The sequence below is a fragment of the Geotrypetes seraphini genome, chromosome 12, assembly GCF_902459505.1.
Source record: "Geotrypetes seraphini chromosome 12, aGeoSer1.1, whole genome shotgun sequence".
Taxonomy (NCBI): Eukaryota; Metazoa; Chordata; class Amphibia; order Gymnophiona; family Dermophiidae; genus Geotrypetes; species Geotrypetes seraphini.
The window spans coordinates 115,069,126-115,357,483 of NC_047095.1; the positions used below are offsets into that span (position 1 = coordinate 115,069,126).

Sequence of the window (288,358 nt, forward strand, 5' to 3'; positions counted from 1 at the left end):
GAATAAAAATCTAAATCTACAATATACAATACTTTGCTTTGTGTGAAAAGCTCAGACCCACAGCCAAACTGCCTTGTGAAATGACTCCCTTTTACTAAATCGCAATAGCTTTTTTTAGCGCAGGGAGCCTATGAGCATCAAAAGCAGTGCAGGGCATTCAGCGCAGCTCTTTCACATATACCTTACTGGTGAGTCGGATGACAACGGCGACCTTGGGAGACCCTTGAGACAGCACTAGATGTGCGAAACATGTCGGGTCAGACTCCCAGGTTTGGCTGTGTTTAAGCTAAGTATAAAAGCTCTTTAATATTTTTATATACCAGTATACTATTTAACTTTATAAATTGAGCAAATATACAAAATAATGAAGTATTAATGTAGCATTTAAGATGGACGGCCAATGATGAGGCACCATGTAAATCTCCCGCTTTCTTGAGATGGTTTAGCGGTGGAGTTGTGGGGCTGAGGTGTCCTTCTGAAGCTAAATGTAGGGGTTAACACCTTTATTCTTGATATTCCAACCCAGTTTTTTTGGATATATTTAGATGTTGTGAAAAAACACAGCGCTGGTTGCCATTGAGACCATCACAATGCTGAGGGTAGAGTATGCCCTGAGGCATCACAGGCAATCCGAATCTGATTTTTTGCCTTCGGGTCAGATTTGGCATTAGGGGCATCACATGACATTTGATTCCCTGATTGATTTGAGGCATTCCACTTGATGTGCACTTGTTTGTCACTATGAATTGGTCACTGACTAGCACACGGGAGCACCCAAATGATGTGTGGTCGGCTTGAGTAGCATTTGCTGGCTCTACTTTTTTTAAGCATCAGAGTGGCTCTTTTGAGCTTCTCTTTAGAGCTTTCAAATCCACGCTGAGGGTGCTCCTTCACTTACATATTATTAAACATTATTCATTTATTTCAAGTTTGTTGGACATCGTGGAGGCCGGGGGATTTGGATTGCCTGTGATACCCTAGGGCATGCCCTACCCTTAGCATTGTGTCTTTCAAGTATCTATATTAGTCCTTTTTTCGGGTATTTTTTGTATACTGAGACCATCACTGCCATTCACTGTCTCTTATCACCGACTTTCATGGAATGCTCTTCCTAAATCAGTAACAAGCTTAAGTAATAACTTGTCTGAAACTCTTAGTGGTGATGGATCTTCCAGGAAGCGTGCCGAACCAACTTAAATCATATTGCAAATCCTGGTAGTAAAACGCTGACTCAAATTACTCGACCCCCCCAACTCGAGTTTCGCAGATAGATGCTTCCTCAGGAGGAGACACTATAGGAATATAAATATATGATGCAAAATAATTTGCAAAATAATAACTATCCCGCAAAACCCTCATCAAAATTTCTCATGACTATAAACTCATCAAACCTATATAAACAATTTTTGCGGGACTAACCCGTTCACAGGACTCCCCCAACTCGAACTAACAGACAGCCAGGACGACCAATGGCTCACAGGTGCAAGACGCCGGTATGAGCACTTTCACTATGCTGATGTAATTACTGGGCGGGGCTAATACGCGGAGCACAAAACTAAAGACCCACATTCACAGTTGAAACCATTCTATTTTGCCTTTTAATCCACCTGGAGACAGAGTATGCCAAGAGAACATAAATCTATGTTCCCAAATTAATAAAAACTGGGATACATTACGGGTAATGTTATGAGCTTTCAAAAGAACAGTATATTTAACCTCTTCAGCTTTATGGCCAGCTTCAGTCCAATGATCGACTAAGAGGGACATGCGTATCTTAATTATCCGTTTTGTGTGCCCAATGTAGAATTTACCTCATGGGCCCATGATACAGTATACTACGGCACTAGAAGAGCTCATAACATTACAGGTTTGTGCCATGTTTGCAACTCCTATCGCCACTAACACGTGTGTGGTCATCACATGCAGGCCACACCTCCAGCGTGTATCCTGAACTTGGTTTTAGATATCATCATGCATGACCCCCTTGACCCATTGGGTTCTGTTTTGCTTTCTTTCCTGACCTGGGAAATGGTTTTTTCTCACAGCTTTAACTTCAGCCAGAGTTAGTGCACGTATTATCCTTATCTTCTTTTTTTCCCTAACAGAGTACAATTACAAACTTATCCCAAATGCCTTCCTAAAGTTGTCACAGATATGCATGGCATAAAATATTACAAAAAGCAAAATTCTGTACACTTTAGCACTTGTTTGTCACTATTAATTGGACACTATTAATTGGGGCTCTGATGTGGGAATGCACGTCTATAGAACACTCATCATGGCTGGAGTGGCTATGTTACCCTCAATATTCAGAAGTTCACTGTGTAAGTCACATGGACAGATAGATCCACCTAAAATGTAGGTCTATGTTTGGTTACTAGGACTTAGCTGGTGAGCCAATGAATAGGGCTTTAGCTCAGTAGATCTCAGCCAGATAATAAAACCCAGGAAATTTGATACCGGTCACCTGGTCGCCAACCACGGGAGATAGCTGGCTGTCTCCCTCAGTCTGAATAAACTAAAAAAAAAACAACTCCGTGGAGTTACGATGTTCCTAAATGGACTTTATTTGAAAGAGTCAGAGTTCCAAAGTTACACCAAAATCATCCACATAAAATATTTTCATCCATATAAAAATAAATTCATCCACATAAAAATAGGTTATCCACATAAAAGCCTTAAAGGACCTAGGCCGCTAGGGATACAGGACCCAACACGGTCTGCGTTTCGACAAAAAGTCTTCTTCAGGGGCCCAATTGTGTGGTGAACCGGAAGTGAGACACTGCTTGCGTTTGCAATAGGTCCTTTAAAGCTTTTATGTGGATAACCTATTTTTATGTGGATGAATTTATTTTTATGTGGATGAAAATATTTTATGTGGATGATTTTGGTGTAACTTTGGAACTTTGACTCTTTCAAATAAAGTCCATTTAGGAACATCGTCACTCCACAGAGTTTTTTTTTTAAATTTTCTCTGGATTTTCTTCTCTGTGGATATCTTGGGGTCAATTTCTTTTGTTTTTTTTCCCCTCAGTCTGAATATCAGCCCCAATATACATATATGTAATCTGCTCCTTATCCCAGTAGATGTTCAGCAGCCTCTTCACATATCAATGTTTTTCCCTGACTCTCTCACATATTTGTTGTCCTCTGAATGTTACCAGAAGTCTCTGCACATTTTTCTCTCATTTTCTTTCTATTTAGCTCATGTCTTCCCAGTAGTAGTTCAATATTCATGTTTTTCTTAGTTTGCTCCAGAAATTAGGAGGGAGAAAATAGTTTTTATGATTACACTGGTCAACAAGCATTTTGCTACTGGAGTTCTGTCACCTGTACCTTAACAAGGGCCATATGCTGACTCTAAATCTGAAAACGGTTTTCATCTATCACATCCTGTTTTTAAGATATGCATCAGTTTGAATTTATATCATTTTCGTCAATAATGCTACTGTGAAGAGTCCGTATTTTACTGTTTTGTAACACAATATTGCATTGTGCTGCTTTTTCTACCTGTGAACTTATATATTTTGTTTGTTTTTGTCTAAGATATTATCATTATTATGAACAAATGAGGTTGTGTTAACTATCCTGATAATTTCTTTTTTTTTAAAATAATTTATTGAGTTTCCAAATATTTACAGTGCAATACACAAGTACACAAACATATAACAAATCAAGAAAAGCACATTCATCTTACAGATACATGAGCAACCATTTTATCCCTCCCATTAACCCAATGACTAATCAATAAAAACACAAATACATAGATTTTTTTCTATAACCTTTCCCAATTTAAAAATAGTAATGTACCTTATTTTTCGCTCCATAGGACGCACTTTTTCTCCACCCAAAAGTGGGTGGAAATGTTGATGTGTCTTATGTAAATTTTTAACATCCCCCCGGTTGGGCCTTTTAAAAACACCCCCAGTACCTTTTTTAACCCTTGTCCCTTTTTAAAACACCCCCCGCCCAGTCCCATTCCTCTTCAAATCTCCCCCATTGCCTGGTGGTCCAGTGGTACATCGGCTGGCAGGCACCATTCGGAGGGCAGCGCTGGCCCAGGCATGCTGGCGGAAAGCTCACGCCTACCGGCCGATGCTGAAAACAACATTCAGAGGGTGGCGTTGATACCGCTGGACCACCAGGATATGGGAGAGGTTAAGGAGCTGTGGAACAGGATGGGAAGAGGCGGCGCGGGCCCAGGCAGGCGGGCGGAGGGCTCGCACCTGCCGGCCGATGCACCGCTGGACCACCAGGCAATGGGGGAGATTTGAAGAGGGACAGGACTGGGCGGGGTGTGTTTTAAAATGAGACAAGGGTTAAAAAAAGGTACTGGGGTGTTTTTAAAAGGCCCGAACGGGGGTGGTGTGTGTTAATAATTTATATCTTCGCTACGGGACAGGACAGGGGTATTTTAAAAAGAGACGGTGGTTAAAAAAGGTTATTTTTAATTTTTGTTACATTGTTTTGCATTCTGAAGGTTGCTCCCTGCTCTAGGAGGGGGTGGGGGGTTCATGCTGTGGTATTCTTGATTATTGTTCCAGTTTTGTTTGTGACTTGTTTCTGTTTTGGTCTATGCTGTTTGTAATTTATTTTAGAAACCAATAAAAAATGTACCATAAAAAAGAGAGGAGGACAGAGCAGTGCAGTGGGACAGGTACAGAGACTGGCAAGGAGTGTAGGGTTGGATGCAGAGCCTGGCAGGGAGAATTTGGTTCAGAATGGTTTTTTTTCTTGTTTTCCTCCTCTAAATTTAGGGTGCGTCTTATGGTCAGGTGTGTCTTATGGAACGGAAAAATACGGTAATCCCACCCTCTCCCTACCCACCCTGGATGTGTGTGGAAATAAACAAAAAATTGAAGACAAAAGACAACTATAATGAAGTAATAAAAGACATCAACGGGCCCCAAACTAGTTTAAATAAATTGCTATGATAATTTCTGTTATGTCTGCAGACAATTTACTGCACAAGATCAGCGAAAGAATCTGTCCAGCAGATTTCAAAGTGCATAGAAGCATTATTTTGGCTGTAAAGATGGCGACCAAGACAACGTGTGGCACCTCATGTGTGCTGCACTGTCTGCTATTCCGGATTAACACAGTGGCTGAATGGGAAATGGAAGAAGATGCCTTTCGCTGTACCCATGGTGTGGCGTGAACCAACAAATCATCACTCAGACGATGGGGAGGAAGGGGAGCTGTGTCTAGCAATTGCTCTTCTGAGAAGGCACCAGGCACAGATGCTCCCCTCTTTTCATGGCTACTCCTCGCAAATAGCATGAATATGATTTGCATGCTACTTGTCTGAGCATAGTCCAGTAAAAGTAAAGTATTTTTTTAAAATTCTTTATTGATTTTTTCAAATATCAACAGTGCAATACATAAGTACATAAACATATAACAAATCAAGAAAAGCACATTCATCTTACAGATATACATGAGCAACCATTTTATCTCACCCCCCACCCAATGACTAATCAATAAAAACACAAGTATTTTTTTTATGTTTATTAAGAGCTTCTATACCGCTACTAATGACTGGGAAGTCAATTCAGAGTGGTTTATATGAACTTCTGTAAAGGTGTTACACTACATAAGCTGTAGACATGTTACCATACAGAGTTACCGAGAGCTAGATTCACTAAAGTCAGGAATCGTGGCTAAACCAGTTTTGACTGTTTTAGTGACGATCGCATTTGCCGACTCGATGCGTGTTTAACCCCTCGACTGTCCATTTTCCGATCTGATCATGCAAATTAGCTATTTAATATTAAAACCCCATGCAAACCGCCTGAGTGATTGATGCATTAACATCATTTGGCAATGCACAAAAAGATCAATCAAAAAAGGCAATTAAAAAAAAGCAATTGTCAAGATCAGTCGCTTATCTGTCTTATCTGCATAATATCTGTGTTAGACATGCACAATATCTGTCCCATTTTAAAAAAAGAAAAGAAAAAAGCACCCCCCACACACTGATGATGGCCATCCCTTTCGTCTCCCTGATGAACTGGCATCGGAGAATGACCCTTCCCCCGTGCCAGCAAAAATTGACAAGAGGGATGCCCAATCGCTCCTGCCATAGGAAGCCCCTCCCCACACCTGACGCCAACCCCCTGAATCATCTCCTACCCTCCCCCTTCCCTCCAAAAAAAGGCAGTAGTGATGCCCACTCCCTTCTGCTACTGGATGCTCCCCTGAATGTCCCCCCAGAACCCCCCCAGTACCTTTGTGTGAAGAGAGCAGGAGGGAGGCTCGATCTCTCCAGTTCTATGGCCTGCTGATCCAAAATGGTGGATATTCCCCTCATTACTGAATACACAGGAAGGGGCCCAAGGCCTGATTGTCTCAGATGTATAAGACTCCTCCCAAGGGGTGGGGCCTTAGGCATATGAGCCAATCAGGGCCTTGCATTCCTCCCTCTGTATCCCAGAATACAGAAGGAGGAGCCAAGGGTATCTGAGCCAATCAGGGCCTTAGGCCCCTCCCCATGCATCATATGATGCACCGAGGAAGAGAAGGCCCGCCATTTTGGATTGGCGGGTCTTGGATCTGCCTCCCTCCTGCTCTCTTCAGACAAAGGTACTGGAGGGAGAGGGAGGTTTATGGGAGCTTTAGAGGAGTATCCAGTGGCAGGAGAGAATGGGCATTGCTCCTGGTTTTTTTGGGGAAGGTTGGAGGAGAGGGGATGGTTTGGGGGTGGTGCCTGGTAAGGAGGGGCTCCATTGGCAGGAGGGAGTGGCATTCCTCCTGCCAATTTTTTTCTGACAGGGGAGGGGTCAGCTTGACCGGAGTGAGTGGGCATCCCTCTTGCCAACTTTCGCTAGCGCGGGAAAGAGTTGGTCCCTGGTGCCATTTTGTCGGGTGATGTCAAGGAGGGCCGCCATCATGGTGTGTGTGCTTTTTGCTTTTTTTTTAAATGGGGTAGATTTTGTGCATGTGTAAGACACACATAGCAAATTAAAAAAAAAAATAAAGTTTCCTGCCCTGAACAGCTGAGTGGCAGGAGTCTGCTTCTGGGCTTCCCCTGCCTCTCAGCTCTTCAAGCATCCCCTGCCAACAGTGTGCATGTGTGAGAGTTGCTTTCACAGTAATCAATCGGATGGGAGAAACAGGGATTACAACAAACCTCCATGCAAATCATTTGTAAGTAAATTTTTTTTAGCATCAATAGCTCTTTTAGAATCAGCCAAAAATCAGATCAGAGCGGTCTTACCGATTCTGTTTAGTGCATCTAAGCCCAAGAGCTTCTGTGAGATTCTACAATACATGGGCTCTATACAGTTACAAGGAGCTTTTAAAATACATGGGCTCTATACTGAAATACACGGAGCTCTGTGGTGGTGTTACAATTGAAGAAGCTTTGTGCATCTGGGCCTAAGAAGGGTTACCAGATGTCTGGGAAAACCAGGACATGTCTTTTTTTGAGGACTGTCCAGGGGTCCAGACAGATTTCCAAACCCGGCAGTTTGTCCAGGTTTTGGAAGGGCCTGAGCTCAGGGCCATACCTGGAGAGCCACCAAGCATGTGTGGATATGACACAATGACAACACAAGCATGCATGTGACATCATAGTGATGCATCCATGCATGCTCAGAGGCCCTACAGACACGGTCCAGACTCGGGGAAGAAGAGATGAGATTTGTGTGGGGGCATGGCTGGGCTGGAATGGGGTTGGAAGTGAAATAGGGCGGTCTAGAGGCGGAATGGGGCAGGGCCATGTGTCCTATTTTTTGCCTGAACAAATTTGGTAGCCATAGCCTCACATTCATAGCCTCTAATCTGATCTCTGCCACTCTCATTGTGTAACTGAGACTCCTCCTTACATTCAGAGGCTCAAATCCCATCATTCTCACTGTCACTATGGGCTAGATTCACTAAGCAAACCGATCGTGTACCGATCAGTTTGTGGCCCTTTTACTATCAAATTTCCATCCGGCCTGATTCACTTACCGCTCCTGCGATCCGCTTTGTATCCATGCATGCAAATTGGACAGCGACCCAATTTTCTACACAAAATTTTGGATCCAACTGGACCAAAAGTTGGGAGCAGGAGGGGTGCTCGATACCTCCTGCTCTTAGGCTCACCAACCCCTCGGCCGGGCCGGGCCAAACCCGACACCCCCCCTCGCCCCGACATCCAAGTTGGGAGCAGGAGGGGTCAATCAATGGACAATCAGGGACTTCCTTAGACTCCTCCCTAAGGAAGTCCCTGATTGGCTGAGGTGCCCCAGCCCCTCCAAAGGGAGGAGCCTGAGGCGCCTCAGCCAATCAGGGCCTCAGGACTATCCCTGTGCATCAGATGATGTGCCAGGGCGGGGCCTTAGGCCATTATTGGGCAGCAGCCGGCCGAAGGGTAGGAGCAGGAGGACATTCCTCCTGCTCCTGAAGATTTTGGCGGTGCTTAGGAGCAGGAGGAGGGTCTGGGCACCCTTCCTGCTCCCGAAGATGTTGGGGAGCCTTGCCCAAGGAGCAGGAGAGACCGGGAACCCCTCCTGCTCCCAACTATTTTACAGGTACCACGTGGGTGTGCCGGGCCCAACTGCCTGGGCCGACCAGGGTGGGCCGGTGGGTGGTTGGCCTAGGAGCAGGAGGGACTGAGCACCCCTTCTGCTCACAACGTTTTGATGCCGGGGGTGTGGGTTGTGCCGGAAGGGGAGCAAGGGCGAGGGAGGGCTGATGGCAGGAGGGAGTTGGTATCCCTCCTGCTTTTTTCTCGGGGGGGGGGCGGGCAGGAGAGATCTGGGGCTTGGGGGAGTGTCGGGCAGATCTCTCTTGCCTGCTCCCGGATTCTCCTGGTCTCTGCCGTTGTTCTCCGCAGTGCAGGCCCGTTGTAAAACCACAGGCTTGCACTGCAGGGAACAGCAACAGAGAGCAGGAGAGTCCAGGAGCAGGCAAGAGAGATCTGAGCTGGGCCCTGACAGTGGTGACAGGGGGCTGCTTCTCCTGTCACTACTGTCAGGGTGTGCGCATGAGCGGAGATCGCTCTGGCCATGGGTAGGGGGCATGTAGGGGGCATGCTAACGATCATCCCCATTTGCTGAATCAGTCGGCCCGCATTCAATAGGAAACGGATCGTGCACGGATTGGAGGTTTAGTGATTCCTGCCCTATGACCCTTCCTCATATTCTGAGACTCGAATCCCATCTCTGTCACTCTCACTGTGTCACCAAACGCTCCTCACATTCACAGACTCTATTTCAACGTCCATCATTCTTAGTTTCACTGAGACCCCTCTTCATATTCACAGGCTCTGATTCCACATTTTCAGCTATTAATGAAACTTCATTCTTTTCTTTGAAATTGCTGAAATGATTTAATTGTTCTTATTAATATTTTTTACCCTTATATTGCTTCAACAGTACATTTTCTCTTATGTGGTTAATGCAAGGTATGTCTAGCAGCACTATGTAAGTCTGGAAAATCAGATCCCAGTTTTTATATGAGCCTGAACTCCAAAGCTCTCCAAAGCAGTCTAAGAAATCAGCTCCCAGATTAAATATCAGACCCCTGAGCCCAGCTCTCACTCCCAGTCTGGCACTGGTCGGATTTTCAGAGCTCCGGCATGTTTACCTTTTAAATTGAGAAAAGGACTGAAATATGGATGGAGTTTCTCAGAGAAGGTATTGGTGAAGGTGAAGAGATGGGATTTATTATCTGCATTGTAAAATGAGACCTTTCCTGCCTCATAGTCCAGGAAAATCCCCACTGCCCGGGGTCTCACACTCAGGGGGAGCAGGGTGTTGGGGGAGGTGAGGGCCTTATATTCATCTCCATTCCTCAGCCACATTACCCAGTATCCTTCCTCTGGTGTCAGTGTGATCTTCCCCTTCCTGTTCACAGAATCTTTACAAACCCCCAAATCCCAGTCAGTCTTGTCTCCCACCTCCACCTCCCAGTAATGTCTCCCCGAAGTGAAGCTCTCAAATCCCAGGACACAGGGACAAGGATCAAATCTCTGGGGATTGTCAGGCAGCTTCTGTTTTGTGTTTCCATCTTTGACACTTTTCCGATCCTCAGACAGGATGAGCCAGGGTTGAGCAGTTTCAGGATCCAGAGTCACATTCACTGCAGGGAGGAGACACATTAATAAACATGAGCAGAGACTTCCCATTGGCTCCTCATATACCAACCTCTACTCTCATTGGCAGGTTCCACAGTCACTTAGCTAGTGAGAGACACTCTGCCATTGGCTATTCCTGACAAAAACTTGCAGATAAACAGTGTTTTTGGTTACCAAAGCAGTAATTTTGCCCTATGAGCCTCCTAAATGAAACAAAGATTCTAATTGGCTGACTCACTCAGCAGCTGCATATAGCAAGTCTCCTCATTGGTCCCTCGTGTTCCCATAACAGTATTTCATCTCCCTCAGCTCTCACTAATTCCCTATAGGGCTGCAGTTTTGCTCACAGTGTTTCCAGAGTCAATAATTAATTAATTAGTATAGAATCCACTGTGGAATTTTATTGGTTGGGTTCGTTCTACAGTTTTCCCTTTTGAACAATTTTCCCCTTTGCAGAAGTGTTTTCAGTGGTTCATAATATTCCTGAAGCCCCTCAATGAGAAAAGATGAATCACATTTTGCACAATAAATTATTGCACACCCAGGATATATCTTTCTGGACATTAAAACAACACTATAACTACAGGCACCACCAGTAAAATTTCTTTTTTCATTTGTTTTCAAATGGGGAGCTGTATTAGGGACCCTTTTACTAAAGCTTAGTGCATGCAACAAAACGGACTTCTTAACAATTAGTGCATGCTAATTCCATTAATCTGCACTATTTATTAAAAGGATCCCTTAGCCCAGTGTAGTTCTTTTTTTTAAATTCTTTATTGATTTTCCAAATATTAACAGTGCAATACACAAGTAAATAAACATATAATAAATCAAGAAAAGCACATTCAATTTCAGGAGATTTGGGAGCCATTAACAAAATATTGTAATGACTGAATATTTTTTTTCCCTTTAAAAATGCACATCCAGGATGGGGGGAGGGGGGAAGGTTTTTTTATTTCAATATTAAATAAGGTATATAGGAATGGGGTTTATGGTAGGTTTTCTTGAATTTAAAGAATGTTACTGATTAGGGGGGAGGGGGATAAATTCTGATATGGATTTTAACAGAATATTAAGTGTTATATTTGAGTTTAAAATGTTATAATTGCTGTTACGCTTATTGTAAATTTTTTAAAAATGAATAGAGAATTTGAAAAAAAGAAAAAAAAAAGAAAAGCACATTAATCTTACAGACATACATGAGCAACCATTTTATCCCACCCACCCAATGACTAATCAATAAAAACACAAATACATAGGTTCTTTCAATAACCTTTCCCTATTTAAAATAGTATTGTAATCCTACCCTGGATGTATATATTCAAAGGGCTAAAATTAAGATAGAAATAGCCCCTACCCCTACCCCACCCTAATCTAATCTAATCTAATCCTTAGGTTTGTATACCGCATCATCTCCACGTTCGTAGAGCTCGACGCGGTTTACAGTAGGAGAAATAGGAAGGAACTACAACAGAGGGTTAGAGGTAGAAGTGGGAAGAAAATTTACAGGACTTGGGATGGCAAGATATAAGAGTTTCCTTGATTCCTAAGTTGGAGGGAGACTTACATTTTTTGAGAAAAGCCAGGTTTTCAGATGTTTGCGGAAAACTTAGAGAGAGCTCAAGTTCCGAAGAGGGGAGGTAAGGTTGTTCCAGAGCTCAGTGATTTTGAAGTGGAGGGAGGTCCCTAGCTTTCCTGTGTGGGAAATGCCTTTTAGCGAGGGGAAGGATAGTTTTAATTTGTGGGAGGATCTGGTGGTATTAGGGTTTGAGGAATTCCAAGAAAGAGGGATAAAGGGAGGGAGGATACCATATAGGATTTTGAAAGTTAAACAGGCGCATTTATAGTGGACCCTGGCGATTATCGGAAGCCAGTGGAGCTTGGCCAGGAGCGGGGAGACATGGTCAAATTTACTTTTAGCGAATATGAGCTTGGCCGCGGCATTCTGAATCCGTTGGAGTCTGTGGAGGTTTTTCTTAGTTAGGCTTAAGTAGATAAAGTTGCAATAGTCCAATCTGGAGAGGATGATGGATTGGACAAGGAGGGTAAAATGTTTTTGATGGAAGCAGGATCTAACTTTCCTCAGCATGTGAAGACTGAAAAAGCATTTTTTTACCAAGGATTGGAGGTGGTCATTGAAGGACAATGTGGAATCAATGATGATGCCCAAGACCTTGCTCGAGAACTCAAGCTGCAGAGAGGAGCCAGAGGGTAGTGGGATGGAGGTGGGTAGGTGATCTAGTTTTGGACCGAGCCAAAGAAGTCTTGTTTTGGACTCATTCAATTTCATTTGCACAGTGTGGGCCCAGGATTATAGGTTCATTATACAAGAGGATCTGTTCTTAGACAGGTCGGTGAGGTTCGAATCGGTCTCGAGGAGGACGAGGATGTCGTCTGCATAAGTGTAAATTGTTTCAAGGGGGGATAGGTGGAGGAGTTTTAGGGAGGACATATAGATGTTGAAAAGGATAGGGGATAGTGGAGAGCCTTGCGGGACTCCACAATTCGGTTTCCAGGGGGAGGATGAGGTGCCATTCATGTTAACAATGTAAGTACGAGAGCGGAGGAATTTAGAGAACCAACCTAGGACTGTGGAGTCGATACCTATCTCAAAGAGTTGGTAAAGAAGAATATCATGGTGAAAAACGTCAAAAGCAGCGGAAAGGTCAAATTGTAGGAGGACGGCGAACTTGTTTCGAGAGTGAAGTTGTTGAACCCTTGAAATCAGGGAAGACAGTAGGGATTCGGTGCTGAAGTTAGGACGAAAGCCATATTGATAGGGTAAAAGAATAGAGAATCTCTCTAAGTATGATGAGAGTTGGGAAGAAATGATGGACTCTAGCATCTTGGTTAGGAGAGGGATATTTGCAATTGGGCGATAGCTGGATGGTATGGAAGGGTCAAGGTCAGATTTTTTCAGTAGTGGGGTCAAGGTGATATGACCCATTTCTGGGGAGAAATGGCCCGGCTGAAGGGCGGAGTTTATGAGAATGGTGATAGAAGAAATAGCCTGAGCGGGAATGTTCTCGTATAGGTAGGAGGGGAATGGGTCCAAGGAGCAATTACAAGATTTCACCCTTCCCTGGATGTGTGCGGAAATAAAAATTAAAGACAAAAGCCTATTATAATGAAGTAATAAAAGACGTCAACGGGCCCCAAACCAGTTTAAATAAATTGTTATGCCCCAACATGTCAGCATTCATTTTCTCATGTTTCTAAGGAGATTTCCTCTGAGGCCTTGATTTGGAAATATTCATTCATTTTTAATTGAAATTCTTCAAGAAAGTTGGAGTCTGCAAGCAATGTATTATTAAATCTCCACACAGGTCTACTAGAATCTTGCTCAGCAAACTAAAATTTAATCCAAACTCCACCATGGTCTGACAAAATAATACTACCACTGGCTGCTTCTAATGTAGTAGTGGCGGGGGACTTTAACGCTGTTATGGACCCATTGTTGGACAAAGACCCCAGTAAAATACTAAAGACATTAGGGTTAGATAACTTGGTACAATCCTGTGGATTGAAAGATATATGGCGGGTCCTTCATTTTGATGCTCGGGAATTTTCTTTTTCCTCCCATGTTCATAAATCATTCTCACGAATAGACTATGTTTTTGTTTCAGATCAATTAGTACAGCAGGTAACAAAAGCCACCATAGATCCAATTATTTTGTCCAGTGTAGTTCTTAATAAAATCATTACCCACACTAATTCAGCCAGCAAGTCAGCAAGTCAGCCGCCAGCTAAATTATGCCCTGACATTCAGTGCTGGGCCATGTCCATCCACCAGCACTGAATAGGGGCATAGCTCTAGGCAGCCAGGCTGCTCAGAAGTTTGAGGACCCTGTCCATATTCAGCCAAACCCACATAAAAGTTATTTTTTCTTTCAAAATGACCACCGTGACCTCTCGGAGCAACTTACTGGACCACCAGGTATGTAGTTTGTCCTGGAGGACCTAATTACATCTTGGGAAAGGCAGGAGGAATCTCTCAGGTCAGCAAGGGGGAAAGGAGTGGGAGGAGAAAAGAGGCATTCGGGGGGGGGGTGAGTGGGAGAGGGCATGGGAAACCTTTTTTTATTTTTTGGGAATAAAAGAAAAACCTGATATTCTGCTAGGGCCTGCATAAGATGAGCAGGTTGTTAGAACAGTTTTGGAGTTATCCTATATTCACTTGCTCATCTTATGCAGGCACTGACTGAGTATCTACTCCTGGTGGAATTCTGCACAACAATAATCCAAATTCTATACACAAAGGGCCTGATTCTCTATATTGTGCCTTAACTCACCTATATTGTAGACATGCAGGCGCGGGGTTGTCCATCAACCACTAGGCGTGCATTGTAGAATCGTGTGTAGGCGTGTGAAATGTAGGCCAGTATTTTGCAGGCCTACATTTCAGACACCTACCTCTCGCGTCCAGAGGTGCACAGTGATGCTTATGTAAGACAGCCTAACTTTAGCGCGCACTATAGAGAATCAGGCCCCAAATTTGCAAATTCTGCAAGTTTGTGTGACAGCATTTAAACAATATTTTTGCTCATTATTATCCAGAATTTCAGTACAATTCAGTATTTTCATTAAATTATACAAGAGAAACAGCTTTTAAGTTTTTCTCACTCCTTTTACGAAGGTGCGCTACCGGTTTTAGCGCACGCAGAAGATGAGCATGCGCTAGCCGAAAATCTGCCGCCTGCTTAAAAGGAGGCGGTAGCGGCTAGCGCGCGTTAAGACCCTAACGGACATTAGTAAAAGGAGCCCTTAGGCCCTGATTCTCTAAAAGTGCGTCCCGATTTTAGGCAGCTGTAGACGTCCTACAGCTGTCTAATCAGCCAATCGGGATGCATGTTTTTAAAAAAAAAAATGCTCCCCAGGCAGGCCTGAAGGCGCCTCCGGGAGCCTAGGGAGACCCGCAAGATGCCTAAGCTCGTCTAAGGGCCTTAGGCGGGCCTTAGGCTGAACCTAGGCGGCCCTACGCGTCTCCCTAGTAGATGAGAAGCTTAAAAATGTAGGCCAGCAAAATGCTGGTCTACATTGTAAATAGACGCGGCCGCTATACTTATCGCGGCAAGGGATCTCTCTGCCGCTATAAGTATAGCAGGCCGCGGCCTGTCCGATCGCTGGGAGGAGGGTGCCCAATCCCTCCTGCCCGAAGACTGTCGCACACCCGATAGTAAGTAGTCAGAATGGCTACCGGGTGCTGCGCACAAATACAGTTCCTGGACGTGCCTTCCCGAATTGAAAGGCCCTGCTGGTGATAATAATGTCAAATAAACACAAAATGCTCAGGATGCTTCAGCTTTTAAAGATAGCACACTTTATTTACCACAGTCACTGTGCTCAAGTCCATATTCAAAAGGAAAAGAAAAACAAAAGAAAGCTCGGTAGTTCAGCTTAGTTTACAGCTAAACCTGAGCAGCCCTTTCCTCAGGGTAAATCTTTCTTAGATAGTCCTTATTATGCAATTCAAAAGTCAGATTGTTTTCACAAGCAAGCTGTGTTAGCCTGAGAGTAACACAGGCTTTTCCCCTTTTAAGCCAGCAAAGCTGACGGGGGTGGGGAGTTGCTGAATCCACTTATTTAGCTTGCCAGAAAATGGCCCCTCTATCCCAACCTAGGATCTTTGTGGATTCAGACCCCACAACTCCCACTGCACAGCAATCAGCAGCTAACTGGGCCTTATCACAAAAAAGGCAAACCAAAATATTCCAAACACAGTTCACAGTCCTTCAAAGAACAAAAAGGTTTCTTCAGGGTGAGACTTGATAAGAAATCTCACACACACACACAGTCCCAGCCAGCACAAGTCCCAGGTGCCTCAAAACACAAATCAGGTTTGTCAGAGAGGAACAAACATAGCAAAAACAACTTAGCTCTCTTTCCTGCAGTCTTCTCAACTGTCACAGGCAATGTCCATTGCTTCTTCAGGTAAGCTTGCCAAAGGGAAATTACTCAGGTCCTCCATTTCTACCTCGTTCCCTTGCTGAGACATGGGAGCAGCACCAGGACATGAGTCTTCTTCCCAGGTTGGATCCAGACTGAATCTTCCCAGCTTGGACTGCTGGTTATGACCAGGTTTGAGAAAGCCACGCCCTGCTCTAAAAGGAGAATGGGTTGGCTTTTGCTGAGCCTTGTGATGTTGCCCAATTAGCTTCAGGAGCTGTGTGCTAGCTTGATTAGGAGCCTGCCTACCAGAGTGCTTCTTAGCAGGGCCTATTCTAGGTGCAGGGAAGTTTTTAAACTCATTCTGCTTCCCCTCCCCCCAGGGCTCCTGCTCTTGGGCAATCTCCTCAGGGCTAGAATCCTGTTCCCCACTGCTAGCACTGCTGCTGCATTGATCAGCCCTTTTAAAGATCAGGGGTTTTTGTGCTTTCACAGGCACAAACCTGACCTCAGTAGCAGGTTTGTGACATACCCCCACCTTTGGTTGATGACTGTCCTCAGGCATTAAAGGGGGTTCAGGAATCTCCTGTATTCTAGACAAACTATCCACATTTGAACTCAGCCGCCCCGGTCGATGCACAACCTTAAAACGAAAGGTTTGAAGGGCCAAATACCATCGGGTGAGGCGAGCATTATTATTCCTCATCGTATTAAGCCACTTCAATGCTGAGTGGTCCGTAACCAACGTGAATTCACGTTCTTGTAAGTAATGCTCTAGAGCTTGCATCGCCCACCGAGCGGCCAAGCATTCTAGCTCAACTGTGGCATAGTTTCTCTCGTTGGGGTGTAGCTTCCGACTTAAATATAATATCGGATGTTCCATCCCTTGCACCTCTTGACTAAGTACTGCCCCTAACCCTGTCCCAGAGGCGTCCGTCTGCAGGATTAGTGGTTTCGCAAAGTCAATGGCTTTAAGCACCGGGTCCGTGCACAAGGCCTTTTTGAGGTCCTCTACGGCTTCCCTACCCGTAGCCTCCCACCAGAGGGTATCTGGGCGATTCTTTTTTAACATATCGGTGAGGGCTGACGCCCTAGTGGCAAATGCGGGTATAAATCGTCGGTAGTACCCGACCAGTCCTAGAAACCCTCGGAGCTGCTTTTTAGTGTTTGGCAAAGGGTAGTCTTTTATGCATCGCACTTTGTCAACCAGGGGCTTAACCTGACCTCTCCCTACGACATACCCCAAGTACTTAACTTCCCTCTGTCCCAAATAGCATTTCTTTGGGTTTATCGTGAATCCCGCCTTCCTCAATGATTCCAAAACAGCCTTTACCTGCTCCAAGTGCTGTGGCCAACTTTGAGAATATATTACAATATCATCCAAGTAGGCCTCAGCGTATTGGTGATGCCCCCTTAGTACTTCTGTGATTCCTCTTTGGCAACTAGCCGCGGCACCATGAAGTCCGAACGGCATACGTTTGAATTGATATAAACCCTGGGGGGTACTGAAGGCTGTCTTAGGTTTGGCATCCGGTGACAGGGGGATCTGCCAATAGCCCTTGGTTAGATCTAGAGTAGAAAGATATTGGGCTTGCCCTAATCGGTCTAATAATTCATCTACCCGCGGCATAGGGAAGGCATCAAACTGGGAGATTTCGTTAAGTTGTCTAAAGTCTATGCAAAACCTAGGGGTACCATCAGCCTTGGGCACTATCACGATAGGGCTACACCAAGGGCTTTGGGATGGTTCGATCACCCCCAAGGCTAACATGTCGCTCACCAGTTTTTGCACTAAGTCCTTCTTCCCTTCGGATAATCTATAAGGTTTCACCCTTACTATCTTACCCGGGGTAGTGATTATTTCATGTTTGACTAGCTCAGTACGCCCCGGTGTGGAGGAAAACACATCCTGGAACTTCTGTACTAGAGCTTTCAACTGGTCCGCTTGCCTATCTGTCAGATCAGTCCCTATATTGACTCCCTCGGATTGGTCTAGGTCCGCTATTTGGGGTCCTAAGTCATCGTCCTGATTTTGTTCGGCCATCAGGGCCAAAGTTTCTCTGTCCCGCCAGGGCTTCAAGAGGTTGATATGGTATGTCTGGATTCTATTTTTTTCATCCCGGACCCGGTAATCCACTTGATTTAGTTTCTCCACAATAGTGGCCGGTCCCTTCCACTCGGCCAGAAACTTATGTGGATCCGAGGGTACCAAAATCAACACTCTATCGCCCACCTTTAAATGACGGGTTTTGGACTTCCTGTCATAATAACACTTCTGCTTTTGTTGCCCCCATTCTAAGTTGTCCTTACCTATCTGGGCCACCCGTGCTAGCCGTTTCCTCAATTGGTCCAAGTAGGAAATAACATTGGCTTCCGCCCCTTCCGGTGACCCCCACTGATCTTTCACAATATCCAGTATACCGCGAGGAGTTCTACCATACAACATCTCAAAGGGACTTACCCCGAGAGTGTCTTGGACTTTTTCCCGGGCTGCGAATAGCACTAAGGGGACGAAAAGATCCCAATCTTTCCTTTCCTGTCCTAAGGTCTTCTTTAGCATTTGCTTGAGCGTTTGGTTAAAACGTTCAACCATTCCGTTGGCCTGGGGATGGTAGGCCGACGTCTTTATATGTCGGATACCAAACCCTTGCCAAAAACTTTCCCTCTCCTTTGAGAGGAAATTACTACCCTGATCTGTCAATACCTCTCTTGGAAACCCCACTGTACAAAACAGTCCTATTAATTCCCTCATAATGGCAGATGAAGATGTCTTCCGCAACGGGAAAGCCCACGGATATCTGGTGGCCACATCCATGACCACCAGGATAAAACCATGTCCCCGTGGAGTTTTCTCCAGCGGACCCACTATGTCCATTGCCAACCTGGCTAACGGTTCCTCCACCTTAGGAATTGGAATGAGCGGGGCCCGGGCAGGTTTACTTAAGGACAGTTTTTGGCAGACGGGACAGGACTTGCAAAAATTTGCCACATCCTGAGACACCCCTGGCCAAAAGAATCTCCTCAATATCTGTCTCTTAGTTGCCTCCTCCCCTTTGTGCCCGGACAGAGGATGGTCATGGGCAGTTTGCAATATCATCTTCTTAAATCCCTGTGGGACCACTAACTGTTCCCTTCTAGTATGAGGGGTCTCCCCCGGGCTCCATCTATATAGTAACCCATGCCTTTTCTCAAACTTAATTAGGCCCTGAGAAGGTATGGACGCTTGTTGCCATGCGTCCTGAAGGGAGGCATCGGCTTTTTGCTCTGCCGGAAAAGTAGGGAAGGCCTCCACTACCTCCTTTGGTAACCAGGGTATCTCTTTTGTATGGGACACTTGCTTAAGAGCCTGAGTTCTCTGTCGCTTTTGCTGCCGCTTCTGAGCTGGGGTCTGTTGGTTTTGCCTCCCGGGGTATCTTTGCACCACCTCCCCGCTAAAGGGAAAAACCCTGCCCAACTCTGCCTCCTCTCCTGACGTCACGGGACCTTGAGACCGAGTTCCTACTAAGCCTTTTTTTGTGCCTAAGTATTCCTCCAGGCCCTCCCAGTCCCGGCCTAATATCAGGGCATATGGAGCTCTCGGAACTACTGCAAAAGTGACATTATAAACCTTATTCTCATACAGTATCGTAGTTGGTCGCAGTGGGTATCTTACGTTGTCCCCATGAATGCATCTAATGGCGATTGTGTCAACATCTTTCCCTAATGTTTCCCTGGGGAATAGTTGTCTCCAATAAGCTTTGGCCATCATGGATTGGTCGGCCCCTGTATCAACCAGGGCCACCACCTTTTCCCCGGCTATAGAGACTGACGCCTGAAATTCCCTGGGGCAAGACGTAGCTAAGCCTCGTGGGACCTCCGAATCTCTTTCTCTCTTGCAAAACCGCCAGGTGTGTCCCCTTTTTCCACACTGAAAACAACGGCGACCCTCACTATGTGTGGGATAACCCTGGGTTTTATCCCTCTGGGTTTGGGGGTGAGTAGCCTTCCCTTCCCTTAACTGCTCCTTAATTCCCTCAGGGTTCTGAGCAGGGGTGGCTTTCTCAACCCAGTCGAGATCCAGATAGTCTCCCGTTACCTTTTCCAAGGAATGACCACCTGAGGGTGCTACCCTTTCAACCTCCTCCCAGGCTCCATCAGACGTTCCACTAGAGGTTATCCTGCCTAAGTCCAACGTAGATAAAAAATCAGCTCCTACCGCTGTCCCGGGCTCAGGTTTCTGGATTGGCCTTCTGGCTGGGCTTGGAGGCGATTGTTGCAGCAGTTGTTTAACTAGCTTTGTCTGCTCGCCCATAGCTGTGACCATTTCATCATGTTGCCACTGCGAGTGTTCCTGAGACCTATACCAAAGGTCTTGATTGGCTTTGAGGACGGCCTGCAGGTCTTCGCTCTGCTTCTGCCTCTCCGCAGCGATGAATGCCATCAACTGTTGTTGATCCATCTTGGCTGAATCTGGAAGGCAAACAAACACAAGAGAAACCCAAGTGTGGCACTTCAAACAACCTGACACCCCTTCCGATGAAGGAAATGTCAGCCACTTAAGCTAGGGTTACTTTTATCCTCATCAGCCCCTTAGGTTGGGTACTCTTACCCGCAGTACTGATGAGTCTACGCCTTTGGTTGTTAGGCCTCCTTGGCCTCCAGTCGTTCTCCGCACGGCTTGGGCTCTGCACTGCAACACACCACCTCCGGTCCCCGCTGTCCGCTTTCCGGAACTGTGTCCTCCGCAGTCCTCAGCTCTCAGCAGGTCTGGTCCGGTCAGGTCCCTCTGGATCCGGTCCTTGGTTCCTCCACTGCACTGCTCCTGGCTGTTCGTCCTGCTGCACCTCCTTGCAACCACCGACAAAAAGAGTCCAAAGAACAGTAACTGGAACCAACAAGCTCAAAAAAAAACACAATCCAAAATGGGTTTTCTTTTTTTTTTTTTTTTTTTCCCAAAAAAAAAATTCCAAACAAAAACGTTTTTTTTTTTTTTTTTCAATTCTCACATGTCACCAGCAGGAGGCACTATATCCCACTCCTGATACCACTTGTCGCACACCCGATAGTAAGTAGTCAGAATGGCTACCGGGTGCTGCGCACAAATACAGTTCCTGGACGTGCCTTCCCGAATTGAAAGGCCCTGCTGGTGATAATAATGTCAAATAAACACAAAATGCTCAGGATGCTTCAGCTTTTAAAGATAGCACACTTTATTTACCACAGTCACTGTGCTCAAGTCCATATTCAAAAGGAAAAGAAAAACAAAAGAAAGCTCGGTAGTTCAGCTTAGTTTACAGCTAAACCTGAGCAGCCCTTTCCTCAGGGTAAATCTTTCTTAGATAGTCCTTATTATGCAATTCAAAAGTCAGATTGTTTTCACAAGCAAGCTGTGTTAGCCTGAGAGTAACACAGGCTTTTCCCCTTTTAAGCCAGCAAAGCTGACGGGGGTGGGGAGTTGCTGAATCCACTTATTTAGCTTGCCAGAAAATGGCCCCTCTATCCCAACCTAGGATCTTTGTGGATTCAGACCCCACAACTCCCACTGCACAGCAATCAGCAGCTAACTGGGCCTTATCACAAAAAAGGCAAACCAAAATATTCCAAACACAGTTCACAGTCCTTCAAAGAACAAAAAGGTTTCTTCAGGGTGAGACTTGATAAGAAATCTCACACACACACACAGTCCCAGCCAGCACAAGTCCCAGGTGCCTCAAAACACAAATCAGGTTTGTCAGAGAGGAACAAACATAGCAAAAACAACTTAGCTCTCTTTCCTGCAGTCTTCTCAACTGTCACAGGCAATGTCCATTGCTTCTTCAGGTAAGCTTGCCAAAGGGAAATTACTCAGGTCCTCCATTTCTACCTCGTTCCCTTGCTGAGACATGGGAGCAGCACCAGGACATGAGTCTTCTTCCCAGGTTGGATCCAGACTGAATCTTCCCAGCTTGGACTGCTGGTTATGACCAGGTTTGAGAAAGCCACGCCCTGCTCTAAAAGGAGAATGGGTTGGCTTTTGCTGAGCCTTGTGATGTTGCCCAATTAGCTTCAGGAGCTGTGTGCTAGCTTGATTAGGAGCCTGCCTACCAGAGTGCTTCTTAGCAGGGCCTATTCTAGGTGCAGGGAAGTTTTTAAACTCATTCTGCTTCCCCTCCCCCCAGGGCTCCTGCTCTTGGGCAATCTCCTCAGGGCTAGAATCCTGTTCCCCACTGCTAGCACTGCTGCTGCATTGATCAGCCCTTTTAAAGATCAGGGGTTTTTGTGCTTTCACAGGCACAAACCTGACCTCAGTAGCAGGTTTGTGACATACCCCCACCTTTGGTTGATGACTGTCCTCAGGCATTAAAGGGGGTTCAGGAATCTCCTGTATTCTAGACAAACTATCCACATTTGAACTCAGCCGCCCCGGTCGATGCACAACCTTAAAACGAAAGGTTTGAAGGGCCAAATACCATCGGGTGAGGCGAGCATTATTATTCCTCATCGTATTAAGCCACTTCAATGCTGAGTGGTCCGTAACCAACGTGAATTCACGTTCTTGTAAGTAATGCTCTAGAGCTTGCATCGCCCACCGAGCGGCCAAGCATTCTAGCTCAACTGTGGCATAGTTTCTCTCGTTGGGGTGTAGCTTCCGACTTAAATATAATATCGGATGTTCCATCCCTTGCACCTCTTGACTAAGTACTGCCCCTAACCCTGTCCCAGAGGCGTCCGTCTGCAGGATTAGTGGTTTCGCAAAGTCAATGGCTTTAAGCACCGGGTCCGTGCACAAGGCCTTTTTGAGGTCCTCTACGGCTTCCCTACCCGTAGCCTCCCACCAGAGGGTATCTGGGCGATTCTTTTTTAACATATCGGTGAGGGCTGACGCCCTAGTGGCAAATGCGGGTATAAATCGTCGGTAGTACCCGACCAGTCCTAGAAACCCTCGGAGCTGCTTTTTAGTGTTTGGCAAAGGGTAGTCTTTTATGCATCGCACTTTGTCAACCAGGGGCTTAACCTGACCTCTCCCTACGACATACCCCAAGTACTTAACTTCCCTCTGTCCCAAATAGCATTTCTTTGGGTTTATCGTGAATCCCGCCTTCCTCAATGATTCCAAAACAGCCTTTACCTGCTCCAAGTGCTGTGGCCAACTTTGAGAATATATTACAATATCATCCAAGTAGGCCTCAGCGTATTGGTGATGCCCCCTTAGTACTTCTGTGATTCCTCTTTGGCAACTAGCCGCGGCACCATGAAGTCCGAACGGCATACGTTTGAATTGATATAAACCCTGGGGGGTACTGAAGGCTGTCTTAGGTTTGGCATCCGGTGACAGGGGGATCTGCCAATAGCCCTTGGTTAGATCTAGAGTAGAAAGATATTGGGCTTGCCCTAATCGGTCTAATAATTCATCTACCCGCGGCATAGGGAAGGCATCAAACTGGGAGATTTCGTTAAGTTGTCTAAAGTCTATGCAAAACCTAGGGGTACCATCAGCCTTGGGCACTATCACGATAGGGCTACACCAAGGGCTTTGGGATGGTTCGATCACCCCCAAGGCTAACATGTCGCTCACCAGTTTTTGCACTAAGTCCTTCTTCCCTTCGGATAATCTATAAGGTTTCACCCTTACTATCTTACCCGGGGTAGTGATTATTTCATGTTTGACTAGCTCAGTACGCCCCGGTGTGGAGGAAAACACATCCTGGAACTTCTGTACTAGAGCTTTCAACTGGTCCGCTTGCCTATCTGTCAGATCAGTCCCTATATTGACTCCCTCGGATTGGTCTAGGTCCGCTATTTGGGGTCCTAAGTCATCGTCCTGATTTTGTTCGGCCATCAGGGCCAAAGTTTCTCTGTCCCGCCAGGGCTTCAAGAGGTTGATATGGTATGTCTGGATTCTATTTTTTTCATCCCGGACCCGGTAATCCACTTGATTTAGTTTCTCCACAATAGTGGCCGGTCCCTTCCACTCGGCCAGAAACTTATGTGGATCCGAGGGTACCAAAATCAACACTCTATCGCCCACCTTTAAATGACGGGTTTTGGACTTCCTGTCATAATAACACTTCTGCTTTTGTTGCCCCCATTCTAAGTTGTCCTTACCTATCTGGGCCACCCGTGCTAGCCGTTTCCTCAATTGGTCCAAGTAGGAAATAACATTGGCTTCCGCCCCTTCCGGTGACCCCCACTGATCTTTCACAATATCCAGTATACCGCGAGGAGTTCTACCATACAACATCTCAAAGGGACTTACCCCGAGAGTGTCTTGGACTTTTTCCCGGGCTGCGAATAGCACTAAGGGGACGAAAAGATCCCAATCTTTCCTTTCCTGTCCTAAGGTCTTCTTTAGCATTTGCTTGAGCGTTTGGTTAAAACGTTCAACCATTCCGTTGGCCTGGGGATGGTAGGCCGACGTCTTTATATGTCGGATACCAAACCCTTGCCAAAAACTTTCCCTCTCCTTTGAAAGGAAATTACTACCCTGATCTGTCAATACCTCTCTTGGAAACCCCACTGTACAAAACAGTCCTATTAATTCCCTCATAATGGCAGATGAAGATGTCTTCCGCAACGGGAAAGCCCACGGATATCTGGTGGCCACATCCATGACCACCAGGATAAAACCATGTCCCCGTGGAGTTTTCTCCAGCGGACCCACTATGTCCATTGCCAACCTGGCTAACGGTTCCTCCACCTTAGGAATTGGAATGAGCGGGGCCCGGGCAGGTTTACTTAAGGACAGTTTTTGGCAGACGGGACAGGACTTGCAAAAATTTGCCACATCCTGAGACACCCCTGGCCAAAAGAATCTCCTCAATATCTGTCTCTTAGTTGCCTCCTCCCCTTTGTGCCCGGACAGAGGATGGTCATGGGCAGTTTGCAATATCATCTTCTTAAATCCCTGTGGGACCACTAACTGTTCCCTTCTAGTATGAGGGGTCTCCCCCGGGCTCCATCTATATAGTAACCCATGCCTTTTCTCAAACTTAATTAGGCCCTGAGAAGGTATGGACGCTTGTTGCCATGCGTCCTGAAGGGAGGCATCGGCTTTTTGCTCTGCCGGAAAAGTAGGGAAGGCCTCCACTACCTCCTTTGGTAACCAGGGTATCTCTTTTGTATGGGACACTTGCTTAAGAGCCTGAGTTCTCTGTCGCTTTTGCTGCCGCTTCTGAGCTGGGGTCTGTTGGTTTTGCCTCCCGGGGTATCTTTGCACCACCTCCCCGCTAAAGGGAAAAACCCTGCCCAACTCTGCCTCCTCTCCTGACGTCACGGGACCTTGAGACCGAGTTCCTACTAAGCCTTTTTTTGTGCCTAAGTATTCCTCCAGGCCCTCCCAGTCCCGGCCTAATATCAGGGCATATGGAGCTCTCGGAACTACTGCAAAAGTGACATTATAAACCTTATTCTCATACAGTATCGTAGTTGGTCGCAGTGGGTATCTTACGTTGTCCCCATGAATGCATCTAATGGCGATTGTGTCAACATCTTTCCCTAATGTTTCCCTGGGGAATAGTTGTCTCCAATAAGCTTTGGCCATCATGGATTGGTCGGCCCCTGTATCAACCAGGGCCACCACCTTTTCCCCGGCTATAGAGACTGACGCCTGAAATTCCCTGGGGCAAGACGTAGCTAAGCCTCGTGGGACCTCCGAATCTCTTTCTCTCTTGCAAAACCGCCAGGTGTGTCCCCTTTTTCCACACTGAAAACAACGGCGACCCTCACTATGTGTGGGATAACCCTGGGTTTTATCCCTCTGGGTTTGGGGGTGAGTAGCCTTCCCTTCCCTTAACTGCTCCTTAATTCCCTCAGGGTTCTGAGCAGGGGTGGCTTTCTCAACCCAGTCGAGATCCAGATAGTCTCCCGTTACCTTTTCCAAGGAATGACCACCTGAGGGTGCTACCCTTTCAACCTCCTCCCAGGCTCCATCAGACGTTCCACTAGAGGTTATCCTGCCTAAGTCCAACGTAGATAAAAAATCAGCTCCTACCGCTGTCCCGGGCTCAGGTTTCTGGATTGGCCTTCTGGCTGGGCTTGGAGGCGATTGTTGCAGCAGTTGTTTAACTAGCTTTGTCTGCTCGCCCATAGCTGTGACCATTTCATCATGTTGCCACTGCGAGTGTTCCTGAGACCTATACCAAAGGTCTTGATTGGCTTTGAGGACGGCCTGCAGGTCTTCGCTCTGCTTCTGCCTCTCCGCAGCGATGAATGCCATCAACTGTTGTTGATCCATCTTGGCTGAATCTGGAAGGCAAACAAACACAAGAGAAACCCAAGTGTGGCACTTCAAACAACCTGACACCCCTTCCGATGAAGGAAATGTCAGCCACTTAAGCTAGGGTTACTTTTATCCTCATCAGCCCCTTAGGTTGGGTACTCTTACCCGCAGTACTGATGAGTCTACGCCTTTGGTTGTTAGGCCTCCTTGGCCTCCAGTCGTTCTCCGCACGGCTTGGGCTCTGCACTGCAACACACCACCTCCGGTCCCCGCTGTCCGCTTTCCGGAACTGTGTCCTCCGCAGTCCTCAGCTCTCAGCAGGTCTGGTCCGGTCAGGTCCCTCTGGATCCGGTCCTTGGTTCCTCCACTGCACTGCTCCTGGCTGTTCGTCCTGCTGCACCTCCTTGCAACCACCGACAAAAAGAGTCCAAAGAACAGTAACTGGAACCAACAAGCTCAAAAAAAAACACAATCCAAAATGGGTTTTCTTTTTTTTTTTTTTTTTTCCCAAAAAAAAAATTCCAAACAAAAACGTTTTTTTTTTTTTTTTTCAATTCTCACATGTCACCAGCAGGAGGCACTATATCCCACTCCTGATACCACTTGTCGCACACCCGATAGTAAGTAGTCAGAATGGCTACCGGGTGCTGCGCACAAATACAGTTCCTGGACGTGCCTTCCCGAATTGAAAGGCCCTGCTGGTGATAATAATGTCAAATAAACACAAAATGCTCAGGATGCTTCAGCTTTTAAAGATAGCACACTTTATTTACCACAGTCACTGTGCTCAAGTCCATATTCAAAAGGAAAAGAAAAACAAAAGAAAGCTCGGTAGTTCAGCTTAGTTTACAGCTAAACCTGAGCAGCCCTTTTCTCAGGGTAAATCTTTCTTAGATAGTCCTTATTATGCAATTCAAAAGTCAGATTGTTTTCACAAGCAAGCTGTGTTAGCCTGAGAGTAACACAGGCTTTTCCCCTTTTAAGCCAGCAAAGCTGACGGGGGTGGGGAGTTGCTGAATCCACTTATTTAGCTTGCCAGAAAATGGCCCCTCTATCCCAACCTAGGATCTTTGTGGATTCAGACCCCACAACTCCCACTGCACAGCAATCAGCAGCTAACTGGGCCTTATCACAAAAAAGGCAAACCAAAATATTCCAAACACAGTTCACAGTCCTTCAAAGAACAAAAAGGTTTCTTCAGGGTGAGACTTGATAAGAAATCTCACACACACACACAGTCCCAGCCAGCACAAGTCCCAGGTGCCTCAAAACACAAATCAGGTTTGTCAGAGAGGAACAAACATAGCAAAAACAACTTAGCTCTCTTTCCTGCAGTCTTCTCAACTGTCACAGGCAATGTCCATTGCTTCTTCAGGTAAGCTTGCCAAAGGGAAATTACTCAGGTCCTCCATTTCTACCTCGTTCCCTTGCTGAGACATGGGAGCAGCACCAGGACATGAGTCTTCTTCCCAGGTTGGATCCAGACTGAATCTTCCCAGCTTGGACTGCTGGTTATGACCAGGTTTGAGAAAGCCACGCCCTGCTCTAAAAGGAGAATGGGTTGGCTTTTGCTGAGCCTTGTGATGTTGCCCAATTAGCTTCAGGAGCTGTGTGCTAGCTTGATTAGGAGCCTGCCTACCAGAGTGCTTCTTAGCAGGGCCTATTCTAGGTGCAGGGAAGTTTTTAAACTCATTCTGCTTCCCCTCCCCCCAGGGCTCCTGCTCTTGGGCAATCTCCTCAGGGCTAGAATCCTGTTCCCCACTGCTAGCACTGCTGCTGCATTGATCAGCCCTTTTAAAGATCAGGGGTTTTTGTGCTTTCACAGGCACAAACCTGACCTCAGTAGCAGGTTTGTGACAAGACGCACCCTCCCGACACTACCGACCGCCCCACCCCCGACACTACCGACCGCCCCACCCCCGACACTACCGACCGCCCCCCCCCGACATTACCGATCTCCCCCTCCCCCTCCCCCCCAGACAATATCGGTCGCTGTCAGGAGGGTGCCCAATCCCTCCTGCCCGAAGACGCACCCCCCCCGGCGCTAACAACCCGCACTCCACCAAACCTGTTCTTACAGATGGGTCTTGCACGTCGAGCAAGCAGGCACGCCTCGTCGAAATGAGGCGGGCCCGCCCCTTCCCGGCCCATCCCACCGAAGCCTAAAGCCTGATTGGCCCAGGCTCTAGAAGCCTGGATCAATCAGGCCTTAAGCATAGCGGGTCCGCCCATCCCCACTTAATCTAAGGCCTGATTGGCCAATCAGACCTTAGACTTAGTAGGGATGGGCGGACCCGCTATTCCTAAGGCCTGATTGGTCCAGGCTTCTAGAGCCTGGGCCAATCAGGCCTTAGGCTTCGGCGGGATGGGCCGGGAAGGGGCGGGCCCGCCTCATTTCGACGAGGCGTGCCTGCTTGCTCGACGTGCAAGAACCATCTGTAAGAACAGGTTTGGTAGAGTGGGGGTTGTTAGTGCCGGGGGGGGTGCGTGTTTGGGCAGGAGGGATTGGGCACCCTCCTGCCAGCGACCGATATTGTCGGGGGAAGGGGGAGATCGGTAATGTCGGGGGGGGGGGCGGTCGATAGTGTCGGGGGGGGGGCGGTCGGTAGTGTCGTGGAGGGGGGTGCCTCTTCGGGCAGGAGGGTTTGGGCACCCTCCTGCCAGTGATCGGTCAGGGGGCCACGGCCCGCTATACTTATAGCGGCAGAGAGATCCCTTGCCGCGATAAGTGTAGCGGGCCATGTCTAATCTAACCCGCGTCTGTAACATGGACGCCGGTTACAGAATCGGGGTTTAGTTTAGGCCGATTCTGAATAGGACGCCTCTCCCGGGCGTCCTATACAGAATCAGGGCCTCGGTGTCTTGCGGGCCTCGCCTTCAATATAGGCGGCCTGCCTGGGGAGCATTTTTTTTTTTAAAAACGTGCATCCCGATTGGCTGATTAGACAGCTGTAGGACGCCTACAGCTGCCTAAAATCGGGACGCACTTTTAGAGAATCAGGCCCTTAGTGTCTTTCTTTTAGGAGCTCACCTTAGTGAAGTTTGGTTGGCCTATTTTCTTTTTTTTAAAAAAAAAAAATCTTTATTGAGTTTTCAAAGCTAACAAAAATACAATACAAAATCCATACAAATAATAGTGATCATATATGCACTTATAATCAAACAGTATCCACACAACAGTAAACCCCCCCACCCAACCAACATTTTCAAAAGGGAATAAAACCATACAAAAGAAATACCCCCCTCCTGCCCTCCCTCCCCCTGGATGTGTGTGTATTATACCTTAGCAACTGACTCTATTTATTTTAGATCTCCACTAAAGCTAGCCAGCATAAATAACAATAGGAGAATCTTAAATAGGTTTATCTTAATACTTTATAACTCACAGACCTCAGTGATACCATCTGTATGCCACTAAACTTTTAGATCATTCAGAATATCGGTATCCCTAATCGTCATTGGTCTCTTATAGTCATTTTATTCTAGTTTTAAATATTTGTATTAAAGTAATATACTCATCTATACTACGCGGGTGGGGGTAAGCACTCCGACGTAGTCCTACGTTCGCCCCTAAGGGCTGTGTCAAGGAAATCCCCCTCAATTCATGCATGAGCATGAGCTGTTTGAATTGAAGGGTATTTCCTTGACACAGCCCTTAGGGGCGAACGTAGGACTACGTCGGAGTGCTTACCCCCACCCGCGTAGTATAGATGAGTATATTACTTTAATACAAATACAGTGGTGCCTCACATAACGAATGCCTCACACAACGAACGCTGCACACAACGAACTTCATGTCTTGATTCACACAACGAACTTCGTTTCACACAACGAACTTCACACAACGAACTTCGTTTCACACAACGAACTACGTTTCACACAACGAAGTCGCCCGAGCTGCCGATGTATTGCATCCTTCCGCGCAGGCACTGCAGGCAGTCGTTAGTCACTGCGCTTAACTGCCCTCTCTCACTGTATACAGTCGTCCTTTTAAGATAAACTCAATATTTTTTATATATCATGGCTTCTAAAAAAAGCAAGAAGGTGATTTCTGTTGAAATGAAACGGGAAATAATTAGAAGGAGTGAATGTGGGGTCAAACAGTGTGACCTCGTCAAAGAGTTTGGCCTAAGCAAGACCACCATTTTCACCATTTTGACAAATTTATCTTTTTTTATGTCATCTTAGCATATTTTATGCTGCAGAACGAATTATTTTTTTTAACATGTATTGTTATGGGAAAACGCGTTTCACATAACGAACTTTTCGCATAACAAACTTGCTCCTGGAACCAATTAAGTTCGTTGTGTGAGGCACCACTGTATTTAAAACTAGAATAAAATGACTATAAGAGACCAATGACGATTAGGGATACCGATATTCTGTATGATTTAAAAGTTTAGTGGCATACAGATGGTATCACTGAGGTCTGTGAGTTATAAAGTATTAAGATAAACCTATTTAAGATTCTCCTATTGTTATTTATGCTGGCTGTGTATTATACCAACAGAAATAAAGAAAAAAGTCAACTATGGCATATCCACAAATGGGCCCCAAATCAACTTGAATCTCTTAAGGCTCCTTTTACTAAGGTACGCTAGTGGTTTTAGCGTGCACTGCAGTGCCGTGCACGCTAGACACTAACACCTCCATAGAGCTTGTGTTTTCATCTATCGCGCGGTTTTGCACGCGCTAAAAACGCTAGCGCACCTTATTAAAAGGGGCTCCTAGTATGCCCCAGCATATCAAATTTGCCCACCAAAAAGTAAAGCTAATACAATCCCAGTTCTTCCAGTTACGAGTAACCATTTGCATGGCTATCCCGGTCATAATAAGGAACAGCTGACATTTATATCTGTCCAATGAGGGCTTAAGATGTAATATCTTCCCACATATGACAACCTCATATGTCAATGGTCTATTTTCATCGTACTTCACTTTGCCTTTATGCTGTTGAAAAACATTCAGAATAAACAACATTTTTCTATCCATTCACTTCGTTCCCAGAGTCACATTTCTGCTTTTCTTTGTTTTTGTTTTTTTTAACTGTCTTCCCCAGAAGAACTGTCCATTTTACATTTTGTTCCTATCTGTCATTTCCAGCATTTGTCCCCTCCCCCATCTCTATTCTCTCCATTCCCCTGTATCTAATATCACTGTCAGAATCATCCTTTTATAAGCAAAGTCCCTGTGTCTAGCAGTCCTTCTATTTCCCTGATTCAATGCTCTCTCCCCATCAAGCATTCTCTATGTCTGTTCCTCTTTAGAAACATAGAAACATGATGGCAGTTAAAGGCCAAATGGCCCATCTAGTTTGCCCATCCGTAGTAACCATTATCTCTTTCTCTCCCAGAGAGATCCCACGTGCCTATCCCAGGCCATCTTGAATTCAGACACAGTCTCTGTTTCTACCACTTTTTCCGGGAGACTGTTCCACACAACTACCACCCTTTCTGTGATGCAGTGGGAGAGATGCCCATTCTGTTGCATCACAACACCCCTTTCCTGAGGCAGCCGTGGCGAACATCCCCCCCGGAACGGCAGCAACACACCCCTTGCAGCGGGAGAGATGCCCACACTCTCCCACTACCCTAAAATCTCTACCATGACTGAAGCCGACCCCATTCCTCTGCAGCAAGACAGATGCCCACATTCTCCCATTGCACTAAAATCCCCACCACTACGCAAACCGACCTGACTCCCTCAAAATAGATGACCCAGATGGATGCAGACTCCCTCCTCCTAGCTGCCTGCGCCGTCTAAAATGGGCCTTCCCCTCCCCAGTGCATCGTGGGTGCACCGGGGAGTGGCCTGAGGCTCTGATTGGCCAGATTGTATAAGGCCCCTCCTATGGGAGGGTCATTAAATAATTTGGGCCAATCAGAGCCTCAGGGCCCCTCCCTGGTTGCACCCAAGATGCACTGGGGAGGGGAAGGCCCATTTTAGACGGAGGGGCCTTAGGTGTCCGGGCCAATCAGAGCCTTAGGACCCTTCCCGGTGCATCCAGGGAGGGACCTGATGCTCTGATTGGCCCAAGTTGTTTATGCACTGGGAACGGGAAGGCCCATTTTAGACGACGCAGGCATCTGGCAGAAGGGAGTTCGCGTCCCTACGAATTATCTATTTAAGGTAAGTAGGAGGGGGGCGATGGAGACAGGGGAGGGGGGTCAATGGCCAGCGGGGGAGAGTAGGCATCTCTCTCACTGCAGGGGGAGGGGGTCGGGTCACGTCACATCACTTTGCAGTGGGGATTTTAGGGCAGTGGGAGAGTGTGGGCATCTCTCCTGCTGTAGGGGGAGGGGGACAGGTCAGGTTGCGTCACGGTGGGGATTTTAGGGCAGTGGGAGAGAGTGAGAATCTCTCCCGCTGTAGGGGGTGGGGTTGTTTGTCGACTCTTAGCTATTGTGTTTTGGGGTGTTTTTTTTCTTTCACAGCGTTTTTACTGCGCATGTGTCCATTGCTATCACCAGCAATGGGCACATACAAATTTAGTGAATCTTTGCTGCTGCCCACCGACCTCATTTGCATGCATGATTTTTTGAGAATGTCGTGCTTTTTTAGATTCACTATCAAAATGGCTGCGTTAGCAGACTGTCACTTTTTAACGCAGGTTTTTGAGAATCTTGGCCTTAGTAAGTTACATTTCAGTGCAATCACCATTTGTATAATCATTACAGCGCAGTTACTTACCTGTAACAGGTGTTATCCAGGGACAGTAGGCAGATATTCTCATAGATGGGTGGCGTCATGCACAGAGCCTAGTATTGACGGTCCTTAAGTGTACTGTCACTTTAACTTCATAGAAGTCTCCAGATGGCCCAACGTCGGCTTGTGGGATCATCAATTCTGTATACAAGCTAAGAAGCCAACTAGGGGATGAGGGAGAGTTCTGAGAATATCTGCTTGCTGTCCCTGAATAACACCTGTTACAGGTAAATAACTGCTTTATCCCAGGATAAGCAGGCAGTATATTCTCACAGATGGCACTCTCTACCATGGGATGGAGGAAAGTTGGCATCGAAATAGAAAATAAATGTTGTAGAACTGCTTGGCCAAACTGACAATCCTGTCTGGAATGAGTCTCCATACAGTAATGGGATGTGAAGGTAAATATTGAGGAGTAGGAGGCTAATGTAGAAATGATCTCAATGGGAGTGGAATGAAGAAAAGTAGCCTTATCTAAGCGGTGAGAATAAAGCTGAGGTCCCAAGCAACTGGAGGAAGGTTCATGAGAGGTTGAATTTTATAAAACCTTCAATGAATAGAAGTCAAGTGGGTGTAGACAAAGGCTGGTTGTTGAAAGGCACGTGAAAGAATGGAGAGTAGGATGAACCCATTTTGAGATGGTTGCAGATATGTGAAGATGGCAAAGAAGTACTGATGTGCAGAGGGTATGCAGTAGGATATAGTTGCTAAGAGTGATTGCACTGAAATGTAACTTACTAAGGCCAGGATTCTCAAAAACCTGCGTTAAAAAGTGACAGTCTGCTAACGCAGCCATTTTGATAGTGAATCTAAAAAAGCACGACATTCTCAAAAAATCATGCATGCAAATGAGGTCGGTGGGCAGCAGCAAAGATTCACTAAATTTGTATGTGCCCATTGCTGGTGATAGCAATGGACACATGCGCAGTAAAAACGCTGTGAAAGAAAAAAAACACCCCAAAACACAATAGCTAAGAGTCGACAAACAACCCCACCCCCTACAGCGGGAGAGATTCTCACTCTCTCCCACTGCCCTAAAATCCCCACCGTGACGCAACCTGACCTGTCCCCCTCCCCCTACAGCAGGAGAGATGCCCACACTCTCCCACTGCCCTAAAATCCCCACTGCAAAGTGATGTGACGTGACCCGACCCCCTCCCCCTGCAGTGAGAGAGATGCCTACTCTCCCCCGCTGGCCATTGACCCCCCCTCCCCTGTCTAAAGGGGAAACGTGCACTTGATTTAGGAACAGTCTAGAATGGAGAGTTGCCTGGAGACAGTTATCCTTTTGAGGGCAGACTCAACTAAACGTGAGTGATGCTGTAGCTGAGGTTAGTCAAACTCTGAAAAGGGAATCCTGGTATCTTAGTGCCACAACAATTCAGCTCTCGGCTGGAAGAGTTACCCCATCTGACAGATGAGCCTGATAAATAATAAATTCTCTGGTGGAGACCTACTTCTAGGTCATATAGGGGAAGAATCTGATGTTATACCATAAGATTCTGGGGAAGAAAGAGTTCTGGATCAGAGTAAGCTGGATCTGAGAGATTCAAATCAAAATCAGGCCTTCTGGAAGATGAGGCACGTCTGGAACAGTGGTCTTTAGATTTAGACTGACATCGATGAGAAGACCAATGACTGCGTTGCCTGGAGGAATTTCTATCTATGCCTAGGTGCCGATCCAATATCGAGTGAGAAAAAGTGGTCTGAGTCTGAAAAGGGATTATCTAATCCAAGGAGTGGGAGGAAACACAGTCAAGACGTTGTTTGATCAGTGTAGGAGAAATGCAAGTAACACCAGACAATTAAGAGAGTATAGTGGGTCAGACCAGTGGTCCAGCAGGCCCAGCAGATCACTCACGCAGCGTCCCCCAGGTCAAAGACTAGTGCTCTAAATGTGTTCAGCCCCACCTGCGTATATGTTCCAGTTTAGCAGGAACTTGTCCAACTTTGTCTTGAATCCCTGGAGGGTGTTTTCCCCTATAACAGACTCCGGAAGAACATTCCAGTTTGCTACCACTCTCTGGGTGAAGAAGAACTTCCTTACGTTTGTATGAAATCTATCCCCTTTCAACTTTAGAGAGTGCCCTCTCGTTCTCCCTACCTTGGAGAGAGTGAACAATCTGTCTTTATCTGCTAAGTCTTTTCCCTTCAGTATTTTAAATGTTTCAATCATGTCCCCTCTCAGTCTCCTCTTTTCAAGGGAGAAGAGGCCCAGTTTCTCCAATTTCTCACTGTATGGCAACTCCTCCAGCCCCTTAACCATTTTAGTAGCTCTTCTCTGGACCCTTTCGAGTAGTACCGTGTCCTTCTTCATGTATGGCGACCAGTGCTGGATGCAGTACTCCAGGTGAGGGCGTACCATGGCCCAGTACAGTGGCATGATAACCTTCTTCGATCTGTTCGTGATCCCCTTTTTTATCATTCCTAGCATTCTGTTCACCCTTTTCATCTCTGCCGCACATTGTGCGGACGGCTTCATTAACTTGTCGATCAAAACTCCCAAGTCTCTTTCCTGGGAGGTCTCTCCAAGTACCATCCCGGACATCCTGTATTTGTACATGAAATTTTTGTTACCGATATGCATCACTTTACACTTATGCAAGTTAAACCTCATTTGCCATGTCGATGCCCATTTCTCGAGCTTGATTATGTCACGTTGCAGATCTTCGCAGTCCCCCTGTGTCTTCACTACTCTGAATAACTTTGTATCGTCCGCAAATTTAATCACTTCACTCGTCAAACCAATGTCCAGATCATTTATAAAGATGTTGAAGACACGGGTCCAGCAACCAAGCCCCGCGACACCCCACTGGTGACGCTCTTCCAGTCTGAGTATTGTCCTTTTACTCCCACTCTCTGTTTTCTATGCTCCAGCCAGTTTTTAATCCATGTGAGTATTTCACCCTCGATTTCACCCTCACAATTTTCCGAAGTACTTGTTCATGTGGAACCTTGTCAAAAGCCTTATGAAAATCCAGATATACAATATCGACCATGTTGCCCTTGCCTATCTGCCTGTTTACTCCCTCGAAGAAGTGCAGCAAATTCATCAAACAAGATCTGCCTTTGCTGAAATCAAGCTGGCTGATCCTCATCAGACCGTGTCCGTCAAGGTGATCAATGATGCGGTCCTTTATCAGTGCCTCCACCATCTTTCCCGGTACCAAGGTCAGACTCACCTGTCTGTAGTTCCCCTGATCTCCCCTCAAACCTTTCTTGAAGATCGGCGTAACATTTCCCACCTTCCAGTCTTGATCGACAGATTGGCTATTAGTTGAAGTGGTTCAGCTATAGTCCCTTTCAGTTCCTTGAATGTTGGGATATGCCCACAGCACTATTGGTAGAGGTTCTGAAGGCGAGAAGCTCTGAAGTAAGACATTGTTGGTGACTGAACAGTTGTGAGGCTGAAGGAATCTTCCCAATTTGTCTGCTAGAGCATGTTGATGATCCAGAATACTTACTGTTTTGAGAGAGATGTGTGAGATCAGCCAGAATGATCTGTGGAGTACATTGTGGTAGAGTACAAGAGTGATTACCTTATTGCTTGTTTATAGAATACATGGATATCTAATTATCTGATCTGAAGAAAATGATTTTGAAGTAGGAGATGATCTGGAAAGGTGAAAGAGTCCAACAGATACAGCTGGAGGGGTCTTTTCTTGCAGACTCTGTGAATGTTGAGTGTGAAGGTTGCCAAGGTTAGCTTCTCATGTATATATGGATTTGTTTGTTGATAGGAGATTTCACTGCAGAGGAATTTGGAATAGGAGGCCTCCGGACAGGTTATTGGGCTTTTGTTTTTTTTTAACCACTCTTGAACACAATGCTGAAGTGGAGAGATGATCTTGAGACGTATAGGAGGAGGTCTGCAGCATGAATAGTTCAAGGCAAGAGTTAATTGGTCAACTCTGGTATGTAACTGTACAACAGGGTTATATGAACTAAGGAAGTTATGTGAACTAAGTAGAGATGCAGGTGTCCAGCTGGGATGCCTTGCAAAGATGGCACTTAGTTGCAAATTTGAAGTAGCTGGTGTAGACTTTGCTATTGCTGACACTGGAGTGGATGATATGGCTGTCCATGATGGAAGGAAAAAATAGTAAGCCAGCCTACAGAGTAGAATTATGGATATAAGAGAAAAAGAACGAGTTTGAAAGTAGATGAATATTACTGAGATGAATTGTATATGTAGGTAAAACTGTTGGCAATACAAATAGATTCCATAAACCTCGGAAAAGTGGGTAATATGAGGCGAGTTGAGACACACTGACCAGTTGTCCAGAGAAGAGGTTAATAAAAGGGACTGGAAGAAGGAATATGTTGTGTAGCAATGTGCAAAAAAGATGGGAAGCATGAAATTTCAGTGCCAATTAATGAAGACGAAATGCTCAGAGTAGACTAGTAGGAGATTGAACTGGAAGAGAGCCCATGTAGAAGAATGTATTTTTATGCTGCATGGGTTGCACGGTGAAACTGAGATTAATAGCCATAGAACAACGTCAAGGCATGGCATAGATGCTAAAATTGTTCCTGAGAGACTAAGTGGATTCATGATGGTGAGTCGGTGCAGATCTGGAAGATAAGCTCCTAGATCCAGATTATTTATGCTAGGTAATTTTCTACACAGTTTCTTCAACCTTATTGCCAAAAGTGCATCTCCCAAGCAGGGTGAATTTGCAAAGCGATTCTGTACTATAGGGTCCAAGTCTGAAAGGGTTAGTCATACTTAACATTGCATTAATACAGAAAGAGCTGAAGCTCTTGAAGACACATCAAAGGCAGACATAACCATGAATTTTCTGGTTTGCAAAAGATTACAAGTTGTTTCTTGAAAGTCCGGAAGCTGGTCTGGAGGAATAAACTGTTCAAACTGAGAAAGATGTTGCACCAGTTGCTTTAAGTAAAAAGACATGTAAAAATTGTAGTTAAGAATGTGACCATTCAACACTGAGTTCTGGAAAAGACAAAGACCAAAGCTATCTAAAGTACAGTCTTCTGTGCTTGGAGACATGCTGGCATAAGATTTAAAGCTGGAGGATCTCTCAAACTCAGAATGCACTACATAAGAACATAAGCAGTGCCTCTGCTGTGTCAGACCAGAGGTCCATCGTGCCCAACAGTCCACTCGCGCGGCGGCCCATCAGGTCCAGGACCTGTATAGTAATCCTCTATCTATACCCTTCTATCCCCTTTTCCTTCAGGAAATCATCCAATCCCTTCTTGAACCCCAATACCGTACTCTGTCCTATCACATCCTCTGGAAGCGCATTCCAGGTGTCCACCACCCTTTGGGTGAAGAAGAACTTCCTAGCATTGGTTCTGAATCTGTCCCTTCTTAATTTTTCCAAATGCTCTCTCGTTCTTATAGTTTTCGAAAGTTTGATGAATCTGTCCCTCTCCACTTTCTCTATGCCTTTCACGATCTTGTAAGTCTCTATCATGTCCCCTCTAAGCCTCCGCTTTTCCAGGGGACTTATGTTGGAGCAGAGGTCTGTCAAATTCAGAACAGGAGTGCATTCTGTAAAGTGAATCCAATTGTTGTGGAGCCACTGGATTCATTAGCGGTGACTTCCAGTTTCAAAATATTGCTTCTCTTAGAAGAGTATGGAATAGGAGTTTAAATAAGTCTCTTGGAATCTCTTCAAAGTCAAGGGCATCAAGAAAGTCAGCTCTTGGTTCAGTATCTGATTCTAGACAGATTGATAGAGCTTGTCTTAATTCTTTAATAAAACCTGGGAATGATAGGCTCTCGGGTGGAAAACGTCATCTCATTGGTGGAGGAGAAGAATTTGAAGAAAGGCTATAAGAGTCAGGAGGAGACAAAGCTTGTTCAGAAAGGCAAGACACAGAGACCTGATGGGTGATGAAAGAGTGTGATGCTTTGATGATTGTTGTATTTTATTATGCTTGTTTGTGTTTTAAAACAGTGTATGTAATGTTCTTGTACATCGCTTAGTTTTAAGCGATTCAAACATTTTTAAAATAAATAAATAAATATAAAGATAGGACTGGCAGTCAATGAAAGTTTGTGTAAAATGAGACACTCACAGAAGTGCATTTTCAATAGGACGTCTAAATCTGACTATGGATGTAATGAGAAAAATGTCCATTTTTGAATCCGCAAGTCGTCTTATCTGGACATCTATTGTATTTTTTCAATAATGGTCTAATTTTTTTTTTTTTTTTCCATCATCAAATAAAAGTTTAAATTAACAATGTCCAAAACAAGCCATTTGTGCTTAGAAGAGCCAGCATTTTTAATGGACTGACCACACAAACATACCAGCAGAGCAGTGGGTCACTGCTGTGAACTTCACTTTAAGGGTGCTAGGTAAACATCTCATCATAACCCCATACCTAATATGATGAGCCCTGCAAAACTCCCCCAAAATCTACTGTTTCCACCTGTCTATCACCTCAAGAGCCCTTACGCTTGCAGGGTTCACCTATGTGGTAGTACAGTGGGGGTTTGGTTGGCTCACACTTTCTACCATAGGTGTTCTAGTTAGGGTGGCATAGAGCCTGGGTTCCCTTCTCTGCAGTCCACTGTACAGCCCACCAGGCTACTCCAGAGATCTGCTTGTAGCTCTACTAAGACTGATCATAGTATCTACAGTTGTCATAGAAAAGTATATGTATTGTTTCATGCAGATATTTGGGGAGTGGGAGAGGGTCAGTGACCACTGGGGAGTGTGTGGGGGCCATATTTTCATCCTTCCAGTGGTTATCTGGTAAGTTTGGTTACCTTTTGGCCCTTATTCATTTTAAAAACAGGTTTAGCCCAAAGGCCTTGATTCTACAAAGTGTGTCCCGATTTTAGGCAGCTGTAGGCGTCCTACAGCTGTCTAATCAGCCAATCGGGATGCATGTTTTTTAAAAAAATGCTCCCCAGGCAGGCCGCCTATATTGAAGGCGCCTCCGGGAGCCTAGGGAGGCCCGCAAGATGCCTAAGCTCACCTAAGGGCCTTAGGCGAACCTAGGCGGCCCTATGCATCTTCCTAGTAGAGGAAGAGACGCTTACAATGTAGGCCAACAAAATGCTGGTCTACATTGTAAGTAGTCGCGGCCACTATACTTATTGCGGCAAGGGATCTCTCTGCCGCTCTAAGTATAGCGGGCCACAGCCACCTGTCCGATTGCCGGCAGGAGGGTGCCCAAACCCTCCTGCCGGAAGATGCCCCCACCGACACTACCGACCGCCCCCCCTGACATTACCGATCGCTGGCAGGAGTGTGCCCAAACCTTCCTAGAGCCCCTAGAGCCCTAGAGCCCCCCCCCCCTAGAGCCTGGGCCAATCAGGCCTTAGATTAGGTGGGGATGGGCGGACCTGCTATGCCTAAGGGCTGATTGGTCCAGGCTTCTAGAGCCTGGGCCAATCAGGCCTTAGGCTTCGGCGGGATGGGCCGGTAAGGGGCGGGCCCACCTCATTTCGACGAGGCGGGCCTGCCGGCTGGATGGGCAAGACCAGTCTGGCCAACAAGAAAAGGTTAGTTTGGTGGGGGGGAGGTTTGTGGGCTGTTAGCACGGGGGAGGGGGTGCGTCTTCCGGCAAGAGGGACCGGTAGTGTTGGGGGGGCGGCAGGAGGGTTTGGGCATCCTCCTGCCAGTGATTGGTAGTGTCGGCCCGCTATACTTATAGCGGCAGAGAGATCTCTTTCCGCGATAAGTGTAGCGGGCCGTGTCTAATCTAACCCGATTCTCTAACCAGCGTCTGTAACATGGATGCCGGTTACAGAATCGGAGTTTAGTGTAGGCCCGATTCTGAATAGGACACCTCTCCCAGGCGTCCTATACAGAATCAGGGCCAAAATGTCCAAATTGTGCCCTGGACATTTTGTAAAATGTTTGATTGCTGTAAAATGTTCAAGTGCTAAATCTGCCTTAAGCTTGCCCAAAACATACCAGAAAAACATCTAGAAAGTCAGTTTCAAAATGCCCACTTGAATGTTTTGACTTTATGCCGTCTTTTGAACGTCTATCTTTTTGAAAATGAGACCCATAACCACTTCTGTGAGCATTACAACAAAAATGGGCAGGCATGTTTTTGAGTGTTTGCAGTCTCTTAAGCTGATGTTTAGCAGTTCCCACATGGCTTGCAATAATGTAAATGAGACACTTTAGCTTCACAGTGCCTTTTACAGTGCAGAGCTTGTAGTTCAGTGATCTGTGTCCCCATTTGTTGGCTGAAAGGCATAACCCATACATTCTGGACTGGTCTGGTTGGGACGAAAAGGAATACATCTTATGAACTGCAGAAGTAATCCCTCTTTGGCACAATGTAAATAATATGACAAGCATTAGCAGTAAATTTGAGAAACTGAAATCACCTGCCACATATTCTTAGGGTCATTCCTGTCAAGATATGCACAAAACTAACCCATTTGTAAACATTTCTGTCCCTATCCTCTCATTAGCAGAGGGATTTCTCCATGAATCTGTAGTGTATGATAAAAAACACACACACCTTCTTCTCTATCACAGTAAATAACTTTTATCTCCCTAAATCCATCTGTAGAAAGATGTACTGTGAGACCACATTGAGAACAGCTACAAAGAAGAGGAAATTTGCATTGTGAGATTGTCAGACTGTGTTACCTGCATATCTTCCGTATCTTGTCCACTCTGAAATCAAGCACAGAAACACAACCATCAGAGCTCAGAAAATCTTTGAAGCAGCAATGTGACATACTTAAGAATAAAATCTTACCTAATTTGATACGAAGAGCCTCTATATAAAAAATAGAAAAGTATAAAAATATATTAGAGCTGTTGGTTTGTAAAAATGTCCTTTATTTTATTAAACATAACAAGTCAAAATTCACAAGATTTCTCTGAGAAGTTTTGGAAAGCTCCCAAACAAAATGATTGGATTTTAACCCCCTTCGTAATGGTTAAGGGCCTCTTTTACGAAGTCATTTAGCATGGGCCGCTGCGGTAACGACCCTGAAGCCCACAGAGATTTAAAGGGTTTCAGGGCTGTTGCTGCGTGGCTTTGTAAAAGAGGCCCTAAATTTTGTTAAGCTATATTTAGCCAGATGAATAGTCCAGTTAGAAATGATCTGTGTCACTGACCAGCTAAACACTTGGATAAACCTGGTCATATATGTTCATCAACTTAATATCTGGTAAAGTTATTTGGCAGATTTATCCAGATAATTTCTGCTGAATATTTAATTTAAATATATTTTATTGGCTAAACTAAACTAAACTTTAAGTTTGTATACTGCATCATCTCCACAATCGTAGAGCTCGGCACAGTTTACAGGAAATGGTGTAGAGAAGGAACTCCAATGAGGGTTACAGGACAGTATAGAGAAAGTTAGAGGGACTTAGTATAACAAAGAGGAGGACATATTACATTTTTGAGAATAGCCAAGTTTTCAGATGTTTTCGGAAAAGTTGAAGGGCACCCAGATTCCGAAGTGGGGTAGAAAGGTTATTCCAGAGCTCTGTGATTCTGAAGGAGAGGGATGTTCCTAGTTTTCCTGGATGGGATATGCCATTTAATGAGGGGAAGGATAGTTTGAATTTTGGGGTGGATCTAGTGATGTTGGGATTCGAGGAATTCCAAGATAGTGGGATAAGGGGAGGATGCATGCCGTGTAGGATCTTGAAAGTTAGGCAAGTACATTTAAAGTGGACCCTAGAGACTACTGGAAGCCAGTGAAGTTTGGACAGGAGTGGGGAGACATGGTCAAATTTACTTTTCGCGAAGATTAGTTTAGCCGCAGTATTCTGAATCTGCTGAAGTCTTTGAAGGCTTTTCTTTGTTAGGCTTAAGTAGATGGAGTTACGATAGTCCAATCTGGAAAGGATGGTGGATTGAACGAGGACAGCAAAGTGTTGTTGATGGAAGCAGGATCTCGCTTTCCTCGGCATGTGAAGGCTGAAAAAGCATTTTTTTACCAAGGAGTTGAGGTGGTCGTTGAAGGATAGTGTAGAGTCAATGATGATGCCCCAGAACTTTGCTAGAGAACTCAAGCTGCAGTGTGGTGCCAAAGGACAGTGAGATGAGGGTGGGTAGCTGATCTAATTTTGGGCTGAGCCAAAGTAGTTTTGTTTTGGACTCGTTCAGTTTCATTTGTACGGTGAGGGCCCAGGATTGGAGGTTTGTTATACCTGAGGATATGTTCTCAGAGAGGTTGGTGAAGTTCGAGTCGGTCTCGAGGAGGACAAGGATGTTATCAGCATAAGTGTAAAGTGTTTCCAGGGGGGGAAAGGTGGAGGGGTTTCAGAGAGGACATATAGATGTTGAAGACAATGGGGGATAAAGGTGAGCCCTGTGGGACTCCATAAATCGGTTTCCAAGGATAGGATGAGGTGCCATTCATATTAACAGTGTAAGAGCGGGAGCGTAAGAATTTTGAGAACCAGTCTAAGACTGTAGAGTTAATGCCAATCTCAGAAAGTTGGAAAATAAGAATATCATGATGGACAACGTCAAATGCTGCAGAAAGGTCGAATTGTAGAAGAACAGCAAACTTATTACGAGAATGAAGTTGTTGAACCTTTGAGATTAATGAGGCCAATAGGGATTCGGTGCTGAAGTTGGTAAGGAAGCCATGTTGGTAAGGAAGGAGAATGGAGAATCTCTCTAAGTAGGATGAGAGTTGGGAAGATATAATGGACTCTAGCATCTTGGTAAGGAGGGGAATATTTGCTATTGGGCGGTAGTTGGAAGGTGAGGAGGGGTCTAGGTCAGCTTTTTCAGTAGTGGGGACAGGGCAATATGTGTCACCAAAAAAATCTTCTATACAGGAATGAGAAAGAAAATCAAATCCAATTCCTATAACTTTCCCACCGATACCGAGAGGAGGGTGACAGGAGATTGGCATTATTGAAAAGAGAACAGGAATGGATCTTCCGTTTACATACTGAGGATCCTGAAGGACTGAATCAAAGATTGAGTGGCAACTATTTTTTTAGTTTCAAACAACTTTATGGAATGTTTTGTTTCACAGTGGTTCTCTCATTCAGGCCATGAGAGTGAGGCTTGGTTTTGATTATCATCTGTGAAAGTTTGTGACATCATGACGTCAGACCCAATATAAGAATAGAAGTTGCACCTGGGGTGGTCTCTGTCTGAGCAAGCGTGTGAATCAGAACGCTGCTGTATGCTACAACATCATTGTCAGGTCTTTTTGCACTCAAACTGGATCTCTGCTAATTTATTTGTTGATTTTTTTCACAGATGCTGTCCGGAGCCCTGACGCAGCTTGTCTAGAGAAACGGCAGCTAGCCTAACTTCCATCGGCTAGGTCTGGCAGAGACATAAAGCACCTTATAATACTATTGAGTATTCTACCTACAGCTAAATAGCTTTGACTTTTTTGACCTCATTTTGACACTACTTTCAAATATTTACTGTGTCTGCTGTGGGTAGGAGGGGGTTAAGAGCCGGTGAAGATCTTTTCCCTTTCTAGTGCTGCAACTTATATTGTTACGCACGGGGTTCTGAGGCTCTCCCCTTATTCATTATTGTAATAACTGATGTGCATGAAACTTTCAGTGAAATCGTGGCATAAGTAAATCAATTTTGAATGCAAGTGGGAAAGTTATAGGAATTGGACAGGGCAATATTCAACATCTTTATAAGGGACTTGGCAGAAGGGCTTCGAGGTAAAATAACATTATTCGCCGATGACACCAAACTAAGTAATGTAGTTGGCAAATGCACAACAGACGAAGATTCAATGCCTGACAACATGATGCACGACCTACTCCTACTGGAGCGCTGGTCTAGGACATGGCAACTCAACTTCAATGCCAAAAAATGCAAAGTTATGCACCTGGGCAGCCAAAATCCATGCAAGTCTTATACCCTTAATGGCGAGATCCTAGCAAAAACGGTAGCAGAACGAGACTTGGGGGTAATCGTCAGTGAGGACATGAAGTCTGCCAATCAAGTGGAGCAGGCTTCGTCCAAGGCAAGACAAATCATGGGTTGAATACGAAGGGGTTTCGTCAGCCGTAAGGCGGAAGTCATTATGCCATTGTATAGATCCATGGTGAGGCCCCACCTGGAATACTGTGTGCAATTCTGGAGGCCGCATTATCGCAAGGATGTGCTGAGACTGGAGTCGGTGCAGAGAATGGCCACCCGGATGGTCTCGGGACTCAAGGATCTTCCATATGAAGAACGGCTTGACAAATTACAGCTATACTCGCTCGAGGAGCGCAGAGAGAGGGGGGACATGCAACCTATCCCTAAAAACTGGAGAGATCCCGGAGGACTGGAAAATAGCTAATGTCACGCCCATCTTCAAGAAGGGTTCGAGGGGCGACCCGGGAAACTATAGGCCGGTAAGCCTCACATCGGTCCCGGGAAAGATGATGGAGGCACTGTTTAAGGACAGCATCTGTGACCATATCGAAAAAAATGGACAGCTAAGGTCGAGCCAGCATGGGTTCTGCAAGGGTAGGTCGTGCCTCACAAACTTGTTGTACTTCTTTGAGGGGGTAAACAACCAGGTGGACAAAGGAGAACCCATAGACATAATTTACCTAGACTTCCAGAAAGCCTTCGATAAGGTACCACATGAGCGGTTGCTCAGGAAGCTATGGAACCATGGGGTGCACGGGGAGGTCCACCGATGGATCAAAAACTGGCTGGCAGACAGGAAGCAGAGGGTTGGTGTAAAGGGCCATTACTCGGACTGGCAAGGGGTCACGAGCGGGGTTCCTCAAGGATCGGTGCTGGGACCGCTCCTGTTTAACATATTCATTGACGACCTGGAGGCGGGAACAAAATGCGAGGTCATCAAATTTGCAGATGACACCAAACTATTCAGCAAGGTTGAAACCACGGTTGACTGCGAGAATCTCCAAAGGGATCTTACGACATTGGAAGAATGGGCGAAAAAGTGGCAAATGAGCTTCAATGTAGGGAAATGCAAGGTCATGCATATAGGGAGAAGGAACCCGATGTTCACTTACAAAATGGGGGGATCAATGCTAGGGGTCAGTAATCTGGAAAGAGACTTGGGAGTGATGGTAGACACGACATTGAAGGCGTCGGCACAATGCGCCACAGCCTCGAGGAAAGCAAACCAAATGTTAGGTATCATTAAGAAGGGTATCTCGACCAGAACGAAGGAAGTCATCCTGCCACTGTACCGGGCTATGGTGCGCCCGCATCTGGAATACTGTGTACAGTACTGGTCACCGTACCTCAAAAAGGACATGGCAATGCTTGAGGGAGTCCAGAGAAGAGCAACTAAACTGATTAAGGGTATGGAAAACCTTACATACACTGACAGACTGAAGAAGCTGGGGCTGTTCTCCCTGGAAAAGCGGAGACTCAGAGGAGATATGATAGAGACCTTCAAGATCCTGAGGGGCATCGAAAAGGTTGACAAAGACAGATTTTTCAATTTGAAAGAAACCACAAGAACAAGGGGTCACTCGATGAAATTGAAGGGGGACAGGTTTAAAACAAACGCAAGGAAGTACTTTTTCACACAGAGGGTGGTGGACACATGGAACACCCTTCCGGAGGCCGTGATAAGAAATAGCACAGTACAGGGTTTCAAGGATGACCTGGATAGGTTCCTGGAAGACAAAGGGATTGAGGGGTACAGATAAGAGCAGTGGAAGGTTTAGAGATAACTGTAGAGGTAGGCAATAAAATTAGTCAGGGACCGCTGACCAGGCAATATGCCTGATGGGCCGCCGCGTGAGCGGACCGCTGGGCTGGATGGACCTCTGGTCTGCCCCGGCGGAGGCGACTACTTATGTACTTATGTACTTATAAGACGTTCAAGTATCTTACGGGCCGCATCGAGACGGAGGAAGATATCTTCTTTTTCAAGGGTCCCACGACAACAAGAGGGCATCCGTGGAAAATCAGGGGCGGGAAACCACGAGGTGACACCAGGAAATTCTTTTTCACTGAAAGGGTGGTTGATCGCTGAAATAGTCTTCCACTACAGGTGATTGAGGCCAGCAGCGTGCCTGATTTTAAGGCCAAATGGGATCGGCACATGGGATCTATTCACAGGGCAAAGGTAGGGGAGGGACATTAGGGTGGGCAGACTAGATGGGCTGTGGCCCTTATCTGCCGTCTATTTCTATGTTTCTATGTTTCTATGTCCCATTTCTGCAGAAAACAGGCCTGAAAGTAAGGAAGAGTTTATAAGTTTGGTAAGATGAAATGGCCTGTGTGGGAATTTTCTCATATAGGTAGGAGGGGAATGGGTCCAAGGTGTAGTTGCAGGCTTTCAGTTTGAAGCAGAGTTTAGAGACCTGGGATTCGGATACATGCTCAAAGGCAGTCCAGGATCTATCAGCTGGGATAGGGTTGCAGACAGTTAGGGTAGGGTTGGAGTCGGAGGGCACCAGGGAGTTGTAAGAGACTGCTGATGGGAAGTAGCATCTTAAGGTAGTGACCTTTTCGTTGAAGAATTTTGCTAGATCGTTAGCTGATGGAGAGGAGGGGAGCATGATGGAGTCGGTTTTAGAAGTTAAGGAGCACCAGATGTTAAACAATGCACTACTCTGGTTGTTGGATCTGGAGATTTTATAGAAGTTTTTTCTTGCTTTTTTTAGTACGCTATTGTAGAACTTAATATTGACCCTCCAGGATTTAGATTTTTTCCATTTGTGCTCCAGTGCTCGACATTTCTGCTTCAGTTCTCTGTGATATGGAAGGTACCAAGGGGCCTTACGGGAGTAGGAGACAGTTTTAGTGGATAGTGGGGCGAGGGAGTGGTAAGTACATTAATAAGTACAGTAGAATAAGAAAAAAATATAACCTCCTAAATACCATCCCTGGCCTCTCTCCCCCTTAAAGGCCTGTTCCCCCCTTGAAGGCCTGCACCCCCCCCAAGGCCTGTCCCTCCCACTGAAGGACTGCCCCCCCCCTAGCCTGTGTGTCCCCCCCCCCTGTAGGCCTATGCCACCATCCATTTTATTTTTTATTGATTTTTTCCTCAGGTATTCCTTTTCATATTTTTTTAATTTATTTATTTTTTATCAAGAACAATACAGCGTGAATCGCATCCTGATACATTTTGAGAAATATGTTAACACAACAGCAAAACATTAGTAATGATTGAGCGCAAGGCATCAGGTAGGATTATGTAACAATATATGATAAACAAGCTATAAGCTATTGAGAGAGATTAACAATAGTGATGATGCTGTTAGTACATTGAATGATATGATGAAGAATACAAAAGAGTATGAGACAAAATATACAAAATACAAAGTACACAAAGTTGCTCTATGTGACATGGCCATTACTGGTTGTTTATTATATACTTGAAAATAAATAAAACTTTTTGAACTTAAAAAAAACAACACACGACAGCATCTAAACAACTATATATTCCACACAACCCATTACATAGACCTATCCTTCCTGTTGTTAGATTTTATGGATTTCTTCTGTGCTTGTACTGTATCTTAAGGCAGTATTTCCCAAGTCAGACCTAGAGTCCCATCTGGCCTGTCAGGTTTTCAATGAATATACATGAGACTGATTTGGATACACTGCCTCCATTGTATGCAAATCTCATGCATGCATATTCAGTGTAGATATCCTGAAAACTCTGTTTTCTCACAGAGTTAGTATTGGGCCTTTCAGTTAGTGAATTATGACACCCATTTTGCAGATCCCCTCAGCTTTGATATATAAATCCTAAAACTGAAACTAACTGGCAGGTCTCAGCTAACTCTCAGTCTTGGTTCTCACAGCTGTCAATCTCTTCTTTCCCCTTCTATTGCTCTAGATGTTCTCTCCTTTTTCCTCTTGTGAGTCTCTTGAGGCATTACCAGGGTTTAAGGATGGTGGTGTTAGTGGTGTTGTGGTGGGTAGTTATATAAATTTACCTTTCTCGCGTCTTTCCTTTCTTGAGTGGGAAATAACCAACACAACCAGCAAACTACATGGGAATATCATAGACAGAATGATAGAGAGAGAAGACACCCAACAAGAGACCTGATGGAAAAATGTATCTGAAAAAGAAATGAAAGCAGGTGATGAGAATATTGGCTTATTTTAAAATATCATAATCAGTATTTGGAAATTCATAATTTGATAACAGAATATAGCAGAGATCACCTGGGAGAGAGGGTAACAACCTCCTCTAGATCTAAGAAGTGCTGTTATTTTCGTGAAATAATATACAGTAGATCTCAATTATATAAACACTTTATATTATGAAGTCTTCTCTCTGATGTAACTGACCTTCTATAGAAATCGCTGCTTCTCTTTTTTGGTTCAAGATGGTGTTTCTGATACTACAGGAAATCCTGCTATACTCATTTCTTCTTATCAGTAAGGACGTTTTGATGTTGAACAGATCATTCTGTCTTTGTGTTTCTGTTTCAGATAACGACGTCAAATTTTGTCCACCTTCTTGTCTCCAAATCACTTCAGGCTCTGGAAACCATCCTGCAGATTCATACAAGACTCTTATCCCTTTATCCCAATAGTTATTTACGGAGATGGAAGGAGCACTGCCCAGACCTAAAGGATAATATCATCCATTAGAATATTAGAGATTCGTTTTATGACAGTGACATATTAAATATGATAGAGATCTTGGCCTCTGCAAGGTCTTCTAATTGAGTATGTCCAAGTAGGTAAACCTGTGGCTGTACTGAAACTTCTACTAAATGAGGAAGACTCCAAATCCATAATCAAATCATATTTAAAATAACTGAAGCAAAATGAATTAAGCAAATGGGTCACTTATAACAAATTTAGACTGGATTAGGAAAAGGGGGACTTGGCATTGGATTGTCATGTGTTAATGTTTGTGTATTTTTATGTATGTAATCTTGGAAACCGCTGCGATTTTTGGCGGTATAGAAACTTTTCAAATAAATACATATACTGCCGTTTTGTGGCTTTGACATTTCAAAGCGGTGGGCACTGGAGCATTAAGTGACTTGCTCAGGGTCACAAGGAGCAGCCACTGGGCTTTGATCGCTCGACCTTTGGGTGCAGAGGCAGCAGCTCAACCAGTGAGCCACAGCCCTTCTAGTACAATGTCTGTGTATTAAGATGCCATTATTAGGAAAGGGATAGTAAGTAGGTATTGCTCCAGTCATGAACCATCAAGTAAAATTCACAGTAGTCTTCTATTTTTGACAGGGATATAAGCAGCTGTGTGCTGCCTCAGTGTGGAGTGTTCATGCACTCAAACACACTGGAAAACAATTCAGATTCAGCCTTGTCACTATATGCAGTGGCGTACCTAGGGTATGTGGCACCCGGGGCCCATCATTTTTTGACCCCCCCCCCCCATCTATATGAAAAATATGATTTTTAGTACCAATCTACATATCGCACCACAAGAGTGTACCTAGGAAAAGGCTGCATCTTAAACATTGCAGTGAGCACTAGAACACCAACACATACATTGTAAAACTAAACAAGCCAGATCCCGCACAGTCAATTGGTCCTGTAGTCAATGCCAACTGAAAACTATGTCTTTTTCAGAACACACAGAACAGAGATACACCCTCGCCCAAAATGGAATAATCACAAACTAAAAATAGAAATATGTAGACAAAAGTTAAACTGATCCGCCAAGAAACCAGACCCTGGATACAATGCAACACCACAAAAAACAGTAACACATGTCCTCTAATACAGTGCAAAATATAAAGACAGTAGATGTAAATTTGAAAAAACTGATACATAACAATCACCACTTTATAAATTAACAAATAAAAATAAAACAAATAATGAGAAATAAAAAAATACCATTTTATTGGACTAATCCCCGTAAGCTCGGTCCCCATCCCCGCAAACCACCTGATTCCATCCACACAAGCCTTGAATTGTTTATATTAAAGTATAAAAAGAAACAATATTCTGTACAATTGTCAATTTATAAATCAGCGTCTTCTCCCCACTCTCTTCCCCATTTCCCTTCAGCATCCTCAGCCCACTCTCTCTCCACTTTCCTTCAGCGCACGCACATAAAAACAAGCAAGTAATTTTATATCATTTTCATTCTATTCATTCATAGAAATTAAAGTCTAGATAATGCCAGTCACATAACAAAACATGATTTTACAAAAATAATTCCCTGCAGTCAAGCCTGCAAGGATTACTAGATGTCTTTCAGCAGTTCCCCTCCCTCCCTCCCCCTTACCTTTGTGGCCAAGTCAAAATGATCTACCAACAATAAAATTTTAAAAACACAAAGCACGCTGTACGCAGAGAAAATGTTAATTATCATTTATATTCCGCGGGTTTTCAAAGAGGTCAAGGCAGATGACTTTATGCAATGTCACCTCAGTAACAACTATACAAAAATAGACAAATATTCCCCCTCCCTTTTTACTAAACTGCGATAGCGGTTTTTAGCGTAGGGAGCTGCGCTGAATGCCCCACGCTGCTCTTGACGCTCATAGGCTCCCTGCGCTAAAAAAACTCTATTGCGGTTTAGTAAAAGGGGGCCATAGTGCAAAATATAGACAGCAGATATAAATTTTCAAAACGGACACATTTTGATCACTAAGTTGAAAATAAAATCATTTTTCCTACTTTTTTGTCTGGTGATTTCATGAGTCTCTGGTCCTTCTTCTGGTCCTTCTTCTTTCTCTCTCCCCCTGGCTCCCCTCTTTATTTCTGCCTTTCTTTCTCTCTCCTCCTGGCCCCCCTCTTTATTTCTGCCTTTCTTTCTCTCCCCTTGGTCCCCCTCTTTCTTTCTGCCTTTCTTTCTCTCTCCCCCTGGCCCTCCTCTTTCTTTCTGCCTTTCTTTCTCTCCCCCTTGACCCCCTCTTTATTTCTGCCTTTCTTTCTCTCCCCTTGGTCCCCCTCTTTCTTTCTGCCTTTCTTTCTCTCTCCCCCTGCCCCCCCTCTTTATTTTTTCCTTTCTTTCTCTCTCCCCCTAGCCCGCACAAAGCCATCGTGCCGATTTCTCCACTTCCACGATTCTTTCCCTACCCTCACCCCCAAGCCAGTAGCCGATTTCTCCCTGCTCCTTCCCCGATGTCATGATGTCCTGAACTTCATCGGGCAGCAGCAGCATTCACAATTCACTGCTGTTGCCCGCTTCAGGCCTTCCTCTCTGTCGGGTCCTGTCTTCATGAAAACTGGAAGTAGGCAGGACCAGGCAGAGAACAAGGCCTGAAGCCGGCAACAGCAGCGAATTTAAACGCTGCTGCTGCCCGAAGAAGGTAATGGAGCACCGAGGCAGTCCGCTTCTCCCCCCTCCCAGCCGAACCCCCGCTGACCCTCCTATCTCTCCCCCCCCCCCCGTGAACCTTTCCGACCTTCCCAGCGAGAGCAGCAAACCTCCTTCGCGGCTTTCTCCTCCCTCTGCCGCGTTACTGATGACGTCATCAGTGATGCGGCAGAGGGAGGATAAAGCCGACGCTACTGGAGGGAGGTTTGCTGCTTTCGCTGGGAGGGTCGGAAAGGTTCACTTGGGGGAGGAGAGATAGGATGGTCAGCGGGGTTTCGGCTGGGAGGGGGGAGAAGCGGTCTGCCTTGGTGCTCCAAGGCCTGGCGCCATTACCTTTTTCGATAATGGCGCCGATGCTGCTTTCGCTGGGAGGGTAGGAGCGCGATAGGGACTGGGCCAGCTGTGCACCCCCCCCCTAAGGCGGCACCCGGGATGGACCTCCCCCTCGCCCCCCTTGGTACGCTACTGCCCTGGGGAAACAGCCTGCAACAAGATCGCGCGATGCCAGAGATCTTTGCCTGCTTCGGCTGTTTCCTCCGCCGCGGTCCCGCCCCTCCTCTGACATCAGAGGAGGGGCAGGACCGTGGCGGAGGAAACAGTCGAAGCAGGCAAAGATCTCTGGCATCGCGATCTTGCTGCAGGCTGTTTCCAGACGCGACACCCGGCGCAGGGGGGGAAACTGGACCGGACCGGGAGCACCCCCTCAGGGCTTGGTACCCGGGGCGGACCGCCCCCCCCGCCCCCCCCCTTGGTACGCCACTGACTATATGTCATTATATGTTCTTCAGCTTTTTCTCAGAAAACATTCAGAAGGAAAGGGACTTCTGCTCCTCTCAGAATGCCCTGAGGTAGGCAGCACAGATGTTTACAAAGGCTAATCACTGGGAATCCCATATACACAGGGACTTGGTTCATCCACATGGTTTAGTGCAGGGGTGCCCAACACGTCGATCGCGATCGACCAGTAGCTCAGGAAGGCAACGCGAGTCGATCGCGAAGCCCAACCCGGGCTCCGTGATAGACTCGTGTTGCCGCCTGATCAACCGGGCCGATCAGCCTTCTTCTCCAGTGTTCTCTCTAGGGCCTTTTAGCTGGGCGGTCCGCCCAGCTGTCATCTGTTGCTGCCGCCGCTGCTGAACATTAAAAAAACACAAAAAAAACTGGCTTGGAGATTTCAGCCCGTAGCGAACTTATGCTCCAGGGCTCTAACGTGTGCATGCCGGCTTCCCTTCTCTTCCCTCCGAAACCGGAAGTTATGTCCGGGGGGGGAGGGTGGAGAAGGGAAGCCGGCACGCACATTTTGAGAGCCCTGAAGCAAGCGTTCGCTACGGGCTAAGGCGGGAGACATGTTAGTGAAGCATTTCCTCTTCTTGCTGCCGGGTCCTGCCTACTTTCTGTTTCCGCGAAGGCAGGACCCGGCAGCATTTCCCCCAACAGCTCCTCGCGATGCTGGTCGGCCGAAGCAGGGAGAGGTTGGGGCGTCGTCGTTTTTTGGGCGTGTTATTGGCGTCGGCTTTCGGGCCTGTTATTGGTGGCGGTTTGGGTCCTGGTCCCCGATGGCAGTTTGGGTCCTGGTCCCCGATCATAGTGGCATTGTCTTGGGGGAGGGCAGGGAGAAAGAAAGAAAAAGGGCAGGCAGGGAGACAGAAGGAAAGAAGAGAAACAGAAAAAAAGGAAAGGGAGGCAGAGAGAAAGAAAGGGCAGGGAGAGAGGAAGGAAAAGTTGGGGGAGGGAATGAGATGTGGAGGAGAGGAAGCATACAGGCTAAAAGGGAAGAAAGATTGGATGCACAGTCAGAAGAAGAAAGTGCAACCAGAGACTCATGAAATCACCAGACAAGGTAGGAAAAATGATTTTATTTTAAATTTAGTGATCAAAATGTGTCTGAATTTATATCTGCTGTCTATATTTTACACTAAGGTCCCCTTTTACTAAACCGCAATAGAGTTTTTTAGCGCAGGGAGCCTATGAGCGTCGAGAGCAGTGCTGGGCATTCAGCGCAGCTCCCTGCGCTCTAAAAACTGCTATTGTGGTTTAGTAAAAAGGGAGGGGGGTATATTTGTCTATTTTTGTATGGTTGTTACTGAGGTGATAGTGCATAGAGTCATCTGCTTTGACCTCTTTGAAAAACCCTGGAATATGAATGATAATTAACATTTTCTATGCATACAGTGTGCGTTGTGTTTTTTAAAAATTTTATTGTTGGTAGATCATTTTGACTTGGTCATTTTAAAAGTAGCTCGCAAGCCCAAAAAGTGTGGGCACCCCTGGTTTAGTGTTTAGTTAAGGACATAAGAACATAAGCAGTGCCTCTGCTGGGTCAGACCAGAGGTCCATTGTGCCCAGCAGTCCGCTCACGCGGCGGCCCATCAGGTCCAGGACCTGTATAGTAATCCTCTATCTATACCCTTCTATCCCTTTTTCCTTCAGGAAAATATCTAATCCCTTCTTGAACCCCAAACCATACTCTGTCCTATCACACCCTCCAGAAGCGCATTCCAGGTGTCCACCACCCTTTGGGTGAAGAAGAACTTCCTAGCATTGGTTCTGAATCTGTCCCCTCTTAATTTTTCCAAATGCCCTCTCGTTCTTGTAGTTTTTGAAAGTTTGAAGAATCTGTCCCTGTCCACTTTCTCCATGCCCTTCATGATCTTGTAAGTCTCTATCATGTCCCCTCTAAGTCTCCGCTTTTCCAGGGAAAAGAGCCCCAGTTTCTCTAATCTTTCAGCATATGAAAGGTTTTCCATACCTTTTATCAATCGCGTCGCTCTTTTCTGAACCCTCTCGAGTAGGTACGGTGACCAATATTGGACGCAGTACTCCAGATGCATCATCGCCCGATACAACAGCAGAATAACTTCTTTTGTTCTGGTTGTACTACCTTTTTTGATAATACCTAGCATTTTGTTCGCCTTCTTAGAGGCCGCTACGCACTGTGCCGACGGGGCATAATTGTATGGGGGTGTTCACATGGGCAAGTCATAGGCAGGCTTCCACCTTCATGCGTAACTTACAGAATACTGTAATGGACATATGTAACAGCCACATTTACTTACTAACATTTATGTCAGCCATACGTTTGTGCCCAGTGTGTGGCTGTAACAACAACAACAACAAAAAAAAAAAGACAAGCAGGATGCTAGGAATTATTAGGAATGGTAAATAAGTCCGAGAATATTATAATGCCTCTGTATTGCTCCATGCTGCGCCTCCTGTGAGTATTGCACACAATTCTGGTCGCTGTATCTCAAAAAATATATAATGCATGCTTCTGTGGAGGGGCCTAAGGTTCCGATTGGCCCAGATTGTTTAAGGCCCCTCATATGGGTGTGGCCTTATGCATCTGGGCCAATCAGAGCCATAGGCCCCTACCCAAATGCATCTGGATGCCTTTGAGGAGGGGCCTTAGGCTCTGATTGGCCCAGACTCATAAGGCCCCACCCATAGGAGAGTCCTTAAACAACCTGGGCCAATCAGAGCCTCAGTCTCTTTCCCGGTGCATCCCAGGATGCAATGGGGAGGGGAAAGCCCCCATTTTGAAGAGGCAGGCCAGCTGGCCAGAGGGAGTAGGAATCCCCCCGGCCAGCCATCTGAAAATAAGGTAACAGGGGTCATTGAATGAATGGAGAGGGGGTTGCATGGCAGCTGGAGAGCATGAGCAATTCTTCCACTGCAGAGGGGAGTTGAGAGGGGTGTCGGTTGGTGGTAGAGATTGGGCATCTCTCCCACTGCCGAGATGAGTTGGGGGGATGTTAGTTAGTGGCAACAGAGAAAGCATCTCTCGCACTGCTGGTGGTATGTGTCCACTGGCAACGGAAGAGACAGCATCTCTCTCGCTTCCAAAAGGGGTTATACAGCCAAAACACACGCCACAAGATGCACTTTTAACAGTGCTGTCACTGTACCAGCACCCCTGTTAGCCTAGCATTGCTAGCAATCAGCATTTTGGTTGCCCTAACCAATGTCAGCAAAGGCCTATGGGACATTATATCAATCTGACTCTGGAATCTTGATGCAGTTAGACTCTAAGGCCCTGATTCTACAAAGTGCGTCCCGATTTTAGGCAGCTGTAGGCATCCTACAGCTGTCTAATCAGCCAATCAGGATGCACGTTTTTTAAAAAAATGCTCCCCAGGCAGGCCGCCTATATTGAAGGCGCCTCCGGGAGCCTAGGGAGGCTCGCAAGACGCCTAAGCTCGCCTAAGGGCCTTAGGCGAACCTAGGCGACCCTACGCATCTCCCTACTAGAGGAAGAGATGCTTACAATGTAGGCCAACAAAATGCTGGTCTACATTGTAAGTAGACGCGGCCACTATACTTATCGCGGCAAGGGATCTCTCTGCTGCTATAAGTATAGTGGCCGCGGCCGCCTGTCCAATTGCCGGCAGGAGGGTACCCAAACCCTCCTGCCAGAAGACACCCCCCCCCCCCCCCGACACTACCGATCACCGGCAGGAGGGTGCCCAATCCCTCCTGCCGGAAGACGCCCCCCTCTGCACACCCCCCCGCGCTAACAGCCCCCAAACCTCCCCCCCCCAAACTAACCTTTAATTGTTGCCCGGACGGGTCTTCTCCGTCCAGTCGGCAGGCCTGCCTCGTCGAAATGAGGCAGGCCCACCCCTTCCCGGCCCATCCCACAAAGCCTAAGGCCCGATTGGCCCAGGCTCTAGAAGGCTGGACCAATCAGGCCTTAGGCATAGCGGATCTGCCCATCCCCACTAAGCCTAAGGCCCGATTGACTTTGGAATCTTGATGCAGTTAGACTCTAGTGTAGGCCCGATTCTGTATAGGACGCCTCTCCTGGGCCATCCTATACAGAATCCGGGCCTAACTGCTCCAGCCAGACTGGATTGTTTATCAAGAAGATAGGCTACTTGAACGGGACAAAGAAGCCAGAGACTAATCCCATCTACCATGCCTGCAAGTGTCACACCTTCCTTATCAATTAAACTAACCATCGTTTCAAACAGTTTACAAATTATAAACAGAAAGAAGCTGGGAAATACAATAGTTTCTGTATTCAGAATAAGATTCCAAGCTATAAAAGCCTCCTCTCTGCAACACCTCTATCTCTGGAACCCGAAGCTTAGACCATCAACCCCCCCCCCCCTTTCTCTCTCTCTTGCTCTACCTGGTAAATCACACTTCTGTCTCATCAACACCCCTTTTTCCTGTCTCTCTTGGATTCTTTCTTTGTCTGTTCTCTCTCATTCACAAGAACACAGAATCAGTCTCTGCATTTGTAAAACTTATTCCTTAATGGTAATGCTCAATTGTAACTTTTATGAATCTTGCTTTCTCCTTTTCTGAAATACATATATTCTTTATGCAATCACTTCTGGCTGTGCTGGTCATTTGATTCTACTCCCTAATGAAACTTCTGTGAAGGCATTGAACCCAGGACCTGGCGTTTGTAAGGGCGCCTCACATATCCCCTCCAGCCTTACATTTTGGGGGCTCCTCCAGCCTTACATTTTGGGGGATCAATCCTTACAACCCCCAGACCAGTCGTTGATTTTTTCGCTAAAACCCGACGCCGCTCTTAGAGAATAGCTCGGTGGTTTTTTAGAATCCACCGGAGTGCTAATTTCACTGTTGAAGAGCCCACTTGTATGGCAGTGGCGGAGACTGCTAGAAAGCTTGCTAAAGACCGAGATAAGCCGTTTTGATCATCTGCCGCTAAAATGCAAGCAGATGAAAACGTCGAAGACCAGTTTAGTGACCGCATTTAAAGTTTTGAGAATCTGGGCCTTAGTTAATGTTAGAATGAACACAGAAAAGACAAAGTCAGAAGAGAATGAAAACTTTCACTTACTGGCTACTTTCAGCTCCAATGTTGCTTCTTCATCGTGAGTATCAGATCGAAAGAAACATGTGTAACTTCCTGCATCATCAAGCCGGATATTGTATATCCTCAGTGAGACACTTCCACATGAAATATCATTTCTGATCAATTCTGTCCTGCCTCTGTATACTGGAATCTGTTCGTCCTGATCCATCCCATTCTCATAAAGGTGCACGACTAAATCAAACCTGTTTCGGAACCACCTCACCTGCATGCGTTCAGCACTGAGGACAGGGTTGAGGCGGCAGGGTAACACGACATCTTCACCCACAACAGCAACCATTGGCTGACCAGGGCCAATGACTTTAAAGCGTTCTGCAAATTATATGATAAACAAATAGGACGACATTAATTATCAATGGACAATATGGAACTGATTGCTCACATATGTAAAGAAATGTATAATAGTCTCCACTAGCTATATAAAACTATAAAACTGGATAATTTTCAACATCACAGACAAAAGACTAAAGACCTGGTTATTTCATCAAGCTTTTTCTGTTAAGTTAGATTTTTCTGTTTTTATTTCATGTTTAAGATGATTTTATATTATATGTGATGTACATTGTTCTGAGATTTTGAAAAAGCGAGCAGAATGTTGGGCATTATCAAAAAAGGTATCACTACCAGAACGAAGGAAGTTATCCTGCCACTGTATCGAGCAATGGTACACCTACATCTGGAATACTGCGTCCAATACTGGTCACCATATCTCAAGAAGGACATGGCAATACTCGAGAAGGTCCAGAGGAGAGCAACGAGGATGATAAAGGGCATGGAGAACCTTTCATATGCCGAATGGTTGGACAAGCTGGGGCTCTTTACCCTGGAAAAGCGGAGACTGAGAGGGGACATGATAGAGACTTATAAAATCATGAAAGGCATAGAGAAGGTGGAGCGGGACAGATTCTTTAGACTAGCGGGGACAACAAAAACAAGAGGTCATTCAGAAAAACTGAGAGGAGACAGATTCACAACGAATGCAAGGAAGTTCTTCTTCACTCAACGGGTGGTAGACACCTGGAACGCGCTTCCCGGAGAGGTGATAAGACAGAGTACAATTCTGTGGTTCAAAAAGGGACTGGATGACTTCCTGGAAGCGAAGGGAATAACAGGGTACAGATAGAGGTTTACCTTACAGGACATTAAGCGAACATGGTATGGACGTTTTAGGTTAGGTAGGGAACACTTACAGGTCATGGACCTGGGGAGCCGCCACGGGAGCGGACTGCCAGGCACGATGGACCCCTGGTCTGACCCGGCAGAGGCAATTCTTATGTTCTTATGTATGTGAAATAAATGGCCAAATTGATCAGTATCTGGATAAGGGACTCTTTCTCACCAGCTGTCACTTGGCTTTGGAGAAAGGAAAGACTCATTAGAGCCCTTCATAATCAAAACCATAATCACAGCATTTATAACTCACTTAACCTCAACAAATTGATTCAAAGTGACTTACAGTATAAAAATAATATTACAGAATTATATAATACAAACCTTCAGAACTAAACATAATTAATCTAAATATTTGAAATAAGTCTTTATATTTTTGTGAAATAGACCATAAGTTGGCTGTCTTTTAACAAAGGAAGGAACAATATTCTAAAATGTTAAAGAAAATAATTTATCATAACACGTTTTATATTGAACTCTTCTTCGTGAAGAAAAAATGTAGCATTGAAAGATTGTTCATACAACAAGTTGTCATAGTCAATTATATAGACCTTAGGATTGATACAGAGATAAGTATTGCTCTGGATTGTGGAAGATGAGCTCCCTTCAGGCAAACTTCACCACTAGTTTAAGTTCTGGTTCTCCAACCTCTTTGAAAATGGCATTGGGACAGAATTTGTCCCCGAGGTTAACCACAGGTATTCATCCCAGTGTGACCCTCAAACTTTGCATTGAAGAATGCTGGAGTAGAAGGCTTGACGGTCTGTAGTTCTCATTCATACTCCGATTCTTCCCTCTCTCCTTAAGAATGACATGGGGATGAATACCTATGATTAACGGTGGGGATGGGGACAGGGACAAATTCTGGCTCTGTGTCATTCTCTATGCCAGCTATGCCACTTGGCCAGCTTTCAATATCCCTTCTATAGATCTGCTCTTTAAAATTGTCTCTTGCCTAAATTGCACTACTTGTTCCTTAGTTCCAATTCCTTCACATTGGCTCAAAATATCTCCTACTGGGCCATTTAGCCATCTAATAGTCTCAGAAAGTATCTCATTAGGGTAGGTACCTTCCACCTTTAAGGTGGCACTAATATGACCTATTTTGAATTGCTTTCTCAAGTTATTGTCCAGTCTCAAGAACATAAGAATTAGCCTTACTGGGTTAGACCAATGGTCCATCAAGCCCATTAGCCCATTCTCACAATGGCCAATCCAGGTCACTAGTACCTGGCCAAAACCCATGGAGTAGTAACATTCCATGATACCGATCCAGGGCAAGCAGAGGCTTCCCCCTTGTCTTAATAACAGACTATGGACTATGAAATTTGTCCAAACCTTTTTTAAAACCAGCTACGCTTTCCGCTTTTACCACAACTAACTTCTTAACTATTCTCTGAGTGGAAAAAATATTTCCTCCTATTGGTTTTAAAAGTATTTTCCTGGAATTTAATTGAGTGTCCCCTAGTCTTTGTAACTTTACTTAATTTCTTCTGTTTTGAACTGCAACCTAATGGTGAAATGACAAAGAAAAATCTAGCAACCCCCTAAACTCTAGACCACTGAATGAATAGGTATCTGCACTCCATTGTACAGAAGTAATCCACATATATTTTGCAATATGTGGAATATAAATGTTTTAATTAATTAATGAAAATACATTATATTTCAGACCACAAAATACACCTTTTGAAAACTGTCCGTATATGAAATGCCTAGAAAATGCTAGAACACCACTTACCTGCATATACAATCTGGAAGTAATGAGAAATTAACAGAAGGGTAAAGCTTTGAAGAGAGGAGAAAGCTCTTCTCCAGGGGGCATCTGGAAAATGCATCTCCAGGAGCTCTCAAAATGGCACAATCATGTTACCTAGAACAGAATGAAATCAAGTTACACTGACAAGAAAAGATTTTGAGGTTCAGGGCCAAAGAAAATTCCAGAAGGATAAGACTGAGATGCATTGGCAGAACTGCATAGTGTAAATTTTGTACAAGCAGTTTCTGCTCTAATCATACCTGCTTTTCTTTTTTAAAAGTATACTTTCAGATTCGGTGATGGAATTTTATTTTATTTTTTTTAAAACTTTATATAATTCCTAACATAATGCATGCATATTTAATACTGTATCAGTCTATCAGTAAATCTCATGTCAGCCCAGTCCTGCACCACCATCAAATCGTTTCTATATTTCAAGGAAGACATCCATCATGCAGGGCTGTACTTAAAGAAATCATGCCCACAAAATGGGACACTCTTGTATTGCTCATAGACTCCACAGGATGGCTCTAGGGATGCTGAGCACCCACTGAATTGAGCAATCTCCTTCACTGTGTCCAGGGAGGGGTAATTTTTATTGCATTTGGTATCCCCAATCATTTTGAAATGTTTGTGTCAGTGGTGTAGCTAGGGTGAGCCTGGGAGGACACAGGCCCACCCATTTTGGTTCAGGCCTACCCAATGGTGGCACCACACTCTTCTCATCAGCATCTGCTCTCCTGTCAACCCTGTGTCTCCCCAGTCGGCCTTAGCACGTGTCCCCAGCGTCTGCTGTGATCCATTTTTGCTGCAGGTGCTTCCTCTGGACAGCAGGCTTCCCTCTACCGCATCCCTCCTTCGCTAATGTCACTTTCTATTTCCTGTCTGGCAGGTCGTGGCAGAGGGAAGCTTGCAGGTCTGGCCCTGGGGACATATGCCAAGGTATACCAGGGAGGGAAGGAGTTCAGAGATAGAAGAGTTTGACTGTTGGAGAATCACAGCCTAACGGTCGATTGATCTGAATGCCTTGGGCTGTTGATCATTGACGGAGGCCTTATTTTACCTACGTTTGGCAAAGGATTGCGGCTATTCTTTTCTCTTTTGGGACCAGGGTTGTGACTGGAGATCCCACCAGCGCCCCTCACTCCTATGCTCTGTCTTCCTTCGTGCCAGCCTGATTCCAGCGGCAGAGGATTGGGGGAGTCATCGACCCAGCCTCACTCGGTGGAATCAAAGACATCCCCAGCTTCTCCCCAGTGAGAGAGCTGATGCCGCCCTCTCCCTAGAGAACAACTGACAGATCACCGCCTACCTTGCCTTTCAGTCTTCCCCCTCTTGTCACTGCGAGGAGATTGACGTTTGGGTCTGCCAAAAGGAGAGTGATGCTTCGTGTCAGAGGATGTGGCCTACGAGGGCATTCGGAGTGCTGGCAAGGATTGGCTGGCACCTGCAGTTGATGCACTGAGGACAACTGTGGCCGAAGCCCAGCTGATGCGGCATGCAGCCGGTGGAACAACCCTGTCAAGGACCCTGCTGGGTCCCTGTTGCCTGCCTCTGTGGACTTCTTCTCCAGTCTTGGGTTGCTTGCCTTCGGCTGCTTTGAGACCTGCCTGTCATGTAGCTGTCTTGGGAAAGCAGTGAAGACACTTCAAGTTGGACTTCTGTTCAGACTGTTTTGATTTTGTTTTTAAATTTTTTTTTTCCAGTTTATGAAATATTTGTATTTTCATTCCCTGTTTTTGCCCTTTGTTTTTATTTTATCATTTAAATTTCCCCAGAATTCTATTGTTTAACGGTTCCTCCCTTCTACTTCTATTTCCTCTCTCTACTCCTTCCAACCTTTCTAAGTCCTCCCAACCCTCATCTAACCCCTTCCTCTGTAACGTCACCTAGAGCTTGTGATGGAAGAAATAAGAATAAATAAGGACAGATGCCAGGACAGGGAGCGATGGGTGTAAAAACTCTTTTTTAGATATCTTCAGGAGGGGGGAGCGGAAGGGCCCATCCATGTCGACCAAGTTAAGTAGTTGTGTTTGTAAGAAATCTTGAGGGAGATCATAACACTAAGCTATTGCCAAAATGCTTCCAAAATAAATGTAGTGAAACTTTGCTAATTCTATGGGTCACTAAGAACAAAAATGATGCTTTAAAAATCTTGATTTGCTCTAGTTTTCAAGATATGCTACTGGGTCGGAATATACAACTCCGGACTTGTGAATGGCGGAGGATAAGAGAGTTATAAAGGAGGAGGAGGAGCCTAATGGTTAGTGCAGCAGACTGTGACCTTGAGCAAATCACTTAACCCTCTATTTCCCCAGGTACAAAAACTTAGATTTTGAGCCCACTAGGGACAGAAATAAGCTGTGTACAATGCTGTCTAAGTCTAGTAGCTCTATAGAAATGACTAATAGTAGTAGTAGAAGTAACTAGGCCTGTCCAAAATACCGGATCTGGCTATGCTACTGGTAGGTGTCTAGGCCCTCTATGAAACTGCTGAGAAATGGATCAGGGTAATGAGGCTGAGGAGATAAACAAGACATTTGAGGCTTTTGTCTTACCTCTTGTGTTCAGTCTTCACAGCAAAATTCCTTCTGAAATCCCAGGAAGGTTACGTCCCCTGAGAGGAGCGGTGCGGTCTCCATTCTGCTCCTTCATGCCAGCTTTCAAATGTAATAAACAGGAACATATTTCTCCATCTAAATGTTTAAATGTTCAAACATTGCAGAGCCAAATATACCAGGCACCGTTTCTTTGTAAGTTCTACAGCATAAACTAAACTTGTTCTTAAACCTGCTTCTTTTGTTTGTCTTTCTGCATAGAAAGTGAAAGGAGGTATTCAGGACTTGTGAAATTTGAATCTTGTCCTGGCTTTATTCCAGGTGCAATTCATGTACGTTAAACTTCTGCCACACCTGAGAGAGAGTGAGAGCACAGAAGTGAAGCTAAATTATTTATTTATTAAAAATATATACGAGAGGATGCTGAAAAGTTTTCAACTCAACCAACTTCCTAAATTCTTTTGCTACATAGCTGAAAAGAGTGTTATTTTATTTTGCAAACTGCCAGTTTGCAGAATTGTAATGCTATGTTTTGACATTGTCCCCCTCTCACTCCCTCCACCCCACTTCCATCCAGCAGTCTGTCCTCTTCTCTCACTCCCCCCCAACTTCCATCTGGCGTCTGCCGCCTTTCTCTCTCTCTCAATCCCATTCAGAATCTGCTCCCTTTTCTTACCCCCACTCCCACTTCCATCCAGGATTTGTCCCCCCTATTTCTCCTCACAATAAACTTAAACCGCCACTCAATTTCTTTCAGGCCATCTCTCTTCCTTCTTCTCACCTTTGTGCACCCTTTTCCAAACCAAAGGTTTCTCTGTCAGAGGGGCTCTCATGCAGCAGCCGTTCTCACTATTTGTATGCGGCTGTCCCGAAGCTTCTCCTCTGATGCAACTTCCTGTTTCTGCCAGATCACAACTGAGGAGAAGCTTCTCTGATGCAACTTCCTGTTTCTGCCACATCACAACTGAGGAGAAGCTTCGGGGCTACCGCATGAGGGGCCCTCTGAGAGAGAAACCTTTGGTTTAGAAAAGCGCCCCATAGGTGAGGGAAAGGGAGGGCGATTGCCCGACAAAGGAAAGAGATGCCTGGACCGCAGGGCCCCCTGGAGCTGTGAGCTCAGGCAGCTGCCCTGTTTGCCATCCTCTAATGTCGCTCCTGAGCCTACTCACCATATCTTTCTCCGTCTGACTATTTTCTGTTTCTAAACCTTAAAAAGAGTTTGAAAGGGCAACAATTTGAGTGATTCAGAGGTGATTGCAACAGCAAAACAGTATTTCAGTGACCAGATATCAGAGTATTTTTTTTTTTTTTAAGGATTACAGAAACTTCAGACACAATGACTAGATTCACTAAGCAAACCGATCGTGTACCAATCAGTATGCGATCACTTTCTGACTCCGGCTCGATTCACTCACCTTCCTCCAGACCTCATCCGCACCCGATCCGATCTGCGCATACAAATGAGCAAAAAGGCATGTTAATTTCTTACCGCGTCGATTCATGAAACCATTTCGTCCAAACCGACTGGCCTTTCCTGTCCAAAAAGTTACGACTGCTGAGGACCAGTCGTTTACAGCCTTACCGACTATTTCTGCCTAGCAACTGATGTGCGCATGTTAAGAACCCCATTCAAAATATATATCTACCCCTCCAAAAATCCAAAATATCTCAAAACTTTTAAATATATGTAAAGTTCATGTACATAAGCTTTAGAAATATATATATATATATTTTTTTTGGGAATGCGCATAGCAAGCGCGGGAGTGAATCTTGGATTTGTAATGCGCATGGCGAGAAAATCGTGGATTAACCTCGTGCTCTCCTTGCACGTTGTACATTTCAAATATCAATGCCAAACAACAACAAAAAAAAAATCCAAAATCAAATAAAAAACTTTTATAGGCCAGCTATCCCTCCCCCCTTCCTTCCAGCTGGATTGTCGCATGCAGTGAAGTCCTAAAAGTATGTGCTTCAAAACCAACAAGGATACAGTGTACATGCGCGTCGATCGATGTTTCAGCGCTAATAGCGGCGTGTTTACGATTCGATCATTTGTATGCATAAGCTTTACTTAACCGATTGGCTACAATGACTCGGAAATGGATCGGACACGAATCGGGACTTTAGTGAATCCTGCCCAAAATGCCAAGTGTGTATATGTGGAATAACTTATAAGTTTCATGGTTCCACATCAATCTTGACTTGGTTGGGCTGAGAACTTTTCCGCACCCCCTCATATAGTCTGCCAATCTAATCCCAAAAAATAATCCACAGTGATGTGCATCGTCCATACATAATCCATAAACAAATGCGAACCCCCCCCACAGCTCCTTCTGGGGGTCAGCCCTACCCTGACCCAATGCAGCAGCTTTTCAGCTGAGGTCACAATTTCAGCAGGTGAAGGATGGAATTTTCCCCGGGTCAGAGTATGCTTCCTCGGAACACACTGTGGGTGTTACAAAAAGAAAAAAAAACCTCTGCAAAAGTATCAGGATGTGTGTGGTGTCTTCAATGAACTGCTGGTAAGGAAAAAAAAAAACCTAAATCTTACTGAGGATTTTTCAAGTTTTATTTAACAAGAAGAAATGTCAAATAATAATTAAAATGTAAGGTTTTCTAAAAACACATTGGAAGATTCAGCCATGAAATCTGCTTAAAAACCTTTTAAAATGCTTTCAATTTCAAATAAAATTAACTGTGTCCTTTCAAGACTTCTCTGCAGGTGAATTTTAAGAAATGTTGCAAGTCTTTCTTAATGTTATCACTTTTTTTCCCCTAGTGTATTCCTCTAGTATATCTTAATACTATTTCTCTTCTTTGCTGGTGTCTACTGAGAATCTCTGGTAAGCATTTAAAAAATTAAATTAAACCACTGTGTGCACATAGAAAAAGAAAGTTAAAGAGCGGAGCCGCTTGCCAGAGCATCGACACCTTTGCAGGCATCCCCGCAGCCACATCCAGCACAGCTGAGCAGAGGTCCTTGCCGGCCTCTTTAAAAAGATCTTGTGCCATGGAACGAGGACTGCGGTCGTGAGCCCGTGGCCATGAGTCTGAAGGGGCATGGCCAAAGGGGCAGGACATGCCCCTTTTGAGCCCCTTTGGATCCTAAGAGGAGCAGAGGGCAGGAGAGTATTCCCCTTTGATATGGGGAAAAGAAGGGCAAAGATAGTGTCTTCTTTGCCTTTATTAGGGCCAATAGACCGCCACTCCCAGCCTTTAACATCGCCAACATTGGGAAATAAAGTGGTTCCATCTCCTCTCACTGCCTCTCTCTCCTCAGGTGAACCGTACCCGCCTCTTCAACCAACAATTAATTCTACAGGGAGTTCTGTTTCTGTTCCCGAAGAGGAAACAGCTTCACCTTCTGTACAAAGACTTTCTCCATGGACAAGCAGTATAAGTCAGCCCCACTTTTGGTGACGTCATCTACGTTCCCAATTCGGAATTGCTCTCCCAGAGCTCAGGTGAGGCTTTTGAGAGCCTCATCTGAGCATGTGCAGGTAGCCCTATATATACACCTGTGCTGGCCCTCACTAATCCAGTTTAGTTCATACGCCCTTCCCAAACAGACGGATCACAGCTCTCCATTCAAAAAACAAACCAAGAACAAAAAATCCAGAAAGAAAGAAAAGAAAAGAAGAGCAGAAAAAAATGAAAATCCTGCAGGAAAACTGGGTTTCAAGAAGTGCCCAGACTGCAAACGAAAAATGAGCTCCACGGATCCCCATGATGTGTGTATCCATTGCCTAGGAGAAGCACATCTCATAGCAGCCTGCCCTCAGTGCCTAAAAATGTCTCCGAGGGTTAGAAGAAATCGGCTCCAAAAGCTGCACACCACGGGGGAAGACCAGCGAAGGAGGGGGGAAAAAAATGCAGCCAAAAAGCAGCTCACTTACCTGCTGCCAAAGGAAGCCCAGCAAGAACAGAGCAGACTGCTCCTGAAACTTTCCGACTTCATGAAAACCTCCCCGACATCTGCTCCAGTGTGGCAGAAACGGCTGAGGATCTCCTATCCCCTCCGCTGGCCATTTTAACTGCACCAACTCGGGACTGCTCCGATTCAAATCGAAGCCATGCTGCCTGCAGCCCCGAGATTCAAGCTGCCTCGATCTCATCCCAGGATGATATCAGTGCACTGGGCCCTGCCCCCTTAAAGGCACAGACACAGCAAAAGGCAAGCCTGGATACAGACAGTGCCTTTGCAAGCATGGAAGAGAACTCTGCCCACCTAAAGGACAGGACAATGTGCCTCACAGGAGCCAACACACCAGAACCTGCAAGGAGGGAAGATGAAGGAGTCACAGAACATCTTCCTCCCCCTCTTCTTCATCATCATCATCTTCAGCAGCCTCACCAAGACGACGGAGGCGCAAAAGGTCGAAAGATCGTGGGACCAGGAGCAGGGGCAGACCCATCAGACGGCTGATCACCCACGTGCATCGGCCGCAGATCCCAGCATCCAGTTGCGCCAATTGACCACCCCTACCGATCACGGACAATTGTTCGACCTTTTCAACAGATTCATCGCACAGCAACTCTCTGGGCAAAGGGCGCAGAGCAAAAGCCCAGCACCGAATGCAGAGCAGACACTATAACCACCGGCAATATGGAGGCAGGGAGCAGAGACAGCCGCATCACACTCTGCCTCCGAACGCAGTGGGCGCTACCAGCAAAGCTATGCTTCAACATGGGGCAGCCCACACACATCAACAACCCAAGACACTCCAGACACAGAGCCTGCGTCTGGAACAACACAGTCCGACAGGTAGCTTCCAAGCTGGCACGCACCCCAGTACAGGAGCTAGAGGCGACAGAAGAAGCACCGGGACTGCTGAAATACCTAAAGGTCATAGCCGCATTACCAGCTCACAGAATGCTACTAGATTGCCAGGACCAGATCTGGAAAACCCCACTGTCAGGCCTGGCCGTGTCCAGGAGGCTAGACCAAAAAAAACCAGATCAGCGAGGCACTGGGCTTTGACAAACCACAGCTCCCTCACCAGTCCATCATAGTAGAAAGTGCCCTTAAAAAAGCTAAGAGCAACCGCCTGCAGGCCAACGACCCTCTGGGCAAAGAACACAGGACCCTGGTCGCTACCTCCAAAAACGTCCACCATGGCTCCATGCTGAATGCCAAAATTGACTCTCACCTGTTCCACCTTATCCTGTACAATGATGCCCTCCGGAGGAAAATAGAAGAAACCCTACACACGCTACACCCCGAGGGAAAAGCCTGCATAGCCCCCATATTACAGGATATGGAGGAATGCAGAAAACACATGATAAAAGCGACTTTTGATGCATTTGAAACATCCGCCCGCATGGCCGGAGTGGCCATAGCTTCCAGACACCTGGCATGACTGCGGGCATCAGGCAAACGTGAGGACACCCATGAGCGTATCGCAGATGCTCCCTGCTCAGGGGAGAACGTATTCGGAGACAAAGTCAAGGAAACAGTGAACACAATGAAAGCCAATTGCACAACTCTCCAAACCCTCTCGTCAGATGGCTTCGCAAAAACCCCGGCACCAAGGCGGCATAGCACCAACCACTATCGCCGACAAAATAACACTGTAAGGCGCTTCGACAACCAGACAAGAAGGCCGTCCCACAGACAGAAAGCACAACCCTATAGCGCCCCTTACCAGCAAAGGCAGCGCCAGAGGGAGCGAAAACAGCAGAAGCCAGCTACTTCCACCACCACAAAAGCTGGGCCTAGCTTTTGACTATCAACAAGGCCCTCCACCCCTGTTGGGGGCTGCCTCTCTGCATTCAACAATGCCAGGGAGAAGATAACAACAGAAAAATGGGTGCTAGCAACCGCAACCAGAACTCATCCTCAGAGAAATCAAAGCTCTCCTCCAAGCAAGAGCAATAGAACCAGTACCCAAGTCACAGCACAACCAAGGGTTCTACTCCCATTATTTTCTCACCCCAAAAAGACAAGAAGGTTCAGACCCATCCTAAACCTACGAGGCCTAAACAAGTATGTAACCAAGGAGAAACTTCGTATGCACTCCTTAGGAACAATCCTACCACTAATTCAAAAGGATGACTGGCTGGCTTCACTGGACCTCCAAGATGCGTATTCACACATCCCTATGCAACCCTCCCAAAGAAAGTTTCTGCGATTCAGGACCCTAGCCCAGCACTTCCAATACAGGGTCCTGCCCCTTTGGACTCTCCTCTGCAATAAATATATTGGACTATAAATATATTGGACTATCAGATATAAAGTTTCCATCTAGTCTAAGAGAGTGATCTGTTATAAATATCGCAATGACTGGAAGTTGAACTCTTTTCACAAAGGTGGCTTTTCAGCCTTCCTTTTTTGAGTTTCATATCTCTGAGCGGAGTATATATGATTTGACCACTCTGTAGACAGAATTCTATATTGGAGTCAGTTTGTTTGTATATATTGAGCCATTTCTCTGACTTTCCACTTAATTGTGATCCCTGGTTTTCTAAGGAAAAGCTGGATGTAGGGCATAAAATGAAGGTGATAAAAACCGCAAATCAATAAGAGTTAAGGGCAAAAACAGAAGGAAGTGCAACCAGAGACTAGGAAAAGATGTGTAGAAAAATAAAATCACCAGACAACAAAAGGTAGGAAAAATGATTTTATTTTCAGTTTAGTGATTGAAATATGTCAGTTTTGAGAATTTACATCATCTACAGTATATTTTGCACTGCTCAGGAAGAAATGCATTTGTTTCTATTTCTCTGGTGCTGTATTGCATGCAAAATCTGGCATCTTACGGTTTCATCTGCATATATTAGGATTTTTAGTTTGTGGTCTTTTTTTTTTTTTTTTTTTAAATTCTTTATTGATTTTCCAAACAACAACAGTGCAATACACAAATATATAAGCATATAATAAATCAAGAAAAGCACATTCATCTTACAGACATACATGAGCAACCATTTTATCCCACCCACCCAATAACTAATCAATAAAAACACAAATACATAGATTTTTCCAATAACCTTTCCTTATTTAAAATAGTAATGTAATCCCTCCTTTTACGAAGGTGCGCTAGCATTTTTAGTACACGTACCTGATTAGCACATGCTATTCCGCGCGTTAAGGCCCTAACGCACCTTCGTAAAAGGAGCCCTAAAACTAAGATAGAAATAGCCCCCCCATCCCCCACCCTCTCACCCTACCCTGGATGTATGTGGAATAGGCAAAAATTAAAGACAAAAGACAACTATAATGAAGTAATAGAAGACGTCAACAGGCCCCAAACCAGTTTAATAAATTGCTATGCCCCAACATGTCGGCATTCATTTTCTCATACCTATAGCTTGAGCATAATTTCGCCCAACAAAAAGGAAAATTGAGGCGATCATAATTTTTCCAATTATGAGTTACCATCTGCATGGTTTCATTTGTGTATATTAGGACTTTTACGGCCTCTTTTACAAAGCTGCGCTAACATCCCCGAAGCCCATAGAGATTTAAAGGGCTTCGGGGCCGTTGCTGCGCGGCTTTGTAAAAGAGGCCGTTAGTTTGTGGTCTTGTATTTGCATAGTATTTATCTGTGTTCCGCATATGTGATCAACGCTGTGTTCTTGTAGGGATGAACGTCGAGAAAAGTTATTGGGGTCCTGGCCCAAAGTAGGCGTACCATATAATAAATAGTAAAGGAAGTTATTCCATATAATCTATAGTTAAGAGATAGTCTCTTGTAATAATCCCTTCAGATATAACACCCTTCAGAAATTTAGCGATCCTCAGAAACACTACTTTGTGTTGTCACACCTGCGCAGCTCCTGTTCACGGCAGCGAGCTGGAACACTGTGACTTTTCCTGTCCATACGTGTACCCTTTAACCAGGGTACCCTTTAGGCCTTCTTAGGCGTCTGCCTAAGGTATAATACCAGATTCCCTGACATTACCAAAAGAAAAACAGGCAAGGGAAAAGAAACTCACACACCTCAAAATCCACTATAGTAGAATAATCCAACAAAGGTTTTATTATGTTCACTGTTTGCATTGAACAAAAAGAAAAAAATGCTTCAGCTTAGCAGACCTCAAAACAAGCACTCCAAAACTATGAGGCAAAACACAAGCTGTTCAAACAGGGCAAAACTTTCAAATAAATCCAGTGTCCAGGTTTTGGGTGTGTCTCATCTTAACCTACAGTTCCACAGCCTCTGGACTTTGTTAGCACATTTATAAACAGTCCTGTTCACCAGAGTAGTTTGGATTTAGTAACTTTCCGTAAGCTGCTTCAGCTCTGTAAACCGTATTCTCTTCTTTAGCACAGAATTCACAAGGTCCGTGCAGGCTCTCAGCACAGCTCCCTGCTGTGACTTGCAAGTAATTAATTATGCACAGCTGTGAGGAAGAACGCTCTAGGCTCAGCTTAGCTGCTAGCAAAGAGAACAAAAAAAATGCCAACACATTTGCTAGCTTTACAACTAAGGCTTTCAAGCAGCAATTCACAGTTCCTTATCAGCAGGGAGAGATCTACAATTCCCCTTTAAACTATCACTGGGATAACAGGCAGCTTCACTACTGTGGACACAGGCAATACACATCCCCTTACTGCTTATCAATGTCCATGGACACCTCCTCCGGTCTTACCAGACTTTCCTGGATTTCCATGGGTTCCCCTGGAGTTCCTTCCTCACTCCCTAGGTTAGCAGTAAGCTCTTCTGTGTCCAACATTTGCCCATCCTGGTTCAGCTACTCAGCATTCCGTTGAGGAGGAGAGGATTCTCCACCAAGCACCCCCCTAAACCTCCTCGGCTCCTTCTCCTCCTGACTCTCTCTCAGCTGCTCTGTTTTAACCCCCTCTAATTCGCCCCTCCCTGCTGCAGAGTGAGAAGGGAGAGAAAACTCTCTGCAGCTGTGCCTGTCTCAGTCACAGCTTTCTGTGCTGAGACTGGCCTTCTGGGAGCTGTAGTTTATTAGCTCCTGGGATAGTCCAAGTGAAGTCAGCTTTTCATATTCTGCAGGGCCAACCTGACCAGCTCTCCTGCTTCGGGGACTACCTACCTTCTTCACCACTGTGTCAAAGCTAGGGATAGCGCTAGATTTGTCACAATGTTCAATAAGTTTTCATTACACAAAAGCTTTATGTGTTGAATCATCACTGGATCAATGGTTGTTAATAAATATTTTTTAAATAAATATTTTTTATTATTATTTTATTTATGTTTTATCTTTAAGTGTAAATATTTCTTTCACATTCAAAAGATTTCATTCATTGTTATAAGTATTAGCTAGTACAGTCAAACCTCGGTTTGTGAGTGTTGTGCAAGACGAGCAAAACATTTTCGCAAATCGTGACTCGCAAACCGAGCGTTGACTTGATTTGCAAGCACCCCTCCCCCGAGAACTGGCATTGCGTCCCCCCGCCTGCGAACAACCCTCCCCCCCGAGAACCGGCATTATAATTTGAATATATGTGTGTGTGTGTATGTATGTATGTTCCAGCATAACTCTTCAATGCATGGACAGATTTCAAACAAACTTGACATACACATTACTTACTATCTGAGGACAAACACTGTGGGGGTGGAAAGGGGGGGATATGTAAAAATGATTGAAAATGACAGATTTTAGTATCTACCCCATAGTGTTTTCGGGCTCACAGATGAATACTCAGCATAACTCTGAAACGCATGGAGAGATTTCAACCAAACTTGGTACATATAAGACTTACTATCTGGGGAAAAATATTGTGCAGGTGGGACGGGGTAAAATACTGTGGGGGTGGGAAGGGGGTGATATGTTAAAATTATCAAAAGCGACAGATATTAATGTCCAACCCATAGTTTTCGGGCTCGCATAGATAAATACCGACACTCCCGATGCCGTTTAAGTCTAACTTCAGCCCCATAGAGAGGGACATTCCTTTGGGACATGTGGAGGGTAGGGGGTTGGGACATGGGGGTGGGGCATATGGGACATGTGGGGGGGGTAACATGGGGGTGGGACATGTGGGACATAGGGGGTGGGACATGTAGGGGGTTGTACATTTTGGGATAAATAAATATCCGGGCAACGCCGGGTAATCAGCTAGTAATCCTATAAAGTAGCCAGCAGATTGCATGCACGCTCTTATTTTCCCTCTCTGCTCCATACGTACACAATGCTCTCCCACTATCTTCTTCTCTTGCTCACGTACACAGAATCGTAGCGTCTACCCACCTCCCCAGTCTCTCTCCTGTACCTTGACAGGCAATTGGCAGCCACGGCTATTCAAGGCGGCTGCTGGCTGGATCCAGGGGTCTACCCCAGATTGCATATGGAGGCGGAGGGACATGACCAAGGGAAGGCCAGAATTTATCCAGAAGCCACCTGCTCAAATCGCTGCAGGATATCCTCATCTGAGAGGACTTCCATCCCCTTTATTATTTTTGAACTTTTTCTAATTCCACTCTGTATCCTTTTTTTTTTTTTAAAGATATATGCCCAGAATTGAATGCATTACCAGGGCCAGTATTAGACATACTGGGGTCCAGGACAGAAATTAAGGAGGGGGCCCCTCTCCCAATTTGCATACCCACCATTACTACCATATATGTATAAAGCAATTTTAAATGACACCTTCTCCCAATCTGTATGAAAATCATGATTTTTAGTAACAATCCACATGTCGCACATGAGTGTACCTAGGAAAAGGCAGCATCTTACATACTGCAGTGAGCAAAACAACATCAATATACCCATTGTAAAACGAAACAAGCCAGACTAGACAGATCAATCCTTCACAGTCAATCCCAACAGAAAACCATGTCTTTCGAACACACAGAAAACAGCTTCGCCTAGTATGGAATATGCAATCACAAACTAACCCCTCCCCCTTTTACAAAACTGTAGTGCAGTTTTTAGCCATAGTGGTAACAGCTCAGAGGCTCATAGAATTCTGAGTGTTGGAGTTGTTACCACCATGTCTGGCGCTAAAAAACACTCTACGGTTTTGTAAAAGAGGGGATAAAATAGAAATTTGTAGACAAAGGTTATATTGAACCACCAAGAAGCTGGACTCTACATACAATGCAACACCACAGAAACAGTGACACATGTCTCCTAAAGCAAAAAAATAAAAATAGAAATTTTTTTTCTACCTTTCTCTTCTCTGATTTTTGCTTTCCTCATCTTCTTGTTACTCTCTTCCATCCACTGTCTACCCTCTCTCTGCCACTTCTATATGCCATCTTCTCTCCTTCTATGCCCATTCCAGAAACTGTATGCATCCCCCTTCCAACTTTCCCTTCACCCCCATTGGTCTGGCATCTCTCTCCTCTCCTTCCCTTCTCTCTCCCACACCTCTCCTCTCCAATCCCTTTCCCTTTTTTTCCTAATTTTCCTTTTCAATTTATTTTCTGCATCTGTCTAGATTATGTTCTTACTACCCTGTCATCAATTTCCTTTTTCATTGTCTAGCTACAGCTCGCCACCTCTTTCCCTCACCCCTCCAGTATTTCACTAAATCAATCCTCTTCCCCCCATCATGTGCCCTTTTATTTATCCCCTCCTTCCATCATGTGCCCTCTTTCTCTACCCCTTCCATCCAGTACCTTCTCTCGATCCACTTCCATCCAGCATCTGCTCCTCTCTTTCTCTCCTCCTGACTTCCTTCCTGCATCTGTTCCCTTATCTCTCCCATCTGCACTTCCATCCAGCACTTGCTCCCCCTCTACCATCCCCACTAACATCCAATGTCTTCCCTTTCTCTCTCTCCATCCACCCCTCTTCAATCAGCATCTACTCCTTGTCTCTCCCTTCCCCCCACTTTCATCAGCATCTGCCCCCTTTCTTTTCCTCCAACCCAATTCCATCCAGTATCCTTCCCCCTTATGTCTCTCTCCCCTTAACCTGAACACCAATTCAGTCAGCACTACATTTCCCTCTTTCTCTCCCTCCACCACCTTTCCATGCCAGCAGTCCTACTCCTTTCTCTCCAGCCCGCCATAACTACAGCTGCCAGTCCAACTCTCAGAAGTACTTGTTCTAGAGCAGAGTCGGCAGCCCTGCTGAGGTGCAGGAAGATCCCGCGATGACTACATCCGGCTCTGCTCCGGAAGTTACGTTGAAGCCATGGGGCCTGTGGCAGTTGTCCTCTTTGCTCTCCCCTAACGCTGGCCCTGTGCATTACTTAAGGTGAGGATGTACCATGGAGCGATACAGAGGCATTATAATGTTCTTGGTCTTATCAACCATCCTTTTCCTAATAAATCCTAACTTGTCGGTGCTGACAGCAGAGAATACTTCCAGTGGTGATATTTCTCTGTTCTATTCATAATTGTATTAATCTTGCCCTGGCTGTGGGACTGTGGTATCCCATGGTTAAATGGTAAAATACATATTGAGAAATCTATTGTCAGCAGCATCTAATGGTGTGATTTATTATCACATGCAAGCGGAGGACAAAATGTATCAAGTATAAATTGATTACCAAACCTTAAATTTCCCAAGGCATTGTTTTATTCAAAATTTTCTTCGTCCTTGTTGGGAAAAACAATCAATCACAGGTCATTAGGTAAAGTGACTTGTGCTGTGCAAAAAATATTTAAATCAATAAAGTGGTTAGAGTGCATAAAGTGCCTAGAAATGGAAAGCACTCAGCTATTTTCAACAGTTCCATCATCGTTTGAAGATAAGTTGGTTGTGGCTTCTACTTTTTGTTTCATTGGTGGGAGTTGGCCGGGGAGGGTTCTCCGAGTGCTTTTTGCATCCTTCACATTGAGTATTACTATCACCTGATTGAGGTTTATCACTATTGATTTGATTTATGCACACATGAGGCCACCAGTGATGGTGTGCAGGCAATAGTATTGTACTTTTGTCCCTTTGTGTGAAGCGCTGGAGTTTTTCTCCCTTCGCTGACCCTCACACTGAGGTGGCCTCTATCACTTATATTAAATTATTATTGATTATGTACTTTGGTTATTCAATTCAGGTGTGTCGTTGTTGCGTTTAACACTCTGAGAACCCTTAGACTAGGTTTTGCCTCATTTTTGGATCCCTCTTTTACTAAGGCACGCTAGCCGATTTAGCCCATGCTAACAATTAGCGTGTTCTAAATGCTAATGCACCCAATAAAAACATAAAGCAGTCAACAGCGATCATCCTCAGCACACACAGCATCCTCCCCACAACCACAACACAGATATGTTTGATTCTGTGCCATTCAAGTCTCTCCCTCCCTTTGACACACACACACAGACGTGTACACATGTTTCATGTATCCTTTTAAAAAGGTTTATCTCCATGGTTCACCCGTTTAATCTTTATGTCTTTTGGGCTCCCAAGGCTATTACTCCATATATATTCAGGGGACAACACCTTTGTAGGTTTATTGTAGAGAAAATACTTGTTTAAATGACTTTCTTCAACGATCCTTGCTATAATACCTTTGGCTCTGTCTTTCATGATGTCTTCATAGCATGCTTTCGTCAACTGGTAGATCCTCGGCACTGTCCCAAGAAAGAAATTTGCCTGATAATAAAAATCCCCTTCATCTTCGGGAATAAAAGCTTGAGAGATTGGGCGCCTTTCATATACAAAATGTTTGCGTGGGCTGTGGTAATATCCAGGATGAAGCGCACCTACCAACTCCCCAAGGATCTCCACTCCTATATGGTTCAACATCACTATGTCTGTATCTATACAGACCAAGTAGTCCAATTCTTTATGAAATAGCAGTTCAGTTTGATTTTTGATAACCTCCATCCTGCCCATAGTAGCCTGGTTCCAATCTGAGTATTCAGGAACTTTGATAATCTTCATGGGTCTCTTTATATCCAGATTAAGAGCTTTCACTTCATCGGGACGATCTGTACAAACATAGTACTTCACCATTCCTCCCTTCACGAAGTATCTCTCTGCGGATTCTAGGAATTTCTTAAGTAATTTTATATACCTTGAAAAATAAAATGTATTCAATTAATTTACAAGTTTCATTTGCTCAATTTGTTAAATAGTATTAAAAAAGAAAAACAGTTCTGTGGAAGACAAACAAGGATTAAGTTGCCGTACTCTACAAGAGTGTGGATTAGCCCTTCATCGCTCGCATAAAAAAAGAAACTTAACTTTAAGCTTGAGACTGGGGTACTTACTTTCCAACGGCAGAGACTATAAGACCAATTCTATAGCTGTTGCGCTGGTATTCTTCCATCAAGATATCATGGTTAAAAGTCCCCTCCCAGACAATTGGGGCCAGCCAGGGAGTCAGAATCATCACGTCACTGCGACTGGAAGAGTCACTCTTATTAGTTGTAAGATATTTGATAAATTATACAAGGATCAGGCAGAACAAACAGGGCCTGATTTTAAGTCCTAAGCACTGTTTATAGAATTGCACCTAGTGGTGCCTAGGCATTGACCCTAGACCCTAGATGCACTCCCATTTAGGCTAAGGTTTTCTTGGCCTAAATGAGTGCACCTAAGATGGGCATCTATTGGCTCACCAAATCTGCCCCAAAACCACCTATAAACACGCCTGTTTGCTAGTAGGTGCCTCAGTGTACACTCCTCCCTCTATATTCACGGGGGTTAGGGGCAGAGCTGGCCCGCGAATATTGAAAAATCACGGATAACTTTTAGGGCTGGCTCTGACCCACCCCCACCTCCCTCCTACGTCCCAGACCTTACCTAGTGGTCTACCAGTGATGCGGGACAGGATTGATTTTCCTACACTCCTGTCCCATGCAAAACCATCATCAAAATGGCTACCGTGAGTTCCCATTGTATTCTTGATCCTGCCCTGCATTACCACTAGATCACTAGGTAAGGTCTGGTAAAGGTCCGGGATGCAGCATTTTTATTGTTAAAAAATAAGGGAGAGGTCCGGGCAAAAATCGCGAATAGCTGAAACCGTGGATTCGGAGGGAGAAGTGTAGACGCCTACCTCAAAGTTATAGGCATCTACCGAGGTTAGTGCCTACTGGCAAATAAATTTTTTTAAAGTGGTTTTTAATGCTGCATTCAATTAAGGCGCTGATTAAGTCAATTAAAAAATTTAAGGTAGGCACCTAGATCGGACAGTCAGACACAATATTTTGTTAAGCAGTATTAGTAGTATTTTCAGTATAATCATGATAAGTAGAGAGAATAGATAAACAAATTTGGCAAGACCTGACAATTAGAAGTGTTATTCCTACTATTATGGATAAACAGATTCAGTCAAGCAAATGACAGTAGCTGGAACTAGTCAGTCATGAGAATAAACAGCATCGCTGACTCACAAGGTGCTTTAATCGCTAAGAAGAGCAAGCAAGCACTTCAGACCAATCAAACGCAAGCAGAAATGGTAGATGGGTGGGGATGAATATTGCAGCTTCGTGAGTGTTTGCGATCAGTAGAGCTAAATAAGCATTCGATTGGATTCGACTTCAGCAGCAAGTATGTGCTGTATAAGAATTCCTTGTGATTAGCTAATTGAATTAAATAGCTGTATATTATAATCATCCAGATGAAGCTGTATCCAAGTAATGACAGTTCAGGATATGGTAGGCACCTAGATCGGCTAAGCGCACTGATCTGCAGGTGTCTTTTATAGAATCAGGGCCATATTACATAGCAAGTGGCATGGAATGGGTAGACACAACAATCCATACTTTACAGCTCAGAACTAAAATGCCCCCTCTGGTTCTAAAATTCACTCGATACCATGTTGAAAAAAGATGGAGGACACCCTGGTGTTTACCAAGCATTATCCCCGGGGTTTTATAAAGGGTGCCCAAAATACTGAAGGGAATAGACTTAGTAAATAAAGACAGACTGTTCACCCTCTCCAAGGTAGGGAGAACGAGAGGGCACTCTCTAAAGTTGAAAGGGGATAGATTTCGTACAAACATAATGAAATTCTTCTTCACCCAGATTGTGATGGAAAACTGGAACGCTATTCCTGAGTCTGTTATAGGAGAAAACACCCTACAGGGTTTCAAGACAATGTTGGATAAGTTCCTGCTAAACTGGAACATACGCAGGTGAGGCTGGACTCATTTAGAGCACTGGTCTTTGACCTGAGGGCCACCGCATGAGCGAACTGCTGACCCAGTAGTGGCAATTCTTATGTTCTTATGTTCAGACTTCGGATTACCTACAAGAATTCAACTAAAGAGTTTACTGATCCATTAAATGTGGAGGAATTTTAAAATCTTCATAGGCCCATGCCAACTAACCATTTCTGAGCCACGAGACAAGGCTCCATCTTTGAATCTCTGTTTAACGGCCGTATGTAATTGCATTGCTATAACCAAAACCTTACTGACATTATCAGAACAATAACTCATCCTTGAACATATTTAAATTAATTTTTCTCTTTTTTGGGAGTCTGTATTTTTTCTCTCTCTCTCCTCTTGCTTTTATAAAATTCATATTTCTTTTAGTCAAGTTTTAAGTTTACAAAGCATGGAAGGGAGGAAACATATGTAACAAACAGCAAGAGATATACCTAACAATAAACAGGTAGCAGTAAAAGTTGCATAACAAACAAGAATGTATAACAATAATTTCCAGAGAATGTAATGTAATATAATGTAATGTAATGTAATGTAATGTAATTTATTTCTTATATACCGCTACATCCGTTAGGTTCTAAGCGGTTTACAGAAAATATACATTAAGATTAGAAATAAGAAAGGTACTTGAAAAATTCCCTTACTGTCCCGAAGGCTCACAATCTAACTAAAGTACCTAGAGGGTAATAGAGAAGTGAAAAGTAGAGTTAGAGGAAAAATAAAAATAAAATAAACATTTTAACAAGACAGCATTGATCTAAATACTTTGGAAGGTAGAAGAGAGGAGAGAAAGGAATAGAAGCAGAAGGGGGAGCCGTTGAACAGTAGAATTCTGGAGAAATTTAAATGATCGAAATAGAACAAAACAAAGACAAAAGGCAAAACAATAGATAAGATTAAAGATAAATCATAAGCTGGAAAGAAAAATAAAATAAAACTTTGTCTTCAATCCACGGTTTCAGCGTCAGTGATGAAGTGGAGCAAGTAAGTTTAGGAGGAGCGATTGACGTTTCCAGAAAGGGCTTCTTCAGGGAAGAGAAACTTGAAAAACAAAGGCACATCCCATACAAAAGTTAAAGGCATCCTGACTGCAATCATAAGCATGAAAGTATCAATGATACAAAAGAAAAAGAAGAGGAAGGGAATAGAAATAGAAATAGAAAGATGAGAGTGGTCAGCTCAAGAATAAGAAATGGAATGCAGGTAAGATTTCAGTAATGACCATTTCACTTGAAAGGAAGGAAGTCTGTCAGAAGATTTAGCTAAATAAGCTTCAGTTCTGTATGTAAGGCACACTAGATTCCACCATTGAGAATAGGAGGCCTTAGACAGGTCCTTCCAACATGTGAGCAAGATTTTCAAGGCCAAGGAAAGTAGCATGTCAAACAGAAAATAATCCGAATCAGAAATTAGAGTGGATACTTCTTATTACCTTTTTGCACAGTAACTCACCACATCCTGAACTGTTATTACTTACAAAACTTAACCATAACTGGATACAGCTTCATCTGGATGATTATCATTTACGGCTATTTAATTCAGTTAGCTAATCACAATTAATTCTTATACAGCACATACTTTCTGTTGAAGTCTAATCCAATCGAATGCTTATTTAGTTCTACTGATCGCAAACACGAAGCTGCTGTATTCATGCCCCCCCCCATCTACCATTTCTGTTTGCGTTTGATTAGTCTGAAGTGCTTGCTTGCTCTGCTTAGCAATTAAAGCACCTTGGAATAGAAGTGCTAATTGGATTATTAACCAATTAAATTGCGAGCAGTAATCGAGTGTGTGCCCAGATTTCCAAGTGCAATTAAGAGCACCATACCCAGAACCAGTGCCCTAAAAAAAAAAGAAAAACAAACAACACAGGAAATTAAACAAATCAAAATATTTTTGTCTGCACATCCCTATTAAAGAGTGATCTAATTCATCATTTCCCAGGGAAAAAATATCAAAACTTTAAAAATGCATTTGACATATACAGTATGTATTATATAAAGGTAGTTACTCACGGAGCCTGTGCTATATCAGGTTTGTTATAGTGTGTTCTGGAAAGAGAGAGCAGAGGTTGGAAATGGGTAAGGGTGGATGGAAAACAGAAAAAATCCCTCAGGTTTGTAAGACATTAACAACTGGGTGACATAATGTGCAGGATTGTTAATTCAAATCCCAGCACTGGGACTTAGACTTTCACAGATGCGTTATATATGATCATAACTGGCTAATGAGTATTGCAAGCTAACATGTCTGTGTAAGTGGTCTTGAAATCAGCAATTTATAACCCAAGTCCCATAAAGATACACGTACGCATCGCTGAGGTATTATCCTTACTTTTACAGAGGATCCTCACTTTTTCTGTACTGTCCTTGTTCTTGGCTGTTCTGAAAAAAGGTTCAAGACGCCAAAGCCAAAAGTGGCCAAGACATCAGAAGAAACGCTCTTAGCTATGTCAGAGGAAACGCGCTTAGCCCACAGTCTGCACCTCAAGGTAATATGGAGAAGGTGAGTAAAATTCTAGTCTCTTCATTTGAAAGGAAGTCTGGAATGAGAGGGCATAGGATGAAATTCCGAGGTGACAGCAAGGCAGGATTAATTCTTCGATAGGCACACAAGTACACTGAGCCCCGTGGCCCTACCCCGCCCATGCCCCACCCCCATTTATCTGTTTTCTTATTTACTTCTTCATTTTCACTTGTATTTCTTTTTTTTTTAAATCAAAACAAAGATTAGCATACCAATGCACAGTTTTTCTTCTATGCAACCCTTAAACATAAGAACATAAGAACATAAGCAGTGCCTCCGCCGGGTCAGACCATAGGTCCATCTAGCCCAGCAGTCCGCTCCCGCGGCGGCCCAAACAGGTCATGACCTGTCTAAATCATCAGAAGGGGCCCCCATGCCACCTTGGTTTCCTGATGAGTCTTATCTTCCCATCTAAGTCCTAGCCCTCCGGTCTTACACATGCACGACCTGGTTGGGTTTCTATACTTTCTCAGTATCCCACGATCCCTTTATCCCCCAGGAATCTGTCCAGTCTCTGTTTGAATCCCTGTACCGTACTCTGCCCGATCACTTCCTCCGGTAGCGCATTCCAAGTGTCCACGACCCTTTGGGTGAAGAAAAACTTCCTTGCATTTGTTTTGAACCTATCTCCCTTGAGTTTCTCCGAATGCCCCCTCGTACCTGTTGTCCCCTTCAGCCTGAAGAATCTGTCCCTATCCACCCTCTCTATGCCCCTCATGATCTTGAAGGTCTCTATCATATCACCCCTGAGCCTCCTTTTTTCCAGAGAGAAGAGCCCCTGAACATCTCTGAACAAATCCCCCCTTCCTTCCCTTCCCACCTACTGACCAAGGACTTTAACTCTGAACCCTTTCCTTGCATACTGTATATAAAAGTGTTCAAATATATTGTAAAGCAGTAATACTATCTGAAATATAAATCTACATTAATAACCAAGTTTACAATGCCTCTCAACTGCCTCACTCTACATCAACCAACTGTAACCCATATGTATGTATAAACAACCAAATCTGTAACTCCTCTAGTACGTTCCACTCCATGTATGTTAGCTTGCAACGAAACAACAAGGCAAGCAGTCCGCCAAAGAATCCAACATGAAACAAAAGAAGATTGGCAGAAAATAAGGAGATTCAAATCAGGTTTATTCAAGGTGCTTCCAAGAACCATGCCCGATGCATTTCACCAAACAAGGCTAGTCATCGTTAACAAAAAAACATGTCTTTCATACAACCAGAAGATAGAAAACACCTTTGCCTAGTATGTAATCTAGGCAAACTAATATGTAATCACAAACTAATAACAATAATAATTTTATTCTTATATACCGCCATACCGAAAAAGTTCTAGGCAGTTCACAACAAGGTGAGCTAATACATGGGACACAGATAAAATACAAATTAAAATAATGGACTAAAATCAAATACAGACAGAGAGCATTTACAATATGATGCAGAAAAGAAAACAACAGTTTAAAATTGGGGAAGCATTGTTGACGGTTTAAAAAGAACTGTTAAATGCTAGCCAGACAGGCAATAAAATACCGGCATGGCAGGGAAAGAAGTAATGCATAGGATAGATAAAATACATCAAGTTAAATATAAGGAACTTGATTTTTTTTTAAAAAGGAAAATGAAGCAAAAGGCATTAAGATACCAGCCTATCAAAGAGTTGAGTCTTTTTTATTTCAGTTCAATCTTTTTATTGAGTTATTTATAAAAAGGCAGTAACAATTAAACGCAGTTCAGGTAAGCAAATAACAGTCTTTAACAATTTTTCTAAAATCAGGATAGGAAGAGACCTCTAACATCATTTTTCCAAGCCATACATTCAATTTAGCGGCTTGAAAAGAGAGAGTTCTCTCAAGGAACTTCTTGTAATGACAGGATTTTATGGAGGGATACGAAAACAGGTGCACTCTACGTGGGGTCTTTTTGGCGTGACTCAAAGGAAAGTGAGACACAAGATAACCTGGTAACAAACCTGAAACTGATTTATAACAAATACAAGCAAATTTGAACAGAATTTTCGACTCTCTATCGGCAACCAATGAAGTTTCAAATAAAAAGGAGTGATATGTTCTCATTTTTTTAAACCAAAAATGAGGCGAACGGCAGTATTCTGAATCACTCTCATTTTTTTGAAAATTTTCTTGTAAGCACCTAGGTATATAATGTCACAGTAATTGAGAATACTTAAGATGTACCAATAAACGAAAGGAAGTTTCATCAAAATACTTCTTAATGGTATGAAGCTTCCAAAGCACTGAGATACATTCCTTAAACAATAAATCCGTATGTTGTTCCAATGTGAGGTGCTTATCCAGAGTCACACCCAATATTTTTATGGATTGCTCTATATTATAGTCCAACCCATTCACGTGTATGTTTCTTTAATCTTATCATTGGGAGTGGCTAAAAAAAAAATTTAGTTTTTTCCGCATTTAATTTCAATTTATAAGCAGTCATCCAAAGTTCAATCTGACTTAAAATAATCACTAAAAAATTTATGAACTCCGGTGACAGACAAGTTAACGGGATGACTATAGTAATGTCATCCGCATAAATGTAGAACTTGAGCTTTAAACTTTGCAACAAATTTCCCAAGGAAGCAAGATAAATATTAAACAAAGTGGGGGACAGAGGTGAACCCACAGGAGTTTTCCCAACAATAAGACAAGGTATCTTCTTTAAACACGTGGTAAGATCTTTTACCCAGTGAGGCAAACGGCTGCTTACTTTACCTCACCGGGAGTCCATCGTGAAGGGAAAAAAAAATAAAAATAAAACCCACAAGATTGCATTGTATATTCCAAAGCAAATAACTTTTTATTCTAGTAATTAGTATTATAGCAGCATTTGTCAAATCAGAAATAAGTTTGGACATATACAATGGAGAGAAAAACCTCATACGAACAGTGCCGGCATATTTTTGTAAGCATGGCGCAGTTTCTCTAAAGAAACTCTGCCACAGCATGGGGGTTTTAAACAGAAAGTATCTGTGTCTCAGACCCTTCCCCTGGCTGGGAATATGTATCACCCTATTGGAGAGACCAATTGCCTGTCTAACCCTCTCCTAGTCCACGCCTCCATTCTTCCCTGGGGGGCCCTGGACAGACATAGCTTCTAGAACTCTTCTCCTTGAAGTTTCCATTCTTCACACAGGTACATCAATAAGTGACTCAGCGCATTAGCCTGGCATCACTTTATCAGCTCTTAGGTTCCCGGATGATGGAGTGTCTTGCTGACTTGCATTTTTCTTTTAGCACTGTTCATTGTCTTTCTAGCACTGGTTGTGTCCTTGAGAAACTTCACAGCAAGAAATCCACATACTCACATGCCACACATTAGCATCTCAGCATCTGAACTAAAACCAGTTTGCACAAGCCCGTGACTTCAGCAACTTCAGCAAAATGCAGGAATAGGTCTCACAGCCTGTAAAAGTCTCCCATAGGCTCCTGTCATCTATCTCACCAGGAAGCCACGAAACCAGTTCAAGACATTACCTGCGACTCCAATGGATTCCAAACAGTCCAACAAAATAGTATGATCTACCAGATCAAAAGTGCTGCTCAGATCTAGCTGCAGAATTAACTGGAAAACTTAGCTCCCCTTTTTACAAAACAGAAGTATGGTTTTCAGCCACGGTGATAACAGCTCAGACTCTCTTAGAATTCTGAGCATCAGAGCTGTTACCACCACGGCTGGCGCTAAAAAATGCTCTACAGTTTTGTAAAAGGGGGGATGAAATAGAAATACTTAGACAAAGGTTAAATTGAACCACCAAGAAGCTGGACTCTGCATACAATGCAACACCACAGAAACAGCAATGCATGTCCCCTAAAGCAAAAAAAATAAATAAATAGAAAAAATTTTTCTATCTTTGTCTTCTCTGGTTTCTGCTCTCCTCATCCTCTTATCACTCTCTTCCTTTCATCTTCTGTCTTTCTATGCCACTTCCAGAAACTGTATGCCTCCTCCTTCCATCTTTCCCTTTATCCCCATTGGTCTGGCATCCATCTTCTTCCATTCCCTCCTCCAATAGTCTGGCATATCTCTCCTCTCCTTCCCTTCCCTCTCCCACACCCCCATGGTCTGGCGTTTCACTCTCCTCTCCCTTCCCCCACTTCCATCAGCATCAGCTCACTTTCTTTCCCTCCAACCCAATTCCATCCAGTATCCTTCCCCCTTATGTCTTCCCCCTTTCCCTGCACACCAATTCCATCAGCATCTGCCCCCTTTCTTTCCCTCTAGCACCCTTTCCACATGGCAATGACCCCCATAGCAACAGCAATGGGCCCCCTCCCGGCAAGGGCAATGGGCCCCCCCACGGCATCAACGATGACAATGCCCCCCCCCCCATCGATGGACAGCAATGCGGCTTGCCCCCGGCATCAACAGCAACGCGGCCGGCTCAGCTCCAGGAAGATCCCGCGATGACTGCGTCTGCTGGAAGAAGTAAGTGACTTCAGAGGGGTTGGACCGGCGGATGAATTCATCACAGGACCTTCTTGAAGCTGAACTAGCCACGTTGCCTTTGATGCCGGCAGGAGACCGCATTGCCATCCGTCGATGGGGGTGGGGCAGTGTTGTCATCGATGCCAGGTGGGGGTCTGTTGCCGTGAGGGGGCACATTGCCATCTGGAAAAAAAAATTGGCATGGTAAGCCGCCCTTCAGCGGGGCCCCCTGACTATTTTGGGCCCTAGGCACGTGCCTACTGGGCCTACCCATTAAACCGGCACTGGGTGATAGGCTCCGGAGTACTCTAAGGAAATACTTTTTTACAGAAAGGGTGGTAGATATGTGGAACAGTCTCACAGTAGAGGCTGTGTCTGAATTTAAGAAGGCCTGGAATAGGCATGTGGGATCTCTCGGAGAAACAAAGAGATAATGGTTACTGTGGATGGGCAGACTAGATGGGCCATTTGGCCTTTATCTGTCATCACGTTCCTATGAAGGTTGCTTGAGTTGCCGGTTGAAAATTGGTGATCTTTTAACAATCACAGGTCACATGTAATAAAGCTCTATCTTCATGGGTATCTAATCAATTTTTCTTATGATTGATCACGGAGGGGCATTGCTCTTGTTCAGTTTAAAGACCAAGTGATTTTGTACATATCTTTTAGGATTAAAGTGGTTAGTTTTTAATTATTGACTTTGGGACTTTTTTGATAATGAATTGGAATGACTACAGATCGTCTCCTAACCTTGAATGCAAATTTATAGACCACATATTCACCTTAAACGAGATGATCTATTCGCTGGCACCCTGTCAGGAAAGAAAAATATTGATGTCATATTTCAAGCTCATTATGATTCTTTTTACAGGTAATCCAACATAAAAGGAAATTGCCCGACATTTCATAATTTCTTTGCAAAAATCAATGTTTTTCCTGACATACAGTCAAATCCTTCTGATTACCCTCTTCTTCCTCTAGTCTAAACCATGTATTTAATTTTATTTCAAATAATGTTGCAGACTTAAGTATTTCTAGACAAATGTTCTGTGTTTTTTTTATTTTCATGAATCTTTGAGATAAATTTCAAACTTTAGCACAGAGACAGAGGGTGGCCCGTCAAATCCGCGCACGACAATAGCGTACACGGACAAGTGCGTGCACTGAATGGGATACTATTTTGTCTTTTTGAGGATTACAAAGTAACCCTCTTTTTTGAGGGAAATCATAAATGGTTAAGTGTGAAGTTTGTTGATGTTCACAAAAATTTTTAAAATTAATGTTTGGAAATAATATGAAATAAAGTTGTGGCCATTATTTGCCCAATATGCATGATTGTCCTGGATTATTATTTATAAATGAGTGCTGTATTTCGGAAAGGCTGAGATATGAGTCCCAATGTTAGTAGGCATTTCCCCAAGGTCTACCTTACATAGAGTGGTCTTAGTGCACCCTTACACGGATCTTTCCTGCATGCTAAGGCCACTTATTGCCATGATCAGAAAATGGCCAGTTTTCTATTTTCAGCATTAATGGCCATGTGCTAATGTTGCCTCTACCATGTGGGCCCTCGGCACTATCCAATTTGTAGGCAGTAAGGACTCGTGCGTCAATCATGTGCTAATCACTTAGCATGCAGCAATGTGGCTGTGCTAATTGATTAGAACAGACACGCCCCCTCTCCATTCATCAGACACGCCCCCTCTCCACCCTTCAGACACACACCGTCGGCCATTTTTTAGTGTGTGGATGGTATAAAAAGATTTGTATGAAAATGCATTAAAAGGTGTTTGATGAAACTGCATTCCATGGTTATTATTGCTGTTGTACTTACTGTTGCTTAATAAAATAGATTTAAACATAAAAGTACACTGTTTTAGTAGAGTTTTATGGACATTTGCTGAGGTCAATTTTCCACTTTTTCATATTTGAAATAATAATTAAGAATGTGATAAGTACAGAAAATGTGTATATAATAGGTGTTTGTATTTTAGTTTTCTCATAGTAGATTGGTATTCTACTGTTGATGATTTTGAATTAACTGCTAGCTGTGCTCTAAACTGATGTTATATTAAACTTTAAAACAATGGGGTCCTTTTATCAAGCCGCGCTAGCGGGGTTAGCGTGTCGGACATTTCATCACGCGCTAACCCCCACGGCCGGCAAAAAAACTAATGCCTGCTCAATGCAGGCGTTAACAGCTAGCGCGGCAGGTGGTTTAACGCACGGTATTACGCGCATTAAACCCCTACCGCAGCTTGATAAAAGGACCCCAATGAATCTAAATGCTAAACTATACTCTAAACCAGTGGTCTTCATTGCAAGGCCCACGAACCATGGCCCAAAGAGTACAAGCTGGTGAGAGGTAGTGCAGAAATGCTGGACTGTGGAGATGGGGAAGAAAAGGTAAGAAGATGCCAGCCCTCTGTGGGAAGAAAGAAGGGAAAGGGAAGTGGAGGGGAGGGCAGCTATGCCAGATTGCAGGAGGGGCAGGGAAGGAAAGCGATGTAGAGCAGGGATAGAAGGGAAGGAAAGGAGAGAGATATGGCAGACTGCAAGGAGAGGAGATAGCATACTTTGGGAAGGGAGTAAGGGAAGGAAGGAGATGTCAGACTGAGGGAAGGGGTAGGGGAGGGAAAGAAGGAGAGAGAGAAAGATGCCAGACCACAATAGGGGGAGGATGGAAGGGAATAAGGGGTGAGATGCCAGACTTTGGGAAGGAGAGGAAAGAGATACCAGATATGGGAAAAGAGAAAGGGAAGGAGAGACATATCAGAACACTCGAAGGGGAAGGAGGAGGGGAAAGGAACGAAAAAGAGATGCCAGACCATGGCAGGAAGGAAAAGAGAGATATGCTAGACCAGTGTTCTTCAACCACCGGTCCATGGACCAGTGCCGGTCCATAGAAATTTCCTGCCAGTCCACAGGGCCAGCACGTGCATCAGGCCCAAAACAGTGTTCTTCAACCGCCGGTCCATGGTGCGATCGATGCGGCGTTATCTTTGAGCCAGATTCAGTGCTCCGGGCATCCTGTGCCTGAACCGGAAGCCTTCTCTCTGATGTTGCAACGTCAGTGGGAAGGCTTCCAGTTGAGGCACGGGACGTGCAAGGTGCAATTAGTACTATTATGGGGGCGGGGGTCTGGGGTGGAGATTGAGTAGAGATGGACGGGGTCTGGCCCACAACAGCCCAGTGTTCTTCAACCGCCGGTCCACGGACCGATGCCGGTCCACAGAATAATTCCTTTATTTCTGCCAGTCCATAGATGTAAAAAGGTTGAAAAACACTGTGCTAGACTACAGAAAGGAGAGGAGAGTGATACCAGGTCACGAGAAGGGGGGAAGAAATGGACAGAGATTTGGACATGAGAAATGGGAGGTGACAAAAGTAAGGAGAGAGAGATGCCAGAAAAGGAAAGGAAGAGAGGCCAGACTCTGGGAAGGAGAGAAGAAAGATACTAGACCTTAGGAAGGGGGAAGACAGAGATGTCAGAACATGGAGGGGGAGAGAGAGAGGGAGGAGATGATGCACAGGGATGGGAGGAATGGGGAAGGGAAGAGAGAGAGAGAAAATGCTGTTTATAGATTGATGGGACTAGGGGAGAAAGAGGGAGGAGATGGTGCACATGGATGGAGAGGAGGGGAAGACATGGAAAAGTAGACAGATTGAGAAGGAAGCAGACAAATGAAAGAAAGTTGAATGTTAAAAGTTAATACCAAAGATGGATATAGGGCAGAAAGTGAAGGAGAGGAAAACAGCAAATGGATAAGAAGGTCCTGGAAACAGACAGAAGGAAATGCAGCCAGAGACTGGGAAAAGATGATTAGAAAAATAAAATCACCAGACAGTTTTGAGAATTTACATCTGTTGTCTATATTTTGCATTGTTCAGGAAGAAATTAATTTATTTCTATTTCTCTAGTGTTGTACTGCATGCAGACCCTGGCATCTTAGGGTTTTCTTTGTGTATATTAGGATTTTTAGTTTGTGGTTCTGTATTTGCATAGGGTTTATCTGTGTTCTGCACATGTAACTGAAGCCAGGTGTTCTGATAGGAATGAATGTTGAGAAGCATTATTGGTATCATGGCCCCAAGTAGGAAGATATTTGTTAGCTCTCCTTCAGCCCTTATGGATCTAAAATGGCCCTCATTTAAAAATTAGCGAAGACCACTGCTCTAAACTATCCTTGTAACAAAAAAAAAAAGAAAAATCACTGAAATTACCATATCAACCTTTTCCTAATTCTGAATACCATTTCCGAGCAGATAAGCACTCACCAATGCAAATCTCCTCTCCTCAGCAGGTCCTGGCTTGGTACCTGTTCTGGATTTCTGTAGGTAAGATTATTGGTAAAATATGTAAAAATTAGGGCTGTGCATTCATCTAATATAATAAAACGCTAGGCCGCACATGCGCACTTCCTATGTGTGTGCCGGTTTTCCGTGCGCTGTAGCGACACATAGGAAGTGCGCATGCACGGCTTACGGTCTGGCCTGGAGTCGGATGTTGGCCGCCGCGGCCCAAGTAGGATGTCAATCCGCCCCCTTCTACTGACCGGACAAGTCGCCCCGCTGCGTCTCTTCTCGGGGCTCGGAGGACACCTCTGAGGGTGGTCGGGGCCCGGGCTGCTCGATCCATGCGTCTGCCTGGCTCTCCCACCAAAGCCCCCCACGGTGGCTGCTCCTCCCGCATCCGGCCCCGCATCCAAAGCCTCCCCGAAGGCGGCAGCCCCCCAAAGAGCCGCACCAGCGTCGGAAACCCCTCCGACGTCACATCGTCAGAGACAAGGCTTCCGATGCCGGTGCGCCTCCGGAGAGAAGCTGCCGCCGCAGCCCCAAACAGCAACACAACATTTTCATGGGAGCCAGCCCTTGGAGAAGGCCAAGAGGAGACAACACCGTGAAAAGCTCCAACAAGGGAGCCAACCAGACCGCGAGTGCGGGGCTGCTGTAAGCGGGGATCGGGTGAGGAGCAGCCACTGCCTGCAGTTTTGAAATTTGGCAAGGGAGCTGGGTAGAATGGGGTGGGGGACTTCTAAAATGTAAGGCTGCATTGTTTACAGATAAGGGAGAAGGGTTCCTAATGGACAGTGGGGAACATACAAGTAAGGGAGAAGGGCTACTGCTGGACAGGGGGGGGAGCAGGAAGTAAAGGAGAAGAGCTACTGCTGGATATGGGGAGCGGGAAATGGGGGGGTGATGCTGAACAGGGGGAGATAAAAGGAGAAGGGCTACTGCTATATAGGGGGAGCAGGGAATGGGTGGGGGTGCTGCTGGACAGGGAGGAGGTAAAAGTAAGGGAGAAGGACTGCTAGCACCCGTTAATGTAACGGGCTAAACAACTAGTTTGACATAAAATGAGAAATGTCAGTTCACATAATTTTCTGCTTGAAATGGTAGAAAAAAAAACCCGAAACGGGGAAGGGACCTCACAGATCTCAACTGCACATCCTTAGAAATCTGCTTCTTTCGGTTTTTGACAGCTGCAGTTTCTGATTTCATTGAGGTCCATCAGAGCTAAAGGGTAATGAGAAACAGCAGCTGTCAAAATCAAGGGAAGCAAATGTTTATGGAAGTGCAGTTGAGATCCTACATCCTGTACTTTTGTTCAGAATAGGCTCCCCTCTGAAATCACTTCCTGGTTGTGGGGCCAGGAAGTGACATCAGAGGTAAAGCCAATGCTCACACTGGTGAAGATTTTATGGGGAGAGGGAAAGGAGGGGGGGCATGGGTGGCGGCGGGTGGGGAAGGAGTAGGGTGGGTGGGTATGAGGGCACAGGGGGCTCCACCATCCTGGGAGCCTCCTATCCTCGCTATGCCACAGTGTGCCCTCTTTCAAAAAACTATACATTTTCCATAAAGAGCGCAGACTCTTTCCCGATAATACCCTTGTATACAGCATGCACGAAAAGGACTCAATTCTATATAGTCCATTCTCGTTATTCTCAGTAGTATAATTTGCAAAAAATGTTTGCAAACCGCCAAATCGTAAATAACGAAATGCTGAGTCTATGGGAAAATACAGGTTAGGTTCCAGCAGTATACTTTGCGCCTCAAAACCACGGAAAGTGAACTGCAGATTCTATTGGGAGAATAGGGTTAGGTTCCAGGCTCTCCCTCCCCCCATCCCCCACACCTGTTGCAGGCTTTCCTTGGGCTTGCTGTAAGCCCTGGTGGTCCATTAGTGAGCCAGGACAGGAGCAATCCCTCCCGCCCCCTGTCCCAACTGACAATGAAAACTGCCACCTCCCAGACCATTAAAACCTGCCTTTAAAAGCCCTGGAGGGCCAGCGGTGAACCAGGGCAGGAGTGATCATCTTATGCTCTTGCCCTGTGCAGAGACACTATCTAAAATGGCTGCCATGAGTTCCGCAGGAACTTATTAGGTTGCCGAAGGACCTGGAAAGATTCCCGGACGAAGGAAGTCATCATGCCGCTGTATCGCGCAATGGTGCGCCCGCACCTGGAGTACTGTGTTCAATACTGGTCGCCGTACCTCAAGAAGGACATGGCGGTACTCGAGGGAGTGCAGAGGAGGGCGACTAAGCTGATAAAAGGTATGGAAAATTTTCCATACGCTGACAGGTTAAAAATGCTGGGGATGTTCTCCCTGGAGAAAAGGAGACTTAGAGGGGACATGATAGAAACCTTCAAAATCCTAAGGGACATAGAGAGAGTAAATAAGGACAGATTCTTCAAACTGAGGGGAGCCACAAGCACTAGGGGTCACTCGGAGAAATTGAAAGGGGACAGGTTTAGAACAAATGCTAGAAAATTCTTTTTTACACAGAGGGTGGTAGACACATGGAACGCGCTTCCGGAGGAAGTGATAGGCCAGAACTCTGTACAAGGATTCAAGAAGGGTTTGGATAGGTTCCTGGAGGATAAGGGGATAGAGGGGTACAGATAGAACTTGAGGTAGGTTATAGAAGTGGTCAGAAACCACTTCACAGGTCGCACACCTGATGGGCCGCCGCGGGAGCGGACCGCTGGGCGAGATGGACCTCGGTCTGACCCAGTGGAGGCAACTTCTTATGTTCTTATGTTCTTATGTTCTTATTCACTTGAAACATGACAAAAAATGTCCTACTTGGATTTAATGAATTTGTCTTTTGAAATCCACACCCAAGCTGAATGGCAATTTTGGTACAACGGGCAGGGTCTTTCGCCAGAGACAAATTACAATCGAAACTGAAACCTAAGTATATGCTGTAAGGCTAAAACCAAAATGACAAGTTAGTGCACAATCACAATATATGAAAAAAGTTTTTTTAAGGGGTTTTGTTTTTTCTTTGTTGGGCCTGATTTGAAAATGTAGCCCCCCCCCCCGCTGTAGTAATTTTATTGAGAAAGTATACTGACCTCCAATTTAGAGATCCAGCCTCTGGCCACCTGTTCAAGAAAAGAAATATATTGAATTATTTCACGGTTCCGACCTTCACCCGAACTCTTTTCGAAGTGTCTACTTCCTTCTCCATGACACAGTGGTTTCTCGTATTCCTTGGGGTTAAATTATATATATAGCGCCTCAAAAATCAGCCCCCTCCCTCCCTAAAAAAAACACTAATCTATAAGTCACGCTTAAAGTTAGGCATGGTTTATGGAATAGCACGTACACTTAGGGCTCCTTTTATCAAGGTGCGCGTCGGACATTTCATCACGCGCTAACCCCCGCGGCAAGCCAAAATACTAATGCCTTGTCAATGGAGGCGTTAGCGACTAGCACGGCAGGCGGTTTAACACGCGGTATTCTGTGCGTTAAACCCCTACCGCGCCTTGATAAAAGGACCCCTTAGGAACAACGACTAAAGTTAGGCACAGCCATTTGCATCGACAAAAGCGTAGTAGAAATGCCTGCACCCAATTTAGACATATTTGCCGAGATACTATAATTACGCATGTAATTGAAAGGAATGCCCTGCTACGATGTATCCTTCCCCTACAGTGTCATGCAACTTTCCCCATTGCCAATTAAAACACTTAACTTAGATGCTCATTGAGCACCTATTGGAACCTTCTGAATGGCCAAAACCTAAACACCAATTGTAAAGGAATTTTTTTCAAATTTTTAATTAATAAATAGACAAAAAAGTAGACTTTTAATAAATAGACAAAAAATAAATAAATAGACAAAAAATAGACTTTTAGCCAATAGGCAACATGTCCTTAATCATCGGTTCCTCTTAAAGTACCCGACTTGTAATTATTTATTCAGTCACTGTGTCTGAGGCTCATTTTGATTAAATTGTGTACAGTGACCGTTCACAGAGTAGTGACTTTTTGTCTATTTATTATATACCTTCTGAATGGCGCTATTTTGAGAATCCGGGCCTGAATATACCTACTTTGAAATTAGTAATCCAATCATGGTCCCCAAGATGAACGTCAAGAATAATACGAGTGTTTTAAACATCTGCATCCTGAAAATAAAAAATTCCTTTTAGCATGGCATTTGTTGATTTGAACAGCTCAGCAAGAAGGGATTTGGCGCTTATACAGTAAAACGGCAGATTAGCAAGAAGTGTTGTAAGGTCTCAAAAGCTCATTTACAGCAGCGTCCTCTTTTCTTTGTCCTTCAGAAGATATCACAACCTATCAAAATTGCCGTTTTCTTCTGGATCACTATGGCAATTAGAGCTTTAGGCCACGTGACACAGTAGAAAATTAGGAATAAGTGGAACCTGGTAGCTAATAAAATACAGTGAACAAACAGAAAGAAAAAAAAATCCCAGAAGAACTCACTCCACAGAAAAAAAATAGAAACGCTTGACACAGTAGAACACTGAAGTAATTTGGGTTCGTTTTCCATGTTTAATTTATAGATAATTTTCAAAAGGAAATTACCCAGTTTCCCTTTGAAAATTAGTTAGGGATAAGTGTAGCCTGGTAGTTAATGCAAGAGAATGAACAGAAAGGGGGGAAGAATAAACCCTAGAACTCAGACTGTAGAAAAAATACAAACAGCTGGCACAGTGGAGACAACCTAAAATCTTTAATATAAACTTGGAAATAGGATCCAACACGATTGTGTTTCGGCTGTTTGGTCTGTGCCAGGAATCTCACTTGATTCTTTTAAAAACGTCTTGATCTGAATGATTAAGGAATTATAAACCGTAAAATAATGGTACTATAGTAAAACAGATTTATTCTGCTTATCCTAGGAATAAGCACTGGATTTCCCCAAGCCTTCTCAATAATGGCCGATGGACTTCTCTTTTAGGAAATTATCCAAACCTTTATTAAACCCTGCTAAACTAGCTGATTTCACCACATTCTCTGGCAATGGATTCCAGAGTTTAATTATACGTGTGAAGAAATATTTTCTCCAGTTTGTTTCAAATCTACTACTTAGTAGCTTCATCGCATGCCTCTTAGTCCTAGTATTTTTGGAAAGAGTAAACAAGCGATTCACATCTAACCCTTCCACTCCACTCAGTATTTTATAGACCTCTTATCATGTCACCCCTGAGCTGTCTACTTTCTAAGCTGAAAAGCTCTAGCCAATTTAGCCTTTTGCTCATAGGGAAGTTGTCCCATCCCTTTTATCATTTTTGTCACCCTTCTCTGTACCTTTTCTAATTCCGCTTTATCTTTTTTGAGATACAGTGACCAGAATTGCACACTTTGAGTAATATACAACAAAACCACAACTACTCCACTTTAATAGCCAAGGATAATGTCTTTAAACGGAAGAAAAAGCCTCAGGTTTATCTAGGCAGGGCATACATGCTCAAGCCTCCTCCACCCATATCATTGGCTACAAAAAACTTCCGTAAAGACTTTACACTTGCCACTAGGTTAAACTTTAGCTTGGGGCACAAATTGCTTGTCTAGCAAAGCTGTACCTAGTGTTGAAGCACAAATGTGGCGTCTCTCAAAAAGCCAACGTTTCACAGATCACTACCGCTTCTTCAGGGCTTGCTGACGCCCCACTTCTTCACACAAATCTGTACAACAAAGTGTAATGCTGATCTTCAATCAACTCCCCTTAATTTACAGGAAGAGAATAATGTCAGTACTCACTGTGCTATTTGCTTCCGCGACTTCCTCCGCAGTATTGTTAGGTGATTTCAACATGCCTGATGTGGATTGGGACACACTTTCCTCTGCTTCCGGCAGCAGCAGGAGGCTATTAAACTCTATGAAGGGAGCAAGACTCAGGCAATTGGTGTTGGAACCAACAAGGGATCAGGCAATACTGGACCTGATACTTACCAATGGAGAAAGTGTCTCAGAGGTCTCGGTGGGTGACACACTGGCCTCCAATGACCACAACATGGTATGGTTCAATCTCAGGAAAGGTTTCACTAAATCTACCACACTAACCAAGGTCCTCAAATTCAAGGACACAAACTTCAAAGAAATGGGAGACTTCGTTCACCAGGTGCTACAAAGCCAAGCAGGAACCGATAACGTGGAAGAAATGTGGTCGACTTTGAAAGCCACCATACAGAAAGCAACAACCCGCTATGTTAAATCAGTAAGTAAACGGCGAAGGAACAATAAGCCACAGTGGTTCTCTGCAGAGATATCGGACCTCATCAAGGAGAAGAAAAAAGGAACAGGAAGTTGTTCAGCAGGAAGTTGTTCAGCAGACGGTTTCAGTTCCGCAGTCAACAGATCGGCCCACCCCTAAGAAGCGCAGAGTGGTGGTCATCGGGGATTCGCTGCTGAGGGGCACCGAGGGTCCAATTTGTAGATCTGACCTGCAATCAAGAGAGGTCTGCTGTTTGCCAGGGGCCAGGATCCGGGATGTAACCGCTTGCCTGGACAGACTCATCAAGCCCCATGACCACTTCCCCATGATACTCATCCACGTCGGAACCAACGACACCGCCAGGAACACCCCAGAGAGCATTCCTGAAGACTTCAGAGCCCTGGGTGAGAAACTAAGGAGGATGGATGTGCAGGTGGTCTTCTCCTCGATCCTCCCAGTAAGGGGCAAGGGCAGTGCCAGGGAGGATCGCATCCAGAGGGCAAATGGCTGGCTGCAGGGATGGTGCAAGGAGATGAACTTTGGGTTCTTGCACCATGGAAGGGCATTGCAAGGACTACAAGGACCAGATGGGTTACACCTGACCAGAAGAGGGAAGAATGTCCTTAGACACCGTATAGCCCGCCTACTACACAGGGCTTTAAACTAGGTAAGTTGGGGGAGGGTACGGGCACAAACAACCTACCTGTCGAGCTAAGCTGCCAATACTTTTTTAAGACTAAGGTAAGTAAACACTGCAATTCTGGGCCAAGAGCAAGTATACACACTTTCGAGTCTGGGGTTGGCTCACATTATAATTCTGGGTCACATTGTAATTCTGGGTCTAAAGGGAGTGCACACTGTAATTCTGGGTCTAGAGGGAGTACACATTGTGATTCTGGGTCCAGCGAGAGAACATACATTGCAAATTTTATTAAAGGAGTTCAAGTAGCCCAAGCGGGAATACCCCCACAGGGTACACACATTTCTGAGTCTGGGATAGGAACACACTTTAGTACCGGGTCTGGGGAGTCCGGGATAGGTGCACGTTGTAACTCCGGGTCTAGGGAAAGTATAAAATGTGCGAATGATGCTAAAAGTGTCCAAGTAGCTCAAGCGGGAACATCCCCGCTGAGATGTAACAAACATACAACATGGAGGGCTATGTACGTAAACGCCCACAGTCTGGGAAACAAGATCCTGGAATTAGAAATAGAAATGAGGAATGCCAACCTGGATGTGGTGGCGATATCTGAGACCTGGCTCACGGACTCCCATGGGTGGGACATGGTCATACCGGGTTACAACTTGCTTCGCCGGGACAAGGAGGGCAAATTGGGAGGAGGTGTAGCATTATATACTAAAGATAACATTAAGGTCACCAGAATCATAGATGTCCAGTACACTGGGGAATCCCTTTGGGTAAATTTGGCCAGAGGGAAGGACAAATACCTATATCTCAGCATAATATATAGACCCCCAAGACAACAGGATGACCTAGATATGGAATTAATCGGAGATATAGAGAATATCACCTTGTGTGGGGACACTGTATTGTTAGGTGATTTCAACATGCCTGATGTGAATTGGGACACGCTTTCCTCTGCTTCCGGCAGCAGCAGGAGGCTATTAAACTCTATGAAGGGAGCAAGACTCAGGCAAAAGGTGTTGGAACCAACAAGGGATCAGGCAATACTGGACCTGATACTTACCAATGGAGAAAGTGTCTCAGAGGTCGACACACTGGCTTCCAGTGACCACAACATGGTATGGTTCAATCTCAGGAAAGGTTTCACTAAATCTACCACACTGACCAAGGTCCTCAAATTCAAGGACACAAACTTCAAAGAAATGGGAGACTTCATTCACCAGGCTCTACAAAGCCAAGCAAGAACCGATAACGTGGAAGAAATGTGGTCGACTTTGAAAGCCACCATACAGGAAGCAACAACCCGCTATGTTAAATCAGTAAGTAAACAGCGAAGGAACAATAAGCCACAGTGGTTCTCTGCGGAGATATCGGACCTCATCAAGGAGAAGAAAAAAGCATTCATCTCTTACAAACAATCAGGGAAACAGGATTCTAGAGAAGTCTATCTGGCCAAGTCAAAAGCCGTCAAAACAGCAGTTAGGGAGGCCAAATTCCGCATGGAGGAGTCTCTAGCGAAGAACATCCAGAAAGGAGATAAATCATTCTTCAGGTATATCAGTGACAGAAATAAGAACTCAGGCGGGATAGTACGTCTTAGAAAACCAAACGGAGACTATGTAGAAACGGACTCGGAAAAAGCCCAACTGTTAAATGAATACTTCTGCTCAGTCTTTAGCCACGAGGCGCCGGGACTCGGCCCTCAGCTACAGACAAGGGTTGATGCAGTTGACCCGTTTAGTAATTTCAAGTTTACACCCAGCGGTGTCTACTGCGAGCTGTCAAAGCTTAAGGTTAACAAGGCAATGGGACCTGACAACCTACATCCCAGGGTGCTCAGGGAGTTGTGTGATGTCTTGGCAGAACCGCTATCTGCACTCTTCAATCTATCCCTTAGTACAGGTAACATCCCGTTGGACTGGAAGACGGCTAACATCATTCCACTCCACAAGAAAGGTCCCAAGATGGAGACGGCAAACTACAGACCTGTGAGTCTCACATTGATAGTGAGCAAACTAATGGAAACTCTAATCAAACACCAATTGGATATGATCCTGAACGAGGAGAATCTACGGGATTCCCGTCAACATGAATTTACTAAGGGGAGATCCTGCCAATCCAACCTGATCAGCTTCTTTGACTGGGTGACGAGGAAGATGGATGTTGGGGAGTCCCTGGACATCGTATACCTGGATTTCAGCAAAGCATTCGATAGCTTACCACACCGCAGGTTGCTGAGCAAGATGAGTTCTATAGGATTGGGTGACACATTGACGAAATGGGTAGGGAACTGGCTTGGAGGTAGGCTTCAGAGGGTAGTGGTGAACGGCACCCCCTCTGAAATGACGGAGGTGATCAGTGGAGTGCCGCAGGGCTCGGTCCTGGGCCCGATCCTATTCAACATCTTTATAAGAGACTTGGCAGAAGGGTTGCGAGGTAAAATAACATTATTCGCCGATGACGCCAAACTAAGCAATGTAGTGGGCAAAAGCACAACGGACACAAATTCAATGCCCGATAACATGATGCACGACCTACTACTACTAGAGCGCTGGTCTAGGTCCTGGCAACTCAGCTTCAATGCCAAAAAATGCAAAGTCATGCACCTGGGCAGCCAAAATCCATGCAAGACTTACACCCTTAATGGTGAGATCCTAACAAGAACTGAAGCAGAACGAGACTTAGGGGTGATCGTCAGTGAGAACATGAAGACTGCCAATCAAGTGGAGCAAGCTTCATCCAAGGCAAGGCAAATCATAGGTTGCATAAGCAGGAGTTTCGTCAGCCGTAAGCCTGAAGTCATTATGCCATTGTATAGATCCTTGGTGAGGCCCCACCTGGAGTACTGTGTGCAATTCTGGAGGCCACATTACCGTAAGGATGTTCTGAGACTTGAGTCGGTCCAGAGAATGGCCACCCGGATGGTCTCGGGACTCAAGGATCTCCCGTACGAGGAACAGCTGGATAAATTACAGCTATACTCACTCGAGGAACGCAGAGAGAGTGGTGACATAATCGAGACATTCAAGTATCTTACGGGCCGCATCGAGGTGGAAGAAGATATCTTATTTTTCAAGGGTTTCGCGGCAACAAGGGGACATCCGTGGAAAATCTGGGGCGGGAAACTGCACGGGGACACCAGGAAATTCTTTTTCACTGAAAGGGTGGTTGATCGCTGGAATAGTCTTCCACTTCAGGTTATTGAGGCCAGCAGCGTGCCTGATTTTAAGGCCAAATGGGATAGACACGTGGGATCTATTCACAGTGAAAGGTAGGGGAGGGTCTTTGGGATGGGCAGACTTGATGGGCCGTGGCCCTTATCTGCCGTCTATTTCTATGTTTCTATGTTTATGTTTCTATGTTTCTATCCTACTTCACAAGCGGCACTCAGCTGTTTTAAACCGGGATCCTCCAATAACCCACCTCCACATCACTCATACAGGGGGGGGGATTAGGGCTATCCTCATTGGATGGCTTACCTCATCATGCCAGAACTGGATTGGCTACCTCAAAATGTGGCTGAACCTCCAGGAAGTCTAAACATATCAAATTAATAAAAGTAAAACCAGTCGATATTTGCATTCAGCCCGTCGGAGTCACAGATCTCAGCTCATAAATCCAACACTGTTCTCTTCGCTGTAATAACAATTGATTCCCACTTCGTGCACTCTGCTCTACTTGATCAATAGCATAGCATTTTAATTGACAAAAATCATGGCCACAATCCAGACAATGTTGAACCATAGGTGCATGTGTTTGTTGTCTCCTTAAAGCACTTCTATGTTCATTCAATTGGATGCGTAATTGCCTAATAGTCTGCCCAACATAAACCTTCGAGCATGGGCATACTAGGCAATACACTACATAATCCGAAATGCACATTGTGCAATGCCTCAATGCATATTCCTTCTGATTTATTGGATTTACAAAACACTTTGAGTAATGGCACTCGTGGACTGGTAGGGGGCATTATAATGCGGTAATGGAATGGATAGTGTGCATGACATGTTTGTGGAGTAAAAACGCCTGCTTTTCGTATGGTTCTGGGTAAAACTAGTTAAAAGCACATGTGAAAGTTAAGGCCACGCCCAATTGAAACGTACGGAAAAGTGTGCGCATAAAAATCTGAATATGGATGTAGCCAAGGCCAGAAAAACACAACAGATTAATATTAAAGAAAAGCATAATAATATTTTCTTTATGTATTTTGCTATTAAGCCAAATCATAGGGGAAATCAGTATATACATAACACTTCTAGAGGTATTAATGACTCCATTTTGTATAATCTTCCTCCATCTTGGTTTCTGTCTTTCTTTATGTTTCTTCTTGGTGTAAGACAGACTGAAGTTTTCCCGCTTAAACAAGGCCTGGGACTGCCAGTGTTCTTTGTGTGGAATGCCCAGAGGGAATAAGAGAAACCTCATAGCTTAAGTATTAACAGATGGTCCTGACATTCCAATGCTGGGTATAGAAGAAGATCTTTCTTGAATAGGTTTTGAATGCAGTATTGATCAGGAATGAAATATGAGTGTTGCTTGTGTATGGGTGAAGGGATCCCTATGTGTGAGAATGATGTGTGAGAGAATGATTTGCATTTAATTTCAAATGTTTTACATATATAAGGTTCAAGAAACTTTAAGGAGAAATTCTGAGAAGACCACATCTGTAAGTTGACCTATCTGACCTTTAAGCTAGCCTACATAGGAATTCTCATTAAGGGGGACTCAAAACCCCAGGCTGTCAGTGTTTCAAGCAAAAGGGTCAGAGAACTATTTTGATTCAAACTTTTAAAGAATACAGGGAGAGGAAGTTTCTTTGGGTATATTATGTTTTATGCATATTCAGAAATTGATATAAACAAAAATATGTTTTGTAAAACTTGTTCCTATGGAAAAGGAATTTTCTTTGTTCATACCTAAAGACAGCCTCTGTTGGCTGATTGGTTGACAGGTGTGATGTCATATTGGTCAGTGTGAAGATATAAAAGAACGCACCAGTATAGACTCTTTGAAAGTCATATTTGCCAGGAGAGATGTACTTTGACATGCCTGACGTTATATGATTCTCCATCACACATATGCCTTCTGAGACAAGAATGTAAGATTAAAATTAATAAATAATAATATTGGACTGGTAATATATGTGTGATTGTCATTATTCCTGAACACTTAGGAGCGAGGTTGGTGCAGTGCAGCGCAGTGCGCTAATCAATTTTGAGGTGTGGCCATAACATAGAGCAGTGTCTCTCAAACTTTTCTAGCTCTGACACACTATACAGAGCAAATGTTTTTCACAGAACATTATAATTGAAATTATAAAATTGCAAAACTAACAAAATATTAAATTTGAGAGTTATTTATTTAAAGTGCTTTAAGCTACGTATGGGTACTTGTAACAACAGTGAAACTAAAGTAGATAGAATAGAATTGCTAATCAATGCGCTGGATGTGCTTGGTTTTGAAGGCAATTTAACTCAAACATGGCTCAATAGTTAACAAGCAAACACGCATTTCATCATCCACCAGCTGCAATCATTCTCTTTATTTTTTTTTTAAATTTCCATCAGAGCTGAAAATTCCATCAGAGCTGAAAAATTATTTAGATGGTTGCAACTGAAGCAGACCATTTAGGCGGGGTTCCCTGAATGGAAAAATCTCAATAATCAATATAGTTTGGAGTTCTTATGGTATAAATTGATATCTGGATTTATGAATAAAAAACAAAAAACTGGTCTTCGGGACATTTGGAGTATTGAGATTAAGCATCAAATTACTGTGTCTCAATGGCCACGAATTTGGTCTTGGAGGATGAGATATACAGTATCTGCATCTATGAGACAAACTTGTTTTTTTCTGTTACATAGAGCATTTTGTTCGTTTACAAAAATTAGATCGCTCTAAGTCTAATAGATGTTGGCATTGCCATCTCGAAGTTGGGACTTTTGATCATCTATTATTCTATTGTCCATTTATTTTGGCTTTTTGGAAATCAATATGGGGCCAAATAAATAGGTTATTAGAAAATCCGGTGGCTTTAACATATGATACTATTTTATTTGGCATGTCAATGAGAGCGAAGAGTCAGATTTCTTCAAAAAACAATAAGCTTTTACTTATTATGACAGGAGTTGCCATTCAACAGATTACATTCAATTGGAAAAATTGGAGCAGATTAAATTACAATTTTTGGTGGAATTCTTTATGTCATCTATATAAAATGGAAAGAACATTAGCCACACAGAAAGGATATTTAAGTAAATTTTGAGATATTTGGGGACCATTAACAGATTATTGTAATGAATAGTTAACATTTTCCCTTAATAATACAATTGAAATGAGGGAATAGGGGTGGGGGGGGGTTCTGATTCTTTATAAATGTTTGTATTAATAGGAAAGATTATATTGTATAATATATGTGAATGCATATGATATGGGAGGGATAGGGGGGTAGCGGGTCATAATTTCATTAATTTAAGTTGATTGTAATAGAATATCAAGTGATGTTTTTAAGTTCAAATGTTATTTCTTGATACGCTTTTTGTAAGATGAAAAAATGAATAAAGATTTTTTAAAAAGAGCTGAAAATCCAAGTTCACAAAGATAAGAAGAACCAAACTGTTTTCCATTCTTTTCCTGATAATTCCTTACATTCGATTTGCTTTCTCAGCTGCTGCACATTGAGTTGACATTTTCAACATATCCTGAATGACGACACCTAGGCTCCTTTTATTAAGACGCGCTAGCGGGGTTAGCGCGTGCGACTCTTAATCACATGCTAACCCCCGTGGCTGGCTAAAATACTAATTCCTGCTCAAGGCAGGCATCATCAACTAGCACAGCAGGCAGTTTAACGTGTGCTATTACGTGCGTTAAACCGCTACCGTGGCTTAATAAAAGGGCCCCCCCTAGATCCTTTTCCTGGGCAGTGACTCCTATCACGGAACCCTGCATCAGGTAGCTATAGTTCGGGTTCCTCTTTCCCACATGCATCACTTCGCACATGCTCACATTAAACATCATCTGCCATTTTGATACCCAGTCTCGCAAGGTCCTCTTGCAATTTTTCACAATCTTCTTGCAATTTAACAACTAATTTGAACTACTTTGTGTCATCAGCAGATTTTTTTTTTTGTAAATCTTTATTTTTATACATACAATACAATACAATACGTACAATCACAATTTTGTATCAAATTATCTAATCCTAATGATTTCATAATTCTGCTAGGTTTTTTTATCCATTAAAGGATCTATAACAGCATTAAAATCCCCTGCCACAACTAAATTAGAAGCAGCCAGTGGTAGTAACAATTATTGTAGAGATTTTAAAAATTCAATTTGATTCGAATTAGGTGCATATATATTAAAAAGCACCATTGTAGTATTTCCCAGGTTCATGTCTACATATAACCATCTTCCTGAAGGATCGGCAGCTATCAACTTGGACATAGCAGTGCATCTTTTATTCACTAAAATTGCTACACCTGCTTTTTTCTTCACAGCTGGGGCATAAAAGCAATGTTTAACCCAATCTCCTTTTAGTTTTTGAGACTCTAAGTCCGATAAGTGAGTCTATTGTATATAGCATATATCTACACTGTTGTTTTAAAAACAACAGTGTTTTCTTCCTCTTTATCGGATGGTTGAGGCCATTAACATTTAACAAGAATATTTTAAATTCCATTAAAGATTTTACTTATAGGACACATAAATCTTATCAAATAATTCAAGTATTGATTTTCCTCTATATTTCTCATTTTCCTTAAATTAATATATGGAATATAATACCTAATCATCTCAAACATCCCCTTCTCAAATCCCCTTCCCTCCCCTGATCTCTTATGCCTTATACTTCTAAGAATCCAATACCCCTTCTCTATTCCCTCCCATATACCCCCTTATTATATTACAATAACTTGAAGACATAAAATCAGACTGGTAGCCCCTACCCTCCCCCAAGCATCTTACTTCACTATTTCCTCTATTCAATAAAAATTAATCTTCCTATATGATTATAAAATTTATTTCTAGATATATAATCTTACTTGAAAAAAATGAACCATTTAAATTCCCCCCAAATGACAATTCATTCATTTTTGAAACTTATTAATGTAATTATTCATAAATCTAAAAAAATATAATGCTTGTTGGTTTTTTCCCACCATTCATGAAATATAATTAACTATCCCTTATATAGTAATATTTCATTTACATTTTAGTTTTATCAATTCATATATTAGACTAAATATTTACTGGAGTATAATGAAACATATAAATGATTGACCATGGATATGAGGGATCACTGTATCATTACCAATATCATATTTGAGAGAGATCTAATCCTTATTTCATTATAAGTTCAAAAGTATTTGTTTTTCTACAGATATTCATCTTAGCAGATTGCTAGCGTCAGTAGTGTTTGATTTTTGTTCTTTCTTCTTGGTGTAGATTCAGGTCATCATAAAATATTCCCAGCATATCTCAATAAAAAAGATTCAAGTTTAACTTCATCCCATATCTGATCTTTGCATTGTTGGACCTCCTAACAGTCATAACAATAAATTCTTTGGGACTGCAGTCTTCTTGAAACAGGATTTTAAGAAATGTACATTTTATATTCACGAGGAATCAGCATAGGATGAGTATCACCATTCACTGTATAATTTTCTCACTTGTTCCTCCGTGTATCATTCAATGTGCTGTCTATTTTGCTTTGTATCTCCTTGTGTTCAGTCTGGGAGATCTTTTTCCAAGTGACTGGGTGGCCCTCTGAGTCACAGAAGCATGTAAGTAAGATAATGTGTCACACTGGTTGAATTGCTATTGTCTCTGCACCCAGAGTCTGTCTTGGATGTAAGTTTTAAACACCAGTGTCACAAAAAAGCAGTATACAAGTCCCTATTTCCTTCCCCTCTTGTAGGGGATCCTTATTATCATTGAATATTGAATTCAAAAAGACCTTAGTGGCAGGGGAGAAAGACAGAAGACCACAAATCCAGGAAGACCTATGACAACTGAACAGTAAGATGCAAAAGAGCAGACTGGATGGATGGATGGCATGGTTAACTAAGTGGACAGCATGAATTCTGCCAATCTGCACAAGTTTATGAAAAATGTGTTATGCCGCCAAATCAAAACTTTTTAGCGGTTTTCAAAACATTAAAAGGGAATTGAAAACTCTGCAACGCTTTATATTTTGTTGGATTTGCATCTATTGTCCACATTTGCTGGGTACAGGACCTTACTGCTCAGTGCAGACTGTTAAGATGTTTTGCAGCATTGCAATGGACTTATGAAGCAAATCAGTAGTTGCTTTAATCATGTGTTATATTTCAAGAACACCGCAACAACCACAACTGGACGCCAGGGGGCACTGTTGCCTGTAGCAGTCACTATACATCAGCCGCTTACTCTTTATTTTTAGTTTTAATGCTCAGATATTTTAAGCATCCTGTTTCCTTTCTGTTTCTTCCTACATGATCAAGCATGTGAGTGCAGAGCCTTTCAGAGAGCACTAAGCCAAAGAGATCAGATCATCGCATCGGTGGAGAAAAAGCACTGTTCCCCCACACCTCTTATGCCTCTCCTCATCTTATATAAACCCTTCCGGTACTCACTGCTTCCTGCCTGCCTTCACAGCAACACTGGACTCCACCATTCTAGATCTGAACTGTTCCTCTAAGCTACTTCTGTTTCTCCTCCCCCCACTCATCTTATAACTTCTTATGACATCATGTAAATATTTGAATATTTTACTGTATTAGCTATATTACCTGCTCAAGTGTAGAATCTTTTCTGTTTTGAATAAGTATTCCCATAGTTCCATGACAATTTAAAACCAGTTTCAGCAACCATTTTAATATCATATAAAGCCAGTAATAAAAATATTAAAGTAATTCTGTAATTCTCAAAATTTTTCCAGATCAATGTAAATAAAGAGTAGTAAAAATGAAATATCTGTTCCATCAATATAATAATCTTTAGTTCATAGGTGTTTCCTGAGATGATATAAATTCCTTAAGTTTCTCTGGATCTTCAAACTGATGAAACTTTTCTTTGTATGTGACTCTCATTAGAGCTGGGTAGTATAATCCATACTTAGCTCCGATGTCTTTCAGAGGTTGTCTGAGTTGTAAAAATTTCTTTCTGATTTGGACAGTCTCTTTAGCAAAATCTGTGAGAAAGAGCAGCTTAGAATCTTTGTATGTCAGATTTTTTGTTTCTTTTGCAGCTTTTAAAATATCCAATACTTGTTAGAATCTTAATAATCTCAATATTACAGGTCTTGGTTTTTCTTGATTTTGAGTTTTTTTATTCCAATCCTGTGTGCTCTTTCAATTTCTATTGAACTTTTTAATTTAATTGGAAAAATTTTTGGTAATACATCTTCTAAAAAGGAAATCATGTTTTTCCCCTCAGCTCCTTCCTTTAATCCAATTATTCTTAAATTCTGTCTTCTAGACCTGTTTTCTAGATCTATCATTTTTTTATTCTTTTCCTTTAATATGTTATGATCTTCTTTGTAGTTTTGTTGTATATGTTCAATTTTTTCCAGTCTGTTTTCCATCTTGTCAATCCTGTTATTTAATATATCAAACTTGCTGTTCATAAGATTCATCTCTTTCTTCATTTCAATTAAATTGAAATTAATGTTCCTTAATTTTTCCATTACTTCTATTATATCTAAGGCATCCATAGGCAAAGGAATTCCGCTGGGAGTCTGTGAATCTTCTTTTAATCTTTTAGTCTTTCCTGCAGATTTAGCAGGAGTTTCTTGTAACTTCTGTTTAGTTGATGTCATTTCCAAGGATTTCAAATTGAAATATGAGAAAAATTGTTGCTTTAAATTCTAATAAATGATGCTCAGTGGAAGAAGATCAACTGCTAGCCAGCCATCCACCAAGCCTCCAAGTTCTGGAATCCCATCAGCAGATTTATTTATCTCACTAGTTATTGATAAATGTGTTGAAAAGCAGCAGTCCCAGAACAGACCCCTGGGAAACCCCACTATTTACCCTCCCCCATTCTAGTTTAAATGCCAAGAAATGTATCACCTGTATTTCTCCCTAAAAATCCTTTTTCCTGTGTCAGAAAGATGTAGGTATTGCTCCATCTGCCTATGTACTTAAAAGCTTTTCTTTTTTTTCAGAAAGATCATAAAGGTAATCTTTAACAGAACATCATCTGAGTCTTTCACACATAAGCACAGTATCCCGCAAGGCTCCATCCTATCGCCGTTGCTCTTTAAATATATTTATGTCCCCTCTTCTAACTCTGGGTCAGCTTAATCCACTCAGTCGATCTTACTGACTCAGAGGAAGTAGCATCCATTAACCAGAAATTTGAAAAAATTAAAACATGCTTAGACTCTAGGCCACAGGTGTCAAAGTCGGTCCTCGAGGGCCAGAATCCAGTCGGGTTTTCAGGATTTCCCCAATGAATCTGCATGAGATCTATTTGCATGCACTGCTTTCAATGCATATTCATTGGGGAAATCCAGAAAACCCGACTGGATTCCGGCCCTCGAGGAGGGACTTTGACACCCCTGCTCTAGGCTATCCCTTAATATCAATAAATCAAAATTAATGATCTTTCCCTTCAAAGATGCCTCCTTAAAACTTGAGTCCCTACCAATCAAAACTGTATCCACTGTGAAGTTGCTAGGAGTCACCTTTGACAGTAAATTTACATACCACGAGCATATTAGTACGGTTGATCAGAAATGCTTTCATCGACTTAGAATGATTTGCTCTCTTTCAAAACTACTTGAACCTGCTTCCTTGAATACTTTGATCCACTCTCTTGTGATTTCCTGCATAGACTGCTGTAACGACCTTTACAAGGGCATAACCAAAAAGGAAATAAGACGCCTTCAGATTGTGCAAAACACAGCCATCAAAATTATCTATAACGCAAAAAAATATGATCACGTTTTACCTCTTTTATTCAAAGCATCCTGGCTACTAATTGAACTGGAATCAGCTACAAAATCCTACTTTTAACCTTTAAAATCTGTTTCAGTAACCACCAGAGTTCATTGATAGACTTCTAATCCCGTGTAGTCCATCTAAATCACTCCGTTTCATGTCACAGAATCTCCTTACTTTAAAGTTAATCGACACGTTGAGATCTAATAATTTCGCTGTCACCGCACCTTCCCTCTGGAACTCTTTGCCCAATTTTTTACACATAGAGTCCGTACTAAGCCAATTTAAATCCAAGCTAAAAACCTTTTTGTTCCAGGATGGGTTTGAGGAAAAACTGTCCTTTTAAGGACTAAAATAATGCTCTGTTTTCATCCCTACCTATTGTTTTCTCCCTTCTCTGTGTTCTTTTCTCCAAAGATTGTAGTTCCTCCCCATTTCCCATTTCTTTGAAGTAAGTCTGTATGTTATGTCATTTGTTGTACTAATATATCCTGATATTGTTTAGCATTACTAATTTTTTATTTGATTTCATGGTATTTTCATTGTACATCGCCTAGAAGTTTGATTAAGCAGTATGAGAAATTTTAAAGCCACTTGAAACTTGTAGCCATAGACTGAAAAGGCTCAGTCCATACCGAGGACCTCAACCCTTCCCTCAGCTTCCGGAAAGCTCTCTGTACTACTGGGTGTCAAAATATTTTTTTCATTCTGATTTTAAAGGTCTTACATTCCTGGATTGACTTAAAGCGTCTTTTTAGAATTCTCACCATAAAATCATCATAAGAAGAATATAACATAAGAATTACTGCTGCTGGGTCAGACCAGTGATCCATAGTACCCAGCAGTCCGCTCCCGCAGAGGCCCTTAGATCAAAGAACCGAGTCTAACCTTACCTGCGTATGTTCTGGTTCAGCAGGAACTTGTTTAACTTTGTCTTGAATCCTTAGAGGGTGTTTTCCCTTATAACAGCCTCCGGAAGAGTGTGCTGGATTTCTACCACCCTCTGGGTAAAGAAGAACTGGTTTTGTCCTGCAGAAGTAACATCTTGGCTGGCATTGCAATGTTTAATGTGTAGACTAATTCTAGTCTTTACCATCTGGCTCTTTTTACCCATCCACCTTTCTGTAACCGGCGTCCATGTTACAGACGCTGGTTAGAGAATCGGGTTAGATTAGACACGGCCCGCTACACTTATCGCGGCAAGGGATCTCTCTGCCGCTATAAGTATAGCGGGCTGCGGCCCCCTGTCCGATTGCAGGCAGGAGGGTGCCCAAAACCTCATGCCGAAAGATGCTCCCCCCGACACTACCGACCGCCCCCCCGACACTACCGACCACCCCCCCCCGACACTACCGATCTCCCTCCCACCCCGACACTACCTACATTGTAAGCGTTTCTTCCTCTACTAGGTAGACGCAGAGGGCCGCCTAGGTTCGCCTAAGGCCTGCCTAAGGCCCTTAGGCGAGCTTAGGCGTCTTGCGGGCCTCCCTAGGCTCCCGGAGGTGCCTTCAATATAGGCAGCCTGCCTGGGGAGCATTTTTTTTAAAAACGTGCATCCCGATTAGCTGATTAGACAGCTGTAGGAGGCCTACAGCTGTCTAAAATCGGGACGCACTTTGTAGAATCAGGGCCAGAATGTATAGGTATGTTTGGGAGAGTTATGGGTTATGTAGAAGAGGGTTTTTGTTTCAAAGACAGATTGGTTTGAGCAAGCGAAACAGTACATGAAAAAAAAGTTTTCCCTGCCTTTGTATTTTTATCTCAGGGTTCAAATTAGTCCTGAATATGTATTTTTGTTCCCCTGTATGGATTTTAAAATTGTGTATTGCCCGAAATGTATGATTAGGGAGTAATCAATTTTAAATGCATTTTAAAATTAAACTGGGAAGCTTAAAATAAAAAGATTAACAAAAATAAAGGTTAATTACCTATATTTTTCTGAAAATTGAAATATATGTGAAACAAAGGGCTTGCTAACCTTGTTACTGGTAATGAACAATTATAATAAATTTTTATGTAAGTGGATGAATTTGGAACTGAGTTTTTGCTTAATTTTTACTAGTAAGCTCTTCAGGATAGGAACCTGATAAAGAATATGAATTGAAAATAATTCCCTGGTGCTAGTGGAAAGTCTAATTTTACCATGTAGATAATGGGTCTGCATGTTTTAATTTTCCTGTAGCCATATTTGGTACCAAAGGACCCTGAAAAAGTTTATTGAATCTTTGCTTTATCTTTCAGCTAATACAAGTCTCGACAGAATACCGACTAGTCCTGTTTGCAGAGGGGAGAATCCACATGTTTCTTTTGTTCTCTCTTCTTAATGAGTGTGTTTGCTTACAGTGCCACATCGACTGCACTCTGAGAGAAAGGAGCAGTACTACATTCCACCACTAGAGCTGTGGAGAACACAGAGAAAATTCCGAAGCTGAATTTTCGGCAGGAATTTCAGTGTTCCTTTGTCTTTGTTCAACTAATTAGATGTAGTGCGGGTATGTTTTTCCCTTGGACAAAGGAAAGAAAGAAAAAAAGCAGTTCCATAGTTGCAGAACAGACGAGCTTGAATTCTGAAAACGCTGCAGCATGAACTTTTAAAGCCATTATTTCAAATTCACTGAAATTAATTTAGAGACTCTGACCTTACAAGTTGCTAAAAATATTTGCAAAAGACATTTCTGGACTCATAAACAATTTGGAAAAAAAAGACTTTATCTTAAACCACTTTACTTTAAATCACTTCATTTGAATTAGGCTTCTGAACATTAATTATGCTTTTACATAATTCAATAGGTTTATTATGATATTGTGTTAGTAACTGTATTTTCTTTATCATTGTCCTCATGCATCGTTCTTAGAAAATATTTTGTTTATCCTGTATTTTAAATTTTATTTCATATTACTGTATTTCCATATACAGGGTAGATTCTAAGCTGTCACACATTGCCACAGTATGGTTTAATTGGGTGTAACTGCTGACATCATCAGTCTTTTTAATGATTTTAATTTAAATTTGAGAAATGTGTTCTTGCAACACACACAGAAAAAGAAAATTATATCTGATGTGCATTTTTACTGAGTGCATTATCTGCACATGGGTTACATTTCCATATTAAGCATATATTTGGGTTTTCTTAACACTGTGCATTATTTTACACTTTATTGATTTAATTCCAGGTACAGTGGTGCCTCGCATAACGGACGCCTCGCACAGCGAACGCTGCGCACAACGAACTTTATGTCGTGATTCGTACAACGGACTTCGTTTCACACAACGAAGTCGCCCGAGCTGCATCCTTCCGGGGTTCCTTCTCCTTACCTGCCCTGTCGCAGCACACAGCCGAACGGAAATCTTCCCGATGTCAGCGCTGACGTCGGAGGGAGGGCTTAAGCAAAGCCCTCCCTTCCTCCGACGTCAGCGCTGACATCAGGAAGACTTCATCTCTCGAGGAACCTACAGTTAGAGCGAAACGGAGACGCTCCGTTGAGCGTTTAATCATAGCCGAGTGTTGATTGTATTTATCATCATATACAGTCATCAGTTGCCCTGGGCCCCGGATAAAAGCTAAGTACTAATAGCCAAATACTTTTTTGCTTTATAAGAATTGAGAAGTGTCTACGAGTAGGAAGAAGGCAATGGCGAACGAAAGAGGGGGGAGGGGGCGGTCCGCCTCGAAGAATGTGCACAGCTGGTCAGGTCCCCCGATCGACCGACAACAGGCCCGGCCGACAAACCTCCCTGCCCTGTAGCCGCGAATCTAAATTACCTCTTACAGCAGCTTCAATAATCCAGCTGCTGTAAGAAGGTAATTTAGATTCGCGGCTACAGGACAGGGAGATTTGTCCGACCGGGCCTGTTCTGTTGTCGGTCGGGTGCAAAAGCGCCACAAAGGTGGAGGCAGGGAGGGAGGAAAGGTGGAGTGGAGAAGAAAAGACGCTTAAGGGGGGAGAAGGCCCCTGAAAGCACATGTTGGAGCAGGGGATGAGAGGGAGGGAGAGAAGGGGAAATATTGGACAAGGGCAGAAGGGATGCTAAATCATAGGGTGACAGGCAGAGAGAACAACAGGAAAAAGAGTGGAAGCAATCTTGAACCCTGAGGGTGAGGGCAGAGAGAGGTGGTGAGATGATTGATCATGGGGAGAGGGACAAAAGGGAATAGAGATGGGATAGGAAGATAGTGGAAGTAAAAGGACAGGGAGATGTATGTTTTTAGATGTATCTAAATAAAAATAATAACAAAAAATTTATCTTTTTTATGTCATCTTAGCATATTTTATGCTGCAGAACGAATTATTTTTTTTTACATGTATTCCTATGGGAAAACGCGTTTCACATAACGAACGTTTCACATAACAAACTTGCTCCTGGAACCAATTAAGTTCGTTGTGTGAGGCACCACTGTACTATAAAATAACACATTTGAGCATAGGGACCAATTAAGTTAGGTAATACTGAGGTTCTCTTTATTTTAGCGAAATCTAGGGATTTAGATATGTTTACTATATATCTAGGGTTCTATTTTTTCTTTAGCTATACTTTCTTTACATTTTCTGACCTTTTTTAAACTTCAAAAGTACTGGAGTTTCATGAATACCTCTATGAATAAAAGAACAGACGCTAGTTTAGTCTCTGCTCTAGGACTGTAATTGCACCTAGAACAGACACTGTCGGTATACCTACCATTGGAATGGTAAGTTTCCTGTATGGTATAGCTTAGCCAGCAACTTACATAAATTACTTGAATGGGTTTTATCTAGGATAGTGGATGGGATTTGCTTGCATTCTCACTAGAGAATTCAAGTAAGCTTTGGGTAAGCTCTTCTAGGCACCTGCCTTTGCAGGCCTAGGTAGTACATTTTTCTGGCTTTTACTATCTAATTGGCAATAAAAGAATATACTTGCACAGACACACACTGATCCATAAGAAGAACTGTACCCACTGTAATCCCCCCAGCCACAGATAATACCACGAGCTCAGTTATGAATATTACTTCATAAATTTAGTAATATTCAAGAGGGGATTGAGGAGTAGTGGCTCGTGGCCAGTAGGGGGTGATGTTTATGGGACGGTAATGAAATGGATATCAGAACATGATAGTGCAGTATTTTTGTGGAGTTTTTCTACAAAAGCGCCTGTTTTTCGTATGAATCTGGGTAATTCTAGTTAGATACAAACATATGTGATAGTTAAGGACACGCCCAATAGAAGCGTACGAAAGACGTGTGAATAAAAATCTGAATATAAATGAAGCTAAAACCAGAAAAACACACTACAGATTAATATAAGGGAAAGAATGGTGTTCTTTTTATGTACTTTGCTGTTGGGCCAGATCATGAAGGAAACCAGAGGAATCCATTTTGTTTCTCTGTCTTTTCTATATCTTCTCAGTCTTTGGAATCCATTTTGTTTTCCAAGTCTTTGTGCTCAGCATCGTGGCGTTAATTAATACCACATGTGCTTGCTTTAGACTAGTTAGGAAGATAACGTGTCCCAAACTAAGATATAACAGGAATTAAATATAGTTATGAATGAAAATTATGAATGAAGGCTTGACCAAGCAAGTATGAATCAAGCAAGTATAAATGAAGTAAATGTGATTGTATGGCTGTGTACTGAATAAAAGAATGGGTTTTGAAAAACATATGATATATCTTTGCAACCTAAAGAAATCCTAAAGCAACATCTGGAAGTAATTAAGTCAGAGACTCCTGCTCTAACATAGGAAGGCTTCTGTGTGAAGCTGTTAGCTCAAGGGAAGGCAGCCCCTCCTTCAGGCTGACAACTTTTCAGCACTGTGTGTGGATGAAACTTAGCTGACAAGCAAGCTGACCAATTTTCAGCACCCTGTTAATAATTGTAAATTCTCTGAAATAAGTTTTACTTATGTACATATTCTGATATTTGACATTTGCTTATTTCTGATCGGAAAAAGAAGTGGTACCTTTGAAAGCTAATCCAAAATTTATTAAATTAGCCCAATAAAAAGGATTATTGCCTTATTTCTTTAGTAACCAGTGCCTAGAAGTGAGATGGTGGGACCTGATATAGAAGAAAAGTTAATGCAGAAATCTGATTTCTTTGTAGCAGGGCTAGAATTTTAAGTGTGGCTTTTGTGCCCGGGCCAGTCCCCAAATGAATAGGAAAAACCTGGCTCGGACCGCAAGCAAGAATTTTGTACGCCTTTTATATGGTTAAGTGAAGGAAAACCCGGATACCGGATTTCTGGAAAACAGCATCAGGTTTATTAGTGTCCCAAATAAGAATATGAAAAAAAACATTCACAATTGGTTTCTTAGACTCCCTTAGGTGCTTCCTGCACTCTGATATAGCTCAGTCCAGGTGAGTCATATGGACATTAACTGAGGAACTGGATAGCCCATCCTTATCCAAAAGAAAACATCATTCAAAACTCAAAACTCTACAGTAGTCCAGTGCCCTCACTGTTTCATATCCCCTCTGGGATTTATCAGTCTCTCCGGTTCACAATAACTTCTTGCCTTTCAGCTTAGCACGGCTCTTCCCAGCCTTTTCACATCTCAGCTCTTTTCATTGTCATACATCCAAACCAGGTAAACTTTGTTTCTTGCTCTAACCCACCCTACTCCCAAGGAATCTTCACAGCCTTGCCTGTCAGGCTGTGCGGGCCATGCCTCCCATTTAGTTTGAGGTCTCCAGACCCACCCGAAGTGACCCTTATCTTGGTTATCTCCGGCTCCTAGGGAGTCTGAATATCAAGTTCAAGTTTCAAGTTTCAAGTTTAATTTTCATTTGATGAATCGCTTATAACAATATCTAAGCGATGTACAATTTAAAAACCATCAGAATGTGGTAATACATTTAATTTACGAAAATTAGACAAGAGACAGACAAATTGGACAAACGGGAAAGAGTGGGAAGGAGGGGGAAAGTTACAATTTTGTTATTTGTTAGAATTTAACATCAAAAGGAAAGCACATTGGGTAATAATGGGGCAAGATAAGATAGAAAAAATAAAAAATAAAAAAAAAGAAAAGACAAAAAGAATGAAAGAACCTAAAATGTTACGTTTCATGAATCAAATGCATCTTGAAATAAATATGTTTTTAAAATTTTCTTAAAAGAGACGAGGTCTTTTTCGCTTTTAATAAAATTTGGAAGAGAGTTCCACAGTGTAGGGGCTTTCACGGAGAACATATCATTACGTCTTGTGCCTATGATTCTCTGCGAGGGGACTGAAAGCAATTGTGATGAGGAAGATCTTAAAGAGCGAGAAGAGTTATATGGGACAATCATTTTTGATATAAATCGGGGTTCATTAAAGCTCAATGTTTTGTATACCAAAAATAAAATTTTGAAAGTGATTCGGTGAGATATGGGGAGCCAATGTGATTTAATAAGTAAAGGGGTAACATGGTCGATTTTTTTTGCTTTGTGAATTAATTTAACTGATGTGTTTTGGATGATTTGGAGTCGTCTCTTTTCTTTCTGGGTTATGTTAATTAGAAGAGAATTACAATAATCTAATTTAGAAATAATAAGAGAATGAACTAAGATATTAATTGATTTGGAATCCAAAAAGGTAGAGATTGAACGAAGGAGTCGTAATCTGTAAAAGCATGATTTAACTATTTCGCTAATGTGACTGTGAAATGAAAGATCTACATCGATTATTACACCAAGGATTTTCAGCTTAGAGACCGATTCTATAGGAGTATTATCAAGTACGAATGGTATTTTTGGAGTTATGGGTTTATTCACACACGCTTTCTCCCTTAATTAAGCAGGGCTGCCTCAGCTCTGCCTGCAATCATGCACTGGCTTAAGTTCAAAAGGGAAACAGAAAAACTTTCTTTATGAAACCAACTGGGACTCTCACACACTATACCCTCCCAGGTCCATATCTTCCCCACACATACTCTCCCCAGGGTCACTACACATTTCCCATTCACCCTCTTGGGAACCCTGGCTTTCCATTTCTATATCCATTCCTGGCTTTACATCCCATCCCCATCCCTGCATGTCTGCCAGCTCCTCTGCAGCATTTCCATGAGGGTAAACTTCCCGCCCTTCCCTCTGGGGTTTAATCTGCAAGGCACTATATCTCCTATGTGTGGTACTGCCTCTCCTTGTGAGCTAGCCTCCTGCAAAATGTACCTGCTGGGGTTTAAGCCATGGGTGAAAGCTGGAATCTCCATGGGTCATTTGGCTTCTGTAATCAGAGCCAGCTGTGTCCTCCCCCTTCCTCTCCAACTGATTTCCTCTTTGAGGCTTTCCAGCCTGCAAACTCCGGGATCTGACTCCACCCCTCTCTAAATTGGTCTCAGGTTTCTCCCTGACTTGGGGAAAGGAGTGATAGGGGAAATTATTGGTTTTCAGTGCCCTCCCTATCTGGCTCTTGGGCTGTTTTGGGACCTGCCTTTTCTTGCACTCTCCTGGCTGAGCCCGCTGTCCTGGCTCCATGCCGGGTTTTACAGAGCCCTGTGCTGCATGCTGGGGAGTTTTAGCAGTAGTTTTCACTGGGACAGGAGCTTCCCTGTCACACTTTGTAAAGTCTGATGAATGGGGGTTTGTCTAATGATATTATGAATGTGATAATGTGAGCTGCCTAGTTTATTAAACGGATTATAAATATTTTTTTTTTAAAAAAAGGTTTCATTTATTTTTTGCTTTATTTCTATATATTACATTTAAAAGTGGACTAACACGGCTACACCATTTTATTCCATGAGGAATGCAAACTAGCATTAGAAATGATCGACAATCTAAAATATAGAATGATGAAATGCTAATATAAAGAAATAGGAGAAATGCATACAAGTTTACCTTTCCATGCAGTAGCCCTGTTCTCAGTTCTCTCTGCCAGGATCTTTCTCTCTCTCTCCAAAACTATACCTGTCAGGATCTTTGCTTGCTTATCTTTTCCAAATTGCACACATAAGTTAACCAGCTATTGTCAGGAAATGATTACACAAAGGGTGTATTCCTTCACTCATTACAGGTGCAAGGGCAGATCCAGGTCAGTTACAATTTTTTTCCCCTGAATGGAGAGGTGGTTAGGCTGAGGGAAGGCTTCCCTAAGCTCTCAGAGTCAGGCTTAAGAGGCTAACGAATCTCTTATACCCCAATTAAGTTCCTTTCAGTACAACTTTTAGTAGGTGGGTGATCCACAGCCTCTCTCATCAATGCTCTGCCTGGCTCCAGGCACAGCAATGCTGCAGCCTGCATTTCAACACCACTATCTGCTGCAGTCATAGGGTTTACCTGTCGTCCGGATTTCCCTGGCCATGTCCTCTTTTGAGAGGGCAGAATCCAATTTAAAGTCACATGTGTGGGCCACAAGGCTATGGAGAAAACTCAACTGGGCTGCCATCAGCAATTCAGGCCATGCACTCCTTCTACAACCCAAGAATGGCCCAGCGGTGCAAACTGCCTCTTCCCTCTCCACGTCAAATCCGGAAAAAAAATCACTCTTTGAGCCTACCTTCGAGTTCCAAAGTCCCAAGATTTGGAATCACCTTCCAGCCTGCTTGCGACAGATCCCTTCCTACCTTCAATTCAGGAAATCACTAGAAACACATCTATTCTCACTGTAATCTAAGACATGAGCTCTCTATTAACTGATCCTTGATGTTACTGTTAATTATTTATTTTTATTTTAAAATTTTATACACCGTTTAAAACTAAACGGTTTACATACACAGTATTTAAAATAAACACATGATAAAAGAGAACAGATGGATAAAAAACATAAGATAAAATAGACATAAAAAGATCTACAAGAGATATCATAATGTGGGTAGAAAGATCATGGTTACATCAACTTGTCAGAAATATCTAAAAAATGACATTAACAAATAACTGCGTCTTTAGTCATTTTCTAAAGCTGCCCTTTTCACAGCAATTTCGTATCTGCCCCACCAAGGAGTTCCATAACTTAACTCCTGTGCAGCAGAAAGTCATTTTGCTAGTCTCAACAAGTCTTGGATTCAAAGACGTCTTCAGTAGTGCCAAGTTCTCAGGGAGAACGAGAGGGCACTGTCTGAAGTTGAAAGGGGATAAATTCCGTACAAACGTAAGGAAGTTCTTCTTCACCCAGAGAGTGGTAGAAATATGGAACGCTCTTCCGGAGGCTGTTATAGGGGAAAGCACCCTCCAGGGATTGAAGACAAAGTTAGACATGTTCCTGCTGAACAAGAACGGGCGCTGGTAGAGCTAGTCTCCGTTAGGGTGCTGGTCTTTGACCAGAGGGCCGCATCGTGAGCGGACTGCTGGGCATGATGGACCACTGGTCTGGCCCAGCAGCGACAATTCTTATGTTCTTATAGTCTTATGTATATAACTGAATATATTGCTTTTAAGCAATTCTGGAATATTACCATACATAAGTTGACGGCGGATCATTACAACTACTTTACTGGACTCTGAAGGCAACTGGAAGCCAATGCAACTTTTTAAGATATGGTGAGATATGGTCATATTTGGACAAACTCCAAGATATATTCACCCGAAGTGGTTCAAAACACAATATACAAAAATGATACCAAATACCACTTCTAGAGAGTATGTATCCGAAATTAATTCTATAATGGTTATAACTGCTCAGGAAAAGGCCTCAGAATAGGAGCTTACGCAAAGTCCTATCATGGACTGCAACTTCAGCGTGACTACTCAGGCAACTTTTGGCAACTTACAGGCAACATTTGAATTAACTATGACAACGTTCAAGATAAGTACTTAGTTGTCAAATTCTTTTGCAAACTAATAGAGAGATGTACCTAGAGTTTACCAATAGGTTATAGTTTACATAAAGGTTTCAAAAAAAGTTTAAAAAAAGTAAAAAATTATATTTATTCAAACTTGAAGTAAACTATATAGAATATATCCTCAGGTTTTGTGGACCAGTGATTGGAACAAGGAGTAGTCACGCTGAAGTTGCAGTCCATGATAGGACTTTGCGTAAGCTCCTATTCTGAGACCTTTTCCTGAGCAGTTATAACCATTATAGAATTAATTTCGGATACATACTCTCTAGAAGTGGTATTTGGTATCATATTTGGACAAACCCATTAAGAGACATGCCGCTGCATTTTGTATAACCTGCAATGCTATGCATCTTGCCTTTGTTATCCCAAGGTACAGGGCATTACAGTAGTCAAGCCTCGACAAAACCATGGCCTGAACAACAGTTCGAAAATCATTAAGGTGCAAGCATTGGTTTCAAACGGTATAACAAATGCATTTGGGCAAAACATGCCTGAATGGTCTTTGTTATGTGCAGCTTCATTGTCAGGGCAGAATGGATTCTTACACCTAAAATAGTTGAAGAATCATGCACCAAAAGAACATCATCGATAACTTTCACCTCTGTAGGCCTTCTGATGGTCTGGCTTTCCTATGAACATTCGTTCAGTTTTATCTACATTTAATTTCAGTCCTTGATTTGCCATCCACTCCTCAATTTTACACATGTATACAGACAATAATTGTTCAAAATTATTATCCCCATCACCTATTGGGAAGAAAAAAATAATATCATCTGCATATATTCGCTATTCAACTCCCAGGGACTTGAATAAATTTCCTATAGCAGCCATATAGATTTGTCCTTGTAGGAACTTAGTTTCCCCGTCCCATCCCCGCGAGTTTTGTCACTGTCGCTCTCCCATTCCTATAAGCTCTGCCTTAACCGCACAAGCCTCGAACACTTATGATTTTAAAGTGTTTGAGGCTTGTGCAGATGAGGACGGAGCTTGCAGGAATGGGGCAGGGACAGGAAAAGAACTCGCGGGGATGGGACGGGAAAATGAGTTCCCACAGGTGCGGGGACAAATATGTCCTCGTGTCGTTCTCTACACACCACATCACTGTTCTCTCTAAGCTGAAGGCAAGTCCTCCAACTGCATTGCTGCCAGTAGGGGATGCTGCTTTAATACCATGTTTTCAATCACCAGAAACAGGCAGGTTCCCTTGAGTCCCGCAGAGCTTACCTGTCCCTCACTATAGAATGTGTTAGTGAAACAGCGCCACCCACTGGCAGATTTGAGACTCAGAGAAAGAGAAAAGGGTGGAACTTAGGCCACACTGTCACACCCACAAAGAGACTCAATAGAGAGATCCTGAGCTGTAACCTTGGCAAAAAGACTTACCCGGTTAAAGGAGTGTTGATTATAAACTATTTGAAGAATTGATCATTGAATTCTATGCATTTCTCTGTGTTATTCAACATGGAGTCCTAATCATTACTTACCATTTAATACTGACATATAACTATATAGATACACTTATACTTATATATAGTTCAATAAACAGTTCAACTTGTTTATTTACAGCCTTGCTCATAAAGGTAATTTTTGTGGGTTTCCTGGGGGGGGGGAGGGAGAAAAGAGGGTAAAGTAACCCAATAACCCTTTTCTTTCCCAAGTAGAAGCACAAGAAGTTTAAGAGACTGAGAGAGCCTGCCCTAGGGGAAACTCCAGCATGATTGGGCTTGAAACTCAGGGACAGCCACAAGGGGGTGCCAGATATAAGAACATAAGAATTGCCACTGCTAGGTCAGCCCAGTGGTCCATCTTCCCCACCATTCCGCTCACGTGATGGCCCTTAGGTCAAAGACCAGTGCTCTAAATGAGTCCAGCCTCACCTGCGTACGTTCCAGTTTAGTAGGAACTTGTCCAACTTTGGCTTGAATCCCTGGAGGGTGTTTTCCCCCTATAACAGACTCTGGAAGAGCGTTCCAGTTGTCTACCACTCTCTGGGTGAAGAAGAACTTCCTTACGTTTGTACGGAATTTATCCCCTTTTAGCTTTAGGGAGTACCCTCTTGTTCTCCCTACCTTGGAGAGGGTGAACAATCTGCCTTTATCTACTAAGTCTATTCCCTTTAGTATCTTGAATGTTTCGATCATGTCCCCTCTCAGTCTCCTCTTTTCAAGGGAGAAGCACATTTTCTCCAATTTCTCACTGTACGGCAACTTCTCCAGCCCTTTAACCATTTTAGTCACTCTTCTCTGGACCCTTTCGAGTAGTACTGTGTCCTTCTTCATGTAAGGCGACCAGTGCTGGACGCAGTACTCCAGGTGAGGGCACCCCATGGCTTGGTACAGCAGCATGATAACCTTCTCCGATCTGTTCATGATCCCCTTCTTTATCATTCCTTGCATTCTGTTCGCCTTTTTTGCCACCACTGCGCATTGCATGGACAGCTTCATCAACTTGTCAATCAGAACTCCCAAGTCTCTTTCCTGAGAGGTCTCTCCAAGTACTGCCCCAGACATCCATTATTCGTGCATGAGATTTTTGTTACCGACATGCATCACTTTATACTTATCCATGTTGAACCTCATCTGCCATATCGATGCCCAATTCTCAAGCTTAATTATGTCATGTTGCAGATCTTCACATTCCCCCTGTGTCTTCACTACTCTGAATAACTTAATATCGTCCGCAAATTTAATCACCTTACTCGTCGTTCCAATGTCCAGATCGTTTATAAAGAATGTTGAAGAGTACGGGTCCAAGCACCGAACCCTGCGGCACCACACTGGTGACGCTCTTCCAGTCCGAGTATTGTCCATTTACCCCCATTCTCTGTTTCCTATACTCCAGCCAGTTTTTAATCCACATGAGTATTTCACCCTCGATTCTATGACTTGCAATTTTCTGAAGTAGTTGTTCATGTGGAACCTCGTCAAACACCTTCTGAAAATCCAGATATACAATGTTGACCGAGTTGCCCTTGTCTATCTGCTTGTTTACTCCCTCAAATAAGTGCAGCAAGTTCGTCAAACATGATCTGCCTTTGTTGAAACCGTGTTGACTGGTCCTCATCAGCTCGTGTTCGTCAAAGTAATCAATAATGCGGTCCTTTATCAGCGCCTCTACCATCTTTCCCGATACCGAGGTCAGACTCACTGGTCTGTAGTTTCTCGGATCTCCCTTCGAAATTTTTTTTTAAAAAGGAACCACAATTATTTATAGAAAAGGCCCAAACATAATTTAAAACCAAACATAGGTGTCCTTTTACTAAGGTGCACTAACTGATTTAGCGCATGCTAAATCGGTTAGCACGCCTTAGTAAAAGGACCCCATACATAATTTTAAAATAAAACAATAATTAGGGGGAGGGGCTTGATAGTCTGCTTTTTCTGTATGGATACAATCAAAGTGGTATACATATTTTAGACAGGTACTTATTTTGTGCCTGTGGTAATTGAGTGTTAAGTGACTTGCCCAGAGTCACAAGGAACTGCAGTGGGAATTAAACTCACAACCTCAGGGTGCTGAGGCAGCTTCGCTAACCACTAGGCTCCTCCTCTACAAAAATTATTCATAAACACCTCCTAGAAAATGAAGCTGCAGCATTGAGGTACCCAAGTAACCTAAAAAGGCATCTTAATAATATGATTAAAAAGCGCAAAATACTGTCATATATTGATTATCTTAAAGCAGATATTATCCTGCTTCAGGAAACTCATCTTAATGATTCCGGATCAAGTAAGTTTCTTAAACAAGGTTTTTGCACACCTCTGTTTTCCCCTGCTTTGAATGGAAAGAATGGTGTTATTACTTTAGTTAAGCAACATCCATCCATTTCTATCTTATCCAGCTCTCATGATACTTATGGTAGATGGGTTAGTGCCAAACTTTCTATATCCAATCATGCATTGCGTATTATAAATATCTATGCACCAAACCTGGATTCTCTCGAATTTTTTCATAACTTGGCTAATCATATTTTACAGGATCCTGATACGCCTATCATTATTGGCGGTGATTTTAACCTTATTCTGGATCCATCCAAGGACAGGAAATCACATGCCTCATACAAGAAACCAAAATCCTGGTACGCATTGCATGATATTATTTCCCAGCTTCATCTAACAGATCCCTGGAGATTGCAACACAAAGATCAGGATCAATTTACGTTCTTTTCAACACCACACTCGACCTATTCAAGGATTGATTATTTCCTTGCTAGCTCATCTATCTTACCTCACATCACCACTTCTGATATTCATCCCATCACAATTTCTGATCATGCTGCTATTGCCATGACTTGTACTTACTTTTCTCTCACACCTCGCAGTAGGCAATGGCGGTTTAATTCCTCACTCCTTGCCGAAGTCCAATTCTCTGAATGCATTACTGCTGCCATCCAAGAATTTTTTCATTTTAATATCCCCACACACTCCAATTGGATTACCACCTGGGACGCTTTCAAAGCTTTCATACGTGGGACGATAATTCAGTTTACTGCTCGACTCCACTCCTCTAGAAAACAAACCCTACGGGATCTCGAATCTCGCATACGCGTAGCGGAAGCTAACCATATTTCAGACATTACTGATATTCCGGCCCTGACTGCTCTGCGTAACCTTAGACTCCAATACAATTCTTTACTGAGTTCATCTGCTGCCAAATCTGTCTTCGTCCAGGCTGCTTCTTACTAAGCAGATAATAACAAACCCGGGCATCTACTTGCGAACTATTTTAAAAAATCACAAGATAAGGCCACCATATCATCCATTAAGGACTCCACAGAACAACTTACCACGGATCCTTCAGCCATCTCGTCCACCTTCCATAATTTCTATCAAGATCTTTATTCTTCTGAAACCACTTCCCCTATATCTAGTATCACCTCCTTCTTGTCTTTCCCACACCCTTCTCTCTCTCCTACAGATTCCCTTTTGCTTACTCCTCCTTTCACCTCTCAGGAACTTACGGATGCCATTAACTCCATGGCCCCAACCAAATCTCCGGGTCCTGATGGCCTTACAATTGAATTCTACAAGGCCTTTTTGCCCATTCTACTTCCCTATATGCTGCCTTTCTTTCATTTTTTATGTAATCAGGGTCATTCCACGGGTTCTTTTACTGAAGCTACCCTCATTGTTTTCCCTAAACCAGGCAAGGACCCCCAAGATGTCAAAAATTACCGCCCCATCTCACTAATCAAAGTCGATGCTAAAATTTTTGCCAAGATCCTTGCTTCCCATCTACAATCGGTTCTCCCTCTTCTCATCTCTCCGGACCAATCTGGTTTTCTGAATAATCGCTACTCTTCTAATAATACCCGACTTTTATCTCATATTATCCATCATTCCACATCTCATTCAGACAGACTCTTAATTGTGGCTCTTGATGCCGAAAAAACCTTTGATCGTCTTGAATAGCCCTATCTTTTTCATGTTCTTCGTTGGTATGGCTTTCCTGATTCCTTCTTATCTATGATTAAAGTTCTTTACTCTATCCCGACGACACGGATTATGATTAACGGATATCTTTCACAACCCTTCTCTCCATCCCGAGGCACGAGGCAGGGCTGCCCCCTAACTCCCTTACTTTTCAATCTTGCCCTTGAACCACTGCTATCTGCTCTTCGGAATGATTCTCAGACCATTATAATGACTTTTCAGTCAAACTATCAGCGTATGCTGATGATGTTCTTCTCTACGTCACTCCAGAGTCTCTCATCTTTGTCCTTGAACAAATTAACCGCTTTTCGGACATATCTGGATACAAATTGAACGTCAATAAATCTGAACTCCTGCTGCTAAATTGTATTGTTATTCAATCTGACTCCTCCCAATACGGTTTCATCTGGTCCCCCTCCAAGATCAAATATCTCGGACTGTATTTTGGACCCTCTCTTGAATCCACTTCTCGACTTAACTCTGACTATATCTTCTCTATTATTCGCTCTTGCACTGCTAGATGGTCCCCCCTAAATCTCTCCTGGTGGGTTAGACTGTCTACAATATGCATGATGATCACTCTAAAATCAATTACATTCTTAGCATGCTTCCCTTTTTCTTTCCCCACTCAGTCTATTTTCGCATTGAACAATTACTTACTTCCTTTTTATGGCAGGGCAAACAGCCTCGGATTGCACTCCGTAAATTGAAATGTTCTAAGGAACAGGGAGGGGTCAACTTCCCCAGCTTTCGCGAATATCACTATGCATTTTTGATGTCTCAGGGTTCCTTGTGGCTGAATTATGAGTCTATGTGTACAACTCCTATGTAGCTACCATTGGAATTTTCTATAGTAGATACTTATATTTTGCAGCATGCTCCTGCTATTCCTCTTCCCCAGTTTGCAAAACAAAACCCAATATTAATGAGTACATGGCAGGCTTTCAATCATATTGACTCCCTCTCAAACAAGAAACTGGCAGACTCAGTATTTGCACCAATCTGGCATAACCCCAAACTCAAGATAGATAATGTGGTGATCATTTGGAAAACTTGGCAACAGCATGGAATTTGGCATATTTCCCATCTATTGAATAATGACAAATGGATCACCTTTTTAGATATCTTGGCCAAATTTAATATCCCTCCTTCTCAATATTTCAAATGGATCCAACTCCACCATTGTCTTGCTGCGAGGTACCCTTCCCCAACATCTCTTCACACCACCTCAGACTTACACTCTATGGCTCTTTCTTTCACTGCCTCCAAAGGCCAATCATCTAATTGGTATAAATATATTCATTCTAAATGTTTCTCTGTACTCCCAGCTTCCCTAACTAAATGGGATATGGTGTTGCAGTCTCCATTGACAGATCGTACTTGGCAGGCACTGTGGGTCAGAATTTTTAAATCGCTCCACTCTGCCTCTCATAGACAATCTGCGATTTTTCTATATCATAGAGCCTTCTGGACTCCATCCAGAACAGCTAAAATTAAGAGGTCCTCGGATAGCTCCTGTTGGACTTGTAAATCCTCTGACGGCTCCCTACGACATATGATATACGATTGTCCCCATTTACAGACTTTTTGGTCCTCTATTTGGAATATGATTACCAAAATTTTCCGTATTAACGACCCCTTTACCTTAGATGTGCTAATTCTGGGATCCTCGGCGCTATCCTCACCTTTATCTTTGGTGTCATGATCGCCTTCTGACTCTTTTAATTTTTCTAGCACTTCAATTAATCTTGCACAATTGGAAAGACTTCTCAAAAATCAGCTTCACTCAGTGGTGGAATTCGGCATGCCTCCATGTTAAATATGAACGATATATGGCAGAGCGCACTAAATCACTATCCACGTACGATAAAACATGGCCGACACTAGTGGACTATTGTGCTCAAGACCTTTGAACATATATTTGTTAGACCTTTCCTACATAACATCTCTCATCTAATTGCTTGAATCATTTGCATCTCTCAGTGGTGCTTCTTCTCCGCTGAATTTTCAGGACTCAACAATGACCCTTTCAACATTTATAATATCTGGTTTTGCTTAGCTTTTGTATCTTTTTGGTATTATATTTTCGCCTAACTTATGGTTTAATATGCAGAACCCAATGCCCTATCAATATCAACTTCTCTGTTTTGCTACTCATTGCGGCTAGAAGACTGTATTGTATGATGCTTCCATGTTTATTACCGATATATTATCTTATTGTGATATGATGTACTTGAAAGGAGCTGTCACTTCTTTTCTTGGTGGGCTTTTTCGGAAGCCTTTTGCTCTTTGTTTTATACTTATAAAATCAATAAAATATTTTGAACAAGAAAGCTGCGACCGTCAGATTTTGCCACACGCCTGAATGTTTGGGAGTTATTTATTTGTGCGGGTACTGTGTATGAAGTATGTTGCGAGTGCGCATGCCAACAGGCGTTAGCGGCAAGCGCAGCAGGCAGTTTAACGCACGGTACTATGCACGTTAAACCCCTTCCACAGCTTGATAAAAGGATCCCACCGTTTATCACATGCTGAGAGAGAGGGTGCTGTGAAGCTCCGGAGGGAGAGGAAGACATCTTGAAGGGTAAAATACTGTCCGCAATACTTGAGGGAGTCTTGGTTATAAGTATGTATCCCCATGGCACGGTGGAAATTTGACAACCAGTGCTTAAGCATGGGTGACTGGGATCCACACAGAGTGGAGGCAGCTGCTTTGGCCCCCTCGTTGGGCAGACTGGATTGTGACGATCGTGCTTGGTTCAGGGTCTTAGAATTGTACCGTTGGGTAATTTAATCTAACAGGGTCTTATCTTATTTTCTTTTTACTTACTGTGGGATTCTTTTACTAAGGCGCGCTAGACCAGTGTTCTTCAACCACCGGTCCACGGTCCAGTACCGGTCCACAGAAATTTCCTGCTGGTCCACAGGGCCAGCAAGTACATCAGGCCCAAAACAGGGTTCTTCAACCGCCGGTCCACGGTGCGATCGATGCGGCGTTATCTTCGAGCCAGCTCCCTCTTCCTAACTGATTCGGTGCACAAAGCCACGGGCAGCGGCTCCTACGGGCATCCTGCGCCTGAACCGGAAGCCTTCTCTCGGACGTTGCAACGTCAGAGGGAAAGCTTCCAGATAAGGCACGGGATGTGCAAGGTGCAATTAGTACTATTATGGGGGCGGGGTCTGGGGTGGAGATTGGGTAGAGATGGGCGGGATCTGGCTCACGACTTAGCCCCGTGTTCTTCAACCGCCGGTCCACAGAATAATTCTTTTATTTCTGCCGGTCCATAGGTGTAAAAAGGTTGAAAAACACTGCGCTAGACGATTTAGCACGTGAGAAACACTAACACATCCATTATATTCTATGGACGCATTTGCGTTTAGTGCGCTCTAAATCGGCTAGCACGCCTTAGTAAAAGGACCCCTTTGTTTTGGACTGATTTTGGCTATTTTTGGTTTTCGTTTTAACCCTTCTGGAGTTTTGTTTATGAATTTTGCCTTCTTTTTTCCCTTATTTCTTTAGTATGTAATTGTTTATTGGGAGCCTTTTGAACAGATAGGGAAGTTCCAGGCGCCTAATATTAGACATTTAATTGTTTGCGAACCGCTGTGAACTTCGAAGGGGTACTGGCGGTATACAACTAAAAATTGTATTGTATTATCTACCATCATTTACTGTGGGCCTCTTCCATCAAACTGCGCTAGCAGTTGGAAGCGCGGTGAGCCACGCTGAATGACCCGCGCTGCTCCCGACGCTCATAGAGTTCCTATGAGCGAAGGGAGCAGTGCGGGCCATTCAGCGCGGCTCTCTGCGCTAGAAACTGCTAGCGCAGTTTGATAGAAGAGGCCCTGTGTTGCTGTGTAAGGATTTATAATGAATGTAGATAAGTGAAATGAGGAGGATAAAATCCATTGGATAAGTTGACAAGAAGAAAGCAGGTGAAATATCATAACATATCATACTGTTTCTTATACTGCGTTGGAAACAAGGCCTGCTATGCATGAGGGTGGTTTGAAAAGTTTGGTCAAAAAAAATATATATATATATATTTTTTTTTTTTTTTTTTTTTTTGACAAAACCTATTTTTCTGATGGGATGCAAAAACTGGACACTTGCTGGACTAGGTGTACAGCCCTCGACGGAGACTACGTTGAAATCCACTGCTTATTCGTAGGAGAAATCCTCTGAGAAGTCCATAGGTCATTATTGAGATGGCTTGGGGGGAAATCCACTGCTTATTCCCAGGATAAGCAGCATAAAATCTGTTTTGCTACTTGGGATCTTGCCAGGTACTTGGGACCTGGGTTGGCCACCGTTGGAAACAGGATGCGGGGTTTGATGGATTTTGGGCAATTCTTATATTCTTGTGAGAAATATAACTCTTTGGGTTTTGTTTTTTTAAGTATTTGATTAACTTGGTTTTTTTTAACCAAACTTTTCAAACCACCCTCGTGATGAGACTTGCTCAAACAAGTTTGGAAACAAACATGCACTTTCCCATGGGCAAACAACTTTGGACTTGGCCACTCTTAAAAAGGCAGAAGGTGCCGGAATGTAGATGCAGTACATAAACAAGTTATAAACCAGGAGGCTTGGCTACAACAAAAAGGCCACAAAGCAGCAGTTACAACCTTAACCACTTTACTAGGCAAACTGTATGTTGATCTTTGCCATCATTTGAAATAACTTTCTATAATCACACTCTTGGCACTGCATATGAGCTGAGAATTAAGGGGAAGAAAGAATGACCTGTGTATAAAACTCCTCTGAAGCAATTCTCCCATGATTGAGGTTACCAGTTTTTTGGATAGTGGGGGGAGGCAGATCTGGGGGCTCTTGAACAGAAGGTGGCATCTCGGAGTTATGGAAATGAGGCATGGGGGTGGGGGAGCTACCGATGATCAATTCCATGTGACCTGAGGCAGCTGTTTCAATTCAAGGCCTCTGAAGCAAATAACACAGCCACAGGATATACACACAGGGGAAAATTCTAGAAACAGCATCTAAACTAGGCACTGGTAGACGCCTTACCGGTGCCTAAGTTAGTGAAGAAATACCATTTAAGATGGCATAAAAATAGCACAGTTAAAGCGCTTACAGGCACATAAATAAAAGGCACCAGAATTCGCCCCTTCCTCTCTGAGCATACTACCCGGACCCTTATCCAAGCTCTCGTAACCTCACACTTAGATTACTGCAATCTATTCCTAACTGGTGTCCCGCAGTGTCGCCTCTCCCCCTTGCAATCTGTGAAAAACTCTGTTGCGTAACTCATCTTCTACCAACCTTGCTAGGCTCATGTCACCCCTCTCCTTATTTCACTTCATTGGTTCCCTATTGAGGAGTGGCACTCGCTCGTGGGCAGTAGGGGGCGCTAATGTGTTAATGGAATGGATAGTGTGCAAGACATGGTGCAGTAATTTTGTGGATTTTTTCTACATATAATGCCTGCTTTTCATATAGTTCTGGTTAACTCTAGTTAGATATAAACATATGTGTTAGTTAAGGCCACGCCCAATAGAAGCGTACGAAAAGTTGGTGAATAAAAATCTGAATATGGATATAGCCAAGGCCAGAAAAACACACTACAGATTAATATTAAGGAAACGCATAATAATATTCTCTTTATGTATTTTGCTATTAAGCCAGATCATAGAGGGAATCAGGTAATACGTAACATACTTCTAGAGGGATTAATGACTCCATCTTGTTTTAATGACTCCATCTTGTTTTCTGTCTTTCTGTCTCTCTTTGTTCTCTCTGAGTTTCCCACCTTGAGCCTCATGACTCTAATTAATACTAGACCTCTTAGTCTGGCTTGTGGAAGATATAGGGTTTCACATTTTTGAATAGAGATAGTTATATGTATCTTCTGAATGCAATATACCGTGTTGGGTGTGTGTGATGGGATCCCATGAGTGATTATGTGTGTGAATGTATATTAAACATAAGAATTGGTTTTGAAAAACATATTTTATATATTTTAAACCTGAAGAAATTCTGAAAAGTACCACATCTGGAATTTAACCTCTTTGACCTTTAAGCTGAGCAACTCTCTCTACTCTGTGGGGGAATAGCCCCTCCTCCTTCTTCTGTGCTGACAGGGACACAAACTTTATCAGCAGATGCTGAAAACAGAAATGCAGGCTGGCTTTAACAGATGAACTGTTTGATTTAAGTTTTGAGAATGACAAAGAATATTGGGTATGTAATAATGTTTTATGCATATTTAGAAATTAATATAAACAAAAATATGATTTGTGAAACTTTTTTCTATGTCAAAAGGAATTTTCTTTGTTCAAACCTAAGGACAGCCTCTGTTGGCTGACTGGTTGACAAGTGATGATGTCATACTGGATAGAAGATATATATTGGTGAATAACTAAGTATAGAATGAGATACTTTACTAGAAATGCCAGAGTTTGGCTTCTGTAAAGACCCCCAATGACGCAAAAATAACCTTTTGATAGTTGTTATGGAAATTAATAAACTCAATAATCTTTTTGGAAACATTTTGCATCATTTGCCATTATTTCTGTACACTTTGCACACCTAAGAGCAAGCCTAGCTGCTCAATTGGCACCCGAGATGGGACTGTCGCTTTAGAGCATGCTCAAGTCAGATTACCCTGCTCAGTAGATGGTTGGCTAGGGGCTTTGAATTTATTTTTCAAGTTTTGCGAGATGTCGGGCAGCTCCTGTCCTGCGATGAGTTGCTGCAACGTGGTCTTACATCCCTCGGCCTTGCTTATGCTCATTGTCAATTGCTACATTACGTGCAGTCTCTCCCTGGGGGTTCCCTATCTTTGGACTTTGGGCTTCACTTTCACGCCTTCTTGGAATGGGGGGAGGATCCTGAGCCTCGGGTCTCGGTCTCCTTCTTTCATAAGCAGCTTAGTGCCCTTGGGCCTCCTCAGGATTTCTCCTTTGTGTTGGAGGCTTAGCAGAGGGATTTGGGGAAGGAGCTTGGGGCGGATATTTTGCTCCAAGCTCTTAAACGTATCCCAGCTTTAGTGCATAATGCTGAGCTCCGAGAATGCCACTATAGAACCCTGTTGAGAGCGTATACCTCCCAGAGTCGGGCCTACCATAGGGGCTGTGTTGACACCCAACAATGTCTTACTTGTATTATGGCCTTTGGAGTTGTGAGAGTATTCAGGGTTTTTGGGGGGATTTGGCTTCCTTCCTTCAGGACCTGTTGCATGTTCCTGTCCCTCTTTCTGTGTTTCATATACTGTTTGCTCATTTCTCTGTGGTTTCTGTTTATACCTCTGCTGATAAATTGTTTCTGAGCAAATGTTATATCCCGGGGAAAAAGTGTATTATGAATTACTGGCTGGCTGATTTTCCCCCCTCCTTCTGGTATTGAAGGAATAAATTACACAAACTTATGGGTTAGGAGGCCAGCGTGGCTTATTCCTCTCACCGCAGAAGCAGAGACTTTGTCCGTATTTGGTCTCCTTATTTGGACATTTTGCCTCCCCAGAGTCGTAGTCGCATTTTGAACAGACTGCAGTTGTATCCTACCCCACCTGTCTGACTTTGGTTCCTTCTTTGTTCTTGGATTGGGGGGGAGGGAATGCTGGAGGGGGGGGGTCTGCTTGGAGGGGGAGTTGAGGGTAGGGGTGCCTTTGTAACCCAGGAGGACATCAGAGTCCAGTCCGCTTGGGGGGGGGTCCCTATCTTGTATAATTTCAATTCTTGTCTGCCATTTTGCATTTATTGGTGTGTGGTTCTTTCTCGTTAATAAAAAAGATTTAAACATTAAAAAAAACCTGGAGACATTTATTAATTTCAAATCTACACAATATCCTATTCAATCTACTTTAAAATTTTGGGAGTCACTCTTGACCAGTAGCTCACCATGCGAAACCAAGTGGATATGGTGGTCCGTAAAGGTTTCCACATTTTGTGGAAACTTAGAACTACTTTGATTTTTTTGACCTTCAAGACTCTAGTCCAGTCTCTTGTTCTAAGTCATCTGGATTTCTGTAATATCATCTATTTAGCAGGTCTCAAGAAAAATTATGCAAAGTTACAAATAATACAAAATACTGCAGTGAGACTCATTTATAATCTGAAAAAGTATAATCATGTAACTTAGTATTGAGAATTGCACTAGCTGCTGGTGGAGGCATAGAGTCATCCTTAAGCTAGGCTGTATCTATTTCAAAGTGGCAGCAGGTCAAGATCCTTCTTATTTGATAGAATGTATTTATTCAATTTTCTACACTGTTCTCCCAGGGGAACTCAGAATGGTTTACATGAACTCAGTGGCGTACCTAGCATATGTGACACCCGGGGCCCATCATTTCTTGATACCCCTCCCCCCATCTGTACGAAAAACATGATTTTTAGTAACAAGCCACACGTCACACATGAGTACTTAGAAAAAGGCAGCATCTTACATACTGCAGTGAGCAGTACAACATCAATACACCCATTGTAAAACTAAACAAGCCAGACTAGTACAGATCAATCCTACACCGTCAATCCTAACAGAAAACCGTGTCTTTCGAACACACAGAACATAGAAAACACCTTCACCTAGTATGGAATATGTCATCACAAACTAATCCCTCCCCCCTTTCCAAAACTGTAGTGTGGATTTTAGCAACGGTGGTAACAGTCTGACGCTCAGAATTCTGAGCATCAGAGCTGCTACCACCACGGCTGGTGCTAAAAAATGCTCCACAGTTTTGTAAAAGGGGGGATGAAATAGAAATACATAGACAAAGGTTAAATTGAACCAGCAAGAAGCTGGACTTTGCATACAATGTAACACCACAGAAACAGTGACACGTCTCCTAAAGCAATAAATAAATAGAAAATTTTTGTTCTACCTTTGTCTTCTCTGGTTTCTGCTTTCCTCATCTTCTTGTTACTCTCTTCCTTCCATCCACTGTCTACCGTCTCTCTGCCCCTATATGGCATCTTCTCTCCTTCTATGCCCCTTCCAGAAACTGTATGCCTCTCCCTTCCATCTATTCGTTCACCCCCATTGGTCTGGCATCTCTCTCCTCTCCTTCCCTCTCCCACACCTCTCTTCTGCAATCCCTTTCTTCCCTCATTTTCCTTTTCAATTTATTTTCTGCATCCATTTAGATTACGTTCTTACTACCCTCTCATCAATTTCCTTTTTTACTGTCTACCTGCAGCTCGCCACCTCTTTCCCTCACCCCCTCCAGTATTTCCCTAACTCAATCCTTTTCCCCCCATCATGTGCCCTCCTTTTGTTTATCCCCTCCTTCCATCATGTGCCCTCTTTCTCTACCCCTTCTCCTCTCTCTGTCCACTTCCATCATCTGCTCCCCTCTCTCTTCTCCCATTTTCTTCCTGCATTTTCTCCCTTATCTCTACCATCCTCACTTCCATCCAGCATAGGCTCCCCCTCTACCCGCCACACTACCATCCAATATCTGCCCTTTCTCTCTTTATCCACCCCTCTTCAATCAGCATCTGCCCCCTTTCTTTCCCTCCAATCCAATTCCATCCAGTATCCTTCCCCCTTATGTCTCTCTCCCCTTTCCCTGTACATCAATTCCATCAGCACCATCCTTGCATACCACCCTGCCCCCTTTCTCTCCCTGCACCACTCTTTCATTCCAGTAGTCCTGCTCCTTTCCCGTGATGATTGTAGCTGCCGGCTGCCGGTCTACCCTACTCCAAGGTACTAGCTCTGGAGGAGAGTTGGAAGCTGTGTGCTGGAAGGTCCCGCGATGAATCGTCTGCAGGCATTGCTCCGGAAGAAGTAAGTTACGTTGGAGGGGGTTGACCTGGCAGACACAGGGAGTTGTGGCAAGGTCCCGCGATGACTGCGTCTGCTGGGTCCACCCCCTCCGACGTAACCTACTTCTTATGGAACAAAGCCAGTAGACGAGACATCGAGGGACCTTCCTGCACCTCAGCGCAGCTGCCGACTCTGCTCTAGAGCAGTGTTTTTCAACCTTTTTACACCCGTGGACCAGCAGAAATAAAATAATTATTTTGTGGACCGGCAAACTACTAAGACTGAAATTTAAAAAACACATTTCTGCCCCGTCTCCGTAAGCTCGGTCCGCGCAAACCATCTGATCCCATCCGTACAAGCTTCAGTTATGATTTTATATTGAATGTATTTTATTAAAGTATAAAAAGAAACAATATTCTGTACAGTTGTCATTTTATAAATATACAGAGCAAGGACCAACAAAACCCCTGTCTCCCCTCCCCTTCACATATATCCCCTCTACTATTAAGAAAACTGAACAAGCCAAATTATTACAGAATGCTACACAGAAATATCATGCCTAACAGAATACTGCAGTCACACATGACAGGAATAGTATTAGGGGAGTGCCCCCTGGTCCGAGAGAGCCCTAAGCCAGCTGGAAGCTAAAGAAGCACTGCCTGGGCTTTGCAGACCCCAGTTATGTCTCTAGCAGAATATATATTTCAAATCTGATATATTCTAATGACAAAATAGAAATAAAATGATTTTTTTCTACCTTTTATTGTCTCTGGTTTCTACTTTTATCTTCTTTTCACTCTTTTCCTTCCAGCATCTGCCCTGTCTCTTCAATCCAGCATCTGCCCATTCCATCCACTGTCTGCCCCTTCCAGAAACTATCTACCCCTGCCATCTCTCCTCTAGACCCTCCCCCTTTGGTCTGGCATCCATCATCTTCCCTCTGTTCCCTCGTGGTCTGGCATCTTTCTCCTTTCATCTCTCTCCCCCTTGTGGTTTTTAGCATCTCTCTCTTCTCATTTCCTCTGCTCAGATCTGATATCTCTGTCTCCTTCCCCATTCTCTGGCATCTCTCTCTCCTCTCTCTCTTCCCTTTCCTTCTCTGGTCTTCCTTCTTTATTTTCTGCCTCCGTCTAAATTAAATTCTTTCTTACTATGCAATCCTCAGTTTCCCTCTTTCCACTGTGTCTACCCATAGCATGCCACCCCTTTCCTTCACCCCTCCACTATCTAACTAACTCTATCTTCCCCCATCCAGCATATGTCATTTTTCTTTATCCCTCCTTCCATCTAGTATGTTCTCTTTCTCCACTTCCATTCAGCATTTGCTCTCCCTTCTCCCCACTTCCATCATCTGCCCTCTTCTCTCCCCACTTCCATCATCTGCTCTCTTCTCTCTCCCCCTTCTCCCCACTTTCATCATTTGCCCCTTCACTCTCTTTCCCCCCACTTCCATCATCTTCCCCTTCTCCCCACTACCATCATGTGCCCTCTTCTCTCTCCCCCTTGTCCCACTTCCATCATCTGCCCCTTCTCTCTCTTCCCCCCCACTTCCATCATCTGCCCCTTATCCCCACTTCTATCATCTGCCCCTTCTCTCTTTTTCTCCCCACTTGCATCATCTGCCCCTTCTCTCAATCTCTCCATCCACCACAGGCTAATCTTTCTCCCTTCCTCTCACCTTTCTTTCCGATTTTGGCAACAAGATCGGCAATGCCCCCCCCCCCCCGCGATGACACTCAAGATCGGCAACAGGCCTCCTTCTCCCCCCGACATCAACAGAACTTCAGATTGGCAACAAGATGCTCAGTCTAAAGCTTCCCTCAGACTGAACTGCCTGGGCGGAAACAGGAAGCTGAGTCAGAGGGAAGCTTTGGGCTCAGCACCGCGTTGCCGATCTGAAGTTCTGTTCATGTCGGGGATAGAAGGAGGCTCGTTGCCAAACTTGAGTGCCTTCGTGGGAGGGGGGAGGCCCGTTGCAGATCATGAATTGCATTGCGGGGGGTTCCGATGCCACTCATCGCCCTTGCAGCCCAGATGCTGCCGATGGCCCCAATGCCCTATGCAGACCGGCAGGAATTTTTTGCGGACCGGCACTGGACGACCCGGAGTTGGCCGGCTGTGCCCCCCCTAAGATGTGTACCCAGGGCGGACCTCCCCCCCCCCCCCTTGGTACGCCACTGTTGTATACACTGGGTAACTCTTTAAAAATGATCAAACTTTTATTTTCACATGAACAGGACTGCAATTATAGACTCTGACTTCTAAATTGTTACCTGAATGAGTCTAAAATGTATAGTGTATTTAGCTGGAATAGTAAGCCTAATATACATAAAACAACTGATTTGATGGATTATTGGCATAACCATGCCAGTATTAATAACTTTGTAACACCACCACAGAGCTCTGTGTATTTCAGTATAGAACTCATGCATTGTAACACCTCACAGCTCCTTATAGAAGCATCTCTACAGAAGCTAATGTATCATATCACCTTTACAGAATCTCATATAGTGTAGCACCTTTGCAGAGGCTCATGTAGACCACTCTGAATTGACTCCACAGTCATTAGTAGTGGTATAGAAGCTCTCAATAATCATAAAATATTGTTATCAGGAAAATTAGCATCGTTCTTTGTAAGAGTATTTGTGTGTGCTATGCAGTTATTTAATTATACTATGTATGCATCCATTCTGTGCTCTTTTGGGAGGATAGGTCAAACAACCAAATAAATATATAAATTTTAAAAATGCATATAAAGAAATTTTGTGATGAATTTAAAATCTTAGATTTATTGGTGCTATTCTGGATAGTGCCACACGAGGGCGCTATTGCCTTATAGGGATAACTATATTTATTAGCTCAGTGCTGTCCTCCTGTGGTCATTCCTCAGAATGCTTATTGAATTGCTTAAATCTATTAATAGCGTCATTCCCATCTGTGCAGAACGACTGCCTGCTCTGCCCTCCTCAAACTGGCTGTGCAGCTGAAGCTCATCTACTTTTAAACATAAAACATCTTTAAGGCATCCAATTGGATCCAGTGCTGGGTTTACTCCCTTGCAGGCAAAGACTTGGACTTCTGAGTTCCCCATTGCATTCCCTAAGAAAAGCAAGATTCAGAAAGGAGATCATAGGGAAGTTCTGGGTTTCTGACAGCCTTATCCTTGATTCTTTTGATTTTCACCACATAGTTCAGTGGACTACGAATCCCATAGTGCTTTAAGATGGAAGTTCAAAACCAGGACTGGTCAAAAAGGCTCCAGCCTGGAACTGGGCAACTTGGTAGCCCTGTTTTCGCATACCAGCCTTTAGGGAAAACTCCACATCTTGTGCACAGCACAGGCTGTTTCAGTAGCCATCCTGAGGGCTGGTCTGGCGAGTGTCAAATGTGACCATGGATTTGCTACTCCATCCCAGGTTGACTAAACTGATCCAGTCCTGAATTTTACCCTACTGCATGCAGAGACTTGTTCTAATTGTCCACTGCTTTTCTTGAGACAATCAGCCTGGCATTTAGTAGGGATAAAAGGTGGACTGGATCCATTTGTTAACTAATCCAGAAAGGGATGGTCATTTTGAATATTCCTGTGTTTCCACTGCATTTTAACTGGGTCATACAGGACATCACTGTCTCTTAGCTGATGAGGCTAAAAGCTTCCCTAGGCTGGACAGCAGTGGCACCAGGTTTTCGGGGCGGTGGGAGCCTATGCAGTTCTTTGGAAGAACATCTTGCTGTTACGTATTTTTAGAGGGTATTTCCTAGATTAAATGGATTTCAAAAATAAAAGATCAATCGATATTGGGAATTCTGATGGGCCAATTCTGTCCCGCTGAGGCATTTGCTGTGTATTTCAACTACACTTGACTCGTTTCTGTTCACAATGGTAATTATTAAGCAGGAAGCTTATCCAGGCACAGGACCTTAGGCTGGTGCCTCCTGAGAAGAAGCATGTCACAGAATATTTGGGGTGGAAAAGGGGCATATAAGTACATCATCTCCTACCCACCGCCCTTCCCAAGAGTGGCAGATGAATGAACTGGCTTAATAATCCTATATAATAAACCCTAGCCCCATATGCGCACTCCTACCTGCATGTTCCGTTTTCCCTGATCCGTAAGGTGTAGGTCTGTGGCGGCAGGAGTGCACATGCACGAATCCCCAGCCTTCCAGCACCTAACTACACTCGCGGCAGGACTGGCCGCCAGCGCTGGACTCCCTGCTCTCTCACAGCAAAAAAAGAATAAGTTTTTCGTGGTCTGACCCTCCCATCCCTTCCCGACGTCTTTTCGGCCCCCCTTCCTTTCCCATGGTCCAGACTCCAAACCTGTCTGCAGCACTCTAAACACGCTGCTTTGGGGCCTTCTACTGCCCTAATTTGCTCTGCCGCATCTCTGATGATGTCGGCAGATTTGTCGGGACCACGGGAAGGGAAGGAGGGGAGGGGGCAAGGGACTAAGGGAGCCGTCCAGACTTCTAGCACCCGTTAATGTAACGGGCTAAAATACTAGTAATAATAATAATATTGAACCCATTAAACCAAGTTGTGTATCACTGATACCTGACATAACATGTCCAGAATCACAAAATTCTGAAGGTTATGGTTCCAGGATAATTATTCTAGAATCGGAGAAAGATGGGGCTGGGAGAGACTTCGGGGATTCTTCTACTGCATTCCCTTGCCTCCATGCAGGATCCCTATATGTAAAATCTCCCAGATCAATGCTTCTCTAACCTGCTCTTTAACCCTTTCAGGACCATAAGGATCGTAGGCCAATTTTTGTGGTTTTGACGACATTTTTATGGTAAAAAGGGCTTGCAGATGCCAAAAAATTGATTTTTTTTGTGAAATATTATTTTTTTTTTTTTAAATCACACTTCTGGCTTATGGACAGTGTGGCAAGTGAATCTTCTCGTCAATCTGGCAACGACACTAATGAATGAATGTCGGAACCAGTTTGTTTACATAAAGGCAGTATCATATGGAATCCGTACATATCAAATTTAGAACTGTAGACTATCCCAATCAAAATTTATAGGATTTTAAAGTTATGGGACAAATATGTCCCTTGGTCCTGAAAGGGTTAAAAAATACACAACAACCTCCCATCATAGGAGTTGGTGGTTCCATATCGCTGAACTAAGGCTTCCCCAGGCTCTCCTTGATTTCTGTATTTCTTGTCTCGGCACTGCATTCGCCGGGTAACTCTTTCAAAACTATCAAACTTCAGAAAAGCAATAAAAACTTTTATTTTCACATGAACTGGACTGCAATTATAGACTCTGACTTCTAAATTGTTACCTGAATGAGTCAAAAATGTATAGTGTATTTAGCTGCAATAGTAAGCCTAATATTATAAGTGTACATACATAAAACAACTGATTTGGTATAAACATGTGCATATAAGTAGGATGATGGATTATTGGCATAACCTTGCCGGTATTAATAACTCTGTAACACCACCACAGAGCTCTGTGTATTTCAGTATAGAGCCCATGCATTGTAACACCTCACAGCTACTTATGGTAACATCTCTACAGAAGCTAATATATCATATCACCTTTACAGAAGCTCATTTAGTGTAGCGCCTTTGCAGAGGCTCATGGAGACTGCTTTGAATTGACTCCCCAGTCATTAGTAGTGGTGTAGAAACTCTTAATAATAATCATAAAATACTGTTACCAGGAAAATTAACATCATTCTTTGTAAGAATATCTTTCTGTGCTATGCAGTTATTTAATTATACTATGTTTACTGATCTATAACCCATTCTGGACTCTTTTGGGAGGATAGACTAAGCAATCAAATAAATAAAAATAAAATGCATATAAAGAAATTTTATGCTGAATTTCAAATCTTAGATTTATAGGTGCTATTCTGGATAGCGCCACACGAGGGCGCCAATTACTTTAGAGATAATTAATAGCTCAGTGCTGTCCTCCTGTGGTCATTCCTCAGACTACAGATATAATTGCTTAATCCTTGGTATAAATTTACAGGAACTTTTACTGCACCCTACCTTCTCTGTCCCTCCTCAGACTGGCCAGCTAGCTGGAGGTCTTCTACCTTAAACATTCTGGAATTTATTTTTACCTCTTGCTTATCTATTAAAACATACAAAGGGCAGTAGAAGGATGACAAATATTCAGTATATTAGCTCCTTGCTTCTAATATCTTAAAGATGTGCATTTTGGAGGCAATGTGCCACAACTGCCAAATTGACCAGATCCAGAAGGGAGATCATAGGTCAGTTCTGGGTTTCTGAAAGCCTTATCCTTGATGCCTTTGATTTTCAGCACAAAGTTCAGTGGGTAAAACCAGGGACTACGAATCCCATAGTGCTTTAGGATGGAAGTTCAAAACCAGGACTGGCCTGAAAGTGAGCAACTTGGTAGCCCTGGGTTTGCTTACCAGCTTTTAGGGAAAACTCCAAGCTTCTGCACAGCACAAGCTGTTTCTGTAGTCATCCTTAGGGTTGGTCTAGCGAGTCTCAAATGTGACCATGGATTTCCTACTCCATCCCAGGTTGAGCAAACTAATCAAGTCAAGAATTTTACCCCATTGCGTGCAGGGACTTGTTCTAATTGTTCACTGCTTTTCTTGAGACAATCAGCCTGGCATTCAGTGGGGATAAAAGGTGGACTAGATCCATTCATTAACTAATCCAGAGAGGGATGGAAACTTCCAATATTCCTGTTTCCACTGCATTTTAACTGGGTCATTCAGGACATCACTGTCTCTTAGGTAATGAGGCTAATAGCTTCCCCAGGCTGGACAGCAGTGGCACCAGGTCTTTGGGGCGGTGGAAGCCTAAGCAGAAGGGATGGGAATGGGTGCCCAGCACTCCTGGAGTTTGGAGAAGAGTACAGTTCCTCGGAAGAACATCTTGCTGTTACCTATTTTTAGAGAGGGTATTTCCTAGATTAAATGGATTACAAAAATAAAAGATGAATCGATATTGGGAACTCTGATGGGCCAAGTCTGTCCCCCTGAGGCATTTGATGTGTATTTCCACTATACCTGACTCGTTTCTGTTTGCAGTGGTAATTATTAAGCAGGGAGCTTATCCAGGCACAGGACCTTAGGATGATGTCTCCTGAGAAGAAGCATGTCACAGAATATTTGGGGTGGAATACGGGCAATAGAGGCATATAAGTGCATCATCTCTTATCCACTGCCCTTCCCAAGAGTGGCAGATGAATGAACTGGCGTAATAATAATAATATTGATCTCACTGATACCTGACATAACATGCCCAGAATCACAAAATTCTGAGGGTTATAGTTCCAGGATAATTATTCTAGAATCGGAGAAAGATGGGGCTGGAAGAGACCTCTGGGATTCATCTACTGCACTCCCTTGCCTCCATGTAGGCATGGATCCTGGAAGTGACATCAGAGAGAGCACCAAAGCCGACACGGATAGCAAGTTGGTGGCTGCCCATGCTGAAGTTAAAAAGGTGAAGGGAAGGTGTGCTTACATAGCAGGAGGAGGAGTGGGAAGGGGCAGAGAGGAGGAAGAGGGGTGGCAGTGCCCTGAGGAAGGTGGCATCTGGGGCTGACTGCCCCCTTGCCCCCACTTTACAATGCCACTGGATGGAGCCCTTCCACTAAACAGTGTTAAATTTTGCACTTCGAGCTCCTTTTATATAGCTGCGGTAGTGATTCCCAGCCAGCACTAAAAACCGCACTATGGTTTTGTAAAAGGGGGTAAAGGACTTAGGACCTTTTAAAACCCTGGTTTACATTACAGGCTTTCGTCATCTCTGCCTTCCCCCTCCCCCGCCACAAGCACACCTTCATTTCCCTGTACCTCTCGCTCCTCACCGGCGCGAGCCGCAGCTCTGACTTGCTGCTCGCACCAGCTTCGCACTGTCTCTGACAACACTTCCTGGTCCCGTGACCAGGAACTGACATCAGAGGAAGAGCTGACGGGGTCGCGAGTACGTTGAAGTTCTTGTTGCTCACAGGTTGAGGGAAGGGTGGTGCAGACGTGAAGCAGGGGGGGTAGCACTGAAGGAGCAGGTTGGGCAGAGACGAGGATGGGGGAGGGACACATGTCACTCTCACTACGCCACTGACACAAACAAGCCAACCTAGGGCCGGATTCTGAAAACTCACCAGGTCGCTTTAGTGGCCATAAATCTAATGAAGTAAGTAACTTCCAAAACCAGCAAAATCGAAATGTGTTCAGAGGTTTAGATTCGAAACCAAAAAAGGAGTGAACCCCCAATTTGTTTGTCTCAATCATACCACTTAAATGCGCCCAAATCAGGCCTCAAAAATTTCTTGAATGGGATTTAAACAGTGCAGAAAAAACGAGCGATTCTCAAGAAACTTCGCACGCAAAGGAGGTTCGCGGAGGGTGGCCTAATTTCCATGAGATCAGGTGCAGAATAGTCCATGGGTAAGGGCATAAATGTGCCGGGAAAAGCTGCGCCATAGGCACACAAATCATAGGGTATGGATGGCCTGGGTGGAGAGGAGGGGCGGAGAACCGCCAGCAAATGCAATCATAGACAATGTCAATCATAGGCACGCCAGTGCTATTGGATGGAGGGGAGGGTCAAAAAATCATCTTTCAATGAGCGTGCACATAAGACGCGCCTTTAATACATGCGCTCGAGATGCGCCTCTAATTCAGGCGCTAGACAAGTGCTTTTAAAATTTTTTGCCCATTACTATCATTTATGCAAATAGTGTGTTTTTCTTTTCATTTTCATCATGAGCCACAGCCAGATACACGCGCCGGAGACGCGCTTTTCATAGTACCGGCACCCCCAGACCAGTCAGTAATTTTGGGTCGTTGAAACCCGGTGCTTGATTTAGAGAATCGCCCTGCAGTGATAGAGAATTGCCCTGAGAACTCATTTTAATATTAATGACCTCGTTGTACTATATTTGCATGTCAGAGTCGGAGGCTGCTAGGAAGCTTGGAAAAGGCTCCTGAGAATCGGGAGCTATTAAACTGGCACGCTAAACCGGCACGCTGGAACCGGAACAATAAAAAAGGGGGAAAACATTGAACAGATAAGTACCAACTCAAGTAGACAATACTCTTTGGGAATACTGCATGAAATGTTACTACTCTTTGGGGTTTTGAAATCTTTCTTTTCTTTAGGGATTCCACATGGAATGTTGCTACTTTTGGGGGATTTTGCATGGAATTTCGATCACTCTTTGAAATTCTGGAATCTTGCTATTCTTTGGGGATTCTGCATGGAATGTTGCTACTCTTTGGGGTTTTGAAATCTTTCTTTTCTTTAGGGATTCCACATGGAATGTTGCTACTTTTTGGGGATTTTGCATGGAATTTCGATCACTCTTTGAAATTCTGGAATCTTGCTATTCTTTGGGGATTCTGCATGAAATGTTGCTACTCTTTGGGGTTTTGAAATCTTTCTTTTCTTTAGGGATTCCACATGGAATGTTGCTACTTTTGGGGGATTTTGCATGGAATTTCGATCACTCTTTGAAATTCTGGAATCTTGCTATTCTTTGGGGATTCTGCATGGAATGTTGCTACTCTTTGGGGTTTTGAAATCTTTCTTTTCTTTAGGGATTCCACATGGAATGTTGCTACTTTTTGGGGATTTTGCATGGAATTTCGATCACTCTTTGAAATTCTGGAATCTTGCTATTCTTTGGGGATTCTGCATGGAATGTTGCTACTCTTTGGGGTTTTGAAATCTTTCTTTTCTTTAGGGATTCCACATGGAATGTTGCTACTTTTGGGGGATTTTGCATGGAATTTCGATCACTCTTTGAAATTCTGGAATCTTGCTATTCTTTGGGGATTCTGCATGGAATGTTGCTACTCTTTGTGCTTCCAGAATCTTGCTTACTCTTTGAGATTCTGGAATCTTAAGAACATAAGGATTGCCGCTGCTGGGTCAGACCAGTGGTCTATCGTCCGCTCACATGCTCAAAGACCAGCGCCCTAACTGAGACTAGCCCTACCTGCGTATGTTCTGGTTCAGCAGGAACTTGTCTAACTTTGTCATGAATCCCTGGAGGGTATTCTCCCCTATGACAGACTCTGGAAGAGCATTCCAGTTTTCTACCACTCTCTGGGTGAAGAAGAACTTCCTTATGTTCATACAGAATCTATCCCCTTTCAATTTTAGAGAGTGCCCTCTTGTTCTCCCTACCTTGGGTGAACAACCTGTCCTTATCTACTAAGTCTATTCCCTTCAGTACCTTGAATGTTTCGATCATGTTCCCTCTCAATCTCCTCTGTTCGAGGGAGAAGAGGCCCCGTTTCTCTAATCTTTCATTGTATGGCAACTCCTTCAGCCCCTTAACTATCTTAGTCGCTCTTCTCTGGATCCTTTCAAGTAGTACCGTGTCCTTCCTCATGTACGGCGACCAGTGCTGGAAGCAGTACTCCAGGTGAGGGCACACCATAGCCCAGTATAGCAGCATGATAACCTTCTCCGATCAGTTCGTGATCCTCTTCTTTATCATTCCTAGCATTCTGTTCGCCCTTTTCACCGCCGCCGCACATTGTGTGGATGGCTTCATCGACTTGTCAATCAGAACTCCCAAGTCTCTTTCCTGGGAGGTATCTCCAAATACCGCCACGAACATCCTGTATTCGTGCATGAGATTTTTGTTACCTACATGCATCACTTTACACTTATCCATGTTGAACCTCATCTGCCATGTTGATGTCCATTCCTCGAGCCTGATTATGTCACGTTGCAGATCTTCACAATCCCCCTGTGTCTTCACTACTTTGAATAACTTTGTATCGTCCGCAAATTTAATCACTTCACTCATCGTACTAATGTCCAGATTGTTTATAAAGATGTTGAAGAGCACGGGTCCAAGCACCGAGCCATGCGGTACCCCACTGGTGATGCTCTTCCAGTCCGAGTATTGTCCATTTACCCCCACTCTCTGTTTCCTATGATCCAGCAAGTTTTTAATCCACGTATTTTACCTTCGATTCCATGGCTTACAATTTTCCGAAGTAGTCGTTCATGCGGAACCTTGTCAAACGTCTTCTGAAAATCCAGATATACAATGTCGACCTGGTCGCTCTTGTCTATCTGTCTGTTTACTCCCTCAAAGAAGTGCAGTAAGTTCGTCAAACACGATCTGCCTTTGCTAAAATCGTGCTGACTGATCCTCATCAGCCCGTGTCCATCAAGGTTATCAATGATGCGGTCCTTTATCAGAGACTCTACCATCTTTCCCGGTACCGAGGTCAGACTCGCCGGTCTGTAGTTTCCCGGATCTCCCCTCGAAGATCAGCGTAACATTTGCCACCTTCCAGTTTTCCAGAATCTTTCCCAATTTGATCGACAGATTTGCTATTAGTTGAAGCGAATGGTCCATCCAGTCTGCCCAACCTGATTCAATTAAAAAAAAATTTTCTTCTTTTTAGCTATTTCTGGGTAAGAATCCAAAGCTCTGCCCGGTACTGTGCTTAGGTTCCGACTACTGAAAAGTTCTTTTTATTATATAGACTTACACCAAAAAAGCATTACAATTCAATACATTACAAAGTGACAGCAGCAAATATCATACAAATAATACAAACATAAACTGACACTTCACTATCCCCACACCAAACCTGTACATATGAAACTAAACAGCCCCAAACCCTGTACACAAAATGACTAGAAACCCCCCCCCCTCCCTCCCAGCAATAAATAAACATAAATACAAAAACTCAGTTAAAACAAAAACTGTAACACGTGTCAGGGAGGCCGAAGCCGCACCCCCTTCCACAGTAAACACCACGGCTGTTCACTCCTTCTTTTTCTCTCTGCTTCTGCAACTTGGCACACTGCCTGCACCACATCCATCGCCACTGTGTCACTGCCTCAGCGACATCTGGCAACATGCCATCCAAATGAAATACTTCAGTATGGATAAAATAATAAAAAAAGTTTCACCATACACCCTCTTCCCCTCACCACCCCCATAAACCCAATCCGCATAACTCAGACTTTCAAACAAACCCACCTGAAACCCCAAATCCCTAGCCACCCTCCTCCCCACCTCAACTGAAAAGGGGCAAAAACACAAAAAATGTTCCATTGTCTCTAACACTCCCTGGCACTCCCCCCTTGGACACTCATTGTCAGTCACAGGTCTACACTTTAGATTCGCCCGGACATACATCTTGCCATGCAGTGCCAGCCATGCCACATCGAAGTACTTAGGGGGCAGCGTGGTATCGCCACATAACAGAATGCCTGCTGTTGACGTATCCTCGGGCAATCCTTCAGCAGAGGTTCCACCGCATAACACTGGTGCAGCACTCTTTCCGTCCATTTCTTCCTCCCCTCCACCACTTAATCCACCGTTACCCTCCAACTCCTAACTAAACGGGCCATGTCCGCCTGACCCGGCACCCCTGCCAAAACCCCCACCACCCGCTTCTTCCCTATTTCCACTTCCCCCAACCAGTCTTTCCAAAACACTGCACCCCACGTTTGAACACTTTCTACCCATGCCACCCTTTCCTGCTGTCCCCTCACCAACCCCCCCAAATAGAACTGGAGGAAGAGGGAGGAGAGAAAAAGAATGGGGTTCACCATCCCCAAGCCCCCTTGTTCTTTTGCCAAATACGTTATCCCCCTCTTTATTGGATTTAAGCGGCACTGAAAAAAAAGACTATACATCGTAGAGTGCAACCCCTGCGGGAGCAAACACACATAACTAAGGAATAAGAACAAAGGAACCAAATATACTTTCATTAGACGCACCCGTTCCAGAAATGTCAGCTTCCACTGCTTCCATGCTTCCACCTTCTGCCGCCCTTCCTGGATTTTTCCCTTCCAATTCTCCATTTGATACGCCTCATCCCCACTGAAGACAACCCCCAGCACTCTTACCCTCCCCTCTGGAGGCAAGAACCCACTTGTACTCTCCACCTCCCATGCCGGATCCCCGAGTTTCAACAAATGACTATTTTCCTGGTTAATGAACGCCCCTGTGGCTCCTGAATACTCTCCCAGTTTTTCCTCCATCCACCTAAACTCTCTATTTGAAGACACAAACACAGAGATGTCATCGGCATATGCCACCACCCTGACCTTTGTGCCTTCCCCCATATCTATCCCAGTTAAACCCCCACCCTTCTCCAGCCGCTGCAGCAATGGATCGATGGCAAATACATATAGCAATGGACTTAAGGGACATCCCTGTCTCCCCCTTTCCCAATGGAGAAACTCTCCCCCCTCCACCCATTCACCAAGGGAAAGGTTGCTGCCTCCCTATACAGAGTCTTCAACCCCTCCACAAACTGCACAGGAATCCCATACTTTGTAAGAACCCCCCACAAATATTCGTATGGCACCCTATCAAAGGCTGTGGCTTGGTCCAAACTAACTAGCACCCGCCCCCCCCCTGGGCCCTCCGACCCCTCTCAACTGCCTCTCTTACTGTTACTGCTGCTTCTATTGCCCCCCCTCCCCTGCATGCCACACATCTGTGCTGGTGCCAGTACTTCTGCCGCCACCTCTCCCAGTCTTGCGCACATCATCTTTGTTAAAATTTTTCTATCTGTATTAAGCAAAGAAATCGGCCTCCAATTTCCCACCCTTGACCCTTCCTTCCCTGGCTTCGCAATCAAAACCAATACCGCCTCCCTCATGGACCTCGGCAGAACAGGCTGACAGCTAAGCTCCGTAAAGAGCCGCACCAAGAAAGGTATCATCTGCTCACAAAATGTCTTAAAAAACCCATCTGGAGCAGGTGATTTCCCTCTGGTCAGGCCGACTATTGCCCGTCTTACCTCCTCCACTGTCCATGGGCCATTCAGTGCTTCTGCCTGATCCTCTGTTAACCCTCCCCCCACCCCCAGGGTCCCCTCTATATATTCCTCCCACCCCTCCCTTTCCTCTTGCCCAACTGCAAAGAGCCCCCCAAAATGCTCTCCCACCACCCTCAAGATCCCTTCTCGAGGCTCCTGCTCTATCCCCTCATTGTCCCACAAACTCCCCACCTTCCGCCACCTGACCCTCTCTTTGCATGACCTGAAAGGGTCTAGTGAGATGAAATGCCCATAGTCCCTTTCCCACACTAATGACATATATCTATCATACTGTAGTGCTCCAATTTTCAAGACGTTTTTCAAGCTTCACAAGGGCCTTCCTCATGTTGTTCACACTATCAGGGATGTCTACTCTATTGCAGATTTTGGTATCATCAAAGAGGCAAATCTTACCTGAAGCCCTTCAGCAATATCGCTTATAAAAATGTTTAAAAGAACAGGCCCAAGAACAGAACCTTGAGGCACACCACTGGTAGCATCCCTTTCCTCAGAGCGATCTCCATAGATCAGTACCCTCTATTGTGGGCGGGGCAGGGCTGGGGGCCCAGTGCACTTGTGTGCCTAGGGGCCCTCGAAGAATTCATCCTGCCCTGGATCCAGGTGGAAGCAGCCCTTCTAGATGGATTAGGGGCTGGATCCCTAGATCCCTAGTCGCAGCCCTCCTGGAAGCAGGAGGAAGCCCCAACGCCAGCAGAGCAGCAAGTTAAGGCTGCTGACAATGAGGAGGGTGGTGTTAAAAAATGATCAGCCTGGGTACGCCACTGCCCTAAAGAACAATGAACCCCTGATCCAAACAGTTTATAATCTGTATTAATATTACCAGTGGCGTACCTAGGGGGGGGGCGGGGGGGGCGGGGCCGCCCCGGGTACCAGCCCTAAGGGGGTGTTCCCGGCCTTGCCGTTCAGTCCCCCGCCACCCCCGAAGGACCGCTCGCCCCACTGACCTTCCTGCACCACCTGTGAAGCAGCCCGCAGCAGGATCGCGAAGTCAGCGTCAGCATCCCTGCGCTGCTTCCTGCGCCGCGATCCCGCCCCTCCTCTGACGTCAGAGGAGGGGCGGGACCGTGGCGCAGGAAGCAGCGCAGGGATCGCTGACGCTGACTTCGCGATCCTGCTGCGGCTGTTCATAGGTGGTGCGGGGAGGCCAGGGGGGCGAGCGGTCCTTCGGGGTGGGTCGGGGCATCAGGCCTTCAGGGTGGGGCGGGCGGGCAGGCAAGCAGGCTTTCAAGGGGGAGGGGGTGACAGGCAGGCAGGCCTTCAAGGGGGGACAGGCCTTCGGGGGGGGGTGCAGACCTTCAAGGGGTGCAGGCCTTCAAGGGGGGCAGGCAGGCCTTCAGGGGGGTGCAGGCCTTCAAGGGGGGAAAGGCAGGCAGGCCTTCAAGGGGGGGACAGGCCTACAAGGGGGGGGACAGGCCTACAAGGGGGGGACAGGCCTACAAGGGGGGGGGACAGGCCTTCAAGGGGGGGTGCAGGCCTTCAAGGGGGGTGCAGGCCTTCAAGGGGGAGACAGGCCTTCAAGGGGGGGAAAGGCAGGCAGGCAGGCCTTAAAGGGGGGACAGGCCTACAAGGGGGGGACAGGCCTACAAGGGGGTGGGACAGGCCTTCAAGGGGGGGACAGGCCTTCAAGGGGGGTGCAGACCTTCAAGGGAGTGCAGGCCTTCGGGGGGGGGGGGTGCAGTCCTTCAAGGGGGTGCAGGCCTTCAAGGGGGGGAAAGGCAGGCAGGCAGGCCTTCAAGGGGGGGGACAGGCCTACAAGGGGGGGAGAAGCTACAAGGGGGTGGTACAAGCCTTCAAGTGGGGGACAGGCCTTCGGGGGGGGGGGTGCAGACCTTCAAGGGAGTGCAGGCCTTCGAGGGGGGTGGTGCAGGCCTTCAAGGGGGTGCAGGCCTTCAAGGGGGGAAAGGCAGGCAGGCAGGCCTTCAAGGGGGGACAGGCCTACAAGGGGGGGGGGAAGCTACAAGGGGGTGGGACAGGCCTTCAAGTGGGGGACAGGCCTTCGGGGGGGTGCAGGCCTTCGGGGGGTGCAGACCTTCAAGGGGGGGACAGGCAGGCAGGCCTTCAAGGGGGGGACAGGCCTACAAGGGGAAGGGACAGGCCTTCAAGGGGGGTGCAGGCCTTCAAGGTGGGACAGGCAGACCTTTAAGGGGGGACAGGCCTTTGGGGGGGGACCATGATTTAGAAGTACACGGAGGGAAGGGGGTGTTCAAAGAGACATGCATATGCCAAACTTTGGGGGGGGGAAGAAATAATGGGTCTGAAAATAGAGGAGAGGGAGAGAGATGATGGACCATGGGATTTAGGGAGGGAAGGAACAGAAAGGGAGAGAAATTGGACACAAGGGATGGTGTGGAGGAGGGATAGAGATACTGGATAGGAGGGTAATTAGGAAAAGAAACGGAGAGATGGTGGACTCTGGGATGGTGGGGAAGGAGGGAGAGATGCCGGATGAAAGGGTATTTAAGAAAAGGTGGATCTGTGGAGGGAGATGAAAAAAAGGAAAGATACCAGACTTCCTGGGAAGGGAAGGGAAATGGAAAGGGAGGACAGAGTTGGCAGATGGATGGTTAGCATGCAGAAAGAAGGAGACCCTGGCAAGCAAGTTATCAGAAGAAAACCAGAGCCTTGGACCAACAAGATTTGAAATATAACCAGACAACAAAAGGTAGAAAAATTAATTTTATTTTCTGTTTTGTGATTATAACATGTCAGATTTGAAATGTGTATCCTGCCAGAGCTGGTGTTGGACTGCAAACGTGAGCTAGGATTTAACAGAAAGAGGAAAAGTCCTTTTTGTTTCTTTATTTTATTTACACCACAGCGCCAGTGTGGTTAGGAGAAGCCAAAGGGGGTGAAAAAGCTATAAAACCCACCAGGAGTTTTGAAAAAAAATCACCCAACTGGGCAGGAAAATCGAATTGAAAAACCAATTCAATAGGGCTGAATCGAATCAAAATTTTTTTTTCCTGTATCTGGCAGCATTAGTTTGCGCTACTGTCTTAGACTTTAGGACCTGGGATTGGGGAGAGATGGCATCCTCAGTACTTTATAATGCAAGTGAAACGAGGATTTGGTCAGACTTTTGAAGGGTCTGCAGAAAAAAAATATTGTATAGGCCGGGGACATGAGACAGCAGGAAATGGGAACTTTTCTTCCTTCTATTTTTGTGAATGGAAAGGCTGAGGATGTCAGAGAGGTCAGTTAAAATATGTGCTTTATAAGAAAATATAATAATGTGTTTTATAAAGTTTATAGCATAGCTGGCCTACCCAGTGAGGTGTTCCTAGTGGTGATGGTGGCAGCGTGTCAATGTGTTGAGAGGAAGAGGTGGTCTGGGAAATTCTGCTGAGCAAACTCCGGGCCCATTTCCACCCCCCAGTTAGTCCACTCCACTCAACTGATTCACACACTGAGTGGGTCTTTGGGTGTTGTTTTGGGATCTCTTCCAGTGGTTTATCTCCTTCTGGTCCAAGGAAGGAAACTTTGTTATCCTTAGCATTGACCTACAGAATATGTTTGTAACAGCGCTGCTTGTGTGGCATTAGGCTATGTAGTGATCGAAAGAAAAAAACAGACCTTTGCACATTTTTGCACTATATGGTGGGTGTATGAGGAGATTCACATTTCCTGCACAGCTAAGTCCATGTGAAGTTACCTTGTGCTGTATTTGACATCTAGCAAGGTCTCTGTTTGAAAGGAAAGATCTAAACTTAAAAATGAAGTGGCCAGAAGTTATGGTAAAAGCAGATAGTGTAGCTGGTTTTAAGAAAGATTTGGACAAATTCCTGGAGGAAAAGTCCATAATCTGTTATTAAGACATGGGGGAAGTGTCTGCTTGCCCTGGATCGGTAGCATGGAATGTTGCTACTCTTTGGGTTTTGACCAGGTATTAGTGTCCTGGATTGGCTACCATGAGAATGGGCTACTGGGCATGATGGACCATTGGTCTGACCCAGTTAGGCTATTCTTATGTTATGTTCTCATCTGTAGGGGCCTTTGTTTTCACTTCTTATTTTAATGTATTTTTTTTCTGGGAACTTATCAGTGTTTTTTATAATGGGAACAAAAATGGAAGAGAATTAATGTGTGTGGAATGGGGGGGTAACTAATTTCTTCAGCTAAATAATTCAATCCACTTCAAACAGACATAGGAGAACTTGTGCACCATTCACACACCCTCCAACCAAAAACGTCAAAAGAAAAAAACTGTTCGACAACCTCCTAACCATTCGAGCTGCAACACTCGACCCCCAACTCTACAACCAATTGATATCAACCACAGACTGCAAAACCTTCAAAAAGAAATAAAAACCCTTCTATTCAAAAAACACATAAAACCGAACTAACACAATCAGAACTGTCCCAAGCATCATCTGCAACTACTCCATATGTACTTCTAATGTCATGACAATTTAGACATAATTTATGTTATGTTATGTTTGGAATAATGGTTACATATATGAGGTTCAATAAAAGAAAATTTTCACTGCCTGTTTCTATTCTGACCATTTATTCCATTTCATGGTTATTGCAAAAAAAAAAAAAAAAAAAAAAAAAAAATTTTTACATGGGGGGGGGGGGGTTGTCAAAAAATGATGGGCCCCGGGTGCCACATACCCTAGGTACGCCACTGAATATTACTCGGTCCATAAAAGTATGTACAGTACGTAGATATGCAAGGGTTTATGGTTTATGTTTTATTAAAACTTGTTATCCCGCTTGTTCTTATGACAGGTCCAAGCGGTTTACAAATGCACAATATATAGAAAAGAACTCCATTTTAAAATAGGACAGACCTGTACAAATTCAAAACAAAGATATATACACATTTATTCCTACATGCAAATTCAAAACATCTCGTATCAATTTTATATTGGAGGAATCTGACTGAAAAGACCCGTTTCCATTAATATATCTAATCTAATCTAATCCTTAGGTTTGTATACCGCATCATCTCCACGTTCGTAGAGCTCGATGCGGTTTACAGTAGGAGAAATAGGAAGGAACTACAACTGGTAAAACAGAAATCGTCCCCAAATGCTTCATGAAAACAGAAAGTTTTCTGCATAGTTTTAAGAGCTTTACGCCCCCCACCCCCCACATTTTTTACAAAACCGCACTAGCGTTTTTAATCGCTGGCCGCAGTGGTAACAGCTCCGACGCTCATAGAATTCCTATGAGCATCAGAGCTGTTACCGCGGCAAAACGCTAGCGTGGTTTTATATAAAGGGGGAGGGGTAATATTTACTTCTAGCCTCAATTCCTGTGGTAGATGATTCCATAACTGGGGGGCAATAAAATACCCCTTTTCACAAAACTGCAATAGCAGTTTATAGCACAGGCCAGCACGCTGCACGCTCTGCGCTGCTCCCAACGCTCATAGAGTTCCTATGACCAGCGCAGAACATGGTTCATAGACAACGGCGCGAAAGACAAAGGCGCGCCCGGACAATTGAGCGCAGTGAGGAGGCGCGCGCCTCTCAAAATTACTGTTTTTAGGGGCTCCGACGGGGGGTTTTGTTGGGGACCCCCCCCCACTTTACTTAATAGACATCGCGCCGGCGTTATGGGGGGTTTGGGGGGTTGTAACCCTCCACATTTTACTGTAAACTTAACTTTTTCCCTAAAAACAGGGAAAAAGTGAAGTTTTCAGTAAAATGTGGGGGGGTTACAACCCCCCAAACTCCCCCACAACGCCCCCACAACGCGATGTCTATTAAGTAAAGTGGGGGGTTCCCCCCCCCACGCCCCCCATCGGAGCCCTAAAAACAGTAATTTTGAGCGGCGCGCGTCTCCGCGCTGCGCTCAATTGTCTGGGCGCGCCTTTGTCCTGGCGCGCTTTTGACCTGACACCGCAGAACATTCAGCGTGCCGGCCTGTGCTAAAAACCGCTATTGTGGTTTTGTAAAAAGGGGTATTTTATTGCCCCACAATTATGGAATCATCTAGCCCTATTTGCTGGAGGTAGAGCTAATCTGTTATCTTGGATTGATCTCAAAGTTCGAGCTAGCGCATAAGGGATTGCCAAAGTATGTAAATAATTCGGTTGCTGAAGAAAAAAAATGCTCAATGTGTAGGAATCAAAGCTTTAAACTGGATTCTATAGAAAACTGGCAACCAATGAAATTGCAAGCCAAGTTGGGTAACCCTATCAAATTTCTCTTTGTAACTCGATAATTTAAAAGCGGGATTTTGGTTTGTCATCTTCAAAAGGTTTCCGCACGTTCAGATGGTCAACCAAAAACATTCTTTTCCGATGGCGTTACGAAGTTAGAAGGACGCTGGGAAAAAAATGTATCGCAAATCAGGGTGTTTATGTGGAAGAGTGATGTAATTGGCTTTTCAGACATTTAATAAATAGTGTTAAAAAAAATAAAAGTGCGGAAACTTTTTGAAGATCCGTCGAATGTACACAGTACACATCCTCCGACAACGAGGATCTCTCAGGAAAAATGTATAGGAGTGTGAGGCCTGATAAGCATGAAAAATGAATGGGAAAAATAGCTTCTATCTTTAATATTTAAATTGTTATTATTTTGGTATTTATAACAGATCAAAGGACAGTGAGACTTAAACACAAGTTACACAGAAATACAAGTTTGGTCCCTATTAAACTTAACATTTCTCCCTGAGAACAGAGCTGTCGATTTTCTTGTTGTTCAAAACATATTCAGAATATGTAATCCTATTTTTGTCCCTCTCACCATATCACTGTCCCCACCCTCCTATTCACAGATTCTAGTCCCACCTTTCTCTAGGGTTACCAGATTGTCTGACATAAAAACCCGGATACATGGCTCCGCCCATTCTGTCCCCAGCTCCTCCCTATTCTTGGTGTCAGGTCAAAAGCGCGCCGGGACAAAGGCGCGCCCAGACAATTGAGCACAGTGCGTAGGTGCACGCCGCACAAAATTACTGTTTTTTAGGGCTCCGACAGGGGTGTGTGGGGGGGGAATCCCCCCACTTTACTTAATAGACATCGCGCCGCATTGTGGGGGCGTTGTGGGGGGTGTGGAGGGTTGTAACCCCCCACATTTTACTGAAAACTTCACTTTTTCCCTGTTTTTAGGGAAAAAGTGAAGTTTACAGTAAAATGTGGAGGGTTACAACCCCCCAAACCCCCCATAATGCCGGCGCGATGTCTATTAAGTAAACTGGGGAAGCTCCCCAACAAAACCCCCCGTCGGAGCCCCTAAAAATTGTAATTTTGTGCGGCGCGCACCTTTGTCTTTCGCGCCGTTGTCTATGAACCCTATTCTTCCCCAGCCCTGCACTGCTATGTCCCTGGCCCTACCCCCCAAAAAGCCTCATCTTTCTTCTCCGACCTCTGGGCCATGTCTGGAGAGCATGTGACATCATCCACGTATGCTCAGAGGCCCTCCAGACACGGTCGAGGGTTGGAGATTTCCAAACTACCAGACAAAACTACCGGATTTTGGAAAGTCCGTCCGGGCACCCAGAGAGTCCTCTAAAAAGAGGACATGACCTGGTTTTCCCGGACGTTTGGTAACCCTACTTCTATCTCTTTCACTGTGTCACTGTGACCCCTCTTCACATTCACAGGCTCTAATCCCACCTCTGTCTCCTTATCCCCTTCACTGAGAGTTTTTCCTGTTTGGAATTTTTATAAAACTGTTTTATCATCTTTGAAACATAGAAAGGCTTGTGGCTATGTCTTCGTATCCCAGTAGACTCACATAGCAAACTTTAGAAAGAAAGGAATCCTCAAACTCTAAGGGCCAGATTCTCTAATATCGCCAGTAAAATCTGATGGATCGCTGTAGTGGCCGTAAATCTAACGATTCCAAAAAGACGAGCCATTCTCAAAGAACTGCACATGCAAATGAGGTTCACAGAAGGTCATCAAATTTACATGAGATCAGTTGCTGGTGATAGCGATCGGCACGTGCGCAGGATAGTCCACGGAAAGAGGCATGGGTGGATAGGAGAGGCAGAGAACTACCAGCAAACGCTATGGGGTCCTTTTATCAAGCCGCGCCAGCGGGGTTAGCGCGTCAGATATTTCATCACAGGCTAACCCCCGCGGCAAGCAAAAAAAACTAACCCCCAGTCAATGGAGGCGTTAGCGACTAGCGCGGCGGGCGTTTTAACGCGCAGTATTCCGCGTTAAAGGACCCCTATGTCATTGTGTCAATCAAAGGCAAACCGAGCAAGTTCCGGTGTACAAGCACCTCCCCCTCCCCCCGCTCTAACCGGCATCACACCCCCCTGAACCGGCATCGCAACCCCCACCCCCGTGAACGCCCCCCCCCGCGAGAACCGCAAAGCACCCCCGTGCTGAAAGCGGCATCCGCCCGCCCTTCCTCCCAAGCACGGTCCTTACCCCTTCTGCTCGTTGTAAGGGTGAATGCGAGCTCCCGCCTCTTGCCTGGGCTGGGCCTTGAGCATCTGCGCATGCTTAAGGCCTTCTGGCTCTTGTTCTCTTGGAGATCTCTCGAGAAGGGCGGGCGGATGCCGCTTTCAGGACGGGGGTGCTTTGCGGTTCTCGCGGGGGGGAGGCGTTTGCGGGGGGGTTTGCGATGCTGGTTCAGGGGGGTGCAATGCAGGATAGAGCGGGGGGAGGGGTGATGGAGCAGTGCCGGTAGCCTCGGGGGGGGGGGGGGTTGGTGGAACGAATCAAAGCGTGGATACTTGCTTTGATATACGAGTAACTTGATTTACGAGCATGCTTCTGGAACGAATTATGCTCGTAAACCAAGGTTCCACTTGTATAAGACATGCCTTTAATATATGTGCTTGAGACGTGTGCTTTTGAGATTTTTTTCCCCCCATCACTCTATTATTACAATTTATGTGAATAGCTGTGGGTTTTTAAAAAAATTTTATCATGAGCCACAGCCAGAAACATGCATCTTAGATGCGCTTTTCATAGTATTCAGACCAGCCGGTAAATTTTGATCATTAAAAGTTGGAGCTTCATTTGGAGAATCCCCCAGCAATGATGGAGAATCACCTGGAGTGCTTGTTTAAATATTAATGAGCCCATTTTACTACCATTTTAATAGTAATGACCTCATTGTACTACATTTGCATGGCAGAGTCAGAAGCTGCCAGGAAGCTCAGGAAAGACCCTGGTGAGCCGTTCAGGTAATCGGGCGCTAAAATACTGGCATGCTATACCAGCTGGAGCCGGTCTCGGGACCGTTGTTGACGGCCCGATACGTTTTTTTGAGAATCCGTCCCTAATATTTCTTTGACAGTGATTTCTCTAAACAGGAGCAACTGAAATCTGTAAAATCCTTTCGCTTCTCACAATCCTGCCCCAGACTGGTTATGATAAGCATGAGCCTGGCTCTCCTTCTCAGGCTGCCACCTGCCGGATTCTCAGAGGAACCTCTTCGGAAAAAGTACAGAAGAAAGGACGGAGTTTCCCTGTGAAGGTGTGGGTGAAGGTGTAGATGTGAGATTTATTCCCTGCGTTGTAAAATGACACCTTTCCCGCCCCGTAGTCCAGGAGAATCACCACTGCCCAGGGTTTCTCTGGCAGGGAGAGCAGGGTCTCGGGGGAGGTGAGGGCTAGAGAGCAACCTGTCCCAAATGGCCTCACTGCCCAGTACCCCTCCTCAGGTGACATCGTGATATGCCCCTTCTTCCTCACCAAATCATTACACACGCCCAATATCCAGTCACTCTCACCCTCCACCTCTACCTCCCAGTAATGTCTCCCCGAGCCGAATCGTTGACACCCCAGCACGCAGGGGATAGTATCAAATCTCTGGGGATTGTCTGGCAGGTTCTGTCTTTGGTTTCCCCATCGGACACTTTTCTGATCCTCGGACAGAATGAGGAAGGGGTGCGCAGTCTTCAGATCCAGACTCACATTCACTGCAGGGAAGAGATACAATTTAAAAAAAAAACCACGAGAACATACTTCCCATTGGATCCCCACACACTTTCTCTAACTTTGCCCATAATCAAAGCTTATCATAATTTTCTTTTTTTTTTAATTTCATTGTATTTTGATAGAGGCTCATAATCAAAATTTTGAAACGTCCAAAAACCAGCCTAAGTCGGCACTTGGACATCCCCAAGTGCCGATAATCAAAATCAACTTTCTGGATGTTCAGCAGCCTTTCTAATCCACTGTGCATCCAGAGCTCAAAGGGGCGTGTTGGGAGCTGTGTTATGGGTGGGCACTGGGCGGGCTTAAACCTGGACGTCCTCAAGCAATAATCAAAACTCTCCCAGGACCTCCTAGGCAGAACTCGCACGCCGAGACTTAGACCAAAGTAAAACAGGGTCTAAGTGCCCCAAAGGTGGCCAAACTGACAAGATGGCCACTGGAGGGTTTAAGGAATGACCCTCCCATACTCCTCCAGTGGTCATGACCCCCTCCCACCACCCAAAGAGGGGAAAAGAACAGTGGCTTGCCATCAGCTTGATTGCTACAGAGGAATCCCGATCAGCTGAGCCAGTTTCCTGGAGTCCTGCCGGCCCAGCTAATCGTGTATTCCCCTGCCAGGATCAGCTGAACCGGCAGGGAGAATGTGATTCCTCTCTCCCTCCCTCACACCCACTGATTCCCCTCAGCCCTTCCTCCACAAAGAGCCACTGTTCTCAGAGCCCTCTACCTCTCCCCCCCCAACATCCCCGACACCACACCAACAGCACCTGACACCAATGGACATTGCCTTGACATCCCCCCTACATTACCTTAACATCCCCCAACAGCACCTTGACACCACCAGACATCACCCAACTCCCCCTGAAATCAGCTAACAACTTCCCACATTACCCGACACCCCCTAACGTCAGCCAACAACCTCCCACATCACCCGACATCAGCCAATACCCCCGTACCTTCTGATGCAAAATCGGCAGGAGGTAAGCCTACTCCCTCCTCTTCAGAATGATGAAGAGGAGGGAGTGAAGCCACTTCTTCAAAATGATGGCCCTTCCCCCTCCCAGTGCATCCTGGGATGTAGTGGGAGGGGGGCCTAAGGCCCTGATTGGCTCAAAATGGAAGGACTGTTGTTCACGCCAGCCTGGATCCCTCTGAGATCACATCTGGTTCGCAGGGCCAGGAAATAATGTCAGTGGGAAAGCCAACACGAGCAATAGGCTGGACAAGCTGCTTGCACTGGTGAAGAATTAAACAAGTACGGTCATGGAAAGGTAGAGTGAGAGTATGGGGTGGGGTGCAGAAGGAGTGGGAAGCTGGAGAGGAGAGCACAGAGGGGTTGGCGTGAAATGAGCATAGAGCGGGAAGAGTTTGCAGAGGGCACCACCCCCCTGGGCATGTCCTACCCTCGCTATGCTACTGGGTGTCATTGATAGGATCTCGCCTTTCCTGACCCTGCAACGTAAGATCAGGAAACACACACGCTTCTTCATCACAGCAAATAACTTTTCTCTCGTTCTAACTCCTTCTGAGCAAAGCTGTACTATTAGAGAGCACAACGAGAACAGCTACATAGAGAAGGAAATTCACATCGTCAAACTGTGTTACCTGCGTAGCTACAGCATCTTCTAAACTCTGAAATCAAGCACAGAAACACAAGCGTCAGAACTCAGAAAATATTCAAGAAACTGATCGACATCCTTAGGAATTGAAACTTACCAAGTTCTGTACGAAGGAAATCTACATAAAAAGACAAAGGGATAAAAGTTAAAGAGTTGTTACGGACTAATAAGAGGAAACCAGAAGGCGGTGTTCAAAAGATTTCTCCAAGTAAATTTGGAAGGCTCTAAAATGATTTCCTGTCAGCAGGACGGGGCAGAGGGGAAACCCAGGGCTGACCGAAAGCAGCTTACTGTGCTTGTTACACTCCTGGCGGAATTCTGCATTGTTGCGCAGTGCAGAATTTCTGCAGAATTGCACGGTCGTGCAGAATTCCCTTTTCCCGTGCAGAATCTCAACCGTGTCAGCATCTTTGGGTCACGGTATCGGTAGCAATTCCCACATGTTGCCTGCCGCCAGGGCCGGATTTTCCTATAGGCTAACTAGGCTTCAGCCTAGGGCCTCAAGATCAAGAGGGGCCTACATTCAAATTGTTAGCAAAATTAAAATTACACTATTCTAAAAACAGTGAACACTAAAACACTGTACCGAAAATAAGGAGAAATTCTACACTTCAGGATTGGAACCGGCTCCTGCCGCAACGGGGCGCCGACTCGGCTTCTCCCTTTCTTTTTCTCGCCCTGGAAGGAGGATCAGGGAGGGAAAGACGTCAGTCCAGAAACAGCTGGGCAAAGCCCAGCCCCGCGGGGAGAGAGGCAAAACGTGGATCCGTCAGGACAGGGCGGCCCAGACTGGCATCGGGGGGTAGGGTGGGGTGGGGGGTTTCAGTGGAAGAGGGATGGGAGGCGGGCAGGCTGGCATCGGAGGGGGGTGTTCAATGGAAGGGGGATGGGAGGCAGGCGGGCATCGGAGGGGGGGTGAGGTGAGGAAGGACGCACTGGGGGCACTATGGACATAAGAAGGGGCAATGTTGTGTGTTATGTTTGATTAGTTATTGTTACAAGTACTATATATGGTGCTGAGAATAAATGTCCAAATAAGTGTTCTCGACTTTTTTTTATTTTTTATCCGTGTCACATTTTCTATAAAGGTTAGTACCAATAACAACATGTTTCATTTAACATATTGATATATATCACAGTAATGATGTATTTTATTATCTCTCATGTAATTTACAAACTTAAAAATGGGAGGTGAAAGGGCTTCATAAGTGGAATAGCCTAGAGCCTCTTTTCATCTAAATCCGGCCCTGCCTGCCGCTAACCCTGAAGTCTCTCTGTGGCACAGGGGAGGATTCCGGGTTAGCGGTAAGCAGCATGTGAGAGTCATTACCGATACCACAACCCGAAGAAGCAAGCATTAAGAGTACAAGGGAGGAGAGGAAGGAAAGTTGGTGGCTGAGACTTTGAGAGCACACTGAAAACAGGTACAGAGAAGAGGAAATCCACATTTGTGTAGGTGAGATTGTCAGATTGTGTTACTTACATACTCCCCTCCCTCTTTTACAAAAACATAGCATGGTTTATAGTACTTGACATGACGGTAACAGCTCCAATGCTCATAGAATTCCTATGAGCGTAGGAGCTGTTATTGCCGCGGCCAGCACTAAAAACCGCGCTATGATTTTGTAAAAAAGAGGGGGATAGTTATAGCATCTTCTAAGCTTTGAAATCAAACGTTGACATGCAGCTGTCAGAAGTCGGAAAATCTTGTAGCAAAAAGTTTGACAACAGAAACTTACCATGTTGTATATGAAGATGTGCTGCAGAAAAAAAGAAAGGGCTAAAAGTTAAAAGCTGTGGTGTGCAAAAAAAAAAAAAAAAAAAAAAGGTCCATCCCTTTACTAACCATAACAAGGCAGCGTTCAAAAGATTTGTCTCGGTAACTTTGGAGGGTTCTGAAATAATCTGTTGCATTTTAATCCCTTCTCCCTTGCTTAAATTTTGTTTGGTCATCATTTAACCAGAAGAATACAATGGGAAAAGGTCATGGGCTTGATATAATTAGGGGGGTTCATAGACAACGGCGCGAAAGACAAAGGCGCGCCCAGACAATTGAGCGCAGCGCGGAGGTGCGCGCCGCTCAAAATTACTGTTTTTAGGGCTCCGACGGGGGGTTTTGTTGGGGACCCCCCCCACTTTACTTAATAGACAAAGCGCCGGTGTTATGGGGGGTTTGGGGGGTTCTAACCCTCCACATTTTACTGTAAACTTAACTTTTTCCCTAAAAACAGGGAAAAAGTTAAGTTTTCAGTAAAATGTGGGGGGTTAGAACCCCCCACACACCCCACAACGCCCCCACAACGCGACGTGATGTCTATTAAGTAAAGTGGGGGGGTTCCCCCCCACACACACCCCCGTCGGAGCCCTAAAAACAGTAATTTTGAGCGGCGCGCACCTCCACACTACGCTCAATTGTCTGGGCGCGCCTTTGTCCCGGCGCGCTTTTGACCTGACACCTAGTTAGGGTTACCAGATTTCCTCTTAAAAAAAAAGACAACATGTGGCCCTGCCCCACTCCGCATTTGCACACGGCAGCTACTACCATGGCTTTGTAAGAGGGAGGGGGGTAAGTGCCACAAGACCCATAGGTATAAAATTGTTGTGTATCTGCTTCCCTGGTTTCCTGTCTTTATAGGAAGCGGATCCTCCCACAGACATGGGAGGCGGGAAGAAATGGAGTGATTTCGGCTAACCTAGTAGAGGAAGGAATGTCAGAACCTCAAGATATGATGCAAGATGTTAGAAGAATAAAGTCTGTATTATATTGTTGAAATGTTACATATTGAGAAAAACAAACTTGCTAAATTTGTGTGGAGGTATAAAACAATAAAAAAAGGAAAAAAACAAGAGAATAATATACTTGTTAAATTGGGGAAAAGTAACATGAAATCAAGCTCACAAGCACAACCTTTTGAATTCAAGTGATCTTTAAGCAACAGTTTGATCTATCTAAAAATAGAAACTTACCAAGCTGAATTTGAAGACATTCTATAGAAAAATACAAAGGGGTAAAAAAGTTAGAGTTGTGGTTTGTAAAAGTGTCCTTCATTTTACTAGCCATAACAAAGCAATGTTCAAAAGATCTCTCGGGGCAACTTTGGAAGGCTCTGAAGCAAATGTTTGAATTTTAACCCTCTCTCCCCTGCTTAGTGGTTATGGGCCCCTTTTACAAAGCCGTGGTAGAGATGCTGCGGGAAATACGCCAAAGCCTGTAGGAATCAAATGGGCTTTGGTGCATTTACCTCAGCATCGCTACCGCGGCTTTGTGAAAGGAGCCCTAAATCTTGTCTGGCCAAAATATAGCTAGAGGAATAAAGATGGCTTGAAAAATGATCTGTGACCGGCAGAACTTACTTGGGTAAGTCTGGTCATAGGTATTCAGCAGCAAACTTATACAGTTGAGTCCCTCTGAATATCTGGTAAAATTATCTCTGTGTATTTGATTCAAATTTATCTATTTAACTTTATATACCACAGGTCTGATAAACTGTTTCCACTGCTATACATACATTAATAATCACAGTTGAATACAATGAAATACAAGAAGCTTATAATACAATAATAATAATGGCAATGCCATAACTGGGCACGTGCAGTTACACATGCCTCAGGAATGTAACAGCGCTGACATTTGCCAGTTACATACTGTTCTGTCACCATAAACATGCTTCAGTTGAAAACTCTCAACAGACAGGTAAATTCAACAGAAAGCTAAACCTTAGCACACCAACCCACACACAGGTAGTCCTTATAATTTTCTGAAATATATTTTATTGAGTAAATAAGGTAGATGCACTGACAATTGGGAAATCTCCTAGATGTTGCAGCTGGAGAAGAAGATGTAGATTTGAAGAATGGAGGATGGGCAGAGATGAGGGAAATGTTAAGCAGAAAGCTGCTCCAAGTTTCAGAGTTGAGATGCGAAGTTATTAAGTTATTCTTCCATGTGGTTGGATTGCTTAAAGTGAAATACTGGTGCTTTGGTGGGGATAGAGTCATGTTCTCAAGATGGAGACACAAGAGTAACAGGTTGAGGACAAAAGACTCTCATGGAGTATACAGAAAGCAGGTGAGGGAAGAGAAGAGACCAATAGGGATACAGCTTTGCAACAGGTAACAGAGAGAGGTCAAATCTTTGCAGACCCATCATAGCAAAGGTTGTAGAGATGACCAGAAAGTACCACAGTGAGACAAAAGCCCCAAGTTTAGATGAGAGGGAAAGGGAGGGGGTCTTAGAAGAAATACCACTAGAACAAAGCTTATGCAGGTAAGCAGTAAGTATGAAACTACATTGCTCACACGCTAAGTCTGCAGCATAAAGTCCCATGGGGAGAGAGAGAGAATACATTAAACACATTTCATACCAGTGCAAGGCTGCCAAGGGCATAACACATACCATATTGCACAATGTCCCCGATTCTATAAATTACACCTAATGTTAGACACCTAGCCAATCTATGTAGGAGCCTATCTTAACTAATTAAAAGGCTTAACCTGCACCAATAATTAACAATAAGCACCTTATAATGAAAGTAAATTTCACTTAATTAGCTGGTAGGCGCCTAACTTGATAGGGATCTACCAGATTCAGGTAGGCACCTACTCCAAGTTGCCTACCAGAAAGTAAGAGTGGATAGGGGACAAATCGTGGGAATGCTTGGTATATACAGTGGTGTGCAAAAGTATGGAACCACTTGTGAATTTTGCATTCTTTCAACTTTCTTACCTTAGGGTGAGAAATAAAGTGCAAAAAAATTAGAGGGATATTTGTCCCAGAAGATCCTAAATTATTTATTTTAAACATTTATTACTCACAAAGTTTCAAGTTTCTGTGTGAGTTACAATATAAAACATACATGTGCACTTACAGTGGCATTATCCCTGCCTCCGTGATTTGTGCCTCCGTGGTTGTGTTCCATTTGCGGCGCATGTGGCGGCTTGTGGCCCATGTAGTGGCTTGCAACGGTTTGAGCAGCAGCAGTGATAAGTGGTGGCGATAGCAACGGCAGGAGGGTTCACCACCTAGAGCAACAGACAGGCATGCGGGTGCTGCGAGGCATCTGGCTGCTACTGCTGCACAGGGAAGTGAAGGGGGAGAGGGAAAGGGGGCTGCTTTGGGGGGAGAGGTATGCTGGAAGGCAGGCAGAAATCTTGGTTTGCTCTGGGGTGGGGAGACAGAAGGAGGCCATGGAGAGACAAGCAGGCATGGTGCAACAGAGAGAGACAGGCAGGCAGGGGGCCAGGGAGAGAGACAGACAAGGGGTCCGGGAAAGACACAGACAGAAAGAATGTCAAACAGACAGGGGGCCAGGGAGACAGACAGACAGACAGCGGCCAAAGAAAGAGAGACTAAGAAAAAAAGACAGACAGACAGCGGCCAAGGAGAGAGAGAGAAAGACAGACAGGGGGCCAGGGAGAGACACAGACAGAAAGAATGACAGACAGACAGGGGGCCAGAGAGACAGTCAGCCAGCGGCCAAAGAGAGAGACAAAGAAAAAAAGACAGACAGACAGACAGCGGCCAAGGAGAGAGAGAAAGACAGACAGACAGGGGGTCAGGGAGAGACACAGACAGAAAGAATGACAGACAGACAGGGGGCCAGAGAGACAGACAGACAGCAGCCAAAGAGAGAGAGACAAAGAAAAAAAGACAGACAGACAGCGGCCAAGGAGAGAGAGAGAGAGAAAGAAAGACAGACACATCTATTCTAGCACCCGTTAATGTAACAGGCTTAAAGACTAGTAATACATAAAAAAATTAAAATGTACAAAATTACCTTGATTGCATGTCTCAAATTTCAATCTTTCTGGAAAGACATCTCTGAAATAACATAGTTTTGATCATCTTCCTAAATTGAAGTAGGCTGGACAGATTTACCATAGAGAGCAGGGAAGAGAGGAGAACACACAGTTGGCCTTGAGGGCTCACAATCTATCTAACATACCTGGGGCAACGAAGGATTGAGTGACTTGGCCAGGGTCACAAGGAGCAGTGCTGGATTTAAACCCACAACCTCAGGGGGCTGAGGCGACAGCTCTAACCACTAGGCCACGCCTTCCTCTATGCTGAGCATTTACTACTGGATTCCTCAATGCAGCTTGGTAGAAGAACCCTAAAATCGGTGCATCGCAAACTGGGTGCCACGGCTAGATTCCCGGTGTTGATACACACTCTCCTCTCTACCTGGCCAAACTCTCTGTTATCATTGGATGCTGAAAAAAGGCTTTCAACAGGGTGGAATGGAAATATTTGTTTTGGAGCTTTTTGGCTTTCCTGTGCATTTTATTTCCACGATCAAAGCCCTGTATTGTACACCCACTACTAGAATATGTCTAAATAGTCAATTGTCTAGTCTTATGTCATCTTGGGAGAAGCACAAGACAAGGCTGTCTTTTGTCTCCTTACTTACTTGCAACCCCTTCTCTGTGCTGTTTGGACAAATTCTCATATTTGAGAAGAAGCACACCAGGTTCTGAGAGAACTGTGTTTTCTTTCATCTCTCCCAACTACTGCTCTTCTTGGGAATTCTGTCAGCTGGTTCAACACAGATTTCCGGTTCCGGGCTCTTGTCCAGCAGCAGAAGGGGGAAGCCATCGGTGCGATGCAGCACAGCCCTGACGCGGATTGATGCCGGCGTCGGAGGATCTCCTGTGGCCTGCCCTCTCTCCTCGGCGGACTTGCACTCCTGCAGCTGTGTCGTTGGACACTGAATTTCACTTCAGGAGTCCGCTTTCGGTGGCACCTGGCCTTGTCGGTCCAGTGATTGGTGTCATGGTGGTCTTCATTGGCGTGATTCCTGGTCCTGCTTATGTGGTGGTGGCCGGTTGACCTGGTTCTGCAGACTGAACTTACTATCAAGCCGCCTCAGAGACTTTTCTATATCTTAAATTTGTATTATTTTATTTTTTATTTTTTTATCTTTTCATTATTTCTATTTTCTATTTCTTTGATTTTTGATCTTGGAAATGTATTATATGTATTACTTTAGCTAGATTGTGAGCCTTCAGGACAGATAGGGTCGTTTTTCTCAAGTACCTAATTTCATTTTAGTTTGATCCATTGTAAACCGCTTAAGAACATACGCATCGCCTCTGCTGAGTCAGACCATGGGTCCATCACGCCCAGAAGTCTGCTCCCACGGCGGCCCCCCCAGGTCCATGACCTGCAAGTGATCTTTTTACCTAAACATTTTATTCCCTAATCATCTAATATCCTGCATAGTAACCATCTAACTATACCCTTCAATCCCCTTTTCCTTCAGGAAATCATCTAATCCCTTTTTGAAACCCAATATCGTACTCTGTCCTACCACCTCCTCTGGAGCTTAGGTCAGTAAAATGCAGGAGCGGTAGATCAAATCTTAAATAAACATAAATCAACATATTTGCGGGGATATTGCTTGCTGAGAAGGAGTTGAAGGTTATGCTGATGACCTTGTACTTTACATATCAAATCCTGAACTCTCTTTTTCTCAGATTCTTCAAGCTAAAATTTGTTTTCCCTCCTTATTGGACTATAAAATTAATTGGGGGAAAAGTTGGCGGCACTTTCTCTCAATGTGCATAGCGCCGGTGGGTTAAAGATAGAAACATAGAAGATGATGGCAGATAAGGTCCATAGCCCATCAGGTCTGCCCACTCTACTGACCCACCCCCAAGTCTACTATCCTAGGGATCCCACTCCTGGTGACAAGTTCCCTTGGCTTATCCCTCTAAGGGATCCCCACATGGGCATCCCATTTGCTCTTAAATTCTTGCACGCTGTTTGCCTCGATCACCTGAACTGGGAGCTCGTTCCAAGGATCAACCACTCTCTCGGTGAAGAAATATTTCCTGGTGTCGCCATGAAATTTCCCGCCCCTGAGTTTGAGCGGATGCCCTCTTGTGGCTGAGGGTCATTTGAGAAAGAGAATCTCTTCTTCCATCTCGATACGGCCGGTAATATACTTAAACGTCTTGATCATGTCTCCTCTCTCCCTACGTTCCTTGAGTGAGTACAGCTGCAAATTTTTCAGCCTTTCCTTGTACGATAGATCCTTGAGCCCCGAGACCATCCTGGTGGCCATCCGTTGCACCGACTCTACTCTCAGCACATCTTTTCGGTAGTGTGGCCTCCAGAATTGCACACAGTATTCCAAATGAGGTCTCACCATGGTTCTGTATAATGGCATTATGACTTCAGGCTTCCGGCTGATGAAACTCCTGCAGATGCAACCTAACAACTGTCTTGTCTTAGATGAAGCCTTCTCCTCATGATCAGCAGTTTTCATGTCTGCGCTGCATTTCCATTTCGATGGGCTTGCTCTAGACTGAAATATTTAGGAGTATAATTTACTTGTAGAGTTGACTTTAATTGCTCTCATTACAATGGGGCACCTGAGTGCTATTAAAATGGTGTTAGCGCCTTCTAATTATCCTTTATATGCTTTTTCTTTAGTATTTCCTGAATTCTTTAGGCCAGTATTCTTCAACCTTTTTACACCTATGGACCGGCAGAAATAAAAGAATTATTCTGTGGACCAGCATCGATCCGCAGACTGGCGGTTGAAGAACACTGGGCTAAGTCATGGGCCAGACCCTGCCCATCTCTACCCAGTCTCCACCCCAGACCCTGCCCCCATAGTCCTAATTGTAACACTGTTTTTTCCATTCATTTTTCATATATACATACAATATAATCTTATTAACAACGCATTGATCGCACCGCGGACTGGCAGTTGAAGAACACAGTTTTGGGCCTGATGCACATGCCGACCCTGTAGACCGGCAGGAAATTTCTGTGGACCGGCACCGGTCCATGGACCGGTGGTTGAAGAACACTGCTTTAGGCAATTAGATGTTATTTTGAAGACCGTTTTATGGAAAGCAAATTTTAAGCATTTAAAAACAGAATACCTGAAAATAGAGGAGGGGAACTTTTTCCAGACTTTCATGTTGACCTTTAGACTTTTCTCCTATGACGGGGATGTCTTTGGATTTCAAACAAAAATAACAATGAGCGTCCTCTTTGGCTGGAGGTTGAGGATATTTTGCGCTGGGGTTTAGATCTTTTGGGAGGAGTAAGGCTGCCACAGTTTCGTTCCTAATTTCCATGTCTAAGAGCTACTTGCTATTCCCCAAATTCTACGTAAATATGCTCCGGTAGTCCCATCTGTTCATGAAATTCACCGTGATTAATATAGGAAATCGATTTCTGATTACCTGAGCAACTGCGAGGGCTTGCTGATGTTGACTGTTTCAAGATTCTGTTGAAAACGTTTTTGTTTAGGGAGGTATAGCAATGCTGATTTTCTAGATTTTTTTTTTTTTTTAATTGTTTTGACGTTTATTAAGTGTTGTTTTAATGTATTTGTCTCTTATAAATTATGCATGTTTGTTGGAATCCACACAGAAATGTCGATAGAGCGAAATAAACTTTTTAAAAATAAATAAAAAAAATTAAAATGACACCAACAGTTGTGTGGCGTACATTGGTAGCCAGGAACACAAAATATTTGAATTTACAGACTTATGACTTATTTACATTATGTTTACAATAGCCGTAAATGATAACGGTGAATAATACAAAACTTTGCTAAAATAATTACAATTGGGACCAGCGTAACGTAGAATTGATTACGATAGGGAAAGGTTAATTGGGCTAATGAGGCCTCTGGGTGTTATAAAATATTAATAAGTGTGAAGCATGCTACTCCTTTAACCATTGAGAAAGCTTGGAAAGTTGAAATGGGATTTCATTAAGGCTTATCTAGAGTCTTCTGGGAGGGACTGGGTACAACGCGGAACTCAGAGCCCACGGACCTCGTGGATCTTTACCACATGCCCTTAAACATCTGCTCCTCGAGGGTGAGTGGGATCCATGATGTCCGTGGAAGTTAAGGATCCATGAGGTCCAAGGGTGTTTAAAAGAGGATCCCTGCGGACCCGACGCCACGGTCGCTTTCTTTTTCAAGTTTCAAGTTTCAAGTTTATTAGATTTTAATATACCGACCATCAAGCAAATATCTGGCCGGTTTACATTAAAATTAAAAATGACAGATAGGAGTAGGAACAATTGAAGAATTATTAAGTAATTTAAATAATATATAGTGAACATTAAAGACATTAACAAGACGGACTTGACAGTGAGGAGAGAGGGAATGGATGGGTACAGTTACATTGTAGGTAGAAAAAGGAGAAAGAGGGGTTGGGAAAAAAACATGTTGGATGGGAATAAAATATATGGAATGTTTGTAAAAGAGAGAAATTAGATAGAAGAGAAATTAAGAAGTGAGAAATTAAATAGAAGAGAATGCATCACGAAATAAAAAAGTTTTTAAGTTTTTCTTAAATTTGTCAAGGTGTTGTTTGTCTCGAAGTGGTTGTGGAAGGGAGTTCCACAATGTCGGGGCAGTTACCGCAAAATTTATTTTGCGTGTGTAATAAAACTCTTTTATAGACGGAATCAATAAGAGATTTTGATTTGAAGATCTCAAAGTTCGAGTAGAGCACTGAGGAATGAGAAGTTTGTAAAGGTATAGCGGCAGGTGAGAAGATTTTATTTTGAATGACAAAAGAATGATTTTGTAGGTGATTCGATGTGTCACGGGTAGCCAGTGAGCTTCTTTTAGTGCTGGCGTAACATGATCATATTTACCTAGGTTATAGATGAGTTTTATTGCGGTGTTTTGTATAAGTTGGAGGCGGCGAATTTCTTTTTGTGGGAGGCCATTGAGTAGGGAATTACAGTAATCTAGGTGAGAAATAATTAGAGAATGAACAAGAATTTTGATAGATTCGGTTTCTAGAATTGAGGTCAGTGAACGAATTATGCGTAGTTTAAAGAAACATGTTTTAACTACCGAACTAATATGGTCATGAAATGATAGGTCTTTATCAATGGTCACTCCTAAGAGTTTTATTTTTGTCTCCATTTGAATTGGGATAGATTTAATAGAAAGTTTTTCTGGGAGAAATTCAGGATTTTTGATTGAAAATAGTAGACCGTGAGATTTGTCTATGTTGAGAGATAGTTTATTAGAATGAAGCCAATCGTTTATGGAGTCCAGTTTATTGTTTATATCTTTTATCTCAGACGTTTTGGAAATATTGATTGGGTGAAGGAGTTGTATGTCATCTGCATAGGCAAAGATCGTGAATCCGATAGATTGTGCTAAGGTTAAGAGGGGAGATAGAAAGATATTGAATAGTAAAGGGGAAAGAATGGAACCTTGCGGGACCCCATACGTTAATGATATAGAGGGAGAAGTTTCATTTCTGGCAAAGACTTTAAAACTGCGTTCTTGAAAGTAAGATGAAAACCAAGATAGTGCCGTTCCTGTGATACCGCACTCTTTAAGTCTATTTAGGAGAAGTGAATGATCAATGGTGTCAAAGGCTGCAGATAGGTCGAGTGAGATAAGAAGGACAGATTTTTGGTGGTCATGATAGTAGTGTATGGTTGAGATAAGGCCTAGCAGAGACAGTTCAGTTGAATGTGATGAACGGAAGCCTGTTTGGCAGGGGTGTAAAGCAAAGGTTTTTTTGATGAATTCTGACAATTGTGTGTGTATGATTTTTTCCGTTAGTTTAGATATTAAAGGAAGATTTGCAATTGGACGGTAGTTTGCTGGGAGTGAGGGATCTAGATTGTGATGTTTTATTTTTGGAAAAACAAGAGCAGTTTTCCATGTCAAAGGGACAGAACAGTTGGAAAATGATTTAGATATCATTTCCCAGAGATATGGACCAAAGAAAGAAAATAATTTTTTTAAGAAGAAAAGGAGGAATACTTTCGAGGGGTGTGTTAGAGGTATTGAGAGATTTCAATATTAGTAGTAAATTTGCTAGTGAGGGCATTGTAAATGTAGAAAAGGTACTGAATGATAGAATGGAAGAGTCATTGGTGATTTGGGAGGAGGGAGAGGATGGAGGTGTTCCGAAATGTGTCCTGATACTCTTGATTTTATTGTCAAAAAAGTTTATTAGTTCAAATGCAGAGGGAGTAGTAGTTAGGGGTAGTTTTTTAGTAGAATATTTTGACAGAGACTGAGCGAGATTGAAAAGTGTTGAAGAATTGCGAGTGGAAACAATAAGTTTGGCATAATATTCCTTTTTAGCTTGTTGAATTGCTTTTTTATAGTAAGAGGATTTTTCTCTGTAAAGTAATAGGAAATTAGGAAGGTAGGTTTTTCGCCATTTATGCTCTATGGAGCGAAGTTGTCTGCGTATAAGAGTAAGATTTTCGTTGTACCAGGGTTGTTTTTTATGAGTTAAGTTTGAAGTAAATTTCTTTTTTTTCTTGTTGGGGTGCCAGGGAGTCTAGTAGGGATTTTGTGGAAGTATACCAGAGGGAGGTTTGTTCGTCAAGAGGAAGAGAAGAAAAGTCAGTGAGGTTTAGATTGAAATGATTCTGGATGGATGTAAGAGTGATTTTATTAGTATTACGGATTGTGAATGTATCTTTTTTGTTTTGATTTTGGACGATTCCTGAGGGTGAAGGAAAATCTAGTTGCCAATTAATAAGTAGGTGATCAGACCATGGTATAGAATGGGATTGGAAATTTTGAAATAAATGGGAAGTAGATGCAGGACAGAAAATCATGTCTATTGTGTTGCCAGCCGTGTGGGTGGGCAAAGAAAAAAGAGGAGTTAAAGAAAGGTCGGAGATCAGCGTTAGGAGTTCAGAGGTATTGTGATGGTTGGGCAAATTAAAATGAATGTTGAAGTCTCCGAGGATAACGGAGTCTGGATAGTTAATATTGAATTCTGAAATGATAGAGATAAGAGTTGAGAGAGAAGTCTTGTTTACTGGAGATAGATTAGAAGAAAATTAAAAGTGTGAAAGAGTTTAATGGAAAATGGAAGAGTTTCAACTGGGGAGGTGGCAGAAAAATTAGAAGAATTAGATTGGAGGGGAATGGAGGTATGGTAAATGACGGCGACTCCACCTCCTTTTTTGTTTAAGCGAGGTTGAAAGATAGTCTTGTAATTGGGGGGACATGCTTGAGTTAAATAAGCTTCTTCTCCTTGAGCTAACCAGATTTCAGTGAGGCATAGAATTTGGAGTTTGTGTTGAATAATAGTATCATGAATGAGGTGATATTTATTTTTTAGGGATCGTACATTTACTAAACCAATGTTGAGTTTAGAGAGAGAATGAGGTGGGGTAGTAAAAGAGGTAACAGAGGGACAAATTGGAATGATGGTGTATGATCTAGCCCGTATTTCTGTAGGATAGGGGATTTTCTTAATAGGTCGGTGGCCCCAAAAGGTGGTAATTGAGGACATTATTTTATTGTTAGTAGGTTGAGAGATGGAGAGAAAGTGTTGTAATGGGGTGTGAGGTAATGGAGGAAAGGTAGAAAGGTTGGATATTAAGAGTAGCGTTGCAAATAGAAATACGTTGATAGAGAAGACTTTATTAAGAAGATGAAGTAAGGCATGAAGGAGTTGCATGAAGGAGCGCATAAAGGAGCAGGACCTGCTCCTTAGGTGCGCTCCTTTGGCGTGCGCCGCAAAGCAAGGGAATTTGAAGGAAACAGAACTACCGGTGGTGGATAGTGGGCGGAGTCGTCGACGACGACGCTTTGCGGCGGCGGTCCCTTTGGGGAACAACAAAGCCTGTTAAAATGGAAATGGACAACCATTAGGAAAAAGGTAATACTGCAAACTTAATAAATAATGGATAGGGAAGTTAGAAAGAAAAGGAAAAAATAGACATAGAATAAGGTCAAACATAGAAAATAGAATACAGACAGACATGGAATAAATGTATAAGACAAATAATAACGGTACTAACTGTTTTAAAGTAAGTGGAATTAAAAAGTTAAAATAAAACTTGAATCAGTAATTTAAAAAAAAGAACAGAAATAGCAGGTTAAAACTTTAGGCAGAGAGACAATAAAACAAATAAATCTTAAAAGTGTCTAGCGTTGGCTGTCAGTGAGTCAGCAGGCAGTGAGTAGTGAGCCAATAAGGCGTGCGCCGCAAAGCAAGGGAATTTGAAGGAAACAGAACTACCGGTGGTGGATAGTGGGCGGAGTCGTCGACGCCACCGCTTCGCGGCGGCGGTCCCTTTGGGGAACAACAAAGCCGGTGGTGGATAGTGGGCGGAGTCGTCGACGCCGCCTCTTCACGGCGGCGGTCCCTTTGGGGAACAACAAAGCTGTTTTAAAGTAAGTGGAATTAAAAAGTTAAAATAAAACTTGAATCAGTAATTTTAAAAAAAGAACAGAAATAGCAGGTTAAAACTTTAGGCAGAGAGACAATAAAACAAATAAATCTTAAAAGTGTCTAGCGTTGGCTGTCAGTGAGTCAGCAGGCAGTGAGTAGTGAGCCGTTCTGACGATATTACAATTGTCATACCTTGTAATTCTGTTTTATCCCAGATTACCATCAAAACTGTATGAAAACAGAGGAATCTTTGAATGCAGCAAATTTAAACTTTAACTCAACTCCGATAAAACAAAGTTTTTTCTTGGTGTCACCTTGTAAAATTTCCCACGAACCGTCCATCGGTATAAATTCAACATCGTACGGAATTTGTCCAACGATTAAAATATTAGGAGTTGTTTTAGATCAGCGCCTCACCATGAAAAATCAGATAGATGCAGTGGGACGCTAAAAAGTTATTTTACCTTATGGAAACTACGAACAATCAGACCATATTTTGAATTTGCTGCTTTTAGACTTTTGGTTCAGTCGTTACTGAGCCTTCATGATTACTGCAACATTGTCTATCTGGCAATCACTAAGAAAGAGCTGGCGAGATTATGACTGATACAGAACACAGCGGTCAGATTGATCTACGGCCTGATGAAGCATGACTATGTTACGTCGTTTTATTGTGAGCTGCATTGGCTACCAGTGGAGGCTCGTGCACTGTTCAAGCTGGGTTACTTTTGATATAAGGCTTTATAATGGCCTGGATTTGGACATGTTGAACTCGGACATTTTTATGGTCATAAATTGCGAAAAAAAGCTAGGCGTTCTAAGGTTGGGTGTCCTCACAGCCAAAACATCTAAATAGCATATTTTTAAAATAATTGGATGTCTAGCGGTTTTGAAAACAGATGTTTCCCGTGCCCGACTGCTGAACGTCCTGCAGGAGATCTCCAAAGTTGGTCTTAGATGTTCTATCGAAAATGCCCCTCAGAGGGTCCGATTCTATATAGTTTGTCTAAAAATTAAGCACGGACTGGGTCCAGCGCTAAACACGATTCGGGTGTAGGCATCGCTAGCTTCTAAACTTTAGGCGCGCCCAATTTATTATATACATTTGGTTTTATATCCCGTTCTCCCCCAAGGAGCTCAAAAATAAAAATTAATTGGGTGAAAGGTGCCTATCTTAAGCGCAATTCTATAAAAAATAAGTGCCTAATTCCAAAGTAGGCATGTTTAGGGACAAAGAAAGACTTAGGCGTTACTAGGTGCAGTGGCATACTAAGGGGGGCAAGGGGGTGGTCAGCCCCAGGCGCCATCTTCCTCAGGGTTCCAGCACCCCTTCTCCTCTCCGCCCCCCCTTCCCCCTCTAAACCCTGCTGCACACGTGCTCCTTCCCTCCCCAGCATGAGTAGCCACCAACTTACTGCTCACTAGGCGCAGGTCCTGGAAGTGACATCAGAGAGGGTGCCAAAGCTGATAAGAATATAAGAACATAAGAAGCGCCATCTCCGGATCAGACCTTCGGTCCATCAAGTCCGGCGATCCGCACACGCGGAGGCCCTGCCAGGTGTACACCTGGCGTAACTTTTAGTCACCCATATCTCTCCTTACGAGAGGCATAGAGGGATATGGGTGACTAAAAATGACGCCGGGTGTACACCGGGCAGGGCCTCGGCATGTGCGGATCGCCGGACTTGATGGACCGAAGGTCTGATCCGGAGATGGCGCTTCTTCTGTTCTTATCAGCTTTGGCTCCCTCTCTGATGTCACTTCCGGGACCTGCGCCTAGGATAGTGACGTCACAGAGAGCACCGAAGTGGGCAGTAAGTTGGTGGCTGCTGATGCCGAAGTTAAAAAGGTACGAGGAAGGGGCATGCACGCGCGGCAGGGGGGCAGAGAGGGGTGCCATCGCCCCAGGTGTCACTCACCCTCACTGCGCCACTGACTAGGCACGATTCTGTAAAGGACTTAGACGCCTATAATGTAGGCCTTTAAAAACCCTGGCCTACATTACAGGCACCTAAGTCTTAAGTTTTTTTGCAGTTTTGTAACAGGCCCTAAGTGCGACTGACAAGAGATAGACGCCTATATTTTTAGATGACATTTACAGAATTTCCCCCCTGGGGACACGCTTCCCTGGTATTCTATAAAGCACTGGGTGTAAATTTTAGGAATGCACCTAATCTGCCTATGCCCCTCCCATGGCCATGTCACTTTCTGGGTTGCGTCCGATGGGATCTAAGCATGGCTTTGTAGAATAGGACACAGCAAGATGTACATGCAAATCCAAGCTGGTGCCAACTAGTGCAGAGAATTTAATTTTTAGTGCCTACTTATTGGTGCTAACTGCCTCATTAACCAATGTTGGTGCACCTGCACCTCAGGATCGCACCCAAATTCTGTTGCACAATTTTGGATGCCTTTTGTAGAATCCGGGGAAGCATTGTCACTGTTAGGCTGCTATCCTATAAAACAGTGTAGGAGCCTACACGTCTTTATAAAATTGATTCCTATTGGGTGCCCTTTGTAAAATAGATGCCTATTGGACCCTCTAGAGCACCTGATATTTTACCTTTCTCTTGCTTTTGCTTCTTTAAGTAGTCAAGAACCAACATAGCTCCGAACACCAGAAGGATGAAGAGACAAGCGAACATACAAGAGATGTCCCAATGGAAAAACGTATCTGAAAAAAAGAAGCAAAACCAAGTGTCGTGAACTTCACATTATTCTAGAATACTGCAATCAGTATGTGAGAATTCTTAATCTGAAAATGGAACTATGTCAGATGAACAAAATAAGAAATGTTCACCTGGAAGAGATGGTAGCGACCTTCTCTGGATCTGATTAAGAATATATGAAATAGCCATACTGGGTCAGAGTGATGGTTTCCTGTTTCCACAGTGGCCAGTCTAGGTCATAAGTACCTGGCAGAAACCCAAATAGTAGCAACATTCTATGCTACCAAACCCAGGGTGAGCTGTGGCTTCCCCTATGTCTGTCTCAATAGTAGACTATGGACTTTTCTTCCAGGAACTTGTCCAAACCCAGCTATGCTAATCACTCTTACCACATCCTCTGACAACAAGCTCCAGAGCTTAACTATTCGTTGACAGAAAAAAATATTTCTCCTATTTATTTTACAGATATTTCCATGTAACTTCATTGAGTGACCCTCGGTCTTTGTAATGTTTGAAAGTGTAAAAAAAAACAATTAACTGATACCTGTTCTACATCACTCAGGATTTTGTACACCCCAATCATATCTCCCCCTCCCCCCAAGCCTTCTCTTTTCCAAGCTGAGACTCTATAGCCTTTTCTCATATGAGCATCTCCTCATAGATGCTTCAACTTTCATGATATAAAGTAGATCTAAATCATATGAACACTTTATGTTAATGAAGCTTCTCACCGTGACTGACCTGCTAAAAAGATTGCTACTTCTCTTTCTCGGTTCACAGCAATGTTTCTGATATGACAGGAAATCTTGCCAAAATGATTTGTGCTCAAACGAAGGGAAGTCTTGACATTGAACAGGCCATTCTGCCTTTCTGTTTGCGTTTCAGATAAGGGCGTCAGACTGTGTCCATGTTCTTGTCTCCAGGTCACTTCAGGCTCTGGATACCATCCTTCAGATTCACAGAGGACCATTACCCCTACATGCAGATCATTATATTGTTCCCTCCATACTGAGATGGAAAGAGGACTGCCCAAACCTAAGGGAAAATAATGATGGTGCTGTGACAAGTCAACCCCATTTTATATGGAGATCAGAATTGAGATGTTGTCCCCAAGAATCATCCATCTATCTATCATATGAGAGATTCATTTTCTGACCCACTGAGCAACAAGGTACCAAAAGTGGAGTTACAAATAACAGAGATAAAGGCTAGAAAAGTTTGGAGGGGTAGTTTGGACTACTTGGGGATCTAGCTAGATATTTGGATCCTGGGTTGGCCACTGTTGGAAACAGGATCCTTGGCTTGATGGACCTTCAGACTGACCCAATATGTTCTTTTTTTTTTTGCTTAAAAACAGAAGTTTTTATTCCAGAAAGATAGGATATGGGCTAAATCCCCAGCTCCTAGTCTGTTACAAATCCTCAGTTTTTCTTTTCTCCACTGCAAGAACCTGACCACTTCTCTCCCATAGCCAGAGGTGCTCCACCTTTTTCCTACAATGAGAACCAAGGATACACCACTACTGTAAAGTAACTTTCACCTCCAAATTAAAAAAAAAAAATGTTGCTTTTCTTGGTTTCAATAGGTCAATCTAGGGCGAGAAAGGCATGGTGCACATATTCAAAATTGCAGGGTGTAGCCAACGATGGCTTCCAGCTCACTTAGTGGACATTACCAAAAAGAAACCTCGGAGTTGCAATGCAATTGCCATGGGGTAGTCAGCTGAGCATCCTGCTGGAAAATGGTTCTTTTACACAAAAAAGGGTGTTCTATACAGGAGCTAGAATCAAGTACTGTTGTGTGTAGATAATTCAAAGAGCTTCTGTATACAACTTGGCCTACTTACCAGAAGCAATCATGGGAAAGGAAAAGTATGCATTTGCTAATGGCTCTCTTTACAATCTAATGGCAAAAAAAGATGGAGGTGATAGGGTTGGCCTCAGTGCACTTTTGGAGAATGGCCAGTGATAGGCTGAGGTTCAATAGCAGGGAAGGGGTGCATGAACCAAGCCACCCAAGGGATACAGCAGGACAATAGTGGCAAGTGTTAAAATTTCAGGCTTCTGGCCTGAAACCATTTACGTATTTGTTCTTCCTGTCTTGTTTTATACCTGGCTGAGTGACTAAGTGGTGTTTTTATTATCCTACCACCTGGCAGTCATTCAGGAAACCCGGTTAGTTGGGCTATCCAACACAAGGTCTCCCACTGCTTTATATAAACACAAATCTTTGTAAATCTGCCACAATCCAAGACAACCATACTGAAAAACACAAGGTATAAATACTACCAAAAATAGATATTTTCCACTTGTCTTATTTCAACTTCTTTCAGAGAACGGGATGCTGATGTTAGCATAACGCACCAATATTCAATTGTTAACAGTATCCTACAGGACCAGAGTTTGATGCTGAAATATCTGTAGCCAAGACATTTTTGTACCAAACCATGTTTGAAGTTTTAAATTTGTATGTGTTACATGGTAGGGGCTTTTATCTTTTGTCCTCCCTCTGCGTTTGGAGCTAGCCGCCTTTTCCATATAAGAGATCTATCTGTGCTGGGTGGTAGGTGAGCACATTCATTCTGTGGTTTCCAACACAGACATGCTTAAAGCCAAGTCCCAATAATGCTCCACTCCGTGTTTTTTAAAATGTTCCCGTGCCATGTTTTCAGTTGGGCACTGTTTAAATTTCATGTCACCAAAGCTGCGTTCTTTTGTTGTTCCCTCCCAGACCAAGACACACTTGTTTCCCTTTACGATCGATTCTTCATCAGATCCGTTGTCATCTTTTCCTTTAGAGCTGGTCGTTTGTTCATCCCATTTTATTCGGTGTAGCATAACACGTTTGAATTTCTTTTGTGATTTTGGCCCTCCTTCCACAACGATCACATTCACATCTTTATGCAGGATGACAACTCCTGTAAGATACAGCTGTCCGGCGTTCGCTTCAATTTTAAATTTTTTGGCTGGATTACTCAAATTCCGAACTCTGTACACTGCCACATGAACACCCTGTGAAATGTCTTCTTTTAGTTTTTTCATTTTTTTCTCTTTCCTCTGTTCTGTTGTCAGTTTTCGGGCTGCATTTGCCTCCTCATGAGCTTTTTGTCGCTTTGCCATCTGAGCTCTCACATGAGCTTCCACTTTTGTGGGATCCTGAACAGCTTCAGTCCCCAAAACTCGCATTAAGTTCGATATTCGCACTTTTGGTTCTGGAGGAGGCATAAGACCTAGTCTAACTTTCTCTTGCACTTCCTTCTGAGCTTCTCTCCGCGTCTGGCGCCGTAACTTTTTTTGCTCTTTTTTTGTTAGATACACTCCAAGAGTCACTGGTGAATCGCTGTCGACTGGTGGATTTAGCTGTGCTGGGTGCTCCACAAGGTTTGTGATGCCAAAGAACTCTTCTCGTTTTGATAACACTTCTTCTTTTAGTTCAAGCCCATTGGGGATAATATAGGAATCCCACCACTCTATCTCAGGGATACCTCCCTCCAGCAACTCCTTCTTGGGGGTGATGAGAGCAAGCTTGGTAGAGGTATGGATCCCAGTCTTCTTGGCAGCTTGGGAGATCTCGGCCTGCAGTTTTTCAAGCTGAGCCTTTGTTCGCAGCCTCTGTGCAATTTTCTCAAACTTGCCCCTTTCGTGGAATTTGAACATTCGTTTCTGACGTTGCGCAGGAGCAATGGAAACGCGCGAGTCAAAGAAAGTGTTGGATTCCAAATCCTCCGAGGGTTTCTCTTTTAGCTGCTGCTTAAACTGCTCCCTCTTCACCGCCCGGATGTTGGCCTTCAGGGTTGGCATGCGGTGAGTTAATTCAATTTCTTTCCCTGTGGCATCCACTGTCCGGCCTTGGTCGTCCAGAATCAGGGGTGTGGGTTTGGTTTGATCTTTCAGTTCCACCTTCGGAGGGGCAATTCCCATGGCATGCAGGTTAGCCAAGCCCACCATGTTGGTGGTGCCAATGAGGCCTGGTTTCAGAGCCAGCTGAGCCTGGATTCGAGACTGCAGGTCTGCAGCTTTCCTCGCCTTTTCTATGGCATCGTTGATGAAGGTGGCCGCTTGCGAAGGCTGAATGGTGTTTCCTATGGATGTACGCTCAGGCTGCAAGGAGGAAATTCTCTGTGATGCTGTGGGACGAATGAAACTCAGTTGCTTCTTCCTCTCCTCAATTTGACGTGTTGCTGTCTCCATCATTTGCTTGATCTGCAGTTTGGTCAGCATGCCTGGACTCTCAGTGGGTGGGCCAGGGATAACTTCTGGCTCCTCCTCCACCTCTTCGAAGCGTGGAAGGCGACGTTTTTTACCCCTGGAAGCATCCTTCGAGAGATCAGATTCATCCCCGAACACTTCCTTTAGCTCCCGCTTCCGGCTCCTGTCACTGCCCGATCTAGAGTGTTTGGAACTTCGCCCCTCCTCCACCGCCTCAAACAACTTGTCCACAAATCGCAAAGTAGAGTCATCAAGAAAGGGTTTCAGGTGGTCAGCAGCTTTCTTTTTCTCCATCCCTTTCCCAACACAATTCAGTGCTGCAGTCACCACAGTGGGCTCTGAGAAACCCAGAACCCGCTTCACTGTCTTCTCCACCCATGGTTTCAAGTCATCCAGGTCCCGCTTGGAATAGGACATCTCTGTTCAGGTCCGTCTCACTTACGACGGAGTCGCGACGTTTGAGAACGGAAGCGGAAACGGCCGAGGAGGAGGAGGAGGAGGAGGACGTCCGCCCAACCCCACGCGACCGCGCGCGCGCGCGCGAGAAACCGACCCAATATGTTCTTATACGAGAGAAGTCTAGGACAATCAAGCCATTGGTGATATCACTGATGAGGTTGGCTCTTAGGCATTGGTGGAATGAGGCATTATGACATCACACTATCAGCTCTGGAATGTTGCTACCCCTTAGGATCTTGCCAGGCACATGGGACCTGGGTTGGCCACTGATGGAAACAGGATACTGGGCCTTCAGGCTGTCCCAGTAAGGCAACTCTTATGTTCTAACTTCCATTGTTATGTAAAAAGTTGACTATGCAAAATGTTATCCATTAACTTCCAATGGACTACAGCGATATAGATGGAAGTTTTCTATTTTTATGCGTTTTTTCTGAAAATGTACCTTTTTTTTAAAGACGTAATTAGTCCATACCTGAGACTGAAATTTTGCAGGATTATACAGTTGATATCTTTCTATCTTGTTGTATAAATAAGTCACATTCCCCACTTGTGGAACCTTTTTGCTCAGCGGGTTACAAATGTGATCGTGATTTTGCTTGCAGTTAATAAGACAGCAGACCCAGAAATCCTGATCACAAGGAGACATTTGTAAATATCAACGGTCCAGAGCACTGAAGTCGATCCAGACAGTGGGATTCTCCCACAACAATCAGTAACTTGCCCCTGTAATTAATTGCCCTTAAGGCCTGATTCTCTAAAGCAGGGGTGTCAAAGTCCCTCCTCGAGGGCCGCAATCCAGTCAGGTTTTCAGGATTACCCCAATGAATATGCATGTGATCTATTAGCATACAATGAAAGCAGTGCATGCAAATAGAACTCATGCATATTCATTGGGGAAATCCTGAAAACCCGACTGGATTGCGGCCCTCGAGGAGGGACTTTGACACCCCTGCTCTAAAGGATGTTTGTCTCGGCGGCTGCCTAAGAAGCAGCCGTCAATCACGAGCCAATCACATATCAGCGTCCTTTAGAGAATTGCATCTTTTGTTTCTAAAAGACACCTTAAACGTAGGCCAGAATTTTACACACCTATGGCAACACATAATAATAATAATTTTATTTCTTATATACCGCCAAAGCCATAGTAGTTCGAGGCAGTTTACAACAAAGAAGGCCTGGACAATCAGCGAATGAGAACAGTCAGCGAATACAGATACAATTAATATATGTAAGCAGGGAATAGGTACAATATAAGGGGTCGAATGTACGGTGAGCAGGAGGCAGAGGTATGACAAAAGAGATCTTGGGGGGGCAAGGGTCAGGTAAGAGGTCTTAGGTTACAAATCGGTTAAATAGGTTAGTTTTTAATAATTTTCTGAAGTTTAGGTAGGATGAGGAGCGCGAGATAATATTGCTCAGCCAATCATTTAGATGACCTGCTTGGAAGGCTAGTGTTCTGTTCAGGCCTTTAGAGTTGGATGGCTGAAGAGATGAGCTCTGCGAGTGGGTCTGGATGGACAGTCTAAGGTGAAATGGGGAACCAAGTATAAGGATGCCTACAGATGCCCAAGGCCACTTCCAGTGGAAACCATGCCTGTAAGTATTCCTATATGTCTCTGTAGGCATGATAGATGCCTACAATATAGGTGTCACTAACCACATCCATTTTATTAATATATATTTTTTTAAACATGCATTCCAATTGGCTGGTGAGATGGCGGTAGGATGCCTACCACCGCCTACAGTTGGGATTTTTTTTGTAAAATTTCTTAGACTCATTTCTGAAACTGCATAACAGCACGGTTAGATATCAATTCTTTTATGCCAATATAAAAAAAAACTAGATGATGCAAAATTACTTTTCTAAGGCTCTTGTCTTCATTTTCAACACACCAGCATGTGACAGAGGTCCTGCGACAGGTGGAACCCATTTTACGTAGAATTGAGATATCCAGCTCAGGGCGAGCTCAGTTTCTGCTGGTGTTTTAGAAGCGGACATAAAGCTTTTTTTTTCTGAAATTCATCCAAGAGTGCAGATGTATGTGAGGGCATGTGCAGCAGAGCAGCCGTTTTGCAAAGATACACACTGAATAAACGGATAGCATGGGCCCAGAACCTTCTGTGTGCAGGTGGCTTCACCTGGATTTGGCCAAGGTCTTTTAAGGTGGCCAAAAAAGGGAGAAAAGGTGATGGCAAATGCCAGAAGGATGTTTGGGTGCTTTGGGAGAGGAATGACCAACAGGATAAAGGAGGTAATAATGCCTTTTGGGGGCTGATTCTATAAAGGGCGCCTACCTTAATTGGCAAAATACCTTTAATAGCCTCTATAATTGGGGGAAAAATGTAATTGGACAACAGGCACCTATCTGATTCTATAAAAGATAGGTGCCTATCGCAACACGCTTAGTGGTGCCTAACACCCAAGTGGGTGTTTCTATGGGCGGAGCGTGAGTTAAGGCGCAACTAAACACGAATTTCTAAAAACTTAGGTGCCCGAAATGTACACGCAGGTTGCAAAAGCCTACATTTTAGACGCCTAAGTTTATACATCGGCACCGCCAGCTACGATTCTATAAACGGCGCCTAAATGTGATTGCCACGTGGCCGGTGCCATTTTTCTACGTACCAGCTGACTAGGCGCCATTTTTTTTTTTTTTAGAATCAACTCCTCTATGTCTCTAGTGAGACTTCCCACAGAGTACTGTGTGCAGTTCTGGAGACCTCAACTTAAAAGAAAAAAGATAGGGAAGGGGTAAAACGCGGACCTCACGGACCTGGCGGATCTAAATCCGCACGTCCTTAAAAATCTGAGGTCCGTGCCACTTGTAGGTAGTTTCTGGCTCTGACAGACCTCGGCGACAATTTAGCGCTGACGGATCCGTCTCAGCATAGGGAGGGAAAAGTATTAGGATCCATCAGTGCAAAAAGGTCACCGAGGTCTGTCAGAGCCAGAGACTAGTGCTGGAGCGGCTGTAAAACAAATCCTTTAAACTGGTTTCCTTCAGCCCCAGTAAATCGGCTCTGACAGACCTCGGTGACACTGTAGCGCTGACGGATCCTAATACTTTTCCCTTCCTATGCTGAGACGGATCCGTCAGCGCTAAATTTCTCAGATTTTTAAGGACGTGCCGGTTTAGATCCGCCAGGTCCGTCAGGTCTGTGAGGTCCGCGTTTTACCCCTTCCCAAAAAGATATAAACAGGATGGAGTCAGTTCAGAAGGCAGCTACAAAAATGGTCAGCAGTCTTTGCCTAAGATCTCAATATGTATATTTTGGCAGAAAGGCAAGATAAGGGAGATATGATAGACATTTAAATACTTCTGTGGCATAGACCTCTGTGACAAAGACCGCTGACCATTTTAGTAGCCTTCCTCTGGACTGACTCCATCCTTTTTATATCTTTTTGAAGGTGCGGCCTCCAGAATTGTACACAATATTCTAAATGAGGAAGGGACAGCTGGTATGAACTGACCAATTGCACAGGCTGTATGATCTTTATCTGCCACCATTCTCTGCTTTTGTGTTGGCGAGGAATCTACGCAGTGGCGTATTAAAGGGGACAGTCAATCTTACAACGAACGCAGAAGAGATGGAAAGTCAGAAGAGAATGAAAGCTTCCGCTTACCGCCTACTTTCAGTTCCAACGTTGCTTCTTCTTCGAACGTTTCAAACTGAAAGAAACACGTGTAACTCCCTTCATCGTCAGGCCCGATATTGTGTATTCTCAGCGACACGCCTCCACACGAAATGTAATTTGTAATCAGCTCCGTCCTGCCTCTGTATTCTGGGATCTGACGCTCAGTCTGATCCATCCCATTCTCGTACAGGTGCACGATAACCTTGAACTTGGTTCGGTACCACCTCACCTGCATGTGCTCAGCACTGAGGGCCGGGGAGAGACGGCAGGGTAACACGGCATCTTCACCCAAGACGGCAAACACCGGTTGATCAGGACCGATGACTTTAAAGCTTTCTGCTAATTATATGATAAACAAATGGAAAAACATTAATTAGTAACAGAGAATATGGAACTGGGATTGCCAGGACACGTAATGAGATGACTCGTATAACTGTCTGCACTAGTTACGAAGGCCTTAAGGCAGGGGCATGAAAAAGGCCAATAATTCTAAACTCTTCTCATTCAAAAATGGATAATCTTCAAAGGGGTAGATAATCAAAGTGATTTAAGTGTGCGGGAGAGGCTCCTGACTACTTTAGAAACCCTCGTCAGGCCAGATGCCGATAGATTGTCACACTTGACGAGGCAATAAGAACATAAGAATGTTCTTAATGGGTCAGCCCAATGGTCCATCAAGCCCATTAGCCCATTCTCACAAGTGGCCAATCCAGGTCCCTAGTACCTGGCCAAAACCCAAGGAGTAGCAACATTCCAGAGCTGAGATTGTGATGTCATAATGCCTCATTCCACAGTGCCTGAAAGCCAACCTCATCAGTGATGTCACAATGGCTTAATTGTCCTATACGTGGCTCATGTAAGAACATAAGAATAGCCGTACCGGGTCAGCCCAATGGTTCATCAAGCCCAGTAGCCCGTTCTCATGGTGGCCAATCCAAGTCAATAATACTTGGCCAAAACCCAAAATAACAAAGCTATTGCCCAAGATGGGGCTCAAACCCACGACCCTGAGATTAAGAGTCTCATGCGCTACCGACTGCTGTTGAATATGACATCGTACTGGCCATCTTGAATCCTGGCAGTCATGGCTGGCTCTAGATATTACGGTGACCCAGCCCATGCCTCACCCCCCTCCAGACCAGGCTCTGCCCTGCCACGGTGTATACCCTGCTCCCAGTCAGTTCCCTCCTCGTGCTACTGCCAGGTTCCAGCACGATGCAGCTTCATGAGCAGGCTGCCACATAAGAGGAAGGGCCAGTATCAGCATCCAACAATAGCATCAGAGGAGGGTGGAGGAGAGTGCTGAATTTTTCACCTCTGATGGTGACACTCACCCTCCTCCCTCGCAGCAGCTGGCCTATAAAGCTTCACCCCCCCCCCCCCCACCAGGATTGGGCAGCAAAATTTGAAGAGGGTGGAGGAAGATAGAAGAGTGCTAGTCAGGAGTGGGCGAATAAATGGCAGATGAACTTCAACGTAGAGAAATGCAAGGTCATGCATATAGGGAAAAAGAAACCCGATGTTCAACTACAAAATGGGAAGATTAGTACTAGGAGAAAGTAACCTTGAAAAACACTTGTGTGTGCTGGTGGATACAACAGTGAAGTCAACGGCACAATGCACAGCAGCCTCAAAGAAAGCAAACAGAATGTTGGGTATTATTAAGAAGGGTATTACGACCAAGACGAAGGAAGTCATCATGCCGCTGTATCGGGCGATGGTGCGCCCGCATCTGGAGTACTGTGTCCAGTATTGGTCACCGTACCTAAAGAAGGACATGGCGATACTTGAGAGGGTTCAGAGAAGAGCGACAAGAATGATAAAAGGTATGGAAAACCTTTCATACGCAGACAGGTTAGAAAGGCTGGGGCTCTTCTCCCTGGAGAAGCGGAGACTCAGAGGAGACATGATAGAGACTTTCAAGATCATGAAAGGCATAGAGAAGGTGGAGAGGGACAGATTCTTCAGCCTATTGGGAACCACAAGAACAAGGGGGCACTCGGAGAAATTGATAGGGGACAGGTTCAGAATCAATGCTAGGAAATTCTTCTTCACTCAGAGGGTGGTGGGCACCTGGAATGCGCTTCTGGAGGTTGTGATAGGACAGAGTACATTACGGGGTTTCAAAGAGGGATTGGATAAATTCCTGAAGGATTCGGGGATTGAGGGATACAGATAGGACTATGAAAGGTTAATAGATAGAAGGAAAAAGGGGAATGAAGGGTTTCAGACAAAGGATCACTTTACAGGTCATGGACCTAATGGGCCGCCGCGGGTGCGGGCTGCTGGGCGCGATGGACCTCTGGTCTGACCCAGCGGAGGCAACTTCTTATGTTCTTATGTTCTTAACTTATAGGCTGGTGACATCACGGCCCTGTGTGTTTGGCACCATTTAACTCCAGCACCCTGGGCTAGATAGAGTAGGGTTGCCAGATTTCCTATAAAAAAGAGAGCACCTGGTCCTACCCTATTCTTTCCCCAGCCTCACCCAGTTCCACCTCCAGCTCGGCCCTCCCCCCCCCCCCCCCCCATGAACCTCCACGAGCTCAGGATGTGTGTGACATCATCGTGTCAACATCCGCAGGGAGCAGGAACACCTCCCTCAATTCAAGCCAGCCCCAGCCCTCCCTCTGATGCCACATCCTGTTCACGGCACCAGAAAGTGACATCAGAGGGCAGAATCAGCCGGCATAGGGTTATCATATTTGTTTAAGTGAAAAAGAGGACATGTGGCACAGCCCCACCCCTACTCACAGCTCTGCCCCACACAAACCATGTGCCTTCTCCTTCCCTGAGCTTGAGGCTAGGTCTGGAGTAGGGCTGCCAGATTTTACTTTAGTATAATCCAGATCCCTAGACCCAGTTCCACCCATCCACACCCCATTATGCCCCCAATCCCGCTCAAATAGAAAGCATCTGTGAAAAGAATGCATGGATTTGATCCAAAACAACTCTTTCTGAAATCTTCTTCACACATGAGAGCTTGGAAAGTTCTGGAGTGACTCTTACCTGCATTTACAATCTGGAAGTGGTGAGAAATCAACAAAAGGATAACGCCAGAAAGAGAGGAGAGAGCTCTTTTCCAGGGGGAAGCTGGAAAATACATCTTCAGTATGTCTGAAAATAATATAAGAAGAACATAAGAGTTGACAAACTGGGACAGACCAAAGTTCCATCAAGCCCAGTATCCTGTTCCCAAGTGCCTGGCAGAAACCCAAAGAGTAGCAGCTTTCCAGAGCTGAGATTGTGATGTCATAGTGCCTCATTCCACCAATGCCTATGAGCCAGCCTCATCAGTGATGTCACAATGGCTCACATAGTAACATAAGAGTTGATAGACCGAAGGTCCATCAAGTCCAGTATCCTGTAACCTGGCAAGATCCCAAAGAGTAAAACAGATAGTTATTCTTCTTATCCTAGGCATAAGCAGTGGATTTTCCAAAGTTCATCTTAAATGGCCTGTGGATTTTTGTTAGAGGAAATGAGCCAAACCTTTTTTAAACTCTGCTAAGCTAACTGCTTTCACCACATTTTCTGGTAATGAATTCCAGAATTTAATTACAGATTGAGTGAAGAAATATTGTCTCGGGTTTGTTTTAAATTTACAGCACTTAGTAACTTCATTGCATGCCCCTTCCTCCTAGTATTTTTGGAAAGAGTAAACAAGTGATGCAAATCCAGGAAGTTTCAGAGCTATTTATACATTCTTCTGGCTATACAACTGAATTCTAGAAAAAAACTTTTCACGTGTTACTTTTCTTAACAATCATTGGTCCTAAGCTCACACTAGCAGGTCACTTATCTAAGCCCTGCAGTCTTTCTGTTACATGTCGTTTATGCTGAGATAGCCATAAGAAGCTAGAATGACCAAGCTAAAACACCCAGTGCAGGCAGGCTAGAACATGAGATAAGTTAGGTCTACAGTTACACATAATTCAGCAACGTACAAGAAGAGGGTGTTGAAGATTCACTTCTACTTCACTCCCCGGGATGAAGGGATGTTATTTATCCTGGTTGAGCTGAAGGAAGAAGAGGAGAATAAGTGGGTTATGTATTCCGGTGCATTGGCGTCTTGTGTGTGGTGTACCATGCGGGAAAGTTTAAACATAATTCGGGCCTTTACAGGCAGCCAGTGAAGCGTGCAGAGACATGATCATATGTTTTTGTAGGCCGAATATCAGCATGATAGCAGTGTTCTGGATAAGCTGGAGTTTGAGTGAAGGTTAAGCCTGATTAAAAAGTTGCAATAGTTAAGTTGAGTTAGGACTAGCATTTGAACCAATATCGGAATGTGGTTATTGTAGAAGTAAGGGTTGATCAGTCTTAGTTGCTTTAAACAGCAGAACGTTCCCGCTCCCCCACCCCTCCCCGCAGAGGATGGATATTTGAGGTACATAGGACATAGTAGGGAGTGCTGCAGAGCAGGAATGAGGTACTTTGACAGATCTATTTGGAAGGTCTCAGTACTGGAACAGCAGGGGGTACCGCAGGGTAGGGATGAGGTATCTTGACAGAGAGGTCTCAATACTGGAGTAGCAGGGAGTACTGCAAAGGAATGGGAGCATTATTCACAATTTAAATGTATTTTTGTAAATGTCTGAAAGCCTCTGGCAAATCTAGGGTCATCGGGTGCTGTGTAGGAAGATGAGTTTATTGGCCAAAAAATGTATTTTACAATATTGGACGGTCCCTGACCCCCCCCCAAAAAAAAAGTTTTTGCATTGGTGAAACCAATTACATCAGTTGGACATCTGGGAGACGAGAGATGCTGGAAGCGAACGTTGATGTTTATGAATATATGGGAACCTTACTTACAAACCTTGCATCCTAAGGGCCGTAGTGCGGTCTTAAGATGGGTTTCCTAGAGTGTATTGATGTGTCATAGTGAGGTGAATTAGAGAATACCATGGGGGGGAGGGAGGGTTTTGTGGGGGGAGGTGGAGGGTATTTATGCTTCTTATTTTATATTATTTGATGCATTGTTGTTGTATTATACATAATGTGATACTCTTATGTTGTTTTTGATATTGTATGCATCAATAAAAATCGTTTGAATCTAAATGTATTTTTGTAATATTTTGTGCTGGCAAAGAATGTTATATATATATATGATTTCATAGATCCCTATATGAGTCTGTTTTAAATTGTGTGTATTCTATTGTAACTCACTTTGGTTTAAAGTGGAGTACAAGTGAACGAATTACAGTATTTTGATAGAGCAGTATGTATGAGCGTCTAGTACTGGAATAGCTGAGGGGGGGGGGCAGCATAGCAGAAAACGAAGTACATTGGCAAAGTTATGTTTTTGTGAAGGTCTCAGTACTGGTATAGCAAGGGGTCCCTTCTGCCTTGCTGTGCCGTATGCTTGGAGCAAGCTGTCCAATCCCTACGGCGGGCTCCGTCTCTGGCAGTGTTCAAGGCCCAGTTTAAAAGCCCCACCTATCCGAGAGTGCTTTTGACTCCTAACTCCTTTCACCTTGGGCTCTGCATCCCCAACCCTCTACGTCATATCTGTCCATCCAAGTTAGATTGTAAGCTCTTTGGAGCAGGGGCTATCTATAAATGTCAAAATGGACAGCGCTGTGTACGCTGTGTAAGCAGTAGTGCTGCAGGGCAGGAATGAGGTACTTTCACAGATGTGTGTAAAGATCTCGCTACTAGAATAGCAGATCAAGAGTGAAGTATATGGGTTGAGCTGCTGTGCTTTGTTTGCATTGGTGACCTGTTGCATTTTGTTTTCGATCCTAACTGCTTGTCTTGACTTTCAACGGCTTAAGTAATAACTCCCCCTAGCTATTTGGCTTCCTTGTCTATTCCTTATGTACCTTCCCGATCGCTGCATTTTTTTTATTTTTTAATTGACCACACCAACTGGTTCTTTCCTCACTGTTTTTGGCACAACCTGACACTACAAGGCAGAGTGTGTTTTATTTTATGGCACCAGTGTCAAAGTAAGGGGGAGCGGGGGGGAATGGGAAGTCCGCCCTGGGCGGTGTCTTGGTAGAGGATCCGGCACGCATCCTCCTCTCTTCCCTCTACTACAGGGAGCACGCACCCCTTCTCTTCCCCATTTCTCTTTTAACGTTTGGGGCACAAGCCGCAATCCCGACCTGTTGCTCGCATCAGCATTGGCTCTCCCTCTGATGTCACTTCCTGGATCCGTGCCTAGGAAGTGACATCAGAGGAAGAGCCGATGCTGGCACGAGCAGCAGGCTGGGGGTTGCTGCTCATGCCCCGAATGTTAAAGCGGTACGGAGGAAGAGAAGGGAAGGGGCGTGAGTGCAAGCGGGCGCAGCAGGAGGGGGTGAGGGAGAAGCGGATGGGGGTGGGGCAAAAAAGAGGGCGGGGGAGTGGCGCCAACACCCCGACACCTCTCGCCCTCACCATGCCATTGGATGGCACACATGTACCAATGTTATGTTATGTGTAATTTTATATCCCGTCGAATCCTTACAAATCAGAGTTCTAGGTGGGTTACAGCAGCATATTGCTTAGGGTTACCAGATTTTCCTTTTGGAAAATCCAGACCCCCCCCTAGCCCCGCCTAGTTCTGCTCATCCCCGCCCATATCCTGCCCCCAAGCCCACCCTAGCCCTGCCCCCACTGCCTGCTCTTGTCGGGCAGGAAGGACATATGCGCGTGCGTGGACGCTTTGTGATAATGTCATCGCTTGACGGCCAAGCATTGGGCGGATGTCCTCCCTGCCCGACACAGCTTTTCAAAACCCGGACAAAGTGCCAGGGTTTGAAAAGCCCTCTGGAACCCCAGACATGTCCTCAAACGCAGGACATATCCGGGGAAATCAGGATGTCCGGTAACCCTAATATTGCTACATAGAATTCTGTAAAGAGTTAAACGTGTTATATAGAGTTATACATTCTGTTTCCAGCAGTGGCCAACTTGGGTCCCAAGTAGCTAGCTAGATCCCAAGTAATAAAACAGATTTTATGCTGCTTATCCTAGGACTTCTCTTTTAGGAGATTAGGCAAATTTTTTTAAACCCTGCTAAGCTAACTGATTTTACTACATTCTCTGGCAATGAATTCCAGAATTTAATTTCACGTCGTGTGAAGAAATATTTTCTCCGGGTTGTTTTAAATCTACTACTTAGTAGCTTCAGCGCATGTCCCCTAGTCCTAGTATTTTTGGAAAGAGTGAACAAGCAATTCACATCTACCCTTTCCACTCCACTCAGTATTTTATAGACCTCTATCATATTACCCCTGAGCCTTCTCTTCTCCAAGCTGAAGAGCCCCAGCCTCTTTAGCCTTTCCTCATAGCAAAGTTGTCCCATCCCTTTTATCATTTTCATCGCCCTTCTCTGTATCTTTTCTAATTCCATAGTAACATAGTAGATGATGGCAGATAAAGACCCGAATGGTCCATCCAGTCTGCCCAACCTGATTCAATTTAAATTTTTTTAATGTTTTTCTTCTTAGCTATTTCAGGGCAAGAATCCAAAGCTCTACCCACTACTGTGCTTGGGTTCCAACTGCCGAAATCTCCGTCAAAACCTACTCCAGCCCATCTACACCCTCCCAGCTATTGAAGCCCTCTCCAGCCCATCCTCCCTCAAACGGCCATATACAGACACAGATCGTGCAAGTCTGCCCAGTACTGGCCTTAGTTCAATATTTAATATTATTTTCTGATTCTAGGTCCTCTGTGTTCATCCAACGCTTCTTTGAACTCAATCACCGTTTTCCACTCCACTACCTCTCACGGGAGCGCATTCCAGGCATCCACCACCCTCTCCGTAAAGTAGAATTTCCTAACATTGCCCCTGAATCTACCACCCCTCAACCTCACATTATGTCCTCTGGTTTTACCATTTTCCTTTCTCTGGAAAAGATTTTGTTCTACGTTAATACCCTTCAAGTATTTGAACGTCTGAATCATATCTCCCCTGTCTCTCCTTTCCTCTAGGGTATACATATTCAGTGCTTCCAGTCTCTCCTCATATGTCTTCTGGCGCAAGCCTCCTATCATTTTCGTCGCCCTCCTCTGGACCGCTTCAAGTTTTGTTACGTCCTTCGCCAGATACGGTCTCCAAAACTGGACATAATACTCCAAGTGGGGCCTTACCAATGACCTGTACAGGGGCACACTGTTTTTTCGCCTTTAGATCTTCGGACACTATCACCCCAAGGTCCCTCTCCCCGTCCGTGCATATCAGCTTCTCTCCTCCCAGCATATACGGTTCCTTCCTATTATTAATCCCCAAATGCATTACTCTGCATTTCTTTGCATTGAATTTTAGTTGCCAGGCATTAGACCATTCCTCTAACTTTTGCAGATCCTTTTTCATATTTTCCACTCCCTCTTCGATGTCTATTCTGTTACAAATCTTGGTATCATCTGCAAAAAGGCACACTTTTCCTTCTAACCCTTCAGCAATGTCACTCACAAACATATTGAACAGGATTGGCCCCAGCACCAAACCCTGAGGGACTCCACTAGTCACCTTTCCTTCCTCCGAGCGACTTTCATTAACCACCACCCTCTGGCATCTGTCCGACAGCCAGTTTCTAACCCAGTTCACCACTTTGGGTCCTAACTTCAGCCCTTCAAGTTTGTTCAACAGTCTCCTATGAGGAACCGTATCAAAGGCTTTGCTGAAATCTAAGTAAATTACATCTAGCATATGTCCTTGATCCAGATGTCTCTGGCCACCCAATCAAAAAATTCAATCTGGCACGATTTACCTTTTGTAAAGCCATGTTGCCTCGGATCCTGTAACCCATCAGATTCAAGGAAGTACACTATCCTTTCTTTCAGCAACACTTCCATTATTTTTCCAACAACCGAAGTGAGGTTCAGCAGCCTGTAGTTTCCCGCTTCATCCCTGTGACCACTTTTGTGAATAGGGATCACATCCACTCTCCTCCAATCCCTGGGAACCACTCCCCTCTCCAGAGATTTGTTGAACAAGTCTTTAATAGGACTCGCCAGAACCTCTCTGAGCTCCATTAATATCCTGGGATGGATCCCGTCTGGTCCCATCGCTTTGTCCACCTTCAGTTTTTCAAGTTGCTCATAAACACCCTCCTCCATGAACGGCGCAGAATCTACTCCATTTTCTCGTGTAACTTTGCCAGACAATCTTGGTCCTTCTCCAGGATTTTCTTCTGTGAACACAGAACAGAAGTATTTGTTTAGCACATTTGCTTTTTCCTCATCACTCTCCACATATCGGTTCCCAGTTTAGATTAGCAATTCCATTTTTCATCTTCCTCCTTTCACTAATATATCAGAAAAAATTTTTATCTCCCTTTTTTACATTTTTAGCCATTTGTTTTTCCGCTTGTGCTTTCGCCAGACGTATCCCTCTCTTGACTTCTTTCAGTTTCACCCTGTAGTCCTTTCTGCTCTCCTCTTCTTGGGTTTTTTTTATATTTCACGAACGCCAACTCTTTCGCCTTTATTTTCTCGGCCACTAGTTTGGAGAACCATATCATCTTCCTTTTTCTCTTGTTTTTATTATCTTCTTAACATAATGGTCCGTAGCCATTTTTATCACTCCTTTCAGCTTAGACCACTGTCTTTCTACTTCTCTTATGTCCTCCCATCCTAACAGCTCTTTCTTCAGGTACTTTCCCATTGCATTAAAATCTGTACATTTGAAATCTAGGACTTTAAGTATCGTGCGGCCGCTCTCCACTTTAGCCGTTATATCAAACCAAACCGTTTGATGATCGCTACTTCCCAGGTGAGCATACACTCGAACTTTAGAGATACTCTCTCCATTTATGAGGACCAGATCCAATATCGCTCTTTCCCTTGTGGGTTCCGTCACCATTTGTCTGAGCAGAGCCTCTTGAAAGGCATCCACAATCTCCCTACTTCTTTCCGATTCCGCAGACGGAACATTCCAGTCCGCATCTGGCAGGTTGAAATCTCCCAACAGCAGCACCTCCTCTTTCCTTCCAAACTTTTGGATATCCACAATCCGATCCTTATCAATTTGCTACGATTGAGTCGAAGGTCTGTAGACTACACCCTCGTAGATAGGAGTTCCATCTTCTCTTTTCAGAGCGATCCATATCGCTTCTTCCTCTCCCCAGGTCCCTTGAACTATCTTTTTTGAGATACGGCGACCAGTACTGCACACATTATTCGAGATGTGGTCGTACCATAGAGCGAAATAAGGGCATTATCACATTTTCATCTTTGTTTTCCATTCCTTTGTTGAGAATTCTATTTGCTTTCTTTTTTTTTTAAATAATTTTTATTGGAAAAGCAGCCAGCACCATAACAAAGAATCATAAGTCACAACATTACAGTATAACAGTATGAGTGAACGAAGTACAGCAAAATAAACATTCCTTAGCCACTGCTGAGCTGAGGGTTTCAACATTTCCTCAATGGTAACACCTTTTCCTGGGCAGTGACACCCAGCATCACTTAACTGTAGTTTGGATTCCTCTTTCCCATATGCATCACTTTGCACTTGCTCACACTGAACATCATCTGCCATTTTGATGCCCAGTCTTCCAGTCTCCCAAGCTAAGGTCCTCTTGCAATTTTTCACAATCCTCTTGTGATTTAACAGCTTTAAACAACTTTGTGTCATCAGCAAATTTAATTACCTCACTCGTTATTCCCATCTCTAGATCATTGATAAATATGTTAAAAAGTGTAGGTGTAGGTTTTATAAAATGAAGCTTGCATATTGATTTTTTGACCGCTCCTGTTCAATATATTTATAAACGACCTGGAGACGGGGACAAATTGTGAGGTTATAAAATTTTCAGATGACACCAAACTCTGCAGCAGGGTTAGAACCACGGAAGACTGTGAGGACCTCCAAAGGGACCTAGCGAAACTGGAAAAATGGGCAAAAAAGTGGCAAATGAGCTTTAACATAGAGAAATGCAAGGTCCTGCATGTGGGGAAAAAGAACCCGATGTTCAGCTACAAAATGGGGGGATCATTGTTAGGGGTAAGTAACCTTGAAAGAGACCTAGGTGTGTTATAGAAACATAGAATATGACGGCAGAAAAGGGCTGTAGCCCATCAAGTCTGCCCATGCTAATGACCCACTCCCAGACTTCACCCGGCTAGAGATCCCACATACATATCCCATTTCTTTTTGAAATCGAGCACGCTGCTGGCGTTAATCACCTGCAATGGAAGTTCATTCCAATGATCGACCACCCTTTCAGTGAAGAAATACTTCCTGGCGTCGCCATGAAATTGCCCACCTTTGATTTTCAGCGGATGACCTCTTGTGGTCGAAGGTCCTTTAAGAAAGAAGATATCGTCTTCCACCTCGATGCGGCCAGTGATATATTTAAAAGTCTCAATCATGTCCCCCCTCTCTCTACGTTCCTCGAGCGAGTATAGTTGCAGTTTATTCAGTCTTTCCTCATATGGGAGGTTCTTGAGTCCCGAGACCATCCTGGTGGTTATTCGCTGAACCGACTCGATTCTCCGCACATCTTTTTGATAACGTGGTCTCCAGAATTGAACACAATATTCAAGATGAGGTCTCACCATGGATCTGTACAGGGGCATTATGACTTCGGGCCTCCGGCTGACGAAACCTCTACGGATGCATCCCACCATTTGTCTAGCCTTGGATGCAGCTTTCTCCACCTGTTTGGCAGTTTTCATGTCTTCACTAATGATTACTCCCAAATCACGTTCTGCCCTAGTCCTAGCTAAGGTCTCACCATTTAGAGTGTAAGTTCTGCACGGGTTTCTGCTGCCAAGGTGCATGACCTTACATTTTTTGGCATTGAAGCCTAGCTGCCAAGTCGAGGACCAATGTTCCAATAAGAGCAGGTCCTGTTCCATACTGTCGGGCAAGGTGCTGTTATCTACTATGTTGCATAGTTTGGCATCGTTGGTGGATACAACATTGAAAGCATCGGCACAATGTGCGACAGCCTCAAAGAAAGCAAACAGAATGTTGGGTATCATCAAAAAGGGTATCACGGCCAGGACGAAGGAAGTCGCCGTACCTCAAGAAAGACATGGCAATACTTTAGGGAGTCCAGAGAAGAGCAACTAAATTGGTAAGAGGTATGGAAAACCTTTCATACACTGACAGGTTAGAAAAGCTGGGGCTCTTCTCCCTGGAAAAGCGAAGACTTAGAGGAGACATGATAGAAACCTTCAAAATCCTGAAAGGCATAGAGAAGGTAGACAGGAACAGATTCTTCAGACTGAGGGGAGCCACAAATACAAGGGGGCACTCGGAGAAATTGAAAGGGGGCAGGTTTAGAACAAATGCTAGGAAGTTCTTCTTTACTCAGAGGGTGGTGGACACATGGAACGCGCTCCTGGAGGATGTGGTAGGGCAGGGCACGCTACAGGGGTTCAAAGAAGGTTTGGATAAATACCTACAGGAGAAGGGGATTGAGGGGTACAAACAGACATAGAGATAGGTATGGGAAAGGCAGGGACACTTAGCAGGTCGTGGACCTGATGGGCCGCCGCGGGTGCGGGCTGCTGAGCGCGATGGACCTCTGGTCTGACCTGGCGGAGGCAACTCTTATGTTCTTATGTTAATTTACTTTTGAACAACTTTGAAAAAATGATAACACTATTTGATTTCAAATATATTTATTGAGTTTTCAGTAACAAAAATAGAAATACATATGAAACAAAAGAACAATGAACAAGTGAACAGAGAGGTTCAATAGAACCAGCCAGAGACCCAAAAGATACAAAATCTATATATATAAAATCGGAGGTATGTGTGTATGTATGTGTGTATGTGCCGCGATCACGCCAAAACGGCTTGACCGATTTGAACGAAACTTGGTATGCAGATCCCTCACTACCTGGGGTGATATGTTCTGGGGGTCTCGCGGCCCACTTGCACATGTGGGCGGAGCTACAAACAGAAAATCACATTTCACCCATTCATGTCAATGGAAAAAATGTAAAAAGATGCCATTCTCACATTAATTCAAAAACAGCTTGACCGATTTGAACGAAACTTGGTATGCAGATCCCTCACTACCTGGGGTGATATGTTCTGGGGGTCTCGCGGCCCACCTGCACATGTGGGAAGGGTGGGTTCACCCAAGAATGTATATGTTCTTGCTCCTGGAGGTGAAACTAAAAATGTTGTTTATAATCAAGTTTTGTGTTAGTTGTATTGTATTCATTTTGTCAAATATTTCACATTATAATTTGATTATTGTACTTTTTATAAAGCTGTAAAAAAATATTTTCATTCACCACTATAAAGTATCTTTATTTGAATCCATTTACAGTGTTATTGCTATAATTAAATACCCTTGCAACGCCGGGGCATCAGCTAGTACATAATATCTCAAAAGAAAAGGATCCATGGGGGGAAACCTGGAGGTTCAGAAGAACCACTATTAAACCTGAAGAGGAGAAAGGACAAAGAGAGGAGAGCAGAGAGAAAAAAGAGGAGGAAGAGCCCAATCAGGCAGAATTTGAAAAAGAGAAACCAGTATATAGAGGGTAAAGTGTGGAGAATAAGGAATAAAGAATACGGGACGGACATCCCAATCCCATGAGGGATGGTAAAGAAAGGAAATGGATACAATCGGAATCAAGAGAAACTAGGGGAAAGACAACAGTTAGAGAGTAAAATGTTGTATGTTATCTCCTTCTAACCTGTCCTCTACTTGTTCTTTTTATTTTTATTTTACTCATCCGCACTTAATGTCATCCCTTTACTGCTGCTTTCTTGATTTTTTATGTGGATTCGTTCTACCCTGATCCTTTTCCTTTACTTGTTTGCCTCTCACCATTTTGTATTTTGTTTCTTAGGACTTTTCTTACCCACCGTTAAAATGGCGGATTTTCTTTTCCTTACCCGGAGCGTTTACCCTTTTTCGTTGTAACTTTGCTATCTTCCCTTTCCCTCTGCAGTCTTGTTTGTACTATTACTGTATTTTGTCCTGTTTTGTCCCTGTACTTCCCCCGCCATTTCCACATGTGCTCTCTCATCGCATTTTATTTTGCTTCCTCATCTTCCGTCTATCTAGTATATGTTGAATCTCTGTCTATTTGCTGCTATATTGGTACTCCTATGTTTCCTCTGCCTATTGCACATTGCCTAGTTTGACGATTAATGCTGTTGTAATCTTTGATTTCCTTACGGTAATTTCTTTTTTCCTCTAAGTTCCTCCTTTTTATGTGATGCTTCCTGTAATGAACTATGACTATTTTCAATACTTTTTAATTCCTTTCTTTTATACTATTCTGTCCCTCTGATGAAATGAGATATCTGTCATGAATTTTTATTGTCTTATTTTTAATATATTGATTTACTGATTGCCATATGAATTTCCGATTCTCTATCCCCTTTCTCCTTCATCTAAGTCACTTTATAACCACCTCTTCTTTATGTTAGTTTATGAATTGCTGCTAGATTACTTTTTTATCTTCTAATGTCTAATTTTTAATGATAACACTATTTATACAATTTCCATCTACCTTCTGTATTTAAATTAAGTCATTCTACGGGGTTGCAGATATGATGATCTCACTGAAGCAGTGGAAGGAGGTTGTTTGGTGAGCTGACTGTCTCTCCTTCCTGCCACTCTCTTATCCCACATTCTTCACCCACCCACCCATCCCTTCCTCTGAAACCATCAATGAAATGCTTTCATGTTTTCCTTATATATCATGATATTTGTCGACATTTGCTTATTTCTGATCTGAAGAAGAGTTACCTTCGAAAGCTCATCATAAAATTCATTGAGTTAGTCCAATAAAAAAAGGTATCACCTTGTTTCCTTTGTTTTTTTTTGTTTTATTTCTTTATATTACCTTTAAAAGTGGACCACCACACCATAGCACACACCCAGACACTCCCAGCAGCGAAAGGAGAGCGATTTGGGGGCGGCTGGAGGAGTATCCTACCTCCTGCGTTGTCTTTGGCCATTCAGTTCCTCGGTCTTCCTTCCTTTCCTTCATATAGGAGCACTTTTGAAATGTGAAAATAGAATATATCCAATTTGTCCATCTAAATCTTTACATCGTAAAACATTAGGAACTCAAGGCTGTCATCCATTGAGGTTTTTTTCTGTCTTTTACAACATAAACTTAACTTTAAAAAAAAAGAAAATCGAATCTGCCTCTTTGTTGCTCTGAGAGAAAACAAAAGGAAGTATTTTTGGCTCCTGTGGCTTTCGTTTCTTGCTTTATGTGTGTTAAACCCCCGCCCACCCTTCTAACCGCACACAGGACTGGCAGCCACAACTAGGGTGAGGTACGTAGGAATGCATTTATTAAACATATTTCAATTCCAGCAATCCAGTCCCTATCGCAAAAGCCCTTGCAAAAATCCACAAAATAAACATTCCACATATCAAAACACAAAACGCAGATTGAAACCTATTGTAAACAGTTATGATTTTATGCTTCAGGTCACTGTCATCCATCAACCTATCCCTCACTAACAGGTCCTTTTACTAAATTGTAGATACCAAATCTTCAATGGAGACCAAGCAGAAAAATTAACAACCATGGAGATAAGCCTTGAAGACGTACGCAGGCAGATAGAAAAATAAAAAACTGACAAATCCCCAGGTCCGGACGGAATTCACCCAAGGGTTCCCCTAAAGGAGGAAATAGCAGAACTACTGCAGCAAATTTGCAATCTATCCCTGAAAACAGGCATCATCCCAGAGGATTGGAAGATAGCCAATATTACGCCCATCTTTAAAAAGGGATCAAGAGGTGACCCGGGAAACTACAGACCGGTGAGTCTGACCTCAGTTCCAGGAAAAATGGCGGAAGCACTGATAAAAGACAACATCGATGAGCATTTTGAAAGGAATAAACTTCTGATAGCCAGACATGGATTCTGCAAGGGGAGATTGTGCCTAATGAACTTATTGCACTTCTTCGAAGGAATTAACAAACGGATGGACAAAGGAGACCCCACAGACATCGTATATCTAGATTTCCAAAAAGCCTTTGATAAAGTACCCCATGAATGCCTACTTCGGAAATTGAAGAACCATGTGGTGGAAGGAGACGTAAATAGATGGATCAGAAATTGGTTGGCGGGTAGGAAACAGAGGGTAGGAGTGAAGGGCCACTACTCGGACTGGAGGAGGGTCACGAGTGGTGTTCCGCAGGGGTCAGTGCTCGGACCGCTGCTATTTAATATATTTATAAATGATCTAGAAATAGGGACGAAGTGCGAGATAATAAAGTTCGCAGACGACACCAAACTATTTAGTGGAGCTCGAACTAAAGAGGATTGCGAAGAATTACAAAGGGACTTGAACAAACTAAGGGAATGGGCGATGAGATGGCAGATGAAGTTCAACGTTGAGAAATGTAAAGTATTGCATGTGGGAAACAGAAACCCGAGGTACAACTATACGATGGGAGGAATGTTATTGAATGAGAGTACCCAAGAATGGGACTTGGGGGTAATGGTGGACATGACAATGAAGCCAGCGGCACAGTGCGCGGCTGCCGCTAAGAGAGTGAATAGAATGCTAGGTATAATCAAGAAGGGTATTACAACCAGGACAAAAGAAGTTATCCTGACGTTATCCTGACGTTGTATCGGGTGATGGTGCGTCCGCATCTGGAGTACTGCGTCCAATATTGGTTGCCGTACCTTAAGAAGGATATGGCGATACTCGAGAGGGTTCAGAGGAGAGCGACACGTCTAATAAAAGGTTTGGAAAACCTTTCATATGCTGACAGATTGGAAAAACTGGGACTCTTTTCCCTGGAGAAGAGGAGACTAAGAGGGGATATGATAGAGACTTACAGGATCATGAAGGGCATAGAGAGAGTAGAGAGGGACAGATTCTTCAAACTTTCAAAAAATAAAAGAACAAGAGGGCATTCAGAAAAGTTGAAAGGGAACAGATTCAAAACGAATGCTAGGAAGTTATTCTTTACCCAACGTGTGGTGGACACCTGGAATGCGCTTCCAGAGGACGTAATAGGGCAGAGTACGGTACTGGGGTTCAAGAAAGGATTGGACAATTTCCTGCTGGAAAAGGGGATAGAGGGGTATAAATAGAGGATCACTGCACAGGTCCTGGACCTGTTGGGCCGCCGCATGAGCGGACTGCTGGGCACGATGGACCTCAGGTCTGACCCAGCGGAGGCATTGCTTATGTTCTTATGTCCTTAATGTACCGCAGCTTAAAATGGCAAAAACCATGAGATACGCTGGGGCATCCCACAGTCATTTTTGAATGTACGCCCACAAACCTCATGCTAAGGTGGTTTTTTACTAAGGCACACTAAATATCAGCGCGTGTCAAGTACTAACACATCCATTATATTCTAAGGACGTGTTAGCATTTAGCGCCCCCCCCCCCCCCCCCCCCCGGCTTCCTACACCACTCTCTCACCCTGCCAATCTAGATGCCTAACTTAATTTTCTTAATTGGCTTAATCAGCACTGATAATTAAAAGCACCATTAAAAAAACAATTTTAAAATGATTTAAAAATTTTACTTAGCCAGTAGGTGCCTACGCTAACCCCTTCTTCTACGAAACTGCGATAGCAGTTTCTAGCGCGGGGAGCCACGCTGAATGGCCCATGCTGCTTCCGACGCTCATAGAGTTCCTATGAGCATCAGGAGCAGCGCGGGCCATTCAGCGCGGCTTTCTGCGCTAGAAACTGCTAACGCAGTTTAATAGAAGAGGAAGTAAGTCACCTTCCAGAAAATAGGCACGATTAGGGGCAGATTGGGGTAGAATTTGAGAAGGGTTTGACTTTACCACACTCATTTAGGCTGAAAAAACCTGCTTAGATGTCCTTAAGTGCAATTCTATAAATGGTGCCTAGCGTATGATTGATAATCGTCTTGGTACTGTTTATAAAATCAGAGCCCTAAAGCAAAACACATAGGGGGAATTCTAGAAACGCTGTTTTAAATGGCAAAACATGGCACAGTTAAAGCGAGAGGTGCTGGAGTTGGACCTGGAAGAGGGGAATGAGGGAGAGGAAGTGTCAACTTGTGGGGGGGAGAAGGGAGAGAAACCGAATCAGAGGCAGAGAAGGTGAGAGACACTGGACCTAGGGTACGAGAGGAAGGGAAGAAAGTGAGGATGGACAGGAACACAGAGAAGAGATACAGGACATGGAGGGAGTATGGATAAAGGGTCACAGAAGGGCAATGCTGGACACGGGGGGAATGTCAATTAGACAGAAGACCCTGCAAACACAAGAAGAAAAAAGAGAAAAGCAGAAAAGAGACACTGGGACTAAAGCAAACAGAAAAAAAAAATAGTTTAGACAACAGAGGTGCAGAAAAAAAGCATTTAATTTTGAATTTATTAATTGGAATATTTCAACTTTTTAGAAATTTTATTTATTTAGCTCTGTTATGGTATGGTAAGGTTCTGAGTATATTTTTGCATAAGTTTGTGCTTAGTATTTTATAGTGGAGAGATTGTAAGTTGGCCTTAGTGAGGTGACATCAAAACTTTTGATAATGCAGCTCATTGCATTGTGGTATTTTCTTCTGAAAAATATTTATGCATAAGTAGAAGTGGAATATCCCCTATCTTCTATGTGAAATACCTGTATTCTGTATAGGATGTGATTACAGTGGTTAGCATAGCTGGGTTTAAGAAAGGTTTGGACAATTCCTGGAGGAAAAGTCCATAGAATGTTATTGAGATAGACATGGGAGAAGCCAATGCTTGGAATGTTGCTACTTTTTGAGGATTTCATATAGAATGATGCTACTATTTGGAGCTCCGGAATCTTGCTTACTCATCGAGATTTTGGATGGTTGCTACTATTTGGGTTTCTGCCAGGTATTTTAAACCGGAAACTGGGCTAGATGGACCATTGGTCTCACCCAATACAGCTGTTCTTATGTGAAATTCACCCCAGATGCAGTGTGCCAGCAAAACAGGTTGGATTATTACATTACATTACATTACATATTTCTATTCCGCCATTACCTTTTGGTTCAAAGCGGATTACAAAAAGAGTTATGGAAGAAGGGTTACAACGTTAGATCAGCGAAGGTTTCCAAGAGAGGGAAAAGTAGGATCTGGGGTTAGGGAGGGGATGGTAAGAGGGGGGTTAAGCTTTATCATGGTATTAAGCTTTATTAAGGGATTTCTTGAAGAGTATAGTTTTTATTTCCTTTCTGAACATCTTGTAGTCTGGGGTTGTTGTCAGTAGGTTGGAGACTTGGTTGTCTATCTTCGCTGCCTGAGTGGCCAGTAGTCCGTCGTATAGTTTTTTCCGCTTTACTTCTTTGAGTGGGGGGGTAAGTGAATGGGGTGTGTTTTTTTCTATGCCTGGTAGAGGTGGTTTGGATGAGGCGTTCATTTAGGTAGATTGAGCTGTCTCCATTTATAGTTTTAAATAGTATACAGTAGAATTTAAATTGTATTCTTTCCTGGATTGGAAGCCAATGAGAATTGATGAATGCCTCAGTAATGTGATCATGTTTTTTCAATGAATAGACGAGTCTCAGAGCTGTATTCTGAATTGTCTGTAGTTGTTTAATCATTATTGCAGGGCAGGGGAGGTAGAGGATGTTGCAGTAGTCTAGGATACATAGGATTAGAGATTGTACTAGGAGCTGAAATTGTGTTTTTTCGAAGAATTTTCGGACTTGTCTAAGGTTTCTCATAACTGCGAAAGATTTCTGTATTGTTTTGTTAATTTGTGGTTGCATGGTGCATATACGAGTATATGAACTGCAATTGGAATATAAAAAGCTGTTTTTCACACAGAGCTCTGGTTTCGCTTCCTCTTTTTCTGTGCCCACTTCTTTTTTGGCTATTTTTGTTCTTGCATCTGTCTCAATTTTTTTTTTTTTTTTGCCTCCTCCATAATACAGTAATCTATTTGAAAGGGCACCCGAAGACATTACAAACAGGGTAGCCAGTGCCCTTCCTCAGCTGTGTGCAAGTGGGATATGGGAGAAGGAGGAATCGTAATATAGTAGATGACGGCAGATAAAGACCCGATTCAAAATTTTTTTCTTCTTAGCTATTTCTGGGCAAGAATCCAAAGCTCTGTCTGGTTCTGTGCTTAGGTTCCAACTACTGAAGTCTCCGCCAAAGCTCACGCCAGCCCATCTACACCCTCCCAGCCATTGAAGCCCTCCCCAGCCCATCCCCCACCAAATGGCCATATACAGACACAGACCGTGCAAGTCTGCCCAATACTGGCCTTAGTTCTTTAATATTTACTATTATTTTCTGATTCTAGATCCTCTGTGTTCATGCCACGCTTTTTTGAACTCCGTCACCGTTTTCCTCTCCACCACCTCTTTCGGGAGCGCATTCCGGGCATCCACCACCCTCTCCCTTAAGAAGGGTGGCTGAGGGCAAGTGGGAGGGAGGCAAACTAGCTGCAGGTCTTTTTAGATGTGTAAGCATCACCTATGGACATTTTTTTCCCAATCTGCTTTAATTCACTTGCCATATAGGCCTATGTACATCTGCTGAAGTTTGCCATTTTTGTATTTTCTGAGAAATATTTTATACGCTCATGTATGTAATTCACTTTGTACAGTTTCTTCTTCTTGTAAACTGCCTCGAACTAATGGTTTAGCGGTATATAAGAATAAATTATTATTTATTAATTTTCTTGCCACTTTATTCTTTGGCATTTCATACATATAGAATATCTAAATGTAATAGTTTACTGAGCTTTTTTTCTGCAAGTTGTCAAATGCCACCCCCACCCTCAGAAGAGCTTACAGTCTAATTTAGACAGGACATTTCGGGGTTGGGGAGATTATGGTAGAGGAAATGATACAGTGGGTCTAAGTATCTGGCATTTTAACATGCAATAGACGGTCCCTGCTCAGAAGAGCTTACAGTCTAATTTAGTCAGGTCATTTCGGGGTTGGGGAGATTATGGCAGAGGAAATGATACAGTGGGTCTAGGGATTTGACAGCAGTGAATGGGAGTGGGCTTTTAGCTTGGATTTGAACGCTGCTAGTGAGGGAGCAGTTTACATATTTTAGGCAGTTATGACTGTCTTATTTCGGTCACATTGTCAGTAGAGAAAGATCATTGGAGAAGGACATTATGTTTGGGAAGATTGAAGGAAGCAGGCGTGGAGGGCAACCTGCAATCACATGGCTGGGCATGTTGAAAACAATCATGGGGACGATGCTGGAGGCAGTGATGTAACGAAGGTGAGAGGTGCCCGGGGTTGTGGCGCCCCTCCCCTGCCCTCGCTCCTTCCCCGATCTGCCTGCCATGCATACCTTCCCTGCCCTTCCCTTCCCCCATAGCTCTAGCTGAAGTTATAGTTCACAGCGGTCGACGTGCTCCTCGTGACCCCATCAGTTCTTCCTCTGATGTCACTTCCTATGCACGGCACCCGGAAGTGATGTCAGTGGGAGAACCGACGGGGTCACGAGGGGCACGTTGTTGACCGCTGTAGCCTGCGAACTACAGCTTCAACTAGAGGTAAGGGGGAAGGGAGAGGGGTGAGTGGCGAGGGGGAAGTGGGAAGAGGCAGGGGCGGAGAGGAGGGATGCCTGTGTCCCCATCAATATGGCACCTGGGATGGACTGCCCTCTTCACCCCCACCCTCCCCTACTACGCCACTGGCTGGAGGACCTTACTGGTCTAGCACAAAACTGAGCATGTTTTAGATCTGCAATTCATCAAGTCGTTAAGACTTGAATACAAGTCGATATCACCTAACTAACTTTTCTACCTGGGGCATTTATGGCACTTTAGTTTTGCCACGGCATTTTTTCCAGGCAGACGCCATTACAGGGCAGAAGTTATGGAGCACAAGTCCTAGTGAAGCTTTCACTAGTGCCTGTACCACATTATCAAGCCTGTCTGCCGTGAAGCAACAGATAAGTGTGGCTTGCACTTTGTTAGATTAATATTTAATCACCTTACCGTTATAGTTGGCACAGTGGGGTTGCCTATGGTAGAATATTGAAGGTTAACCAATGAGGAATTCGGGTTCTCCTTCCTAGCTCTGGAGCAATGACTGCCCGGTAGCTTCTGAGGCAAATTCCCCTGCATATGTGCTTCAACTGTATGCTTTAGGTATAAAAAAGTTAAGCTTTGAGGGGAAGGGGTAAAATGCGGACCTCACGGATCTAAAACCGCACGTCCTTAAAAATCCAAGGTCCGTGCATTGACAAGTCCGCCTTCGCTTTCCCTGCAGCTCAGCTCAGGCCCCCGGCTCCCTCGCGGACCTCACAGATCTGAACTGCACGTCACATCCTTAAAAATCTGAGGTCCGCACCACTTTTGAGGTCCGTGCCACTTTTAGTCTCTGGCTCTGACAGAGCTCTATGACAATTTAATTGTGACGGATCCTAATGCTTTTCCCTCCCTATGCTAGGATCCGTCCGAGTTAAATTGTCATAGAGCTCTGTCAGAGCCAGAGACTAAAAGTGGCACGGACCTCAACAGTGCCACGGACCTCGGATTTTTAAGGATGTGACGTGCAGTTCAGATCCGTGAGGTCCGCGAGGGAGCCGGGGGGCCTGAGCTGAGCTGCAAGGAAAGCGAAGGCGGACTTGTCAATGCGTGGACCTCGTATTTTTAAGGACGTGCGGTTTTAGATCCGCGAGGTCCGTAAGGTCTGTGAGGTCTGCATTTTACCCCTTCCCAGCTTTGAGCTTTAGCTTCAGCGTTTGAACTGGAGGATATAAGTGTTGTGTTTGTGATATGGAAACTGCATAGTTGAATGTGGTATATACATTTTTAAATAAATAAATGTACTCCCATCTCTGTTTATTTACCACTGTGCCACTTAGACCTCCTCCTCTCTTTCACAGGCTGTAATCCAGGGGTGGGCAAACTTTTTGACTCGTGGGCCACAATGGCTTCTTAAATTTGACAGAGGGGGCTGTACCTTTTTAAATCCCCCCAGTACCTTTTTAAAACACACACACACACCTGCCCCGTCGTACCTTTTTAAATTCCCCTTATAACCTGGTGGTCCAGCGTGTATCCATCCCTCCCTCCCATCCCTTGTGCAGCAGAACCCTTGAGCACCCGCCCCCGCTGGCCAGCCGAACCCCTGCTGACTGTCCATCCTTCTCTCCCATTTGAACCCCGCCGACTGCGAGCCCTACATACCTCCCTCCAGAGCAGCATCAGGACGGCAGAACTCTAAACAGGCAGCTTCATGGCCTTCTCTTGTCGGGGCCTTCCGTGTGCTGCGTTACTGATGACATCATCAGTGATGCGGCAGAGGGAATTCCCCGACAAGAGAAGGCCACGAAGCAGCCTGTTTAGAGTTCTGCTGCTCTGGAAGGAAGTACGTAGGGATCCCGGTTGGCGGGGTTCGGATGGGAAGGAAGGATGGAGGGTCAGCGGGGGTTCGGCTGCGCAGCAGGGGCGAGTGCTCAAGGATTCTGCTGCACAAGGGGAGGGAGAGAGGGATGGAAGCTGGGCTCAAGGTCGGTGGGCCGATTAAAAAAATAACGGGCCAGATAAGGCACGTGGGCTGTAGTTACGTGGGCTGTACCTACATACCTGGTAGCCCAGCGGAGATCATCAAGGGCAGGAGCGCAGCCCCCTTACTCCTACACCCATGTGGCACCTTGTCAAAATGGTTGCTGTGACCTCTTGTGGCAGCTCGCAGTACTACGTGAAGTACTGTGAGTTGCAACAAGGGTTGCGGCAGCCATTTTGAAAGGCCGCCTTGAGGGTCTAATTCATCTCTGTTCCTCTCATTGGGTTCCTTATTTATTTATTCCGTTTTTTAGCCTGCTCTCCCAAAGGAGCTCAGAATGGTTTAAGAATCAGGTACTTGAGCATTTTCCCTATCTGTCCTGGTAGGCTCGCAATCTATCTAATGTACCTGAGGCAGTGGAGGATTAAGTTACTTGCCCAGGGGTCACAAGGAAAAGTGTGGTATTTCATCCCACAACCTCAGGGTGCTGAGGCTTTCGCTTTAACCACTGCACCACCCTAGAAATCAAAGTGTAGTAAAAGTGAGCCAACTATAGGACAATCAACCCATTGCGACATCACTGAAGAGGATGATTGGTGGACTGAGGCATTATGACATCACAATCACAGCTCTAGTTACCAGAGACAGAAACTTTTCACACTATTTTATTCAATTTTCTATATTGTTCTCCCAGGAATTTATTCAGGTACTCAAACATTATTCCCTGTCCTGGTGGGTTCACAATCTATCTAATGTACCTGGAGCAGTGGAGGATTAAGTGACTTGCCCAGGGTCACAGAGAATAGCATGGGTTTGAACCCACAACCTCAGGGGGCTGAGGATGTAGCTCCAACCACTGTGCCACACTCCTCATTTTCATAGGCTCCGATCTCATATCTGTCACTGTAAACCTGAGATTTCCTCACGTTACACTGTGATTTCTGTTTGAGGCCCAGAAAGTCTTGCGGCTTCCACATTAGTCCACTGGGAAAGAAAACTAAACTTTGGTTGTACAAAGGAAAAAAAAAAATGAAATCCCTAACTTTTAATATTTCCCTGATAGTGATTTCTTTGAATAAGTTTAATAGATCTGAAAAATCCTTTCAACATACCACAAAGCTGCCCGAGACAGATGTTAGGGATGCTAGGGTCCACCTCGGGGATTAGCGCCCAAGATCTGGGTGTCATCGTAGACAATACGATGAAATCTTCCACCCAATGTGCGGTGGAAGCGGCCAAAAAAGCAAATAGGATGCTAGGAATTATTAAAAAAAGGGATGGTTAACAAGACTAAGAATATTAGAATGCCCCTGTATAGCTCCATGGTCCGACCTCATCTGGAGTATTGGGTTCAATTCTGGTCTCCTTATCTCAAGAAAGATATAGTGGCACTAGAAAAGGTTCAAAGAAGAGGGACCGAGATGGTAAAGGGGATGGAACTCCTCCCGTATGAAGAAAGACTAAAATGGTTAGGGCTCTTCAGCTTGGAAAAGAGATGGCTGAGGGGAGATAGGATTGAAGTCTACATAATCTTGAGTGAAGTAGAACGGGTACAAGTGGATCGATTTTTCACTGTGTCAAAAATTACAAAGACTAGGGGACACTCGATGAACTTACAGGGAAATACTTTTAAAACCAATAGGAAGAAAATTTTTTCACTCAGAAAATAGTTAAGCTCTGGAACACATTGCCAGAGGTTGTGGTAAAAGCGGATAGCGTAGCTGGTTTTAAGAAAGGTTTGGACAAGTTCCTGGAGGAAAAGTCTATAGTCTGTTGTTGAGAAAGACCAGGGGGAAGCCACTACTTGCCCTGTATTGGTAGCATGGAATGTTGTTGCTCTTGGGATTCCGGAACCCTGCTACTCTTTGGGGTTCTAGAATCTTGCTACTCTTTGGGGTTCTGGAATATTGCTACACCTTGGGTTTTTGCCAGGTACTAGTAAACTGGATTGGACACCGTGAGAATGGGCTACTGGGCTAGATTGACCCCCCCCACAAAGATGGTGCCGGGGCAGTCCGCATCCCCCTTGCTACGCCTCTGCCGCATTGTAAAATGAGGCCTTTCCTGCCTAATTCACAGAGAATCTCCACTGCCCAGAGTCTCTCACTCATATTATACAGAAGACATGTAATGAAAGAGGTTCAACAGATGAAAAGAGAATATAAAGAAAAGAGAAATAAATCTTCTGGTCTATTTACATGATGGAAGACTTCAGATTAAGGAACTATCCCAGAATGCACTGTGAGAGAGGCCTAAGATTCCGGTTGGCCCAGGTGCCTAAGGAAACCAACTGGATTGTACAGAATTATAAGGAAAAGCAGGAAAGCCTCCCAGATTAATTTGTACGTTTGATTGCCATTCTTTTGACTTTGGCAACGCAACTACAAATCAGAAGGCCAGAAAAGCTTCTGAGGTAAACACGTGGCGAGGGACCGAGGTATGGAGAAGGTGTGACAATCCTATTTCTGAGCCCTTTTGTTTGGAGTCAGTAGAGAAGAAAGGCCGGAGTTTCTCAGTGAAGGTGTCGGTGAAGGTGAAGAGAAGAGATTTATTTTTGGCATTGTAAAATGAAACCTTTCCCGCCTCGTACTCCAGCAGAATCCCCACCGACCGGGGTCCCTTTTTTGGGGGTACATAGCTGAAGGCACAGTATTTCCTTGTATCCCATAGATCCTCATTGTAACAGTATTCGTCTTCATCCCACAAATCCTGTGTATAGAGATCTAACTCTTCATCCCAGCTTAACTGTGTATCCCCCGCTGCCCGGGGTTTCAGGCAGAGATCGGTCATAGGAGAAGTGAGGGCTGAGTATTTACCCTCCTCCCACAGTGCCACTGACCAGTACCCCTCCCTAGGTGACGGCAAGATCCTCCCCTTCCTCCTCACAGAGTCTTTACACACACCCACAATCCAGCTGGTCCAGTCCCCCACCTCCACTTCCCAGTAATGTCTCCCCGAGGTGAAGCCCTCGCACCCCAGCACATAGGGTTCGGTATCAAATCTCTCGGGATTGTCCGGCAGTTCTTCTCTTGTTTCTCCACGCTTGACACCTGTCCGACACTCAGACAGGACGAGATCAGGGTGAGCAGTCTCCGGATCAAGAGTCACATTCACTACAGTGGAGAGAGACATTAGTAAAAATAAGTGCACGCTTCTCTTAGCTCCACACACACTGTCTCTAACCCTCATTTGCTCCTTGCACACCCACCTTTAACTCCCATTGGCTGGTTCTTATCCCTATGGTCCGAGCTCTGCTCTTAACTATTATTCACTGACTGCCTCAAAGATCTGGCCTACCTGCATACCTGGGCCTACCTACATACCTGGTAGCCCAGCGGAGATCATCAAGGGCAGGAGCGCAGCCCCCTCACTCCTACACCCATGTGGCACCTTGTCAAAATGGTTGCTGTGACCTCTTGTGGCAGCTCGCGGTACTACGTGAAGTACTGTGAGTTGCAACAAGGGTTGCGGCAGCCATTTTGAAAGGCCGCCATGAGGGTGCAGGAGCAAAGGGGCTCTGCTCCTGCCCCCCCCCCTCCCTGAAGACCCATGCTGGACCACCAGGTGCGTAGGTAGGCCCGTGACACCCAAACTAAGATTTAGACACCCTATCGAAAATGCCCCTCCACGTAAATATCTCCAAATTATTGAAAAGTAAATCACTGCTCACTTGTCAAACTGTTATTACACAATAAACATGAGACAGCACTTCGCAGGATTAAAAATCTCCACTAATCATTTCAAACATAAGGAAATACACACACTCTTATCAATCATAAGAGAAAAAAAATAACACGGGATGTATTGTGAGAGTACAGTCAGAAGTCATTACTGTACAGTATTTAACTCTTGTGTATAATCAGTTGTATATCAGATTCAGTTACCTGCATATCTGCCATATTCCGTCCACCAATCTGCATTAAAAGAAACATGAACAGTGACCAGATATTACAGAAGACAAAGATGAGGAGGGAAAAAAATTTGGTGACAAACTTTGAATTAAGCAAATCATGCAGGATATGATATTTTTGTAGATTATAAAAAAAAAAATGTAGAAAGAAAGAAATGTTAGACATTTGGGTTCTTAAAGATGTCCTTCAGTGAACTTATAGCAAGAGAACTCAAGTACTGAGAAAACCTGATGAATCAAATGAGCACTTTCACAAACAGTGTGTATGTGACATCTATGTGGGATCCCTACGAAGGTCAAGATAAGGAAATTGGGTCATTAGGGCATAGACAGGGGGTGGGTAAGCAGAGTGGGCAGACTTGATGGGCTGTAGCCCTTTTCTGCCGTCATCTTCTATGTTTCTATGTTTAGTGGATATCTATAGATCCGTTCAGGCTCAATCACAAAGTGCAATTCAAAAAACAGAGGAAAAAGCCTCAGACTGAGGCCCTCCCACCACCACAAAGGTGGTTAGGCGATAACCTCACTGGCAAAAAACCTCTGTAATGTTGCAAGTAGATAAAAGAACTGCGCGGTGCTATTAAATTATGTGCACTTAAAGATAGAGGAAAAAATGTATAAATAATCTTCCACTTATCTACTGTTGATCGGTACACCAGCGGTGGCCAGTGTTTCACAAGTCTGCTGCCTCAAGGTGTAACAAATCCGATCGAACTTTAAGAGGGGCGCTAAACCACTTAGCATTTGGCGTGCGTTAAATCATCGTTTAGTGCCCCTTAGTAAAAGGACCCCTTAATTTGGGCCTCTCAGTTGAGGAGCTTGATACATAAGGGAAGTCTTCAGAATCCATATGTCTCTCACTTATTGGAACTTTGGTATAAAATACGATGATCTTTTGGTGGGAATAATGGTATATTCTCCTCTTCAGCGACTAGTTTTGAGCCAGCTTTTCAGGCAGGCAGAGATGGAGAAGTATTTATTAGATGGGAACAGCAGGGTTTAATAAGATTTCTTCAATTTATTAACAGTGGAGAAATGATTCCCTTCTAATGATCTATGGGTACGACTGGACTTGATTTTACAAGTATCCAATAATAATCATACAAAATTCGGCAGTGCGACTGATTTTCGGTATAAAAAAAATGGGATCACATAACCCCCCTACCACCAAAAACTTCATTGGCTGCCCCTAGAAGCAAGAGTGTTGTTCAAATTTGCCTGCCTTTGTTTCAAATCTGTACTTGGTTTGGCCCCCCTATACCTGGTCTCCCATTTTAAATTGGATAGTTCCACCAGGCCTATACGCAGAATACATACCGTATTTGCCGGCGTATAAGACGACTTTTCAGTACCTTAAAATCCTCCCCAAAGTCGGGGGTCGTCTTATACGCCGGGTACTGTTTAGAGAGCTGCACGGGGACGCCCCTAGGGTCGCGGGGATCCCGTGGGGACGCCCCCTAGGGTCGCGGGGATCCCATGGGGACGCCTCCGAGGGTCGCGGGGCTCCTGTGGGGCTGGATGCTCAGTCTTCTGGATGTACGCGGCTCTTCTTCTCCCTACCTTCTCTGCTTGCAGCACAGAGCCGAACGGAAGTCTTCCCGACGTCAGCGCTGACGTCGGGAAGACTTCCGTTCGGCTCTGTGCTGCAGGCAGGGCAGATAAGGAGAAGGAGAGTAGCCTCACGGTTCGAGTGGCTACCAAAGGAGAGGAGCGGCCCGCCCCGCCCCGGTTGCAGCACAGCCGGCCAGATTCCCTTACTTTTGTGGCACTTCCCCGACCGACCGATAACAGCCCGGGTCCGACAATCCTCCCTGCCCTGTAGCCGCGAATCTAAATTACCTTCTTACAGCAGCTGTAAGAAGGTAATTTAGATTCGCGGTTAAGGGCAGGGAGGTTTGTCGGACCCAGGCTGTTATCGGTCGGTTGGGGAAGTGCCACAAAAGTAAGGGGACCTGGCCGGCTGTGCTGCACCCGGGGCGGTAGAGAAGGTGTGCGGAAGAAGGGGTAGTCTTATACGGCGAGTATATAACAAAACTCTATATTTTAACTAAAAGTTGGGGGGTCGTCTTATATGCCCAGTCGTCTTATACGCCGGCAAATACGGTATGTTTAGCCACCCTATAATAAAAACCTGCCGATACAAAAGATTCCTTGACAGAACTCTTGCTTTCCAAGCAAGTCAACAGAACGGCTGGCTAGGCAACATCATCAAGCACTCCTCATCCTATCTTAACTTCAGAAAACTCGTTAAAACCAACCTGTTCAACCGATTTGTAACCAAGAACTCTTAAAACCTCACCACTGTACTCTACTTACATGTACTCGAAGTCCCTACATTGTAACTTTTACTCTGTCTCTCTCCCTCCCTACAAATATTCATGTATTCAAAGACTTCATGGTTATTTTTTTTCGCTGACTGTCCAGCTCTTCTTATTGTAAACCGCCTCGAACTACTATGGCTTTGGCGGTATATAAAAATAAAATAATAATAATAATTATTATTAATAACTGAATTCTATAATTTTAGTTAATTATGATAACAATTAGATAAATATGATAGCAATTTGGCTATACAGGAAAGACGATCAAAGAAATGAGGATGGGGGAGGAAGGGGGGGGGTGGATTAGAGAGGGGGGAGGGACTAGGATGAGAATAAATATATGACTATGTGAAATATATGTTGTTGTAAACCTGTTGGTTCAAATAGCCCAGAAAGGGCTTAGAATTTGTTTGGAATTTGTTTTTGCTATTTTTATGCAATTTTAAAAAAATTCTTTACTAAAAATATATTTTAAAACAGAAGTATGTTTATTCAAGAAAAGGTTTAGTGAATGCCCGATGTTGGCTAAGATATATTGATGATATATTTGTCATATGGACGGGTAAGAAAATAGAACTGAATGCGTTCGTTCAGGATTTAAATGAACATCACACTATAAGGTTTGATTACACAGCAAGTTCAAAATGCCTTTTAGAAGCACTCTTAAAACAAATTTCAAGGCGCCTACTGACACCTAAAAAAATACAGCACTGGAATCGCACCTACAGAGGTGCTTTACGATGCCTAATGCATGGATAACTTTCCGGTGCCTACCTTTCCTGAAAGCGCGATTCTATAAACGACACTGTCATGTAATTAACATGCGATCAGCAGCCGACAATGGCGCCTTTTGTAGAATCCAGGCCTAACTGCCTCTAGCACAAAGGAAATAGCTGATCTAGAATTCCAAATACAATTCTCCAGACAGAGGGATTCTATTCTCATCGATCTCTTCAAGACCTTCAGCGTGGCTGAATGATACAAGACTACGGCCAGAGGTTGTGGTAAGAGCGGAGAGCGAAGCTGGTTTTACGAAAGTTTTGGACAATTTCCTGGAGGAAAAGTCCATAGTCTGTTAGTGAGGGGGAAGCCCTGGATCGGTAGCATGGAATGTTGTTATTCTTTGGGATTCTGAATGGAATGTTGCTACTCCTTGGGTTTTGGCCAGGTACTAGGGACCTGGATTGGCCACCATGAGAACGGGCTACTGGGCCATTGGTCTGACCCAGTAAGGCTATTGTTATGTTCTTACTGTGGCGTCTGTTTCTCTGATTTATAATTTCATTTGGGGTATATTTCTACTGGAATCCATCTAATGCATCTGTATAGAACAGAATGCAAATCCCAATGAACGAAATAAATGAAACAGAATAAATACAAAAAAAAAAAAAAAAAAGACACTGGATTAAAAATAGAACAAATCCTTACTTGCAAACGCTGCGGCCAATTTCTTCAGCTGCAGAGGGTAGCTCAATTGGAAGCCCATTTTCAGATCAATCGAAACAGCTTCTGGCTCCGGAAACTTCATTTTCTGAAACCTGTGGATGCGAGAGTCACTGAGATTATTCCGGAAGATGCCCACACCCAAGGAATAAAGATAGGACAGATGGGAGGAGAAAGATCTGCTTATGGATTACAGCATCATTGGGATTATTCTGGGAGATGTTCACCCTCAGGGACAGATGGAAGATATGAGATCTAGTTTTAGTTTAGTTCGGGTTTTATTAAAACTGGATATTTCCGCTTGTTCTTCCGACAGGTCCAAGCGGTTTGCAATATTAAAATACAATAAAAACTTAGGGGTCCTTTTATCAAGGTGTGCTAACCGATTTAGTATATACTCAGTGCGAAGGCGCCATAGACTATAAATGGATCCTTAGCATGTAACGCGCGCTAATCTTTAGCACGCCCCTTTAGAAAAGAACTCCAACCATTATAGGACAGACCTAATTAAAAGAATATCAAAACATTCACCCAGTCATTCTTAAAAAAAAAAAGAATTTTTTTTCTTATCAATGTTGTACCAAATCCCAATTAAGAAGGAGCCTACATTATTTCCAAAATTCAATATATATATGAATTATTTCTGCCGCCACAGAATCTTCTCCAAACACCTCTTGAAAGAAAAAAAGTTTTCAAAGCCGTAAAAATTCCCCTCCAATCCCAATTCCCGTGGTAGTTTATTCCATAGTCTTGGCGCCATAAAATAGAAAGCTTTATTTTTGGTCAATTACTATTTTGAGCTTTTTTTTTTACTGAAGGGAGAACTATTCTGTTATCTTGGAATGATCTAAGAGTTTAAATAATTTGATTGTTGCAGAAAAAAAAAACCCTTATGTGTTAAACTTAAAATTTTAAACTGAATCCTATATTGAATAGGAAGCCAATGATACTGTAGAAACAATGGTGTAACTATCATACCTCTTTTTAAATCCGTGATTTAATTGCAATATTTTGAATTGTTTGTAATCTTTTAAGACTAGCTTTTGTTAGACCCATATTTATTTATTTAAAAACTATACCGCCCGGAGTCACAGCGGTTTCCAAATAAACCTACATTGATCAAAAACAATGCAAACCATTCTTCAAAATAATATCAACACGTATGAAAACCAAACCTAAAAATTCTTCAATAACGTATTTTTAAAAAATGTTACAAAAACGCCCAAACAATGTTAGGAAAGACAGATCAAAAGTATGCTTGGTTTTCAACATTTCCTTAAAGCTGTAATGGTCTGCACATAGGGCTCTTTTTATCAAGCCGCGCTAGCGGTCTGACGCGCATAATAGCACGTGCTAAACCGCCGTTCGCGCCAGCCGCTATCGCCTCCTCTTGAGCAGGCGGTAGTTTTTGGCCAGCGCAGGGGTTAACGCATGATGAAAAGTCGCGCGTCTTAAGCCCGCTAGCGCGGCGTGATTAAAGGAGCCCAAAATCTCTGTTGCCCGGTAAGCTTGTTCCAGTATGATATTCCAGCAATGGAAAACATTTGAAGTTGAGTTGTCCATATCTTACATTATCCGCTGTCAGTGCTACCAATTTCATTTTTCCCTCAGAGCGCAATGCCTTCCCAGAAAGATTGAAACCAAAGTGGTACAGTGACAACACTTTAAATTGGATTTTTTTTGCTCAATCAGTAGCCATTGCAAATTTTTCAATGTTGGGGAGAAAAAAAAGGGAGAACCATGATGGAGAAGAGAGGGGAGGTCTGTGATTTTCCTCCATCTCTTCTCTTCCCTTCCTCCTTGCTCCCTCCACATCTTACTTCTCCCTCTCTCGCTCAATCCCGCCTCCCTCTCTCTGATTTTCAATTCCACTTCTTTCTCCCTAATCACCAATCAATGAATTCCAATTTTTAGAAAAATCATCCAGCCACACGGAAAAGGTCAAAAAATTAACATACCTACTAACAGCTTTCTTCACTTCCTAGAGAAAAAAATGACACAGAGAATATTTCTAGTTAGATTTCACAGTTTATGAGCAGTCATTAGACATTTTAGGACAGTGGTCTCAAACTCAAACCCTTTGCAGGGCCACAGTTAGGATTTGTAGGTACTTGGAGGGCCTCAGAAAAAAATGACAATTTTGCATGAGGTAAAACTCTTTATAGTTTGTAAATCTTTCCTTTTGGCTAAGTCTTAATAATAATGTTGTAATTTAGAGCTAAAGAGATATATGATCAAGAAACTGTTTTAGTTTACTTTTGTGATTATGATAAACATACCGAGGGCCTCAAAATAGTACCTGGTGGGCCACATGTGACCCCCGGGCCACGGGTTTGAGACCACTGCTTTAGGATATTCCACTCACAGCTCTGTGCAGTCACATTAACGCTCTATGTATGGAGAAAAGAAACTAACCAGTGAAACAGGATAATTTAGATCAGGCTTGTTCAACCTTTTTCTATTGGGAGCCACATTATATATTCTGTAACATTTGGAGGGCCATAACGCAATTCTTTTGGTAATTCCTATAATTTGTATTCCACCTTGAACAATATATAATGTATAATGTATTCGAAATTAATTTTCCTATGAACTGTTTTCCTACCTTCTTCTACTCTATGTTTATAACCTAACTAATTTATTCTTCTCAAGTACTTTAGCAAGAATGTGAGCCTTTGGGACAGTCAGGGAACTCTAAGTACTTTCTCTTCATCTTAATTAATCTTACTTATTGCATTTCTTCTGTTTCTACTGTAAACCGCTTAGAACCTCACGGTACAGCGGTATATAAGAAATAAAATTATTATTATTATTATAACACACTTCGTCGTATTTTGCTCCTTCCCATCTTTCACCCAGTCTCGATCTCACTCATGTAACCTCCTCCCAATCTCTCTTGCTCATGTAACAACCCTCTCCCTTAACTCAATGCTTGCATTATACATTCATGGATTTCCTTTGGAATTTTCTTCTGCAGGAATAGGAATTTGTGACAGTTTGGAGTTCCACACGTGAAAATTCCACACTTTTCATTGACATGGTTCAATCAATGATCTGAAACAATGTCAAAACATAGCATTATGATTCTGCAAATTGGCTATGTATCAATCTTTTCAGCTAGAGTGCCAAAATAACGCTCCGCATTTACGAAGTTGGTTAGACCGAGAGAACATTTCAGCACCCCCTAGAGTAAACCTAGAGAAAACTGTTTAAACTATAGATCAATAGAAGGTATTCCCTTTTCAGCAAAGGATTCCGAAGCCTCTGTGGCTTCTCAAGTTCAGAATTACTTAGTTTCACTCTATATGATCCTATGAAATCAGGCTTTAATAAGGCATATAGGGCTAGATTCAGTACACGGTAGAGAATGACACGGTGACAAAATTCATCACCGTTCCCGTCCCGCGGGAAATAATCCCATGCCATTTTCTAGTGTCTATTTCAACCTCAGTCCTTCTACACCAGCATTTTTCAAAGCAAAGCTTGAGGGTCAGTGGTTGTGGCCATTCATACTCCGATTCTTCCCTCTCACCTTAAAGAATGACATGAAGATGGTTTCCCGCGGTTATCCGCGGGGACGGGAACGGTGATGAATTTTGTCACAGTGTCATTCTCTAGGCACTCAAAAATCAGTGCTCAATGTCACTCTATAATGGACACTCAATGATCAACACCTATTATAGAATTAGCATGGAGTGCCAATTTTGGCATCCAAATTTGGGTAACAAAATTTCAATGATAAGTATGATAAAATACAAAATTATCCTAACCTTATTCAACTACTGTCATCATTTATTAATAAAAACACATATATTCATTGTCAAATAATTCCACATTGCCCATTGACAATCATCTACGTGTAGGCATTCCTGTGGACCTAGTTTGGGTGGGGTGGAGGTGAAGTTGTAATGTATTCATGCGTTTTATAAAATGTTCATGGGCATGCATAGTGAACCCCCCACGCCTAGCGTTGGGCGAGCTTGGGTGTCCTTACACATCTCCCTCAACCTTGATGGATGCCTATGGTATAGGACAGTGGTTCCCAACCCTCTCCTGGAGGACCACCAGGCCAGTCGGCTTTTCAGGCTAGCCCTAATGAATATGCATGGAGCAGATTTGCATGCCTGGCACCTCCATTATATGCAGATCTCGCTCATGCATATTCATTAGGGCTATCCTGAAAACCCGACTGGCCTGGTGGTCCTCCAGGAGAGGGTTGGGAACCACTGGTATAGGAGGCCTTCCTCAGGGTGTTTGGGTTTTTTAAAATGTGCTTCCCGATTGGCTGGTTAGACAGCAGTAGGATGCCAGACACCGCCTACAATCAGGATGCCGTTTATAGAATTTGGCTCTTTGTGTCCCATATATGGTAATTCGGTGTAGGATGGGCTGGGGATGGCATCAATGGGAACTCCACTAACTTGGAACATGAGGACGTTACTGGCCAGACGATATTCTGCAAACAACGGGATGGTTGGCTAGGCTGGAGTGAGCTTAGATGGCAATTTCAGGAGGTGGAACCAGGTGGACTTTAGTCTATGGCCCAGAAATATCAAAGAAGAGACAAGTTCATTTAATCATGTATTTTTAATAGGTATAACTAATGAGCAGACTGGATGGACCCTTCAGGTCTTTATCTGCCGTCATTTACTATGTTACTATGTTTAATTTGTGAAAGGCAGAAAACAGCTATAATAATCAGCAAGAAGGAAGTATAAAATCCAGATATAGAAAAATAAATAGCAATCTAATATAATAAAACGCTAGGCCGTGCATGCACACTTCCTATGTGTGCGCCGGTTTTCCGTGAGCTGTAGCGACACATAGGAAGTGCATATGCACGGCTTACTGTCTGTCCTGCTCCCTGTTGAAAGACGCAGCGGTCGCCGCCTCTCCGCTCTCTCTCTTCCTCCACCCCCTCCCTCCCGAGGCGGATGTCGACCGCGGCGGCCCGAGTCAGATGTCGGCCGCACCGGCTGCTGGCCGCGCTGGCTGTCGGCGGCTGCAGGCCACGGCAGCCAAACCCAGAAAACATTTTAAGGTAACACTTTTCTTGCAACTTTGCATCCAGAGAGCTACATTCTTCCTTGGACCAAGCTCCTTATATCGTTACGATCAGGACAGATTAACTGTGCCGCTCACATCAAAAGCCAACCCTTCCGGGTTTTAAGTTGGGCACTGCTTCGCCTGCGGCGTGGCGGCCTGAGTCAGATGTCGGCCGCCGCAACTGCTGGCCGCGGCGGCTGTCGGCGGCTGCAGGCCGCGGCAACCAAACCCGGAAAACACATACGTAGGGCATGGAGTTCAGAAGGAATGTATGGGGGGGAGGAAAATACTGCACAGGGAAGTGGGGTGGGAGGGAAATGCTGCAACACACGGAAATGGAGGGCAGAAAAGGGGTTGATGGACAGGGGAAGAGGTGCTGATGAACAGGGAGGGGGGGCAGAAAAATGAAGACAGGCCTACTGCTGGACAGGGGGAGCAGGAAGGAGGCGATGATGGACAGGGAGAGGTAAAACAAAGGGAGAAGGGCTTCTGCTGGATAAGGTGAGCAGTGATGGGGTGGTGGAGGACACAGGGGAGGTAAAAGGAAGAGAGAATGGACAGGGGGAGCAGGCAAGGGGTGGTCGTGGACAGCCAAGGAAAAAAATGACAGACAGAAATACAGAAAGCGGCTAAGGAGAGAGAAAAAAAAATAAAGACAGACACACACACATATATTCTAGCACCCATTAATGTAACGGGCTATAAGACTAGTCATTACTATAAAAGAATTTTAAAAAACGAAAACCCATGTGCATAAAATGAGCATATTTGGGTGTTGAGCATCAGTGGAGCAAGAACACTACCGCTGCTTGCTGAACTTGGATACAGAGAGTTCCTGGCACCTTGGGGGGGTGTCTTCAGCTGGTCGGGTATTTATATTTTTTTGAGGGTATGTGTGTTAGGGGAGGGGAGCACCAAGGAAATGTGGAAAAGGCAGAGTGGGGGGTAAGAGGCAGAAAGGACATTTTCTGCCCGCCCATTTTTCCTCCAGTCCCAGCCAAAATCTGCTACCTAGACATCAATATTTGTGCCTCGCTGGGGATGATTCCCGAGAAGCTATTATATAAAGGCACATGGATTCCTTATCAGACTTCTCACACAGGTGTCCTGTTCAGCCCCTGAAAGAACGAGGGGAAAAGAGCTCCTTATTAGAGAATGACACGGTGATAAAATTCATCACCGTCCCCGTCCCCACGGATAACCGCGGGAAACCATCTTCATGTCATTCTTTAAGGAGAGAGGGAAGAATCAGAGTATGAATGGCCACAACCACTGACCGCAAGCTTTGCTTTGAAGAATGCTGGTGTAGAAGGACCGAGGTTGAAATAGACACTAAAAAATGACATGGGATTATTTCCCGCGGTTATCCGCGGGGACGGGGACGGTGATGAATTTTGTCACCGTGTCATTCTCTAATGGGCACCCATACTACAGGGGGCCCCCAAGCCTACCTGAACCTGAAGAAGTTACAGCCTGCTGGTAGGCTTCATGGTTTTCCCAATTTCTACCTAAACCTTGGCATGTTTTAACAGCAGCTCTGGCTGAGATGGTAGGAGAATTGCTGCCAGCAGGATTTGGACAAATAAGTCCAAAGAATTAAAAAAAAAAAAAAAAAAACCCAGATACGGTCAGTACCTACTCTGGCTACAGACTACAAAACCTTCAAAAAAGAAACAAAAACTCTACTCTTCAAAAAATACATAAAACCTTTCTAACATGACCAGTTCCTTCCCAAGCTCCACCCACCACACTGTCTACTCCTATCAAATCTAAAATGTTCTAATTATCCAACACGTATTACCTTAATTTCTCGACAATTCTTATGTAATTCGCCTTGAACCGCAAGGTAATGGCATAATAGAAATCATAAATGTAATGTAATGTAATAAGGGCTTTTAAAAATCAGCCCTCATTATTTTAAGATAATTTTGACCTGCTACTTACGATCAATAACTCCCTTGGAAATATATTTGTGAATCTCACCTGCAGCGGCTTCTCCTCTGTCTCGGAGATCAGCTGTGTGAGGGAGGTGATTTTTCCTTCAAGCCGGGTCACGTTTTCCCTGATTCTCTGGAGAATCTTCTTCTCTTCCTCCTCCAGTCTTGAGAGAAGGATCTGCTTCTCCCCATTCAGTAACCGGTTCAGCTCCTCAAACTCAGTCTCGGCTTTCTGTCTTTTGAGTTCTGTCTCACTCTGATTTCGATCGAAATGATTTTTTTTTTTTTTTTTTTTTAATGAGAATGAAAAACAATATAAATCAGCCAATCACGCCATGGTAGCCAGTACAGAAACAAAAATACGACAGGCTACAGAAAACAAGATCGACAAAAATAAAACAAACGCAACCAGCTCGGGGCCCTGGACTCTTATGAGCCCTGAGATGCAAGAACCCCACCCCACCCCCAAATCCCAAACTAAAAGCAAGAAAGCACAGATTGATTGAGTACAATAAACGTCAATACCACCATTCAGGCAGCCATAGAAACAAGAGCCAGGCTCACAACGTGTGTACAGAATCACAGGCCCAAGCATCCCCCCCCAGCGTTTGAGGTAGAGGTCTGCACGGGAACGAGGAGAGCGGGAATCCTGCGGGTCCCGTGGGGACCCCCCCTTTGGCCCATGGGGTGCCCCTCTAGCCAACGGGACTCCCACGGGGATGGAAGGCTTTGGAAGCAGGGTTCGTCCATATAATATAATGGACACGTCAGCCTTAGTAAAAGAGGGGGGTTTATAAGTTAATTACCTGAACAGAAAACAAAAAAAGGGTTCCACCAAAGAGATTCCACAAGGAAAACAGCAGCGCAAACACAAAAGAAACTGTGGAATTGATGATCCTGTCAGAAGTAATTGCTGCTTTTTATGGGGACGGGCGGGGATGGAGAGGATCCTGACGGGGACGGGTGGGGACGGAGAGGATCATGGCGGGGACGGGTGGGGACGGAGAGGATCCTGGTGGGGACGGGTGGGGACGGAGAGGATCCTGACAGGGACGGGTGGGGACGGAGAGGATCCTGGTGGGGACGGGCGAGGATGGATGGGATTTCTGTCCCTGTGCAATTCTCTAGTTTGAGGTAAATAAACATAAAAGTAGAAGACAAACAGAAGCATTCCCCAAACCCCTACCACCTCCCCTACCCAAATCCCAAACTAAAAGCAAGAAAGCACAGATTGACTGAGTACAATAAACGTCAATTCAGGCAGCCATAGAAACAAGAGCCAGGCCCACAAAGTGTGTACAGAATCACAGGCCCAAGCATCCCCTCTCCCCCTCCCCCCCAGCGTTTGAGGTAAATAAACATAAAAGTAGAAGACAAACAGAAGCATTCCCCAAACCCCTACCACCTCCTCCACCCAAATCCCCACCCCCTCCCAAAACTGGGGGTGCCTCACACTACCCTAACTACCAGGCCCAGGACAGGACGGGCAGATCTAATAATCCATTAAGTTCCAAAGTAAACTACGACCTCGGGGGGGGGGGAGGGGGGAGCGATTGCAAACATGGGTCCCAATCTCACTCTGATTTAAACGAGGAGAGAGCGTTCTCACTAACGCCGGAGTGGTTTCGTTGCGCAGAACTCTGCGTTCGGGCCCTGCGGTGACTAATAAATCCCTAATGATAGCAGCAGAGCTAGCGCAAGGGCACTGGACACAGTGGCACAGTGAGGGCGAGAGGCGCCCAGGGTGGTGGTGACCACCCCCAGCCCCACACGTGTACCCCCTTCCCTTCCCTTCCCCCGTACCTCTTTAGCTTTCCCGGGACGAGCAGCGTCGCCAGCTCGCTGCCCGTGTTGGCATCGGCTCTTCCTCTGATGTCAATTCCTAGGCGCGGGACCTGGACGTGACGTCGGAGAGCCAGCGCCGGCGCGAGCAGCAGGTTGGAGTTGCTGCTCGTGAGGCAAAGCGCTAGAGGTACATTGGGGGGAGTGAAGGCAAGCAAGCAGTTGGGAGGGGGGAGTGGGAAGGATCAGAGGCAGAGAGGATGGGTGCCAACGCCCCCACCAAGATGGCACCTGGAGCGTACCACCCCCTTCCTTACTACGCCATTGTGGGCACACTAGGCAAATCTTCATCCTTGCACCTCCTGACTCTGACTCCAGTTTACCCATTAGCATTGGTAGCTGTGGCACAGCTTTCCTCCTCTCACCCCACAGTCTTTTTCCCTAACTCCCTCTCTCCTCTCTCACCCTGTCCAGCAGCACACTCCCTTTCCCTCTTTCCTCCCTCCCCTGCCCAACATCTCCCTCTCTTTCCATCCTCGCTTTGTCCGTCCCAGTACCACTGTTGAGCACATATCTTTTCTAAGTGAGCAGAGGAGAGGTCTCGATCCTTGCCTTGCCTTTCCTATTCGTACCCCTTACCCCAATCAACCCTGCCTTTTCCTCTCCCTCCCATCGCATAGCTGTACTTCCTGCACTAAGTCGGGCCTTACCAATCAGGAGCTGCTTTGACACGCAGCTCCTGATTGGGTAAGGCCCGACTTAGTGCAGGAAGAGGCGGTCAGAGCATACCGCGAGTGATTTCCTGCACTCGCCGGCACTCCGGCTGCTCTCTCTTGCCTCCCCCGCTGCCCTCTCCAGTCTCCCCCATGAAAAACCGTATTCGCGGAACGGAACCCCCCGCGAATATCGGGGGAGTACTGTAATCGAGCCTCTCTTTCCTCTTCCATCCTCTGGCCCTGTCTGTAACTCAGTTGGAGACCCCCCACTAGCCTCATTTTCCTCAGGCTGAAGATCTGTCCTGTTCTTGGCAACCACCCAGGTTTCCTAACGATAACGCCGGCCCTGGTTGCCAAATTCCCGCTGAGCTTCGTGTCACCAGAGGATCCTGAACCCAAAACTGTGTTCTGGAGCTTTGAGAAGCCAATCAAAAGTTACAGATTACGTCCGATGGAAATGAGCTTCCACTTTATGAGTGAGTAGAAATGTTTGGATTCTGAATTGTCTCTTCTCAGCCAATAAGGAACCAAGAAACGTTTAATACGACAAGTAAGGAGGCAGACTGAATCCCATTATTATCTTATTGATATGATTCGTGGAACTGATGTAGTGAGAGGAACAAAGTCCCTGCAGAAACTGTCTCAGAAGGAGACACAGACACCCACCTTCAGCTCTTCAGCTTTCTTCTCCTCAACAAATTTAAACTTGAGAAGTTCCTCCAGCTTTTTTCTCAGGGGCTTCATGTGCATTTTAACATTTTTCTGTGAACATTAAACATCTGTGGTTAGAACGCGATTACTGGTTTTGGTAAAACCAGGTGATTGACTTCTGAATGGTTACGTACTAAAGAGGCCTGAAGAGACAGCCAGGGTTCGGAATGGGACGCTTCATTGCGGCCATTTCATCCCAGCACGTTTCAGCGCAGCTGTAATGAAGCAGCAATGAATCGCCCCTATTACGGGAAGGTTGGGTTCAGGCGGCAGCTGGAGGATGTGACGTGGCAGCGTCTGGCCCCAGGGCCTGGGCTACCCACCAGCCACCGCCGCCTGCTTCCCAGGGGGGGTGGGGAGAGTACAGTACAGTGGTCGAAGCCACAACCTCAGCACCCTGGAGTAGTGAGCTCAAACCCATGCTGTTCCTTGTGACCCTGGGCAAGTCACTTAATCCCCTCACTACCCCAGGTACATTAAATAGACTGTGAGCCCACTGGGACAGACAGGGAAAAATAAAAACTGTTCTGAGCTTTCCTGGGAGAAAGGCATAGAAAACTGAATAAATAAGTAGTGTGAAAAGTTTCAGCCTCTGATAACCAGATCTGGTATTGTGACATCATAATGCCTTATTCGACCAATAAGAGCCAACCTCATCAGTGATGTCACAACGGCTTGACTGGCCTACACTTGGCTCACTTTTGCTACATCTTGATTTCTAGAGTGGCGCAGTGGTTAAAGCCACAGCCTCAGCACCTTGAGGTTGTGGGTTCAAACCCACATTGCTCCTTGTGACCCTGAGCAAGTCACTTAATCCTCCTATTTCCTCAGGTGCATTAGATTGTGAATCCACTGGGACAGACAGGGAAAGATGCTCGAGAACCTAAATAAATTCATGTAAACTGTATAGAAAATTGAATAAATAGTGTGAGAAGTTTCAGCCTCTGATAAGCAGAGCTGGTATTGTGATGTCATAATGTCTCATTCCGCCAATAAGAGCCAACCTCATCAGTGATGTCACAATGGCTTGATTGGCCTAGACATGGCTCACTTTTACTCCATTTTGATTTCTAGAGTGGCGCAGTGGTTAAAGCCACAGCCTCAGCACCTTGAGGTTGTGGGTTCAAACCCACATTGCTCCTTGTGACCCTGAGCAAGTCACTTAATCCCCCTATTTCCTCAGGTGCATTAGATTGTGAATCCACTGGGACAGACAGGGAAAGATGCTCGAGAACCTAAATAAATTCATGTAAACTGTATAGAAAATTGAATAAATAGTGTGAGAAGTTTCAGCCTCTGATAAGCAGAGCCGGTATTGTGATGTCATAATGTCTCATTCCGCCAATAAGAGCCAACCTCATCAGTGATGTCACAATGATTTTTAGAGTGGCGCAGTGGTTAAAGCTACAGCCTCAGTACCCTGAGGTTGTGGGTTCAAACCCACACTGTTCTTTGTGACCCTGGGCAAGTCACTTAATCCTCCCCATCGCCCCAGGTACATTAGATAGATTGTGAGCCCACCAGGTCAGACAGGGGAAAATGCTTCAGTACCTGAATAAATTCTTGTAAACCATTCTGAGCTCCCTGGGGAGAATGGTATAGAAAATTAAATAAGTAAGATCATGGAAATTGATTGGGCTGAGAACTTTTCAACACCTCTCTTGTACTGTCACTCTAACAGGCCCAGCAGATTACAAACTAAAAGTAAAACCAATACAGACTAAAACTCACAAAAATTGTCACAAATTATTCAGTTATCCTGTTCCTCTTGAAAACATCATACCCAGGACCAGAGCTTCTCATTCATACATCTGGAGAACAGGCCTTAAGGAATAGCAGAGTTTTTAAATTCTTTTCACATCCTGCTCTACCGTCAAAGATAAAAGTAGCATATTCTATCATTTAGAACCTGAGATGTAAAAAAAATAGCATTTTTATTTTTTTTCCAGGCATACGGACCTAAATGAAGGTACATCCAATAGCACTACCTACCTCAAATATACAGGCAACCAATGCAAATGTTTCAGGACTGGAGTAATACAGTATGTTCCTTAAGATAAGCTCGAAAGATTGATTGTTGTTCAATACCGCTACTTCTATACCGCTACTTATGACTATACCGCTTCTTCTATACCGCTACTTATGACTGAGGAGTCAGTTCCGAGCGGTTGGCATGAGCTTCCGTAAAAGGTGTTACAATACAGAGTTACAAAGAGCTTCTGCAAAATGTTACAATGCATGGGCTCCAGACAGAGTTACAGGGGCTTCTGTAGCGGTGTTACAAAACAGTTATTAATACTGGCATAATTATGGCATAATCAATCTACCGGCACATCGATTGTCCTACACATCTAATATTAGGTTTATTATTGCAGCTAAGTACACAATATTTACACATCTCCAAAGGAGTTTGGCCTATTCATCTAAATATAGTCTATATACATGTATCTGTATCGTGTTCTATGTTTATTATCGTCCTACTTATCTTCACATCCAATATTAGGTTTACTATTGCAGCTAAGTACACAATATTTACACACCTCCAAAGGAGTTTGGCCTATTCAGCTAAATATAGTCTATATACATGTATCTGTATTGTGTTCTATGTTTATTATCATCCTACTTATCTTCACATCTAATATTAGGTTTACTGTTGCAGCTAAATAAACAATATTTACACACCTCCAAAGGAGTTTGGCCTATTCATCTAAATATAGTCTATATACATGTATCTGTATCGTGTTCTATGTTTATTATCATCCTACTTATCTTCACATCCAATATTAGGTTTACTATTGCAGCTAAGTACACAATATTTACACACCTCCAAAGGAGTTTGGCCTATTCAGCTAAATATAGTCTATATACATGTATCTGTATTGTGTTCTATGTTTATTATCATCCTACTTATCTTCACATCTAATATTAGGTTTATTATTGCAGCTAAGTACACAATATTTACACACCTCCAAAGGAGTTTGGCCTATTCATCTAAATATAGTCTATATACATGTATCTGTATCGTGTTCTATGTTTATTATCATCCTACTTATCTTCACATCCAATATTAGGTTTACTATTGCAGCTAAGTACACAATATTTACACACCTCCAAAGGAGTTTGGCCTATTCAGCTAAATATAGTCTATATACATGTATCTGTATTGTGTTCTATGTTTATTATCATCCTACTTATCTTCACATCTAATATTAGGTTTATTATTGCAGCTAAGTACACAATATTTACACACCTCCAAAGGAGTTTGGCCTATTCATCTAAATATAGTCTATATACGTGTATCTGTATCGTGTTCTATGTTTATTATCGTCCTGCTTATCTTCACATCCAATATTAGGTTTATTATTGCAGCTAAGTACACAATATTTACACACCTCCAAAGGAGTTTGGCCCATTCAGCTAAATATAGCCTATATACATGTATCCTTTTCTTTTTAAAATGGAGTTCTTTTCTTATTGAATGTGAAATATATATTGTAAACCGCTTAGATCCTTTTGAGGCTGTTACTCGTAACAAAACAAACATAAACATGTTTGTTTATGTCGTGTTTTATGTTTATCTTTGAAGGATTATCTTCCTCGGAGTCTAGTTTTCTGGGCTTCATCCCATGGTTTATTTATATCCTATTGCGTTCTTCCTCTCGAGTTCCTGATCGGGGGGAGGGGAGGGGGGGACTAGCCAACGATCTCCTCTATATCGTTTAAAGTAGTCTACGAAGAGGATGGTCTTTATCCCTTTCTTGAACGTTCCGGTTTTCTGGAACCCCCCCCTGTCACCATAAAAATATTAACACGCACCTTGTGTTGCTCCATAGCTTCATCGTAGAACAGCTTTGGCTTCCCTTCGTCCTTTGCACACGGATCCTCCTCTTTCGGTCGCACTGAGCACCGAGAGAGCTTTTTCGCTATTTCTGTGATATTTGCCAGCTGCCTGTTGGGCCTCAGGTTCCTTATCAGAGAGGTTTCCCTGCACTGGGGGCAGGGGAAGTTTGTGCCTCTCCCCTCCCAGGTCTGAGTGATACAGGAGCGACAGTAATTGTGTCCACAGTCCAACAGCACCGGGTCGGTAAAATAATCCAGGCAGATGGGACAAGAAGCTTCTTCTTGCAGACTCTCAGCAGGGTTTGCGGCAGCCATGATTCTCACAGGAAACGAGAGCAAGGATTTTGTTTCTCCCCCCCCCCCCTCCCAGGATCTTTGCAATTTGAAGCTGCTAGGCTCTCTGCCCTCCCTCCAACCTGTCTCTTCCTCCCCCTTCCTAATGAGAGACATAAGGAGGGGCTGGGAGGCAGAGAGGACAGCAGTAACCTCCCTCTGTAGAGTTTCCTGGCTGTAACATGGAACCTTTGTCTTTTTGGCCTACGGCCGTGTCTCTCAAACTGTGTGCCAAGGCACAGTAGGGTGCCCCGAAAGAGATTGCGGGCGTGCCACGAGAGATTCCCGAATCTTTTGCCTTATTGCGTAGGCAAGAGTCTGTCAATGTTATGAGTGCGTGCGTGCGTAAGGATCCAACCGCCCAGACGAGCGATTGGTCCTCGAAAACTAAAAGCAAGTACCGTAATTTTTATTTTTTTTTATGCAATCGGTTATCCTATCTTGAGCAAGAAAGCAATCGAGGCTTTGTTACCGTCTGGGTCTTCTTATCTTTGCGAACTCGGATTTTCAGCTCTGACAGAAATTAAAGCGAAAGAAAAGAGAATGGCTGCAGATGGTGGATGACGGAAATGTGTGTTTGCTTGCCTGAGCCGCGTTTTGAGCTCATTTGCATTTCACCCTACCCTCTGTCTCGCTATGGTTTAAACAAGGAGAGAGAGAGAGAGCATTTCTCAGTAACGCTGGAGTGGTTTTGTTTAACGGAGCTGGGAAAGGTTAAACCCGGACCTCACTGACCTTACAGACCTCACGGATCTAAAACCGCACGTCCTTAAAAATCTGAGGTCCGTGCCACTTGTAGCTTCTGGCTCTGACAGACCTCGATGACAATTTAACTCTGACGGATCCTAATGCTTTTCCCTTCCTATGCTGAGACGACAAGTGGCGCGGACCTCAGATTTCTAAGGATGTCCAGTTCAGATCCGTGAGGTTCGCGAGGTCAGATGCACTGCAGACCTTTGCACACATTTTTTAACCCCCCCCCCCAAAAAAAAAAAAATCCCCAGCTATTTGCCAACCAGTGTCATATCGCGGGGGCTCTTGGAATCAGCACGGAGAGAGAGATCTGGAGGAAGGGACGATCGGGCTAATTAGCAAAAGCCACAGTGCGCCTCCTCCCTCCTTAGCCATTAGGGAAGGCAGAGCCGGGGGCCTGAGCTGAGCGTGCAGGGAAAGCGGTGGAATAAGCTAAAAGGCGGATTTGTCAATGCACGGACCTCCGATTTTTAAGGACGTGCGGTTTTAGATTTGCGAGGTCTGTAAGGTCCGCGTTTTACCCCTTCCCCCACAGAGCTCTGGGTTGAGGTCCCCTTACTATGCCACTGGATCCACAGGCAACCAATGCAACTGTCTCAGAACTGGAGTGACGTGTTCCTTAAGAGAAGCTCCACAGATCTGTGTTTCTGGGACACACTGTCATAATAAAAATATTAACACGCACCTTGTGTTGCTTTGAAGCTTCTTCACAAAACAGCTTCGGCTTCTCTTCCTGCTTTGCACATCGATCCTCCTCTTCTGGTCTCACTGAGCACGAGAAAGCTTTTTGGCCTTCTCTGTGATATTTGCCGGGTGTCGGTTGGGTCTCAAGTTCCTTCTCTGAGACTGGGCACAGGGAAGGGCGAACAGAATGCTAGGAATGATTAAGAAGGGGATCACAAACAGATCGGAGAAGGTTATCATGCCGCTGTACCGGGCCATGGTGCGCCCTCACCTAGAATACTGCACTGGTCGCCATATATGAAGAAGGACATAGTACTACTCGAAAGGGTCCAGAGAAGAGCGACTAAAATGGTTAAGGGGCTGGAGGAGTTGCCATACAGTGAGAGATTAGAGAAACTGGGCCTCTTTTCCCTTGAAAAGAGGAGACTGAGAGGGGACATGATCAAAACATTCAAGATAATGAAGGGAATAGACTTAGTAGATAATATATGGGCAGAGGTGTCCTCCTCTCCTCATATTTTTGCCGATTTTTTGAACTTCCTTTATATGCAGCAAGTTTTTTGGTTTTCTTTCAGACCATTTACAAATTATACCATTGGCCCAGTGGCAATCCTCAGTAGGTCATGGTATCTGTAGTCCCTAAGGCAGAGTTCTTCAATACAAGACCCGGGGGGAACATGGCAGTCTTTAGAGCAGTGTATCACAAACTTCCGCAGCACAACAGTGTGCCTCCTGAGATTTCAGGTGTGCCGTGACACACTGGCGAGGAGGAGAGTAGTCCACGCCGGCTGACTGCCTACAGGACATGCCTTTCACAGTGAGAGGCCTGTCCTGTAGGAAGTCAGCCAGCGCAGATGACTCTCCTCCTCTCCCCGTACCTCTCGGATCCCTCCACCGAAGCGGGTCGCAGCCAGATAGGCCTCCGTGCACTTCCTGGTACCTTCTGGCTGGGGCACTGGATTTAATGCTCGAGTACCTGAATAATTTGTAATCCGCATAGAATTGTAGGATATTACAAAAGCCTACTGCTTTAGAGACTTCTGAGGTGGCCCTCGTTATCTTTCTGAATTCTTTTTTTTCTGCTACTCTCTGCCACTCTACTCAAGGTCACGATGGAAGGGGAGAAGTGGATGGAGGAACAGACGCATGCATGAAGGACAAGGTATTTCTCAATAGATTAAGAGAATGCATTTGGAAATGTCCAGTTCATTGAGGATATGCCCGATAAAAAATTTGAAGGCAGGCTGGTGGGGTGGTGGTCATTAACAGGTACTGGTCAGCAGTGTTGTGGCCTTGCACGGAGAGATATTTGCTGGTTCTCCTTCTGTTCACATGGATCCAAAATGGCCCCGACTTACAAATTAGTGAAGAGCACTGCTTTAAGGGGTCAGTTTCAGAAAGATTTTCCTCCCTAAAGTACAATGAATCCATGTTCCCCCCGAGCTTACAGTCTATATTAATATCACTCTGCCCAGGTGTTCATAGTATGTGTCCTCGGACAGTGAGGATCTCCCAGGAAGCATTTATGGAAAGAGAACGAGGTCTGACAAGCAGAAAAGGGAAATGGAAACGGCTTTTATTCTTAAAGTTCCTATTTTAGTATATATGACAGATCGTAAGACAATGAGATTTAACACAAATTACATAAAAGTATGAGTCCCTGCCCTACTGAGCTTACAATCTAACTTAATATTCCTCTCCTCCAAGGATAAAGCTGTAAATTTTCACATTATTCATTATATATTCACAATATATCTTACTATTACTGTGTCACTGAGCCCCTCCTTCCATTCTCGGGTTCTAATCCTATCTCTGTCCCTCACACTGTGTTGCTGAGACCTCTCCGCACATTCACACCCCTCTAATCTCATATCTGTCATTGTAAAGCTCCTGTTTAGAATTTTTATAAAAGTATTTTAGCATTCTTGAAACACACAGTCTTAGGATTTGTTTTTTTCTTGGGGGGGGGGGGGTTTCTGTCCCAGTAGACTAACATTGCAAACTTCAATAAAAAGAAATGCTCAGACTTTAAAGAAAGTTCCACCACAGAAATACCAAACATGTTTAACAGAAATTACCGTATTTTCACCCATATACCGCGCACCCGTGTAAAACGCGCACATGGGTATAGCGCGCGGGGAACACAAATTTATGTAAAAAAAATTTAATATAGCGCGCACACGCGTATACCGTGCATGCTAAAACCTCCTCCCAACTACTCCGAACTGGCATCCTCCGCCCCGCTCGCTTACCCGCGTTTTACAACTTTTTTTTTTCAATCCGATCCGGCATCCCCCCTGCGAACCGGCATCCTCCCACCCCCCGCTCGCGTCAGCCCCCCCTCCCCCACGATCCTACATCCCCCCCAGCACCGCAAAACATCTCTTACCCAATTGGGCACCGGCACCAGCACCAATGCACAGGATGTGCCAGTGCCAGTGCCCGAAGATCCTCCCTTGAGATTATCTCAGAGAGAGCGAGACCAGAAGGCGTTGAGCATGCGCAAATGCTCAAAGCCTAGTCCAGCCCGGCGCAGGAAGAAGGAGGATCTCTCCTGCACCGCACCGCCCAGCCCAGCCCAGCCCAAACCAACGAGGGAGGATCTTCGGGCACTGGCACTGGCACGTCCTATGCATTGGTGCTGGTGCCGGTGCCCAATCGGATAAGAGATGTTTTGCAGTGCTGGGGGGGGGATGTAGGATCGCGGGGGAGGGGGGGGTGACGCGAGCGGGGGGGAGGATGCCGGTTTGCAGGGGGGATGCCGATCGGATTGAAAAAAAAAAGTTGTAAAACGCGCTCACACGTATAACGCGCACGATTATGCACGGTTTGTAAAATCATGTATAACGCGCGCGTTATATGCGTGAAAATACGGTAGTAAAATCCTTCTACCTCTCACGATCCTACAAGAGCCTGGAAATGTTTCTAGACTGGAATCTGCCGGATTCTCAGAGTTGATTGATAATAATACAGACAGAAGAAAGGTTGAAGGCGCGCTGAAAAGGGCCCAAGGAAGGTGAAGAAATGAGATTTATTATCTGCATTATAAAATGAGATCGTTCCTTCCTCATAGTCTAGGAGAATCCCCACTGCCTGGAGCCCTTCACTTAGTAACAGCTGGGTCTTCGAGTCTGTGAAAGCTACATATTCATTGTTATACAAAAGCCCTACTGTCCAGTATCCTCTCAGCGGTGATGGACTTATCTCTCCCTCTTTGCTCACAGAATCTTTACACACACCCAATATCCAGCCAGGCTTATTCCCCACTTCCACCTCCCAGTAATGTCTCTTTGAGATGAAGCCCTTACATCCAAGCACACAGCAGTACGTATCGAATCTCTGGGATTTGCCCAGCAGGTTCTGTCTTCTGCCTCCCCATCTGACACTTTTCCGGTCCCCAGATAGGACGAGATTTGGATGAGCAGTTTCAGGATCCAGAGTCACATCGACTGCAGAAAGGAGACACATTAATAGACACAAGCACATGCTTCTCATTGGTTCAGATCTCTAACCCTTATTGTCTGGTGTCAGCATTAATGTGCTGGCATATCCAAAGTGCTAGCAAAGGATTCTGGGATATTATATTGGTCTCCCTACCTAAAGAAGGATATAAAACTGCTGGAGAGGGTGCAGAGACGAGCAACAAAACTGGTGAAGGGTATGGAGAAACTGGAATACGAGGATAGACTTATAACACTAGGATTGTTCTCCCTTGAGAAAAGGAGACTGCGTGGGGATATGATCGAGACCTTCAAAATACTGAAAGGAATCGACAAAATAGAGCAGAGAAGATTATTTACATTGTCCAATTTGACACGGACTAGAGGACATGTAATGAAGCTAAGGGGGGACAGGTTCAGGACTAATGTCAGGAAGTTCTGCTTCACTCAGAGAGTGGTTGACGCCTGGAATGCCCTCCCAGAGGAGATTATTGCGGAATCGACCGTCCTAGGCTTCAAGAGCAAACTAGATGCATATCTCCTTAAGAGAGGCATATAAAGATAGGGTGGACTATAAATTACGCCAGGTGTACACCTGGCAGGGCCTCCGCGTGGGCGGATCGCCGGACTTGATGGACCGAAGGTCTGATCCGGAGATGGCAGTTCTTATGTTCTTATGTTCTTATATTAAAACAATCTGATCCTTGCTGACCTTGGGGAATGTTAGTGAAGATAGTAACATGGGCAGGAGCCATTCAGTCTAACAAAAGACCTTTTACTCAGAATGGCACTGTAAATAGACTACATGACTCCTAAAAAACCACTACTTGAGATTAACAAAAGACCTATTGCTTAGTACTTGGAAGCATCCTTCCAGCCCTGAACTTTCAATAGATGTGATAACGACAGGTGCTTCTTGTCAATTGATGGCCATTGTTTCAAACAAATCCCAAATTGTGACACAAAGAGACACTGGAAGATTCTATTTTTAGAAGAAACTCAAATCTATAAAACACATCCCACTACCACCCTCCTCTCTTTGCCTACACACACACACAAATGCTCTCTCATACCCTCACACACCAACATACACCCCTCCAGCTTTAAAACCAATTTATGTTCTATGGCCCTGTTTTATGAAGCCATGGCCCAAAGTGCTAAGCATTCAGATGTTGCTCTGACCTCAGGAATTTTATGAGCATTTAGCGCTCCAGGCGTAGCTTCGTAAAAGAGGACCCATATTTGTAACAAAAAAGCCTGTCTGTATAACATATTTTTTCTGCAACACCTGGCTGCTGACTTGCTAATTTACTTCCCACTGCCTCTGAGGCCTGAACCCAGGATCCAAAATAGACTAGACCAGGAGTGTCCAACCTTTTGGCTTCCCTGGGCCGCAATGGCCGAAAAAAATGTTTCTGGGGCCGCGCAAACGCTGCAGCAAGACAGAGGAGGGAGCCGGCAAGACGGTAAACACCCAGGGGCAGCAGAGGAAAACACTGCATCGCCCTCGACCGGGGTCGCACAAAATACTTCACGGGGCCACGTGTGGCCCTCGGGCCGCAGGTTGGACACCCCTGGACTAGACAATACAAAAACATGCATGAAACGTTACAGCTGGTTCCTCAGTCGCTCATAATTCTATGACAGGAGCTCCGCTATTGGCTACTATTTACTGGCAGCTTCAAAGGTCCCACCAATTCTATCATTGTCCATGAACCATTATGGAAATTAGGCTGCTTAATATGTTAATAATGAATGAGGATTTTAATAATGTAATTAAAATGTGATCAAAGAATATATAAAACCAAGCATAAATTTGGAGGGGTCAATACCGAATACTCTGATCTAACAGACCAACTCCTGGTTCTCTAATTTGCCTACAAGACTCAGCGTCCAAATTTATATTTACTGAATGTTATCCATGGTTAACCAAGGGTGATTTATCAGTTCACGGGAACCTCCTATCAGAAACTGAGGAGTTCACCTGGGCATATCCACAATTGTTATGCACCCAAGAGCGCACAGCAGGGTTTACCCACAAATATCACATATCATCACCCTATGGGTTATGGGTTTAAGCGATTTTGTATTTAATGGTTTTGATTTCTCTATTTTATTTTTGCACACAGAACCTTTGAATTTGAATAATTATTTGCCCATAGGGTGATGATATGTGATATTTGTGGGTAAACCCTGCAGTGCGCTCTTGGGTGCATAACAACTATGGATATGCCCAGGTGAACTCCTCAGTTTCTGATAGGAGGTTCCCGTGAACTGATAAATCACCCTTGGTTAACCATTGATGGGGGGGGGAACAGGGAAGAGGGCGTGGGAGGAAAACATCACCCCAGGTGCCTCCTACTCTCGCTCTGCCACTGGACACAGGGCCAGATTGTTACCTGTGTATCTTTGACATTCTTGCCACCAATCTGCGTTAAAAGAAAGACAAACTGATCAGATTTCAGAGAAGACAAATAAGTGCAATGATATGAAAAAATATATAATGTAACGGAATAAAACTTACCGAATCCTACAGAGCTTGGGTTGGGTTTGTTGTGTTGGGGGTTTATTTTTGTTAGAGAATAAAAAAGTAACAAGTAGAGAAATGTTAGAGAATTTGGTTTATAAAAATATACATTATTGAACTTATCCTCTGTTGCAAAGCACACATTTGACATTATTTATGAGTTAGCAGAGACATACACACTCCACCCTAGATCTCCAAATGCCTCCTGTATGCTTCCCAGAAGTTTGGACCTTCACAGAGAGAGGCGGATAATCCTATCTAGGGAGGGAGGGAGGGGTCACCGTAGAGTTAGCAAGCCAGAGACATAGGTCTAACGGCAGAGTGATGGCCCAAATAGGGATTACAAGCCAGATGCACTAAAAATGGTTGTTAAAACCGTGCAGGTCACTGTGGCCTGATTTTTTGGGCCAATTTCTAAACAGCGATCGATGTTCAAATGGCTTCCCGTGCAAATGAGTTTTGTGGCGGTCTACCATAATCCCATCCGATCAATCATTTAGAAACCAACTCCTACACAGGCGCAGAGCTGACAGGGGAAGGCCAAACAGCTGAGCGACAGGGGAAGCCCCAAAGAATCCTCCTGTCATTCCCAGCTGTTCGTGGCTTTTTTTTTCCTTTAATGGCGCAGATGTTGTGCATGCATTACACATGCACAGTATCAGCCCCATTGAAAAAAAGGTCAGTTGAGCTGCCCATCCCGATGATGCCCCACGACCCCTGGAAAAAAAAATAAAGAGGCAGAAGGAATGCCCACTCCCTCCTGCCACCAGACGCTCCACCCAGTGGAACTAACTCCCTCCCCCCTGGAACTGAACCCTCCCCCCTGCCAGTATACCCTCCCCTTCCCCACTCCCCTTACTTTGCAAAAAATCACCAGGAGGGATGCCCCCGGCTCCCCCACCTCTTAAGTGAAGAAAGCAGCAGGAGGGATGGCCAGTCCCTCCTGCTTGCAGACTCGCCATTCCAAAATGGAGGACCTTCCTCTTCCCAATGCATCCTGGGATTCACGGGGAGGGGCCTAAGGTATCTGAGCCTATCAGGGCCTTAGGCTTCTCCCAGTATATCCAGCATCTGTCCTCTCTCTCCTTTCCATGCAGCATCTGCCCTCTGTCCCTTCCATCCACAGTCTGCCCTCTTTTATAGCCCCTTCCATCCAGCATCTGCCTTATTTCCCTGTCCCTTCCATTCACTGTCCACCCTCTTTTTTTCTCCCATCCACTGTTTGCCCTCCTCCCCTACCATACGGCATCTTCCCTCTTTCTATGCCTCTTCCTTAAATTATTTATCTTGTGCCCCTTCTCTCCTTTGTACATGATTATTTTTTTTTTCAGTCAAAGCCAACTTTATTCCATTTATAGGGGGCTGGAGCTGCTTTTAGTTCCTCAGTATAAAAAGGTAAGATAATAGAAGACAATTTTTATGTTTTGGGTTTCCAATTCACCACTAAAACCAAAACCAGAATGTACGCAGGTAAGGCTAGTCTCAGTTAGGGCGCTGATCTTTGACCAGAGAGCCGCTGCATGAGCGGAATGCTGGGCACGATGGACCACTGGTCTGACCCAGCAGCAGCAATTCTTATGTTCTTAACCAGTCTGTTTTGCTTTTCAGGATTCTTATAGGTACCTGTTTGCCAGTCAATAGTTTGTGCGCATATATATAAGTTTGGGGGGTTCCCCCCCCAACAGGAGCACCAGGACTTCTAAGTGTAGTGGGGGGCTGAAACCGGCAGAAGCGGCGGGCGCATTAGTCCTGCACGCAAATGTCGCCATGGGATTGTCGGCATGCCAATGTCCGGTGCACTTTAGTTATGATACCCTTACGAACGCATTGCGCGAGTTTTAGCGTTAGCAGCGGCGGTAACTGCTCCAACACTCATAGGAATTCTGTGAGCGTCCGAGCAGTTACTGCCACTGCCAGCGCTAAAACCCGAGCGATGCGTTCGTAAAAGAGAGGGGGTAAGTGAGATAATTGCACATATAGAATAAATATTGCGTGGTCAGAATGGCTTATAATTAAGTTCAAAACTCGTAAATATACATCACTAAAGCGAAATCACTCAAATTCTGCTTTTAGGAGCAGCTTATCTAATATAATAAAATGGTAAGCCGCGCCTGCGCACTTCCTAAGTGTGTGCCGCTTTTCCGTGAGCTGTAGCAACACATAGGAAGTGCGCATGCGCGGCTTACGATTCTTTGAAAGACGTGGCGTTGGGTAAAGAAGAACTTCCTAGCATTCGTTTTGAATCTGTCCCCTTTAAAGCTTCCTTTTCCTGTTACCCCAACACAAGGTTGCTATTTTCTGAGGAAATTGTGTTGTTTATATTTTGCTTCCTTGTCTGTTTCTGTACAAGTGTTTCATTTGCTTGATTTGTAATTTGAAATTCATCAATTAAAAATAAAAAAGATAGAGGAGAAATTAGGGTGGTTGTGGGAGAAAAGCACTTTGCTCTGGTGCTTAACAGATACACAGCAGCAAAGTGTAGTTACTTACCTGTAACGTAGGTTCTCCATGGACAGCAGGATAGTCAGCCACATATGTGGCTGACTCATCCTGCTTGTCCTAGGAGAAACATTGAATGCTTCAGAGTCTACAGTATTTTGGTTTGAGCTTTTTTATTCCTTTTTTGAACACTCTCTTCTTGTATGTCAAAATTAGACTTGTTTTTTTTTCCCAATACAGAGTAATCAAGTATAACAGTGAGGGTTCAAACCCCTGACACAGTCCTATGAGGAGTGGTGTAGTAAGGGAAGGGCAGAACGCCCTGGGCACCGTCTTGTTGGGGGAGCCAGCACTTCTCTGCCCTCCCACGACACGCTTGTGCCCTCCCCCCCCCCCACACTCCATACCTTTTTAAAATCTTTGCTAGCCTGCTGCTCATGCCGGCCTGGCTCCCTCTGAAATCACTTCCGGGTCGCAGGGCCAGGAAGTGATGTCAGAGGGAAAGCCAGCACGAGCGGCAGGTTGAAGAATCTGCTCACGCTGGTGAAGATTGTTAGAGGTACAGAGGTAGGAAGATGTGTATGTGTGGGGGGGGGGGAGTTGGTGCAGAAGGAGCGGGAGAGTGGCGAGGAGGGCAGAGAGGAGTGCCACCATCAGGGCGCCTCCTACCCTCGCTACGCCACTGCCTATGGGCAAAGCATGGCCATGTCTGTATTTTAATTTGATATTTTTATCTGGTCATATGTGACTAAACTGTATACTTTGTTTGATACCTTTGAGTTCTGTTAGTGATTTTGGGGAAGGGTTTGCATCACTTTATAGCACCTGCCAAGATGAGAAGGACGCTCCGTGATTCTCCTCCTCTCTCCTCCGTCTCTTCCCCTTCCTTCACATCTTAATTCTCCCCCTCCTCCCTCCGTCCCACCTCTCCCATTCTCTAGTCCATTTCTCTCCCCCTCTCGCCAATGACTTCCAGTTTGTTTGCTTGTTAAATCATCCAGCCACAATAGAAAAAAAAGGTCAGAAAATTAACTGGTACCTCTGCAGGACGTCTGGTGACTCCTAGAACAGAAAGGAAACGGATTCTAGTTAGATTTTTCAGTTAATGAGTACTGTGCATTTTACGCCAGGATATCCCTCTCGCAGCTCTGGGCAGTCACACTAACATTCTCCCCCCAATAATCAGCAGTATTTAGGGAGCCGGCATCCATCCTCTTCTCGGCCCCCCCCCCACTTCCCCCGCACACCTTCACTCCCCCTCCCCCTCACCTGTACCTCTAGCAGTTCACCTGTACGAGCAGCAATTCCAACCTGCTGCTCGTGCCAGGGTTGGCTCTCCCTCTGATGTCACATCCAGGTCCTGCGCCTAGGACACCCACGCGGTTCATAGACAAAACCGCTGAAGACAAAGGTGCGCGCCGACAACTGAGCGCAAGACGGAAGCGCGCGCCGAAGAAAAAGAGAGTTTTTAGGGGCTCCGACGGGGGTTTTTGTTGGGGAAACCCCCCCACTTTACTTAATACAGATCGCGGTGGCGTTGTGGGGGGTTTGGGGGGGTTGTAACCCCCCTCATTTTACTGGAAACTTAACTGTTTCCCTGTTTTTTTGGGAAAAAGTGAAGTTTTCAGTAAAATGGGGGGGGGGTTACAACCCCCCAAACCCCCCACAGCGCCCCCACAACGCGGCACGATCTGTATAAAGTAAAGTGGGAGGGTTTCCCCCCACACCCCCCGTCAGAGCCCTATAAAACAGTCATTTTCTTTGGCGCGCAGCTCCGCGTTGCGCTCAATTGTCTGCGCGCGCCTTTGTCCCGGCACGCTTTTGACCTGACACCCACACACGCGGCAGGGGGCAGGGAAGAGGGTGAGAGATGGGCACTGCTCACCCTTACTATGCTACCGTTTGCACCAACTGTCATAAAATTCAGGTCAGTGTATGCAAAGTCCCCCCTTCACCCAGCGCTCCAACCTATGTTCTAAGTTTATATGTATTAGCTATGCTAATCTTTAGATGAAGTAATAAGCTTCCTTATCTCTAAATCCCTTCCCCGTGGTATAGAAAAGCTCCTTTTGTTCACCGGGGGGGCAGAAGAGTATCCCTCATGATGGTGCCGGAAAGGCCATAATAGACATTAACTGTTGATAGACATTGTTATAATCAATTGCGGACAGACATTGTTATAATCAATTGTTGATAGGCATCTTGCACTATCTTGCTAAACTTCTATGAGCACCTACCTATAAGCATAGGTCCTTCCAAAAGACAGCCAAGAACAACAGAGCAAAAAACCTCCAGATCTAACCCCCCCCCACCCTCGCTCAAAAAATGGCATCACTCACACTTAAACTCACCCTAGTACTACTACTGCTCTCCCTACTCATAGAGAAATGGAAAACAGCAGGATACCACACACAATCCATACCCATCCTCACAACAACACTTAGACTAGTTCAACCCAATAGGAAACTCCAAACCCCCAGAACCCTGATTCCTTGTCCATCATCTAACCACGAAAACATTCCCACAATATGGGGAAAAAGACCACCAACAAAAACTAAGGCAAGCTCACAAAAACCTCAATCACCTTCTAGAACACTTATCAAAACACTCACCTCCCACTCTCCCACAAAATTTACATCAATAGCTTGCGCATACATGAATATACGATCTATCAGCCCAAAGATAGAACTAATCAAAGACTGGCTGATTAAAGATAATTTAGGCTGCCTCTTCCTAGCCGAAACCTGGCTCACTTCCGATACAGACCCCCCGCAATACTGAACTCTGCCTATACAGATACAAATTAGAGTTAGTATGCAGAGAAAACAGAAGAGGTGGAGGTCTAGCAATTATTGTAAAAAACAACCTCAACATTAAAGTCCTAACCAAGCACTCCTCCCCTCACCTTGACCTCCTAGCCTGCCAACTCTCGGACAACTCTCTCACAGGAACTCTGAACTGCCTTCTCTGCTATGTCACACCAGGGAAATGGAACACCTCCAAACAAGATCTCGAAGAGTTTATCTTCCAGAACTCCCTCTCTTCCACCCATAACCTGATCTTAGGAGACATTAATCTCCACTTAGAAGATCAGATATTCTCTCATTCCTCAATACCCTTTCTTACCAGATACTCAATCCTGAACCCACGCATGAAAAGGGCCATCAACTTGATATTGCCGCTTACACATCTCCCAACCTCAACACACAAAATATCCACATTACCAACGGCTCATGGCATCCTACTTTAAGGTCTGACCACTACAAGTACACCTTCACTATCAACTGGGAGCTTAATAACATCAAACCTACTCCAAGCATAACAAGCTTCAAGTCCAGACAGAAAATCGAACCTACCATATTCTGGGACACAGTAGACCCAGCAATAGACTTAAACAACCCCAAAGAATTCATAAACACCTGGCGTACCTTAAGTGAATCCACTTTGAACAAACTAGCACCACAAAAAACAAAATATGCAGACCATCAGACAAATGGTTTGACGCCGAACTCCTACACCTAAAAAGGCAATGCAGACAACTAGAAAGGACATGGAAAAAACAGAAACAAGACCACAACAAAACAGAATGGAGATCACAAATCAAGCAATGCAAAATCAAACTGAAGGAAAAACGAAAAGACTACTACTCCAAACTAATAGGCACCGAAAAACCGGACACCAAAAAAATTTTCAGCATTGTAAAAAACCTCATCGACACCAAACCTTTTCTCGCCACCCAAGGAACACAGACTCCAACAGCTTCTCAACTAGCGGACCACTTCAAACATAAAATAATCACATTCAGAACCACATTCAACAACACTCAAAACATCATAGAAGAGATTCAAATAAAACCCACAATAGATGAAGCCATTTCAGCAGATAGGATCTGGACCAACTTCCCAACGACACAATGGTCAGACCTTGACCGACTGTACAAAAAATACAGCAAATCTTCTTGTGATTTGAACAACGTTGCAACGTCAGAGGGAATGCTTTCGGATGAGGTGTGGGACACACGAGGAGCCGCCGCCCGTGGCTTTGTGCACACTGCGGCAGAGAGGAGGGGAGAGCCGGCCAGAAGACAACTCCGGGGGGGGGGGTGGCAATGAAAACGCCGCATCACACCGCGGGCCGCATAAAACGGCCAGGCGGTAAGACACCCGCCGGAGGGAGGCACCTAGTTGAGGCACAGTATGGAGGGAGGGAAACCACAAAGGCAGGGGGGAATTATTTTATTTTCAATTTAGGGCTCCTAGCGGGCTTAGCGCGTCGGACATTTCATCACGCGCTAACCCCCGCGGCCGGCTAAAAAACTATCACCTGCTCAATGCAGGTGTTAGCGGCTAGCAGGGCAGGCGGTTTAATGCGCGGTATTCAGCTTGATAAAAGGACCCCTTAGTGACTGAATTGTGTCAATTTTGAGAACTGACATCTGCTGTGTACATTTTGCACTGTTCAGGAAGAAATGCATTTGTTTCTTTTTCTCTGGGGCTGTACAGCATACAGAGTCTTGAATCTTAGGGTTTCGTTTGCATATATTAGTACTTTTACTTTTTGGTCCCGTATTTGCATGGGGGTTATCTGTTTTCTGGTAGGAATAAATGTTGAGAAGCATACAGTGCTGCTTTGTGTAGTTTGATTTTCTGGTTAACCATTATGTATTGTTAATAAGATTATACTGTGTGCATATATATGAAAAATGAATGGAAAAAATGGTTACAATTAGAACTATTATGGGGGCGGAGTCTGTGGCGGAGATGGGGCGGGGTCTGGCCCGCGACGTAGCCTGCGTTTTGGATTTCGTCCACTTCATGTGACTGAGTTTGACACCCCTGCCATACACAGTCACCATACCAGCGGCCCTGATCAATTGGACGACAGAGCGATTGGAATAGTGATCTTCAGTGGAAGGATTCACGGCACCATTTTTTCTAATTCAGACAAGTAAAACTTATTGAATACCATAGAGTTATATAATGAGCATCTGTGGGAACAAACCGTGGCTGTTATGACTCCCTTCCATCGTTGGTCCTCAGAATGGTGACTGTGAATGAAACTGGAGCAGTGAGCACCCTTAAGCTAATTTAAAAATTAAAACAATAAAAGAGAGAGAAAAAAAAAAAGAACTTTGATGGTAGAGGTATTAGATATTCAGTAGAATGTGGAATGGAACTCCTTTTTTGGAATGGATGTTTTAGGTCTTTTCTATTTGACCTCATGATGGGTTGGGTTTTTTTGTTGTTTTTTTTACTTATTTTTATATTTATTTTATTGTAAACTGCTGAATCCTAGTAGGCTAGATGGTATATCAAACTCTAAGAAGTGATAGGCTCCGAAGTAATCTGAGGAAATACTTTTTTACGAAAAGGGTGGTAAATGCGTGGAACAGTTTCCCGGTAGAGGTGGTGGAGACAGACTGTGTCTGAATTCGAGAAAGCCTGGGATAGGCACGTGGGATCTCCGAGAGAGAGAAAGAGATAATGGTTACTGCAGATGGGCAGACTAGATGGGCCATTTGGCCTTTATCTGCCGTCATGTTTCTATACCAAACTATAAATTGTAATTGTAAACATATATGTTAAAATGTCACCTTATGTAACTCAGCGTCCAGTTTCTGTTTCTTCTGTTCCGGCTCCTGACTCTTCTCTAACTTCTTCTTTATCTCAGAGATCTGCTGTCTGAGGGACCAATATTTCTCTTCTATTTGGGTGACAGTTTGGAGAATTTTGTTCTTTTCCTTCTCCAGTATCAAGAGAATGATCTCCTTTTGCTTAGTCAGGCACTGTTGTAATTCCTCAAACTCACTCTCAAATTTCTGTGTCTCGCTCTGGATTAGTAAGAAGAGAGAGATTATTTTCAGTAACGCTGGAGTGGTTTTGTTGCACAGAGCTCTGGATTCAGGTCCTGCAATGAATATGAAATCTCTGTTGTTACCAGCAGGGCTGCGACACACTAGACAAATCTTTAGCCTTGCGCCCTCTGACCCTGATCCTGACCCAGTTTACCTACTAGGACTGGCACCAGCACCCTCATACTGTCAGTGATGGCGCTGGCAGGCGCATAGCCAGACACCCAAAATTAGGTGTCAGGTCAAAAGTGCGCCGGGACAAAGGCGCGCCCAGACAATTGAGCGCAGCGTGGAGGTGCGCACCGCACAAAATTACTGTTTTTACGGCTCCGACGGGGGTGGGGGTGGGGGGGAACCCCCCACTTTACTTAATAGAGATCGCGCCGCGTTGTGGGGGCATTGTGGGGGGTTTGGGGGGTTGTAACCCCCCACATTTTACTGAAAACTTCATTTTTTCCCTGTTTTTAGGGAAAAAGTTAAGTTTACAGTAAAATGTGGAGGGTTACAACCCCCCAAACCCCCCACAACGCCGGCACGATCTCTATTAAGTAAACTGGGGGGCTCCCCAACAAAACCCCCCATCGGAGCCCCTAAAAACTGTAATTTTCTTCGGCGCGCACCTTTGTCTTTCGCCGACTTGTCTATGAACCCAAAATTGGGCGGACCTGGATCCCAGTTGGGTAGGCAGATGATCTCATCTCTACCTCTCCCACCCAGGCAAGGTGATCCAATCCGGAGCCTGTGGAAACAGGAAGTTGCGTCAGAAGGAAAACTGTGGGGGTCGGCTTGAGCAGCGTGTATAAGTCACGCTGCTGGCAAAGATTGGCCCTTTATAGCTATGCAGGAGGAGCGATTTGGGGAGTTTTTAGCTGATGGGGCTTGGGAATCCCCATCAGCTATCAGACTGAAATCTGTATCATGCAATTCAGCCCCTTAGACTGCAACAGGACAGACCTACCCCTGAATGAGCAGAAATGTACAGATCCAGAATCTGCTTGTTCTCGGACAATAAGGAGCCAAGAAAGTTTCCATACTACATACTTTAATAAAAAGATTTAAATATAAATCATAAATGTTTGAGGCTTGTGCAAATGAGGACAGAGTCCAGAGCAGTGGTCTCAAACTTGCGGCCCAGGGGCCATATGCGGCCCGCCAGGTACTATTTTGAGGCCCTCAGTATGTTTATCATAATCACAAAAGTAAAATGAAAGAGTTTCTTGATCATATGTCTCTTTAGCTATAAATGACAATATTATTATTAAGACTTAGCCAAAAGGAAAGATTTATAAACTATAAAGAGTTTTACCTCATGCAAAATTGTCATTTCTTCTGAGGCCCTCCAAGTACCTACAAATCCTAACTGTGGCCCTGCAAAGGGTTTGAGTTTGAGACCACTAAAATGTCCTAAAATGACCACTAAAATGTCCTAAAATGTCTAATGACTGCTCATAAACTGTGAAATCTAATAGAAATATTATCTGTGTCATTTTTCCTCTAGGAAGTGAAGAATGCTGTTAGTAGGTATGTTATTTTTTGACCTTTTCCTTGTGGCTGGATGATTTAAAAAAAAAAAAAAAATTGGAATTCATTGATTGGTGATTAGGGAGAAAGAAGTGGAATTGAAAATCAGAGAGAGGGAGGCGGGATTGAGCGAGAGAGGGAGAAGTAAGATGTGGAGGGAACTATTTTTTCCGAGGCCCTCCGAGTTCCTGCAAATCCAAAATGTGGCCCTGCAAAGTGTTTGAGTTTGAGACCACTGGTCCACAGGGATGGGACGAGGATGGGGGCAGATCGCACAGGTACGGGGCAGGGATGGGGGTCAAACCTCCCTCCCCCACCTGGGTCATTCTGTAAGTCAGACACTTACCCTCAGCTTGTCAGCTCTCTCCTCTTCTTCAGATTTAGACTTAAGAAGATCTTGCAGCTTTGTTCTCAGAGACCTCAGCTGCCTTTTTAATTCATTCTGCGAAAGTTGCAAGTTTTCCAAGTTTTATTAAAATTTTGATTCAATCGCAATATCTTAATTCAAAGCGATATACGGTTAAAAAAGAAAGGAGAAACCAACATATTCTAAATACATCTGAAACAAAGACTTTAATGAACTTACACATTCGGTATCTTAGATGACAACATTATGGGGTCCTTTTACTAAGGCACGCTAACTGATTTAGTGTGCGCTAACGATTAGCATGCGCTAAGGGGTCCTTATATCAAGCCGCGCTAGCGGGGTTAGCGTGTTGGACATTTCATCATGCGCTAACCCCTGCGGCCGGCTAAAAAAAACTAACGCCTGCTCAATGCAGGCGTTAGCGGCTAGCTCGGAAGGCAGTTTAACGCGCGGTATTACGCGCGTTGAACCCCCTACCGCAGTTTGATAAAAGGACCCCTAAATGCTAAGGCACCCATTATATTCTAGGGGTGCATTAGCTAAATCGGTTAGCGCGCTGTAGTAAAAAGACCCCTATATTATTTTTTATGGCCACGGCTGCAGACTTAATAGTAGATGTGAGCTATACTTTGGAGAGAACTGAATTCTGAATTTAGACAAGAGCAGCCAGGGATGAAGCCTTAATCATTGCCACTACTGCTCATAGGTCCCAAACTTTTCTAATTCAGTCATAGGTCTTGCAACAATTACATTTCTAATTTCTATATATAATCCTGTCATTTGTCTGCCTTGTCCAAAAGGCTAGATGTGGAATTGTTGAAAATGTTTGGGGGGTGGGGGGTTGTTTGTTTTTTAATGAAGTGTCTGTTCAACAGTTCAAAACCAAGAAGTTTGTGCGAAATGAAAAGGATAATCTGAACAACAAAAATCTATCCCTGGATGTATAAACAACAGAAGAAAAGTCTGTTATTTATTTGGATTTCCTTACCGCCTTTTGAAGAAATTCACTCAGGGGCCCTTTTACCAAGAGACTACTGTGGGAAGGCTTGACGGCCATTTTAAACCGGCAGTGCACCAGGCAGGAAAGAATGGGGTTCTTTCCTGCATCCAAAGAGACCACTAGACCACCAGGGCTTGTTAAGGTAGGCCCCAGTGATGCTTGGGGGCCCCAGAGGGGACTGTCTGCAGCCTGGATGGATCCATCTTCTGCCGGAGGGGTGGGGAGTAGTCTTTCACCGGAGCATGATGTTTTCAGTTTAAGCATTGGCTTTCCCTCTGATGTCATTTCCTGGCCCTGCAACCCGAAAGTGATTTCAAAGGGGATCCAGGCCGGCAAGGGGCAGCAGGCCAGAAAAGTCACTCACGCTGGCGAAGATTTTAATGATGGTCTGGTGGAGGGGAGGGAGGGCACGAGCTTGGCATGGAGGGGCAGAGAGGTGCTGGCCCCTCCCTTACTATGTCACTGACCTCAGTTATTAAGAAGCAAAAAAAGAGAAAAGAAATAGAACAAGAAAAAAAAACCCTACAATTAAGAAACATAGAGGGACTCTAATCATAATATTATCTATCGTTAAACCAAAACTAGGATGGCCAGATTTTCATTTCGGAAAATCCGGAACCCCTAGCCCTGTCCCCAGGCCCGCCTAGTTATGCCCACCCTGCCCTAATTCTGCCCCCAAGCCCGTCCTAGCCCCACCTCGCTGCCTGCTCTTGTCGGGCAAGGAGGAAGTCCATGCATGCGTGGGCGTCACGCAATGACATCACGCGGGCATGCGCGTGACATCATCACGTGATGCCCGCGCATAAGCGGCCTTCCTCCCTGCCCGACACAGCTTTTCAAATCCCAGACGGACCCCTGGACGTGTCCTCCAGAGAAGGACATATCCGGGGAAATCCGGACTTCTGGTTACCCTAATCAAAACCCTCCAGCAACACCTGATAACTAAGAGACTTTATTCATTTGTATTCTTCAGAGAATTTCTAATTCAATGCCTCCAAAAGAGCAACATATCTGGTTCCCTGAAAGGAAGCTAGATATTTTCGAGGACATGTAAGGGAGAAATGTGCTCCTGCGATTAGAACTCGAGGTCTCCGTTGCAAGAAAACCCCCTCCGCTGAATTTCACCAAAATGCTCACCTCTTCTGGCATGTTTGGAGAGAGCTGAGGTCCTTCTGCAGAGACATTTTCCTGCGATGAGAACGGAAGTTTGAATTCCCCGTCTTCCATCTCTGAGTGCTACAGGAGTGACAGAAGTTGTGTCTTTAATCTATAGCCACTGGGTCTGCAAAAGGATCAGAACAAATGGCACCAGAAGCGTCTTCTTGCACGCTCAGCACAAGTTTATAGCAGTGATGGGTTTTCTTACTGGAAACAAAAGCAAGAGTGTGGCCTCTTTTTCTTAACCTGAGGGCCAACGAGCTTGAAAATAAAAGAGTGTTTTTCCGGAACACGATCTATCTTTACCTGGCGAAGCTTGGGGCCAGGGACACAGGTGGCAGAAGGCTTGTAATAAAGGGTAATTACCCTGGCATCCAGGTAACCCCTGCTTGCTTGGCTTTGATGTCAGTAATATAAACATCAGAGGGCACCAAGTGACTGGCAATGCTAGGGAAGAGGTGAATAAAATGTGACAGTCACATCGGAGAGATTCTAGTACCAAACCCTCTGCGGAAAAAAGCAGAAATTGGTGAAAAGTTTAGCAAGAGCAGTAAATGTAAATACATGCTAAAATAATGATGTAATACCAGCAATGTCACTCAAACCATTTTTTTTTTTGCTCTGGCACACTAACCCCCTCTTGACAATGAAGCCGACGGCACAGTGCGCAACGGCTGCTAAGAGAGCGAATAGAATGCTAACTATAATCAAGAAGGTTATTATAACCAGAATGAAAGAAGTTATCCTCCCGTTGTATCAGGCAATGGTACGTCCACATCTGGAGTACTGCGTCCAATATTGGTCGCCGTACCTTAAGAAGGATATGGCGTTACTCGAGAGGGTTCAGAGGAGAGCGACGCGTCTGATAAAGGGGATGGAAAACCTTTCATACGCTGAGAGATTGGAGAAACTGGGTCTCTTTTCCCTGGAAAACAGGAGAGTTAGAGGGGATATGATAGAGACTTACAAGATCATGAAGGGCATAGAGAGAGTAGAGAGGGACAGAAAGAGAGAGAGAAAGGGAGACAGAGAGAAAGAGAGAGAGAGAAAGGGAGAGACACAGAAATAGAGAGAGAGAGATAGAAAGAGAGAGAGAAAGAGAGAAAGATAGAGAAAGATTGGAGAAACTGGGACTCTTTTCCCTGGAGAAGAGGAGACTTAGAGGAGATATGATAGAGACTTACAAGATCATGAAGGGCATAGAGAGAGTGGAGAGGGACAGAAAGAGAGAGAGAAAGGGAGACAGAGAGAAATAGAGAGAGATAGAAAGAAAGAGAGAGAAAAGGGGAGACAGAAATAGAGAGAGAGAGAGAGAGAAAGATTGGAGAAACTGGGACTCTTTTCCCTGGAGAAGAGGAGACTTAGAGGGGATATGATAGAGACTTACAAGATCATGAAGGGCATAGAGAGAGTGGAGAGGGACAGAAAGAGAGAGAGAAAGGGAGACAGAGAGAAATAGAGAGAGATAGAAAGAAAGAGAGAGAGAAAGAGAGAAAGATAGAGAAAGATTGGAGAAACTGGGACTCTTTTCCCTGGAGAAGAGGAGACTTAGAGGGGATATGATAGAGACTTATAAGATCATGAAGGGCATAGAGAGAGTAGAGAGGGACAGAAAGAGAGAGAGAAAGGGAGACAGAGAGAAATAGAGAGAGAGAGCGAGAGAAAGAAAGAGACAGAAAGGGAGACAGAAATAGAGAGAGATAGAGAAAGATTGGAGAAACTGGGACTCTTTTCCCTGGAGAAGAGGAGGCTTAGAGGGAATATGATAGAGACTTACAAGATCATGAAGGGCATAGAGAGAATAGAGAGGGACAGAAAGAGAGAGAGAAAGGGAGACAGAGAGAAATAGAGAGAGAGAGAGAGATAGAAAGAAAGAGAGAGAAAAGGGGAGACAGAAATAGAGAGAGAGAGAGATAGAGAAAGATTGGAGAAACTGGGACTCTTTTCCCTGGAGAAGAGGAGACTTAGAGGGGATATGATAGAGACTTACAAGATCATGAAGGGCATAGAGAGAATAGAGAGGGACAGAAAGAGAGAGAGAAAGGGAGACAGAGAGAAATAGAGAGAGATAGAAAGAAAGAGAGAGAAAAGGGGAGACAGAAATAGAGAGAGAGAGAGAGAGAAAGATTGGAGAAACTGGGACTCTTTTCCCTGGAGAAGAGGAGACTTAGAGGGGATATGATAGAGACTTACAAGATCATGAAGGGCATAGAGAGAGTGGAGAGGGACAGAAAGAGAGAGAGAAAGGGAGACAGAGAGAAATAGAGAGAGATAGAAAGAAAGAGAGAGAGAAAGAGAGAAAGATAGAGAAAGATTGGAGAAACTGGGACTCTTTTCCCTGGAGAAGAGGAGACTTAGAGGGGATATGATAGAGACTTACAAGATCATGAAGGGCATAGAGAGAGTAGAGAGGGACAGATTCTTCAAACTTTCGAATAATAAAAGAACAAGAGGGCATTCGGAAAAGTTGAAAGGGGACAGATTCAAAACGAATGCTAGGAAGTTCTTCTTTACCCAACGTGTGGTGGACACCTGGAATGTGCTTCCAGAGGACGTAATAGGGCAGAGCACGGTACTGGGGTTCAAGAAAGGATTGGACAATTTCCTGCTGAAAAAGGGGATAGAGGGGTATAGATAGAGGATTACTGCACAGGTCCTGGACCTGTTGGGCCGCCGCGTGCGCGGACTGCTGGGCACGATGGACCTCAGGTCTGACCCAGCGGAGGCTTTGCTTATGTTTTACTAAGGCGTGCTAACCGATTCAGCGCACACTAAATGCTAACGCGTCCATTATATTCTATGGATGCGTTAGCGTGTAGTGCGTGCTAAATCGATTAGTGCACACTGAATCAGTTTGCGTGCGCTAAATCGATTAGCGCACCTTAGTAAAAGGACCTATAAATGAAGCAAATGTTTTCCGTGGCACATTATAACTGAAATGATAAAATTACAAAACCAAAAATTAAATTTGAAAGTTATTTGTTTAAAGTCCTTTTTTATGTATGGATAATTGTAACAATAGTGAAACCAACCCCCCCCCCCTTTTACTAAACCGCGATAGCGGTTATTAGCGCAGGGAGCCGCACTGAATTCTCCGCGCTGCTCCCGATGCTCATAGAGTTCCTATGAGCGTCGGGAGCAGAATGGAGCATTCGGTGCAGCTCCCTACGCTAATAACCGCTATCACAGTTTACTAAAAGGGGGGGAGGGGTACTTAGTTAGAATAGAATTGCTAATCAATTTTTGTCGATCATTTTCTTTTTTATTTGTAAAAATTTGGAATGACCTTCCATTTATAGTTAGAGTTCTCTCTCACTTACCCATTTATCATAAAGCATTGAAGACATATCTATTTCATAAATTTACTAATGGCTCTTCTTGTTTATAATACAGTGGAACCTTGGTTTACGAGCATAATTCGTTCCAGAAGCAAGCTCATATTGCTCATATATCAAAGCAAGTTTCCCCATAGGAAGTAAGGGAAACTGCTTTGATTGGTTCCACCTCCTCCCCCCCACGGGGCTACCAGCGCTGCTCCATTCTCCCCCCCTGAGGAATCCGACGCTGTTCCAAACCCCTCCCCGCGATCCAGCTTCCCCCCCCTGCGAAGCGGCATCCCCCCCCCGCTCGCGTTGCCCCCCCTCCACTGCGATCCTACTTTCCCCCCTCCTGAGCAGTCAATGACACCCTTTACCCGACTTGGCCCAATGCCGATGCCCGAAGATCCTCCCTCTTCTGGCATGGCTGGGCGGTGCGTCGGAGATCCTCCTTCTTCTGGTCTGGGCTAGGCTGGACTGGCTTTGAGCATTTGCGCATGCTCAAAGCCTTCTGGTCTCGCTCTCAATCTCGGAGAGAGCGAGACCAGAAGGCTTTGAGCATGCCCAGACCAGACCAGAAGAAGGAGGATCTCCGACGCACCGCCCAACCCAGGCCGCGCCAGAAGTGGGAGGATCTTCGGGCACCAGCACTGGTGCCAAGTCGGGTAAAGGGTGTCATTGACTGCTCGGGGGGGGGGGGGAGTAGGATTGCGGTGGAGGGGGGCAACGCGAGCGGGGGGGATGCCGGATCGCTGGGGGGGATGCCGGATCGCGGGGGGGGGGGCACTCATACTGCGAGGCAAGCTCGGTTTACGAGGCACCAAGTTTGCGAATGTTTTGCTCATCTTGCAAAACACTCGCAAACTGGTGCACTCGTAAACCGAGGTACCACTGTATTACACACCCAGGGTGGGTGGGTGGGGGGAGGGAAATGTATTTTGAGGATTTAAATTACTTAATTATAATATTGTAATCACATCATATGTCTTATCTATAATAATAAAACCCTGAGCGCGCATGCGCACTCCTACCTGCGTGATCCGTGATCCGTATGTCCGTGGCAGGCAGGTGTGCGCATGCGCGCTACTGGCAGAGCAATTGTAAAGCGTGGACCTCCCTGCTCTCCAGCTCCTCCAGGCATCGAGCGGCATTCCTCCATCCAGTCCACCAAAGTGTCTCTTCTGTCTGCCCTCCTCTTCTAAAAAGCCTACTGAGGATAGCAGCTGGCAGTTGCGGACCTCACAGGCCGCTCTGCACCTCAGTAGCACATTCCCTCTGACGCACCAGATCGCGTCAGAGGGAACATGCTACCGAGGTGCATAGCGCCTGCGAGATGCACTACAGCCGGCCGTGATCCTCAGTACACATTTTTTAACACCCACCCCCCCAAATCCAACTATTTGCCATCCAGTGCCATATCGCAGGGGCTCTCAGAATCAGTGCGGAGGGAGAGATCTGGAGGAAGGGACTATCGGGCTAATTAGCAAGTTTCAAGTTTCAAGTTTATTAATAAATTTGATAAATCACCTATTAGAATCACTAAGCGATGTACAAACTCAAAAATAGAGTATAATAAAAAAAAAAAAAAACATTTAACAAAGCCACGGTACGCTTCCTACCTCCTTAGCCATTAGGGAAGGCAGAGCTGGGGGGCCTGAGCTGCAGGGAAAGCGGTGGAATAAGGGTCTGGGTAAAACAAGCTAAAAGGCGGGCTTGTCAATGCACGGACGTCAGATTTTTAAGGACGTGCAGTTTTAGATCCGTGAGGTCCGTAAAGTCCGCGTTTTACCCCTTCCCGTCTTTAAGCCCATTACATTAACGGGTGCTAGAATAGATGTGTGTGTCTGTCTTTCTTTCTCTCTCTCCTTGGCCGCTTTCTGTCTGTCTTTCTTTCTTTCTGTCTCTCTCTTTCCTCGGCTATCCACCATCACCCCTTGCCTGCTCCCCCTGTCCAGCAGCAGCCCTTCTCCTTTGTTTTACCTCCCCCCTGTCCAGCAGCATCTCTTTCCTACTCCCCCTGTCCAGCAGCAGCCCTTCTGGCCCACCGGCAAGAACTTCATGTCCATCTCTCCCTCTCTTACTTCTTCTGTCCATATCTCTCCCTCCCCCCCCCATCTTGCCTCCTCCACATCCATTTCTCCCTTCCCCCGCTTCCCTCATGTCCATCTCTCCCTCTCTTACTTCCTCTGTCCATGTCTCTCCCTTCCCCCAGTCCCATATGCTCCTCCCTTCTACACCTAGCTATCTGCCAGTGTGCTTGCTGGTCGACACTCTGTAACGCACCCCTGCCGGCTTCTACTCCTCCCCCCTCCTCCCTCCCACTTGCTCATCTGCCCGCCATGTTTAACATCACAGAAAAGCACTGCGCCGCGCTGTTCATGGCCTCGGCATCTTCTGTCCACTGCGGCCAGCCCTAGCAGAAACAGGACGTTGTCAGAGAGGGCGGGCCACAGTGGAGAGAAGACAGCGAGGCCAGCAGCAGCATGGCGCAGCACTTTTCTAAGAAGTTAAATGCAGCGGGCGAGAGGGAGGAGGGGGAACAGTAGATGCTGGCAGGAGCAGCAAGCTCCCAGCCTCGGAAGAAGTGGGGTCCCCCCCCCCCACAATGGATCATGTACAGGAGGGGCAATTTTTGGGGAGGCCATGGCCCCTGTGACCCCCCACCCCAGTGGCGGTAGCGGTTTGACTGGTGGTGAGTGAGGGCGGGAGGGGGGAGTCGCCGGCATGTTCCATGCCTCCGTGTTCGAAAATGGAATTCGGCACCAGGGCCGGATTTAGTTGAAAAGAGGCCCTAGGCTATTCCACTTATGAGGCCCTTTCACCTCCCATTTTTAAGTTTGTAAATTACATGAGAGATAATAAAATACATCATTACTGTGATATATATCAATATGTTAAATGAAACATGTTGTTATTAGTACTAACCTTTATAAAAAATGTGACACGGATAAAAAATAAAAAAAAGTCGAGAACACTTATTTGGACATTTATTCTCAGCACCATATATAGTACAGTACTTGTAACAATAACTAATCAAACATAACACACAACATTGCCCCTTCCTATGTCCATAGTGCCCTCAGTGCGTCCTTCCTCACCTCACCCCTCCTCTGATGCCCGCCTGCCTCCCATCCCCCTTCCATTGAACACCCCCCATGCCATCCTGCCTGCCTGCCTTCCATTAACCCCCCCCAACCCACCCACCCCCGATGCCAGTCTGGGCCGCCCTGTCCTGACGGATCCACGTTTTGCCTCTCTCCCCGCGGGGCTGGGCTTTGCCCAGCTGTTTCCAGACTGACGTCTTTCCCTCCCCGATCCTCCTCCCAGGGCGAGAAAAAGAAAGGGAGAAGCCGAGTCGGCGCCACATTGCGGCCGGAGCCGGTTCCGATCCCGAAGCGTAGAATTTCTCCTTATTTTCGGTTCAGTGTTTTAGTGTTCACTGTTTTTAGAATAATGTAATTTTAATTTTGCTAACAATTTGAATGTAGGCCCCTCTTGATCTTGAGGCCCTAGGCCGAAGCCTAGTTAGCCTATAGGAAAATCCGGCCCTGTTGGGCACGGAGGGACACATCATGCTGTCAGGGAACACGGCATCCTAAGTGCGTATGCGCGCTTAGGATTTTATTATAGAGGATAGTTACATCACCTTGTGGAGGACAGTTACATCGTCTTGGAGAGAGGGCAAAGTCACCGAGTTGAAAGGAATTTGTTGAACAAGTGTTTTCAGTCTTTTCCTGAAGGTGAGGTAGTTCAGTCCTGTTCTTATGGGTGTTGGACGAGTTTCTGGGAGGATGGGATGGATAAGCTCAAGAGCTAGTCTGGTTGGGTGCCTTTAATACGGGGCTGGAAGGCCCGCGTTGGCTGCCTGCTAAAATCACTTCTGGGTTACAGAGCCCAAGTGAAATCAGATGGAAAGCAAAAGCCAGCATGAGCAGTAGGCCAGAGAAGCTGCTCATACTGGCAAAGATTTTAAAGAGGGATGGGGGAAGGGAGGGCACAAGCATGGAGTGGAGCAGTGGGGAAGGAGCAGGGAGTGGGGAGGAGGGAGAGAGGGGCTTGTGATTGTTCTGAGAGGATGTGTTAGTATTCAGGGTTCCAAATGATTCTTATAGTCCCTTCAAAGGAAAATCAGAATGATGCCTATTTATTGACTTAATGTGATATGATAGAAACAATTTTCCAAAGATGGGGAAATACGATTAAATTGCTATTAAACAAGTGTCTGGAAAATCTACAGAAAAAAATGGAAACATAAAAGTTTGAGCCAGAAAGTTGAACACGTTACAGGTAGATTAAAACAGTGCAATGAAATAATTTGCTAAGCGGAAATGCATTGGTGGTTCAGTGGTAGAATTCTCGCCTGCCACGCGGGAGGCCCGGGTTCGATTCCCGGCCAATGCAACAGCTGCTTTTTTTTTTTTTTAACTCTCCACTCATTGCCCAAACATATACTAAAAACATCTACTGAAAAACAAATAGAACAAGATTTTGGAAACAAACTTTACATTTAGATCTTTAGCTACGGATATTTCAGTTTTGATTAACAATTTTTTTTCTCCCTCTTTCTTCCGTTTGCTTTTATAAATTTAGTCTGCAATGTTTTATAGAGGAATAACAAACATGCGCTTCACCATTTGAGTGCTGCATTTGCTCAGTAGCACTATAAAATTAAGTAGCCTTCAGCCAGAGAAGTTCCAATCAATACAAAGAGACAAACGGTTTAGAGCTCCAATAGCTGCATTTTTGTATGAAGAAAAAGACCTACTAGTTATGCAAGAACATACATCACCTTTACCACCATTACTAAAAGTTATTATCACTTGTCAGGATGGCCGAGCGGTCTAAGGCGCTGCGTTCAGGGCGCAGTCTCCTCTGGAGGCGTGGGTTCGAATCCCACTTCTGACAAATTGATTTTTTCAGGTCCACCGCATCATCATCTTAAATCCTTTGCTAAATTCCATATTCAGACGTCCTTTTACAATGCCCTTGAAATTATGTCCAGATTGCATTATGTTCTTCTTTTTATTTATTTATTTATTTATATTTATGTTCTTCTTTAAATCGAACTGCAATCTGCTTTTTCCTGGTACTAGGCAGAGACATTATTATCTGATGCCCTTTTGGAAAATTGAGGTTAATCGTCTCGGAGCTTAATCGACAGCAATCACAAATCACTTGACAACTTAAAAATGTGCATCTGTTCAAAGCTGAATGATATACAAATGCATGGCAACCTGAAGGTGCACCTATCAGGCAGTTTTTTTTTTGTTCCCCACTATGTGGGGTTTCAACCCACAATAGAATTGCTACTACATCTTTTTTTAACAGGTACCAAGAAACATGAAATCCTTCCACTGTTATTGGGAAAAAGCTTTAATCTTCCAATTTCCTAGATTGGGAAAAAGCTTTATCGCTTGAACAGGGACTTGGATCCAGATTCTTATCATCTGAGCCATCCAAGATTTACAATCAGAATACTTATAGAAGGAAAAGAATATTTCAGTCCATAATGTATCCTTGGTGTGACTGACTATCATTGCAATACAATGCAGCACCACGCTCCTGAATTTGGGACTGTTTCTGACACAACCCAACACAGCTGTCAGGATGGCCGAGTGGTCTAAGGCGCTAGACTCAAGAGCTATCTCTTCCCTACATAGGGTGTTCTAGTCTCCAGATGGAGGCGTGGGTTCAAATCCCACTTCTGACAGATTCCTTTTTTTTTTTTTTTTTTTTCCTAATTATTACTTTTGTAATTACCTGAACTGCACTATTCAAATACTGCTTAGCTTCAAACTTTAGAAGACCTACAGATCTTTAAAACATATCAAAGACAGTTTAAGTAGATGTGGAATAAAAAATAGTGAAAGCCAACTGTTTTCCCCTAACTATCCACTCTCTTTTGGAAACACTTCATGTGAATTCATTTGAAAGAGCAGGGATTTCAGCTCAAAGAGAAACTCACGTTTATTTCTCACTTCTTTGTTCATATACTCCTTGAAAATATTTAGAGCTATGTATGATTACTGTTAAAATCGCGCAAGAAAAAGCAGCTGCAAATGAATGAGTACAGCAGCTCTGCAGGAAAGAAAAAGCTCAGATGTGGTTTTAAAACCAAGAGAGTTTCGCAGCAGGAGACAATCCCATTGCTCCTGCACTCCAGAACACAAACGAACAGCATACAAAGGGCAATGGGGATCCATCATAGAGGGAGGGGAGAATAGGCTGGTTAGGGTCCGTCATTTCCTGGGAAAGTGGGCGGGCGCTCAAGCTGTTTGCAGCCTCCTGATTGGTCTCCTAATCCCATCCATCTAGAGCGCCTGCAAAAATCCAGTGAGGCACAATGAAGTCCTTTAAGCAGTATTAAAACTCAGGTGCACGTTATGGTTTTTCTAACATTGTTATCAGTAAATTAGGTCCATTATTTCGTGTTCAATATATTAAGTGGTGCTTATATTCAGGACATTTCTTTCTGGGCTCATGAGTCCAAAGACGTTTTCCAAGTGCTTTCTGATAATGTCAGTAAGTTTAAAGAGAAGATCTAACTTGTTGCTTCTACCCCAGGTCCTTTGGCATGTTAGGCAAATGTGAGTACCACTACATTACAGAAACTCATCTAGAGGGCAATGCTGACAGTTTATTGGGCACTGGAATCCAAGAAATGTTGGTCCAAAGCTAATTTCAGCAAAGTGGTCTGAAATATTATTGATGCATTAAGATTAGCCAGACTGGGATGCCCAGTATACTGATTTCAAGAGTGAGCAACCCAGGTCCCAAGACCGAAAAAAATGTACGTTCCCTGACCGGGAATCGAACCCGGGCCGCGGCGGTGAGAGCGCCGAATCCTAACCACTAGACCACCAGGGAATCTATACAGACCTTTCATCAATCCTTTTCCACTGCTGCTTCTACCCCTGTCTGCAGTTCTTTGTTTTTCTTTCATTGTAAGTTGTAAATGCATATTTCAGCTTATCACAATACCCCTCTCCTCCAGCCGCTTCATTGGCTCCCTGTCCATTTCCCAATACAGTTTAAACTCCTCTTGCTGACTTACAAGTGTGTTCACTCTGAAGGCCCCTCTCCCCCAATATCTCTCCTCACTTATCTCCCCCTGGTGATCTTTGTTCATCGGGCAAGCCCCCTCTTATCTGTGCCCTTCTCTTCCACTGTCAACTCCAGCCTGAATCAATACTCATGCTCCATCCCTGGCAGTCTTCAAATCCAAGTTAAAGGCCCACTTTTTTTGAAACTGCTTTCAACTCTTATGTCCCACTCACTGCTATCAGATACCTATACCCACTATAATATCCCCAACCCTGAAAAGTCCTGTCTAAATTAGATTGTAAGCTCTTCAGAGCAGGGACTGTCTATTGTATGTTAAAATGTACATTTTAGAATTGGTTAGGAAGTTGCTTGATTGGTTTTTAATTGTTTATCAATATCTTACATCAAGGGTATAGCTACTGTTGAGCAAGCCTTTCCCTGCAAAAAGCCCAGAGTTGTCCATTTGTAGGAGCTGCTTCCGACCCAATATGTCTACTGAATTTTAATCTTTCAGTCCAAGAGGCTATCAAGCTGCTAAATGATGTTATTAAATAGCAAGATTCTATTTCCAATTTGACCTAAATTGCAACTACCAAGTAATATTAAAAAGAAAGACACAAAATATTGCATGCCTAGATAGTAACATAGTACATGAGGGCAGATAAAGACGTGACCGGTCAAGAGTAAACCAAAGTACTGTCGAAGGCAAGTTTAGAGCCCTAACTTCAGTAGTCATGATAACCCAGTGGTCCCTCTAAGGCACCAGACTTAAGAGCTTCCTCTCTTTCTAATTCTTACATTAAAAAAAGTATAAACCCCAACTGTGCTATTCAAACTCAGCTAAGCCTCTCCTTTTAGAAGACCGTCCTGGAGGTATGAAAAGCAATTTGAATAAGTACTGACAGCCAACTTTTCCTGCCTCCTTGCCCACTAACCATTTGACTCTTTTGTGGATACACTTCAGACACCATTTAGATTAATTTACTTTAATCATTTTTATTAACTTTTCAAGTATAATTTACAGTCAAATAAAACAAAGCAAGAAGCATTCAATGAAATAAGTCCCAGAATCAACACAAATAGATCAAAACAATTGTAGAAGAAACAATCCCACCCGACCCAAAAAAGTATTTTCCATGTGATAAACCAAATGGTCCCGAATTTTGCTACACAAATGAGTTATCCTACTAGTTTATGCTGGTTTATTGAATGATGTTACATTTTCCAAGTACAAAGTGTATTAAGTCTCATTCCAAGCTATGGGTTATTAAAAATAGACAAAATCATCCCATGTGGGAACAACATTTCTTTCAGGTATAGAAAATCTGGAGCTTTTAGCTCAGAAACAAATGCATTGGTGGTTCAGTGGTAGAATTCTCGCCTGCCACGCGGGAGGCCCGGGTTCGATTCCCGGCCAATGCAAAAATTGCTTTTTAGTTCACTCTTTAAAATTCCAACAAATAATCACAAAATCATAAACAGAGAGCAGAAAGAAGCATGATTTTTAAACAAACATGGTTGGGACAATGCTGTTTCTGACTTGGGCAGCCTGAATGGGCTGCATAGCTCTTTATTTAGTTTATTAAATAAATGTTGTAATGGGCTCAATTATAGTTACAGATATTTTAGGTTTTGATGAAGCATTCAGTATCCAGCTACGCTTTTTTAGATATTGATTTTGGGACTTATTTCATTGAATGATTCTTGCTTTATTTGTTGGTTTTTTTTTACTGTAAGTTATATTTGAAAAGTTAATAAAAATAATTTAAATTACTAAGAGAAAAGAATCCTAAACTCGCCCAACGTGGGGCTCGAGCCCACGACCCTGAGATTAAGAGTCTCATGCTCTATCGACTGAGCTAGCCGGGCAATTTTCCAAGGGAATCAGCTCCTACAAATGGACAACTCTGGGCTTTTTGCAGGGAAAGGCTTGCTCAACAGTAGCTATACCCTTGATGTAAGATATTGATAAACAATTAAAAACCAATCAAGCAACTTCCTAACCAATTCTAAAATGTACATTTTAACATACAATAGACAGTCCCTGCTCTGAAGAGCTTACAATCTAATTTAGACAGGACTTTTCAGGGTTGGGGATATTATAGTGGGTATAGGTATCTGATAGCAGTGAGTGGGACATAAGAGTTGAAAGCAGTTTCAAAAAAAGTGGGCCTTTAACTTGGATTTGAACACTGCCAGGGATGGAGCATGAGTATTGATTCAGGCAGGAGTTGACAGTGGAAGAGAAGGGCACAGATAAGAGGGGCTTGCCCGATGAGCAAAGATCACCAGGGGGAGATAAGTGAGGAGAGATATTGGGGGAGGGGAGCCTTCAGAGTGAACACACTTGTAAGTCAGCAAGATTAGTTTGGGAAATGGACAGGGAGCCAATGAAGCAACTGGAGGAGAGGGGTAATGTGATAAGCTGAAGTATTGAGGAAAATAAGAACATAAGCAATGCCTCCACTAGGTCAGACCCGAGCTCCATCGTGCCCAGCTGTCCGCTCACACGGTGGCCCAACAGCTCCAGGATCTGCGCAGTAGCCCCCTATCTAGACCCCTCTATCCCTTTTTCCAGCAGGAAATTGTCCAATCCTTTCTTGAACTCCAGTCCCGTACTCTGTCCTATTATGTCCTCTGGAAGCGCATTTCAGGTGTCCACCACACGCTGGGTAAAGAAAAACTCCCTAGCATTTGTTTTGAATCTGTCCCCTTCCAATTTTTCCGAATGCCCTCTTGTTCTTATATGTTTTGAAAGTTTGAAGAATCTATTCCTCTCTACTCTCTCTATGCCCTTCATGATCTTGTAGGTCTCTATCATGTCTCCTCTGAGTCTCCGCTTTTCCAGGGAGAAGAGCCCCAGTCTCTCCAATCTTTCAGTGTATGAAAGGTTTTCCATGCCCTTAAATCATAAGAACATAAGAACATAAGAACTGCCATCTCCGGATCAGACCCATGGTCCATCAAGTCCGGCGATCCGCACACGCGGAGGCCCAGTCAGGTATACACCTGATGTAGTTTTAGTCACCCATATCCCTCTATGCCTCTCATAAGGAGATGTGCATCTAATTTGCCTTTGAATCCCAGCACAGTGGATTCCTTGATAACCTCCTTTGGGAGAGCATTCCAGGCGTCTACCACTCGCTGCGTAAAACAGAACTTCCTGACATTTGTCCTGGACTTGTCCCCCCTTAGCTTCAAACCATGTCCTCTTGTCCATGTCGCGTTGGACAATGTAAATAATTTATTTTCCTGCTCTATTTTATCGATGCCTTTCAGCATTTTGAACGTCTCGATCATGTCCCCTCGCAGCCTTCTCTTCTCAAGGGAGAACAGTCCTAGTTTCTTGAGTCGTTCCTCATATTCCAAGTTCTCCATACCTCTTATTAACTTCGTTGCTCGTCTCTGCACCCTCTCTAACAGTTTTATATCCTTCTTTAGGTTGGGAGACCAATGTTGGACACAGTATTCCAAGTGTGGTCTGACCATTGCTCTATAAAGCGGTATTATGACTTTCTCCGATCTACTCGTGATTCCTTTCTTTATCATGCCTAACATTCTGTTTGCTTTCTTTGCCGCTGCCGCGCATTGTGCCGACGGCTTCAGGGTCCTATCTATCAGTACACCCAGGTCCTTTTCTTGTTCGCTCTTACCCAGAGTTGCGCCTGACATTCTATACTCGTATTCCTTATTCTTACTACCTAAATGCATTACTTTGCATTTCTCCACGTTGAACTTCATCTGCCATTGATCTGCCCATTTCTCTAACTGATACAAGTCGCTCTGGAGTTCCTCGCTATCCTCCTGCGATCTGATTGCCCGGCATAGCTTTGTGTCGTCTGCAAACTTAATGATCTCACTGGATATTCCGTCTTCCAGGTCATTGATATAAATATTAAATAGGATCGGCCCAAGCACGGAGCCCTGGGGCACACCACTAGTCACTTTCTCCCAGTCTGAGAACTTTCCATTTATGCCCACTCTCTGCTTTCTGTTTTCCAACCATTTGCCTATCCACCTTTGTATATCTCCCTCTATTCCATGGCTTTGTAGTTTCCTGAGAAGCCTTTCATGTGGAACTTTGTCGAATGCTTTCTGGAAGTCCAAATATATTATGTCCACCGGCATTCCACTATCAATTTGCTTGTTCACGGTCTCGAAAAATTGAAGTAAATTCGTCAAACATGATTTCCCTTTCCTGAACCCATGTTGACTGGGTTTCATCAAGTCGTGTGTATCTAGGTGCCGGACTATGCTATCCTTGATCAGTGCTTCAACCATCTTTCCAGAGACAGACGTAAGACTCACAGGTCTGTAGTTGCCCGGTTCCCCTCTCGATCCTTTTTTGAAAATTGGCGTGACATTCGCTATCTTCCAGTCTTCTGGTATCTGTCCAGTTCTGATTGTCAGATTGGCAAGTTTCTGCAATAGCTCTCCGATTTCAACCTTCAATTCCTTTAAAACTCTCGGGTGAATTCCATCCGGTCCAGGGGATTTGTCACTTTTAAGTTTGTCTATCTGGTAGTATATCTGGTCCAACTCCACTTCAACTGTGGTGAGGCTGTCTTCTATTACTCCACTAAACACTTTCACTGCTTCTGGTATTTTAGCGGTATCCTCCTCCGTAAAGACGGACGCAAAGAAGGAATTTAGTTTGTCAGCAATTTGTTTATCTTCCTTGATGTACCCTTTCCTTCCCTGGTCGTCCAGGGGTCCCACCGCCTCTTTTGCGGGTTTTTTCCCTTTCACGTATCTAAAGAAGGGTTTGAAGTTTTTGGCTTCTTGCGCTATTTTTTCCTCATAGTCCTTTTTGGCATCCCTCACCGCCTTGTGACATTTCTTTTGATCATCTTTATGTATTTTCCATGCTTTGGTTGTTTTCATGTGTTTCCATTTTTTGAAAGAGTCCTTCTTTTCTTTTATGGCTACCCTCACCTGTCTGGTAAGCCATGCCGGTAAATCATTCGTGTCGCTCTCCTCTGGACCCTCTCAAGTATTGCCATATCCTTCTTAAGGTACGGTGACCAATACTGAACACAGTACTCCAGATGCGGGCGCACCATTGCCCGATACAACGGCAGGATGACTTCTTTTGTTCTGGTCGTAATACCCTTCTTAATAATACCCAACATTCTGTTTGCCTTCTTCGCGGTTGCTGCACATTGTGCCGTTGACTTCATTGTTGTATCCACCAGTACACCCAAATCTCTTTCAGGGTTACTTCCCTCTAATACTAATCCCCCCATTTGGTAGCTGAACATCGGGTTCTTTCTCCCTATATGCATGACCTTGCATTTCCCTACATTGAAGTTCATCTGCCATTTATTCGCCCACTCCTCCAGTTTGTTTAGGTCCCTTTGTAGGTCCTCACACTCTACTGTAGTTCTAACCCTTGTACAGAGTTTGGTGTCATCCGCAAATTTTATAACTTCACATTTCGTCCCCGTTTCCAGGTCATTAATAAATACATTGAACAGCAGCGGTCCGAGTACAGACCCCTGCGGAACTCCGCTTGTGACCTTCCTCCAGCCTGAGTAGTGACCCTTCACTCTAACCCTCTGTCTTCTGCCTGCCAACCAGTGTTCTCCCTGGAGAAGCGGAGACTTAGAGGAGACATGATAGAAACCTTCAAGATCCTGAAGGGCATAGAAAAAGTAGACAGGGACAGATTTTTCAAATTATGGGGAACCACAAGTACAAGGGGGCACTCGGAGAAATTGAAAGGGGACAGGTTTAGAACAAACGCTAGGAAGTTCTTTTTCACCCAGAGGGTGGTGGATACATGGAATGCGCTTACGGAGGCTGTGGTAGGCAGAAGCACGTTACAGGGCTTCAAAGAAGGCTTGGATAGGTTCCTAGAGGACAAAAGGATTGAGGGGTACAGATAGGAGTAGAGGTAGGTTATAGGGATAGGAGTAGAGGTAGGTTATAGAAATAGACCATGCTCAGGCAATAGGCCTGATGGGCCGCCGCAGGAGCGGACCGCTGGGCGAGATGGACCTCTGGTCTGCCTCAGCGGAGGCAACTTCTTATGACCCATCTGTGTACGTCCCCTTCCACCCCGTGGTTCCACAGCTTCCTAAGTAGCCGCTCATGGGGTACCTTGTCAAAGGCCTTTTGGAAGTGATCATCCCATGTAACACTCTTGTATGTATTTACAATGAAAGAAAAACAAAGAACTGCAGACAAGGGTAGAAGCAGCAGTGGAAAAGGATTGACAAAATCCAGAGTCCCTGGTGGTCTAGTGGTTAGGATTCGGCGCTCTCACCGCCGCGGCCCGGGTTCGATTCCCGGTCAGGGAACGTACTTTTTTTTTCGGTCTTGGGACCTGGGTTGCTCACTCTTAGAATCAATATACTGGACTCCCAGTCTGGCTAATCTTAATGCATCAATAATATTTCAGACCACTTTGCTGAAATTAACTTTGGACCAACATTTTTTGGATTCCAGTGCCCAATAAACTGCCAGCGTTGCCCTCTAGGTGAGTTTCTGTAATGTAGTGGTGCTCACATTTGCTTAACATGCCAAAGGACCTGGGGTAGAAGCAACAAGTTAGATCTTCTCTTTAAACTTACTGACATTATCAGAAAGCACTTGGAAAACGTCTTTGGACTCATGAGCCCAGAAAGAAATGTCCACTTAATATATTGAACACGAAATAATGGACCTAATTTACTGATAACATAACGTGCAACTCAGGGTTTTAAAGAGGTTTTTAATACGGACAAGGGTGAAAGCTGCTTAAAGGACCTCATTGTGCCTCACTGGATTTTTGTAGGCGCTCTAGATGGACGGGGTTGGAACCCATCCAGAAGCAAATTATTTAGTAATCATTCAGATTTGTACAGATGCACATTTTGTCAAGTGATTTGTGATTGCTGTTGATTATGCTCTGACAAATTATAGTGAAAGGAAAAGTGTATCAGATTATGTCTCTGCCTAGTAACTGGGATAAAATGCAGATTGCAGTTCGATTAAAAAAAGAACATAATGCAATTTGGACATTAATTCAAGGACATCTGAATATAAAATTTAGCAAAGGATTAAGTTTATAGTGCACAAAAAGAGCTCAGTCTGTGAGAAGTGGGATTTGAACCCATGCGTCCAGGGGCCACTGCAACCAGGATGCAGCGCTAGGCCATCCTAAGTAATTCAAGAATGTGGTAATGGTGATGTAATTTGATTTTACAGCGTATCAGGGTAAGGGCTCCTTACTCCTACTTGCTTATCATTTCTATAAGCGCTGGTAGACTACACAGGCTATACATAAATGTATATTGACAAAAAGAAAATAAAAAGGAAAAAAATATATCAACCTTGAAATAATTATATGCTCATATTTTAAACCTCGTTAGAAAATTGCCCGGCTAGCTCAGTCGGTAGAGCATGAGACTCTTAATCTCAGGGTCGTGGGTTCGAGCCCCACGTTGGGCGAGTTAGGATTCTTTTCTCTTAGTAATTTAAATTAATTTTATTAACTTTTCAAATATAACTTACAGTAAAAAAAAACAACAACAAATAAAGCAAGAATCATTCAATGAAATAAGTCCCAAAATCAATATCTAAAAAAGCATAGCTGGATACTGAATGCTTCATCAAAACCTAAAATATCTGTAACTGTACTTGAGCCCATTACAACATGTATTTAATAAACTAAATAAAGAGCTATGTAGCCCATTCAGGCTGCCCAAGTCAGAAACAGCATTGTTCCAACCATGTTTGTTTAAAAATCATGCTTCTTTCTGCTCTCTGTTTATGATTTTGCGATTATTTGTGGGAATTTTAAAGAGTGAACTAAAAAGCAATTGTTGCATTGGCCGGGAATCGAACCCGGGCCTCCCGCGTGGCAGGCGAGAATTCTACCACTGAACCACCAATGCATTTGTTTCTGAGCTAAAAGCTCCAGATTTTCTATACCTGAAAGAAATGTTGTTACTACATGGGATGATTTTGTCTATTTTTAATAACCCATAGCTTGGAATGAGACTTAATACACTTTGTACTTGGAAAATGTAACATCATTCGATAAACCAGCATAAACTCATTTGTGTAGCAAAATTCGGGGCCATTTGGTTTATCACATGAAAAATACTTTTTTTGGTCGGTGGGATTGTTTTTTCTACAATTGTTTTGATCTATTTATTCAAATTGCTTTTCATACCTCCAGGACGGTCTTCTAAAAGGAGAGGCTTAGCTGAATTTGAATAGCACAGTTGGGGTTTATACTTTTTTTTTATGTAAGAATTAGAAAGAGAGGAAGCTCTTGAGTCTGGTGCCTTAGAGAGACCACTGGGTTATCCTGGCTACTGAAGTTAGGGCTCTAAACTTGTCTTCTACAGTACTTTGGTTTACTCTTGACCGTTCACGTCTTTATCTGCCCTCATGTACTATGTTACTATCTAGGCATGCAATATTTTGTGTCTTTCTTTTTAATATTACTTGGTAGTTTCAATTTAGGTCCAATTGGAAATAGAACCTTGCTATTTAATAACATCATTTAGCAACTTGATTGCCTCTTGGACGTTATCAGTAAAATGACTGAAAGATTAAAATTCAGTAGACATATTGGGTCGGAAGCAGCTCCTACAAATGGACAACTCTAGGCTTTTTGCAGGGAAAGGCTTGCTCAACAGTAGCTATACCCTTGATGTAAGATATTGATAAACAATTAAAAAACAATCAAGCAACTTCCTAACCAATTCTAAAATGTACATTTTAACATACAATAGACAGTCCCTACTCAGAAGAGCTTACAATCTAATTTAGACAGGACTTTTCAGGGTTGGGGATATTATAGTGGGTATAGGTATCTGACAGCAGTGAGTGGGACATAAGAGTTGAAAGCAGTTTTTAAAAAAGTGGGCCTTTAACTTGGATTTGAAGACTGCCAGGGATGGAGCATGAGTATTGATTCAGGCTGGAGTTGGCAGTGGAAGAGAAGGGCACAGATAAGAGGGGCTTGTCCCATGAACAAAGATCACCAGGGGGAGATAAGTGAGGAGAGATATTGGGGGAGGGGGGCCTTCAGAGTGAACACACTTGTAAGTCAGCAAGAGGAGTTTAAACCGTATTGGGAAATGGACAGGGAGCCAATGAAGTGATTGGAGGAGAGGGGTAATGTGATAAACTGGAATATTGAGGGAAATAAGTGATCATCCCATGTAACACTCCTGTATATATTTACAATGAAAGAAAAACAAAGAACTGCAGACAGGGGTAGAAACAGCAGTGGAAAAGGATTGATCAAATCCAAAGTCCCTGGTGGTCTAGTGGTTAGGATTCGGCGCTCTCACCGCCGCGGCCCGGGTTCGATTCCCGGTCAGGGAACGTACTTTTTTTTCGGTCTTGGGAACCTGGGTTGGTCACTCTTGAAATCAGTATACTGGGCATCCCAGTCTGGCTAATCTTAATGCATCAATAATATTTCAGACCACTTTGCTGAAATTAGCTTTGGACCAACATTTCTTGGATTCCAGTGCCCAATAAACTGTCAGCATTGCCCTCTAGATGAGTTTCTGTAATGTAGTGGTGCTCACATTTGCCTAACATGCCAAAGGACCTGGGGTAGAAGCAACAAGTTAGATCTTCTCTTTAAACTTACTGACATTATCAGAAAGCACTTGGAAAACGTCTTTGGACTCATGAGCCCAGAAAGAAATGTCCTGAATATAAGCACCACTTAATATATTGAACACGAAATAATGGACCTAATTTACTGATAACAATGTTAGAAAAACCGTAGGATGCACCTGGGAGTTTTTAAGAGTTTTTTTTTAATACTGACAAGGGTGAAAGCTGCTTAAAGGACTTCATTGTGCCTCACTGGATTTTTGTAGGCGCTCTAGATGGACGGGGTTGGAACCCATCCAGGAGCAAATTATTTAGTAATCATTCAGCTTTGTACAGATGCACATTTTGTCAAGTGATTTGTGATTGCTGTTGATTATGCTCTGACAAATTATAGTGAAAGGAAAGAGGCAAGTCCAGGCTGGTAAACTGGAGACGTCTAACCTCAATTTTCAAAAGTGTATCAGATCATGTCTCTGCCTAGTAACTGGGATAAAATGCAGATTGCAGTTCGATTAAAAAAAAGAACATAATGCAATCTGGACATTAATTCAAGGACATCTGAATATAAAATTTAGCAAAGGATTAAGATTATGGTGCGCAAGAAGAGCTCAGGCTGTGAGAAGTGGGATTTGAACCCATTCGTCCAGGGGCCACTGCAACCAGGACGCAGCGCTAGGCCAGCTTGACAAGTAATTCAAGAATTTGGTAATGGTGATGTAATTTGATTTTGCAGCCTATCAGGGTAAGGGCTCCTTACTCCTACTTGCTTATCATTTCTATAAGCGCTGCTAGACTACACAGCGCTATACATAAATGTATATTGATAAAAAGAGAATAAAAAAGAAAAAAAATATATCAACCTTAAAATGCTCATATTTTAAACACCATTCGAAAGTTGCCCGGCTAGCTCAGTCGGTAGAGCATGAGACTCTTAATCTCAGGGTCGTGGGTTCGAGCCCCACGTTGGGCGAGTGAGGATTATTTTCTCTTAGTAATTTAAATTATTTTTATTAACTTTTCAAATATAACTTACAGTCAAAAAAAAAAACAAATAAAGCAAGAATCATTCAATGAAATAAGTCCCAAAATCAATATCTAAAAAAGCGTAGCAGGATACTGAATGCTTCATCAAAACCTAAAATATATGTAACTATAATTGAGCCCATTACAACATTTATTTATAAAATAAATAAAGAGCTGTGCAGCCTATTCAGGCTGCCCAAGTCAGAAATAGCATTGTCCCAACCATGTTTGTTTAAACATCATGCTTCTTTCTGCTCTCTGTTTATGATTTTGCGATTATTTGTGGGAATTTTAAAGAGTGAACTAAAAAGCAAGGGTTGCATTGGCCGGGAATCAAACCCGGGCCTCCCGCGTGGCAGGCGAGAATTCTACCACTGAACCACCAATGCATTTGTTCCTGAGTTGAAAGCTCCAGATTTTCTATATCTGAAAGAAATGTTGTTCCCACATGGGATGATTTTGTCTATTTTTGGTCTTTCTAGCCTTTAGCAGGATTCAATAACCCATACCTTGGAATGAGACTTAATACACTTTGTACTTGGATAATGTAACATCATTCGATAAACCAGCATAAACTAGTAGGATAACTCATTTGTGTAGCAAAATTCAGGACCATTTGGTTTATCACATGGAAAATACTTTTTTTGGTCGGTGGGATCTTTTCTTCTACAATTGTTTTGATCTATTTGTGTTGATTCTGGGACTTATTTCATTGAATGCTACTTGCTTTGTTTGTTTTATTTGACTGTAAATTATACTTGAAAAGTTAATAAAAATGATTTAAAGTCAATTAATCTAAATGATGTCTGAAGTGGATCCACAAAAGAGTCAAATGGTTAGTGGACAGGGAGGCAGGAAAAGTTGGCTGTCAGTACTTATTCAAATTGCTTTTCATACCTCTAGGACGGTCGTCTAAAAGGAGAGGCTTAGCTGAGTTTGAATAGCACAGTTGGGGTTTATACTTTTTTTAATGTAAGAATTAGAAAGAGAGGAAGCTCTTGAGTCTGGTGCCTTAGAGAGACCACTGGGTTATCCTGACTACTGAAGTTAGGGCTCTAAACTTGCCTTCTACAGTACTTTGGTTTACTCTTGACCGTTCACGTCTTTATCTGCCGTCATGTACTATGTTACTATCTAGGCATGCAATATTTTGTGTCTTTCTTTTTATTATTACTTGGTAGTTGCAATTTATGTCTAATTGGAAATAGAATCTTGCTATTTAATAACATAATTGAGCAGCTTGACTGCCTCTTGGATGTTTTAATGTACATCGCTGTGCAGTCTAGCAGCGCTTATAGAAATGATAAGCTAGCTGTGAGCCCTTACCTTGATGAGATTTTTGCACTGACGGATCCGTCTCAGCATAGGAAGGGAAAAGTGTTAGGATCCGTCAGCGCTAAAAATCTCTTCAAGGTCTGTCAGAGCCAGAGACTAGTGCTGGAGCGGCAGAGCAGAAGCCAAGAGAGCGGGGACATAGGTTTTGGACGTGCGTTATGGAAAAGAAGTCTCCAAACTCCAGCACTAGCCTCTGGCTCTGACAGACCTTGAAGAGATTTTTAGCGCTGACGGATCCTAACACTTTTCCCTTCCTATGCTGAGACGGATCCGTCAGTGCAAAAATCTCATCAAGGTCTGTCAGTGACAGAAACTACAAGCGCCACGGACACGGACCGACACGGACCTCAGATTTTTAAGGCCGTACGGGTTTAGATCCGCGAGGTCCGTCAGGTTCGTGAGGTCCGCGTTTTACCCCTTCCCGAATCTTTCTGCTGACAGTTTGGACTTGACTAATTTCCTGGAGAGGTCGGAAATGGATGTCCAGGTACCAGCAACATTACTTGTTTCTTTTGCTATTGATTCGGACAGGGAATGGTTGCTAAAACTTTTCTTCAGATATAGAGAGGTTCCCTTTATGACTTATAATGTACCCAGATGTATCTAGGGCTACCCAGAAAAGGAGAAAACAGTTTTTGCTTTTAAGACTGCAGGCCTTGCAGTTAGGAGCGACTTTCGTTCTGCGCTACCCTTGTAAATGTGTATTAGTATATCAGCAGAATAGATATGTTTTTTACGAACCGCAGCAATTATCTAAGATTACTGTTACTAAAGGTCAGATAACATCATCACCGTGAGGATTGAATCCAATAATTCTGCTCAATGATAAAAGGTTCTGGAACTATCAAGCCAAGTCTTTAATTTCTTTTTCTCTTTAGTTACCTTTATGATGTTTCTCAGTCAATTCTTTTAGCTCCGCTCTCTGTCATTGTGGACTAACCATACTTTGATAAGCTGTTATTATCCTAAAAGTAGGGATCATCTGTTTTTGACCCTTTACGATGAAATTGTTTCAGTTCACTGTATTTTTGCTTTTTGACCGATATTGTTGTCAAATGTTTGAAAATTATAAATAAAGAATAAAACAATAAAATAATCAACCAGAAACTCCAAAGATAATAATACTGCCAGAGATACTAAATAGAAACCACAAAACGCAGTAAAGGGTCTAATGAACTCACAGAGCGACCCGTTCTGCCTAAAGCACCAAAACTAATCCAAAGACAAGTATAATATAATTGTGATAACAAGTGAAGGAGAGGGTCCTCAGTGTGATGGATAAACGAAAGGAGAATCTCTCCAGCGCTTTATACACACTAGTGAAGGTATAATAACCTCCGCCTGCACACCATCACTGGACCCCTCCAATGTGCCCAAAATAATCATAAACGTGAACAACCAATTTAGGTGACAAAATAATCACGGCAAAAGATGGTGCTTGAAAAGACAGAGCAGGACGCTCTGGGAGCTCCCCAGCTGACTCCTAGATTAAATAAAGCAACTTAGCTTGCAGGCATGGTCCAAAGTAGTCAACGGGCAGAAAAAACTGCAGCCGAAGTAGATTCGTAGATTCTACCAAGCCCGGTTTCGGTGACACTAGGTCTCCTGGCTGACTTGTGCTGAGGCCGCTTATGGCCGATCATCTCTGTCCGTCCTGTTCAACAGATTCTTGAGGAAGGGACCTAGTGTCACCGAAACCGGGCTTGGTAGAATCTACTTCGGTGGTCTCTGACTAATTTTATAATTTACCTCTAATTTACCTCTAATCCTGTCCCTATAACCTTATATCTACATTTCCCACACTGCTTTAAGTTATAAGTTCAAAATCAAGATAGGCCAAAAATTCTCCCTCATGGAACTGTATCTTGGCAGCTCTGCTACAGGGATGGTGTTGGACAGATCATGGTTATTGCACATCAGTTTCAAAAGGGGATGGAGGTGGCAAAAAAGCTGAAGGTTCATCTAGCATGGATTATATCCTTATAGCAGTGGTTTCAAATTCAAACCCTTTGCAGGGCCACATTTTGGATTTGTAGGTGCTTGGAAGGCCATAGAAAAGAAAAAATAGTTAATGTCTTATTAAAGAAATGACAATTTTGCATGAGGTAAAACTCTTTATAAATCTTTCCTTTAACTGTTAAAGTTAAGATTTATAAACTATAAAGAGTTTTACCTCATGCAAAATTGTCATTTCTTTACTAAGACATTATTTTTCTGCAGCCCTCGAGATACCCTATTTTTTTCTGCGGCCCTCACAGTTAAAGTTTAACATCTTACCTTTCTCAAAACTGACACATTTCAATCACTATATTGAAAATAAAATCATTTTTCCTACTTTATTTTTCTGTGCTTTTAACTGTTTCCAGTGCCTTCTTGTCTATTGACTGGTTTTCTCTCCATCTTCACTTCCTGCCTTGCATCCATCTTTGTTCAAATAAAAGAACTGTCTTCTCATTCAAATTGGTAACCAAACTTCAGGATTGCAACCGTCACGTTTGAAAGTCACTCAGAGGTATAGAGTTCTTCAAGAAGAGAGTTGCGCCCTCTAGTGATGAACCAAAGTATATTTTTCAGTCGTTGCAACTTTATTAGTTCTGGTTACGCTCCAAGTTTGATTACAAAAGTAAATAAATAAATAAATGTCTTTACAGTCTTTCAAACACTTGTATGAAAATACTTTGTTTTTTCTTATCTTTACAAATCTTTTCAAATGAACATCGCTCTGTGAGAAAATTGAGAGCAGTTTGATAATTCAGTTTATAACAGGTTCGGGGTCTCTACGTGGCCCCGTTTCGATTCCTTCTTCAGGAGACCCTATTGTATGTAAATTGAAAAACCTTTTCAATGCTGATAGAATGCTTCAAGTTTGCGATGTGGTAACATCGTCAAAAGAACGCTGTCGGTGCTGTGAATTTAAACTGTCAGAGAAAACATAGCATCAGCTGATGCTATGTTTTCTCTGACAGTTTAAATTCACAGCACCGACAGCGTTCTTTTGACGATGTTACCACATCGCAAACTTGAAGCATTCTATCAGCATTGAAAAGGTTTTTCAATTTACATACAATAGGGTCTCCTGAAGAAGGAATCGAAACGGGGCCACGTAGAGACCCCGAACCTGTTATAAACTGAATTATCAAACTGCTCTCAATTTTCTCACAGAGCGATGTTCATTTGAAAAGATTTGTAAAGATAAGAAAAAACAAAGTATTTTCATACAAGTGTTTGAAAGACTGTAAAGACATTTATTTATTTATTTATTTATTTACTTTTGTAATCAAACTTGGAGCGTAACCAGAACTAATAAAGTTGCAACGACTGAAAAATATACTTTGGTTCATCACTAGAGGGCGCAACTCTCTTCTTGAAGAACTCTATACCTCTGAGTGACTTTCAAACGTGACGGTTGCAATCCTGAAGTTTGGTTACCAATTTGAATGAGAAGACAGTTCTTTTATTTGAACTCTAATATTTTTCTGACTTCCACTAATATTTAACTATTAGTACCCCAGTGACATTATAAAGAAATTATATTTGCATCCATCTTTGGCATTAACTTAACATTCAATTTTTCTGCTTTCTTCTCAAAATCTACTTTTCCATGTCTTACCTTCCCTCCCTATTTCCATGGTCTGACATCTCTCTCCTTCCCTCCCCCCCCCCATGTAACATTTCTCTTTCCCTTTCTCCTTTCTGCCCCCTGCAGTCCATCTCCCTTCCTTTCGTCCTTTCTAGCCCCCCTCCAACATTTCTCCGTCCTTTCCACCAGTCCAATATTTTTTTCTCTCTTCCTTCTGACATGCTTCTCCTCTGGTCCTCCTTCCCTCCCCCAACCAACAACTCTCTCTCCCTCCATGAGTCCAACTTTTCACTCTCTGCCCTCTCCCCCTTCCCCAGAGTGTAACATTTCTCCTTCCCTCCTTTCTGTCCTCCCAATCCATCTCACCCTCTCCATGAGTCCAACATTTTCTGCCTCCTGCACACTTTCTCTCTTTGTCCTTGCCTCTTCCCTCAAATGGCATCCCTCCTTCTCACCCGCCTAACCCAACAAGCTCTCTCTCATGCACCATCTCACTCTCCCCTCCAGTGTGTAGCACCTTTCCTTTCCCTCCCTTTCTGCCAGGTTCAGCAGCACCTCTTCTCCCTTCCTTTTACCAGCCCCTGTCCAGCAGTACCCCTTCCCTCCTCCCCCTGTCCAGCATTACCCCTTCTCCCTTCCCTTCTCACCCCATGTCCAGCAGTACCCTCTTCTCCCTTCCCTCCTCTCCCCCCTGTCCAGCAGTACCACTTCTCCCTTCCCTCCTCCCCTGTCCAGCAATACCTCTTGTTTCTGTAACTTAGCGGTAGCTCACTGTGTACTTTTAACTTGGTCACACAGTTACCGCTAGCATTAGTTTAGCTTTAGCCATGGTTTCATCAGGCCAGCCTGCCTCATGCAGTTGTGTGACTAAATTAAAATCACACTGAGCTGCCGCTGCTAGTTTGGAGGTGAAAAGAAGAGGAGTCTCGGCAGCATAGCGCTGGCAGAAGGAAGGAAGTCAGCTGACGCCAGCACCGGCAGCAGAAGGCAGGAAGAGAAAGCAAATGTTTCACATCCATGGAGAAGGCAGGAAGTCAACTGACACTGGCACCGGCGATCAGGGCAGAAGGCAGGAAGTCAGCTGATGTTGGCACCGGTGATTGGAGGCAGAAGATGCTTCTGAGATCACGTACAGACTGGGGGCTGCAAAATAGTATCTGGAAGGCCGAGTTTGAGACTGCTGCCTTATAGTGTCCCCTTGCCATCTCCTCCACACAGTGATCAAATAACTTAGGTTCACCAGCACATGCTTGCGTGTTCCCCCTGTCCATTCTCCCTTCTTTTTACCTCCCGTGTCTACCACCACCCCTTCACTGCTCCCCTTATCCAGCAGCAGCCCTTCTCCTTTGTTTTACCTCCCCCCTGTCCATCAGCACCTCTTCCTGCTCCCCTTGTCCAGCAGTAGGCCTCCCTTCATTTCCCCCCCTGTCCATCAGCACCTCTTCCTGCTCCCCCTGTCCAACAGTAGGCCTCCCTTCATTCCCCCCCCGTCCATCAGCACCTCTTCCTGCTCTCCCTGTCCAGCAGTAGGCCTCCCTTCCTTTTTTTTTCCCCCCTGTCCATCAGCACCTCTTCCTGCTCCCCCTTTCCAGCAGTAGGCCTCCCTTTCCTCTCCCTGTCCATCAGCACCTTTGCCTGCTCCCCCTGTCCAGCAGTAGGCTTTCCTTCATTTTTAACCCCCTGTCCATCAGCACCTCTTCCTGCTCCCCCTGTCCACACGAGTTAGTACAGGCCCGGTCTCTGCCGTTCTCCCCGGAGTTTGTTCTTTACTCGGATAGAGAGTCCTTGCCACCCCCCCCCCCCCCCCTTCACTTCACGCGGGCCAGACTACGAACCCGGTGATTCCAGCAGCGTGTGCAGCAGTCTTCACACGCTGCTTCGGGTCCTTCTACTGCCCTGATTTACTCTGGCACTTCCCTGATGACATCATCAGAGACGCGGTAGAGCAAATCAGGGCAGTAGAAGGGCCCGAAGCAGCGTGTGAAGACTGCTGCACATGCTGCTTGAATCGCCAGGTTCGTAGTCGGGTCCACGGGAAGGGAAGGGGAGGGGGCGGCAAAGGACTCGGACTCCTCTGGTCTGTCGCGGAGGCCGGCCCGGCTCCATTTCTCGGTTCGTCCCGGAGAGGGGGGGAGGGCAGGAGGCGCTCTAAGTGTAAGGGAGCCGGGAGAGGAGCCAACGCCGCCGCTGTGAACTTTAAAATAAGGGAGCCAGAGCCAGCAAGACCGCACATCACGTTGCGGTCTGCGAGAGAGGGAGCGTTAGCCACGGACCTATGGATAACGGATCAGGGATCACAGATCACACAGGTATGAATGCGCATGCGCAGCTAGCGTTTTATTATATAGGATTCCCAGTATATAGTCTATAAGGATAAGGATCATTCATTTGACATAGTGCCCTTCTGTGACACAACCAAAACAGTTTACATTTATTAAATACAAATAACTGTGTCATTGGGTGAAAATATACCTGAAAGGATATTATATAATACTGATGTAATATAAAAGAATCATCTTTAGGACTCCTTATTTTATTGAGAATAAGATGATAAAATAAACTTGTAAAAGTGCATGGTTTATATCTTTGCAATCCTGATGAAATGAAATGTGCATAAAGTATAATGTAAGTTCATCAAATGTGAGGTCCAAGATAATAATCTTATAGCATTAAAATCAATAAAGAGAGAATGACAGTATTGGGAAAAAAATGCAAATAATTCCTGACAATTCCTAATATTTTGTTAGGCTTTTTTAACCTAAGAGAGAGGAATACGCCTCTTCCGGTTGAGTCAGCCAATCTCTTCCTTGCTGACAATGGGAAGTGGGGTCCGCAAATCGCAAGCTTTAATTCCTATACCAGAACTTGATGACGCCACGAACCCTACCACGTCGTATCCCGACGTTTCAACGGCCGGAGCCGCTGGGCAGGCGCAAAAGACGCCCTCGCGGCGATAGCGAGAGATGGAGGCGGGGCACGAGCACGCTAGGGCGCGCGAACCTGCACGCACCCGCGCTGATGCGGAAGACGCGACGCCAGCCTTTGACGGGGCGCATGCGCAGAACGTCTGGAGGGAGCATTTCCGCTTCCGGTGCCTAGGCCTCCTCCTTTTCCCTCCCATAGAAGAGGAAGGTGGAGGTGTTCGTTCCAGCGGCTAAGCGGTTTCTCAATCCGTTGCCATCCGCCGCTGGGGCCGCTCGCAGCACCGTGAAAGATGACGGAGCAGATGACCCTGAGAGGGACCCTGAAGGGCCACAACGGATGGGTGACCCAAATCGCCACCACGCCGCAGTTCCCAGATATGATCCTGTCTTCCTCCCGAGGTGAGCCCTTGCCCCCCTCCCCCCACCCCGTATGGCGCCTGAACTAATGGGAGGAGGCCACTCACTATGTGGGAGATGATACAATATTTGAAGAAACGGGACCAGAACGATTAGGGCTCTTAGTCTTTTTTTTTTTTTTTTCCTGCCTACACTCCCGTTTCGCATTGTATGCCGGGAGTTGTAGTTCCTGTTGCATGTTAAGTACAGTTGGCAACGTTGCTTTGCCAGCTGAGTTCTGCCTGGTGAACGGATGTTAGCCCAGTTCTGGGCCAGTCACCTAATCTTCCATGTTGTACTTGTATATATTGAAACCGCATGGAATATCTAACCACAAAAAGACAGTCTAAAAGTCCCATTCCCTTCATGGGGGGAGTAGACTGGCTTAAGGTGGTTGTAGATATGTTTTTTCTTTAATTTTCTAAACTGTTCTCCCAATGGAGTTCATAATGGTTTACATGAATTTATTCAGGTGCTCAAGCATTTTTCCCCGTCTGTCCCAGTGGGCTCCTAATCTATCTAATGTACCTGGGGCAATGGGGGGATTAAGTGACTTGCTGTGGGTCACATGGAGCGGCGTGGGTCTGAACCCACAACTCCGGGGTACTGAGGCTGTAGCTTTTAACCAGTGCACCACACTATGACCTTTTTGGGGGAGGGGGCATCGGACTTTATTGTCTCAGAACTGCTAGTTCCAGGAGGGAGGCTTTTTTGGCCAATCCTAAACGTTTATCCCAAAGCAGTATGGTATTTGTAGTTTTTAGTTCTACCTGTTGATATTAATGATATATAATGTCTCGGGGTGAGATGTGATTTGATTTGACATAGTTTCTCCTTCTGTGGAACAACCAAAACAGTTTACATTTGTTATATGCAAATAATTTCTGACAATTCTAACATTTTGTTAGTTTTTTTTTGACCTAAGAAAGAATATTCTTGGGAAGATAGTCAAGGATGTATTAAAGTAGTGCTGCCACAAAAAAAATATCATCTTAAATTATTGTTTACTTTTATTTACAATCAACATCCTAAAATCTCCCTGCTGGACTTGGATAACTTGGCAACTTCTCTCTCTAGTGCAGTAAGACTGTACTTGTCATTTGCAACACAGCACTTTAAGGAGTGGTGTTGAAGTGGTTAGAGCAACGGCTCAGCATCCTGAAGTTGTGGGTTCAAGTCTGTGCTTCTCCGTGTGACCCTGGGCATGTTGCTCAATCCTACATTGCCCCAGGGACAGATAGGGAAAATGCTTGAGTACCTGATTGTATACTGCTTAGATATCTTTGATAGGGAGTATATCAATACCTAAAATAAATAAATGCTTGGAGAAAACAAGCATTTTTTTAACATAGGGTGCACTAACGGTGATTCAGTCTGGCTCCTTGAACAGGATTAGGTCCACCGAACGGTGATTCAGTCTGTTTCCTTGGACAGGATCAGGTCCACCGAATTGCTCCAATCGGCTTAAAATTTGGGAAGAAGGGGCGCGTGGCATAAATGGTCTGGCAGGTATCTAATTGGGCTGTGTGAGGTCATTTTCATTAAGACAGCATTGAAAAACGGTAGAAAATCCACATGCATACATATCGAAATAGCTTTTGTCAGAGGTGATAGACACCAAGAACTGTAAACTCTAGGGACAGGGAATATGCCTGCATATAATAAAATGTAAACCACTTTGGGTGTGCCACAGAAAAGTTTGTATATCAGATCCCTGACCCCTTTAAAACAGTGTTGGGATCAGGGTTGCAAGACAAATTGGTGATATGGGAAGGGGAGGGGGGGTAAAGCCTGAAATTAACATACAAGGTTATCATTAGTGGGAGAAAGAGCGGTAAAGCCTAAATCTGGCACAAAGGATCATCAGTAGAAGAGTCCAGGCAAAGCTGGCCATCTAGCTATGGGTGTCGCAGCAAGTGGAAGAAAGATTTGATTTGGTAACATTCTAGCAGGAAGCTGTGAGTCCCATGTTTAAACTACATATCTGAGGGGGGGGGGGGGCAGGTAAAAAATAACCAACTTTGAAGAGAGAAATCCAACTGGCTGGACCTGGAGGTCTTTATTTGCTATTTCTGTTTCTCTGAACTTTGGATACCTTAGGCAGGTCTTTCAGTTTTATCATACCGAACGAGTGGCCAAATAGAGTAATGGGCTGAGAACCATGGAATCTAGACTTTGAATCCCACTACAGCTCCTTGTGATCTCAGGCGAGTCACTCCATTGCCTCGGGTACGGATGTAGATTGTTGGCTTCTCGGGGATAGGAAAAGACCTTGTGTACTGGAATATAACTCATCTTGAGCAGCAACTAAAAAAGGGCGTGCATTAAATCCAAAATCCCTTCTTTCCTTTTTCGTATAACTGTTTGGAACGGTCGCTGAATATCCAGAGCATGCAAATGAGATCAGTTATTTGGTGTACTTTTTTGCACTATTGAGGGATTTTTCCAGCAGGGGGGGAGGAAAAGAGTACTAAAGAGTTTTCTAGCCGAGGGGAGACAACCTTGGCAGCTGTTGCTATCTCTGCTTCTTTGCAGCAAGTGCAGAATTCCACATCGGGCAGAAATTCTGTAGGAATTCTGCTTGGTACCTGTGTGCAGAATTTCCCCAGCAATGGGCAAATTAATGGCTTCATTCTTGTTTAGCTAATAGAGCTTCTTTTTTGGCCAATCTTCCCAGGCTCGGTTAAGCTTTCATCTCTTTCTCTCTTCACAGATAAGAGTGTGATCATGTGGAAGCTGACCCGAGATGAGACCAACTACGGCATCCCCCAGCGTGCCCTGCGTGGTCATTCTCACTTTGTCAGTGACGTGGTCATCTCCTCAGACGGGCAGTTTGCTCTGTCAGGATCTTGGGATGGGACTCTGCGCCTCTGGGACCTTACAACGCAAGTACAGCGGGTGTGATTTCAGAGAGGGGGTAGGCTGCAGTGGTGGTGGGCCCTTCCCTGTGATGGTTATTCATTGTTCTGTGTTTGCATCCTCCTGACCATATAAGTTGCCCTATGATTAGAGTGACATAATGGTTCTTGACTTGCTATGGTGTGATGACAAGTCCTGCAATTATGATGGGCAACAAGAGGGAATCTGAAAGGAGTTTGTGGGGATGGAGGGATAGAGCAAAGTATTCAGTGTGCTGAGAATTAACCGCAATTTTTTCCCCATCCCATGCAGAGGTACCACAACTCGACGCTTTGTGGGCCACACCAAGGATGTCCTGAGCGTGGCTTTCTCTGCTGATAACCGACAGATTGTCTCTGGCTCCCGTGACAAAACCATTAAGCTCTGGAACACATTGGGTGTCTGCAAATATACAGTACAGGTGAGAGGACTCTCCAAAACATGGCAGGGAGAGGGGAGCTTGTGAACTTGTCCCACAAATGTATGTTATATGGGAGGGTCTGGCAGTGGAGGCTTTCAGCACACAGTGCTCACCTTCTCCTTCATCCTCTACTCCTAGGCCCTTGCCTTCACCCACATTTATTCAGCTTTCTGCTCTCGCCTCCCATTCTCCTCCATTTGCTGGTGAGGAGGTCTGTAAAAAAGGGGGGTGCCCGAGGTGTACATGATGCAGGGTAGCTGTGTGTGTAATCTCCACCAACGGTCTGAGCACTGATCCTTCTCCGAGGCCCTATGATTAGAGTAACACTTGTTGTCTCCTGATCCTTTGTGGTTTGAAGACAAGTCCTGCAATTATGATGGGTCAATGGGAAAATCAGTACTATGAAGACTAATATGCTCAGTATCCCCTTGGCTACTGGTTCTCAACGCAGTCCTTGAGGCATTCCCAGCCAGTTAGGTTTTTAGGATATACATAGTGAATTTGCATACTTGAGATTTCCCTTGTGTGCAGATCCTGCATTTTGACTGTATGTGGATATCATGAAACCCCAACTGGGGGGGGGGGGTGCCCTGAGGTCTGGATTGAGGATCACTGCCCTAGGGTCCTATACCTCCTAATTACTTATTGACCCCTATGTTTTTCTCTCCCTTTCTTTGCAGGAGGAGAGTCATTCCGAGTGGGTCTCCTGCGTCCGCTTCTCCCCCAACAGCAGCAACCCTATCATTGTCTCCTGTGGCTGGGACAAGATGGTCAAGGTAGGAGAGAAAGTGGGGAAGCTTATAGTCTTGAGCAGGTTCAGGAAACAAATCAAACTTGAGTGTTTTTTTAATTAAGCTATTTTATTTCTCATTGTGATGTACTTACTTGTTTAAGGGTTGATTTATAGATGTTTTTTAAAAAATTTGAACTCAAACGCAAGTTGCATGAGTTATTTTCCTGCCATGGAGAACTTAACATAGTCTAAATTGTACTTGGGATAGTGGAGGGTGGAATGATTCTCCAAGGTAACAGAGAGTCAGTGGGAAAAAGAATATTTTAACTCCATCTTGCTTAATTTCCAAACTCTTTAACTGCTAAACTGCTTCTTACTTTCTGGGGTGGGGGCTCTTTTCTTGCTTATTTTTCCTTTCCCTTCGTTTTGAGGTACTCTGTTTCCTGCATGTCATTAAAAATTGCAGAGACTAGGGGACACTATGAAGTTACAGGGTAATACTTTTTAAACCAATAGGAGGAAATACTTTTTCACTCAGAATAGTTAAGCTCTGGAACGCATTGCTAGAGATTGTGGTAAGAAGGGTTGGACAATTTCCTGGAGGAAAAGTCCATAGTCTGTTATTGAGAAAAACATGGGGGCAGCCACTGCTTGCCCTGGATCGGTAGCATGGAATATTGTTAATCCTTGGGTTTTGGCCAGGTACTAGGGACCTGGATTGGCCACCATGAGAACGGGCTACTGGGCTTGATGGACTATTGGTCTGATCCAGTAAGTCTATTCTTATGTGATCTTTTGGATTTGTCTGAAATCTTTGGGATGTTTCTAGCTTGTGTTAAAATAATAATAACTGGAAACTTGTTCTCTTAATAACCCTGCTTAGAGGGAGGATATTGTACAGTAGAGAGAATTCTGGGATTATGGAGGAAGAAGAGTTCAGATGAAGTATTTCACTTCCAGTTCTGTATGTTGATACCCTGTAAGTAGTGAAAGACGTGTATGGCTCGGTGCATGTCGTAAACTAAGGGTTGCATTTTCATGTGTATTCTCAGGTGTGGAACCTGGCCAACTGCAAGCTGAAAACCAATCACATCGGCCACACAGGCTTCCTGAACACAGTCACTGTGTCTCCTGATGGCTCTCTCTGTGCCTCTGGTGGCAAGGTAGGCATACGGTACCAATCCCATGCACACCTTGTGCAGCTCTGCTCTCGTGTGACATGAAATCCATGTCTGTCTTTTCTCAGGATGGTCAGGCGATGCTGTGGGACTTGAACGAGGGCAAACACTTATACACCCTGGACAGTGGGGACATCATCAACGCACTCTGCTTTAGCCCCAACCGCTACTGGCTATGTGCTGCCACCGGCCCCAGCATCAAGATCTGGGTGAGTTTCCTCTTGGAAGATCCCGGTACATCGGTACCACCACTGACGCCACTCCCAGTACTTCTACTGTTTTTAATATTTTCAAAAGCTTGAACAGGATCAGGAGTTTCCAGAGGGGTTACTTGTTTTGATTTGCCTCTCTGATGTTTGCAACTTCTATTACTTAGCAAACTGGGATTTCCCTGTGTTCTGTGACACCTGTAGGCAGCAACTGGGATGGGGGGGTGAAGGGAGGAACTGGCTGTCTCCCTCTCCTGTTGGTTTTTGCAATTTTTTTTTTGCCTGACATCCCCTCGCTATGATGAGACACTACAATGCCATCTGATCTATAAGCATGTAGAAACTCAGAGGCTGTTACTGAGCGAGGGGTATCTGTCTTTTCTTAGGCCCTTGTATCTAAAAACAGGATTTGCAATGTTAGATTAGATCCTAGTTTAATTTAGTGTGACATTCTGGATCCTCAATCTTCAGGTGAATCCTGTTTTATATAGCACACCCAATAATTTCACATGGGGAGGGGTTAATTCTCGGCACAGAAGTGAAGAACTTTCTCAAGGTCAGGAAGTGAGTGGCCAGCAGGGCACTAGTCTCTGAATTCTATATAAGGGACATGGGTGGGTCAAGGCCATTTCCAAAAATTATACATGATGATATAGAATATCTGCGTTTGCGGGCCTAACAGCCATCATTTGGAAGCATGTTCTGTGCAGAGAACCCTTACATATCATTTCAGTACCTATCCTTGGGCTCCATTTACAAAATCTAGCCTTAGGTGTATAAGTGTAACTGTATTCTGCTCATCACACACATCTCCCTCTCTTCCCAGGATCTGGAAGGCAAGATAATCGTGGATGAGCTGAAGCAGGAAGTGATCAGCACCAGCAGCAAAGCTGAGCCTCCCCAATGCACTTCACTGGCCTGGTCTGCTGATGGACAGGTACATAAATCCTTTGCCCTTCTCTCTTACCGGTGCTTTCACATCTTGACAACATTGCTTCTTTTACTTTTATCTCATTATATTATCTCATGATATTTCTGTTTTTCAGACACTCTTTGCTGGATACACTGATAATCTGATCCGTGTCTGGCAAGTCACCATTGGTACCCGATAATCTTTAGATGGCAAGAAGATTATGAAAGCTGTGTCTGTATTAAACACAATAAATGCTCGCTAACTCTTTTGGAGATATTTTGCCTCCTGTGATTCTGGCAGTGTGTTTGATCTCATTTTTCCGAGGAGTTGGGTAATCCTGTTTTTTTAAATGAGATGTCCTCAGTGGTGCCATTCAGGACAACTTCAGTTTTTTTATGCTGCTGGTTCCTTCTCAGTAGCTCTCACTTCCAGGACTCAGAGATGGGGGAGTTATTTCCACCCTGATATTGGGGGACAGTCCATGGATGCTCAGAGGCAACAAAGATTTGGGTTTGGGAAGTGCCTTAAGGCAGCGCTACCATATAATAGTGAAAACAGTTGGCTTAGCTGGGCTTAAAAAAGGTTTAGAATAATGGTTTATGAACCTATTTTTTTTTTTTATAAATCTTTATTCATTTTTATCTCGTACATCAAGTGAAGATACACATATTAAATCAATTTTTACAAAACACTTGAAATTACAATCATATAATCTTATGGAATAAGAATAAATACCCCCTCCCAATGATCAATACTTAATTGACAATATTATACATATATCCCATCCCTATCCAAGTATAAACTATTCATGTGCTTAAGATGTCTGATCACTAGAATAAGAAATCAATGGTCCCCATATTTTTTTTATGTTCAAATGATTTTTATTGTTCCAACAGAAAACAAACAATACAATCAGTAACTTATTCCAAGAAAGAACAATGCAACATCCCCCCCCCCCTTCCCAACCCTCCCCACCCCCGGAGTCCAATGCCATGTCAAAAACTGAGAGTCCGGAATCTTCCTAAATATTTAAGAGTCTACTACGGGCATGTGGAGTGAGATCCTGCCAGAAACATTCCCAGGTCTGGCAAAATCTATGACCCGGACCACGATCCAGGTCTCCCACCAGTCTCCGCTCAAGCGTTGCATGGATTATCATCAAGGATCTCCATTGAGCATAAGTCGGGGGAGTAGTACCCCATATTTTTTTAAAGTTATGAAAATTTCCTTGTTGTAACGCAATCAACTTTTCCATCTTATATATGTGGCAAACTGAATTCCACCAGAAGGTATAATTTAGCTTAGTATAATCTTTCCAATTTTGAGTAATATGTTGCATGGCGACCCCCATCAATATTAATAATAACTTATTATTATTTGCAGAAATCGGACTCTATTTTTAGGAAATTAAGATGTACTTGGGGAAAATTTGCTTCTTTATTTTTAGGATAAGCTGCATAAAATCTGTTTTACTCTGAGGATTTTGCTAATTACTTGCGAGATGGATTGGTCATTGTTGGAAACAGGATACTGGGCTTGACGGACCTTTTGGTCTGCAAAAACCTGAGGAAGCAGTACAGTTTAGGAGGTTGGAACTTTTGCATATGAAAGCGGATCAGGACTTAGGTGTGATTATATGTGATGACCAAAATGGTAGAAAAGGTGATGGCAAAAGCTAGAAGAAGAATTTGGCTGCATAGTGGGAGGAATGGTCAGTAGGAAAAATGAGATAAGACTGAGGCCTCCTTTAAATATTATGTACAATTCTAGAGACCACACCTAAAATAAAAAAAAATTTCTAATATATACTGTGGAAGAAAGGAGAGAAATGATAGAGATGCGTAAATCCTGTGTGGTGAGTCTTTCAATTGAAAGGAGACTGGGATGAGGGGGGGGGGCATATGATGACGATGAAAGGAGATAGGTTATTCTTGAGTCTTAAGAAATATTTATTCCTTTTAAGGGTATGTGGAGTTGTGGTGGAGACCAAAACGATCTGAATTCAGGAAAGTTTGGGACAAGTACATAGCATGTGAAAAGGAGAATGAATGGGCAGATTGGATAGGCCAGATGGC

The 288,358-nt window shown here is 44.2% G+C and overlaps 5 protein-coding genes and 12 non-coding genes across 19 annotated transcripts; 9 read left to right on the forward strand and 8 right to left on the reverse strand.

Moving 5' to 3' along the window:
* Nucleotides 1-6,187: 6,187 nt before the first annotated feature.
* On the reverse strand, nt 6,188-231,049 carry LOC117346323. Its single transcript, XM_033915723.1, has 23 exons — nt 230,646-231,049; nt 226,785-226,880; nt 223,667-223,876; nt 218,596-218,618; nt 216,623-216,732; nt 212,848-212,877; nt 211,354-212,076; nt 185,616-185,966; nt 177,218-177,328; nt 163,468-163,488; nt 162,240-162,260; nt 160,598-160,618; nt 160,487-160,513; nt 158,345-158,862; nt 81,129-81,142; nt 76,890-77,199; nt 60,741-60,753; nt 57,797-58,141; nt 49,023-49,304; nt 48,665-48,790; nt 41,541-41,561; nt 41,429-41,455; nt 6,188-10,068 (listed from the first exon to the last, which is right to left on the reverse strand). Exons 1-23 carry the CDS (start codon nt 230,982-230,984, stop codon nt 9,524-9,526), a joined length of 4,284 nt encoding a protein of 1,427 aa, XP_033771614.1. The 5' UTR covers nt 230,985-231,049; the 3' UTR covers nt 6,188-9,523.
* On the reverse strand, nt 75,104-94,685 carry LOC117346607 (histo-blood group ABO system transferase 1-like). Its single transcript, XM_033916465.1, has 7 exons — nt 94,626-94,685; nt 93,643-93,672; nt 90,559-90,612; nt 87,063-87,092; nt 81,316-81,351; nt 77,396-77,530; nt 75,104-77,199 (listed from the first exon to the last, which is right to left on the reverse strand). Exons 1-7 carry the CDS (start codon nt 94,646-94,648, stop codon nt 76,530-76,532), a joined length of 978 nt encoding a protein of 325 aa, XP_033772356.1. The 5' UTR covers nt 94,649-94,685; the 3' UTR covers nt 75,104-76,529.
* On the reverse strand, nt 178,646-182,004 carry LOC117346597 (U4/U6 small nuclear ribonucleoprotein Prp3-like). The gene has a single exon (XM_033916428.1). The coding sequence runs from the start codon at nt 181,946-181,948 to the stop codon at nt 179,900-179,902; it is 2,049 nt and encodes a 682-aa protein (XP_033772319.1). The 5' UTR covers nt 181,949-182,004; the 3' UTR covers nt 178,646-179,899.
* Nucleotides 231,050-235,295: 4,246 nt separating the features above from the next.
* Nucleotides 235,296-257,844, reverse strand: LOC117346604 (E3 ubiquitin-protein ligase TRIM39-like). 2 transcript variants are annotated; one of them, XM_033916452.1, is made up of 8 exons: nt 257,706-257,844; nt 250,722-251,249; nt 248,564-248,659; nt 246,439-246,675; nt 241,885-241,907; nt 238,404-238,447; nt 238,279-238,308; nt 235,296-235,888 (listed from the first exon to the last, which is right to left on the reverse strand). In XM_033916452.1, exons 2-8 carry the CDS (start codon nt 250,809-250,811, stop codon nt 235,365-235,367), a joined length of 1,044 nt encoding a protein of 347 aa, XP_033772343.1. In that variant the 5' UTR covers nt 250,812-251,249; nt 257,706-257,844; the 3' UTR covers nt 235,296-235,364. The 2 variants fall into 2 exon arrangements, with proteins under 2 accessions (XP_033772343.1, XP_033772344.1); XM_033916453.1 differs by lacking the exon at nt 257,706-257,844 and having other exon boundaries at nt 250,722-251,399.
* A 545-nt stretch (nt 257,845-258,389) lies between these two features.
* TRNAG-GCC lies at nt 258,390-258,460 on the forward strand. Its single transcript has one exon. It is a non-coding gene; the product is annotated as a tRNA-Gly (tRNA).
* A 421-nt stretch (nt 258,461-258,881) lies between these two features.
* TRNAL-CAG lies at nt 258,882-258,964 on the forward strand. The gene has a single exon. It is a non-coding gene; the product is annotated as a tRNA-Leu (tRNA).
* Nucleotides 258,965-259,660: 696 nt separating this feature from the next.
* On the forward strand, nt 259,661-259,769 carry TRNAL-CAA. The gene is made up of 2 exons: nt 259,661-259,698; nt 259,724-259,769. It is a non-coding gene; the product is annotated as a tRNA-Leu (tRNA).
* Nucleotides 259,770-260,854: 1,085 nt separating this feature from the next.
* TRNAE-CUC lies at nt 260,855-260,926 on the reverse strand. Its single transcript has one exon. It is a non-coding gene; the product is annotated as a tRNA-Glu (tRNA).
* A 1,528-nt stretch (nt 260,927-262,454) lies between these two features.
* On the forward strand, nt 262,455-262,525 carry TRNAG-GCC. Its single transcript has one exon. It is a non-coding gene; the product is annotated as a tRNA-Gly (tRNA).
* Nucleotides 262,526-262,899: 374 nt separating this feature from the next.
* TRNAK-CUU lies at nt 262,900-262,972 on the reverse strand. The gene has a single exon. It is a non-coding gene; the product is annotated as a tRNA-Lys (tRNA).
* Nucleotides 262,973-267,333: 4,361 nt separating this feature from the next.
* On the forward strand, nt 267,334-267,405 carry TRNAE-CUC. Its single transcript has one exon. It is a non-coding gene; the product is annotated as a tRNA-Glu (tRNA).
* A 1,059-nt stretch (nt 267,406-268,464) lies between these two features.
* On the forward strand, nt 268,465-268,537 carry TRNAK-CUU. Its single transcript has one exon. It is a non-coding gene; the product is annotated as a tRNA-Lys (tRNA).
* Nucleotides 268,538-268,912: 375 nt separating this feature from the next.
* Nucleotides 268,913-268,983, reverse strand: TRNAG-GCC. The gene has a single exon. It is a non-coding gene; the product is annotated as a tRNA-Gly (tRNA).
* A 1,375-nt stretch (nt 268,984-270,358) lies between these two features.
* Nucleotides 270,359-270,430, forward strand: TRNAE-CUC. The gene has a single exon. It is a non-coding gene; the product is annotated as a tRNA-Glu (tRNA).
* A 1,140-nt stretch (nt 270,431-271,570) lies between these two features.
* Nucleotides 271,571-271,643, forward strand: TRNAK-CUU. The gene has a single exon. It is a non-coding gene; the product is annotated as a tRNA-Lys (tRNA).
* Nucleotides 271,644-272,014: 371 nt separating this feature from the next.
* On the reverse strand, nt 272,015-272,085 carry TRNAG-GCC. The gene has a single exon. It is a non-coding gene; the product is annotated as a tRNA-Gly (tRNA).
* Nucleotides 272,086-279,696: 7,611 nt separating this feature from the next.
* On the forward strand, nt 279,697-286,559 carry RACK1 (receptor for activated C kinase 1). Of its 2 annotated transcripts, none has more exons than XM_033916467.1 (8): nt 279,697-279,934; nt 282,645-282,829; nt 283,103-283,250; nt 283,931-284,026; nt 285,036-285,146; nt 285,230-285,370; nt 286,197-286,307; nt 286,417-286,559. In XM_033916467.1, the coding sequence occupies exons 2-8, from the start codon at nt 282,678-282,680 to the stop codon at nt 286,480-286,482; spliced, it is 825 nt and encodes a 274-aa protein (XP_033772358.1). In that variant the 5' UTR covers nt 279,697-279,934; nt 282,645-282,677; the 3' UTR covers nt 286,483-286,559. The 2 variants fall into 2 exon arrangements, with proteins under 2 accessions (XP_033772358.1, XP_033772357.1); XM_033916466.1 differs by having other exon boundaries at nt 282,645-282,816.
* Nucleotides 286,560-288,358: the final 1,799 nt, after the last annotated feature.

Coding starts and splice junctions, on each gene's coding strand:
- LOC117346607 (XM_033916465.1), bottom strand. CDS start 94,648: ATGATTGGATTACTAATTTCAAA. Junction 90,613..93,642: donor GCTGGATCTCTAAATTGGAG/GTCAGTATACTT, acceptor TCTTACCTACAG/AAATCCAGAACAGGTACCAA. Junction 87,093..90,558: donor AGGAGAGGAGATTTGCATTG/GTGAGTGCTTAT, acceptor CTTTCCTGACAG/GGTGCCAGCGAATAGATCAT.
- LOC117346597 (XM_033916428.1), bottom strand. CDS start 181,948: ATGTCCTATTCCAAGCGGGACCTGGATGACTTGAAACCATGGGTGGAG.
- LOC117346323 (XM_033915723.1), bottom strand. CDS start 230,984: ATGGCTGCCGCAAACCCTGCTGAGAGTCTGCAAGAAGAAGCTTCTTGT. Junction 163,489..177,217: donor GAAGCAAAAGCAAGAGAAAG/GTAAAATATCAG, acceptor ATTTTTCTATAG/AATGTCTTCAAATTCAGCTT. Junction 10,069..41,428: donor AAGATACGGAAGATATGCAG/GTAACACAGTCT, acceptor TCCTCCCTGCAG/TGAATGTGACTCTGGATCCT.
- LOC117346604 (XM_033916452.1), bottom strand. CDS start 250,811: ATGGAAGACGGGGAATTCAAACTTCCGTTCTCATCGCAGGAAAATGTC. Junction 248,660..250,721: donor CTCCAAACATGCCAGAAGAG/GTGAGCATTTTG, acceptor CAACTTTCGCAG/AATGAATTAAAAAGGCAGCT. Junction 246,676..248,563: donor AGAGAGCTGACAAGCTGAGG/GTAAGTGTCTGA, acceptor TTACTAATCCAG/AGCGAGACACAGAAATTTGA.
- RACK1 (XM_033916466.1), top strand. CDS start 279,826: ATGACGGAGCAGATGACCCTGAGAGGGACCCTGAAGGGCCACAACGGA. Junction 282,817..283,102: donor CGCCTCTGGGACCTTACAAC/GCAAGTACAGCG, acceptor CATCCCATGCAG/AGGTACCACAACTCGACGCT. Junction 286,308..286,416: donor CCTGGTCTGCTGATGGACAG/GTACATAAATCC, acceptor TCTGTTTTTCAG/ACACTCTTTGCTGGATACAC.